Source organism: Mya arenaria, chromosome 14 (genome assembly GCF_026914265.1).
Source record: "Mya arenaria isolate MELC-2E11 chromosome 14, ASM2691426v1".
Taxonomy (NCBI): domain Eukaryota; kingdom Metazoa; phylum Mollusca; class Bivalvia; order Myida; family Myidae; genus Mya; species Mya arenaria.
The window spans coordinates 662,786-924,430 of NC_069135.1; the positions used below are offsets into that span (position 1 = coordinate 662,786).

General features: G+C 35.6%; 7 protein-coding genes, 1 non-coding gene and 1 pseudogene across 15 annotated transcripts; 4 read left to right on the plus strand and 5 right to left on the minus strand.

Annotated features, from left to right (window-relative positions):
- Positions 1-14,248: 14,248 nt before the first annotated feature.
- On the plus strand, positions 14,249-48,303 carry LOC128216403 (uncharacterized). The gene is made up of 5 exons (XM_052922962.1): positions 14,249-14,724; positions 20,228-20,330; positions 46,097-46,242; positions 47,256-47,708; positions 47,893-48,303. Exons 1-5 carry the CDS (start codon positions 14,550-14,552, stop codon positions 48,267-48,269), a joined length of 1,254 nt encoding a protein of 417 aa, XP_052778922.1. The 5' UTR covers positions 14,249-14,549; the 3' UTR covers positions 48,270-48,303.
- Positions 48,304-53,041: 4,738 nt separating this feature from the next.
- LOC128217409 (fatty acid synthase-like) lies at positions 53,042-78,977 on the minus strand (annotated as a pseudogene).
- A 6,324-nt stretch (positions 78,978-85,301) lies between these two features.
- LOC128216541 (dynein axonemal heavy chain 3-like) lies at positions 85,302-176,444 on the minus strand. Of its 4 annotated transcripts, none has more exons than XM_052923136.1 (83): positions 174,034-176,444; positions 164,318-164,410; positions 160,296-160,464; positions 157,112-157,220; positions 155,647-155,837; positions 147,922-148,071; positions 147,480-147,690; positions 147,059-147,197; positions 145,912-146,016; positions 145,382-145,512; positions 144,880-145,078; positions 142,902-143,108; positions 142,369-142,622; positions 142,019-142,223; positions 141,030-141,233; positions 140,590-140,720; positions 140,058-140,253; positions 139,575-139,769; positions 138,898-139,215; positions 138,458-138,559; positions 137,685-137,783; positions 137,164-137,303; positions 136,840-136,930; positions 136,590-136,657; positions 135,553-135,781; positions 134,901-135,053; positions 134,504-134,642; positions 133,992-134,299; positions 133,649-133,768; positions 133,158-133,328; positions 132,650-132,931; positions 132,161-132,325; positions 131,787-131,921; positions 131,479-131,566; positions 130,995-131,125; positions 130,709-130,809; positions 129,552-129,669; positions 129,168-129,301; positions 126,807-127,064; positions 125,761-125,787; positions 124,663-124,807; positions 122,044-122,214; positions 115,651-115,889; positions 115,283-115,432; positions 114,853-115,069; positions 114,566-114,679; positions 113,993-114,142; positions 113,469-113,648; positions 112,939-113,077; positions 112,403-112,593; positions 111,853-111,948; positions 111,271-111,462; positions 110,865-110,998; positions 110,026-110,188; positions 109,521-109,703; positions 108,969-109,199; positions 108,330-108,686; positions 107,981-108,076; positions 107,235-107,339; positions 106,645-106,778; positions 106,209-106,380; positions 105,744-105,947; positions 105,274-105,459; positions 104,115-104,252; positions 103,286-103,390; positions 102,872-103,032; positions 102,205-102,376; positions 101,236-101,361; positions 100,791-100,968; positions 98,424-98,438; positions 97,016-97,179; positions 96,501-96,707; positions 96,103-96,240; positions 95,359-95,619; positions 94,684-94,776; positions 93,071-93,142; positions 90,741-90,839; positions 90,375-90,557; positions 88,885-88,993; positions 87,888-88,045; positions 87,497-87,607; positions 87,018-87,078; positions 85,302-86,663 (listed from the first exon to the last, which is right to left on the minus strand). In XM_052923136.1, exons 1-83 carry the CDS (start codon positions 174,046-174,048, stop codon positions 86,518-86,520), a joined length of 12,927 nt encoding a protein of 4,308 aa, XP_052779096.1. In that variant the 5' UTR covers positions 174,049-176,444; the 3' UTR covers positions 85,302-86,517. The 4 variants fall into 4 exon arrangements, with proteins under 4 accessions (XP_052779096.1, XP_052779095.1, XP_052779097.1 ...); XM_052923135.1 differs by lacking the exon at positions 98,424-98,438 and adding an exon at positions 99,836-100,039; XM_052923137.1 differs by lacking the exon at positions 98,424-98,438.
- Positions 176,445-176,597: 153 nt separating this feature from the next.
- On the minus strand, positions 176,598-185,668 carry LOC128216542 (ribonuclease P protein subunit p14-like). Its single transcript, XM_052923139.1, has 7 exons — positions 185,613-185,668; positions 183,483-183,554; positions 182,923-183,010; positions 182,313-182,389; positions 181,974-182,052; positions 177,177-177,587; positions 176,598-176,732 (listed from the first exon to the last, which is right to left on the minus strand). Exons 1-6 carry the CDS (start codon positions 185,654-185,656, stop codon positions 177,519-177,521), a joined length of 429 nt encoding a protein of 142 aa, XP_052779099.1. The 5' UTR covers positions 185,657-185,668; the 3' UTR covers positions 176,598-176,732; positions 177,177-177,518.
- A 2,847-nt stretch (positions 185,669-188,515) lies between these two features.
- On the minus strand, positions 188,516-206,426 carry LOC128217647 (protein NEDD1-like). Of its 4 annotated transcripts, none has more exons than XM_052924928.1 (13): positions 206,385-206,426; positions 202,570-202,709; positions 201,805-201,893; positions 201,518-201,634; positions 200,734-200,874; positions 200,072-200,295; positions 199,318-199,510; positions 196,474-196,630; positions 193,211-193,315; positions 192,333-192,487; positions 191,790-191,997; positions 191,009-191,472; positions 188,516-190,728 (listed from the first exon to the last, which is right to left on the minus strand). In XM_052924928.1, exons 2-13 carry the CDS (start codon positions 202,703-202,705, stop codon positions 190,624-190,626), a joined length of 2,094 nt encoding a protein of 697 aa, XP_052780888.1. In that variant the 5' UTR covers positions 202,706-202,709; positions 206,385-206,426; the 3' UTR covers positions 188,516-190,623. The 4 variants fall into 4 exon arrangements, with proteins under 4 accessions (XP_052780888.1, XP_052780889.1, XP_052780886.1 ...); XM_052924929.1 differs by having other exon boundaries at positions 206,124-206,420; XM_052924926.1 differs by having other exon boundaries at positions 205,820-206,420.
- Positions 206,427-209,428: 3,002 nt separating this feature from the next.
- On the plus strand, positions 209,429-225,518 carry LOC128217716 (uncharacterized). The gene is made up of 11 exons (XM_052925056.1): positions 209,429-209,722; positions 214,548-215,005; positions 215,483-215,578; positions 215,838-216,263; positions 216,871-216,995; positions 217,272-217,647; positions 217,825-217,965; positions 219,137-219,266; positions 220,315-220,444; positions 221,126-221,333; positions 221,633-225,518. Exons 1-11 carry the CDS (start codon positions 209,676-209,678, stop codon positions 221,770-221,772), a joined length of 2,277 nt encoding a protein of 758 aa, XP_052781016.1. The 5' UTR covers positions 209,429-209,675; the 3' UTR covers positions 221,773-225,518.
- A 3,444-nt stretch (positions 225,519-228,962) lies between these two features.
- Positions 228,963-242,496, plus strand: LOC128217410 (neurogenic locus notch homolog protein 1-like). The gene is made up of 18 exons (XM_052924551.1): positions 228,963-229,094; positions 229,522-229,697; positions 229,877-230,012; positions 230,203-230,378; positions 230,521-230,660; positions 230,756-230,906; positions 231,013-231,190; positions 231,447-231,529; positions 231,660-231,810; positions 233,204-233,343; positions 233,636-233,748; positions 233,884-234,726; positions 235,226-235,349; positions 235,868-237,210; positions 237,969-238,113; positions 241,593-241,746; positions 241,913-242,007; positions 242,355-242,496. The coding sequence occupies exons 1-18, from the start codon at positions 229,044-229,046 to the stop codon at positions 242,494-242,496; spliced, it is 4,341 nt and encodes a 1,446-aa protein (XP_052780511.1). The 5' UTR covers positions 228,963-229,043.
- Positions 242,497-244,986: 2,490 nt separating this feature from the next.
- LOC128215841 (conserved oligomeric Golgi complex subunit 6-like) lies at positions 244,987-255,976 on the minus strand. Of its 2 annotated transcripts, XM_052922453.1 has the most exons (20): positions 255,820-255,976; positions 255,478-255,621; positions 254,178-254,249; positions 253,816-253,874; positions 253,375-253,486; positions 252,205-252,287; positions 251,768-251,838; positions 251,356-251,449; positions 250,986-251,062; positions 250,517-250,654; positions 249,431-249,496; positions 248,663-248,727; positions 248,295-248,386; positions 247,860-247,974; positions 247,509-247,640; positions 247,148-247,315; positions 246,523-246,630; positions 246,182-246,235; positions 245,881-245,960; positions 244,987-245,464 (listed from the first exon to the last, which is right to left on the minus strand). In XM_052922453.1, exons 1-20 carry the CDS (start codon positions 255,925-255,927, stop codon positions 245,317-245,319), a joined length of 1,986 nt encoding a protein of 661 aa, XP_052778413.1. In that variant the 5' UTR covers positions 255,928-255,976; the 3' UTR covers positions 244,987-245,316. The 2 variants fall into 2 exon arrangements, with proteins under 2 accessions (XP_052778413.1, XP_052778414.1); XM_052922454.1 differs by lacking the exon at positions 249,431-249,496.
- Positions 255,977-256,126: 150 nt separating this feature from the next.
- Positions 256,127-256,217, plus strand: Trnam-cau (transfer RNA methionine (anticodon CAU)). The gene is given in 2 exon segments: positions 256,127-256,163; positions 256,182-256,217. It is a non-coding gene; the product is annotated as a tRNA-Met (tRNA).
- Positions 256,218-261,645: the final 5,428 nt, after the last annotated feature.

Consider the following 261,645-nt stretch of genomic DNA (forward strand, 5'->3'; position numbering starts at 1 on the left):
AATTATCCTTCGATGCATGTTTGCATTATCTGAAATTAAGAATCAAAATAGAAGAGCAAATAGCATTAAATAATGATAAGTATGAAACCCACAGAAAAAAATGGGAAGTACTCGATATTCTAAATAACTAATATATATATATATATATATATAGAAAAAAGATACATATTTAGCCTAAACAATGCATATCTTATTATTGTTTTTTACTCATGAATATGAATAAAATAATCTTTTGAACAAAACAGGGACATCGCTCTGAGTGTGTGTGTGTGTGTGTGTGTGCGTGCGTGCGCGCGTGCGTGCGTGTGTGCGCGCACACACATGCGTGCGTGTGTGTGTGTGTGTGTGATAGAAATTATTTTTCAATACAACATAGAGATGTTTTAACATATATATATACATGTTTTTGATATATTATGCTAATATGATTTATGTTGAAAATAAATGAGAAAAAAAAGAAGTCTGTTACTTTAATTTCAGTAGTTCACACTATGCATTGTGGATGAAGCAATTACGCAGCCCCCGTCTCAGCAACACAGTCTCACGCCACAGCTACCATCCGTCAATGTTCGTGGCGTCTCTGAAATATCTCACTGACTATATTAGCTCAACCTTATATGGCATTGTTAATTAGAAATGGTGAATTTATTTAATATAATGTAACATTTTCTAGAAGAAACTCTCCAATACAGTTTTCATTCTTTGTCCACTAAACTTAAACTGTATGTGCCCAAAAAGTAATAAAAAACTTTATGAGCTCATACATGCATTTTTCTTAGATCATGGATGCAAATCATGTAAACCGTTTTTAAAAGTAAGGAATCGGATTTCTAGAAATCCCACATTTTATCCCGTGTTTATCGTATTTGTAATTTACAGGACAATTAATAATCTTGAATCTTTGCCCCTTTGGACCGGTGACCGGTGTTGAAATTGTGCCGAGTGTTACATGTTTTGAAAACGTCAGAAAATTCGTCAGTCGTAAGTTTAGCATAATAAAGTATATTGAGAAATCCTTGTTTATTCAGTTTAAGGATAATGTTAGGATCGGTTTCTCGGGATTCAATTGTATTAGAAATATATTTGCGCAGCCATCGTAAAATGATTTATGTTAAAGATTCGAGTTTTAGACAATAACTTGAAATTTCATCCCAGCCATGCATGTTTTCCGAGCGCTGCACTGTATTGTATAACCAAATTGTTTAAATATCTGGCTAATGTCAGTGTATTTTTATTTAAAAAATCGTTGAAAAGAACCAGGTAATTCGTCCAGGGACCACAGTTCTGACATAACGCGATATTTTTTCTTATGCTGCTTAAAATATCTTGCAAGTGACATTATTTTCTTTTCGTTCTCAAAACATGCATGGCTGGGAAGAAATTTCCAGCAGTATTATTACTTTACATGTATGATAAACATATGCATTTGAACTTCACGGCCTTTATTTTAATATGTCGACGGAAGCTTCATTGTGGTCCAACTAAGGGCCGTTTTAGGGTGTATCGCTTTAACCTCAATTAATTGTGTATACTACTGAAATTAAAGTCATAGACACATTAGGACTGACTCGTAAAAAGAAACCAGAGCATAAAGGGTGCGGCAGCTTCACGGCATAAGCCCAACAACAAACTCTTGACATAGACTTATATTTATAGTGGGTATAGTTTTGCAAAATTCGTGTTTCGTTTGCCCTTACTTTATGGTGAGGGGTGGGGGTAGGAAGTTTTTTACCCTCGACATCGGGTTAAATCTACAACTTAATGGTGTTATCTTCCGAATGCATTTACACTTAATTTACGCACTGGGGTAACTGTTTGCCACGAGGATTGTCCCCGTAGTTCTGTTCGATCCTTGTCGCTCTCTTACTAAGGGCAGGGGAGTCAAATACTGGCAATTCAAGAAGAAGAAAAAAACATACCGAAGCTCCAATTTTATCCATATAAAATGAGAATTTATTTCCATTGATTGTTTTGTTTGCTGTCTTACTTACTCCTAAAGTACATTGCTCATAATTGTTGTTTCTATTATCTTCTCAATTCACTAGTTGTTGACATTTCTGAACGAGAAAATAGAGGCAAAGCTCCGATGGGTATTGTAATCTTGATTTTAAATTGTAGCGTGTGCTGCCTAATAGCACGACTCCCACTCAGTCGTGACGACCATTGCTATATTAGATCACTCTTACATTCTGAAAGAACCTTATAATAATAATAATAATAATAATAATAATAATAATAATAATAATAATAATAATAATAATAATAACAACTTTATTTAACATGTTATTAAGAAATTTTAAAGACCACTGAGGGTCATATGACATTATAAGATCCGTGTTTATGGACCGAGGCGTAAGCCGAGGTACATTCACCTTTGGGGGCTGACTTGCCGGTCCTTATAATACCATATGGCCCGAAGTGGTGTGTTATACAATATTTCGTATATTATACGAGGCCTCGCCTCGGATAACAGTATTTCCCTCATGTTGACAATATGTACTGTCACACTGGAAGCCATGCAACACACACATAAATATATAAAATATATAAATAAAATTATAGTATAAATATATGGTGATAAAAGCTTTGTTTTAGCATTTAAGTTATCACGAACCATTAATGGTATGTGAAGTTATGTAATCCCAAAGAAATTTTATAAGTAATGAGTGCAAATATAAACATAATTCTTAGAGTTGCGCTTGTGTATGAAAACATTCGGTAGTGAACTGGTAATCGTGAAGTCCTTTGAATATTTATTTTGTAACTTATGAATAATGCCAATCAAACATAATAAATGATTACACTCTTTTCATATAAAACGTTTGGATATTATTGAAAAATTCGTGCCTCACTCTCGTTTGTATAATGTTTTCCCGCTCATCTTCTACCTTGATAATGATTTACTGGTCATTCAGGATATTTCAATGTGACTTAGTGGTTCTTGAAAAACCAATAATTTGCTAAGTGGTGCTGGACAGTCTTAATTGACAATTTCTCAAACAATCCTTTTTAACAGGATCAAGCTAAGCTATTTTTGTTGTGATACAATTTGCGGATTTCTTTTTCTTTTTAAAGAGTATTGAGTTTTTTAAAGGAAATCTTTTTAAAGATGACCATGATAAACTATAGTTTGATGTATACATTATTGGCAATTGATTTGGCTAAAGGACGTAACACACTTAAAAGGTTCGGCTTAAGAGTTTTCGAGGAATTGCGGCCAATTTTTATAATATTGACATATATTTTATAATTCTATTTTCTTTTTCTTTTCCGATGTGTATTAATGTTCGAAATGGGATAATTAGTTATCCTTAAAGGTAGATATATAGAAATTATCCTACTTTTCAATCGAAATCTTTAAATCCTTGGAAAATATATTCATACAGAGATCGATATTTCGCAGAAACTATGCCAATCCGAGTCCTGAAAATGACGGCCTCAACAATAGTCCATTTCTCTCTGAAGATAGATGATAACATTATATTAGCAACCGTTATTCTTTCAAGACCGAGGTTTCTTCGTGCAATTTGGCAAAGTTGGTTCCAGCATTACCGCGTAAAATGTTCAAAGGGTTCACTATAATGAAAGAAGCAAACAATATTTTTCGGACATATCCAATTAAGTGTGATGTAAAACAAAAATGTAAAACCCATAAATGACGAGTAAATTGTTTGTTTATTATGGCGTCACTCCTCTGAATTAAGGACCAGTCCGTTGGACATACCTTGATTAACGACTAGGCCGTTGAGGACATTTTTAAACCACAGTTGCTGCAATGTGACCTTAAGCTTGCCAATCTTACAGTTTCCAAAACTTTCTTTAGTTCGATAGTTATTATAAGTGTTTCATAATTATATTGTATAACACAAAAGAGATTTACAAGTTCTTGGGTACGCCATGTATGTCAACATCCCGTGTTTATTTTACGAAAATAAAGGAAAAGTCATCTATGTAGGCAACAGTCTAAACCCTTACGTATAATGCCAATTGTACAGGAATTACCCTCCTTCTACGACAGAAAAAATATTTGAAGTATGCCATCTCAAAGCTCTCATAGGGCTCACGTAATATCGTAAGTATCGTAAGGTTCTGGTAGCGGTGGGAAGTGGTATCTCGAGACTCTCGTAAGGCTGTACGTAAGTATCGTAAGGTTCTGATAGCAGTGAGAAGTGGTATCTCGAGACTCTCGTAAGGCTGTACGTAAGTATCGTAAGGTTCTGGTAGCGGTGGGAAGTGGTATCTCGAGACTCTCGTAAAGCTGTACGTAAGTATCGTAAGGTTCGTATAGCGGTGGGAAGTGGTACCTCGATACTCTCGTAAGGCTGTACGTAAGTATCGTAAGGTTCTGATAGCGGTGGGAATTAGTATCTCGAGACTCTCGTAAGGCTGTACGTAAGTATCGTAAGGTTCTGGTACCGGTTGGAAGTGGTATCTCGAGACTCTCGTAAGGCTGTACGTAAGTATCGTAATGTTCTGGTAGCGGTGGGAAGTGGTATATCGAGACTCTCGTAAGGCTGTACGTAAGTATCGTAAGGTTCTGGTAGCGGTGGGAAGTGGTATCTCGAGACTCTCGTAAGGCTGTACGTAAGTATCGTAAGGTTCTGGTAGCGGTGGGAATTAGTATCTCGAGACTCTCGTAAGGCTGTACGTAAGTATCGTAAGGTTCGTATAGCGGTGGAAAGTAGTATCTCGAGACTCTCGTAAGGCTGTACGTAAGTATCGTAAGGTTCGTATAGCGGTGGGAAGTGGTATCTCGAGACTCTCGTAAGGCTGTACGTAAGTATCGTAAGGTTCTGGTAGCGGTGGGAAGTAGTATCTCGAGACTCTCGTAAGGCTGTACGTAAGTATCGTAAGGTTCTGTTAGCTGTGGGAAGTAGTATCTCGAGACTCTCGTAAGGCTGTACGTAAGTATCGTAAGGTTCTGTTAGCGGTGGGAAGTAGTATCTCGATACTCTCGTAAGGCTGTACGTAAGTATCGTAATGTTCTGGTAGCGTTGGAAAGTAGTATCTCGAGACTCTCGTAAGGCTGTACGTAAGTATCGTAAGGTTCTGTTAGCGGTGGGAAGTAGTATCTCGAGACTCTCGTTTGGCTGTACGTAAGTATCGTAAGGTTCTGGTAGCGGTGGAAATTAGTATCTCGAGACTCTCGTAAGGCTGTACGTAAGTATCGTAAGGTTCTGGTAGCGGTGAGAAGTGGTATCTCGAGACTCTCGTAAGACTGTACGTAAGTATCGTAAGGTTCTTGTAGCGGTGAGAAGTGGTATATCGAGACTCTCGTAAGGCTGTACTTAAGTATCGTAAGGTTCTGGTAGCGGTGAGAATTAGTATCTCGAGACTCTCGTAAGGCTGTACGTAAGTATCGTAAGGTTCTGTTAGCTGTGGGAAGTAGTATCTCGAGACTCTCGTAAGGCTGTACGTAAGTATCGTAAGGTTCTGATAGCGGTGGAAAGTAGTATTTCGAGACTCTCGCAAGGCTGTACGTAAGTATCGTAAGGTTCTGGTAGCGGTGAGAAGTGGTATCTCGAAGCTCTCGTAATTTTAGAATCTTTTTAAATGTAAACGTAACTTGACGATAGGTTTGAAGCTCTCTTATTATTCACGTAAACACATGTGTTATCTTCATATGTTTTGAACATTGAAGAAAGCCATAATTATCTTACTTTTTTTCAATGCAATGTGACATAACTGTTAACACGGGATTCCGATGAGAAATATTAAACGCCAAGTTGTACTAATTGTACCTTTAAAATCATCGTATATTACAGATTGGTAAGGTAAAAGTTTTTTAAATTAGTGTTTTTGAAAAATATTGTGACTTATATGAGGTTGGTACATTCAGACCGACCAAAGAACCGTTATCAACTATTGTTTTCGAATCTGCAAAAACTCTTAAGTCGCTGTTACAGTTTATTTTCTAAACACACATATAAATGTAAATGCATATACCGTAGTATGGGATATACGACTCACTTATTGTTTAAAACGTAAGTAATACGCCATAAGCTCGCTGCTGCCCCATAAATTAAACGCACCACATAATGCGTAGAGGTTTGTTTCGATATTTATACCTGCCTTACAATATAAATGTAAAAAAGTCCTGGAAAAAATGTGTATGTCAGACGGCAATGTATTTATTACTGAGATGCGGAAAAATTTGACGCATTCAGCGAATCGTCCCCCGAGTGTTTAGAGAGCGTATTAACCCACTTGCCACGATGGACCGTGAACGTGTTAAGAAATATTGTTTATACCGAACAACGATAGTGGACTTGTGCACAGAAACACAAGTTGAAATTATGGGCCAACAAATCGAAACCATACTCTCCCTTTACCGCGTCAAGAAGGAAAAGTATTGAGGTTTTATATACCATACTGTGCTCGCAGATGGCAATGGAGTTACCGGACAAGTACTTTTCGAGACCCGTTTCAAGGAGGTTCCCAAGACGAATCAACTGTTCCGGTTAACCCCATGTTACATGCTATTGCCATGCTATTAGTGGAACTTGAACCTCTAACAATAGGCCAAGGATTTGCACGGTTTTAGTTTTTTGACATTCATCTGCCAACTTTTCGGCCCGTTATTGATTTTCAATACGACTCATTCATTAAAACCACTGATGAAACAATAAGCTATACCATACATGGATAACCATGTTAGACAGTAGCAGGTTGATAATTATTGGAAAACTGGTGAGTAATAAACGCACAATTGTGTTTTCCAAATAAAAGATGTAGACGTAAATAAGATGCACTGTTGGTTAAGCTTAAGTACCAGCCATAGTAAGACTCATATTGAAGAGAAAATGGCATTATTAAAAGCCCAACACAGAAATTTTATACAACTTAATCTTAAGACAGAGATTCTGAAAATGTTAGTACAAGATGGAGATTTTAATATAAGTAAACTAAAGAGTAAATATTCAATATAATATCCATTATAATCTTTAGGCGTATATATATCTTCCTGTCCTAAGGGTATATAGAATGTCATTATCACCGCCAACTATAGAGTAAATCTTTTCCACGCAAATTTTGAAAATATATTAAAAAGTTCAGAAGTACCTCAAGCAGTATTCACTCTGTTGATGCTGATGAATTTTTAAAACATTTTTCCAATTTATCAAATTGTACAAAATGGCAATTTAATAAGAATGATCACGATTTTGTTAGAAATAATACTTTGAATATTGACCAACTCGACTGCGCTATTACAATTGAGGAGATTAGTAAATCTATAAAACTGATGTCCCGTTACAAGTCATGTGACTTTGATCATAATGTAGCTGACTTTTTCATAGATGCGAATGATTTTATTTCACCATATCTAGTTTGTATCTTTATTTACATCTCATCGTTGCACATACCATAAAACACATACAATGTAAAAATTAAAAACAGTGCGATGCCATTCCATTCGGAATTATAAGATATGGTCCATGACCTTTTACAGTAATATTTTACATATCTGCATAATATTCATGTACATGTATTCTAAAAGCTAACAGATTTGCTAAATTTATCACTATATATTTCATATCGAGTAGTAAAATATAATAATCAATAGTTTCTGTTTAAAAAAAAATGTTTGAAAGAATGACAACATAATAAAACATAGTGAAGATGCTAATAAAAGCGTAACTTTATTTACAAAGTAAAAAACGACGCCTCTGTAAAATACTGTAACAGGTTTTGGCACAGGTCCTTATCATTGTTGGATCTGTGCTGAAAAACAGGTAATTATATTTATCACTGTCTTGCATATCACTAAATATGTTATTTTTAACATTAAAGCCTTAGTATATAAGTCTTCCCTTAGATCATTGTAAACATTACAGTGCAATATAACGTTCAATACAAGCGTATGACCGGTATCACCAAAGAGGAGCACTATAACCAACAACAGGCCAAACAATTGGGTCATACAGTTTTGTAAATACATCGTATGGGAGTCCTCCAACAATCTTACATTTAGCAATCAGTAAACCTAGGGCTCGACTTGCACTTTGAGCAACAGACTTGACAGTAACATTTAGATCTAAGTGTTCGTGAAGAACCACACCAAGGTAAGTATATCTATCTACCGTTGTTAACTGACTAGAACCAGACAAAAAAGTTGTACGTGGTACTGAATTGGGTCTAAAATAGACTATGTTGCTCTTAGTAGAATTAACCTGCATATTGTTTATAGAACACCAGTCACCCAATGCAGACAAAAGTAACTGCATATCATCTGCGGACTCGGCTAACAGTACAATGTCATCAGCATACATAATAATACAGACTCTGTCGACATTAACAGGCACACCAACACCAAACGATTTGAGATAAATTGACAAATCATTAATAAATAAATTAAACAATAGCAGCGATAGAATACAACAAGGCCACAATCTACATTAAACCATTCAGTTTTAAGGGAATTAACCCTGACACAAGAGGAAACCGTATTATAAATGGACTTTAAAGCTATAAACATTTACCACCAATACCTAGATCGGATAGCCTATTCCATAGTATATTTCTATCAATAGTATCATATGCTTTTCTAAAATCAATAAAAGCACAAAAGGTAGATTTACGAGACTTCTTCCTTGAATCAAGAATATTATATAAAGACATAGTGTGATCAGTCGTGCTTCTACGTTTCCTGAAGCCATTCTGCTCGTCAGAAACTATATTATTTTCTTCAGACCATTTGCTTAGCCTGCTGTTTAACACATGACAATACAATTTGTACATTGATGACGCCAGGGAAATGCCCCTATACGATAAGGGATCTCTTTTATCCGCCGTGGACGATTTAGGTATAGGATAAATGATGCACTTACTCCACAGTGACGGGACACTTGTCAAAACAAATGCTAAACAATACGTGAAGAAAAGAAACAGATGCATCATTATTCAATGCTTCTACAGGAATATTGTATACTCCACATGTTTTGCCTTTATTTACAGACATTAATGCTTTTCTGACTTTCTGGGCTGATATACCATCAATATAACAAGGATCCATATTTCCATCATTAGTAACATAACTATTTAGATCATTAACACTACTTTGACTGCCAACAGATAAATAATTTGAAGTATTAAACAGTGAGCTAAAATCATGTTTCCATTTCTTAAGGACAGTATTTACATCATTGGAAATTTGGAAATAGAACCATCTGGCATAACAACCTCCATTGGGATAACATTGCTGGTTGTGACGTTGACACCTATTTTACCAACTGACTTCCAAAACTTCGAAGAGTCGACATTACATTCATCAAGCAATTGCGTTTGTAATGTAAACCAGTATAACCGTTTAGCACGTTGTACTTGACGATCAAATAGTTTACGTTTATCTATATAAACAATTTTAAGAGTTTTCTTTTCACCAATATCAGCGCAAGATAGCCATGCCTTCTCTTCAATACATACGTTATTCCAAACCTCAGTTAAAGTATCAGACCACCAAGGTTTCCCGGGACGTCGTTTCTTGTTATTAGAACCAAATTTTATAACTTTACTTGGCAATTTACTATTCATATTATGGCTAAAATATTACTCCAATCATTGTACACCCCATCTACATCCGATTGTGTCTGAAAACCCGTCTCGAGTTTGGAAATTGTAATGTTAACATGGTATAATGTTTCAACATCAAGCATAAAATCACCTGGTACATTGTATTATTGACCACAGATCAAGCAAGTTTACAAGCCAAGATGGATGCTAAATGGGGATTAAAATCAATGTAAATAAAATTAAAGTTTGTGTTTTCGAAAACGGAATCAAACTAGAAATGTGCAATTTTTTATATTAACAAGGAGTTTGTGAATATAGTCGATAACTTTAATTATCTAGGTGTCAATTTTCACTAACCAGGCAATATGTCACATGCAGTAAAAATGCGAAACGATCAAACTCTTAAGGCCTACCATAGTCTCTTGTCATTATTTGACAAAGTTCATCTCGATATTAAAACTAAATAGTCTTTGTTTGTTCCCATTTTATTGTACGGATTAGAGGTATGGGGGTTTATAACTTTAAGGAAGTTGATAAGGTTCATATTAGATTTCTCAAATATATTTAAGGTATAAAGCAACAAACCCCTAACTCCGCTGTATATGGTGAACTTAGCAGATTTCCTTTATCCATTGTATGCAAGGAACGATCTGTTAAATTTTGGTTAACATAATGATTAGAATCCTAATATAAATAATTCTTCTTGTGCAAAGAGAATAAACTCTATTATTGATCATCTTGGTTTTATGAATGAAAGGCAAAACTTTGATGTGAATTTGAATTATCTTCTTTGACATAATTATGGAATTCGTCACCAGTTTATTCAAGACTTGAAAGCATCTATAAATGATATGACAAAACATTCACTGCATTGTAAACTTAAGGAAAACTTTACTTTTGAAAATTATCTTGTACAGAATAAAAATGATAGATTAAGAAAATGTATGACCTGTTTTAGATTAACAGCACATAATCTTAAAATTAAAACTTGTAGATAACTTGTTACTACCAGAGCTGACAGAAAATGTAAATGTTGTTCTTCAAATATGATAGAAGACGAGTACCATTTCATGTTGTGTTGTACTCTATACAATAGATTGAGACAAACATACTTAGGCAACACCTACTGGCCTTCTATAAATATGTTAAAATCTGTATTACTAAGCAAATCAACTATTAAGTTACTAAATACTGTAATATCAAATATCAAATTTGCAATGAAATTAAGAAAATCTACTCCGGAACTTTAACTGTTTCTAAAATTTACTGAAAACAATTACGAATGTATGATTTATTTCTTACCTGTTTGATGATTATGTTATTGTTTTTTGTGTCTTTTTGTATTGTGTTCTCTACTGTACTATTTAATCATTGTGTTTGTTTATGTTATCACCATGACCATGTGTTTAATGGCCTTAGGTATTTGTATGCCGATTTTTGCCAATAAACTTTGAAGCTGCAGTTATAATCATACTACTAAGACGACATTAACACCGATTCATGTTTCTCCCACATCAAATAAGTAGATCCAATAATTTAACCATGCTAGTAATTCTTATCTTGCCCGCGGGCGAAGATTTAATGCCCGCATGGAACTCCTTTTTAAAGGTCGCCACATTGTAATTACCTCCCTTGTTGAAGACTGTCGTCTGTAGTATCTTGGAAACCTTGTCTAGCGGCAATATTTAGAACGCTTGTTAATTATTTCTCGCTTCAAATGTCACCAGAAAACAGTTTTCACGCACCTATCAAGAAATAATGACTCACTCTCCTTAGAACTATTTAAAGACCGTTTTGACTATTAACATAATCTGAATCACTGCGCGCATATCCATGACAACCACGAATTATCGCATATCCATACGCAATTATTTTAGTAAGCACAAAATAGTTCCAGCAAAAAATACATCTTTACTCTTTTTGTTTAACTGAACCTATCTTACACTCTCGGCCATGGAAGATACTTATGATCTAGAGATACAACATGTGCTGAAGATGAAGTTAATACAATGAGCGAACATGGTCCTAAAATATAGTTGTAGCAACTGAACAACCACTTTTTACTATCCTTAAGGATCCGATTTAGCACCAAGAACATGGTATAAAGTTAAATATAGCACAGAAATGCATTTATTATACAAAATGATATAAATAACATGTTGGTTATTTTCCATACAAAGTTAAAATACCATTTTCCTTGATATGTCTTTGCCATTGTTGTAAATACTCGCCTATCAGACGTTGTTTAAAAAAAAAAGTTGTTTTTGTTTATCTGTGAAACATCACACTATACAATGAAAATCGTATCATGTGAGAAGGTTCTTAACATTACTAAACCAATTGTATTTATCATACAGATGTTTGCTTAGCTATAAATGGTTTGTGAAATATTGAATTACCAACTCCAGGAAGAAATAGATAAAGGTGTAAAATCTATCACAAGCAATCAATGGCTCCATTCGTTATTTTATGCAAATTTGAAACAAAAGTAGAACCAAATAATGAAGCTTCAGGAAGCTCAACTTATTGCTTATAAGTCATGTAGAAGTGTATCGCGGTTCAAACTCGATGTTTCGTTTTAAAACGAACATATTGAAAGAAGAAATGTATTCTGTTCAAATAATGAAAGACCATTTTAATACAGAAATGTTAACAACTAAACAAGAGGAGGAGGAATTAAAAGAAGCTCCATTTTGCAATTTTGGAAAAAGGAATACACAAAAGCAGACTACAGAAGTGACAAGTTTAGGCCTGTAAGAGACCATTGAAATGTCACTGGAAAAACAGAGGATCTGTTCACAATATATGTAAGAGATCATTTAGATTACTTAAAACAGATTCCAACAGTGTTCCATAGCTTGCGCGGATATGATAGTCACGAAGATAAAATAATGAAGGAAAATAGAAAAAAAAAGCAATAACAAAATAGATAGCCAAATAAGAACAGAAAAATATGGATTAACAACAATAAAATAGTTGGAAGAGAAAAGCAAAAGAAAAGAAGAGAAAACTTAAGTTATTCCATACAACATAAGTACATGACGTCTATAGTTTTCATTTATGGTAAGTAAGATTCTAAGTTTCTAAATCAATATCTTGAAAGTTTAGTTAATAATTTACCTAGTGTGGAATTTAGTATTGTACAAACAATGCTTTCTGAATAATTTAAATTAACACATTAAAAAGGAGTTTATCCATATAAAAACGAATTTCATTTGAGAGGTTTGATAACACTTTCTTACGGCCTAAAAGTCTTTTTAACTACAAGCATGCAAACATTGTATAGAAATCGTTTGCCTGTAAAGCAATGTGAGAATATCATGACCTTGACTTAGAATTATTTTATTGGCAGATGTATTTCAAAACAATTGAAAGGCTTGTATTGAGTATTACAAGTTAGATCTATGTCCTTGTTTAGTTTCACAGCACAGCACAGCACAGCACAGCACAGCACAGTACATATACAATACAATACAATACAATACAATACAATACAATACAATACAATACAATACAATACAATACAATACAATACAATACAACACAACACAACACAACACAACACAACACAACACAACACAATACAATACAATACAATACATCCAATACAACACAATGCAATGCAATGCAATGCAATGCAATGCAGTGCAATGCAATGCAATGCAATGCAATGCAATGCAATGCAATGCAATGCAATACAATAAAATACAATACAATACAATACAATACAATACAATACAATACAATACAATACAATACAATACAATACAATGCAATGCAATGCAATGCAATGCAATGCAATGCAATGCAATACAATACAATACAATACAATACAACACAACACAACACAACACAATACAATACAATACAATACAATACAAATAAAATAAAAAAAATAAAAAAAAAAATAAAAAAATGCAATACAATACAATACAATACAATACAATACAATACAATACAATGCAGTAATATGCAATACAATACAATACAATACAATACAATACAATACAATACAATACAATACAATACAATACAATACAATACAATACAATACAATACAATACAATACAATACAAATACAACACAACACAACACAACACAACACAACACAACACAACACAATACAATACAATACAATACAATACAATACAATACAATACAATACAATACAATACAATACAATGTAATGTAATGTAATGCAATGCAATACAATACAATACAATACAATTCACGATATAAATATACAATACAATACAATGCAATTACATAAAATACGATATAAATATACAATACAATACAATACAATACAAACAATAAAATACAATACAATACAACACAACACTACAAACATAATACAACTCAGCACTACTTAAATTATTACTTGAATTTATTTTTACTAGTTCCATCATAGATGCAAGTATTAGTAATATGTTAGGCGGTACATTTATCATGCACAGTTCAATTGTGAGAGCTCAGAGAATATTTGCCAGGAAATATATTCTATCGACATCTCTTAAGGATTTCAAGCTGATTGATAATGCTCTTAGAAGTATCCGGATTTAAGTTTAGAGATTTTTATAATTATTTTCCACGAAAGAAACTGATCGAATTCTTAAGAAAGAAGACAAGATAATTAACGGGACGTGAAACGAACTATTGGTTTTGGACATGATGGGAATAGCGAACAGCTGGCTCCCATCTCATATACTATCCTCACATGATGAATGCGTGTGCGCAATACTAGAGAGAAATATCAGTGGAAATAAAAACAACACTCCTTGTTTTTGCTTATGAAAAATAGACCAAATATATTAACAGTGCAAAAAGGTGCATCAGTTATACTGGTCTAACATAATATGGTACGAAAAGGAATATTCAAAATATGGATTTTTTTCTAACATTATGTTTTTACATATGTTTATACACAATAAAACCATAGGAACCGTAAGATAAATCGTTGTTAAGGTGGAAATACGTGTTTAGAGATTCCGATCAGACTTTTAGAATATCAAAGCACAACGTAGTACGTACCAAAGGCAATGAATCGGGAAACGCCCAACCTGTCTGAGGATGATGATTCAATGCGAAAGATGTCGCCTCACAACAACCGCCGCCGACGACCTGCCGGCGAAGTGCTTCAGCGCTTTATCGTCGGCACAACAGCCACGTGCACGCTCGTCAATTGCAGTATGCTAATTATATCCACAGCGGCAGGTGCGATTATATTTTTTAAATATTGATCACGCAATCTTTGATTGAGAATCCGTTAAAAATGACGGAAAAAGCATGCATTGGCCTACATAACATTCTAAAGTCATATGGCGTCTACGGGGTCACTATTTAATTAGAATTAGCTAGTTTAGTTAAATAAAGAAAAAACTTCTTGATTTATTATGTTTAGTTGGCTTATGTGATATACATTCAACAATTGTAGATGTAACGTCAGATATTTGTTTATCATTTTGTATTTTGATAAATATTTAAAAAAATCTCAAAGAATAAGAACTGATCAGATGAAAAATACTAGTAGCTCAATGTTTAGGAAAGTCAAGTTTTGACTTGCGAGGCAAATATATAGATGATGATTGTTTGTTTTAGTGTAAGATTGCAACATATTTCACCGAATTAGCACCAAAAGCTATATTCCGCGAATAGCATAGCCACGAGTGATTTGTTGTTGTTTTTTGCTGGTTGAGATTACATATCGTATATATATATATTTGCTATCTAACACTGAAACAAACCTTTTTTCTTTTTATTATATAGCTAAACAATTTAAATTTAAGGTTTTAAGTGACGATGCCGTAGTCTGTCGATCCTTTGTCGGCTTGTGGTGTAATTGTTTTCTAAGATTTTTATTTTGAATTTTATTCTATTCTCGTGTTTCGTTCTTTTATAAATACAGTTTTAAAAAGGCATTTATGATCCTTATAATGACAGATATGCCCTAGTTATTTTTAAGTTGAACATTGAATGAATACATTGGCCAATACATTTGTCGCCATTTACTTGGATTATCAACAATTTTCTAGAGTTTGTTTCACAGTACATAGTTTCATGATATATGGATATTAAATCAATTTCACTGTCGGAGATTATTCGCTTGTTGACAGGTTGTTTTTAAGTTGGGATGAAGACCAGTTAGAGTTAATATTTGTACAGCTTTTATTTCACTAATTCAGCTTAAAACATAAAAGAAAAAAAAACACTTTAATTTGTTGTACTTTTGTCAGGTGCATCTGATGTTTGGGTACATTTCAAAAATTATGGTTAGAACCCAACTCATGGACACTTTTGTTCTTGTCAGCAACAGTTGTAGCCAAATGACAAACAACTTCACATGTTATATTGTTCAACACATCATTTCATTCTTTGTGCATGATTATTCGATCTATATTTCTCTCAAAGATAACGTTTGTGGCTAAAATACAGAATTCAAGCATTGATCGCTTTAGTTAATCTTATATTACAACTGTTGTTATGTATGCATTTGTGCATGTCTGGTATTTTTGAAACAAGCCAACGAAATGTTGATGTAAAGAAAACGTGTTTCGTTCATGTCTTTCGATGCAATATGGAGTTTTATCGGTGAAATAACAACAGTTATAATATCATTTTGATATTTTCACGATAAAGAGTGAAAATATCAGCTTTAAGAACTACTTTCAAAATCTAGTCCCCTTAGTCAAAACTGAATATGTCACTTCAACTTCAAAACCAGAAAGAACCAGAAAAAGGTTGCCAAAAGTATTTTGAAAACTAAAAAAGGTTTCATCTATTGTTATTAGACGTATTTGGAAATAAACAACTAGCCGTTTATTAGAAATATGGTTATCATGTTTTCTTGAACTTTGAATCTGATTATTCGAACATTTGCTTTCATAAAAAACAAATCACGTACGAAAACAACTGATTTATTTAAGTAAGTTGAATGCAAAAAAAGAACTGCGCCAACATTTATAAAGCTTTATCATTGAAATTTGAGGTAAAGTATTTTTCATGCAGATTAGTATTTTGTCCATATCTTGAGACTTAAAGGTCGTTCATTTTGTTGTTGCAATTTAATATTGCATTACAGATTAGAGTTGTAATATGAAAAGTGTGAAGTTAATAAATCTAATTTACTTTAGAAATAGTTTGTTAGATTTCTTTTTACAAAGTAACGTATTCTACATGAGCATTCAAATAATTTGTGATTGTTTTCTAATTATTTTTGCATGTTGCTTTTGTGCATGAACAGGGATCAATAAAAAGTTAGGATTGCAAAATGACGATAAATGCTCGTTGAAGGCATTATTTGTTTAATATGTATAAAAAGGAAACATACTTTTCTGATGATGTAACGTAATATAAATGTGAATGTTTTACTTGGCATTATGGCTTATTCATCATTACTGTTTGAAGTGTAATTATAATTAAATAGTTCTCATCAAATCGATTCATATTATTTTGATGCTTGTTTTTTGTCATAAAATATTGCAAGTTTTACAGTCACGTAAATTACAGTATAGTGAGCCATGAAACATCTTTTTATAGCTGAAAAATTATTGGCGTGTTTTACCACGTCATATATTATTGACCAGTTATTGAACAGTTTTCTATACTTTTCTCTGTGTTTAAACCGTAGTATTTAACAAGTGAAAGCTATGTTCGACAGTTTCAAATCATTTGGCAACGAACTATCAAATGCTGTAATTTCCAAACGCATCAATGGCCAAGGCGTAAACATGTCTTAAAATGTCTGTAAAGTGATATACTTTCATAAAATCATCTACAAAATTTCCCCTTGGATGGAAGGGGGGAGGCAAAACCGTTTTCCCCTCATAGTTTAGATGCATTATTAAACAAACTGTAATCTAAGAAAAATGCTTTTATCCAATGATTATCCGCACTTTTTTTTGCTAACACGTTTGAACTGCGTATTTAATTTCACTCGTGGTCATATAAAAATTAAATTTTCACTCGTGGCGAAGCCACTCGTGAAAATATGTTTATCAATGACACTCTTGAAATAAAATACGATCTTACACTGAAATCATCAAAAATCCTCTATGTCTATAATAGGATAGATGGGCCTCACAGCAAAATGACTTACATATTTAGCTTTAATTATCACTATGCTATTATGCGGAGCCTGCAGCTCATATAAAAGTCCTAATTGGATGTATTTTTGCAGTTAATTGCTAAAAGCAAGATCAGTTTTTCGACTTTAATATTCAGCTTGTTTTAGATTTAATGACTTTATCTGGTGAAATAGATATTGTTTTTTGAACCAGCTAACAACAGAACAACCCTGGATGCTATTTGGACGAGTATGTCATTTAATGCCTAAAACTACGTCAGAAAAAAAATATATTGTGAAAAAAACGGAGAAATGTTAAATACGTGATAATTTGCATCAATATCACAGCATGTAAAAACCAACATAAGTCTAGAATAAAGACACGGCTTGTATATAATCAGCCATACATGTCCGTAATTTGAATGTATACATCTCTATATTGCCTTTTCTCTGTCATGTTGACACGCGGATGACGATAGATCGAATTCCCCCGCACTCAGTTATTTTTTCTAATCTGCTTTATTTTCCATATTTCAAGATCGAAAGTCCAGTTGAAAATAAAATGTCAATGTCGTTTACTGGGAATACCGTAATAAAAAGATAAGACTCTTGGCACTACATTTTGGGGTACCATACTTTTTCTATGGTGTGTATTTTGCTTAGCCGCTCACGACTTATTAGGAAAATGAAAATGAATACTATAATCCTTTTTTTTTTCAACAGACTTTACCATAAATCTGCTTTAATTCGAAATCCTAAGAAATCTATTTAAACAACAAATATTTTATGTGTTAAAATTGACACGTCGCACTCTTGCTTAATTTGTTTTTGGAAACCTAAAGATCATTTTTTGATAGTGCATAATTCATGCAATTAACAGCCACACTCTGGTTTACAATTGTGAAACAAAATAAAAGGTACTTAACTGGATTTTGCATGTTTTGAAAGCTCATGGTACCTTTAAGTAATCAAAGAGGCTATTTCAAGAGGCGATTTCAAGAGAGCTCAAGAAATAAAACATGCGCTTTTTTTCTTTGATACAGTTTTTTCTACTCCTATGAAATATCTACACAAAAACGTCACATAGCGAAGTGTTTGCATGCTTTATAAATCCAGCTATTAAGGTGTAGATAAACAAAATCAACTCATAGACATAAAACGGGTGTTTTCATTTATCAAATATTTTCATATTTTGCAAATAAAATTCTGCATATATATACAAAATATTTGCAGAATTTGATACAAACAAATCCCTTGGCTGTATGTGTGAAGAACCGACTTTAAAATTATTTGAAAAAAATACGGTAAAAATCCGAATTGTGGCAATAAGCAGAATCTTCTTCCTTAAGAATTCGAGGTATCCTAGATTATTCATGAGTCGAATTAAATGAGAAACTACGGCCTTGATATTAAAGACCAAAAGATACTGACACTATAGAGCTTTTATCAAAATGACACAGCTTTGGGCAGTGATAAAAACATAGTATTAGTTATTGTTGCTTTTTTGAAAGGATCCATCTTTTAGAAAGATTATTATGTTCGCATCCCTTACGATATTTACGAACATTGATTAAATTACGATAAATGATATCCACGCTCTTCTCTTTTGTACCTTGTGATTTGGTTGTAATGCTTTGGAATACAGACAAACGTAATAGAATATCACACATAGACTGATATTAGAATTCCGTAGAGGTACGGTCTTCTTAATGCAAGTCCTGGATCCGACTTTGAAATGTTATTGCTAAATTTGAGTAATTATTTGGAACCTTCTCGTGTTGGAATTGATTTTCAGCTGATCTCATGCGTCAGTAGAGGATGCAAACATAAAAAACTACCATTTTCGAGAGATCCTTTAGTGTCCATATCACAAAACTTCAAGTGCAACCTTCTTATACTGTTATTTGTATTAGTAGAATTATGAATTGTGATGGGTTTCTTCAGAATCGAACCTATTCACTTAAAGGCGAACACTGTTGAAGTCGAATGTGAAGAGATTGGAGAATGTATGGTAAAGTACTGCTGCTGGTTCCAATGGAATAATTAATTGGGTTTTCATTAAACTTTTCGGTGTTGGGGAATTAACTAACAATTTGTTATATATGTTTGCCGTAAGTATGACATGGCAGGCGTCTGTTTCAATATCGTGATTTCGCGTTTAAGCTATCTTAGTATCGTACTGTCGCGTTATCACCATCGTACTGTCGCGTTTTCATCATCGTACTATCAAGTATCGCGTTTCAGATCAACACATTCACAGGCGATGGCCCTAACGGCATTCCGTACCTTGACCATAGATGGAAGAAGTACTGGGAACTGATTAAATTACTTAGTTTAATCGAAAACAATGTCATGCATGTATATCTGTCATTACATAATTTGTTTCTTTGTCGCTAAAAGACTCTACCAGCTAGCTAAGACCTTTACCTCCATTTGATACCGTTTACGGTTATGGTTTCCTAAGGGCATGACCATCGGAGACCGTTGGTTGCTTTGCATCTGTGAGTAGCATGCCGGTACAACTGGCCCTTAACATTCACCAACTGGAAACTTTGAAAACTAATAGCAGATCTAACACCTGTCCTTAACAGGTAGTCCTTCTTGACATATGTTTGACTGGGTTTAACTTTGTCCGTATTATTGTTGTTTTTTCAGGCCGTTGGTTATTCGGGTCAGTGTGCTGTCAGCTGTTTGGTTTGGTCAGTCAAGCGCTTGTCGCTGCGTCCGCCTGGATGATCACAATTTACGCCATTGAAAGGTAAACGCGTAGTTTTACTTCGTCAAACTCGTAGTCAGTGTAGTAACAAGATTTCCAGTCTGATTGGAATATGTGTCTTAATGATTCTTAAAACTTTAATACCGCTAAAGTATTTGCTATGGGGACGTTTACAGCGATGCACTTTATCAAACTGAGACTTTTGGTTTCATACACTGAAGATATTTTGAGTCCCAGAAGGAATACGTGATGTGACAAAAATCCTTATAATTTCAATTTTGCAATTTTTGACAAGGGTGAGGCTGTGTACAAGTTTAAGCAAATCACACCGTTCCATGGTTGTGGCCTACACTATGTAGATATATGCACTGTGTTGTTTGGGGAGTTTTGTGCTCTTGTTCTATATTGCTTGTTTGATTGTTTTTGATTGTTTTTGGGGGGTTTTTTTGTTCTATGTCCTTGGTGTTGACCCTGTGGCATTAAATGGGGTTTATGTTTAAACGTTTGGCTACTGAGCTTGTTTCTGTAGGTTTCCATATAAATATTGAGATGTACATGTTGTTACGTTGTGTGTATCTTTTTAGTGTGCGTTAAGTTTTTGTTAGGCCTTAACCCAGTTTTATTTGTAAATATATAGCTAGTTGACTTGTCCCTGAAATTGCCACTGTATCATTTATAAGCCATATAATAATGATGAATTCCATTGTGACAACAAAGTGTTGTTTTTTTCTTTAAGTACTTAATAAGTAAGCAAAACATTTAAATGCCAAAAAAGGAATGTCTTGCACATTTCACCAATCATTATTAGGGGAATTTGTATTTTCTATAAATGAGTGCACTATGCAATACATGTAGTTAGGATGACGCAGCTGTTGTAAACATGACGTCTTTTGAATAGCTTGCAACAATGGTTATACAATGGTTTGTTTTGATAATGGAATCCCGCACATGATGTTAAGATTCTATCGCAATATTATATTGTGACACGTTGCTTCCGTTTTTCTGGACAGTAATATGAACACCGCCTAGCGCAGCGGAGTCAAGTAATTTTTCGTATGAATTAGGGAGTAGAAGCAGCGTAAATAAATTGGTTTAAAACCAGTTTTCTACTTTTTGTTACAGTCACATTACCCATGACACCCCTCCCCGCAAAAGCATTACCAAGCTAGCTCTTTTCATAGGCTATCTACATACCTACTTTCAACACTATTCATGAATGTTTACGTAAGTTATTTGGCGGAAACATTCTTTCTATCTTTACCAACAGTGACATTGAACATGAACATATCCCCCAAAAACAACCCAACGCTAGCTCTACACATAAGCTACCTGCACACCAAGTTTGACCACTGTCCATCAACTCTTACTAAAGTTATTGGATGGAAACCATTTTTCTATTTTTGGAAACAGTGACCTTGACCTTGATCACACCCAACTCAAAAGAAATTCAAAGCTAGCTCTTCGCATAAGCTACCTACACTAACACATTCTTACTTTAGTAGTTGGGCAGAAACCATTTTTCTATTTTTAGTAACAGTGGTAACAGAGACATTGACCCCCGCCCCCACCTCTACTCAAAAGCGAGCTCAGGCTAGCGCTTTATATAAGCTACCTACATACAAACTTTCATAACAATCAAACAATTACTACTTTTTCAATTGGGCGGAAACCATTTTTTGTATTTATAGAAACAGTGACCATGACCTTGACCCAATCCCTCATAAACGGATAAGGGATGAACCAAAAAACCTAGTTGAAAATGGCACAAAAACCCGTCTAGATGCCACTTTGCCGTATTTTCGTTATATATGAAACGGCAGAAATCCGCCGCAATATTATTAAGCTATTTATGCACACTGGCTTCCAAGACATAAAGTTCTAAATCAGCTTCATTATTGCTCTCTAAGACAATTTATCTCAAAAATAAATTGGACTTTTTAAGATCTCTTAGAAGGACAAGTTATCGTAGTACGAGGGAAACTCGGTTAAAGAAACTTAATATGCATGGATAGATATATAGTTTGTCTAGCGTAGTAATTTCTCTCCAATGAGAAATCTTAGAAATTATTGAAATGCTAGATTTATTAAAATGATATCAGTTGACAGCGATTGGCGAAAATCAATATTTTAATGGCTTTGTTATCGAGACCAAGAGAGAAACACGTTAATTCGTAGTATGTTTAAAAAAGCCAAACTTAACGAATATACTTAAAAATAAAACAATAAATGCAGACGCTTTCATGATCTTTTTTCGATCTCAAAACGAAGGCAAATTCACTGCTAAATAAAGCTATCTTTATTTATTTTTACAAAAAAGGGTTGTGCGGGCTTTGCAGCTGTTCATTATTGCGACGAGGAACTTCATTGGGTAACAGATTGCCTTTTGTTATAAATATGAACATGTCTTACAGCTCGTGTCTTTAATACACTTATATTAACGCAGGCTTATTCTGATTCTGCATCGAACGAAAACTGCGTAACACTTCCACGCCTGGCATAAAAGTTGCTTAAACATATAAAAAAAAAATCCGATAATGCCTATGTGAAGTGTCGAAAAGAAGAAAATGCAAACACTCAATAAAAATAGCTAAAATGATACCAGAATGGTACACTTTGACTAAAAACACAATTTCTCTTTTCACTTTGTTAACAAAGCAATCGTTTAGCTTATACTTTCAATAACCTTTTTGTTTATGCCTCTAGAATCATAGGTTAACAAACCAAGAAAACCTTACACGTCTGTCCTCCGGGTAGTTGTATTTATATTGCGATAAAAGTAATATAAACCTACTTAGCAGGTCAATATATCCTCCCAGAAACACCAAAATACTTTTAGAACCGCCATTTTGTTCCGCATCTAACATTTCCCTCACTTAAAATTCTGCAAAAATAGAAAAACGTTTGACCCCCTGCCCAGGGACATTTGAACAGAATATAATTGATATAATTGATATGAGCATGAATAAATATATAAGTAGGAATAATTAGTTCATGTATTAAGTTCATGTATTAAGTGACATAACAACAAGAAAACACGTTTGCAATCAACTCAGGTTTATTGAAACAGTTGAAAATATGATATAAACATATCCAGCTAACGTAAAACATACAATGTTTCATTCGGGCCATTTAAAAATCCAAAAATATTCTGTTTTAGACCAAAATAAACAAAACAGACAGTTGATTCGACTTATACAAGAGTACATCGCCGTAATACATATATATATATATATATATATATATATATATATATATATATATATATATATATATATACATGTCACTTATCTAAATTTATAAACATAAGATTATAAAACATAATGTGTAACGAAGTCAAAACGTTTATGTAAATTGAATACAAACTAATAATTATGTTAACATTGGCGGTGAGGGAAAGTTTCATAACTACACTTTTAAGTTGTACTATTTATAAATGAGTTGCTTATAACAAATGCTTCTTTTATTTATTTACAGACATTCATAACTTACTTTTTATCACATGATGCCAATAGTTGATGGAATTTGGTTCATCCTCTATGTCCCTACTATTAGAACATAAAAACTAACGTTCGTAACGAGGTATATTATTAAGTGTATATCGTCATGTTTGTATTCTAAACGGGTGTGCAGAAACTCACAATCTAACAAAGTATAAACGTAAATTCTTTGGAAATAAATCTAAGTATGTTTAATAATCAAAGGAAATTATCTTATAACTCTTACATATCTATTATTATATAGAGGATTTCTACATAGTTCTCCATACACTGTAGCACTATATGTGTTTATTTTAACCTTTAACAATCGCTTACAAAATTTTAAATGTATACGTCATATCTCTTTTGACATGCTACAACCCCAAATTTCACAGGCATGATTCGATATTGAGCCAACAAAAGTATAAAATAATTGACAATTTAGCTTTAAGGTCGTATTGTTTGCATGTATATATAAAGTATTCATAGCCTTAAGGGCTATTTCAACCAATTCACTATTCTAAGTAATTTACCTTTTATACCACATTTTTACAGTTTAAGCCACAAAGAATTGCGATTAATACTATCAAATCGCTTAAGCATGTCGACATAAATAACATATATTTATTTTCATTAATATATTATTGAGCAATAAACATTAAAATATAAATTGCGTCAACTGGTGAGCAACCTTTACGAAATCTGAATTGTGCTTCCAAAACAGTAGCATTAGATTCATACAATTGTTGTAAACACTTTTAAAAAACAGCTTACAGGTGTAACTCCTTTGTAATTTTTGGCATCATTAACAGAACCTTTTTATGAAGAGGAATAATAAGACCTTCTGTCCACTTTTCTGGAAAGAACCCTGACAATAAAATGCTATTAAATATATCGCAAGTTTCATATATAAAACAAATATCAAATGAATTAATCAAATTAGAAAAATCAGTATTGCCCTTTTTACAATCAGTTTAACCATGTGTGTTCCACGACAGGATGGAAACCTCTCCGCCGTCGTGTCCCTATGCTCTCACAGCGGTTCCGTCGATGTAGAGGGTGTCGTAGGCTATGTTCGCCCTCCGCCTCTTTCATCTGGGGAACCAGCTTCCTTCTCTTCTTGATGACATCCGATGGGAATTGTTCAAAAACATGACACTGGGACGCATCAAGCTGTTAGCATGATTTTCGATATTTGAAAAAGTAAATTTTGCAATGATATTCTTGGTCTTGCCCGCAACTGAGGAACCTGGTGACATGTGAACCCTCAGCGAATCGAATACTTTTGGCTAACTCACGGGCGATCTCGAAGGCGTCCTGGAGATGATGAGGCAACACCCGCTCTATTGCTTCCGCATGCTTAATCCCGTTGGTGTTTATCCTCGGACACCCCAGTGAAAGCCAAATTGTTTCTCATAGATTGAGACTGTATATATGAGACGCCGTCACGCAGGGCATCCCTCTCCTTTTCCAGCTTCTTTGTCCGCTCTGCCAGTACAGCCGCGTGTATATCGCCCACTCCACCTTGTCCTCGAGACGTATTACTCTCACGTCAACTTTCTTCACCCGGTCATCCAGCGCAACACACAACTGTTTAATGTCCACCTCAAACGATGACATTCTTTTTTCTAAGGATTCGATGGTCCCCATTTTTTCTACAGTTTCAAGCCTACCACTCACGGCATTCAACATATTCATTAAGTCACGGTGTGTAGGCTCACTGGTGCTTATAACCATGGCTAAACTGACTTCTGTAAATCCACTAACTTTGCTTACAAATACACTTCCGTCCAAATTTTCATCATAGTGAAGCACAGGTTAGTCCTGTTTATAATGTCACTTACAGATGTATTTCCAGTGCCCGAATCTCCGGACGGGCCTCTTTGTTTACATATTTTCAGGTTATTGGTTTCATTGTCACTACTATTTCTATCTTTTCTATTTTTGTTTTTAGATTTAGTCATCATTTTTCATTGTAAATGTTTCCCAAGCACCATTTTACATAAAATTCATTTTCAACTAGTTTTATAAAGATTAATTTTTTAATAAATTCCAAAATATTTTTCATACCATAAAATCGAGTGTTAGCTCCTAAATCACGTGACTTCTTATAAAGGATATACAGGAAAAGGGAAGAAAACTAATTGTTTTATTTCATTATGTAGTTATGAATTATATCAGTCCTGTTATTTGATTTTATACGTGAAAAACGACATAATTATCGTCTTATTAATCTGTTAATATACCATTACTCTTCCTGTACGAAGTCTTTAGAATTCATCCTTAACAAGCATGTGTCAATGTCCTCTACATTCAGCAGATGACAAGCCCTGTTGACAAGACTGGGTTAATTGCTATCTTATCCCATTTCCATACAATCAATAACAAGACTAGTTTCAAAACGGGAGTGTTGTCCGTTGATGCATACTGGTAGAATAGATTATGAGGCTATGGCGGAAGAAGTTTGTTTTGAGGTTGTTGAACGACATTGATGTTGGTAGAAGTAACTCAATTTAGAACAAAATGCCTTTCTTATTAACTTATAATAACTGATATTATGGATTGTCATATTGATTGTCATTTGTCATGCTATGTACTTATTTTTGCAATGGTCTATACATGAGTTATGTATAACAAGTACAAGCTCTCCAGAAGTATTGGGGGTTTTGCAGTTAAAAAATTTTACGTTTTGGTCGCAAATCCAACTTTAACATAGAGTAGATATATCAGGTATGCATGCATTACATGGAATTGATATATTGGTATTTTAATGAAGCTATTTTCTAAACTTGTATTTGCCTTTACACAATGGTAATGTCATCTATAGTTAATACAACTATAAAATGGTATTATACAACAGGGATTGGCAAGTATTTATATGAATTTATCTAAGATTGTAAGGACAAAGAAGTCAGATAGCGCCTCTACGATATCAAGATCCGGAGATAATTTTGTAAATTTATTCAATAGTATCTTGTTTGTTGTTTATATGTAATAATTTGACTCTTACTGAGTCATGACTTAAACAGTTGTCTTATAGTATTTTAACAATCAGTATGTATAACATTTTAAGCACATTCTTAGAAGGGTACATAGAGCGTACAAGTCAATAAGCATTGTTTAGTTGTTTTAAGATTTAAATGTATTTTACAACTTGTAGAAACACAGTTTTTTTGGAAGTTGTGCTTACTCTTAGGGCTATTACGTGAGATACTAACTTGTGTGGACGTTGGATGGACATTGTGTTGATCATTTACTCTCGATTAGTGATGCACGATTGATCATTATTAACATCTACAAGAACTTTAAAAATAACAGCTTCAATTCAACGTTCATTTTTTTGGCCACCCACACGTAGACTTAGAATTCTCTAAGCAATGCATAATGGTATATTTCCAAAAATATATCCCGAGAAAATGATATCGTAAAAATTGCTTTACAGATTTCTCAATGTAAATGTAGTCAATGCACACGCTTCAATAGCATGTAGTAAAACCTCTTTCAATGAAGCAGTCTCGTCTACTTTGTTATCAAGTAATATCATTCGAAAAGACGGCTGAAAGTGCATCCCCATAGGTTGCTCCCATATAGGTGATGATGCTATGAATTGTATTGTCTAACTTCTTATAACTGAGAATGTAAAGAACTGACACATCAGTTTGACTTTAATTGTATCAGACGCTTCTTAAAATAAGAATAAATATATTGACAGTTTTTTTTGTGAAACACATTTGGAGACGTTGTTATGTTCAGTGCAAGCTCAGATAAAATGATGTTGATTACTGTTCTGTTTTTAAGCATCCTGCTGACCAAGTGTGCTTAATTTGTTTCGCTCTGGACCACTCCATCACAAGAGTACAGTTTGTCTTTTAGATAAAATCAATTTATGAACATGCCACAAATGCAATAACTGGATAACTGTGGTTAAGTGCTATCAAGCTGCAAGTATGTTCGCTTAATGTACTTTAAGTAATTTGAGGTTCAGAACTCGCTAGTAGTGTTCGTCAATGTAAATATCGTTATATTCTAGGTTAATTGTGTTTCTTTTTATCAAATGATTTAAATGACAAGGTATAGTTTATAGAGTGTTTGCGTTAAGAATAACAACTTAAGTGGCAAGTGGTATAGATTTTGACCAAATTTCAATTTACCTGTTGCTATTCGCAGAGGAGGATGTTGTGTTGATGTTGTTTTCAGAGACAAAGGTTTGATCGTAGAATTCCCTTCATTGTTTATAATCCGATTTTCGTAAATAGAATATAATGGTTAATATTGATAAAAGGAAATGGTGGAAGGCTTGGAAGTTCTGATAAACGTATTTAAAACAGCAAAGAAGTTTAAATTGTTTGTTCTTTTAATTACCTGGGTGTTGTTTTAATAAGCTGAGGTTCCTTCATGAGAACTACAAAAGAACTTGCAGGGGAAATGTTGAGATCTCTTTAGTCTTTGATGGCTTTGATTTGTAGATCTTCCGTTTCAATAAATATGATGTTTTATCTTTTTAACGCATTCATTTCATCTGTTTTAAAATAATGTTCTGAAGTTTTGAGTTTATGTTTTCAGAGATATACAACCAGAGGTTATGTAAACTGGTTTCGCTTATGAGGCAATATATAAATAATCTGGTTTAATACTTCCTAAAAATTTGCCTTCGTTAAGCAGGATAGTAGTATATTAAGAGCGGTTTCAAATACGATCACATATGTTTTGTTGGGAAGAAGTCTTCTATGACGAACTGGGTAATTAAAATTTCGTGCACTATCCTGGTTGAACAAAGTAGAAGAATGGGTCTCAAGATGTTTATATTAAAGTAGTTTGAAGCCTTTGTTACCTGTATTTGCATCTAAATGCATTCAGGGGAATAAAGTCCAGTTTTTAACAATAACCATATTATAGAAATGTTTTAGGCTAATTACGCATATCTTTGCTTAAAGTATATATTGAACTCGGTAGGCACAATAAGGTTCTGAGAAATGAAAGCATATTACATAATGTAAACTGTTTGTTATTGCGGATAACACATTTTTGCTCTCATATGCCCATACCTTAGACGTCAATACATCCCGTGGTATATAATTACACCCCAACGTTTTAAATGAACTATATTATAATAAAATACTCTTTAGAAAATTAGTTTGTATTGTGATAAATCCATCAAATCAGGAGACTCTTTATATAATATTTAAAATGCTTTTGGGTGTTCCTTGAAACTACTATATATATTCAGTGTATTGATATTTCCAAATGATTTATGATTAACTATGATACTATTATCATTCATACGTAGTCATCAAATGCATTTATAAAATAAGTGTATAAATTTCTATCAGTGTGTAAGTGTCCAATGTTTGACTCATTGCCATTTGTTTACATAAAATCATGTACTTTTTAAGATAATTTGAATCTGTATGTGTTTAATGAAATTTAATCATAAGCATTATTTTTCCATATTTATGCAAAAAGCTGCAGAAACAAGCTCAGTAGCACAAGGTTTAATCATAAACCCGGTTTAGTGTCACTGGGCAAACGCCAAAGACACAAAATCACAAACAAGAAACAAAGAAGAACAGCACAAAACTCCACAAACAACACAGTGCATACATACGATATATATATATATATAGGTATGTTTATCAAGAATTGTTAGGTACCGCCTTGGAACGGTCAGTAAAATGTAAATTTACTAAATGTCACATGCCATGTTTTAATTGTATATTTGTTTGTAAGATGATGAGCTTGTAATATTTAAATATTCTTGTTGTCTGTTCTGCAAAGTCGATTAAATACGGCCTTGACCAGCATAATTATGGCAAAGAATAATAAGGTAGCCAGTGAAAATTTTCATTTCGAAATTATGAGCCGATTAACCTATGGAAGTAATATATTAACGCACATAATCTTTCTCATTTTTACAAAGATTCTATTTATTTTCTAATTTGTTCTCAATTGGCAAAATACGTTTAACGTAGTCATGTTATTTTTTATTTAAAGCGTGCCGGTCCTGGAGGAACTGGTCGCGAATTCTAGTTTTTTTGCATGAGCAAAAAGCAAGGTTAGCTATGATGGTTTTATTCAAGAAGCCCAACATGTGTAATTAGTATATTTGATCGTCTTCTCCTTGAATATAACAGATGGCAATATACTACACTCCTATATAGAGTTATTTGGGACTTGATTTAGAACACATGATTTTTATTCATTCGCTTTCAAAAATAAACAATAGGTATAATATTATAATCGTTATTAACTTCAACTTCAACATTTGGTGATACCCATTAAACAAATGTCGACATCCAAATAATAATTAATTACAACACAATACATCTAAGGTTTTAAAGAGTACATATTTATTAAGCACATTTAGGTCAATATAAGGAAAAGATAGAGAAGCAGATATATTATAAAGTTTTTCCCTTTCTAGTTAACATAGCATGATGATAGGAGAAACATCTCTAATAGACTTGAATTTTCACATAACATCATCTTAATAAACTTTTAAACTTTTGAATAGTTGGAAATTATACATATATAGTGTTAACACTATAAGTGGGCACGATAAAAAATTATATTTAGATTCGACTACTCTCAAATTACGATCTTTTCAATATTTAAATAACTGCCTGTTTCAATTTCCTATGAACAAAATTAATGTTTTTATTATGTCCTTACACGAAATAAATGGTTTTGCGAACCATTTATTTCTGTAAGTATATTTTAACAATCTTTAACCATTAGGAAGTATCAGAATTTTATTAAAAACGTTGTTCAATTGAATACATCCATTTTAAATCCCACTTAGTCATTCGCGTAAAAGACTATAAACATTTATTTAATTGCTTAGAGATTCAAAATAACTACTCACAATCTTTTAAAAGAAAGCCTTCTATATTGTTTTAAAATTAGATTAAACCTGATTGACAGGAACGTAGTTGATATGGAAGGTATGTTAGACATGTTCAACTCACGGAGTTGATATGGAAGGTATGTTAGACATGTTCAACTCACGGAGTTGGTATGGAAGGTATGTTAGACATGTTCAACTCACGGAGTTGGTATGGAAGGTATGTTAGACATGTTCAACTCACGAAGTTGATATGGAAGGTATGTTAGACATGTTCAACTCACGGAGTTGATATGGAAGGTATGTTAGACATGTTCAACTCACGGAGTTGATATGGAAGGTATGTTAGACATGTTCAACTCACGGAGTTGATATGGAAGGTATGTTAGACATGTTCAACTCACGGAGTTGATATGGAAGGTATGTTAGACATGTTCAACTCACGAAGTTGATATGGAAGGTATGTTAGACATGTTCAACTCACGGAGTTGATATGGAAGGTATGTTAGACATGTTCAACTCACGGAGTTGATATGGAAGGTATGTTAGACATGTTCAACTCACGGAGTTGATATGGAAGGTATGTTAGACATGTTCAACTCACGAAGTTGATATGGAAGGTATGTTAGACATGTTCAACTCACGGAGTTGGTATGGAAGGTATGTTAGACATGTTCAACTCACGGAGTTGGTATGGAAGGTATGTAAGACATGTTCAACTCACGGAGTTGGTATGGAAGGTATGTAAGACATGTTCAACTCACGGAGTTGATATGGAAGGTATGTTAGACATGTTCAACTCACGGAGTTGGTATGGAAGGTATGTAAGACATGTTCAACTCACGGAGTTGGTATGGAAGGTATGTAAGACATGTTCAACTCACGAAGTTGGTATGGAAGGTATGTTAGACATGTTCAACTCACGGAGTTGGTATGGAAGGTATGTAAGACATGTTCAACTCACGGAGTTGATATGGAAGGTATGTAAGACATGTTCAACTCACGGAGTTGGTATGGAAGGTATGTTAGACATGTTCAACTCACGGAGTTGGTATGGAAGGTATGTAAGACATGTTCAACTCACGGAGTTGGTATGGAAGGTATGTAAGACATGTTCAACTCACGGAGTTGATATGGAAGGTATGTAAGACATGTTCAACTCACGGAGTTGGTATCACATCATCACATATCTAATCGGTTTAATAAAAAACAAATTACACACAATTACTGGAGGACTTTCTTTTCGTGTGGTAGACTGACTGACGTGTTGGGGAACCTTGCAATATTCTAAGATGCCAGGATTTGCCTTGAAATTTGCCTCAATACAACTAAAAAGAGATCAACACAGAAAAATAAGTTCTAGTTTCTTCAATTCTGCCACTCATTTATAGTCTTAAAATCACATATGGTTGATTTTTTCACCTCATGTTACGCTCGTAAACGGTATTTTGTATTAATAATACTTGATTTCATCACGAAAAAAGGGTTGCTTGCAGTTCTATTCAATGTGAGTGTTTATGTTCAACACCCAAAATATCATATTTCTTGTTAAGGTATCCTACTGAAAAAATATAAAGCCAGAAAGACAGGCGGAGATTTCCGCCAGTCACGAGGTATGCATACATTATATCTCAGAATCGTTCGGTTATTTCCGGAGATTGTATACGGAAATAATCGACTGTTGAAGGTCATGGAATGGGTAATGAAAAGGGGTAATGTTTGTTCATAAAACGTCCGTGCGAAGCTTTATTTGTCACTTATATGACGGGAATTGTATATTCTACTTAGTTTTTGTTCTGAAAAGAACGCCTATGCTCCGTGACTTTACAAAGGAATTTCCATCTTAATCGTTCTGTACTCGTGCATTCGTTCACGAGACGAACTTCCTCGTCTAGTAAAAACATTTACGAGCAGGCAGAACATTCGATGTCAGTGTCTGTTTTATACGAATGAGTTAACAGTTTAGATGCAAGGCCTATCTCCATTTCAGCATTTTTTTTCGAATACCTTGTATATAATTGCGGGCGTTAATGTGGGGTGTATTACTCGGAAATCATAAAAGTCCTCATCCGACAAAGTTCTATATGACCACTGCTCTGATTCTCTTGCGATGACAAGCTGTTTTACACGTGTTTTTTTTTCATTCATAACTACTAGGAATCGACCTTGGATTAACAGGTCTTTTGTTAATAAAGCTATGGAGACCAGATGTACATAGTATTCTGCATATATCGGGAACAAACCCAATTTACCTTAGTGCTTCCTGATATGAAATCTAAGTAGCGTTTAATAAATATATTTCTGCTGGTACTTTTCCTTTTGAGTGACAAAAGCTTTTGCAGGAATAGAAGCTTAATAATGACGTTAGAGACTAAGTTCCACTTCTAAATTATGATGACAGAAAATAAGGCCTCTTAATTCCTCGACAACTCCCCATGGAAAATAAGACCAAAATACAATCTATTCAAATGTCCTTAGTTATCTCTTTGAATCATATCACGAAGTAGGCGTACATTACAGGATTGAGATGTTTCACAAATAACGTATTCGACTTCTGTTTCTTAGTCTTACATTTAAACGTATAATGTGTAAAAGGGTTTGAATATGATTTTAGCTCATACTTAAAAAGCAACATATCCTCTCATTAACCTGATAATACATCATTACTCTTCCTGTGTGAAATCTTTAGAATTCATCCTTAACAAACATGTGTCTTTGTCCTCTTCATTCAGCAGATGACAAGTTATGTTGACAAGACTGGTTTGATTGCTATCTTATCCTAGTATTTATCCTTAACAACAACGTGTCAATCTCCTCTACACCGGGGGACAAGCCCTGTTGACAAGACTGGGTTGATTGCTATCTACTAGTAATCCTTTTTCCAAACATCAATAAGTTTGAAACAAGGCTAGTTTCAAATCAGGAGTGGTGTCCGTTGATGTATATTGGTAATATAGATTATGAGGCTATGGTGTAAGAAGTTTGTTTGTTTTGAGGTTGTTGACTCGACATTGATGTGGGTAGAAGTAACTCAATTTAGAAAAGAATGGATTTCATATTAACTTTGTAAGGTTTTAACTTAATGCTGATTTGATGGATTTTCATATTGATTGTCATTTGTCATGCTGGTTTTTCTATTTTTGCAATGATCTGCGAGTTATGCATTATAAGTACAAGGGTATTATGATTTGCCGTTACAAATTTTACTGTTTAGTCGCAAATCCAACTTTAACATAGAGTAGATCAAGTATGCATTGCATGTGATTGATGTATTGATAGTTTGATGATGTATATTTCAAATTTGTATTTGCCTTTACCCAATGGTCATGTCATCTATAGTAAATAAAACTAGATTGGCATTTTACAACAGAATTTGACGATTTTTGATATTAAATTATCTAAAATGACAAGGACAAAGAAGTCAAGATAGCGCCTATACGATATCAAGATCCGGAGATAATTTTGTGAATTTATTCAATATTGTCTTCTTTGTTATTCATATGTAATTACTTACCTAGTCGTGGCCTGTATGGTTGTCTTATAGTACTTTAACAATCATTAATGTAGATCATTATAAGCAAATTCTAAGACTCGTACAAAGAGTGTTCAAGTCAATAAGCATTGTTTAGTTGTGTAAGGTTTTAAAAGTAGTGTACAGCATGTAGAAACACAGTTCTTTAGAAGTTGTGCTTACTCTTGGAGCCCATTATGTGAGATAGCAACTTTTGAGGTCGTTGTATTGACATTGTGTTAATCTTGCACTCGCGGTTGGAGGTGCGTGATTAATCTTAATTTACAGACAGAACTTTGTTTTCGACTTGTACAGTGTACATCATCTATTATCATCTACCGGAACTTATGAAAAAAGCAGACTTAGGAAAGACCTGACAGTTATAATCAACGTTTGATGTTTTTGGCCACGGACACGTTTAATTAGAATTTCCTAAGCAAGTCATTGTGGTATATTTCTATAAATATTTTCTAAGAAAATGATATCGTGAAAATTGCCTTAAATATTTCTCAGTGTGTATTCAATGAAAACTTTTGAATCTAATAGCATGTAATAAAACCTCATTCAACGCACCGTCTCGTCTTTGTTATCAAATAGTGTCATTAAAAATGTGGTAGATAGTGCATCTCTAAATAAAGTCGCTCCTTAAAATAAGAAGGAATATATTCGTATTTTTGAAACCTATAAGGAGTTATTATTACACTTTTATGTTCAGTGCTACCTCAGATAAAATGATGCTGATTACTGTTCTATTTTCAAGTATCGTATTATAAAAATGTATAAATTTGGTTCCCTGTGGAACACTCCATAACAAGAGTACAGTTTGTCTTTCAGATATAATCAATTCACGAATATGCCACAAATGCCATAACCAGATAACTCTGGTTAAGTGCTATCTAGCTGGAAACTAAGCAGATTCGCTTGATATACTTAAGGTTACTTATTTGCGGATCAGAACTCGCTAGTAATGTTCGTCGATCGTAAAATCTAGGTTAAATGTGCTTCTTTTGATCCAAATGATTTTAATGGCAATGTATAGGTTAGAGACTGTCTGCGGTAAGATTTACAAGTTTTAAGAGACAAAGTGGTATAAATATTAACCGAATTTCAATTTACCTGTTGATATACGCAGACGATGATGTTGTGGGGGTTTTCAGAGACAAGTGCTTGATTGTTGAATTAATCCGATTTCTGTAAATGGAATATACCAATTAATATTGATAATAATGACAATGTGGACGGTTGGAAGATATGATATACGTAGTTATAACAAACAGGACGTAAACATTCTTAGTTCTATCAATTATCTCGGCGTTGTTTTAATCAGTTGAAGTTCTTTCATAAAAACTACAAAAGAACTTGCAGGGAAAGAGTTGAGATCAATTTACTTTTTGATGGCTTTGATTCGTTGTACTTTCTTTTAAACAGATATGATGTTTTATCTTTTTAACGCCTACACTTCATCTGTTTTAAATTATTGTTCTGAAGTTTTGGGTTTATGAAATCGGAGGTTTCAGAGATATACAACCAGACAAAAGTTATGTTAATTGGTTTCGATTAATAAGCAATATATAAATAATCTGGTTAAATATTTCCTAAAATTTAGCTTTGTGAAGCAAGATAATTGTATATAAAGAGCTGTTTTAAATACGATCAACAAGTTTTGTTGGGAAGAAGTCTCCTATGGCGAACTAAGTAATCAAAATTCCTTGCTCTATCCTGTTTGTACAAAATTATTGTTAGACCTGTTTTTGCCTCTAAATGTTCCTTGAAACTACTTTACTTATTCAGTGTATTTATATCTACAAATGATTTATGATTAACTGTTATATTATTATCATTCATATATAGGCATCAAATGCATTCATAAAATACGTAATATAAATTATTACCTGTGTGTAAGTAACCAATTTTTGAATCATTAACATTTAATTGAATAAAACTCATGTAAGCTAAGATAATATGAATCTGTATGTGTTAAACGAAATATAATTATAAACATTATTTTCCCATATCACACGCTATGTTACAATTGTATATATGTTTGTAAGATGATGTGTTTGTAATATTTAAGTAAAAGGTTCTGTTCTGTTCTGCTTAAGTCGAGTAATACGATCAGCATAATTCATTTATAATAAGGTAACAAGTTAAACTAAAAACAAATAACAATATCATTACATTAGTGCAGTAGTTCTAATGTTCATAGCCGATGTTATGTATTTTACAATTTAATTAGTTGAGTGGTATATTTCTTGGACATAATTTATTTAAACGTATATACATGCGGCCATGATATACTTTTAAAATATTTCCAACAAAAATCTGTATTTGTTTCAATACAGTAAGAAATGTTATTTATTCTCTATATCAATTACGTTACAAAATTCACATATCTTTTTTTCACGTGTAATATAAGCGAATCTCCAAATTTCAATTTCGAAATCTCCCACGCTGAAAAGCTAGAATATTATTCGAACGTCTAAAACGTGTTAATGTTAATATGCTTCGTCTTTTCCAGAAGATATGTTCAGCTCACGAAGTTGGTATCACATCATCACATATTTAATCGGTTTAATGAAAAACAAAACCAATTACAGGAGAACTGTAGTTCCGTGTGACAGCGTATTTGACTTGATGAGTACGCTTTTAGAGTGACTTGCGTATTGAACCTTGTAATATTTTAAGATGCTAGGAATTGCCTTGAAATGGGTGCTAAATCAATATTACTATAAGAGATCAACAGAGAAAATTTAAGTTCTAGTTTCATTATTTCTACTTCTGGAAGAAGATAAATCAACTTAACGTATAAAGCCAGAAAAAAACAGGCGGAGATATCCGCCAGTCACGAGGTATGCATAAATTATATCTCGACACCGTTTGGTTATTTCCGGAGATTTTATACGGAAATTATCGACTGTTGAAGATCATGAAATGGGGTAATGAAAAGGGGTAACGTTTTTTCATAAAACGTCAGTACGAAGCTTTATTTGTCACTTAAATGACGGGGATCGTCTTTTAAGAGTATGTTCTACTCAGTTTTTTTCTGAAAATAACGCCTATGTTCCATTATGGCCAATTCTTTACAGGATAAATCGTATGGGTCTTAAACAGGTCAGGTGTGAAACTAAAACACATTTGTTACCCAGTTTCAGCTATGAAGTGTGTTACAGTCTAAAAGTGTTAAAATACTTATGGAGCTATTGTGTTTTCTTGGGACTTCCCTTGACTATATGTATACAATACAATGTTTAATACGGCATGATAATTATATGCGTTGTGCTCATGGCTGTATTAACGTATTATAATATATATAATAAAATAGAGCGATGACAGTATATAGCTACAAATAAGAGTAAAGGGCTTCGATATCGGCACCCAGCCATGACTGTATATAGCTACAAATAAGAGTAAAACTTCGATAACGGCACCTAGCCATAACTGTACCAATTAGCGTTTAAAAAGGCCTCAATGTAGGAATGACAATGAAGACTGTATATATCATCCAATCAGCGTATAAGCTATTTGGCATAGGCACTGTGCGACACGTTAATCAGTTCTTTGATTTGTGAATATGGGTAATTTGTAGGGATTGAAATACGGACCAAAGTCATAATCGATCATCGAAGATAATCGGACGAGCCATTTCGATCAATCATCGATTATATAATCGAAACGGAGCAAGTAAATATATTACAAATATATCAATAACTATATTTGTTTGTACATACATGTCTTTAAATGAATAAACATATTACAATCAGTTATGTTTTTTATGCTGTTTTGTTATACATTCCAGGTTACAATTGATAATTTAGTGAAATGTATTTAGGAGATAACTTTATTCTAAAATAATTGAGAATAAATTGCCGTATAACCCCGTATAAGTCCGTACCGTTTCCCGTTTTAAAGAAAATCAGTACATACACAACACGGTTACTTCCCTTTGCCGTACATTAGCGATAATCGATTATGGAATAATGAAATCGATTATCGCCGACCTCGGACACAAATAATCTACTTTCGACAATACTCGATCATCGTTTTATCCCTAGTAATTTGCATAGCATGAATTGATTCCAACTATTGAAGTTGTTCAGGAAAACCCAATGATCCCACTATTATTAAAGTTATATTTCATGTTTCAAATAATGTATTTGCGGGATTCTGCTCTTATTAAAGTTATGTGGATTTTAAAAATGGACGCATCAACGTTTACCAGAATAACAACATTGTGTACATGCTCAAGATAAATATTTCCATAACATCTCTTAATGTTCTTTTTTGAATAGCTGTGTTGTATGTGGATACATGAACCATGTAAACAGTTCATTCATATCAATATATCCTCCGCAAGGGATATTTGAACATATTTACAATGAATATGAGTATGATAAAACAAATGAGTGGAAGTAATTATTTCATGTATTAAGTTGCATGAGAATAATACGAATACGTATGAAATGGATTCAATTCAAACACAACATTATTGAACTAGTTAGATTGTATGAAAATAGGATGTAAACACAGCAGCTAACGTATTAAATGCAAAACATACCTTCATTCGGGCCATTTAAAAGTTCCGAAAATATTACTTGTGCTGTTTGCCGATATATAGGTTACAGTGGAAATCATGAAGACAGTACCGAAAAACCAGAAGAAGATTATTTGTTTTGTTTCGTTATGTTCTCTTTTTCTTTTTAACTTATTTATTTTACAACAATTGTGAAACAAGTTATTTTAACATTATATTAATCACTCGCGTTGGCACAATGTTACGCGAGAGTGTGGTCTTGTGTTTTGGGGGAAACCGGAGTACCTAGTTCTTGTGTGAAATCTTTAGAAATTATCCTTAACAAACATGCGTCAACGTCCTCTACATTCAGCAAAAGACAAGCTCTGTTGACATGACTGGGTTGATTGCTCCCTAATCAAATGTCCATACAATCAATATCAGGTTCGAAACAAGACTAATTTCAAAACAGAAAACTCAAGGTTTGGTGTAGACTAAACCACTCGTCCGAATTCCTGTCGTTGATCTCTCTCACACTTATGCCCGAAAAAGCGCTTTGTCTTGCCAGAAACATTATCGTATTTCGCGATTTTTGGCATAAATACTCCATACAATTATCCTTACGTGAGTTCAGCTAGGTCTTTCGGTTGTCTTTACGGCTGGGGGTTTCACAAGCACACACCACCAAACATGATTCGGGTTCTTTTGTTTTATTTCAAAAACACTACTTAAAAACCAGGCACGCCGTTGTTGCTTTATATTTATCAAATTGTATAACAAACTTTTGTTTAATGATTGAAATATATTTAGAATTATGACACTGCTTCACAAATTAACTTGCGTCGAGAACTGCGTAAAACATCTGTCAGAAAGGGGAGTAGAAATTGAAAACCAAGGAGTCTTAGATGTTATGGATGGTCTATATGTATGGTTTTAAAGGTCACATATGGAAAAAATTAATCGCTAAATGTTTCTTTATGCATTTCCGATTGAATACAACTATCATTATTGATAAAAGGTTAAGGTGTTCTGAAAAGGTGGAAGGTTATGTTATGATAAATTTATCTAAAGCAACCAGGAAGTGTATATTTTTAGTTCTTTCAATTATCTGTGAGTTAGTTTAATCAGTTGAGGTTCTTTCATTTCATACAAACAACAAAAACTTGCAGGGAAAAGGCTGATATCTCTTCACTCTTTGATGGCTTTGGTTTGTTATACTAACGTTCCAATCAATATAATGTTCTATCTTTTTAACGCCTACATTTTACCTTTTTTAATTTATTGTTTTAAAGTTCTGGGTTAATGAAAACGGAAGATTCAGAGATATACAAGTAGAAGCTTATATTCGTTAAGAAGGATAAATGTATACATGGCCTCTAAACGCCAGCTCCACCACTTTACGGTGCTATCTTAACCTTACTGATAACTATTTCGAAAACAAACGGCTAGGTGCTTTAGTTTTACCATAGAACTATAAGTATATATCATGTGTGTCCGGTACGGCTAGAAAAATCCAACCCGGGTGCACGCGCGTAAGCCGAGTTACCGGCCACGTAGCGTGACCGAGGGACGGATTTTTCGATCCGGACCTGAATAACATAATTGATATTTTTTCTTGCATATCTAAAATTATCAATTTGTGGGAAAATTGACGTAGAAAACGCACTTTTGTACATTTTACCAAAAAGTGCGTGAAACGTTGTTTACTGACGTCATAAAGCGCAGTAATTTTAAATCACTATTGATATCAAATAGTAACTATTTAAATCGCGTTTTTAAGATTATTTATTATCTATTTTACTTAATTGTATACATATATATTTGATTGTGCTCTATTGAAATGAAATAATGTACTTTTCATAAACCATACAATAAAATATATAAGAAGCGGCGCGTTGTTGCGTGTGACATATCTTACATTGGAGGTGTAAGATGCGTTTTTCCAGCACTGGTCACATGACCGTTAACACACGTCCGGTATGCAAGACTACCTCTCTCTTAACCGGACACACATGATAGATACTTATAGTTCTATGGAAAAAATTAACAGCACAAAGCCGTTCGTTTTCGAAATAGTTTTCAGTAAGGTTTAGGTAGTTCGCGAAGAGTTTTGTTTCCGCAAGAAGTATGCATAACCAGCATAATGTTCAATGGATGATAAACATAGCAACCTTAATATTCATTCCAAAAGCGTTAACTTTTTATTTTACTTCAAGCGCGAAACATACTCGACAGCGCCACCACTAGGGCAACAGCGCCAACACTTTTATAAATATGTGCATTTTTCCATTTTAGTAAGTGCTTATCAGTTTTGTTGTGTTCTGGTATAGGAACTATGCATTACAATTATGTTTGCTTACGGGGTGTGTAAGCACCGAAATGTACTTGCTATGCAATCACATATCAACATATGCACATGCCCGATTCAGGAGAAAAGCTCCTGGCACCAATGTTTGCACACTATTGAAACGAAATAGTAACCAGCCTGCAGTAGAAGTGTTCTTACACGGTACCACATTCTCCGATTTTTGAAATATGTCCGTTAAATGAAATTATCAAATGAAATATGAACCATACTCACGTTTGTTCGTGTAAACATAGGACACAGCTCCACCACGGAAGTGTCGACAGCTCTTTTTCTTTGCACCACCGTAATGTGGCGGAGCTGGCGTTTAGAGGCCGTGGTGTAGTAAGAGCTGTTTCAAATAGGATTAATTTTATATATCTGGGAGGAAATCTTATATCACGACATGGTTAACAAGAATTTGTTTATTTCTTCAATGGCTTTATCCTGGTTCTGCAAAATGGATTTCGAGGTAAAAGTATCTACATAAAAGTAATTGGAGGCCTGTTTTAGACATGATTTTGCCTCTAGATGCAACATTATTACAATATACAAGAACAAAATTCACGTCGATATATATAGATAACAATACTAGCTTGCAGAGCTATTGCCCGACAAAATTCAAATTAAATAACATATCAATAATGCAACACAGAACCAGGGTAGATAATAATTAATTGCATTCAAATAATATCAGAATTAAATAGTTTTAGCAATTAGCAAAATATTTATGGCATAGAATATATATATTATATTAAATGATTATAAATACATCGATTCTTAATAGATATTACATTATAAACATTTGAGAAAATTAAAATCATCACTGTTGACTAGAATATTTTTTTTATTAAATCTATGTGTAAAAGATCATTTAGATGATGTGCTCATGATTGATTTTAATAATGGCTTAAATACGAAAATGCAAATAATATTGACACAAAAGCAGGTTTCAAAAATAAAATACATAAAACAGCACAAAGCACTTGAAATTATCCGAGGAAAATGTGACAAATAAAAGAGAGATGCACTTAAGAATTAAATTAAATGTAGGATGGTGAGTATGCTAAAACTACATAAATAAAGATAAGAGGCAAAGTGTGTTTTAACCTTTAAGCATATTCTGTATCTAAGACATTCACACATATTCAACACTACCAAAGCAAAACACCATTGAATTTAGAGCAGTCTAAAAAAAAATTAAAACTTCTTGAGAATGAAGATACATTTTGTTCAAAATGTTAATTCTACAATAAATACAACTGATATAAATATAACAGGTTACATAAAACAGATTAAGATAGGCAGCAATGTTAAAGACTATTAGCTTATACAACTAAGTACAGTGTTATCTAAAACGACATTATGGGACCCTTGCATTTTGGTTCTTCGGGTGTAAATAAGTCTTTCGACCAATCAAAACTGTCTAATTGTTTAAATTCGTTCGGAAGGTTGTTACACACCTTCGCAGCCTGAAAACGAAATGAGTTCCCTTCATATGTGGAATTTTATACTCTCGGTATGTAAACTGGTGAGACGAACCTCTAATTACAACTCTTACAAAGTTTAGCATATCTTTCAATATTTTAAAATCTGCCCGTTTCAATTTCAAAAGAATTAGAACACAAATGGAATTTTGACATGCCTTTTCTAGTATCTTCATTAGTAATAGCATATTAGTATGTAGATATTTTTCAAATTTAACTTATATATGAAATATCTGTAAACTATCAATTTTGATTGACTACTTAAAATTTAGCTACTGTTGTTGTTTTTTCTCCTGTGTACGTTTTTCACACAATCTTTGCTTAAACCGAAGTAAGTAATTAACATGAGCATTGAAAGCAACGAAAGTATCACTGAATCCAATGTTTTCTAACAATGTTTTAAGGCAAACACCCATATGTATTATTTCTATTCTAATGTACAACTTGCAACTTTTTTAAATAGAAAACATGAAAAGGGTTATCAATAGATTTCATAATTCTAAACCAATACCTAAGTGCACGTTCCTTATATTTAACTATCAACGGATATCTACCTAGTTCAAAAAGATTGGCTGCACTAGAACTTTGAGCCTTGACACCAAGGTGTTTGCAAAATCTAAGATGTACTATATCAACTTCTTTGCAATAACGAATTCCACATATTACAGAACCATGCAAATGAATGAGGGAAGTACCAGTTCATTCGATATTTGTTTAGCATACCTAATAGTTCCATTACAGGGTAATATAGCTCCAAGGTATGTAAAAGAGCCAACCAGGACAATGCTATTTCCGTTTACTGTCCACACAAACTTGTGTCTAGCATTGGTTTTTTTAAAGGCACACACGTATGCCTTATTTATATTACTTTTCAACCCCCTTTATGACAATAATATAATTAAAATTATCTAAGCATGCTTGTGAATTATTGGGACCCGTAGTGAAAAGAGCAATATCATCGGCAAACAGCATAGAGTATACAGTCAACAACTCAATATCTTTAGCAGTTAAGTTTTTCAAATTCAATAGACTCACTTATATAATTGATGAATGAAATAAATAACAATGAAGAAAGAGGTTAGAACATCGAAAATGTTAAAAATATTTATATCTATACTATCGCGTACGCTTCCTATACATGTAATTTGAGTTCACTATCCTTTAAGATTTTACAACTCACACCAGATGTTATTAGTTTAGAGAGAGTACCTAGGCATGACAATTATTGATGGTATATCACGAGTAGTCATGATATGCGCAGAAGTAACAACAACCAGTTACGTTCCTCGGTTGACATGCCTAGCAAAACTGGGGATCGCCTTTTGAGAGAGAGAGAGAGAGTGTGTGTATTCTACTGGTTCTGTAAATAACCACTATGTTCCACCATGGCCAGGACTTTACAAGATTAACCGCATGGGCCTAAAAGAAGTCTTAAACAGGCCAGGTTTGAAACTCAAAACATCTGTGACCCAATTTCAGTGAAGACAGTGTGTCACTTTGCAGCATAATGGCATGGTCTTAAAGCGTAAGAATGAAAAGTTATAGTAATGTGTGGATTAAACACATTCTTTTTCAGACTATTACAAGTTATGGAGCCATTGCCCTAGTGACTGACTTGAGCTTTTCCGTGACTATATCTGGTTACCAACTAACGTATAAAACGGCGTTGATAATGATATGCATGGTGTCCATGACTGTATTAGCATAACATAGTGTGTGTAATAATATTAAAATACAGCGTTATGACTAGATAAAGCAACAAATCAGCGTAAAAGACTTTGATATAGGCAAGATGCCATTACTGTATATAGCTACTAATAATCTTTTAAAAAGGCCTCAATAAAGTATCGACGGTCGTGACTGTATACAGCATCCAATTAGCGTATATGGGAATTTATATAGGCACAACGGTGATGACTGTCCGACAAATAAATATATTTATACGTACAAGATTACAATCAGCCTAAAGGCATTGATGTAGGCACGACGGTCATGACTGTTTATAGTCTCCTATCATCGAATAAGGCATTGATGATGGCACGACGGTCATGACTGTTTATAGTCTCCTATCATCGAATAAGGCATTGATGATGGCACGACGGTCATGACTGTATATAGGCGCCTATCATCGTATAAGGCATTGATGTAGGAACGACGTTAATGAGTGTGTATAACCTCCTATCATCGTATAAGGCATTGATGTAGTCACGGCGGTCGTGACTGTATATAGCCTCCTATCATCGTATAAGACATTGATGTAGGCACGGCGGTCGGGACTGTATATAGCCTCCTTTCATCGTATAAGACATTGATGTAGGCACGGCTGTCGGGACTTTACTTAGCCTCCTATCTTTGTAGAAGGCGTTGATCTAGGCTCGGCTGTCGGAACTGTATACAACTACCACTTATTATAACTACCAATTAATGTAAAAGTCATTGAAATACATTGACATTGGCAAACGTTGATGTTCTTTATGCTTCGGAAAATTCTCCGTTCACGAAAACCTTTAAAAGGTGACATCTGAGGGTTTATGTGCATATAAACTTGTCTAAGCCCCAAGTAAACTCGTGTTACAATGAAGAAGTTTTTCGTTTGTCGTTGCAAGGCGGCGTTAACTCCATTATATATGTTAATGCTATTTTGATGAGATTGTGTTCTGTTTGTTTGTGTCACCCGTTCAGCGTCCTTTGTGCTCTTATAATTTGCCACTACACAGCGTGTATGCCTGAATGTTTGACTTGTTGCTGCTTGTCCCTGGGTTGTTGACATTGTATTATTAAAAAAACTCCCAATCCTGGAATTCACCCAGACGGTTGTTCATCTCTTTCAAGATGATAAGATTATATTAGCGTACGTTGTCCTGTTACAAACGAGCGCAATTAGGCAAAAAAAAAAATCAGGGCAATTTTGCTAATATAGGTTAACAGAGATGGATGAGTATTCCCATGAAATGTTTTTGGAAGCAAACATATTTTTCTGACATGTCTGATTTTGTGAAAAGACAGCCATTTCTGAAAGGAAAAGACAGAGAACTAAATTGCTAAATACATTCATATTGTTATTGACAATCTGCACATATTGAAAAATGTAGAAAAATAGTTGTTCAAAAATATGCTTTGTCGTGACAAGATTCGCCTATAAAATCACACACATGTTCCGCTTTCATTCTTGGCTTGTGTTGCGTGATGTGTCTTCCAATTGCATGAGTGTTACGTTGTATGATACATATACCGGAATTTATCAACAGCAGTATTTACATGCGTCGGAAATAATAACTACAAACCAAACAAATGTTCACGTTTTCTGATTTGACGGAATACATTGCCTGATATTTCGGAAGAGAGATTTCTCAGAAAGAGTTTTCTTTGATATTGTGTAAAAGAGATTTCATAATATCAACATAACATTCTTTGCACAGTGTGATTCTTACAATAGCAACAATAGAAATGGTATTATATGTAAAAAGAACATTATATCTACACTAAAGGAGTTGATCGGAGGCTTAGGTTCCAGGTTATGGTAATGTAAACCATAGTTTAGGTTCAAGTTCTATTTCAATGGTCATACATTAAGTATTATTCGGATCATTTGGAAACAAATCGCATCAAAACCTCTTATGTTTGAACTTTAATTTTCAGATTCACATTTCATCTAGTTCCAGTGGAGTACGCGTCCTTGTTCTCGGAGATAAACACACGGATCCTTGTGTGCGGCACGGACTTCTGCCTGCTGGTCCTCCACACCGCCCCACTTTACGGCTGGGGGGAGTACTCGTCCTACAGAGGTAATTATGCGAAGCGTCTTATTGATACACGAATAATATAATGTTATTCTTTTAACTTACCTTTAGTGCACATTGAAGCCGAATTAATCCCCTATACATTCATGGTGCTTTTCTAGACCTGACTTTGCTGATTTTGACGTGCATCCTTAAAGTGACATTGCACATACTTATGAATAAAGCACTGTACATTGTAAGGAAGCATGTCTTTTCGTCTTAATTTCGTAAATCGTTTGCCAAAACGTCAAATGTTTTACCATCGTTGTCCAGTTTGTCGGTGTACACAATTATAATAATCGTAAAATCCACCAATAGGTTAAATACAACTGTAACATCAAACCGTACAAAGTAGCTCAATCAATCAATAGGTTCAAGTATTCCAATAAGGGTTTAAACGAAGCACAAAATATTCAAAACAGTCGGAAAACGGAAAACAAAATGGCTACCTTTAAAAATTATTTCCAGCATATTTCTCATATCAGGCGAGTTTCGACAGCCTATGAAAATGGCTCATTTCTCAAATCCTATAGTAGGCGAGGTTTGTAGCCAATCAAAACGAAGAAAAAAACTCATTTAGCCGAGTTTTGTTGATATTGGCCGAGTTTGGTCGATATAGAGCGAGTTCTGGCATATATTGTCTTCAACTGTTCAGTATTGGTACCGCAATTGTCTCTGTATCTCATCGAATACGTAATAGCTGATTAATAATGAACTCATAAGACGTTGCCAAAGCGTGAATCAAAGTACATTTATGTCCAACCAAATAGAGGCCACTGGACATATACTACGGACCTCTTTCATGTCCGATGCAGTCAAACAGATATAACATTTGTATCAGGCGATCATTATCTCAAGAAAAGCAGAAGCAACATTTACGTTAATACTGTTTAGTAATATTATTAATAAAGAAAACCATCAATTATTCGTTCCTGTTGTATGTGCTTAAGTCATTTTGTAATAAGTAATATAACGTAGAACAAGGTGCAACGGATAAATAACAATCACTTTGTTTTCAGGTGGAATGCCAATATCTGTTTTGCATTGGAAAAATAATACAAGTAACTCGTCTAACAGCTTTGAATACCTATCAAACAGTGCACATCAAATAGTTGAACAACACGCACAAACAAACGACCATACAGACTCTAATGTGGAGCCAAGTGACTTGGTAATGCCACAACCACAAGTATACGGGGCTGTAGTCGTGTACATATTCAATAAGTTGTACGGCTGTGATGTAAGACTTATAGCAGTCCCCTTCTTTCAACTACTCCTGCGTTGTCCTACAAACACCCACTTGAAGCATGTACTAAGAGACTACACAAACAGTGTTTTAGGAAGTACTTTCAGGACACGGCTTACAGATTTTCTGCATACCCATTCGGTTATAGGAGTTTCAACTAATCTGGAATTCTATATCAATCCAAACGATCTGCAAGCCTATCAAGAAACCTATATATCATATCAGGGTATGTTTAGATTCTGTTTATCCACATGCATTTATCTTCAGTGACAAAATAATTGCAATATTAGTTTCATTGATTTCCGTTATATATTTAGCAATGGTTCGATATATGAAAGTTCTCAAGGTTTTTCTCCTTTTTAAGAGGATCGTTGTTATGATTCATTTTCAGACTTTAATTTTCGTTTCAGAACTTGGCATTTGTAGCCTGGACTGTTCGCCAATCAATCCGTCAGTGACGTCATGGTTAACCGTGGTTATCATGACTACCACGTGTCTACCATACGTTATTTGCGCTGTGTTAGCCGCCATTTTGTACCGCTCAGTGCGCGCTCAGTCACCCAACGCGCATGTCACACCAGTGTGCCTTTCACTATTGTCTGGCTCTGTGTTTGGTGTTCTCACTTCAGGGGTGTATTATTACACGGCTGTGCTCATTTCTCGTTCCGTGTTTGTTCATACAACTCTGCAGATTGTTGCACACCTGCTCTATTTTACAAACTGTGTTTGGTTTATACTCAGTAACTTATTGTCAAAAGTTTGCACAAAACCCCACAAACTTCTGTGACAATACGGAGATGTCTATGGATTAACAGTGCCATAAATAAATGTATGTAAAATAAATAAATAAATAAAAGCAGATGCCAATATGTCTTAATTAGTTTAGATATTTATATTTAATGTATCTCCATCCGCTTTTGGGAAATATAAAAAGGTTAAACTAAATCCGGTAACCGTTATACTCCCAATACCTTTTCGCTACTTCGTGAAAGGCAAAGTAGCTTTGTTTATATTTATTACATTATAAGATATGAAATTAAAAAAAAAACACATGGCCTCTTGATACCCTTAATAGATGTGTTCCTTTGGATAGTTTAAAAGTGTCTTCAGCTTGGCCAATTTAGATCAGGATATAGTGTGGAAATAGATATGCCATGACGCAAGTTAACAAGTATAATCCAAAACATAATTAGAAGCTCACAATTAGCACCCATACAGCCAGATATCAACCAAAACCTCGAGGCTGATCTCAACGTCATCGTGTTTTTCTAACATATTCAAGATATTTATACAACCTGAGGCCATAAGCTACCCTCCTTATTTATAGCTTTTGAAGCTGAATTGTGATTTTAAAAACAGGCTGAACATGCAGGATCTTCTTGATCTAGTTTGCATTGTTAACATTTTCACAGCATCGTTTGTGCTCGTTTACCGGATGTTGTCAATATACCAATTACACAATGGTTACTTTCAACCATTTTTTTATTAGGAGAAACTTTTTTTTTTGTTCAGTAAACGAGTGGAGCCTTATCTCTGTGCACGGTATTATGGGTCGTGAAGCACTAGAACTAAAAGTTATTTCGCATGCAAATTGGTCAATTGTCTATAGAATATATAAGGAGTGAATATAGTAGTCTGTGACCTAAATCCGAGAATGTCTTCAATAGAAAATAGCCAAGGTGTTCCGAATGGGATGGTCTTTGCTCATCCAGTAATCTCTGTTAACCCGAGCTACGTTCACAAACATAGAATAAAAAGAGTGCACAGTCTATTTCATATCATCTGCCAAAAAGACGCATGAATAAGAAGTTGAAATCAGGACTTCTATCAGACCGGTCAGAGGCGTAAGCTGTAGAGATAAACGCTTCAATCGTCTTCCAAACAAACGTTTCTTCAACATCCGTGTCATTTGCACCGATGTAGGATATCAGTAGACTCAAGACCACAGTTTTCAGTCCCCTGTTGACCAAGATCCGGATGCGAATACAGAAAAAAGAGTGCTTTTGTTCAAGTATCAATATTTTATTAACGATAAATGAAAGAGAAGAAACGGATGACCTTTTTGCATAGAGCTTAACATAATTTGATACTATATTGCAAAAATTGATAGTTTTCAGTGTAAACATTGGACAAGCGTTGCCTGTTGAACTATATGAATTGGTTTTTGTAGCCTTATTCCGTCTTGACTTCAGGGTCATGTATTACTACTCAATTTTGTGCGATAACGCATCGGTCAACCCTATGTGTTATTGTGATTAAATTTTGTGTCTTGGATTGTTTTACTACAGCAGCCAGTTACTGTTTTTTTTTTCAATTGGGACTGCTTTAAAGTGAAAAGCCAGGTTAGTGTATATATGAACCATTATAGAAAAATAACTGTGGTCTTAGTTCAGTAGGTCCACGAGAAACGCCTATTCGGAGGCACCAGTTATAACGGCGAGGTGGGCACCCATACTTGTGTATTTTTTTAAGCCGTTTGAAAGGTGGTACCCGTTTTTACGACCAGATAACAGGACAAGCCATATTTATGCTAGTCTAATCATCATGGTAGCGGTGACGATAAAAACATAGTAATACACTATCGCTGAATTAAGCCTATCAGACAATCACAGAGCACGCACCTATAAACCATTTGTTAGTTCGTTATAAAGTAATGCATTAAATACAAAATACCCGAAAGTTATATCCGAATCTCTATGCAACAGTGGCAAAGACTAAAAAAACAAATTTACTGGTCGAAACATCATTTATTTGATGATAATTCCGACATAAAAGAACACAAACATGACAAAAATAACGGAAATCGTGTAAACTCTGCGAAATAATTGACTGAAACCAATAACATTTATATTTATGTTTACGTTTTTATCTCTCCCGGTTGCCACAATAAGGCAGATAAAAATTAAAGGAATATCAGGCTACGAGTAAACAAACATACTACTTAACAATAAATACTTCACAAAACATATAAAATACAAACCAAGGGCAATGTTAAAGCAGTTAATCCGAAGATTGCATCGGATATATGTTACAAAATTTCTCGACATAGAAAAAGTTGGCGGGCGTCTCGAAATAATCAAACGGTAAAATCTCGGGATGAAATACCGCTGCTTGCGTGAGTTTGAGCTAATAGACACAGAAAGGAATTTCCAATCCATGGTTTATAGGTCCGTGCACAGAGTTAACAAAATATAAAGGTAAGTAAGCAGTGGCAAAGTGATATGCCTGGATTGATTTGTGATTTGAAGGGATACTACATATGTGTAGCCGTAAAGTTAATATAATGATTACCACTATAACAATTGGATTGCAAAGGCCTATAATTCACGCAAAAACTTTATTTTTATTTATTTGTGATTTTCAACATTGTTTTCAGGAAAGGTGTCCCCTTTTTAATTATATAACAAAAGGTATATTTGGCTTTAACTTGAAATGTCTTTATATAGATCTATATCAGATCGCATAAAGGATGATAGTATATAAATATCATACGGCAGCATGTGTGACATTGATGTTGTCAAACCGAGAGCAGAATGTCACCCGAAGCGTACCTTCAAGTACATAAACAAGTACACAATTAAGTACATTATCAAGTTTTTAAATGTTTTAATTCATTTGATTAAGTAAGTTTAACAAGTTGAACAAAACATTACATAAAAATTTAATTATATCTAGAACAAAAGTCCACCGTTAATTATGCTAATATTCCTTTAAAAACTAACTCTTCCTGTCGTCTGATGTTTTTGTGTACACATTGAATAGTGACCTCTGCTATGTATGTATAAGGGAGGCATTCACGTCATGATTTAGCTAAAATATTGATGCAGTTATTTGCCCTTATATAACATTCAAAATATCACTGCGGTTACATGACCTGACAGTGAATTTTCGCTTGGTCATGTGTCAAAAAGATTGATTTTTTCTAATAGTCAAAATATCTCTTTTTCGGGTAAATGGAGTTTACCATTGTAGACAAAAGTGAGGTATAATAACATGTAATGCCAACGCGAGAAAGTCAATGTCAACCGAGGCGTCACCACGCTCCATGGGCTTTAATATTTAAATTATTACATGTAAATAATTATTATTTTGTGAAACATCAAGAATTAAGCAAATTGGTTACATATGTGAAACGCTAAGCGTTTAATAACGACGATCATGATATTATTAAATGACATGAATTAAAATCTTAATGATTGAGCCTACACGTAGTTCTTAATGATTGCATATCTACATTTTCATTGGCTGTAAATATAGGCTACACTCTAAAGGTTATTAGAATACGACCTACAAATTCAGCCAATGAAATTGCAAAAGGCACGCATTAAGTACTAGACTTTATCATTATTAATTTTAATTTTCGCGGATGATTCAAGGTCCGCCTACTGCCACTCATCCGAAACACACACCGTGTGTAGATTTTGCCCATTCTTCTTTAAAAATTCACTTAAAATAAAAAGAGCTGTTTTAAACAGTTGACAAAAAATGCTCCGTGTTTGCCGGAAGCGTTTGTAACGCAATTAAAATGATTTTTGGCTTGTATCTATTATTAACTTATGTAAAAATGTGTATGTGCATATATCTGTTTGGTGTTTATTTACAATATATGTAAGATTACTCAATTTCAACGAAGGTCTCAAAAACATCTGTGAATAGGTCCTTTGAATCGCCTCAAAGAAGTCATATTCTTTTATCTTCACAACAAAGGGTCGTATCATTGAACGTATATGTTATAAAATGCATTAATCGTGGTCATAGTCGTAGTAGAAGTAGAAGTAGCAGTATCAGTAGCAGCAGCAGCAGCAGTAGTAGTAGTAGTAGTAGTAGTAGTAGTAGTAGTAGTAGTAGTAGTAGTAGTAGTAGTAGTAGTAGCAGTAGCAGCAGCAGTAGCAGTAGCAGCAGCAACAACAGTAACAGCATAAGTAGTAGTAGTAGTAGTAGTAGTAGTAGTAGTAGTAGTAGCAGTATCAGCAGCAGCAGCAGTAACAGTAATAGTAGAGTAGTAGTAGTAGTAGTAGTAGTAGTAGTAGTAGTAGTAGTAGTAGCAGTAGCAGTAGCAGTAGCAGTAGCAGCAGCAGCAGCAGCAGCAGCAGCAGCAGTAGCAGTAGCAGTAGCAGTAGTAGTAGTAGTAGTAGCAGTAGCAGTAGCAGTAGTAGTAGTAGTAGTTAACATAAATAAATACGATAGTAGCTGATAGCAACATTAACCATCATGTTAAATGTTTATGCTGCGAAAGGCATTTGCTTGCTGATTACTTACATTAAAACTAGTTGACCGAAAGTACATCATATATCATACATAAAGTTTGTATATTTGCTTTTTATTTCAACTAAAACTGGACGTAAGTGGAGGTAAAACAGATTTGTTTGTTATATCCTTTTCAGAAACTTTATTTATCTATTCTGCACATAAAACCCTTTCAAATGATTCCAAGATTAGTGTGGTCACGTGGCCTCCAACGTTCATATATGTGTGGGTCGGAGTCTTTAAATAGGCTTTCAAATAACACGCAAATGTTCCAGTTTTACTCATTGAATCGTAGTCTGAAAGATATTTTGTTCAGGCCTGGTGGACGTTTCTGGAGAATCAAAATATAAGATTTTAATCATAAATGACATGTCTTGTGGTTTATTCGAGACCAACAGGAATCAACTTCGAAGTAAACAGGTCTCACTTTTTACTTAAGTTCATAGCATGACATTTTGTGACACTAAAGATAAAAAGGCCTTACTTTTTAATGTTGTTCATAGCATGGCTTTCTTTGACGGTAAGTAGGTTAGTATTTGTGAAGTTTGGTAAAAAAACAGATCTACTTGTCTTTTGTAATTTAAAAGTTATAGTTATATATACGCACACAAAAAAAACATTTCGAAATACTTAATCATTGAATTTCTTGACCCCTATAGGCATTAGAGTGGTAACGAAAAACTACGTGTAGTTGAACGTGTATGTATAGACTTTTTTTTTGGAAACTACTTCATTAATGTAGGTCATATTGTACATGTTTAAAATTACATGTACGTGAACACGAGAAAAGAGATATATGCAAAACAAGTACATGTTTTAAGAGAAGTATCGCAAACGATTTTAAACTCAAATGCACTTTTTATCTGAACGTGTAGTTACACTTACAGGTCCACGTACACGGTCAGTTACACAACCCTTCTATTATTATTTCTTTGTATTGAGTCACTATATGAAACACATTGATAGAGGCAGCAGTTGGTTTAGACAGATTAACAGTTTTGACATTTGTTTAGGTTTAGTCTCAGAATCGGCTGATTTTGGTAGCAATGCCTTCATTTTCAGTCATATAAGCCAACCCACAATTTAACGGATCTCAATTGTTTGGGAAACTGTCGACATGTCATTTTTCTGTTAATCATGCTTTTAGCCAACATATTATTTTCAAACGTAAATAGGAAAAAAACTGTCATCTGATCTTTTGTCAGCAGTCTTGTATCGCTGGTTTCCAGATATTACACACAAATGGCTAAACAGTCAATCTGTGAGAGAGCAGCTTTAATAGTTAAAGGGATTTTTTTTTTGTTCGAACATTTTCGTTATCGGAAGTGCTTCTGGTCTCAACTTCTTGAAATTTCGTTTTTCCCCTATTTCAATTTAATCCCTCATAACAGAATTAAGCTCAGCAATCTACTTTTCCTCTGGACTAAATAGTCCCCCTTAAAAATGAAAATCTGCGATTTGATCTTTTGTCAGCAATCTTTTATCATTGGTTTGCAGATATTTACACCAAAATAATTGCTCTTTCCAAGACAAAAAGAAAGAAAGTTGTAAGGTATATCTGTGAGAGTGCAACTTTAAGTAAGGTATCAATCTCAATTATCACTCATATTACCACATAACATTAATCAAAATTAAAACCGTATCATATTTTACTCTTTTTAAAAGTGCATTTCTCATAGAATAAGAAGAAGAAATTCTACAGCAGCAAGGATACTAATTGCTTTTAACCAATGTTAAAATAACATTGTTCGCTGGAGTATTGAAAAGTAAAAACATACAAGATTAAATATAACTTTAGTTGAGATTGAGGCCAGGTTCTTGGCCTGTGGTGTTTGGAACATTTATAGACCAACTGAAAACTAAGGCAGGACTTTTGCATGAGCCGGAACATGCTCTTGAGTTGATTATGCGTCTCGCTACCACAATTGGCCTTAAATTGTATCTATACATTGCATTCCCAACTTGAATGTTTCAAACACAAATATCTGAGCAGACAACAATAGGAACAAATCGTTTTACGTATTGAAAGTACATAAACAAAAACAAAATAATTGTATTTTTTTATTTGATTTTACTAATAATTGCAGCAATATTTGTAGTATTTATTAGATACACTATCAAGCATTTATTTGTGCAAATTAAAGAGAACAGTATACAAAATATACGACGAATACATTCTACAATTAATTTGACAAATAGTTTATATGGAATGTGATTTAGAAAGTAGTATTTCTTTGGTGGCAAGTTAAATAAAACAATCGATGTGTTGATTTATATATATATAAAATATATGCTCATACATTATCATCAAAGTTTACACACAAAAATCAAAACAATTCAGTAACACAGTGTGGAATGCGAGTATCTTGGTACATTATAATTGTTTTGACAAAATGTGTTTATACATGTATATGTTGTGATGCAGAAAGTGATGTTAATTATGTGGCAAGTGAAATGTCATGTTGTCGGCTGGTCTCGGTGGCATTAAACCAAAACAGTAAAAACAGAAAAGAAATTCAAAGCATGACTTAGGTTAACTCATACAATATGGGTTCGTTCGTGTCCCTGTCTTGTTGTAAGCTCGTTATGATGGCATTAAACCAAATTAGTAATTAATGAAAATACTTGTTATTACAAGCATGATTTTATTATTATAACTAAGTTTTACTCAATTTGAAAAGTTTGTAAAATAATAATAACCCAACCTGTTTCAACCCATAATCCGCTCCAACGCTGTTCAATAGACCAAAACAGTCCTGTGCACGTACCAAATGTACGTCCCTGGAAAGATCTACCATTTCAGGTCTGTACGTTACCCAACTGGTAATTCTTTTGTAGAACGATTTCGCAGACTCTTTGATAGAGGAAATAGAAAGGTTGGGGCGCATCTTTTGCACTATTTCGGAGGTCAGCTGAAGTCTTTCCTCAAGCTAAATATGTTTTTTCTAGCGAATCAATGAAATATACCAGCAGTAATTTACAGATGAGACTGGTTAATTAGTTTCATCAGATGAATTTATTATTCAACTTACAGCTAAATAAAACTTTGCCATTTCCGGCACGCTTGTAAGAGGCACTTCCGATGTACATTGAACGCCGAATACTTTACAGCTCATTAAGGAAGCCATGTGTTGAAGGACATTGGCCGTTCCTAAGTTATCAGACACATATATTTTCGATTATAAAATCCAGTTTTAATAAGTCATTGTTATCACTACGTTTAGAAAAGTCATTGTTATTACTACGTTTAGAAAATTTAGGTGTATGCATTATGTTGTATATACAAATTGGGCTAATTTTCATAACAATATATATATATATATATATATATATATATATATATATATATATATATATATATATATATATATATATATATATATATAATGGATGGATGAATGGATGGTTGGATGAATAGGCAAATGAATTGATTGATGATTATTTATATATTTCGTTTCGTTAGTACCTTGAATTGAATGGATGATATAAAGTCTTTCCGTGGATTTTGCAGCAGAATTTAACGGAACAATCAGTTCCATAGGAGTCAAGTCTTCGTTCTCAATTGAATAAGTTAATACACTTGTATAACTATCTTTCTCCTCGACAAGAGCCTGTGACATTTCAGTCACTTGTTTCAGGGTAAGGTGTCTTATTTTATTAACTGACATATCGATGTCAAGTTCGGGTCGCAAAACCTGTCCGACTTCTACACCTTGCAATGAATCGAGTCCAAGTTCACTCAACGTAGCGCTGTTATTGATACAGTATTGGTTGGATCATCGACGCCTGTAAAACGTTTGATAAATATATGATTTGAGATTTACGTGTAAAATACCAACACAAGATGATTTTCAAAATGCTTATCAGTAATTTTCCGGTATTCTTTGATCCATTTTCTTACCTAAAATGCTGTATATAGTATTTAAATGATTTTCTTTTTCTGGTTTACGTTTGTCCTCTTCCGCAGGCACAAAACTCGACACGACCACGGCAGACTGGTTCAGAAATGTGTTGATGGTCGCTAAGCATGAGGAGATGCGTTGAGGCAACGTTTCACCAATCACGGTATCAATTTTGCCCATGTTTTCCATGACAACACCAACATCCCCAATAGCTCCGCACTGAATGGCCAACCCTGCACGTAGATAAATCAAAGAAAAAAAATATATATACGTGTATTTGACACATATTGTGTCTATTTACATTTGAACATTTCAAAAACAAACATGAAAAGATACAAAAATAAATATTTACCATGGAATCCGTCTTCTTTCCTCTTTTCACAAACTCTCTCCATTACGGAATTCGCAAATCCGTAATTGGATTGGCCAGCATTTCCCCTCCCACAGTTTACAGATGAGAAAGTAACGAACAAATCACAGATAGTTTTACAGATTTCTCGAGTTGCTCTGTCCAGATTTATGCAACCAAAAGCTTTCGGTTCACATACGTTATTGAAGCTACTTTGGTCTTGATATTCAATTAACCCGTCATTCAACACCTCTTCGATAAATTAATTGCGATACTTTGTACAGATGAATGATAATATTAAATATTGCTTCATATATAACTTTAAATGGATAGGCCGTTGTGAAAAAAAATGCTCTGAATAAACTTTTTTGAGGAATCTATTTATCTTAAAGTAAAATTGCATTTAACATTTGACATTCAATTCGTAGAAATGTGGAAATTAAAAATATTATTTTAATTCTGTTAAATCATTCGCGATTTCATTTTTATAGTTCCATTGTGTCATTGTTGTATTGTTTTCAAAAAGAAAAAAATAGTCCACTAAACAACATCTGGAAAAGTGCACGTGTACGCCTTAACCAATTTAAAGTTGTCTTACCATTGCCAAATGGAACACCCCACCAACTGGTGTCTTTGCTTCCTGGATGATTTTTCTTGCTCCTGTCTCCGTCGATACATCATGTGTCAAAATGATAACGTGTACGCCATTCCCCTTTAATTGTAAAATTTATCATTTTAAAAAAACACCATTGTCGTAAATATTAAGTGAAGAATCGAGAACTATTCTAGAAGCTGCAAACAAGGTGCACAGTTGTTTCCAGAATGTTTTATTTGTTTTAATTTTGAGCTCTGCCTTAAACACTTACACAACAATTAATAATATACATACGAAAGACATTTGACTTCATACAATATGGATATTCAGCAAATCAGTGTAGTTTGTACCTTAAGTTTCTGGATCTTTCTGGCCTGATAACCAGTTCTGATCCCAGACCTTGAAGTGAGAACCAGACAGGTAGCTCCACGGTCAGCCAGCCACTGAGCCAACTCAAGATCAAATCCTCCGAGACCGCCAGTAATGATGAAGCTCTTGCTCGGGTCACAAGCAAATCGTGGCACAGCGGGTATTGGAGATGACTCCGACAAAGGTATTGGCTGATCTTTGTGAACCCTTACAAGGAGAAGATAGTATAATGGTTTGCACAGTAATTTGAGAGTTGGACTAACTGATCATTCAAACGAAATGCTTTGGACCTTCACCAGGGTAATGATTTAGAAAAACACAGGTCATATGAGCTGTTTCTGAAATATGATACAAAGATGGTTTGTAGATAAAAAATAAATGTAACTGGACAGTTGCTTTGTAATAAAAAACTGATGTCTCCCCCTATGCACATCATCACAATATTTTAAATCTAGTCTTTGACCTTTGAACTGTGAGTGTGACATCATCTCAATATGGTCAACATTTATTGTGAGTTATTTCAACATATTTCAAGCGGTTCAAAAGAAATGGAGCGGAAAAAATATAATTATATGAACACTGGCGTTTAAGTGTGACCATGACCTTGAAACGAGCCTGTTTCAGCATACGCCCTGCACATCGTCTCATTATGGTGGACATTTATGGATAGTAATGTGAAAAAAATTCAAACGGTGTAAGAGATAGGGAGTGGCACGATTTGTGACGGACAGACAAACGGACGGACGGACGGACAGACGGACAAACAGACAGACAGTTAGACAGACATACAGACAGACAATTTGAGCAAAACAATATGTCTCCCCATTTATGAGGAAGACATAGTAATACAACAAGTGTTGATACAAAACATGTTTGTCCTTTCAACAGCAATTGTTAAAGAATTACAATAGTTCTTGCAAGAAAATCATTCAAATGTGTCTACTATTTGCTTCTAACGTAATAAGTATGAATATTCAATGTCAAGCTTTTATTTACAGTCACCTTTATATCTGACTTACGATTCTAAACATTTCATGCTTTTCTTTTTGATGTATTGTATCAAAAAAGTTTTGTTTTTTTGACGTCATTTCATATGTAAGTTCACATGATACGTACATATTTGACAGTATGACACTGTTTCTAACAATGTATGTCTAAATTATGTTATTAACTTTTAAATTCAGTGTTGTTTTTCTTTTAACAGTTTTATATTTTGAAACCAAATAATAACAGGTGATCCAGAGTAAAACTTCAACTCTTACCTGAATCATCACTTTTCCCATGTGCTTTGCTTGTGTCATAAATCTGAAAGCTTTTATAATATCTTCTCTTTGAAACACAGTTGCTTTCAGGGGTCAAACAACACCTGATTTTATACCGGACACCAGCAGTTTGGATACTATTGGCCAACATCAAACAAAGGATCCAGCAAAATACCATGGAAACTGATGTTCTTCAAAAACACTTCCATTCCTTAAAATTATATTTGAAAATATATGCTCATGGAATAAACATATCCAGTTTGTATGATACATAATCAATGTAAAATTATACATTTCTTGTCAGTTAAATCCATTATCCACATACCGAATTGAGAGTTGATGGAAAAGTCAAATTTTCCAATCTCAAGAAACCTGCCATGGTCTGCGCACACGCGAACACTTGCCTGCAGTTTTTCTTCAGCAAGAGAATTCAATACAATGTCCACCCCTATAAAAACATAAATAATAACATAATACAATATATGTTTTACTTTTATCTTTAATTTCTCGTCCATTTAATTTGTTTTACCGATTATATGCGTTCGGATACTTATGTGAAAGTATACACAAAGGATTTCTTTTTGCATGCAAAAATAAATAACACAATGGCAAGAAGTAAGGTACCAAGTCACGCCATTTGCATAAATAAACGCTGACAGGCAACACTTATGTCAGACAACGTGTTGTACAAATAATTTAAAAAAAGTTAAAATTTATATTAAAAACAAATACGGAAACCTTTTCCCTCTGTTGCTGTCAGAACACCTTTTTCCAATTAGCGCCCAAAATCGGCCCATAAAATGAGAGCTTCTTTGTGCCCTATCTCCCTTTTTCAAATGAACAGTCCCTTGAGTTGAAGAAATGTCTGTTATGTAACTGAGAAAATATCTTTTGCAAATACTCCTTCTTCTGTTTTGAGCCTACAGTTGTAAACACCTCACATCCTTTGTCAAGAGCAATCGCAATGGCCGCCTGACCGACACCTCCACTGCCGGAATGAATCAGCACCTTGTCCTTGTGGCGAATGTTTCCCCTGACAACAAGGGCATAGTACGCTGTTGTGTACACCACTGGTATGGTTGCTGCTTCTTGTAGCATCCAGTTATCAGGCACTGGCCATAAGAATGTCTTGTGTACGCTAACTGTTGTGGCCAAGCCCTGTTCAAATTTAACAACTCGATATTTATATATGTAAATGGTAATGGCGATGTTAAACTGACGTCAGTAAAGCCTTTATTTAGGTGTTGTTTAAAAATAATTCAAATAAAACGCATGGAATAAAAGGATCGTACGACACATTATTATCGTAAAAAGTGAGCGACTAAATGTAAGACCTTGGCAGGCAAAAGTCCCATAATTTTCCTTCCGACTGAGTCGAAACCGGAAAATTCCATGCCCAACAGGCAGTCTTGTTTGGCAAGGACCCCGGGGATGGCGTCAGAAGGCAGCTTGCCTGTGGCCAACATGATGTCACGGAAGTTGAGAGATGCAAATAGGACCGTGCATAGGTCAGTTGTTCCGTCTGGTGTGTAAGGGAGATTCGATCCAGTGAAGGCTAGAAAGATCCCCTATCGTCTTCACATTGGCATAGGCATGAGTGCAGTCTTTAAGAGACACTGAAATATACCAACATATACTTTGTTTAATTTGTATTCAATATGAATTCATTTACATTGTGCGGCGTCAATGTGTTTACAAGAATTGATAAGATGTAGAAAGAACCTGTTTAACCCCCCAGTTATTTCGAATTAAATTTGCAATGATCGTGTAAAGGCGGTATGTTTGGCCTTCATTGTTCGGCCTTTAGGAAGGACCTTATAATATGTGAGGCTTATGGGTTTATCCCGTCAGTTCCTATAGTTTTAATAAAACAAGCCAAGTTGTATCATGGTTAAAACATTGACATTCAAAACATTAAATGAAAATGCGAAAATAAATGAGATAAAAAAATAATAAAAAAAAAACATTACATGAAATTGTATTTTGGTAAGACCGTTTCATAAAATAAAGATATATATAATGTGTGTTGATAGATTACTATCGAATACAATTTGTAAATATATAATTTGAAACAAAGATAAGTGACCGATAACTGTACCCCTTTCACTAGGCGAATGTCGGTAAGTCCACCATATTCCTTTCCTGTACACGTTCATCACCAAATCTTTCGGCAACAATTGTTTTAACGTTTCTCTTTTGTCACAACCGTTCAAGCTTCCATCGGTGAAAACACACCTGAAATATTACGCAGTGCACCTTTTTCAAATCAAAAGAAACAAATCATCAATAATAAATATGACTTGTTGTATTATTAACAAATTTATGTTTATGTTTCAAACGTTTTTTTTTTTCAATATATGCTCTTCGGTATCCGGCTACGCCACAGTATATCTGTTGTGCTCACGCGGTGAAATATTTTGAGATCTTACACTGAATCATTTTTATCCTCTTTAATTTTCAACAGCAGAGACATACACAGCAGTAAATGCATAGCAAATAAATCAGGAATCCCACCCACAAAATGCTAGTTCGATGTTTGGTCCATTTAAAGTACTGTTAAATATTGATGCATGCCTTTAAGTATAATTTAAAAGGTATATTTTTCTGATTATAACAGGAAAAATAAATGGCCTTACGTATATCATACATTCAGTTATGTGAACCTCGTATGTTTGTATATTTGCACTTTATTTAAACTATAATTGGGCGTAAATTACATTTTGCCATCTTTGAAGGTGTGTTATAAAATTTTCTGTAAAATATTATATTCTCTTTTTCTGCACATAAACCCCTTACAAATCATACGAAAATGATATGGTTCGACATGTTTTTAAAAGTCACATATTTGTGGATTGGATACCTTAAGATGGATATGATTGGTGTTCGTTATTTATCTATGTATTAACTAGGGATACAAACGAATGGCGAAATTGGTATTCAAATATTCGGTAATTCTTTCTATCGAATATTCAAATAGTCGAATACCAAATAGAACCTTTTAGAATTGTAGTAAACTATTATTCACTAAAGTCAAAGCCGTGGCCCTGTTACCCTTCTTTGTCGTATCCGATGCACGCGACGGACACTTATTGTTCCACAAATTTTAACAAAAAATCGAATTATATCAACTCCTCTGCGTTAATATTTGTAAACAATGCAAAATAAGATCGGGGAATTTCGTATTTTCCTGGTTAAATGACGATATGCGCGAACGTGGGACTTGCAGCTTCGTTCTGGGATTGATGTTTACGAAATATATTTGTAAAAAACGACACCATGGCTAACGTCGATTTGGACTTACGCATTATACAACAAACAGGACATACATCCTTAAACGCTAAACCATACAGTTACTTTTCAAGGCAAGAGCGTTATATAGAAACATGGAAAACAGTTTAAAGCACATAACTAGCACATGTCCTTCGTATCATCAAGGCGATTTGAGCAATATCGCCAAACTTTATTAGCAGTGAAGACAACACATTGGTATAAAGGCCGATCTCTTAAACCCTTACTTGGCATGGCCATTTAAATCATAGGAGTGTGTTTAATGTCAACTGTCTAACAGCCGTTAAATGCAATGTTTAACGGTGACTGATTATAGTTCCCGAAGATATATCCGATATGACGCGTGTATAGTGTCATCAAGTTCACACCTCTGGCATTAGGGGCCAATCGTTGTAAAAGAAGACAGACGAAGAACACAGTTGTAGGCCAAAGGTTTATTAATTTATAAATTCAATAAAAGCATCTAATACTCGAATACCGATTTTGAAATTACAATACCAAACGTTGGATTGAATGTTCAAATATTCGTTTGCATACCTATATTTATGCGAAAGCTACAGAAACAAGCTAGACTATTAAAAGTATATTTTTTTGTATAAACCAGTAAAATCTAATGTCAACCTGCCTTGGACGTAATATGCCTACACATCGAGGAAAACAAACTGACCTGATCTTTTTTCCTCCCGGTTCCTTTTGCAAGCAGTTTACTAACCCCAATATGCCAGATAAATCGTCATCTGCCATCAACCATAGATTCTCCCCTTTTGGTTGCAGGATGGCAATTCTGGATTTTAATTCTTCCACCCAGAAACATGATGTATCGGAAACATCAAGAAAAAGTTGTTTGTCAATATCTAGCTGGTGTTTCTTTCTCAGTAGAAATAACAACGAAGTGAATCTTTCCGATCGTTCAAAGATAATTTCACAGCCAGTTGCCAAGAATATTTGTTTCCATTGGTCAACTGTGCAATACAAACCGAAATTTTTGTTGGCTTGGCTGTCATAACATCGCACATCAGAAACATTTACTGCAAGAAAAAGTTCGAAATTTTTTGTTTGCTCGTGTATCAAAACAAACCCGTCGTTTTCTATCGATTCCAAAATATTTTCTAAGCTATGTTCGATGTGCCTTTCTTTGTGAAGAATATTATCTAGCACGATCATATGAGGTTTCTGTATTGATGTCGGCAAACACTCGTCCAAACTCCAATGTATGTTTTCGACTCCATTCACATGTTCTGTCGAGCAGTCCACACAAGAAAAAACATAAGAATGTTTTACATCCGGTAGCTTGCTCAAGTGAGGTTCCAAACATTGCATCATTCGAACACCTCCAACTTCGACAATCCTGAGTCTTGGAGTAGCTATATTTTCAATCAATAGATCAAGACACGGCTGTAGTGTCTCCGGCTCAAGGAGTTGCCTAAACAGAACATCTTTCTTGAGCATTTTAATGTTCTTCTGGACCTGACTAATGCCTGTAGTATCATCGTACATTTCTTTCAGCAAAGATAAGAGTTCATATTTATCATTGCCAATATAATCAGCATCAGCAAACGTTTGTTCTGCAGAGCCATTTATTCTTGACAAGTCTAAAACATTCTCTCCAGAAATCATTGTTTGTAGCTTCTTGTTCGTTGATGAAAGCTTTTGTAAATTTTTTTTTACAAGATTCGCACACGTTACGTTGTACTGTTCTACCAAGGGGGTCTGCACACGGGATGAATGTCGAATCAGTGCAAGGTGTAAACTTGTACACTTCAAGTACAGGGTGCCGAGTATCAATTTGGCGTGCAATTGGTGTTGTATGAAGCTTCAGCAATTTCACGCCACCTGCTATACAAGTGTCTGTGTACTCGTCATATTCCACAGCAACATCTACAAACAATCAAGGTGTAAATTCAAAATATGCTAAATAGATTCATATGATTTGATTTTAAAAACGTTTGTGCCTAACTGAATGCTTTTAAAGCTAATATATTGATTTGATAATTACCTACCTTGCCTATCGCTTGGACGTCCTTGTAAAGCTTCGTTGTGTTTTGTAAAACACGCGCATTTGTAAAATGGCATCCAAGAAGGTAACCCAGTTTTTAGTCCATTCCAGCTGACCTTTGGTTCCTTTAGATGAAAATAAGGTACCAATCAAAGCATGCAGTTAAACTTGTGTTATTTCAAAAACGCTCATGTATGATTAAATATAATTTGGCAGGTGAAGTACTGTCATTTTTAAAACGTTCACGTACGATAAAATATAGCATGGATTTACAATCATGTCTGCATATTGACTACCTTTGAGATCACCTGCGACTATGCCCTGAAACGCTGGACCATACTCGTGACCTCTAAGTCTAAACTCTTTGTTAAAATCAACTTTGGATAGTCCAAGTCCGCTTTTGACTTCAGGCGTATTGAAAAAGGGTGTAGAGTGCTGGCCTAGGATAACATTTCCCGTGCAAACTGTACTTCCTCCCTCGAGTATTTCGAATGCACCTGTTCCTTGCATTAGTGAAACTTCAAAGTGAATTTTACCTGAAAGAGTACAAATGAACAGATAATTATGAACAAACGAACGTTTTCTGGAAGGATGTCTTCAAAAGGCAGCTAATAACTTAACGCTGTGTTATCTTACCGTTTTGTTGTAAAAATGTAGCTCTGTGAAACTTTACATCTTTGAATTCCACACTCATTTCATCAAACATTTTACATTCCCTTTTTGCCAATAACTTCCAGATTACAACCAGATATCCTGTTGCTGGATACAAGACACGTCCATCGATATTGTGATCAATCAGGTAGTGATCCTCAGAGCCAGGTGACAGATCAATATCAAAGTCACTCCCACATGAAGCACTGGCTCCTCCTCCTGCAAACATATCAGCGGTAGGAACGCTCCATGAATGCCAGTGGTCCCAGGAAACCAGAGGAGAAAGCATGGGAGTCCCGCTGGGCACTGGGTAGGGAACATCTGTGGTTAGGCCAAGCGTATTCGGTCTTAGGCCGTGCTGGTAACACATAGAAACAGACAAAGCTAATGAAGATAATTAACCTGGAATTGTATGGTTCTGAAATTTTAAAGATATTCATGTGTTCGTGTTTCCAGATTAGGTATAGGAATTTGAACATGAAGGTAGACATAGAATCAAATTGTTATGTTTTATAGGTGCCCATCGGGGTACTGGGAAGGAGAAATTGGGGGGGATTAAAAGCATGCTGGTAACACCTAGAACCGATCGTGGCAATATAAAGCATAACATTATTGGAGTCACGTGCGGTACTAGGTAGGGCAAATATTTAACTCCGCCAATGGCATCTGGTTTGATATCACGCTGATAATAATTAAAACATGAATATCTTGCAAACAGGGACGTTTTAAAAGCAGTAATTGTGTGTTGACTATAATAATAATGCCCTTTGTTCTTACTTTCCAAGATTTGAAAGGCAAAACATCATACTCTCCTCATGACCTCTTTGCATCAATCCTACAATGCAGCATTCATCCGAAAGTGACCGCTTCAAGATGGGCTTCAAAACAGACATGACCATAAATGATATTTAAAATAAGAATGGTGTAATTTTGTATAGCCATTAAACCAATGCAAATAATATTTCAAAGTAGATAAATGTGTCCTCTTGTTTATCATTTTTGCGATATAGTGTTATCGAAACTTATTTTACCTGTAACAGACAGTGAGGAGCAATTTCAATCACAATAGCATTATCAGGGACACATTGTAGGGTCTCTTTGAAAAGCACCGGGCTCACTAGGTTGTTCACAAGATACTCAGCTGAACATTTCATAGCCAGTTCCGAGGACCACAGGTGTTTGGGGATTGAAGAACTGATCCAGCGGCTTGTTCTGAGTCTCGGAATCGGTATCACCTAAATGTCATACTAGCGGTGAATCTGATGGAAATGCTATGGTCATAAAATTACGTTGCATAAAAAATATGTAACTTATCATTGCATTTAATTATCGGTATGATATAATATATGTTACATGTAACTTTATATAATCCCATGTGTTATTTTCACAAATTATCTTTTCATCTGGTACTTACGCAGTTCTAACAGTACATTATTGATACGATTCCATGTTTTCTGTACGTAATACATACCTCATCGAGCAAAGTTTTCAGAGAGCATGCGACACTTTTCATATAGTACGAGTGGAACGCCACTCCTGCTGTGTTGACCTCCTTGGCAAAGCTAGCCCTTTCCTTTAGTTGTTGTACAAATGCCCTAACAGCCTCTTGCGGCACTGACACGGTGACAGAGTCCCTGGAATTGTGACAGGCTGGTACCACTCCCTCTGGGCACTGCTGGTGGGCCTCACTCCAAGTTAGACCTATGAAAACATCAATTTGCAATGTTAAAAAATCTTCTTCACGACCCCTAAAATAGTTAGTGCCCTAGAAGACTTGTAGGCTGGTACGACTCCTCGAAATTGCTGGACCTCACATTCGTGCAAACTACTCATATCTGAGCCCGTTTAAACCATAATGCATACCCTGGGCCGATATTCATAAAACACCTTAATTCATTTCCTGACTTTGGCCGATTTCCTAAAATGTTAATCATCAAATTTAAAAAGTGTTTTAAAAAAATTAAAAAGGTAAGTGTTTAAAACAGATTCTAAAAAAAAGTGTTTTAACATATTTAATAAAAGTAAGTGTTTTTAACAGATTTAAAAAAGTCAGTGTTTTGAAAAGAAAAGGAAGTAAAAAATTAAAAGTCAATAAAAATAAAATGTTTCATAAATAACTCGTTATAACAGATGACCATTGGGTAACTGTTTACATCAGTGACTTCTAACGTGTCATGGATACAGGCGCCTTGTCAGTGGTTAAAGAAGGCAACACATTACGCCTGCTGATTGCGGTATTTTGAGTTGATATCTTGATCCTTGCAAAGTCAATTGTGTCATACACTGCTTAAAATATTGCCGTTATTTTAAACATATGTTTTAACACTTCCAAATAAACAAGCCAGCCTGTTTTAAAAAAGCAAATATTACTGGTAAATAATTGATAAGTAATTGTACTCTCTTGGAGCTTTATTTGATGTTAATGTATTACATTATTAAGTAAACTCTTTATAACTCTTTTAATGACCTAAGGTTATAATCAAACCTACCAACAGCTGCCATTGCATCAGAGGGGAGTTTAGCTTCTTGTATACACCGACCCCTGCTGTAGGCCGCAAGTACAGTTTCCGCAGCTGTCAGACCCATAGTGGCCAACTATACCATCAGGAGACACGCCCATTTTTCTGAGCATATCCACTTGGGCTACCTGAACGGTGATAATTCGACTAACATTACACCATCATCAGTCAAGACGCATAAGGAATAACTTATCTTTTCTATGTACAATTATATCAAACCAACTAAACTTGTTAATGATATACATTCAGTGTTCGTTCATCATAGATGACGACAGCACATTAATTGAAATATACCTGAATAGCAGCAATGCCAGCAAAAAAGTTGACAGTGCTTTCAAATGTGGTCTCATCTCCATTCATCAGCAAATTGTAGAGTTTGACCCCATACGGCTGCAGAGTACGGTTGGACCTCAAAATGGACTCTTTAAATATATCATAGTCCATCATATTCCTTCCCATACCATGCCATTGTGAGCCCATTCCAGAAAACACAAACCACACCGGCCTAGACTCGGCTGTCACCCTCTTGAAGATCGTATAGTATGTTAGTTCATATAAATACAATATCAGATAAAATACTAGTGATCACAAAATACTAATTGCTTGATAAAGAATACAAATAATAATATTTAAACTGTATTCCTACTGACCTGTACATTTGCAACACCATTGCCATTGAGCACTGTGAATCCGCTATAAGGATGACTACTGGCTGGCATGTGAGCCGTCTCGTGCATCAGCTTGTGTAGATCTCTTCCTTTTACAGCCCCGTTTGGTATGAACATGTGTATCACTGGACCTGAGGATCGCATGAACAGTAGTTCCACCAAATCCAAATGAGTTAACCCCAACAATTCCGCCATTCCAGGGCGTATTCCTGTCTACAACTTTTAATTGACCAAACCTGATATATCAGGATTAGGCTCATGATAGTTCAAGTTGCCAGGGATAAGACCCTCCTCCATAGCAACGATCACCTTAGCAACAGCAGCAAGCCCAGACGCAGGTTCGGCATGTCCCATGTTGGATTTCACCGACTGAATCGGCAGAGCCCCAATGCGGCCTTTACAGAATACGTCACAGATGGTGTTTACTTCAGGCAGGTCACCAGCTTTAGTGCCCGTCCCGTGAGCTTCCACATATGCCACCTGGGCTGGGTTCACTCCAACCTCGCTGTAAGCCTCCTCTAAAAGCTGTTTCTGCACTTCTCCGGATGGAAATGTTATACCTGATGTTTGTATGTGTGTATACATATATGATTGATGGCATAAATAGGAATATGGAAGGGTGCTGGAAACCTTTTGGCTGCATCCTACCACGTTGTCCCTCTTCTGCAAAACCCTGTCCCTTCCTTTACAAAAACATTTTAAAACCCAAGCATATAAATGTGTCGATAATTTTGACGTTTAGACGGTATTCGTACAGTGTCTTGATCTTTAAATGATTGTCAAATGAGCTAATTCACGTAGCTTCCATTGAATTATAAGATCACAATTTCGGTTTATTTTCAAAATTCTGCAGTTCATCATATGAACGAATAAAACATGTTTACAGTTAAGTTGTTTTACTAGCTCACAAATACCTACCTTCATCTTTATATCCATCACAGTTGTTCTTCGTGTGTAAAAGAGTGCAATATATTCTTCTTGCTACAGATTCCTTTTGTAAATAAAGCGCAACAATTCCCTCTGCACGACAATACACATTTCCTACAAAAGCAAGCAAACCTGTCACATAAGTGACGAATATCAAAGGCGAATTTGACCTGTTTGCATGGTGGTTGACCCATGTACTAAACATATCTAAATCAAGTCAACTCTAAATATCATTCAATATTGTCCGGAGAGACATACATACTTGTTGGTAAAGCATAGTAACTAGGGTTTGTAATCAAAATTGAGCATGACCTATATTTCATAGTATTTAACACGTGAAGGGTCATAACATCTTCAGAAAAGTGTACGTTGTAACAAAAGTCGAATTAAGCAGTAGTTTATAATTTTCAACATGTGTACTAAATTATTCTAATCCGTAGACCATTTCGTGAATTATTATGCGGATACCGAAAAAAACGACCTCCCGACAATCACATCCCATGCCCACCCCTAAAAACCAGAATAAAAACACTTTGTTTTGGGAGGTTTTAAAAAGAATCAATAATAACAAACAAATCTATATATGAATTATACATGTATGGCAATTGATGACATTGATCAAAATTATAGTTTATATTGCTGTAGAAGCCTTGTAGATCATATCACTAACAGAAGGCTGCGTCAACAAATATGACATACGTCTGGGGAAGAACTTGTTAGAGTGTTACATACAAACCTTTTGCATCAAAGGACTTGCACATTCCATCGGGTGATAACATTCCAAGTTTCATGAACTGAACGGCAATGGCAGGTTTTAGACATAAATGGGATCCCCCGACAACGGCAGCGTCACATAGTCCTGACCTTATACTGTGGAGGGCGTGGTCTAGCGCTAGCAGGCTCGAAGAACAGGCTGTGTCAACAGCGTAACTTGGACCTGAAAGATGGGGCAAAAAAGTGGACCTTAAAACGTAGTGAAATCTTGTAACAAGAGGCACATGATCAAAAGTATGGAAAACGTTTCCTTGTTCATTGGATAGGCGTTGGCGAGTAATTAAGCTACACATCTTAAGTGGAGTTGTGATGTTTAAAAAATATTGTTTCTAATATAAATAAAAGTTAAAATAAAAGTCCATATACACCTCCCCATTTAAAATTGCAAACATTATGCCAATAGACGCGGCATAATTATCATCAATTTATTTTATACGAAATATTTGACGGCAACATTCTCTAAAATAAGACGTCATGTCGTCCGTAAACAACGTTACACGCGCTTTTTGGTGAAAGGTACAACACACCGTTTTCTTAAAAAAACATTCCACGTAAGAATTCATTAAGTCTGACATATACAAATTATGTGTTTCCGATACAAATAAAAAAAATCCGACCAGAGGGCACGTGCGTAAGTCGGTTAGGTAGTTTGGAACAAATGCCAGATATTATATATAAGGCTAGTTCTTGCAGTGAGTGAAAACAGACCTTGCTTTATAAGTTTTAAGTGACCAGAATATTATATTTACCTTTAAAACCAAAAACGAAAGACAGCCTTTTAGCTAACATTGACCGTGAACATCCCGTCATGCCGTAACCAACCGTAGATTCAGGGTTGTTTAACCACGCTTCATGACTTTTCGAGGTAACCGCTCCAATAAAAACTCCTGTCCTAGATCCTTTCACTGTGTCTGGATTCACGCCTATTATAGAATTAACAAAAAAGTCCCAAAAAGTTTAATCAATAAAACAAACTCATAACATAACTGCATTTCCATTAAAACCATGCAGTGTGTTTTCCACTTATAAAGGAATGTGGTGGGGATATTTGGAAGGGCAAAAAAGCGTCGTTTTGCCAAAATGGGGAAAATATTTAGATGATACATATAATTTTTAACTTGTTTTCAGACACTTGATTAACAAACCTTTCAAAATATTCATGAATTATATTTTTACATGTTAATAGATCTGTGCTCCTCAATACTTTTTGAGGAGGGGAATGGGGCCGAAAAAAACACTGCTATTTGAACATATTATATAGTGAGAAGTATTGATTCGGTTCCTTAGTCCTTATTACCCGGTATTGTTTACAATAAGTAATAGGGAAAAACCTATCACCATTTTTTGGTTTTATGGAAATACCAGAATTGCAAATATTAAATTTGTTATAATACACGGGAGTTTTAGAACTTTTACTATTGATGGTATTTTCAGATTTCCGAATTCGTTTTCATGGATAAACCCATTTGGATATAAAGTTTGTAGTAATCCACGGGAGTTTTAGAACTCTTTATATCCAAAACAAGAGAAAGTCAACGTAAGGCATCAATGCCGCCTTTAAAACACTGTGAATGTGTATCAATGTAGAGGTCTTTGATTGGCATTTAAATGACAATTATAAAGTACTGTCTTGAAACCAGTTAAGGATAAAATTTGACATTTTGCATTTTATTGGAGTATGGTTTGCAACATTTCGAACAGCCCCATTTCATCCCATACCCGAATAACATGCAAAATGTCGAATTTTAACTCTTACATTTACATTTTTTAAACGCTCATTGTTGCTAAAGTAAAAAGATCATTTCCACTTTTTTTCTTTACTTTGTTGTATTTATCGGTTTGTAAATTAGAACAGCTACCGTAACCTAATTTTATACACCAATCAATGCGCAGATAAAATATTTCCTTATATATAGGTTTAATTTCAATATTTTCAAGGACAAGTATATTATAAATACGTATTTTAATTGTATCACAATTAGAAGAATACATCTGGAGTTATGAAACATTCACAATAACAAGAAAACAACAAACATATTTCTCATTATATATCGCGATAAATCGCGATAAAAGCGTTTGTTTGTCAAATTGGAGATAAATTCCAGTCAATTTACTTGTTTAGCGTTATGTTAAAGGAATAATTGGTGTATGAACCATGTTGGAATACGGTGTTGGACAAATCAGCAAGTGCATTTTAATTCCTTTGGAATTAACATCAGATGAAACGACTGTGGCGGTGGGTGGGTTAACGTGTTTAGCAATGGGAGGTTGTGCGGAAGTATGCCAATAGTTCAAATGTTACATCATTCATGTCGAAAACTGACATAAAAAAATGGTATCGATGTGTACAATGCATTGAAACTTACTATCTGAAGTACCACATAGTTTACAATTCATTTATTTTCGCAGTTTTTTTGGTATTTTTCTATTTAAAAATATTACTAGGTATGTCTACCTAGTAGAATTCATTCTTTATGCGTGATTGGCCGGTCGATGTTATCACGAGTTAAGTATATAGATGAAATTTTCCAGTTAAGGGTAAGCCTTCATAGCACAGTGGATACAACAGTGGACTGCAATTTTGGCGACCCCGGTCTCCGACTCGATTTTTTTTACATTTTGGTATTTTTTTTTGTACAAATATGATATCAAAGAGTAAAACATTTTATTAAATAATTGTCCTGAGATTCGTTACCAAAAAAACTTTTTTGGTGCCAATCTGGTGTACGGTCCCTTTAAATGATAAAACCAATTAACGGTAATCATCTGAAAAACGAAGACTTCAACAAAGTGCAAAATGAAATAGAGATTCAAATAAAGTGACACGTGACAAAATTTGGAGCATTTACACCTTTCAGTATCATTGAGAGGCCAAGCCCTATTTGTTTTTTGAGAACTTGAGCTTTAATACAACTGACTAAAATTAGTTAGTCAGAGAATTAAAGGACTGGTTTTTGCCCGCCAATCGGACTGAACTATAAGGCGGTCAACTTCTACTTCAACAAAGTGCAAAATGAAATAGAGATTCAAATAAAGTGACACGTGACAAAATTTGGAGCATTTACACCTTTCAGTATCATTGAGAGGCCAAGCCCTATTTGTTTTTTGGGAACTTGAGCTTTAATACAACTGACTAAAATTAGTTAGTCAGAGAATTAAAGGACTGGTTTTTGCCCGCCAATCGGACTGAACTATAAGGCGGTCAACTTCTACATAGGCCATTGAGACGATAGAGTCCATAGGAGAACTAGGGCAAAATATAGGACGCCTGACGAATATCCTTGTGCATCCGTAGTACCTGACGAAAGACAATTCGTGGATGCGTTTTCTCATTCAGACATGAGACTAAAAATCTAACAGTCAAGATCCACCGACCTGAATGATGCTTTGAGGCATGCAGTTGAGCTAAAAGCTTTTTTATCGGGCTGAGAAAATACAACAGGTAAAGAAGGGGTCGGCATCCACTAAGACTGATTCATATGCCAAGTATAACGAATATTTGACGAAATCTGTGTCAAAGGCTGGAAACGTTGGTTCGGGACAGGCAGAGGCAAAAAATAAGGAACATCCAGACAATCGCTTTCAAAAAGGAGACCTTTTGCAGGACTGTATGCTTCTGCTCAGATAGACAAAACACCAGCAAAATGTCTGGTTGAAAGGTGAACTACTTTAACCCTGATAACCAAAATACTTTGGTAGATTGTCCATACTAAGCGCATGTTATTACATTATCGATTAACCGATCGTTTTGGCTACTGGTAACAACTTGTTGTTGGAAAAACCGAGCAGACGATTGAGTTTGGATATACAAAGTGAATGATATTTGTGCAATAACAGGAATTAGAAGTTGACAAAGCATTCGGTATTGATTTATGCAAGCTAACGGAAAAATAATCGATATCACAAACAACACAACGATCATTCATGGAGATATGATACAGTTACCATGCAATGACTGCTGGATGTCAACGGTTAATTGTAGCGGAACAATTGTTTATCCCAGCAGGTTCAAAGATGATGAGCACAGCAAAATGTTTAAAACCAGGAGTCAAGCGTCTTGGACTTGATACAGTGGAGCCTACAGCACAGTCTTTGGAGATTAGCAATGGAAAAGCTGCACGCACATTGGTAAAGGCTGACGATATTATTCCAATATCGCTTGCAAACTTTACCAAAGAACCCTAAAGCTTGTATCCAAACACCAAGATAGCTTTATGACACATGCTGACAAGATTGAGGAACAAAGAAGGAAACAGTCAGTTACTACCTGTCATCCGGTACGCATGGACGACGTTTACAGCCGGGTATTGGATGGTATGACAAGAAATGAGAAGAAATTATTGTGAAAAATGCTGAAAATGCTGAAAAATGTATTCTCCGAAAACGAGACCGACCTCGGAAGAACCTGGATAATATATAAGCACTAGGTACCTACATCAGGAAATGCGTAAGTAATCAGACAGTCAATGCAACGTTTCCCAATACATCTGCAAGAGGAGGCTGAAACACAATTTGACAAAATGCTAAATCAATGCTTCATCAAGCCTTCAACTAGTCGATGGGCAAGCAGAATAGTACTCGTAAAGAAGAAGGACGGAAGTTGTCGTTCTTGCGTGGATTATTTGTCGCTTGAATGACGTTACTATTACGGATACCTATCCATTACCCAGAGTTGACGAATCATTGGACCACTTTGCTGGATCGATATGTATTTTTGCTTAGATCTTCGCTCGGGATACAGGCAAGTTGAGATGGACCAAAGTGATAGGCCAAATACAGCGTTTATTATCAGAAAACGATTGTTTGAGTTAAAAGTTATGCAATTCGGTTTATGTAACGATCCAGCCACCCTTCGAACAATTCATTGAAGCCGTATTGGTTGGTATTGGATCATATGCTTGGTATACCTGGATGACTTCATAATAGTAGGGTGAACATTTCAAAACATAATGGATAACTTTGAAAGCGTATATTAGTGAGTTGAAGAGGTAAGTCTGGAATTAAAACAAATGCCAGCTCTTCAAACAAGAGATAAAATTCCAACGGCATATTATCAGCGAGCATGGGGTAAAAAACGACCCAAGGAAAATATATTGCACCAGGAAGTGGCAAACACCATGCAATGTGATAATGGGGCGCTCTTTCTTAGGTCTATGTAGCCAGAAAGGCATTGCCCAAAACATGAAGCATAGTTAAGTTACAGCTCCATTGCTTACTCATCCAGACTTTAGTAAACAACTTGTTTTAGATACGAACGCAAGGGACTCCCCTATTGGTGCAGTATTATCGCAGAATACTGAAGGTAAGGAAAGGGTATTTGTCTATGCCAGCATGCTAACAGGCAATACGCCGGTATTGCGTCACAAGAAAAGAGATTTTGGCTTTGGATTACTTCATAAAAAACTATACGTATGGTAAACTATTTAATGTGAGAATAGTTCAAGGATCATTCTGTTGGTTAATGAAGTTCAAAAACCAAGAAGGCTCGATGGATTTAAGTTATCTTTATATCAAATGAGAATAGAACACAGATAAGACCGATATCATGGAAGTGTTGACGGACTTAGCAGGATACCGTGTATAAAGTATGGTATGGGTGATAAAGAAGGGCTCAGCCAGGCAGGATGCGATAAGTAGTGATGACCCAGATGATCTGAAAACATTTCAAGTTGAAGACAAGACATAGACATAGGCAGGATAATAGCATGGATCCAAATGGACAAAAGCAACATTTCCTGAGATTGCTGATTAAAGATATACCGTAAAGAGTTTGTGGAACCAAAATGAACGTCTGGAAATGCACAAAGGAGTTATTGTTAGAAAGTTTTAACGCTTTGCAACCAGCTCGATAACTCAAGAGTTATTACTGACTAAAGGAATGTACATAGCAGGCGCATAACATCAAACCGGCTGGTAAGTTGATTTTTGAGAAAACCTTCAAAACAATCGGGCAAACCTATCTCTTGCCATATTTATGCGAAAAGCTACAGACAGAAACAAGCTCAGAAGCAAAAAGTTTAAACATGAACCCGGTTTAATGGCACTGGGTAAACTCCAAAGACATAGAACATAAAATCACAAACAAGAAACATGGAAGAACAGCACACAAATCCACTAACAGTATAGTGCTTACATACTATATATAAAAAAAACTAAAAAACTAGGTATGTTTATCAAGGATTGTTAGGTACCGCCTTGGAACGATCAGTAACATGTAAATTTACCATCCTAAATTAAGATAAAACGCAAAAGATAAATCTTATCAAAGTATGCATTAATTTCATGTCTCAAGAAGGATCTATATGAATAGATGTGAAACATGCATATTTTAAAGGGAACAAAAAAATCAAGCAAGAACAAATGCAAATCGTAAGAAGTGATTAACCCATGGACAGGTTTGCTATTGACCCTCAAGGTAAGTTGTCTGAATCTGAAAAGGGTAATATGTATATCCCTGTGATATCTGCTTAATTTTACGAAATGGGTTGAATGTGTACCCATGAGAAACATGAAAAACAGCAAATATATAGGTCAAAGAAGGCACTTCTAGGTTGTATGTAGCTAGAATGATTCGTTCGGACTAAGGTAGCCAGTGGCATGGCATACAGAAGTTCTTGGCATTCAAGTAAAGTCATGTCAATATTTTTATGTCGGATTTCATGCAAGATTTAAAACATAAGCTATGAAACCTTAGGAATGACAACATATTTCAACACCGCTAGACCCTTTGTATGAGGGACCGACCATGAAAGGATTAAAGAGAAGATGGAAGCGGCTCACACATTTGTCGAAAGAAGCAAAGGGAAATCGATATAAAGGCAGAAACAGATGCATGACAAGTGCTTTACATATGAATATTTCAGTAGATGTGACAATGAGTATGTGTATTTCCTTGTCAAGAAGTCAGGCTTGTCGTCAATACCTGAATATTTTTCTTGACATGGAATATATACCGCAATGGCTAAAACCTCAGAAGTTCATTAAAAATTTGATTGTGAAAGAAACAGAACCAAGCAGGTTATACACTGTGACAGGATAAGAAAGTGTTAAGTAATCTGTAAATAGGCGAGGAAAACTAGTGTGAATGAAAGGATAATGATATTGAATCAATTTCAAATAATCAGGATAATTCTTAATTGAAGATTGCTGATTGTGAGAATGATGTTAATTCCAAGATGATAATTATCAAGAAACACGGACTGCAGGTAGAAAACGTAGGACACCTGTATAGTCAGAAGATTGTGTCTTCATACTTTGCATACTTATTTGTTTGGGACAAGGCAGTCAGAGAATAGTTTTGAAGATTGATTTAAGGTAGCGTGGTCGAGCTAGATTGGGATTAAACTACCATTGCCGTGTAATATTTACAATATTTATCATTCTGTTAATAAAAAACGTGGTTAGTAGTCATGAAGTTAAATTATTTCAACATTGTCATATTAGTTAGTTATAGTTTATTTGTGTTGCCTTGGTGACATTTTTGTCTTCATAATCATCTAAACTTCATAGATAGTATGATAGTCGTCAACTTATTATTTTTAGTTAAATAAACGTCTCTTTGGAGTGAAAGCTTGCCTTTATCAAAAATAATGCATTGTTCCAAATTTGAAGATGAAATGTGAAATGATGAATTGTTTCATTATCATAAGTTTGATATGTTGGAAGTTCTCTTCATTCCTTTATATACTCGTTTATTATTGAGATGCTTGAAATACAGTTGTTACTTAAGGGACTTGAACTTATGTGCATTTTTACCTGCATAATATGTGACTAAAAACTCAATTTTATGAAGAAACAACATTGTTATCTATCAATTATAAGGAACAACTTTGCCGTGACAACCTTTTTTGTATTCTGTTGTCACAAGAGTGTTACAATTTTAAATTTTCATTTTTAGTTTAATAATAACATATATACAAACATCTTATCGGAGTGAAAGTTTGCCTTTCGCCAAAATGATGCCTTGTTTCAAACTTAAAAGGTAACATTTATGAAGTCTACTTCATTCCATTATTAACTAGTAAGTTAATGATATGCTTGCAACACTGTTGATACCTAAGGGACATGAACTTTGACTATAAATAATAAATGACTTTTTTTTTAAACACATTTTTAGGAAAACCGATGCCATATTTATATTGTAACCCTAGGTTTAACATTGTAGTGTTTTTAAAATAAAGGTTTAAATAGTCTGTCTTAAGTGTAGCACTAATTGATCTAAATGTTAAATGTTTCTTTTTTCGATATTTATATTGAACATTATCAAGAATCACACTTTTTTGTTGCTATATCTGATATACGGAAACTTCAATTTCTTAGTCAAATATTGGAATTTTTAAAGTTAAAGAAATGGAATTTGTGTTGGGTAAAGAATAAGCTTTGTAAATGTGATAATAACTCAATTTTTCCCGGCTACCCAAAGTCACATGGTGAGTCACATATCACAATGAATCTAACATACTGGAAGAAATTGATATTCATTTTCAACACATTTCATATTGCAATATGTACAACTCATATTGCCCCCTCCCGCTTCGGATTCTCACTATCTAACTAACATTACTTGCTGAAGATCAAAATCTTGTCAAAATCATTTTAATACATAAAATGTAAGATTCTAGTACCCTCTTAAATCTTAACATCTATATTTGGTTATAAAAAGTAAAAAAGTGAGATCTAACATATTAAATGTGTAAAAGACCTAAATATACATTAAACAATAGATAATATATCATGTGCTGTTCATATCTGTGTATGGACAGTCAAAGCAAGCAAGCTGGAGGCTGGGGTCAATGGAAATTAATGTTAACTTTACCTGGCAGCCACCTTGAACTGTCCTCAGTAACCATGTCAACTCCGTTTATGAGATTATCCCTGAATTCCAGCATGTTGTCAGATTGTGGAAGCCTACATGACACCACACTGTTCACTGCACCGTCTGTGCACATGAAAGGGTGTGGTGCTATTGGTTGGATACCTGATGAGTTGCCTTTGTTTGAATATGTTTCGCGGTTTTTAAAGTATTCCTTTCTAAAATTGCCTTTGTCTGAATAATCGCCTCGGTGCTGCATATCTGGACCTAAGCTTTGCGTCCGTTCCGTTGATGGGTAGTGCAACTGCTTTGAGATAACGCGGACAAGACTGCCATGTGTTCTCCTTGCAGCACAATTTCAAATTTAGCATCTTGAATGGTTTTTGTGCGTTTAAAAACCTCGCTATGCTCTATCGGTGAAAATGTATTTTATTTAATGTGACATTTTATTAAACTCTGAAAGGAAAATCGAAAAATAAAACACAGAAAATACATTCTTATTATACGAGTATAACTGTACAAACTATAAAAGTATTTCTGAGAATATTGTCAAAACTATTCTATATAACGATGGATATTTTGAATAGTTTAAAACTTAACTAGGCGGAGCATAGCACTTTGCAAGCAGAACCTGAGCAGATGCCGAAATGGAGAAATAATCAGAGATGATTCGTCCAATATGGCCGCCAAATTTCAAGATGGCCGCCATTACCATATTTATGTTTATATTTTAATGTGGTATTTACTGTGACCTGTTTAGTGATATTTACCGATATTAAGATATTGAAAGTGACATTTTGGAAATATTTTAAACCAAAATTCAAACCAACGGCTGACAGTATACCAAATGAAACATTTAGGGAATATTTTTCAGCACTAGGTTGTAGTGTCTTTGAACGTTTTAACGAAGAGTCTGAAATTTTTTGCAACACGCATGATTTTGATAATGTTGATGTTTCATTTTCCGAATTAGATCAGTCTATAACTGTCAATGAAATACATATTGCTATTAAATCATTGAAGCGTAATAAATATTTTGGGAGTGACAGACTGATGAATGAATACTTTATAGAGACGTTCGATAGTTTGCCTTCGCATGTATGTGATATTTTTTACGGCAATATAAACTCAGGATTTTTTCCCGATAAGTGGATGGAAGGTGTTATTATACCATTGCATAAAAAGGGAAATTTAGATGACGTTAATAATTATGGGGGAATTACACTCGTTAGTTGCCTGTCTAAGCTTTTTACAACTGAACTTAATAAACGCATCGATACATTTTGTAATAAACATAACATAATTGCGGACGCTCAGTTCGAATTTCGAAAAGGGCGATCAACTGTAGATGCTATTTTTATTCTTACGTCATTAGTGCAAAAATATTTGAATGACAATAAAAGACTTTATGTTGTTTATGTTGCTATGATGGAATGTTTTGATTCTATTTATAGAAATGTTTTATGGTTGAAACTGTACAAATGCGGTATTCAAGGAAAACTACTTAGAATAGTACGAGATATGTATCAAAAAGTTAAATCTTGTGTTAAATCATGTTTTACATATTCTGATTACTTCGACTATGCTGTAGGCCTCCGTCAAGGGGAAGTTATGTCTCCTTTACTATTTTCTCTCTTTGTTGAAGACTTAGAATTATTTTTACAGAATGATGTAGATTCTGGACTTCTAATTGATGATATTGTCCTTATACTGTTGTTATTTTCAGATGACATGGCTATAGTAGGAAAATTACCTGAAGAAATACAACAACATTTGGATAGACTTTTAGAATACTGTAATAACTGGGGTTTATCTGTAAATATACTTAAAACAAAAATTATGGTTTTTCGTAAAAGGGGAGGGCTATTGCCATCAGAATATTGGACCTACAATGGCCAGTCTATTGAAGTTGTGAATGATTTTAATTACTTAGGAACTGTTTTCAACTATACTGGTAATTATGCTTTAAACCAAGAACATTTAACTGATAAAGCTTTGAAAGCACTAAATGTATTATTATGTAAATGTAGGGAATATGACCTGAAACCAAAGATTCTATGTCAACTATTTGATGCTTTTGTAGCTCCTGTTCTAAATTATGCTTCGGAAATATGGGGTTATACCAAGTCTAAAGAACTTGAAAGAATTCATGTAAAATTTTGTAAACGTCTATTAAATGTTAGAAAAAAATACATGTACAGCAAGTGTTTACGGTGAGCTTGGCAGATATCCCCTTTATGTACATAGATTTGTTAGAATTATACAATATTGGCTTAAGGTTGTAAGAAGTGATAATATCATAATGCGCACTGTATATAGGTATGCATTATCAGACTGTGTAATAGGAAAGAATAATTGGGTATCAAATGTTAGAAAGCTTTTGAGCGAGTTTGGCTTTGGATATGTATTTGATAATGCCAGTGTACCAAATGAAAAGTATTTTTTGTGTGAGTTAAAAACTAGAATAATTGATTGTTTTAGGCAAGAGTGGTATCGCTCTCTTGATAGTCCAGTCTTGTTTTTGTATAAAGACTTTAAAACCACTTTTGGTTATGAACATTATTTAGACATTTTACCTAAAAGCTTACGCCTATTCTTTTGTAGACTTAGACTTTCTGTTCACCCTTTAAGAATTCAAACGGGTAAATATAACCGTATTCGAATTCAACGTGATGAAAGATATTGTTTATGTTGTAATAGAAGAGATATAGAAGACGAGTTCCATTTTATTTTTATTTGTCCATGTTGTAATCTTATTAGAAAGAAATACATCAAACGTAATTATTATATACGTCCGTCTGTACTAAAATTTATTGAACTGTTAAATTCAACAAATAGACAAGAACTTATAAAACTATCTTTATTTGTCAAAGAAGCGTTATGTATAAGACGAACAACTCTTAATATTGAATTATAACAATGATTCATTTTTTGTTATATTTTTTGTGCATCCTCACCTAATTTGAATATGTCCATACATCTGTATTCTAATTTACTCATTATTGTATTACCTGTGTTCTCACCATGTGTTCAATTATTATATGTATATGGTTAAGAAGATGATGTACTTTGTACAAGTCTTAATAAATTATCTGTTCTGTTCTGTATATAGTAAAGGCTAATCAGCCCTGTATATAGTAAAGGCTAATCAGTCCTGTATATAGTAAAGGCTAATCAGCCCTGTGTAAAATTAAGGCTTATCAGCCTTGTGATAAGTTCAGGCCAATCAGCCCTCTGTAGAGTTAAGGCTAATCGGCCCTGTGTATAGTTAAGGCTTATCAGCCCTGTGCTAAATTTAGGCTAATCAGCCCTGCATTAAGTGTAGGCTAATCAACCCTGTGTATAGTTAAAACTAATCAGCCGTGTGTACGGTTAACGCTATTCAGCCGTGTGTACAGTTCAGGCCCATCAACCCTGTGTACAGGTACGGCTTATCAGCCCTGTTTACAGTAAATGCTAATCAGCCCTGTGCTAAGTTTATGCCAATCAGCTCTGTGTACAGTTAAGGCTAATCAGCCCTGTGTACAGTTAAGGCTAATAAGCCCTGTGCTAAGTTTGGCAATCAGCCCTGTGTTAAGTTCAGGCTAATCAGCCCTGTGTACAGATAAGGCTTATCAGACCTGTGTAAAGTAAAGGCTAATCAGCCTTGCATTAAGTTAATGCTAATCAGCCCTGTGTACAGTTAAGGCTTATCAGCCCTGTGTACACTAACGGCTAATCACCTCTGCATTAAGTTAATTCTAATTAGCCATGTGTACAATTAAGGCTAATCAGCCCTGTTTACAGTTAAGGTTTATCAGCCCTGTGTACAGTTAAGGCTTATCAGCCCTGTGCTAAGTTCAGGCTAATCAACCCTGTGCTAAGTTCAGGCTAATCAGCCTTGAGTAAGGTTAAGGCTTATCAGCCCTGTGTACAGTTAAGGCTAATTAAGGATTTATTCTTTTTGTGCGCTTATGCAGTATAAACGCTCGGCTGCGATTTTGCATATTCATGAATCGCGCTAGCTCTGCTAGGTGTATAGTCGTATAAGAGCATTTGCGCCAAATGTTTAAATTGCGTAAAACATATGGAGCAGACCTATGACTCCATTAAAGTAGAACTTGGCCAGAATATGCTTTCCTTTGATTGTAGCAAGTTATTAAAAATCCTTCCATCGTTTGAAGAAACGTAAGGCAGAAACAAAACTGGATTGAAATAAAGGAGATACACGTATGAAATTTCTTGCCGTTCAGAATCTATGCGCTCACAACAAAAAATACCATTTTCTAGCACACCGGATAGGCATTTCCGGTGAATTCAGCCGTGATGGAAAATTCCATCTGGCACCCCCTATTCCAGATGAGTCACGCGCTGTGACGTAATAGTTTTTATTTATTTTATTATACACTTTATATAACCATTATTATGTGATTTCAATAGATAAGTTCCATAAACATTACCTTGACAAAAATATATCTTCAACACAGAACAAAATAATCATTAAAAGACGTGTCTGTTTCGGATATAAATATCCGACCCTCGGGCACGCTGCGTTGTCGGTAACTCGGCAAGCCTCATTACCTGGCAACACAGGCCGAGGAGTTCCGTATAAGTATCTAGCATGTGTTTCCGGTACGGATAGAAAAATCCGACCCGAGAGCACGTGCGTAAGCCGGTAACATGATTGATATTTTTCTAGCATAACTAAAATTATCAATTTGTGGAAAAAAATGACGTAGAAAACGCACTTATGTACATTTCACCAAAAAGCGCGTGCTTACATGAGGGGTGTAAGATGAATTTTTCCAGCACCGGAAACACACGTCCGGTATGCAAGAATCATGGTTTCATTATTTTGCAACATATCTGTGTGAATTGAACTGAATCCAACATAAAAAATAAACACAAAGCTGAGGAAATAATTATTGTTCGATATATTGCTTATTTGTGACGTTTATTCAGAGTTAAGACAATTGAAGATACAACTAAATCCTTTATTGAAATGGGCACCAGGGTCCATCAGTTATAAATATGTATAAAAATGAAATCAGAAAATTCTTTCAAAGATGTTCATAAATAGCTACAGTTGCTTGCTTCCGAGTTCACCTGGCATAAAATAAAAATGTAACTTTTTCCTGTACAGGATTTATTTTCACGGAAATCTTAAGGGGTTGTTAGTACTGAGTTATAATCCAAGAGGATGTCTTTGACTAGAGTGGATTTTTGCACAATCGGATTTAAAGAGGTAAAACAAAATCTGCAAAAATCCAAGATAGTCGAATACGACATTCGGGATCAAAACTCAGTACTAATAACCTTTTAAATTATATACACATTACTGGTAAAATCACTTTTTAAAAGACACATCTTTTTATCATTCTAATGAAACATCGTTTGTCTCATGACGTAATTTCAGCAATGCACAAAGATACTTATTATGACGTCAGCAGAGTAAAATACGCCCATATTGTACTGGACTGTGGAGTCGAATACGGACTACCGTATTTTTCGATATGTATTGCATGGGTCGGTATAAAACGCAGCGGCTATATTGGCTGCGCTACCGCTGCGTTTTCCCTATATATGTTTATATTGGCTGCGTTAATCGCTGCGTTTTATACCGAACCGCATTGCATGTGTATTTATACTAAGTATATAATTAAACATTCCATTTTAAGATGATTTACTAATGGTTCTTTATAATGTGATCCTGGAAATAAGCTTCCAATATCATATTTTTCCCCAACCTGCAGTTTCTTGAGAAAGTCCCCAAAGGCTGGTTTCCCGACGGTGTTGATCTTGTTTTTAATTATTAAGTTAATTTTATGTTATTATTACTCAAAGAAGCCAATGTGAATAGAAAGTGAAAATTTCAACAGTTGTAGATGCACAATAAGTCATATGAAACGACTCGTGATATATAGCGAATTCATTATCTGCTTTCAGTTATCGCTCAAATGACTATATTCCATAAAAATCGGTAAAACATTTTTGAATGTGTGTTTACAAGGTTTTACAATCATTTCTCATACTGTGTAACCTACTTTTCACCTGCAGGGCCTATAATTGTATTATATTAGATTTAGTAGATTACAAAATTTTAAAACCATTCTGATAAATTTCATGAAATTCTGTGAACAGACCGTGTTAATGACATGTTATTGTTAAATTTCAATCTACTGTTGATTCAATGTTACCCACAAAAAACTATCATCTGACAGATACTTGTCATGGGCTGCTTTATGGAGTGTTTACCAAGAAAAGGTTGATGAAATATGACGTCACAAAACAAAGCAGCTAAACAAAACCACTTAAACTGTGCGAAGATAATTGTACATGAAATTGTCAACAATTCCATAAGTTTAGTATTTTCTTTAAACGTTTTGATATATACATATAGTGCAGACAAGTTCTATGAGTTACTAGAAACTATTATCAGTTCTGTGTGCAGCCTTTACCAATAGTAAAACACATGTTTCATTCTGAATCTAATTCTGTTTTATTCCAAAATGTAAAAATATAAACATACACAGTAACAATAGTATTCAATCAATTTTACATTGTGTTTATAATGATGATTCTAGAAAATAAATAAACAAACAATCATAATCAGTAACATCAATATTCAGAGTACACTTTGCAGGAGCATATCGTTCAATGTACTATACTTTTAACATTTACAAGAGCTTGCAAAAATCACAATAATATAAAATGATAATAAATTGCAATAATATAACATGATCATAAATTGAAATAATATAACATTAATCACAATAATATAACATGATCATAAATTGCACGAAGAAAATAAAGAGTTACAAACTTTTGGAAAAGGAGTTCAAATATTGCAGATTAAAAGTACACTGTAAAAAGGATGGACGGATACAAAATATTTGCAGAATAAACTTTAACATAAGTAATATAAAATATAATAGGTCATTATATATATATAATTCATGATACATTAGATATCATTTCCATTTAACTGGTATAATTATTCACTGGCATCTGCAAATAATTATCTTACTTTGGCCTCATAAAATGCATTGTGAGTATACATAAATGCACATATATAACTGTTTTTAACATTTAAAAAGGAAAATAAAGATATTTATCACAGACAGAATATATTCTTACAGAATAACTTTTGGCTTGAATATGTTTTAACAATGTAATAAACAAAATATATTGCTACAAAAACTAGTTCCGATAACAGACACATAATGTAAAACCAGCTACATGTACATTCTACTTAAACCTTTAAGCACTAAGATGAACCAATAACAGGCATCATAGTCTACATAAGTCAAAGAAACATTGATCTAAGCTGTACGCAATTCTGTTCCATTTTCCTAAACCACAAATTACCATTGTTGACTTCAACTTGTATGAACATGAAGGAAAGCTTGTGCACCCTGGGAGATGCAACAGATTTCTGATTTTGTCTATATTTTGCCGATAATGAAGATAGCGCGTCCAAAGGGAGAACAAAACATCACACACAACATGTCACAATGGTAACTACCCTAGTAATGGTCAACAGTTGAAATGGACCAATTTCTTTGTTTTTCATTTAAGATGAGTGAAATCAATGCAATTTGTAATAATATCGGTGACAATAATATATGCTCTTACAATAAAAACTTGATTTTAAATGTGTCCTTGAACAATTTTACACAAGCACAGGACTCAGCCGGCTAGTTATCCAGCTGGCAGAGACAGGCGACCCCGCGGTTGATCCAGTGGTTCTCCGGCTTGTCAGACGGGAACTTGATGTTCATCACCCAGTTGGTTGAGTGACCAGTAGTGGACAACTGTCCACGACGTGCACTCGTCTTGTACACTGAAATTATAGATGACATGGACATAATCAGAATAAATGTGTGAACAAAACTTCATAAAATCTTATACATTGTAAACAACAGATTTTTTTTTTCAGTTATTGGCAAAAATGTTGATATCTGAAGAACTCAAAGACTTGGACAAAAAAAAAAGTTTAATTGTTCTAATCTCGCCTTTCACAAATGGTGTATTCATGTTTCACACTCAGTTATTTGTTTCTGTAATAAATATCAAACCAATTGCACTGACACAAATAAAACATACACATCAGGCAAACTACTGTCTGTAAGGAATTGTCAACATTTATTAATTTTGGATCAGGGTAATACTTTATTCAAGGTCGACAGCCATTTACCTGGACAGCTGTAGCTGGCCTTGTTTTCAAACTCCTCTGTATTTCCTGGTTTTAACCATATCTTGTGTCAGGTTAAGAAACATGCTTTTATAACTTGAGTCATTTAATAGAAATGCAAAGCTATCATAAAGGTAAATAAATATGGTATTTTCTAAAAATTTGCAAACAATATTGGTCTCGGAATAAGCTTAGCACCGGCTTAACCTTAATTTATACTTACCACAAACAATTTGAACATTAGAACACTACTCAAAACCAAAGAAAATTTTAAATGTTCATCATGGTTTTACAGATGCAAACAAATAATATATTATAAGTGAGAAAATAATTGTTGACATTTACTTGTACTCAACCGTAAAGAAAAGATATTACAGCCATTTGAAAAAATGATATTAAAGACAATTTTGATAATTTTATCGATATGCCTTTTTCGACCAAACTGGGCAAATAGACAAATTAACAAAAATGGTGAAGGATACAATAGGGACAGTCTCGTAAAGTATTTTGGGGTGTGATTCGTTGATCTGTTTCCTGGTGCGGTCCCAGCGAGCACCCTCCATAAACAAGCCGCGGACATACGCACCATTGGTCTGGGGAAAAACAGGTGACCATGAGAAATATTTATACATGTACAAGTATATTTCTGTTGCACTGGCTACAAAATATATTTTTATATAAAATCTTTGTCATAGCTTTACTACCAATCAAATCAACTTTTCATTAAAAAGTTATACACCAAATGATGGCTGAATAGTATGAGAAGACATTTAATCAAGTTGATCCTTTAAAAGCATTGATGTCGAATGCTAACATTAAAATACATTGTTTAGAATGACAAGACCAAACATTAGGGGACAGATTCATACTCACAGGTTTCTGGGGCATTGATGTGTCATGGGTCATGACTTCAAACTCAAAGCCCAGGTGGTCGATGGGTATCTGGTACCTACGAGCGTAGTTTTGTAGGACACCCGTCAAGAATGACTGGGTAAAGTAGAAACCCGAAATCCACTTAACAATCGGGCTCCCTGAAAAAGTACAAGTGTTGTCATTAAACTCCCCAAATACTACTTTCAGTACTATACTACGACCATATCAGACAGTACATTAAGCCTTGTATACTACTGAACTGTTAAAATGTTATTTTGTAAACGTTTGACATGTTAAAAAGCTGCTTACTCACATGACTTATAATCTAACAGAGTTGACATGAACAAATTTTGAAAATTAAAAATAATAATTTAATTTTAAAAGTAACACATTAGTGAAGTATAACACAATTATAGACTGCAGATAAAGTGTATATAGTTTTGATGATCTCTGAAGGTGATTTGTTCGAGGTCAATATCTCCTCCAGAGATCAGTAGAACTATATAACTAAACAGTCTATATCATTTCATCATATTATAACTTTTAGACGAAGTTACTATACCGTTGAAGACAACAATATAATATGATTTCAAGATTTTAAAGAATTGCTGTGTTTCATAAGGCACTAATATGGTTCAATATTCATTAAATGCATTAACAGGATTTTGTGCAAAATTACCTTTTTGAGACTTAATGTGTAATAAAATTATGATAAGGTCGACATATAATTCTCAGGAGTCCATTTATTGTCAGCCAAAGTCACACAACTTCATATGTACAATACATGTTCTAGTATAATTATGTAAAATGAATTGTTCATTATATAAATGTTGTCTTTTTAATGCTGACAAGGCAGGTGCTCTACCAACTAAGCTTGTTAGGCCACTTACACACCTTCCCACCCATAGTTACCGTCTGGTACCTGGCGGTGTACAAGGTAACTAGTATAACCACTCAATACTTCACAGTGTATGTACACCACTGTCCATCCACTCACCCGAGAAGATCCACTCTTTGAAGAACAAAAGGCGGGCAAGCAGGTCTGTGATGTAGCTGCCCAGGGGCTTCAGGGATGGGTAACTCTTGGCCGCCCACATAGCAGGCACCTTGGAAGAGGAAATGATTATACCATGATTCAGGTTACACAATCTGTTTCCTTAATACACTTCAAAACAATTTTAAATAAAACATATCATTATTATACATGTACCAACTAAATATCATGCAATTGTTCTATAATATAAATAACAATATATATACATACATGTATGTAGTCATCAACCACTAGAACATATCATTCATTTTTAAAGAAACTCCCATATATAAAAATGCAACAACTTCACTGTAAAGTTGTTTTATACATTGATACAGGCCGGGCATGCTGTGACCAACCTTACTTTATTGCTACTCCTGCACATACCTTGCCGACCACTGCACATACCTTGCCGACCACTGTACATACCTTGCCGACCACTGTGCATACCTTGCCGACCACTGCACATACCTTGCGGACCACTGTGCATACCTTGCCGACCACTGCACATACTGCCCATACCTTGCGGACCACTGCACATACCTAGCCGATCACTTAACATACCATGTCAACAACTGTACATACCTTGCCAACCACTGCATTTACCTTGCCGACCACTGCACATACCTTGCCAACCACTGCACATACCTTGCCGACCACTTAACATACCATGTCAACAACTGTACATACCTTGCCGACCACTGCATATACTTTGCCGACCACTGCTCATACCTTGCCGACCACTGCACATACCTTGCCCCGCACATACTGTGAAGACCACTGCACATACCTGGCCAACAACTGCACACACCTTGCCAACCACTGCACATACCTTGCCGACCACTGCACATACCTTGACGACCACTGCAAAAACCCTTGCCAACCACTGCACATACCTTGCCGACAACTGCAAATACCTTGCCCCACACATTCTGTGAAGACCACTGCACATACCTGGCCGACCACTGCACACACCTTGCCAACCACTGCACATACCTTGCCAACCACTGCATATACCTTGCCGACCACTGCATATACCTTGCCGACCACTGCACATACCTTGCCGATCACTTCACATACCATGTCAACAACTGTACATACCTTGCCGACCACTGCATATGCCTTGCCGACCACTGCACATTATCTTGCCGTGCACATTCTGTGCAGACCACTGCACATACCTGGCCTACCACTGCATATACCCTGCAACCACGCACATACCTTGCCAACCACTGCATATACCTTGCCAACCACTGCACATACCTTGACCACTGCACATACTGTGCCGACCACTGTACATACCTGTGCGACCACTGCACATACCTTGCCAACCACTGCATATACCTTGCCATCCACTGCACTACCTTGCCAACCACTGCACATACCATGTCAACCACTGCATATACCTCACCAACCACTGCACATACCATGTTGACCACTGCACAATGTCATACCTTGCCAACCATCATGCTGTCGAACATGTCCTCTAGTTCACCGGACATGAGTACAAGACCCTTGATGGCCTTGCGAATGTCCTGCAGGCTTGATCGAACCACTTGGATCAACCGATTAAACCGAATCAGCTCCTGAACCAACACTGTGTTCATTGATTCCTCATATCGAACTGGGTACTTAGCCTGAATAAAAATTGACATCCTGACAAGTAAAGGATGCACTATGACTAACAGATGTTTAAAATATTCTATTGATTATTTTAAAGGTAAAATTCTGATTTTCAATGCACTTTTAACCTCAAAGTTATGTCTTAATCATAGAAGACAGACTAAAATATCAAACACAGTTCAAAACAATCCATGTACCTGCACTTCCTCCAGGTTGAAGTCTGGCGGTATCTTAGATAAGATGTCACTGGCTAGCTCCTCTATGACGTCCTGTGACGACTTGCCCCCACCACTCATCTGTACAATAACCATAAATACGGCAGTCAGTATGTGTGGTTATTAACTGCAGTGGATCTTTTTTTTTGTATATGAAACTAACACTTTGTGAGATGTAAGATTTCATAAGAATCAAAATATTGATGGAATCAACTTTTAAACTACAATGTATGTTAAGCCATTTTTTAAAATAAAGAAAACATATTGACCTATATTCAATAATTTCCAGAATGAAATTTAGTCTCCATCTTTTTAACTGTCACTTTACATTGATGGTGATATAAGGGTCAAGCAGTTCATATATTCACGCCATACCACACAGTGAAGGATAACGGAGAATGAACCGGTATATCATCAGACATACATGGGAATAGTTTTCATTCCAGAAATGGTGAAAGCGGGTGAAGTGGTTTATTTGAAACTGCATTCAGAAGGGAACACAAAAGAATCAATGATGATACAAGCAAATCATGTGGTCAAAATGTACACTGGAAACTGAAAATGCTACAGTACTATAATCAAATGCATATATATATATATATATATATATATATATATATATATATATATATATATATATATATATATATATATATATATGTATACTAGAACTAAATTTATGCATGCACTGCAACAATTAATTATACAAGGAATTTTGACCAAGGTAACATTTAACTTGTGAGAAAATTTTACGCCTTTTTTTGTGTTGTTTTTTCATAAGGGTGTCTTTTGAGATAATGTTGACATAGTTGATTTGATGCTATGTAGGATGACATTCACCCTCGATAGTTACCTTCTTGTTACCTTCTAGTTTAACAAAATAAATATATCAAATCCAAGTCAATATGCTTTTGCTAGTCTAGGGTTATCATGTGCCTCCTAAATTTTTCCATTGGTTTACCAGTTATGAAAAAATATATCATAGAGGTTTGGCTTCAAGTCAATAGTATGTTTGTACACGGCTCTCATTGCAAATATAACTCTGACATTGGAAGCAGCCATCCTATCTGTTAAACTTCATAGAAATGTCAGCCAAAGGTTTCATTACTTAAATCCCTTAGGATAATATAGTAAGAGTATTTTTTTGTCAAACTTAATGGACTCCAATATTGTTGGCAACATTTACTCGACAGATAAAGGTATAAGAATTTTTCCTAATATTTTTACTTTTTTTCAATATGCAAAGCAAGCTAAAAAAAAATAAAAATGATACAATATGTCATTCTACACTGTGCCGGGAATATCTATAAAGAACAGTCAAACTTACTGATATGACAGGAATTTTGGGGAATACAATAATGTTACTTATTGATAATGGTCTCCTACAGTGATGAACACCTTTGGCAGATGAATTTGAAGCTGTAACATTAAAAAAAACTAAAAAATTTATTTTGTGGGCAGTAGTTTCTGTTTATTCAGTAAGGCGGATTAACATGATATATAATTTTAATTTGACTGCACATGTACTATCGTTAACAAGTATGCTAAGCTTAGTTTGTCAATCATTTAAACAAAGCACGATCACAATGCCATTTTACCACCTAAGAGTTAGAAATTTGTACTGCCTCAGTGGTGGCTTCTTCAAAGAGTTTCATCTGTAACAGCAATGTTCTTGCCGGCACAATTTAAAGCTATGGTCTTTAATTGGCCAGATGAAGTGAAGCCAATGCAAATGTACACATATGGATGCCTTGTGGAACTGCCTCTTCATTATTAATATCAATGTTATGCGTAAAAGAATATGACAATAGGTGTTTCTTTGATGTGTGAAGTCGTTTTGATGAGCCAAAAGTTGTTGGGCTTGATTTAAAATTTACTATGTGGTTGTAGGTGGAGCAAAAGCTATTATCACCCAATGCTTCAAAACCTCGAAATGCTAAGTTCATTTGCAAACAGTTGTACATACAATTATTTATAAGATGACATAACAATAAGATTAGCACACTGAAAACAGATGCCTATGCTCTTCTACTTTTGTGATGGCCAAATCATAAGGCTCAAGCCCAGCTAACAAAACCAAATTTATAGCAATATTTAAACTAATGTCTATAACAACCTGGGACAGGCAATAATCCATAGTTTTAAATTGAACAAGCATAATGACTGCGAGTATTGTGACTTTTGTTCAGTTCTGCCTAGAATTGCTACAGCTTCAACGATTATCTGCAAGGGTCTCATTTATCTAAGTTTGACTGCTATAAAAAGGCGAGTAAAGAATACATTCAGCATGCATTACAATGGCATGTAAATACTTTTCTGAAAATACTGCTATCTCTATAAATTTTAGCTGCATTATAAATGCTCCAGCTGTCATTCTGTTTAGGCTGAAAATGAAGGCAAACAATAAGCAATCTAGTAGACTAGAACTAGTATAAGGAGCATATGTGGCATGGTAGAATTAAAATGATGATTGGACTAATGATCCTCCAACCTACACACACTCGTTATTATTCTCAGTATGACACTCTGTTATTTCTGGATCTTTTCTTCATCAGGGAAAATATTTTATGAAAGATTAATTCATCATCTCTTGTTTGCCTGGAAATTACCACTTAAGGCGACATAAAAATGTTTTATGGTTATATTTTTCAGCCATAAATATCCAGACACATAACTAAAGGGTGTTATTATTTTATTGACATTCTTGCTGATGTATGGTAGACTAGAAATATCACTGACGGTGACGAACACCCCCATACTCTGATCTGACCAAATGAGATGTGTTTTACATGTTACTATGTATACTGAGGATGACTCTTTAACCAGCATATTTTGGGCCATTCTGAAAGAACCTGGACATTTTGGGCCATACAAGATTAACAAGACAAAATGGTTGATGAGTTATCGCGAAGCACGCAGACTTGTTATTTAAAACACAAGGTGCAAGAGAGTGAGGAGGTACATTAGCTAATTCTCAGTGCTAACCTTCTCCAGCTAGTGGCCATTGTAATGAAGAAAACATGTAAATTATCAGTGATCATTATTAGTCTCATATTTAATGTTATTAGTCTCAGACTGAATGACTGTAATGACATTATAATCATGGATTTGAAAATACTAGCATCTAAAATGCTTAATTTCTATCTACACTTGTTTTAAATATACTAGGTCCTAAAACTACATCTGTATACATATAGATAATTAAAAACTATTTTCATAAGCAAGCAATTACGAATATTAAAAATTGAAAACTTCTATGAATGCAGAAACAAAATCAGAATTATTTCTTAATGGAAAAGGCAAGTCTATTTTTGATTATACACAAACATCAAAGGACATGTTGGCTTTAACTTTTGCCATGTAAAACATTGCATTCCTCTTGTAGGAATAATGGGTACATTAACGTCAATCTAAAACATTACATAAAATGCAACATTAAGAAAATATGTTCATTTAAGGCAGGTCATTGCAAATGTTAGCATTTTATGTGATTTAGGTTGGGTTTCGTATTCCGCATTGGATATATTCATGCACATTTAACATAGGCAGTTCAAACTTCATGGAACAAACATACAGTAGGAATGAACGTTAAGGAAACATTTGGCAGAAATACTGACTTGACACATTGACATAGACCTTACCAAAGCCTATTCCCAAATAAACCAAAAAGAGCAAGACTTATAAATAATATATAATTAAGTTCCACATCTAGAAAAGTGTTATATTAACATCATGCATAATGAATAAGAAAAGAACTATTTCTTAATTCAGGTAGAAATTATCTCATCACCTAATACCAAAAATCCTAACTCACAAATCTGTCAAAACTAGAACTTCATACAAATATCATAAAGGAAAAGAGCCCATCCCTCAAGCATGGTTATCCCCCCTTCCCAAAGTCCTAACCCATCCCTCCAGGACTTACCTGTCTTGGTAGGGTGAGTAGAATACTGTCAAACAGCTGCTGGGTCTCCTGTTGGTCCTTAGTGATATCCGCATTCTCATGTAGCCCAAATACCTGCACAACATGGATTGTGTCAAATATGCAGAATATCATCACAAATTGTACAATATACACATTTTGTTTACGTTAAGGCATTAAACATGTCTAATATGTGTTTCAGATACTAAAGAAGCAAAGGTTTTGGTAATAAAAAAATATTTTTATTGAAATTTTCACAACTTTTGAAAACCTTTTATTGGCATTTTGACTTTGCATGGAATAAAACCCTATCAACTCAGATTTCAACTTTCAAAATGTATACAAAAAAATCTTTTAGTGTCACTTTCGAGATTAATAGAATATTAGATATTTATTCAAATCTTCATAAGTATATTAAATAATAGAAGAGAAATTCAGAAAAACCTTGTTTCTCCAGTATATGAAACCCAAAACAATTGAGAGTAATAGTATGAACAGTTCAAGATTACAATTGAAGCTCAACTAAGATGACTCTTTTTAATGTACTCGAATACAAAGAAGAGCTTGAACACTACTTTAAGTAGGGAATGCTTTTGGAACAGAAAAATAACAACTACATTCATTGGCATATATATATGAAAAAATTATATATATATCAAATCTGACATTTTCTCTTACCTCTGGGTGTGGAATAAGTGGAAGACTTCTGATGTACTGTACATAGCTGTCGTAGGAGCCTTTAGGCGGGGCAAAGTACATGCCGCTGCTGGAGAATAGGTAACCATCATCCTCTATCACCTCCGTGCAGTAAAAGTTTTTGAGGAGACTGATGATGAGACGTCGGTCAAGGTCGTCAGTTACTCGACCTCCGTAATTACATTCCCCAGTCAGGTAGGTGAGGGCCTCCAGTGGTGGCATGTCATAGTCGTTGATGAACATCTGAAAGAGATAACAACAAACTTCTGTTATTAAATTCCAATAAGTCTTTACCGGCTAATACATAGTTTTCAATTTTGGGGACATATAACAAAGAACTTAGTTTTTGACCCAAGATTACCCATATTCGCACTGATCTAAAATATCACACTGAGAAATATTCTAACTGAATTTCTTGAAGATTGGATGATAACTAAAACTTTTGTAAAAGGAATTAAAACATTTTAAAATCTAATAATTGACCTGTTGATCTGGTCTTTGACCCGAGATGACCCATATTCACATTGATTTAAAATATCATGCTGACACATATGCTTACATAGTTTCTCGAGGTTTAGTTAAAACTCTTGTACAGTTCTATAGCACACCTTAAACATATCAGACAGCACTCTACAGTACAGTTTTAACATTTTATAAGTGACACCAAAAAATTGATTTACCATATAAATATTTAAAGTGTGTATATTTGAAGATTCTATTTCATACCTCAAGTTGGCGAACAGAAATGCGTAGATCAGATTCATTGAACTCGTAAGGAATGTTCCATCCGAGAGCACCAAATTTGCGGCGCTCCTGAACTAGGGCGTGGAAGAAACACAGACCAAACAACAGCTTCTCAAATACCTGCAGAAAAGGCAAATAAATATTGTAATTGTAATTCTTATCCTTTCATTTGAAAATTGCATGTTTTTCATAGAGATTTAAGTGCTTGACATGTACTATTTTTAAAGCTTATGTCGTCAAAAATGTTTGAAATAAGTAATTTTTACATTGTCAATTGAGAAGGAAGTCAGAAGAACATTATCATGTCATCCGCAAACAGAATAAGAATTAATCATAATAATCATAACATCTTCTGTGTATCTGTATGCAGTTATACCAACCACAGGTTTATTGCATGAGTTAAAGAATGTGGGGTCCGAGATGGGGTCATTGAGGTACGATCTGAGGAGGTTCGCCCGAAGACCCTTGGGAGGCTCGTTGGTCATCTTGACCCCATTCTGAAGCACGGATACGGGGAACACGGGTGATGGGTAGCTGGTCAACCACAGCCTGAAACTGTCCTTCGTGCGTGCTGGATCAGTTATTACCTGCAAGAGGAATATAACATATAAAATGTAAGTTTGTCACATGCTCCATTAATTTAACAAATCCTAACATACTGCTATTCTCATGACTTGTTTTAAATTAACCCTGTTGTAATTAGTATTGCCCCACTTATATTGTAACATGTTCATTTATCTCTGAGTCTCAAACTTAAAGGCCAACCTAATGTTTAAATTACGAAATCTGAAACGTATAATTATATACATTTATAAATAAATTGCGATAGAGAAATGATTCAACGGTGAAGTTAACCTTAGATTGGGCTTTTGTTTAAATCATTATCTCAACTCACAGTTTCGCAGATTCGTTCTAGCTCGCCCAGCCAGGAGGCGGCTAGGTGGCAGTTCTGCAGGACAACCCAGGTTCCTGCCTCTATCGCCTCCATTATCATCTTCTCCGCAAATGGCCCCTGACCCTGGCCCAGAGATATTGTTTGCAACGCCTTGCTACCTGTTCCTGGAAAAGGGTAGAAGTTCAGATGATTACAGTCATATCAATGTAGTTTTAAATATGGTAGAAAAGTGTGATGATCATCGGGTTATTATCATCCATATAAATCATCATATTCGTTTTACATTGATAGAATCCAAGTCTATATAATGATGGAAGTGAAAACACATAAACACAGTATATACCAAAATGTTTTCACAATATTTAATGTTACATAAAATGTTCCTAAACTTAGATCTATATTCAAGAACTATATTTTCTTGCAAGCTAGAATTTTTTTCTATATTCATGATGAGATATTTGAAAACAAAATTTGATTGATCAAAAAAAAAAAAATTCAATAGTTTTAATAAACTTCATATTAAAAGTATGTGTTTTGATATTCATATAAAGAACTTCACTGGTATCGAATACAGCTAATTAATAAATCTAATTCATAAAAAATTACCAAGTGTAGGTGTGTGCATACAGCTAAATATTATATATTCTATAAGCAAAATACTGTAAATAATACTCTAAAACTAATAAACTTTAGGGTATACAAGGTCATATGCTGACAAAAGAAAATAAATTGATAATGTCAATACATAACAATGTAAAAATTATGTACTAATATTAACTATATTTTCTAAAAAAGTAAATAAATTAGAAAACATATATGGATACAATTCAATACTGCATTATTTGTGTTATGCCTACAATCAGCACATAGTAGCTTGCACCACTTCAAACAAAACCAAAACTCACACAGCATGCAATTCAGGTACTTTCAATCTTTACACCAATCAATTGGTTGTCTTAAGGTCACACAAACATGGAGGCTTGTTTCATGAACAATCCTAGAACCGATTTTGAGCCTATGAGAGATTCTTAACAGTGTAATTCTACTGTTGAAAACCACTGACAGGTACGGAATAGAGCATAGGGTTTTTATGAAACAGACTCCAGGGTCTATATTCACTTACTTCTTGAGAATTTAAAATCTCACCTTTGGCCATTTAATGGTCATGTAAGCTATTAATTGAAGCATACAAGAATGTCACAAGAATTATCACATCTTCCGCCACAAACAATTACATCATGATACTTTTAAAGCATTTTAAAATTTGCTTTTCTGAGTCCAAGTCTCAAGACGTATTCAATACGACCCTGTTTGTTTGGTCACACTTATGACAGTAACAACTCCTACACACTCTATAAGCTTCATACCAGCTGCATGCTACACACTCACTGTGATAGGCGTGACTTACTTCTTTTAATTATCTCTGTGAAACAATCATACTTTCATACAGCAACTTGTATTCAAACATGATAATGATATAAAACCAAGGAGTACTATGACAACATTAACAAATACATATACAATGGTTTTAGTATAGTATAGTGTGTATGTGTAGTGTGTATATTGAATCTAAATGTGTACTTCATAAGTGCATAAAGGCCATCTCATCAATGAGCGTCCATCAACATATCATATGATCTAGAAATTTGAAAGAATACTAGGCGAGTTTCAGAAATCAAACATCAGATGCGGAAAAGACATATTCATATTAGCCTAGTTTATGTAACCCTTCCCATAAAACTTATTTCTTTTCTAAATATATCGTGTAACAAGCAAGAATAAGAGTTTTGAAAATTGCACATAGGATGCTCAGTTATAATATGGTCTCTTTTTGTATACTGGGCATGTGAGTGCTGTTATTTTGTTTTTCTAAAAGCACAAACAAGGACAGGCTTCATAGAACAATGTTTTCTTAGCATGACCAAACATTTAAACTATATACCCATTCCTTCTCTAATTCCTAACTGTACTCGTCCTATTGCAAAATGCAACCCCCAAAATACACATCTGCATAAGTTTGTTACTTAACATACTTCATCAATATAATATTATGTCATTCTTAATCTTTTTTATAAACAATGGCCTGTGACTCTTATGACCCAATAATTATGCAATCCCTAGTTTTCACATGAATTGCAATCTACCAAGTTTCATAACCATAAGTCAATCCTAACTCAAGGTATTGAGCAGAATTGAACTACATGTACGACGTTGCCCAATGACTTCCTCGTTTTAACATGGCATCAAATCATTGAGTATTAAACAAATTAATTAATTTCAAAAAGGTATCCTCACAGATCAACTACAACAAAGACTTCAATGTCAAACACAAAAAGCCAGAATAAGAAGCCACAGTTGTGTTCTTCTAAACATAATGTGTATTTCTACCAAATCATATATTCAAATAATAAACAACTCAGATATGAGAAATAGAAATGGGAATTGGATCAAGGATGAAAGAATGGCTTCGAATACGTATAAGGAAACATACACAAACCATACACTGTGCATTCAAAGAATACTACAATACAAAAGCCTTGGTAAAGATACATTCTTTGTCATTTAAAGATGAAGTACCTGTTCATGGGAACTAGTCCATCAAGTTTTGGATATTCTTTATTTCCTTCTATGGTAATTAAAAAAGCGTTGAATAGTGAGTGCAATAACCATAATTATGATTGTTCCTCCCATGAACAAGGCAGAAACTGTAAGTTATTGCAGTAAAATAATTGATAAAGCCACATGTGTCAGATAGATAAATACAGATGTGACGACATATAGTATTACTGGGGAAACTACGATACTCTTGTTTCCACATACGTGCTAAACGCTCTTGGTCGATAATAACTGCTGAGTCAGCACCAAATAAGCTGGACACTCTTCTTCTCCTATCAGCCTCAGCCATGCGTCCCTTCCCATGAGTGGGTGGGGCAAGGGATTTTGAGGGTTTAGTTGAATTGGCTTTTTCCCCAATGTCGCTTAGTCGCGTCGATTGACGGGAATAGTTTATGCGGGAAATTACACCTAGTTTTTAGCAATGAATGAATATGGTTTAAGCACAGGCAACATGGTTTTTATTCAGGTCATGCAAATATGAGAATTTTAAACAAATATATAAAAGGCTACCGCAATCTAGACTAGAATTCTGCGAATCAAATGATTTGTATGTCAACGGCAATATATATTTTTCTAGTAAAGGTCACAATGACCTAGACTTTTAACATTTGAAAGGGTCATCTATTGACAATGCTCTATATGCAGACCTGAAGCATAAGATTAACAAGTTATAAATGGTAGGCCACACAAAATCTTGTAAGCTCACAATGAAATACAAAATGTGCTTATAAAAACTCCAAAGTGCAAAATGTAAGTAAATCAAAACAAATCAGTTGTTATTTGAATTTATTAGAATGTTAAGTACTACCAATAATTCTTAAAACAAATCTTTATGCAAGAAGACTTTCTATTGTAAGATAGAGATTTGAATTTATAAAATAACTAAATTCTATTAAATAGATGGGTCTTCTTTTGTCCAGAAATGCTCTCCCATGAAGACTATTACCGGGTACTCCTTAATAAAACAACTATGCACTAAATGCCATGCCAATTAAGCGAATTCTGAGCAAACAAAAAAACAATATCAGCTTAGAACAATTATCATCTAAATATGAAACAACAATTCAGGTTATGATCAGTACATGTAACACTAGTATTTTTGGAAAAAATATACATTATTAACCTGCTAAAACTTTAAAAAACATCATGGTTTTCGTACCTTTTTCCTCTGCGAACCTGAAGAGCCCAGCCATAGGGTCAGCCCCAGGAGAGAGGACAAAGATGAGTGGTGAGGAGAAGTTGGAGTCCTCGTAGCTGAGTGAGAGGTCAAAGGTTGGGGGCTCAATATACTGGCGACCCATCTCTTCCTGGATGTATGTTTGGACAGCAGACACCATCTGTACATAGAATGCAGGATCATTTTATTATTATGAATAGTGTGTGTGTAGTGTATTTATAATAAAGAGGTGTTAACCCTGCCGACCTAGAGCTTTTCGGTACAACAGTTGGTAGCATACCTTCTTACTGTTACATATATTGTTTAAATATAAATAATGTAAGAAAATCCACAGTAAACCAAATATAAATATGGGTTATATTTTTGAGGTCATCAATGCAAATACGATATTGATATCACTGAAAGAAACCGAGCATAGAGTTGATACCTTGTCAGGTCGTAGACACCGGAGCACTATCAGTCTCTGTAGCTTTGTGAGTCTGCTCTCCCAGGGCTCGGGAAGGGGCTGAGTCTGGGGGGATGGAGAGTCATACAGCTTCTTCCATGAAGAGATCTGTGAAAGAATTGTAATGAAGCAACATCTAAACATATGGATCTCCTCGTCCTAATATATGTTACTGCTCATCTGAATATATGGTACTGCTTGTCTAAACATATGGTACTGCTGGTCTAAATATATGGTACTGCTGGTCTAAATATATGGTACTGCTGGTCTAAATATATGGTACTGCTGGTCTAAATATATGGTACTGCTTGTCTAAACATATGGTACTGCTGGTCTAAATATATGGTACTGCTGGTCTAAACATATGATGCTGTTTGTGGTACTGCTGGCTAAACATATGGTACTGCTGGTCTAAACATATGGCACTGCTTGTCTAAACATATGGTACTGTTTGTCTAAATGTATGGTACTGCTGGCTAAACATATGGTACTTTTTGTATAAACATATGGTACTGCCGACTAAACATATGGTACTTTTTGTCTAATCATTTGGTACTGCTTGTCTAAACATATGGTACTGCTGGTCTAAACATATGGTACTGCTTGTCTAAACATATGGTACTGCTGGTCTTAACATATGGTGCTGTTTGTAGGACTGCTGACTAAACATATGGTACTGCTGGTCTAAACATACATGTATGGTACTTATTGTGTTACTACTGGCTAAATATATGGTACTGCTTGTCTAGACTTAAGTGACTGCTCATCTAAACATATGGCAGTGCTCATCCATACATCACTGTGTTATAGATTGCTGTGTTACAGATAATGATTTCGTATTTTGAGTCTTATTATGCCTGAATAGTAATCATTAACTAACTAATGAATTAAGGGAGCAAAATATGACAGCCCTACATTTTATTTGTTTACAATTTGTTAAAGGTGTAGTACATTTTCTTTGAACTGTTCCATAAATCCCTTGAAAGCTTGCAGATCAGTGACCCGCACCATCTCGCCCCAGGACTTGTCTGCCAGCCAGGTTGGGGCGGGGTTGGGGAAGGGATTCTCCAGAGCAACACCCCCTGTAAGCAGGAACCGCCACTCTAGGTCATCAATCAGACCTCTGGAAAGGCAAATACGGTACATTAAGCTGGTTAACAATTATAATTTCATATTTCTAGTAAATTCCTATTTCAATATTCAGTTCTTTTTATCATGTATTATACACACACCATACAATATTTCTCTTAAGGAATAAAATGACACATCCTTGGTCATAGTTTATGTGCCTAAAACTTTGAGTGGCACAAATTGAATACTTAGAAAACCACCAAACCAGAAAGATCTGTATTGTAATTCAATGAAACAAAAACATGACATTATAAAGTAAGATATTATCAATTTAGTTAGCAGCTCTGACATAAGGCTTATATAATTTCCTATAAGGTTTGTGAAATAAGTGTTTCACATTGTGTCAATGTACAAAACACAGCCACTCTCCAGAATATTCTAAAAAACAAACACAATTATTCTAACACAGATATAATTCTAACCAGTCTAACCATGTACAAGATCAGAGATTGTGACAGTCATTAATAAACAATGTCAATCCACCTACTTAGACTTAGCAATGCCAATACAGAGGATAAAGGAGAAGAGAAGTTTATCCTTCTCAAATAGTGAGCGACACACGTTCTTGTAGATACTGTATGTGAAGTGGTCATTCAGATTCATGATTCTCGTCTCCAGCTTCTGGGATGGCTGGCTGTTCAGGATCGACTGGAAACAGAACATCTCAAGTTTACTAATAGTAAATGCATGCCTTTTCAAAATTGCATATTTTATCCATGGTCCTTATATAAAAAGACAAATACAAGATTATGTAAACTGACCTTTAATAGGCCCAATAATATTTTTTGAAAACATTTAATATGCATTAACAACAAAAAATATTTATATGATTATATGCATTAAAATCCAATAGAATGTTCATAAAAACAAGAGAGACTAATAAAGGGTAAATAGAGATTACCTGTAGGTAAAGGTTGATGAACCAAGTGAGAGAGTACTGGTACATGGGGTCAATGTTGGCCAGGTCCGAGATTGTGAAGAACAGGATACTGCCATGCTTCGCCACCTGCAATATTGTACAAATTGAGTGAAGAACAGGATACTGCCATGCTTCACCACCTGCGATATTGTACAAATTGAGTGAAGAACAGGATACTGCCATGCTTCACCACCTGCAATATTGTACAAATTGAGTGAAGAACAGGATACTGCCATGCTTCACCACCTGCAATATTGTACAAATTGAGTGAAGAACAGAAAACTGCCATGCTTCACCACCTGTGATATTGTACAAATTGAGTGAAGAACAGGATACTGCCATGCTTCACCACCTGCAATATTGTACAAAATGAGTGAAGAACAGGATACTGCCATGCTTCACCACCTGCAATATTGTACAAAATGAGTGAAGAACAGGATACTGCCATGCTTCGCCACCTGCAATATTGTACAAAATGAGTGAAGAACAGAAAACTGCCAGGCTTTACAACCTGCAATATTGTACAAAATGAGTGAAGAACAGAAAACTGCCAGGCTTTACAACCTGCAATACTGTACAACTTGTGTAAAGATCAAGATAATACTAGTGTTTGCCACCTGCAATATTGCAGGCTATTTATTAAAGTATTTTGCAATTTCCATTAATTAGAGACAATGAAAGATGCTTGTATATGTACAAACTTGGACACATTACAAAAACATTATGATATTAAGATCAGAAACAATTTCTCAGTATATATGCTTATCTATCTCCCATTCCATCCCTAAATGGTAGGAATTATAACACATACAGGTTTGTATCCATTCCTGACTTCATCGATCTCCACCTCGGTCTTGGAAGATATTTTCTCCTTCTCTGATATCTCCAGAGACAGCGCTTTACTGGAGGACATAACTTCAATTGCAGTCTCATCTTCCAAAATGTTACCCTGGAAAACACAGACACATGCTAATAGTAAAGTGCCAAAAAAAGCTTAAAAAGGATTCCCTCATTTTTAAACAATACTAAACATTAATCAGAACTATGTGAAAATATAGATCATAAATAGAATGGAACTCAAAATACTACATTGGACATTGAGAATATACTGACCATATAGAGGAACCAATATTAACAATGACAAAGAAGCACCAAAATTGATTCTTTATTTTTCAAGGTAAAATATTGTATAAACAGTATTATCCAACAGGGACGTTGACCTCACAACCCCCTCAGAGTGGACCCCAAGGATCCTGCTCTACTCAACAGTCTCTATAGTCCCTAAGAACCCAGACCTCACACCAACCTCAGTCTACGAGAGGACCCCCAAGATCCTGTCTTACTACGATACAACAGGCTCTGATTTCTCTAAACTTCTTAACCTGATTTTGATAAATAAAACTTAGCTTTCCATGATTATCAGACAGATTACTTAAATTAACAGTAAAAATATTTCCAAAAAGATACTACTTCACAAATTATAGAAGAACAAAAATAATGAACTTAGTAATTGTGTTATTACTGACTTAAGGAGTTTTTAGAAATTGGCATTGGAAGTGTCTCTATAAGCCTTAAGACATCCAAGCATCAAACCACCTACCTACCCAAGACCCTGCGAGTACCTCATGGATGGTGTCATAATAAAACACACTGAAAGAGTCTCTATAGTTCCTGAAAGGTTTCTATCCCCAGACCTCATATCCACTTCAGACTCTGAGAGGATCTCCAGGATTCAAACCAGAAGAGTGTCTATAAGCCCTTAGAGTTCCTTGCACAAGACCTCACACCCATTTCATACTCAGAGAGGAACTCCACAATCCTGTCTTAATACAACACATGAAAAGAAACTGTTTAATCACTTATAGCCCCCAGTCACACTAACTGAAGAATCAGTTTGGACCATTAGGATTTATACACCAAAACAGTCTCTTTAAGCCCTGTGAACCCCAAGCCTCAGACCTCACACTCACCTCAGATTCTGAGAGGACCTCAAGAATCCTGTCCTCAATCTCTTTGAGCTGGCGTTTATTGTGGGCGCTTTCCACAATCAACTGGTTCTTCTTCTCCTCAAGCTCTGGCTTCTCCTTGGCGGCCACAATGCCCAGCAGCTGGTCATCCAGACCCAGGGGAGTGATCATGAAGTTCAGCAGGGTCACCTTAAGTAATTTAAAAATGATTTTAGCAAAAATAAAATACTAACAAGACAGTTTTAGTTTAAGATATGTCCATTGTGTTATTGTCTCAAATATGGTCATTCATGAACAATTAGGGATTCAGTCATCAAATACTATATTCTAGCTTCCCAGCATCCCAAAATTAGACTTCAAACACTTCTTAAACCATCAAGGGCAATTTCTTATATAACTGCAAATGGAGGTTATCATAAGTTATATTAAACACTAAATGATTTGATAAAACGCATTCCAGTTCCTCAGGTTACCTTTACGGAGACCTCAGGTAGGTAGTGCGGGTTCCTCATGCGTGAGGCGATGTAGAATCTGAAGTCCTTGCTACACTCAACCACCTGATCACCAATCCTCATGTAGTCCAGCCCGCTCTGCTTAAAAGTCTGTTTCAGCAGAATGGGCTCCAAGATTGGGTCCAGCTCCTCACCCACGTTCTCTAGCAGGCACGGGTTACCAAACTGTCACATGCAATAGTTACATGTTTGATTGACAATGTGGATTTTAGCTATTTAAAAGATTATCAACTAAAATAATTGTTCTTAAGTGTCCACAACACCTTCTTCATTAGACTAAGCAAAGAAACAAATAAAAACAGCTAAAAAAGAGTTAAAAAATTGTTCATCTTATGTGGCATTTCACTTAATAATAACTTCCACAGTAAATTAATGTACCAGCTGGCCTAAGTCACATGACCCTTCACGCCTCTGTCAATCACCCACCTGTACACAGTTCTCCAGGGAGCGTGTGAAGTTCTGGTCCGACTGTTTGATGACCTCAAGCTTGTTTGCCTTCTCCATGTTTTTCACCCATTTGTTTGCCTGACCCTGGGGGTCAATCATCAGGGGCCATCGGTTAGCACTGGTTGCGATCAGGGCATTGTCCACTGAGAAACTGGAAACAGAACGTGCAAAAGGTTTAAGTTATGTCTTATGTCTATTAAGTCTGGTACAGGCTATACCTTTTGTATCAACTGTTTAAAATTTTAGAATAAAAGGAATAATAATAAAAAACTGTCCACCTATTGTAAATTGTGTTGATACAAAACGTAATTGATTGAATTGAATACTCAAATTTTGGTTCAATCTTATGTAAGTTGTAACATTACATCCAAACATTTCTTTAACAGTAAAAGTTACATTACAACGCCATTCTCACTTGTCAACAGGGAGCCCGGCTATCTGCCAGTCACGTATTTTGACAGGGTCCCCCAGTGTGCCGTGCAGAGAGAAGTTTTCCGACACAGGGATGTCCTTGTTTACGCACATCGTGTACCATTCCTTGATACAGTCCTGGGAACCAGAGAAGGTATAAGTATATTAAGCACATAGTTCTCAATACATGTTGGCAACAACTTATCAACAACAAAAATCGATCACTCATTCCAAATATAATAAATATTTCAACTTATCACATTGGTATGTTCAAAAATTTATTAAAAAACATGAATTTTTAATTTTTGTATTCATGATAAAATCTGACAATGCCCCTTTAATATTCAACAAAAGTTCTTGTTTTTACAATATTTCATGGTAAACTTATCATAAGAAGGACCCACTTGACTTAACCATAAAAGGAGGTAAAACTTAACACTCTGAAACATGTAGCCAATGCTCAGGAAATCAATCCTGGCAATTATATAATCAAGGTATCCTGTAGTTTCAAAATAAAATTAACAATCTCTTGATTCACAGCATATTGTTAGTTCAAGAAGATTGGCTTTATTAAACCTTTGAAACAAGGTTTACCTGTCTGTAGGCAAGGGTAAAAGGTCCGAGGTAGGCAACTACACTGGCTGACAGTAGAACATCTCCCACAATGTTGTCGTATGTCTCATTCAAATCCTCAACATTCTTTAACAAACAGAAACAAAGTATGGATTATAATATAACAACCTACATTTGGTGGAGACTTGTCATCTTTAACAGAAGAAACACAATAACCTAGATGATTTATGATTATAGTTAGTTTATACTTGTACTAGTATACTAGTTTCTTTCAGCACAATTGTGACAAAAGCTGTTATGAATCATGCTGAAGTCCATTTCTTGGATTGAAACCAGTGCTGATGTTTATTTTGAGAAGCAATGAGAAAGATCCCCTGGAGGGTATTGATTTAAACCCACAACCTCTTGGGTGACAAGTGGACACCTACATGTATAACGACTAGCTAGACCACTCCCACCCTCTATTATCCTGAGAGCTATAATTGATAAGACACTGAGCTGCACTGATTTTAATTTTATAACCAGTCAACCAATGATATGTGCATAAAACTGTGAAATACATGGACAAACAAAATTACACATGGACTTAATTAACTTGGATTTTATTCATTCTTTAGCTCCAATTTAAGCGCAAATATTATGATATTTTCCCCTATGACTATGTTGCGAGAAATCAAATAAGTGATCAAAGCAACAAATAAGAAGTAGACCATTGGAAATAAACATTTTCCTTTGTATCACAAAGTGCTTCATGTTTCAACCCTGACCTTGGTCCACCTCTCCTTCTCCCCTCCCAGGCCACTGATGAGTTTCTCAGCCCTCTCTATCTTCACCTTCGTCAGCCCTATGTTGTCCTCAAGGTTCTGAAAAAACAGAATGAAATATTTGGTATACTCCACTAAAATTCCTCCTATGAATTTCAGCTCAAATCTGTCCTTAAATTGTTTCATTTCTAAAATAGATTTAGTAGAACACAAGTTGTGACAAAGCAATTAGCTAAACAATAAACCAATTCTCTGTTCTTATGTGAGTACAAGTCATGATAGCTTTATCCTCTTATATGCAGCTATATACAGGTAAATTCTCACATTAAGTCACCACATCATTTCCTCTCACCTGTTTTTCATCCTGTTTTCTTTTCAGGTTATCCTGCAGGCCCTTCAGTTTGTCGGTGATGGCTTTCAGCTCCGCCCTCTTCATATTCAACTTGGCCATCTGTTCACTCAACTCAGCCTCAGCCATATCTAGACTCTCCTTCTTAGGGGCCACAACCTTAGCCACACCGTCATAAACATCGATTGCACGCACCCACTTACACAAACCCTCGCAGGCAGAGGAACTGTTTTTGATGATTGCAGGGTCAAAATCTGTGTTGTTGATGTAGTTTTTGCGTATTCGTACCATGATCGATGCTGGAATGTTGTCTTTGTCATACTCCTTCAAGCTTTCCAAGAACTTCATGTCTCCAAGCATCTGTGAGACAAAATAAAAAATCAAAGCCATGAGTCCTGAATTTCTGTGTATAATGAATGTGAAATAATATATGTATTGATGTTAATGCCTATCTTATGTAACATAATGTTTCCATGACAAATTAAAAGGTGAATGTGTTTGTGACAATTGTATGTAGTTAAACAGTTATGAGTGTTAACAGGCATGATTTTAACTAAGTATTTAATAGCAATTATTATATGACTGAGAATATTAGCCTTATGTGTACATTTTATACAAAAGCATAAAAAGATTCATTTAAACCTTTTTAGCTACGGGCCAGAAGTCCTCCACAATTTTCCCACTAGCATCGGGCTTCTTATCAGCTTTCAGCCCCTTCATGATGCAGACAGCCTCCAGCACAAGCCTCACGCCTGAGGGAGGGTTAGTCATTGATTTTACAAGGCTGATGTCATTCTGCTTCAGTGTGTTGAGGGCAGCGATGGCTGCATTCATGGCTGGCATTGCAATGGCTAGCTTTTCCTCACACTCCACCTGGGAATTTTGTCAACAAGGAATAAAATAATGTTGTGAAATTATAACTTTCGGAAATGTATTTCATGAAATGATTTTTTTCAAATTTTTGACTAGTAAATAAATTCATCTTCTTTGTCACATGGTATCCTTTTCACCAATAAAGGAGAACAGAACTGTTTTGAAGAGCACAATAACAGTTGATAATTGATATAGAAACATCCACTCAACCTGGTTTAGTTTAAACACATTTCATGATGAAACAACATGATTACACTTGGTTTTAACTTGATACAAAAGGGATTATGCTGATGCATCTTTTGAAAGTATTTTCTCACTGACCTTGATAGCCTGTGCCTCACTGGCAGCCTTGTGTGCGGCTTGTTCGTCAACGGCAACGACCTCCATGACCTGGTGCACTTCCTTGCTCTCTGTCTCGATCACTGCGATAAGCTCCTCTGTCTCTTTGCTCGTTTCAATTAGCTGGGGCCGCAGCTCTATCAGCTCCTTCTGCATCACATTGATCTGAAATATGGTGTAATGTAACCTATTACGCATGCTACATTCTCCCTTTATTTCTTTAAATATGTGTGTTATTGCTTGTAAATATTTTTATCATTGTCATCATTATTGCGACTTTGCATTGCTTGTATATTATAGGTCACCTAAAAGTTAAAAGAACTTAAAGCAAGCACAGCAATATCTCTCTATTGTAGTTGTGTAACTGACTTATGTACACTTCAGTTTTAAGTTTTAAACCTGAAGAAATCAATACAATTCATACAGAGAGAAAATGAGAATACACCACCAAAATAATAAAATAACAAATACGAAAGGTAATGTTTACTTGCTGTTCGGAGAACTCGAGTTTCTCAAGTCCAATCTGGTATCTGTTCTTCAGTGTGAGAATCTCCATTCTTTTCTTTTTTAGGAGATTCTTGAACGTCTTGATCAGCTCCAGATATGATGTGGGGGTCACATAATTACGGCGACGCATTGTGTTGTAAAACCTAAAGCAAGTTTAAGATGTTTCTGTATAAGAAACTAATTCAAAACACATATGTTAGTGATAAGAGCCTGAGATTATGGGAAAAGTTTGTAAGACTTGATGTAGCTGTCTAAATATCAAGTTTGACTATTCATTAATAATGATGACAATTTACTTCAAAAAAGGAGACACATTTTAATTCAAAGGGACTCTCCCTCGTAAAAAAATGCATTATCCAATAAATCAACATTAAAACACTTAATATTAATAAATTAACTGTTTTCTTCCAAATTTCTATCCAAATATTTGATAAAATATAATCACTGATGATGGGAAAACCCATTTTAATTTGAGTGCAAACACCACCAGCATTATTACTCTATAGTGCTGATAATGTTGTCAGCTAATGTATGTCCAGCCTTCTATATTTGTCCTTATCAATTTACGAATACAGTTCATCCCAGTTAACTTCAAAGACAAGTTTTGATCATTTATGGACATTTCTTCCATGGTGTATTCTTTAGGTAACTTTTACTTCTTAAAACGATTTGCAATAATTGCATTTGGTCCATGGAAACATTTCCCAAAAATGTTGCTTATTGTCAATCTGTGAGAGAGCCCCTTTAAAGCTTAATATTGTTGATTTATAAATGAAAAACTCGAAGAAACACAATGTAATTCCTAGTTAGTACTCTTACTTTTCTGAGAGAGCCCTGACACTCTCATGGAAGTGTTTACACATGACGACAGTCTCTGAGCGCACCTCATTGGTCATCTCAACATCGTCCAGGAACTTGTTGGCCACCAGCTCCAAGGCATCCTCAGGCCATGCCTAAGAGATGGAATAGCAACATTTTTTGTAAATGCATTAATGACATGGAAAAGGTCTTTGAAAGTTTTCAACCATTGATATAAATGCTGAAATTATGTCACTATCATAAATAAGATTTTCTATTATTTTTTTTCTAAATTATTTTATGTAAACATTAATAGTACATAAGAAATCATCTAGTAATAAAAAAACTATGATATATTATGTTTAAGTATGTTTAACTTTTGTAACATTTTGAAGCAAGCAAGCTTAAAAATACAGATAAATGTTACCTTAAACCAGTCAATGGTACAGCAGTTGATGAGGGATGGGAACATTCTGATGCGGTTCCTAAAGGCTTCCCCTATCGGAGAGAATGCTAGCACCACATGGAGGTTACGTCGCACCCTCTCTATAAACTTGTTGTACATATTGAGTGGAGTGCGCTCTAGAGGAGAATTCTCATTCTGACATACAATCTGCATCTGTAAAGAATAAATTCACTCAAGCTTTTTTGTTTTCGACATAGAAAAGCTATTTTATACTTTGCATGTGCAAACCAAAACCAAAACATGAAACGCACAGAAGACAAGAAAGAATATTACTAAGATATCTCAGTATGATTCCACCAGAATAAGTTTTTACTTCACTATTATTGTTTAAGAGATGTGTACTCAATTTCATAACTTTTGTCAGGCAAAGCTGGTAACTGCACTCACTTCCCGTCAGGTTGTCTCGGCTTGAGTGCATGTGAGTTCGGATTGTGTATATCATGGTATCATGGAGTCAAACTCTCAAGTAACATAATGCCAAAAAGAATGATATGGATAATGTTGCAATAACTAGTTCACAAGTGATATTAAAAAAACTCCTACCTTTTCAATGATCTCGAGCCTTTCCTCATTATCGTATAGGTTAGGGATGTCCCCAGTGTTCAGTATCATGTTCACATCCTCCAGAAATGTCTCATCCTACAGAGAAATAATTGGAAACATTCACCAAGAATAAGGTGGTTAAATCCTGTCAACTCAACGCATACTACTGGCACATACTGTACTATATTTGTCAGGAAAATGTACCAATATTGAAAATGTTCATGGAAATACATAACAGTCACCTTCGCATTTTTTTAATTAAAACATAAACAATATCATAAATACATCTTTGTGACTCAAAGATCACCTAAAGAATGCTACCTATCCTAGAATTGTTCGAATTTCTGTAAATCAGTCAAGTAATAAATATTAACAGACTTCTCGCTGAATGTTAATGAATACTGGTATGTTCAGAACCATGGCATTAAACTTCTACAACATCTATGCATCTCAAGCTTAAATTTCTAATTTTGATTAGATTTTTCACTCTTATTTATGACATATACTGGGTTAGACCCTTATTTTCCCCAATTCAAATATATCCCCCTACCTTAATCTGGTGGTCTCCAAACAGGAAGACCATAGAGATCCCTTCATCCCCTGCCTTTCGCATCATCTTACGCAGGTCCTCCCTCCACTCCGGCATATTGTAGTTCTTTGTTATCTCGATAGAGAACAGCTCAAAGTCGGACATGAAGGCTGCCAGCCGGGTGGCACTCTGTCTTCCACTGCCCCCAATACCTGCAGGGATAAAAATGTGAAAATGATAATATTTGTTAATCTTATCGATAATATACACAGGAATACGGATATGATAGAGGGAATGTATTTTTAATTACTAATTAATTAATAAGATATTTATGTGGGATGTACTTTAAATTACCAAGCAATTTATGTTATATCGAGAAGAGAAGCTGACACAAGAGCAATCAAAAACAATACATCAAAATTAATTTCAAGGAGGCAACTGAATTTATGTACATTGTTGAACTGTCCGACTAGAATTGTTAGAATGTGTGTTTAACAGCTAACATCTTTAAGACACAAATACACAATGATAGACAGGTCTCTATTGCTTTCACTCACCAACAAGTAGGCAGTGTCCGTTTGGCTGTTTGAGGACTCGAGATATACGCGAGATGTGCTCAATGGCAAATCGGAACATGACGAGGTCCATTGGGGCTTTACTCATCATATTATACTCCTCCAAACATTGCTCTATTGTCTGTAAGGAGATAAAGATACAAGAATCATTATTTAGAGTTTAGTATATGACATCAAAAAACATTAGTTCAATAAGCTATTTTCCAACATGAATAACAAACATACTTAACATAACAATACATAACAATGAGCTGGTGACCTTCAAATAAAAAGGTAAGATAATCAGTCCCGCAAAAATTGAGGTGATCAGTGTAAGCTTGTGGAGATCTAGATCTTATCTTTTATATACTTAGCTAGGATAAGCTTTCCTATTCATTTTATGCAAAACATCCATCATGTATCTAATCAGAAACTAAAGTTCTGCTTTGACCTTCAATTCCTTTCCCTAAGGTTTTTACAACAAAAACTCATGCAACTCCCTCTATTTTTCTAAATCCCATCGTCTTTCTTACCTCCCTCAGCTCATCAAGTTTCTCGATCTCATCGTACAGTTTCTCTGCTTTGCCCTTGCTCATGTAGTCTCCAAACATGAGAGAGCGTATGTTGTCATCGGTGACGTCGGCCTTGGGGTCGCCTGTGATGTGGGAGAACAGGGAGTTCATCTTCTCTTTAAACTGGGATTCCACACAAAGCTGAAAGGATTTGAATAGTTGATGGTTACAAATGCAAGAAACACGTATACAAATAACTGTATATGTCACATGCAAACCTCCATTCACCAAGTAGCTTCATTGTCATTAAATAATAATATGTCCCATTCTTTACGAAATGTTTACATGAAAATAATGTGAAAAAGTCAATATTTCATGAAAACATACCGGTAATAATTGCCATGTTAAAGAACTTTTATAGAACCATGCCATTCCCAGTACTATTACATTCAGACAAAAGATGTTCAGTACACCAATGACCTACAAAAGTATGATACCACTTGATACAATAGCCAAACTAAAACCCTTCCACAGCCTCAACCCACCTTGACCATGTGGAAGAAGAGGTCTCTATCATTCTCATCCACGAGTCTGTCATAGAAGACGCGGTAGACCTCATGTATCCACAGGCGCATAATCTTCTGAGAACCCTCCTGACCCTCAGGGATCACCTCTGACTTGAATAGTAACACTCCCTGGAAATATAGACCAGAAAAATTGTGATATAACATAGAAGCAGTAGACTAGAAATCAGGTATACACAGGCACATGATCTGGGACTGCTACTGACAATCTGGATCACTTGTAACAACAACACTCCCTGAACTTAGTCAAGGTCATATTTAAACATCATAAATCTGTACACAAGAAATATCTTTTTAAATAATTTTGAAGACCATTGTATTTTAAATACTTATGACTTCAGTACTAAAGGGCTGCACAATCATGATATTATATGTACATAAAATCTTCTATGTCATGTCAGTTTTCTAAAAAACTCTAAAAATACCTTATCCTGACATCATTATTCCTCAGATTTAATAAATCACTATTGCAAGAACAAAATCCAAGATTATTAAGAGTCATGTTATTACAATAACATATAATTGATTACTGACCTGTACAACCCTTGCAAAGTCTCGCAAGTTGAAGACATAGTGAGATCGGGACGGAGTGGGCAGGAAGTTAGCAATGGCCTTCTGGTAAATCTCCAGGGTAGCAGTCACTATAATCTGGAAAAAAGGTCAGATATCGATGATTACAAAGATTTAAATATATATATAAATTAGTTTAAGGCTGTCTTAACTACGTCACAGTAAACTGCCTTCACTGCTGGGTTTCTCCCTGTTACATTTCTATAATATCTATAAAAAAACACCTCCATAACAACTTTGTAACAACTTACCCTTGACCATCGCCTATGTGTATTCTCAAATGTTCTAAAGTGCCAGTCAACAATCGGAGAAAATATGTTTTTCATTGTTTCCTCATCAAAGGAGAGCATGCTGATCACGTTGAAGTGTCGCAGGAATCGTGGGGTGACGTTGTTACGACCTCCACCTGGCGGCCCCATAGCACACAACATGCTCAGGTCCACAAGGTTCAGTATACTCGTGTCCTTCCTGGAAGAAGTCAGAAGTGGTCATTTTCAAAACATAGCTTTGCTATTCACAACAAACAGGAAACAAAATAGGTTTACAGTGTAGAAACTTTGAAAGAATATCTGGATAAGTTCAAAGCTTTCAGACAGGACAATTAATCAGACCTCACCTTATTTGACCAACTCAGACGACATTTTCAGGATCAATTGTAAACACAGTATACTTTTCTCATACCTATCAAACCAGTATCCCTGATCGATACATTGTCGGAGAACCTCTATGGGCGGCTGGGCTCCATACTTCTCCTTGGCGGGCATGTTCAGGTCGTCCACAAACACCACGAGTCGCTTGCCAGGGGCTGGACCATACACTCCCTTTTTACGCCTGAAAACAGTAGTACTGCCTTTGACACTGATTTCCTTGCACCAATTAAATGCTGTACTCTCACAATTTGGAACCACATCAATAATTCAAAATGGCATAATGACATTTACACAAATAAGAATTGATAAAATGATTGATGATTCAATAAACGGACAAGCTGTCAACATTCTGTATTCATTTAAACACCTTCAGTTTGAAGCTGAACAAAGCTGTTATACCTGTCAAGTTTGGAGAATATTATATCTTGTGTTTGATTGGCTGACGTCTGAGCAGAGAAGTTAACATTGTTGATGATGAACTGGTCTTTTGGTAAGGAGAGCAGGTAGTTGTTTGTGATGGCACTCTTCCCTGTGCCGGTCGGTCCAACCAGCAGCAAGGGCTTGTCATTAAGCAACAGTCGCTCCAGGAAATACTTCTGACGTTCCGTTTCCACAGTTTTGATTATCAGCTCATTGATCTGTTATTGGCACAGTATTAAATGTGAGTGAAAATAATTTGCCAAATGGTTGTAAAATTCCTCTATAATTGAGCTTAACATGCTCAAACTCATATTACTATTCATATGACAACAAAATGGAAACATATTTCAAATGACAAATGTGGGTTCACGTACCTGTCCTGAATGTGCATTTTTCAACTACATGTAATTTAAAACATAGATGTACAAATAGAACACTCATATGTTGACAAAAACATTTAATTCCTTATTTAGGGCATTTGGTCTTACCATTATTCGTAGCTCTTTGTCCCTCTAATGTTAGTTGAGGTGATGTGAAAAAAGTGAGAAAAAGGATTAGTCACAGCAAAACCAACACAAAATGTCTTATGTGGAATCATTTCTTTTTGGGGGGCAAGCTAGCTGAAAGGTTTAGTACAGCTAAGCAAAGTTTGCATGTATAAAAATAATTTGTTTGTAATTAAGGGGAAGTGAGATATGAAAAATTAGTACCGTAATATTAAGCTTATTATGTATTTTTGCGATAAAAAATAATTCCACAAACAATATCATTAAGTTAAAAGACAGTTTTTCATGAAATGTGCACATGAAATGTGCACTTGAATTGTTAATTTTAGAATTTGGAAATTACTAATTAAGTTGATGATGAAATACTGTTATTAGTTCCTCTACAACTGTCTCTTAACTTACACCAATGAAAAATCACATTAATGTCTACACTCATCAAGGTGCACATAATTTCATGAATTTGTCTAATATTTAAGTCTTTTTTAATACAATTCATTTCAAAACTAGAGATGTTGTGAAACACCACTTGTATTTCTCCCCATATACATGTATGTAGGTAAAACTTAAAATTAAAAAAGTTTTTTTGTAGAGATATCTCTCTTGCTACATATTTTCTTGCAACATCTGTACCAAATTCCATTTAAATATCTTCAACAGTTTTTGAGTTATGGGCAAGGTTAAGGGTTTTGCATTTTTTTTTGTAGAAAAATGGGTGTAACTCAACAATTATTAACCTCAGAGTTATGGGCCTTCCTAAACATGTGTGTTAAAATCCCTGTCACATTTGTAATAAGTTTCATTTAATATCTTGAACAGTTTTTAAATTTTAGCCAAGGTTAAAATCAACGCTGCCAATGACGAAGCAAAGGCAGCTGAGTGAGTATCACAAAAGCCCAACTTTTTTTTCTTTGAAAAACAGACTAGCCAAGAGCATAAAGTAGTCCTCCCTTGCACATACACATGCATAAAGTAGTCCACTCTTGTATGTACACATACATAAAGTAGTCCACCCTTGCACATACACATACATAAAGTAGCCCAATTTTGTATGTACACATACATAAAGTAGTCCACCCTTGCACATACACTAACAAGTAGCATTTCACAACATCTCTCATGCTCATGTGCACCAAAACTTGTCCCCACGCACAATTATACATCTTTGCACCATTTTCCAAGGTTAAAAATTATTGGAAATTTAATTCATTAAATTAGTATTGTTAATATATACTAAATATGTAATATAATCATAATTGTAATGTTCTGTTTAATAATTTAAGACTATAAAGCATTTTGCCACAGTATTTAAAGTAATAAACAAGAGTATATAGGTCAATGCAGAGACAAACTGAATGCTCATCTGTTTTCTGAAGTTTTCAGGGGAAAAAAAAGCCAATTATTTGTTTCTTCAAAATACATTTATACAATGTATTTTGTCATTATTTGCATGAACTATGTTTCATGTCATTCAATAATCTTGAATTGTTTTCCAAGTAATGACCAAAATGACATTACCAACTTTGACTTTTCCTTTTTTTGTTGAAGGAACTGAGATGAGGTAAAAAGCTAATCTCTGAAAACTATGGTAAAATGTTTTGGTGGTTGTGTCCAGTGGTTCTGCGCATACCAATAACCAATCTGTCTGTATTGAACTACTAATTTAAAGAGAAGGCAAGGCATCAAATTTTAGTTACCTTTAACAAATTTAGTGATCATCTCAGTAAACTGTCAAAAATCATAAAATTTGCCTATTCATTATTCATTATCTATCATGTGTTTCCTGTACGGATAGAAAAATCCGACCCGAGGGCACATGCGTAAGCAAGCCTCGTTACTGGTCACGCAGCGTGCCCGAGGGTCGGATTTTTCAATCCGGACCGAAAAACATAATTGAGAATTTTTCTTGCATACCTAAAATTATGAATTTGTGGAAAAAATGACGTAGAAAACAGACTTTAGTACATTTCACCAAAAAAAGTGCAACGTTGTGTACTGACGTCATAAAACGCAGTAATTTTAAATCACTATCGACGTCAAATAGTTTCTTTAAAAATCACACTTTTACGATTATTCATTTTCAATTTTAATTAAAAGTATTGTATACTTATATGTTTGATTCCGCGTTATTAAAATTGCATAATATACTTTTCATTAACCATACAATTAAAGAAATAAGAAGTGGCGCGTTGTTGCGCGTGACTCATACATGGGGGGGTGTAAGATGAGTTTTTCCAGCACCGGTCACATGACCTGAAACACACGTCCGGTATGCAAGAAAAGAGTTGTCTCCAATGCGTAACAAACTGCCATTATATGATTTCTAATGGTAAATAGAGTTTCTTCAGTGAAAATGGTTTTCAATGTTTTAAATAGTGAAAATATCAATTTAATATTTTGCACAGTTTTGACATTTTGATATCAGTAATATGGTCCGTTTTGTTGTCTAAATAATGAACAGCATCACACAGCTGTGCACAAGTTTTTTGCCAATTTACTGAGATGGTCCTTTATTTTGTACCAAAAATTTGCTGCCTCACTGCATCCCACATTTATATAACTATTTTTTTATTTTATTTTTACATATTAAGTAATAAATAGTTGTGAAATTACGGTAATGAAAGTTGCAAATTAATTTTCTACTTTTTATACTGTTTACATTTCAAAAGTAACACTACTTCGATATTTTATCTTAACTCATGTATCTACAATAATGCATACTGCATTACAAACATACAACTCTAAAAAGGTGGTAAGGTACATGTTTTATTCTGTATATTAAGGGGAAAAAACATGCTTAGTTTCTCAGGCACCGTTACATAAATTGTCTTCACCCTGCTGCTGATTTTGAGAAAAGAAATGTGCATAAAAAGAGGTATTTCTACCTTAGGAGACTATAGTAGATCACAGTAATTTTTTTAGCATTCTAATATTTTTCATAATTATATTATTTAGTAAGAAGTTAATGTGTTTGTTATACATGTGTATGATTTTGAATAAGAGTGTCACTTTAAATATAAATAACTTTTAAACTCCCTCAAGACTGTTTAAAAAACGTGCCTAAGAAACTGAAGGTTATGTTTTCCCGGACCGCATCAGTGCTGTGTTATATATCTAGAAGGCTTGGAGAGCTAGGAACTGGCTTTGTACATAAGTTAAATATAGATATTGGAGTGTGACGTACAACATGCATCTAAACATAATTTGTAATACAGTATTACATGCACATTTATATAGAAACAACAAGACATGCATATATAATAACTACTAAAACATAGACATGCAAAATACCACAAAAAAATGTCTACATAATAAATCTAGCAAGTGAAAGATAAAATATATTGAAACAGAATTAAAACACCTGATAACGTAAGAATTGAGGGTTTTCATTAGATATGCAAGACAATGGAATTCAGGTTTTTCAACAATTACGTCAGATAACAGTGGAATTTGGGTTTTCATCAGTTACGTCAGGTAACATTTGAATTTTGGGGTCTTCATCAGTTACGCCAGGTAACATTTGAATTTTGGGGTTTTCATTAGTTACGCCGGATAACACTGGAATTCGGGAGACTTCATCAGTTACGCCAGATAACACTTAAATTTAGGGGTTTTCATCAGTTATGCCAGGTAACACTGGAATTTGGGGGTTTTCATCAGTTATGCCAGATATTGAACACTGATATTTGGGTTTTCATTAGTTACGCCAGATAACACTAATGAATTCAGGTTTTTCATCAGTTATGCCAGGTAACACTGGAATTCAGGTTTTTCATCAGTTACGCCAGGTAACATTTGAATTTGGGGTTTTTCATCAGTTATGCCGGATAACACTGGATTTTGGGTTTTTCATCAGTTATGGCAGATTACACTTGAATTCTGGGGATTTCTTCAAATACGCCAGATAACACTTGAATTCAGGGGGTCTTCATCAGTTATGCCAGATAACACTGGAATTTGAGTTTTCATCAGTTATACCTGATAACACTGGAATTCAGGGGTTTTCATTAATTACCCTAGATAACACTGGAATTCAGGGTTTTCATCAGTTATGCCAGATAACATTTAAATTTGGATTTTCATCAGTTATGCCAGATAACACTTAAATTTGGGTTTCCATCAGTTAACACTTGAATTCAGGATTTTCAATAGTTAAATTAGATAACACTGGAATCCGTGGTCTGTAACAGATACCTCAACAAAATTATCATATTAACAAGGTGATTAAAAATTGTTACATGTGCCTAGTGAAAACCCGGTTTATTTGTATTCAAAACTACAAAAGTCTGCAATATTATAAAGAAACAAAGTAACATGCATATATATATATGTAAGGCATACAGAACAGATTACGACCTTAATGTAATGCTATCCAGATTTCTCATGCTATATCATTCTTGTGTAATGCAGTAAATGGCATATAATATGAAGTCTAGATGTCTAAAATCATGCTGTAACACAACCTTACCATTTCTTCATTATAAAATGCACTTTTAGGTTTGTCCTAAATTATATACAAGGGAAAGATTAAAAACAAAAAGTGAAAAAAAATCATGGAATAACAAATTAAAAGAAAAATTGGACTTGTGCAACCATTCTGCCCCACACTACCGTGTAACCCAACATCCATTTCTATCCAACACCAAAATTGTGAGTTTCACTGTACTCATTAGTAGGACAACCACATCTTTGCGAATGCAAACCAAACCACTACTGGAGGATCAACAAGAAACAACCATCTATTTCAACTAGAGCTGTCAAAGGAGTGATGAATATCCCCAAATGCCGCCTTGGCACAGTTTCTTTGAAAAAAGGCCATTAATCAGTTGTTAATGTACATTGCATTTCCAGTCATCATGCTTGACCATGTTGTAAAACTCAAATCCATTGAGTGATTTAGAAGTTACGCTGCTGACAAGAACAAGTAAAAAAGGCAATTACTCCATCATTAGCTGAGATAGAGTTATGGTTCTCCTTATGCACTGGAATTCCTCTCATTGTGCTTTACCATGTATGAAAAAAAATACATCCAGTAGTTTTCAAGTTATGCTCCAGACAAGAAAAGGTTACAAAGGGCAGTAACTCTGTGATTTGCTGAAACAGAGTTCTGGTTTTTGTACATTACTCTTCCACTCATTATGCTTTACAACTGTATGAAGTTTGATCAAATTCAATACATTTTCAAGGAAAATTAACAAAGGGCAATAACTTTGTAATTAGCAAACAGAGTTATGGTTATGGCACTTCCTTTCAGTGTGCTTTACTTAAGTATGATGTTAAATTAAATTCCATCCAGAAGTTTGAAGTTAAGCTCCCGACTAGGAAAAGTGACAAAGAGCAATAACTCTGTAATTAGGTAAAATAGAGTTATAGTTGTGTATACTGCACTTCCTTTTATTGTGCTTTCCCATTATATGATGTATAATTAAATTCCATCCCGTGGTTTTCAAGTTATGCTCCGGACAAGGAAAAGTAGCAAAAGGCAATAACTCTGTAATTAGCTGAAATAGAGATATAGTTCTTGTACACTGCACTTCCTCTCATTGTGCTTACCCATTATATTATGTATAATTAAACTCCATCCAGTAGTTTTCAAGTTATCCTCCGTGAAAGGAAAATTGCAACAGACCAACCAACCCACTGACCGACCGACCACAGGTTGACTCAAATATACCCTCTTCAAACTTCGTTTGTTAAGGGTATAATAACCTCCAATATAGACTGCAGCAACAAAACTCCATAAACAAATCAGTAATCTCCAAAACTGTTGAAAATATTCAGCCAACTAAGACCAGCAGACAATCAAATTTCAATAAAGTAAAACAGAACCCGGCAAAAAACAAAACTTTGCTAATTTTCTGTATAATACCGTTGAACGCCCAGCTTTCAAATGTTTCACAGGCAGGCGTGAGAAGAGTTTGAGAGAATCATCTGATTTCTCATGCTCAAGAGAAGTCTGCCTGCGGGGGGATGCATGTGTCCTAGACCCGGCTGACATGTCTCTGGACTTTAAGGAGTCAGAGGTAGTTGATCTTGGGGTCTGTACAAAATTCGGAGATAAGTTTTAACTAATCTGGGCATGGAAACCATACTTGAATCATTCCTTGAATGTCTAAATTAGTTATCCTTGTCTACAGTTCTCTTTGGTTAGAGGAGTTGATCTGCCACATAAGTAATGAATTTATCCATCTGTTAAAGTAACAATAAGCAATGCAGAAAGGGCAACATCATTTCATATTTGATAGAAGATATCTAAGATCTAAATGGCCATGAACTTAAACCACACAGCAACAATGCATCACCTATGCTGGACAGGCACACAAGTGCAGGAACACCAGTGGGCATATAAGGCCTAGTGCTGGTACCATCTTACATTGTCCATGTGTTCAGGCAGGGTAAAGTTATACAGCCAGTTGGTGTCAAGGTCATCAATCTAGGTACATGACATGTTACTTGAAGACAGACTCACAACAACTGAATGTCTATTTGAAACATTCAAACACACAATTTGGGCACTGGGGTTATTCAATAAAGGCAAGTCCAGCAGTTGAACCAGAAATCAGTATAGTCTTGCAGGGATACTTAAGAACATGGTTGTTGAAACCAAAGTAACAAGTGATTATTAAAATAAATATATATATATATATTGGTTTTCATACAAAAATAACAACAGTCTACCCTTCCTTTCATAAATGAACATAACAGTTTCTGGTTCTTATGATACATAATTCATGTTTATACCATGAGTAAATGCAGAAGGGCATAAAATATCTTGCTTACAAAACAGGACCAATACAAATTCTATGAGGGTCATGCAAAGGTGGACATAAATACATAAAAAGTGGGAGATGCTACATTGTTGATACTGTCAGCCAATCTGCAATTGTGTAACACCAAGTTAATTTCCCATACTCATACTTGATTCATTGTCTGTATATTTCTTCGAAAAAGTGCAATAGTCTAAGACTCGAAAACTTTTATTAACCTACACATACCCAGGATACTGAATCTAGACATGGGGGGGGGGCACACAACAAATGGTACTTGTATCTCTATATGGGTAAATCTAAAGCATTCGTTTATAATCCAGGTAACTGCAGACAGGCTGACAAGACTGACAATGGCTGACTACATGGATTTGTGCTATAGGACCAGCACAACAGCTGACTACATGGATTTGTGCTATAGGACCAGCATAACAGCTGACTACATGAATTTGTGCTATAGGACCAGAATGGTCTGTTTCTGTACCTGGACCATATCAGTGTACTATGCAAATACAAATGGCAAGATTATTATGATATCTAATATGTTTTGTTATATGAAAAATATTGATAACTTTGTGCCTACTGTGTTAAAATCTGTTTTCAATATAGATTAAAAAAGTGTTGAACATTTATAATGAATTATGATTTTCAAAATGGTTTAATGATAAAACATGAACTGGACTTTAACAAACATTGAATTTATCAATATCACATAATGTAATACAAGGTCTGCATGCATGTATAGTGTTTCATTTCTTACCTTCAATTCCTGAAAATGGGGGTACAAAAATCACTTTGTTAGCATATGAGTTTCAGATAGGTTTGGTCATAAGGGACAATATTAAAGATGTTATAATGGCAGTAATAGCTCTAAAAGTGTTAACTAGATTAACTGGTGAACAATCTGTTATTATAACATGAACACTGACAATGACATGGTGAACAAGTGACATTGTTACAAAAAGTAGCAAACATGGACAGTGTCTTAAGCTTGCAACATATAACTCCTCTGATTTCACACTTTTCTAATCTACCACAAACATTGATATATATATTCTGTTTTAAACAAAAGCATTCATGTAAACTGGTTATTAAAATGTTTCACACATAGCTGAAAGGAAGTTCTTTGCAAAATTTCTCTCTTTGCATTTCAGACTAGTAAAATCTCTTACCTGGTCGCTCTGTATTAAACATATTTAATTGTAAAGTCTTTTTTAATTGTTACCTAAGCAAAAAAAATATATTTTTTACCCAAACTTTTAATTTTTTTTTTTACAGAAGGATGGAAAATAAAATATTTAAAAATCAACAATTTCAACTGATCAAAATTTTAAATGAACATTTTTTATATAGTATTTTCAATAAGAATTTTTTTTTCAAGACGAGAGTTTCAAAAATATCTGCTTGGCTGGTCCGAGTAACAAAACATAAAAAACTCATGCCTTTAGTTTGATAACAAAATATAAGATACTTTGATTGCAATTACACTACTAACTAAATGTTTTGTTTTTCAAAAAATACAAATGTACACTATAAGTCAAGCAGACAAGACAATTGCTTAATTTGGTCATCAACCAAAGGATCATCATCATCATCATCATCATCATCAAATATATCAGTATAACCGGTACTGTCATTTTCAACAACAACATTCATGATTCCTTATAATATGAGAAGTGGTCAGGTATGAGACCCTAGCTGTGAACCTTTGTTGTACATACCTTAGTTTTCTCGTCAATGTCGACGGCCGTGAGGAGAGAGCTCCAGTGATACCATGACCCAAACTGCTTCCGCAGGTACACATGGTCATATATGAGGCCTCGCTTAGGGATCATAAGGCCGCGGGAAAACTTGAGGTCCTTAGGTCTGAAATAGTTCTCAGATGATTATAATAATAATAATAATAATAATAATAATAATAATAATAATAATAATAATAATAATAATAATTATAATAATAACAATAATAATAATAATGTTACAGTATTAAAATGGCTGTATTTGTTGGTTCCTGGAATAGAGAATACATCATGCTATGGACCTATATATATAAATGTATCATAATACATAATACCAAAAGGTTGAAAAGTGTTCTTTAAAATTAACATTTCAAAACATATTCAGGAATAAGTTTATATTAATTTCTGTTAACTTGATTGTGAAAAATGAACACTAACAGCTTATAGAATCATGCTGGAGTCTGTGACCTGGGTAGAAACCAGTACTGGTGTCCATTATGAGAGGCCATGAGAAGGTACCCCTGGTGAGGATGAAACTCACAAACCTCTTGATTAAGGATTTATATTAGCATTTAAAACAAATTCTTATTCTTGGGAAAAGTGTCTGGTTAATACATTCACTTGAGTTGAGACAACATGAAATATGACAGCAATCAGCAGACTAAGCCCAAGCAATTTTCTAGAACCCCCAAAATGAGATCTTATCCTGTACAAAAAAATCCATATACTCATTGCTATGTGATTAGATTTACAAACATAATAGCAAAGGAAAATTATTTGAATTAATATGGTAGACAAATACATGCTTTTAAACCTGTTTACTTCTAATAAGTTTAAACAAAGTTAAGTGATTAAAGGGTAATAAAGGTATAAAGTGCTTTGTTAAATCAAAAGCTGCAATCAAGTTAGACAAGATATGGAAATGTTATTGAATCCACCAACTGATCAAATTTGTTCTGTTACAAACGCAAATGTCCATCCTAAACTAAAGGGGGGTAATCTATCTACTTTCTGAACAGTAAAATTGTGAAGACATGAAGACAATCTGCTTGTCTCTCCGGCATCAGGCCGATATCTTACCTATGTGGCTTCTCAATATCCTCATCCCTGTTTTTAAAATACATGTTCTACCGTAATTAAAGTGTACATATCAAGTGAGAGGAGAAGAAATGTAAACATAAGAAGGGGAAATGCTTCTCATTTACAAGAATAATCATGGTAATTTAAAATATAGATATTCTAATAACATTAGACACTGGTAAGCTTGGAAATACATAAATACAGAAAAAGAACAGATATATATCTAGATATAAACTGAAAAGAAACCTTCAATTACATTTATCAGTTGTTTATTACTAAGCATTATTATGTAATTTTTACAATAATAAAGTCTTTTTAATTTTGAACATTTACTAACAACAATGATGCACATCCAAATTACATGTTGGAGTAGTTTAATTATTTTAATCTAATAAATTTGGATGTATCTTGATCTATTAAAAAAGGGACACAATGATTAAACAAGATGGAACTACAGTGGAAATGAACACTGTTATAATGTTTGGGGATTTTGTACACATACCCCGGTATAATAAATTTAACAAATCTATTCAAAGGGAGTTGACTAAGCAACTGCAGAAATCAATTTGTTTAATTTGTAAAACATGAGCTATATCCTACTTCCTGATAACCATTAAAACTCAGTAGCCACTTGTATAATTTTTTGGTTATTATTTTGGTTTTGTCAAAGTTAGTCAAAATGTTTATTGATTGGTCAATATTTATTAAATAATTACAGTAAACCAGTCAAAAAATAACCTATGGATAAATTATCCAGTTATTTATACAATTAGCTACAGGTGAGTATAATTACACAGCTTAATAAATGAATTAAATAAATCATGTAGGCTAACAAACAAAATAGAGGACATGAAACTCTATGTGCTGATTGGCTGAATAGCAAGCAATGAGCTATAATAAAATAAACACTAAATGGATGTATATAAGGGATTATTTTACACATGAGAAATAAACATATACAACACAAATTTCTCTTGTAGGATGTAAAACTTACATTGACACTCATATAAAGTTCAATTATATCAATATGAAACCATCATACATACTTTGGGTGTTTATCTTTGACACTTTCCATCTCACAAAGGGAACGGAAATACGCGTCAAACTTGATGCGGGAGTTTTCGTCGAGGGTTGCACCAACGGACCAGACAATACAGAAGAGGAAGTAGGAGATGATCATATTTGTCTTCTCCTCGATGATTTTCTGCTCGGACAAGCTGGGCGCCTTGCTTGTGTCTTCACCATCCTCGCTTTCCTCCTCAAGCATTAAATCTTCATCATCGTCATCTTCGTCTCCTATTTTTCTGTAGGTTGCAAGAAAAATATGATGTAAATGTATATAAATAGCAAAAGAAAACAATGTACATATACATTTTGTATTATTCATACATTGGACAGCTAAATTGAGTGTAAGACAGTATGATATTACGATCTTTACTAACTTTAATGGGCTATAATTTGAAACGGTCTCATCAAGGCCTGAAAGGGAAATAGTTCTATCTTCTAGGCCTGAAAGGGAAATAGTTCTATCTTCTTCTTTCTTTAAAGTCAGTTATAACCTTTCTGCTTTCACCCCTGCAATATAAACTGATATTAAGAAACTTAGATATGAGTAAAGATGGTTACAAATGATGAAAATGACTTTTTTTAAAACTAACTGGAAATATAATGAATAATTTATACATGATAAATAAATTTATACTTGTCAACCACTCGGAATAAAGTTATTGGTATTGAACATTTTTCCATTAACCACAGCCAGGTTCAAAATGAGAACAAGGAAACATTAAAATACATGAAGTTACCAAAAATCTTGACCCGAATCATATTAAGCCAAAGTCAACCCCAATCTACAGCATTTGCAGTTTAACAAGAGCAATGCAGGCACATGCTAACAGTTATCTCAAAATTTATCTCACAAATAGTTAAGCTAGAGTTATGGGACTTACATCTATAAGTTCAATCCAAGTTAATGACCTTCAGTGGCTTCATATACAGGTTAAGATATTCCGATTTTAACAGGGTAGTTTAGGGTAATTTACAGCTCTGTATTATTACCCTAAATGAAACCTTTTATAATAATTCAACAGGTGAACAGGCTAAGGAAGGGCTTTATGGCTGATGCATTGAAGGCTGAAGTAATGAGGTGTGGTGGAAATCATGCCAGTAAGGAGTCATGCCGACCTGATCTGCAAACTAAATCCAGTCACTAAATAATTGTATTAAACATTATGCTTTTGTCCAAGGTTCAATAATACAAACATATATGAGAATAATTGTTTTCAAAATAACTATGGATTACTTTCAGTTTGGTGTTTTGCACCATTTTTTTGCTTTAACAAAAAAAGTCAATGAAAAGATTTTTAGTAAAAAGATTATAGTAAGCAAATCAGGTAAAAAAAACTGAACATTTATAAACACATATATGAGACATTTAGGATACATGCAACGGTGGACTTATTGATACAGATGTACACTACCTCGTATTCTGCATACATGTAGCTGGTCTAATGTAAATAAAGTGGAAACTGGGTGAGTTATAAAAAGAAGAAGTTCAAAATACGTAAGTTTAACTTAATCAATGATAAAGCAAGTAGAACAGGTGATGTAATGATGTAGCCAAACAGCTGACACACTACAAGTTATGACACTTTGTTGCTAATACATGTATCATGCACACAGAGCTAAAGAATTAGAATGAAAAAGTCATTTTTTTGTCAAAAATCGCATAAAATGATATGAAAAAGAAAACAGTAAAAGCACACTACTTCTATATAATCTAGCACTTCTGACATGTTTCTCAGTTAAGACAAGTACATCAGCTATTTTTCTGGAACAGCTAAGACACAAACATTTTTTTTTACAATTTTGTAACAATTTTTTTTTCCCTAACTGCCTGTATGTACCTGCTTAAACACTACGCTCTTCTGCAAGCAAAATGAGCTAAGCCAGTATTTCCCCCTAGGTAATTCCTTAAGGGGCCATGTTAGATTTTGTTTTAATTTTCCTTCATTCTTAAATTGTGCAATAAGTGCTAAATATCTCCATCAAGAGTGATTCTGATAGTATGAGGCTAAACATTCAAAATATGTTTCAACCTGTCTGATTTTCTCATTAAAGAAATAATGCCCTTATATAAAAGTCATAAAGTCTGAAAATTGCTGCCTAAGAAAAGGAACCAGTTATTAATTGCATGTTCTGGTATTGCGTGTTGGGATCTAGCAAATTCTCAGCAATTAAAGGCTGTCAGAGTGCTGGCTCAGGTTTTGAAGAATGTGTGCAATCAAATGGGCCTTGGAGAAATAATTCTGAGTAAAGAAATATAAAAAAATGTAACTGCTTAACACTATGTCCTTGTAAAAGCAAAAACAGACAAAAATAAACAAATTATATAATCCTGATCTTACTTGACGTCCTGTAGGAGACAGTGGTATAGTTTGACCATGCTGGCTGTGAGGTGCATCTGATGGCAAACCAGGATGTGCTTGCAGTACTTGGTCACATAGTTCAGGCACGGCGGCAATAACCACTCAAACAACATCTACAATGTCACATAGTAAAATTACATGCAGCGGCTATCAGGTACACAACAATTATGTAAATTTGGATGTGACAATAGCAGATGTCAATTTCCTTCCTTCAATTTCAGTTTTCAACAGCTTTAATAATAAAAAATAAAAAATTAGACCATTCTTTGATGAGCTTTTTAAGACTTGCAAACATAGGCAGGGAATATATATATCATGTGGGATATACTCAATCATATTGCCTTAAAATGCTGCACAACATACCTGTATAGTATCTTTCTGTTCCTGGTTGAGTTTCAGGTCGACGAGACTAGTGTTCATCCAGGACTTGACCAGTGGTTCCCAGCCCAGCTGTAGGGGGTCCATGTAGATCATGCCACACCTGAACACAAAACCAGGGGAGGGGATTAGGGGAGGCATTTAAAGAGAAACAATTTTATTAAACCAATAATTTACCTTTTTCACTTTTTAACTGAACAGTCAATAATTGAGAGAGATAAAGGCTCTTTGAAATGAGGTATAAATTTTACTAATTTCTCACAAGTCACAAAAAAACATTCAGTTTTTAAGCGTTTTGTTGCAAGTCGTGTAACCTCTTAAACGCTACTTTTTTGTATCTTTCTAAGGTTTGGTTGTATAAGAAACTAAAAAGAAGGGTGTGTCTTATCTGCTGACAGTGGCCGAGGAGGCCTGCTCCAGGTCCTGGTGAACTCAAAGATAATTTTTTACCTATTGACAGTGGCCGAGGAGGCCTTGTCCAAGTCCTGGTTCTCAAAGACCATGTCTTACCTGCTGACTGTGGCTGGGGAATCCTGCTCCAAGTTCTAGGACCCAAAGACCATGTTTTACTGGCTGACAATGGATGGCACCTCCAATTTCTGGCCTCAAAGACCTTGTCAGGCCAGCTGACAGTGGCCAAGGAGGCCTGGTCCAGGTCCTGGGGCTCAAAGACCATGTCAGACCTGCTGACAGTGGCTGAGGAGGCCTGCTCCAAGTCCTGGTTCTCAAAGAACATGTCTTACCGAGGAGGCCTTGTCCAAGTCCTGGTTCTCAAAGACCATGTCTTACCTGCTGACTGTGGCTGGGGAATCCTGCTCCAAGTTCTAGGACCCAAAGACCATGTTTTACTGGCTGACAATGGATGGCACCTCCAATTTCTGGCCTCAAAGACCTTGTCAGGCCAGCTGACAGTGGCCAAGGAGGCCTGGTCCAGGTCCTGGGGCTCAAAGACCATGTCAGACCTGCTGACAGTGGCTGAGGAGGCCTGCTCCAAGTCCTGGTTCTCAAAGAACATGTCTTACCTGCTGACAGTGGCTGAAGATGCCTGCTCCAAGTCCTGGGGCTCAAAGACCATGTCTTACCTGCTGACAGTGGCTTGGGAGACCTGCTCCAAATCCTGGGGCTCAAAGACCATGTCTTACCTGCTGACAGTGGCTGGGGAGGCCTGCTCCAAATCCTGGGGCTCAAAGATCATGTTCTGTTTGTTGCTCATCTGGATGATCTCACCACTCATCAGGCACAACTGTAATGGAAATATGTGGAAGTGGAGTGTTCATTAGCTCATAGTAGCCCAGATAAATACATCAGTTTCTTTTGATTCTTAAACAGTTCTCTGAATGAATAGAAAATGTTCCTGCAGTCCTCAAAGAAATTGTTTTTATTATTAAACTAGAAAACTGTGATCAACACTCTTGCCCAAGTCCTCACCTTCTTGTTATCATCCAGCACAGTGTTCATGTTTTCAATCCACACGGCATCCACCGGACCGTCAAAGATTATCCACTTCCTGTGATGAGTCGTGCTGGAGGCATGCTCGCGGAATGTGTTTGCCAGAATGCCTAATGACATAAAATACAAGCCAATGTCATTATAGGTTGTTGACATTGTATTTTATATTTCCCTGATTTGAATATTCTTTTATTACTGTTAAACCAATGAAAAACTGAAAAGCCCTGGAAACATAGACTTGTGGATTTAGATTCCTTTGCTACACAAACTTGTAACCCAGTTGAAAACAGATATGTGATATAAGCATCATATCAATCGTGATTTATGAATTGTATTCAAATGTGTTACAATGCTTTAACCAGAATATATTAAAAATTCACTAAAAATATGAGTTACTTGAACTTCTTCACAGATAAAAATAAATAAATAACTAAACTAATGTAAGTTTAAACAAGTATCCCACCATCTGTCCACTCATGGGAGACTGGGTCAAACCGTCCATACAACTGACCCATGGTCACCGCCTTAGGGTTGATTATGCGGCGCCATACCTTCATGGACATAAACATTCAGTTAGCCTAATCTTGACTTATCGTTATGTTGCTTAAGGTAACTAGTATCATTAAAAAAGAAAATGCATAAAACTCTTTTTTTTTCAAGGAAAGAAATCAAACTTACTTGTAATTTAAAATTACATACTATATATAAATTATTGTTTTCAAGTTAAACACAAACAAGCAAAGAAGTAAACCATGAAGTGCTTCTTCATACCCCAAACTCCTCCATGAGTCCCTGGCTATGCAGGTCAGCTAGGGCCTCTGCTAGAACAGTGAATGAGGAGGTCTTCCCAGCCAATGGGTCCCCCACAATCATGAGGCCATGACGAACCAGGATCATATCATACACCTGAGAGGAAATTACCTTGGTGAACAATACATAACATAACTGGCATGAAGCTTGGCCAGATGTGTTCTAAGACAATCTGAAAGTTAACATTTTTCTATTTATGCTAAGAACACTGTCATGTCTTCTATCAAATATGTTATCATATTACATATTTCTTGATACAATAGCATTATCTTAATTTTTCACCATGCTTATACATATTGCAATAGTAAGGCCAGCCACTTCTCCTCTACAGTTACCTGTATGATCTTGTCAATGAAATACTGTACAGCCTGCAGGTCTCGTGCCTCTATCTGCTTGATGAGAGCGGCCTCGAGGGCATCATACTCTGGCTTGGGTAGCTCCACCCCAGGGAACAGGTCAGAGATGATCCCCTCAAACAGCGGGATGTCATGGGAGAGGAACTAGGATAGGGAAAGCAAGTAGATATGAAATATAACCTAACAGCTGGATCCATTGTTTTGAGTCCTTTAAAAATTTTATCTTGGGTTCTTCTGCCACTGTTAAAATCTAGTATCCTTGTAATGACTTTCAATTTAAACTGTGTATTGGTTGCGGGATATTTTCATGTTAATAAAACTCTACAGAAGATTATAAAAGTTTGGTTTTTTTAATTTCAGATTACTATGAAAGCGCTAAACATTTTGAAGCTTAATGCCTGATACCACTGTTTGTGAGCTTATTTGAATGGCTAAGAATTAGTTCTTAACATCTTTTACAGTAAATACCTTAGGAAGGTTCACGTCCTTAATGGACCTCAACACCAGCACATCCTCTCTCTGTTCCGGATACTTGATCTTCAGGTTCCCCGCAGCGGTGAGAACAGACTTCACCGCCCGCATCCCGTAGTCGTAATGGTGCTGGGAAGAGAGCTGCTCTGAGCACAGCTTGTAAGTGGCCACAATCTTGGTGGAGAGGCTCCGAGCATCCACAAAACCCATTGAGTACAGCGAGATCTCCGCAATCATCGCGTAGTCAGGGATCATCATGGCAACAGTACGGAATAACACCTTCAAATGAATGTTTAATGTCATTTTAACAAACCTATTACCAGTTTTTAATTATGCTCTCAAATGTAAAAAGGTATTTCACAGTGTAAAGCAAGAACAATTTATAATTATTTTTTTTTCAGATAATTCTAACATTTTGTTATTTTCATCATTTATCATTATGTTACTTCTCAAATGAGATTTTTCTGATCAAAATCTGACACAAAGAATCTTTTAGGCGTACAACCTTGAGGTTATCCGGCAGCTCTGCCCTGCCGGCATATCCGGGGTTCATGGTGATGAAGATTGTACATGTAGGGTCCAGGGAGATCTCTGTTCCTTCAAATACAAACATGGTGAGCTGCTCTGCAATAGCTCGCTGGATGGTCTGTACCTGCTGGGCTATGACTGACAATACCTGGTGAATGACAAGCACATCATTGTATACACACATGTTATATGTGACAATGTAAGCTCAGCTACATGTACATGTAGGTTAACACAGACAACGTCTTTAAGACATCATAAAAAAAGTGAAAGACAGAACTAAATCTTCAAATTACTTAAAATCATTGATAATCTCTAAACATGTCTTACATTTACATGGGCAATAATGATTTGCATGATTTTCCAGATTTTGTTCGAAAATAAAAACGATAACATAGATCATAATTCTAAGTTATGTATATCCATTGACAGTCTTCATTACTAGAAATTCAAATCAATGTCAAGTGTTACCTCCAGTTCAATCCTGTTGAACTCATCAAAGCACGCCCAGGCCCCAGCCTGAGCAAGGCCCTTGAAAAACTTGCCCATGGCTTGGTAGTCAAGGCCATCAGAACAGTTGAACACCACACACTGGGCAGGAAAGAAACATACAATGGTATATTCAATTGATCTCAATAATTTCATTTATGTACACAGTGTAAACATATCCAGTACAAATTGCAATAAACTAAGAAGACATATTTCTTTAAAAAAATCTTCAATTAACTACAAAGATATATTTTGAAACACAGGTTAGCACTAAAACAACTGTGACAGAGATTGGCATCCCCTGACTAACAGTTCAAGCTCCTACCTGTTTAGCCACAGCCTTGGCAAGATCCTTGGATGTCTCAGTTTTCCCTGTCCCTGCCGGCCCCTCAGGTGCCCCACCCAGGTTCAACAGCAGTGCCCCCATCAGTGTACGGTAGCAGCGGTCAGTCAGGGGTGTGATCACCAGCCGACCTGTGTTGCCTAGATACTCATAACCATATGCGACCGTGGTGGTGATCATCCGGACATTGATGAGGCTTTCCTCTCTGTAGTAACGCAGCTGGGAGATCCAGGCAAAGTCCAGGGGAGCCTTGATCTCTATGTCTACCAGGTTCTGTACCACATCTCGAGCTATAAACAGATACATTATAAATGCATTGCAACAAAACAGTTTTTTATTTTTCATTATCAGGAAATTGGCATTTTTAAGTTTTGCATATATACAAGCAGTGATCTTCACCATGTTCTTTTCAATTAAAAATTACATCCACCCTATAGACTTCTACTTATTGCGGATTAGATATATATCATGTATGTACAACAGAATAGGCATACCATGAACATCAATCACAATGAGGGCCCCAAGAGTTATGCGAGCCATCTTGGTGAGTGAGCCCCTCACCATGCTAACAATCTCATCGATCTGCTTGTTACTCTTCTGCAGGTACGGACCCAGGAACTGGCCATTGATAGCCTGTCATAGTCAAATATGTGTCACAAGTAACTTTACCTGGATTATATGTTTGTTTGTTTGCTCAGATTAATTTTACAACAGAATAGTACATATTAAGCCTATACCAGTGATTTAAAAAATCTTAGAATGAAAAATTTCACACATCTAACATTTTATTTTTTATAAATATCACAGCACAAAGATGTGTCTTCAACAATAATCATTACTTGAAATGGAAAAAAAAATAACTAAATATCCTGTATAAGTTATGAGATTTACCTGGGTGACCTCTGCTGTCCAGTGTATCTGTGAGGCAGCCAGGACCACTTGACCGGGCCACTGTAATACCCACTCCCTCCGTGGGATCTTCGTGTATGCGTCTGTTGCCTTTAAGCTCACCTCACGCAGACTTTGCTTCATCTTCTGCTCAACCTGGCAATAAAATACAGCAGCTTTGAGGTAAAATCATAACAGGTTTTCAAATTTAAGAAGGGAAATGCATATAAAACTATTTTGAAACAAATAATGAGATAACAGTATCTAAGAGATGAACTGTAATGCCTTTCTGGTCCAGATAAAATATCTGACCCAAAGACATGTGGGGAAGCTTGCCGATAACATGATTGATTATTTTTCTTGCACATCTTAAAATTAATTTAGTTCAATGTTGAAGTCAAATACTTGCTCTTTAAAAGCCATTTTCTAAGATAATTTCATTATTTATCTTATTAAGAAATAAAAATGGTGGTGTTGCGCATGAACAATCTGGCAAGGGGGAGGGGGCGCCAGTCGTAAATTTTGAGAGCAGCCTTATTTACAGGAAATGTTTATCTGGTGTTCCAGAAACAACAGTATAACTTCTTCAAACATTGCAAAAAAATCATAAATTCACATAACCGTAGTAACAGAACTAATTCCACTAGATACTAACCTGGGAGAGCCATATCTCCACAAGCCCTTTAGCATCAGCTGGTCTGATGGTCTCACTGAACTGTACGACTTCCTTCTCCGCAGACTCCATTGCAGTGATGACCTTGTCAGGATCAAATGACAGCTGGGAAATACCCTCAAAACATTTCTTCAAGTGCGGCTGGACCCGCAGTGGGTCCTTTGTCTCTGATAAAATCTCCAGCAGTTCGTCATTGGACAGGAAAAAGAACCTTGAAAACATAACAGACTATGTCAACTATCTCAGTATCTCAACTATTTGTTTATGCTTTTTATTTAATTCTGAAACAAGTACTTCAATACATTTGTTACTACATAGAAACATGCAAGGTTTACAAATACAGCATAGTGATGTTGCAGGGTTAAAAATACAGCATAAAGACTGCAAGGCTTACAAATACAGGATAGTGACATTGTGAGGCTTACAAATACAGCATAGAGACAATGCAAGGCTTACAAATACAGCATAGCGACATTGCAAGGCTTACAAATACAGGATAGTGACATTGTGAGGCTTACAAATACAGGATAGTGACATTGTGAGGCTTACATATACAGCATAGAGACTTTGCAAGGCTTACAAATACAGCATAGAGACAATGCAAGGCTTACAAATACAGCATAGCGACATTGCAAGGCTTACAAATACAGGATAGTGACATTGTGAGGCTTACAAATACAGCATAGAGACATTGTGAGGCTTACAAATACAGCATAGAGACTTTGCAAGGCTTACAGGATAGAGACATTGTGAGGCTTACAAATACAGCATAGAAACTTTGCAAGGCTTACAGGATAGTGACATTGTGAGGGTTACAAATACAGGATAGAGATATTGGGAGAGTTATAAATACAGTATAGTGTCTTAACAAGGGTTATTATTACAGCATTCTTATCTGATCATATAGTAACTTCAGTGTTCAAAATAGAAAATATGTCTGCAAGTTGAAACTAAGACTGTTTTCTCTTTATAAAATAGTGTCAGTTACTCTGAACTAAACAACCTCCAGAAAGGCTTACCTTGGAAAGAAAAGTCTCTTTTTCTCGAGATAGTTGTTCAGTCCTCTCTGGATATCATCCAGCATGCTCTAATATTAAATTGATTAAAGTGTTAAAAAAATCTTATATTTATTTGTTTCCATTTATCCAAGACCTAACCCAGTATAAGTGTATCCTATAACATTTAAATCACCATAATTGTGTTGTTTTATTGAATTAATTGATAAGTAAATCACCACATTAAATGTCTTGATGCAAGAAAAGTGTATACCTCAGAGTGTTTGAGTCTCTCGAGCATGTTCTCCTGGGATACAACCACCAGGGCCTCTGTGTTCTTCACTGCATTCTCCATTATAGTTTTCCTGCAGTATAGAAAAGTGAAATATACCCACATCTTACATCTGATCAGTTTTCCTCAGCACACTTATTTTTGATTTTCTACATCAGATAAGTAATTTTGGTAGCGTTTTCATAAAAATGTCACATGAAAATAGTTCTACATCTACATATCAGATATATACAATTGATCCTTATTGAAGTTTAAGTAACAAACATATGTTAAAACATCAGAACTATTTTGAAAACAAACACCCACCAGTGCCCGTCCACCTCCACAAACATCTGTCCCTCGACGGGGATCTGACTGCGGATATCCTCGGAGCCAAAGATGGGCTCCAGATAGAGCCAAGCTGCCTGGACCTTCAACCACGAGTCCAGCGTGTCCTTCATACGGTGCTGAAACATGGGGAATAGTATACATGTACTATTAAAGTGAAAATTATGAACATATATTGTTAAAACAAGGCTTCAAACACATTTGGATAATAGATGGTTGGGATTGAAGTCAGCCAATCAATTGTTTATGAATTTGCATTTAAATTCTTTTATTCTAAAACAAACAACCTCTTCATCTGTTCCTTTTGTCTCTGGCAGCATTGTATCCAAGTTTTATTTGAATATCTTGAACAATTGTTATGGCACGATTAAAGAATTGCACATAATGACACCGATGACTGACTACAATACCTAGACTGTTTCCTTCAAAAACCAGACAAGTAAGGTATTTGCATGTGTATACTAAAGTATTCCCAATTTTTCAAGTCACTGTGAACCTACCAGCATGGCATCCCATTGGTTGATCTCCTCTTCAAATGGACCAATGAAAGGGGAGCCCTTCATCGTCATGGTCTTCACTATGTGGTCATCCAGCAACACCTATAGCCAGATTTAACAGTAAACATTTCATAATTATTATGTTTAGAAATATTCTCATATATTTTTTGTTAGAAGTTTTTAAAATAAATAATAAGAGAAAAGCATACTTTTTCATTAATTTCATACAAACTTTTAAGACAACAGGACTCAAGGTTACAGAATGACAGTCTCAATCTGGCCACAAGTAACACTATTAACACATGTTTAAACATGCACTATTACTCCCATAAAAGATGTAAAACAATTAATAATAATAATTATTGTTTTAATATTTCAAAAAGGATGACTAAATGTCAAAAACAATGGTTCTTATAGAGGATACAGAGTTTAATTTGAATGAAATGTGCATAATACACTATATTCCTACCTCATAAGACTATAGTAGATCAATGTAAATCTTAGCATTCACCAATCATTTAATATTTTTGCGCTTTTTGCTATTAAATACAAGGTTACAATCTTGTTATCAGTAATTAATATTTTCCATAAATGCATTATTTAGTTAGTAGTTAAAGATTTATCAGTCTAAATGTATGCTTGTTATACATGTGTATGTATTGATTTTGAATAAGAGTGTCACTTTAAGCAAACAGACAGCATAGCATGCTCATGCAACACAATTAACTTCCTCCTTCCCATCAATTAAGTCCTCATCTCATCTCCACTTTACATACCTGTACATCGTCCGGCGCTCCAAGGATACTGATACCACTGTCCTTGTACGGTACAAACGTGAATAACATGTTCTTCCAGTCTCCCTTCATCTTCTTCAAGGCCTTGAAAGAATAAAAGAGAATAACATTTCATTTTGGAAGCAGGAAGCATAATAAATGTATATATAAAGCATCCCATAAGAAATAATGGAACAGTTAGACTGTTCTTGGATTCTTTTCTCTAAATAGTTTATTGCACAGGTCTAATCAAAAGAACAATTTGAATACTTTAAAATAGTAATAATTCAATTCCATTATGATTAATTTTGTTGCAAAGAACATTTTTAAAATCTACTTGACTAAAAAACAAATCTGATCACTTAAAAAATATTACAACACACTTATCTAAGACATGATTTATAAGCAACAGCAAAAACGTTTTCTCATGAAGGCCTACTCACATTTTCGAGAGCAAACTCCTTGCTGGCCTGTGAGGAGATGGACTGTAGCTTGTCAAGGTATTTCTCAAGGCCGAGGTTCAACACTTCCTTTAACTTAGTGTCCTCTGTGGGTGTGATGTTGTAGCCGACTTTCTCAGACATCATGGCCCAGTGTCGGTCCTTCATCCCCGGGACACACAGGGCATTTATCAGTGGCAGGTTGATCTGGAACTGCTGCAGTTTGGTTTTGATGTTGCCAGCGGCCTTCTTTGGGCCCCACAGTTCTTGTTGAGCAAAATTCTTGATCAGCTTATACACTGTCTTCCATAATTGTTGGATCTGTGAAAGAAAATAGCTGATTTCAGACTTGTTGAAAAGTGCAAAATATTTATAGCTGACATAAAGATACTGTCAATTCAATGCCTAATTACTAAATCATTATCTTAAAAGACTGCCATTGCCAAGTCATTAACAGATGATAAAATTATAATGTCTTTTGCAGTTTAAAAGAAATCAATTAGAAGGTAATAAGAGTACAGAGAATGTTGGCTTTCAATAATATATTAGACACACACAGTTTTAATCTTTTTAATAAAAGACGTTTCAGAAATGTTCCAAAAAAACATACATCCTACATTTCCATAATTTGATCAGTCAATCGTTTGAAAAAATATCATAAAACCCAACATCCCACCCACCTCCTCCTCTACAACTTCAGCATTCACGTTGAGCAGGGGACCGTCGATCCAGTTATCATACTGGGTGTGGAAGTGTACTGCAGTGTTCCACAGTTTGTCAAACGGCTCCTTCTGTACAATGAACTCCTGGATCTGTGGGTAGGGCGTGATCGTCTCGATACCCAACAGATTCTCTTCTCTGTTGATCAATGCTTTCTGAAAAAAAAACCCATAAAATTCATGTGACAATTTGATTAATGGTATGGTAATACTTATTGCCTCGAATCTACTTTATTCCTAAAACGTAGTTCTCAATCCATTAAGTGTTAACTTACAAAGCTACATATTCTTTTCCAGAAAGTGACCAGGTTGAGTCAATCTTCAGTTTACGTTTTGTTTATAACAATTTGAATAAAGGTAAATTTAAGTTAGATAAACTGTTTTTTTCATGTATTTTAAAGGTATTGACTAAACAAAGCCATAAACGATCCAATTTTAGCCCACCTCCTCCTGGAAGAAGTCAATCTTGCTCTGCATGTCGCGTAACTCTGCCACGTACTGGTCAGCCTGTCCCATCACGTTCTTCTGCGAGAAGTCCTTAAGTTTCTTGGCGACCTCGTCGAGCTGTGTCTGGAAGTTGCGCTGCCATTCAAACAGCTTGTTCTTGTAGTAGTCATGCTCCCGCTGCAACTTCAACTCTCTGTGGGATATAAATTTCAATGACATTATGATTAAAAAACACAAGCATGTGCTATAAGTGTATTAATAATTTATAGTGATCTAAACTGCAAACCTCTTAAAAGTATTTCAGTTAAGAGTAAAATTGGAAAAGTGATTAAATAATAAATGAATATTCAAATCTATACAAAAAATAATGCAATTCTCAAAGCACTTTATTTGGTTTAATTCAAAATAAACTTCTGTTGTGGACACCATTACAAAATGAGGTCATATGTTAAGAAAAAATATTTTCTAGCTTTCTTAAAAATCTCATTAGCATACAAATCAATGCTAAATGGAAGCTACAATCCCTTACGTGCTGGTGATCATAGGCATGATTCTCTCAGCCCAGGAGAAAGTGTTGTTGTTGAGTAGAATATCATCCTTAGGCAGGTCGCCGTAGTTCATGAGAAACAACAGATTGCCCGCAGCCACCTCCTGCTTCTCCTGTAGTAGTAAGAAAGAGTTGCATGAAAATCTGACACTGGTGAGGGTGTTGTTGAGAAGAGTGTCATCTTTGGTTACCAGCAGTAGTAAATGAGAATCACTTAGTTCCCTGCAGATACAATCTGATTCTCTAAGATGGTATAGGAAATGAGGGTTGGGGGCAAGAGTTTAGGTATTACTTGAATGTTGTCACAACAATTATAATGATGTTGAGGACTGATCTTTTTCATCACTGGATAACATCTGTTAATAACTTTAGCATATTGCTGAACTTTCAAAGTACTTGTATATTTGTAAGGATCTACTGACCTTGAGCCGAAGGAGTTCTCCGGCCCGAAGACTCTCCACATATTTCATCTGCGCCACAAGCTCATCTGTTTTCTCAGACTGATTTGTAATGCTTTTCACAATACCGTCGTATTGGCTGCAGATTTTTCTGTTGAACTTTTCGCTAATAGATATAATGTTGTCCACCATTCGCTGAACAAGCCGACAGGATCTGTCTATCATCCACTGTGAAAAGTAAATTATCAAATATTATTCAAATGCATAAAAAAGACAAATACTGTAAACAACATTTTTCTGAGAAGGTTGAGGTGCATAACAAAATCTTACCTTATGCAATGTTATGAGCCTTACATTTTGATTACATTATTAAGATATCACAAAGGATTCAAAGGTTTGGCTTGATTCTGTGATGTTGGAACAACACCTTGAACATTTGTATTGTTCAACATACATTTAGATTGAAAAAATATATAATCTTGTTCATCAGAATGATCAAAATTGAATGACATAATTAACAAGAGTCCCAAAAGGGCCTATGCTCTACTGGCTGGGTTTGTGTGGTCAACATCACTGTTTTCGAAAAGAACCAACCTCTTATGGATATCTGAATACTGTACAAGTTTCACCGAGATACAGTCAAAACTGAAGACTGTATCATGTTCGCAAGCATTTTTTTACACAATAGCATTTTTTTAATACTATCAAGGCCCATAATCTAATCATTTCAAGGCCCCTAATCTAGGCATGCATGGGCAGATCTAGCTAGTTTTCGAAAGGAACCGAGCTCTAATGGATATGTAGATACTGTACAAGTTTCATCGAGATATAATAAAAACTGAAGGCTGTATCGTGTTAACAAGGAATTGTTTACAGACGCACGAACGCACGGACGCACATACTACGTACACATTACCATCGCATAAGCTCTTCTGGCCTTTGGCCAGTAGAGCTAAAAACTACACCAATTATGATTATATATATGTGCAAAACATAATTCACTCCCTCCCAACCTGGTTGAACTGAGTGCAGTCCAGCAGGAAGAAGTACATGGGCACAAGGACTGGGAAGGAAGCAATGTCATTGGCCATTTTCTTGAGTGTCTCAATCTCCTTGGTATACTCGCGGAGGGAGCGGTCCCGACTCAGGAACTTATCAATCTTCTTGTCAGCCTCAACAGACAACAGGTGCTTGTAGGGCTTGTAGATTGACCGGTATCTGGCAGGAAGGATGGAAAATGGTGTTAATGGCATTGTTGAAGGTATATTAGAAATATTTACAACTCTTATTTTACATTTTCTTATAAATGTTTTTATCTTTTTATATTAAATAAAATAGTCCAAGACATGCCAATTAAACCTACTTCTGAGGGCCGTGGCTGTTTGCGTAGATGACCGTCTTGATCCTATCCTTTGCCTCCACAATAATCTCTTCCCCCACAGCAACAGTTTTGATGAAAGTGATGTCAAGATTCTCCACCGCTTCAAACAACAGGTGTTCAATGCGTGGCAGCTCGGCAACACTGATCACCATGAAGTCGATAATCGCGTAGAAGAAGTCACAGATGTCCGGGAATGAGGGGGAGAAAATGGCTTCAACATCCTCCATGTCATCTTTCTGTAAGTGAAATGAGCTTACCAAGATGTTAACCAATAAGTTCAGGTAATGTCATTTGATCTTTGTTAGATTTGAGGCTGGGTGTCTGTACTTTCATAAAAACTCAATAATATTCCTTAGTTGCTATTATCAAAGGTGTTTTGAAGTGAAGTATGAAAACTAAAAAGCATACCAAAAAATACATTTTAATCTAAAAAATAGCAAACTAAATCCTCATGAAAACTATACAGAATCTAGAAGACATGCGAAATCATTGCTGCAACACACCAAACATCCTACCATAAATATCCTGACAGGGTGTATTTTATGCGGTAGTGCGAGGCCCTGGAAGATGTTATACTCCCCGTCATACCGGTTCCCTTCCCAGTACTCCTCCACAAGGTCAACAAGGTCGTACACAGAGTTCTTAACCGTGCTGCGCAGGAGGTTGGACATTAGGCAAGCTACACTGTTGAAGAAGTGGTCCATCTTCACCCGCCGCAGGGCCTACAATGGTGAGTCAAAAAAATATTAAGTTATGCCTAGGGTTTTTCTTTTTGCTTCATTCTAACAAAAGCTAATAGCTTAAAGGATTTCTTGGACACCATAACATTGGCAAAAACCAAAACAGCAGCCAATTGTTCCGTAAATGACTGTTATAAGATGCACATTTTCCACTCAGATTTCGATGTAAAAAAATGCCTGCGTCTTACAAACAGTAACAAGTTTTTGAAAAAAATAATTCGAGGTTGATGTCAGGCCAAAATTGGCTCTTCAGAGAAATAAATGGTGACAAACCTATTTTGTTTAGATTTATGAAGAAAGGGATGTAATTCACATCATCTCCATTAAGTTTATACAGGTTAAAGTGAACAAGTGAAGATCAGGAAACGGTGTATTGTAAAACATTTTTTATTTTAATTTTTCATTATATGTACGAATAAACTTATTCAATATTATTTTGTATAAAACAATAATTAAACATGCACATAGGAAGCAAAGCTGTGCACTGTTGATGTTGGTTTTTTGTCAGTGGTATGATAAGGTGTGAAAACTGGCACTGCCTTTAAGCAGTTTAACATACCAATAGTACAAACTGTTGCTATAATAGTCTTGTTTGTTTGCAATTTGTCACATTCTTTATAGCTGTTGACATTTTGAGAACAAACACGTACAAGTTAAGGTTTTTGCTTATAAAATATTCAATCTTGACAGGTAATCGTTAACAATACACTGTCAGAAAGATTATTTTGCTTGGCATTAGTATTACATGGTTTAAAATAACCATGGCATTTTCACGAAAAAAAAATCATCACTGTCAACAAACATGGTGGCCAATGGAGGCAGACGATTTTAACATTATTTCAATGCGTCCTTAAACCCATAACATACATTAAAAGTTTTTTTCTCGAGTTTTTCACAGACTTTTTTGCCTGTGTCTTATAACCACTTTTGTCTCATAAAATTAACATGCATAACCAGTCATTGACGGTATAGAACTTAGTTAAAATGTCCAAAGTTTATCTTTCGGTTAGTTTACACTTTAAAAAGATCTGATTGGTTTATATAAGTTTTGGAATAAAAATTGGCCAATCAATTGACTTTTCAGCTAGCTTTTACCAACCAAAGAATTAACCACTTTTATACTGGCTGCTGGTGTCTATTTTGAAAGGCCATGTCAGTAAACACTTAATGAATGGCCTGTCAGTCATTTAAAAGTTAAAGCTACTTGCCTGATCTTCACTAGTCTCTCCCCTTTCCAGGGCAAATGGTTTTAACTGTTGACCGACAAGGCTCTCGATAAGTGTTTTATTACATGACATTAGAAAATAATTTTGAAAATATTCATTTCATTATAGTTGACAATTATAAAAGTGCCATGGCGTGGCAATTGACAAGTGACAAACACTTGTTCGATAAAATAAAGTATGAACTGCTTAAATATGATGTCCAGTTTGAATTGAAACTAGAAATGTATTCATACTTGAAAATATTTTATTTGAATTCATACTTTTTAACTAATTGAAGTAATTAAATAATTTAGTTAAATTTGCTCTTATAAATGTGTTACTGCATAGACAAAAAGGCAAGGAACCAAAATGATACATTTTAACCCACAAGAAAATTCAGAATAGTTTGCTACCAAACTATTAACCAGTCACATAGTAAAAACTACTGACCAGTGATTGAATGTATGTTATAATAAAAAATAAAAAAAAATGTTAGAAAGTATCTTAAAGCATTCACCAAAAATACAATACAGCCATTTCCTACCCACCTCAGCATCATGAGGCATCCACAACTCCACCTCCTCCCGTCTCATGTCCATGATTGCACAGCTCTCCGGGAGCCAATCATCTCGCAGATGGGTCACGCCCCTCATCGTAGACTCCTGCACGTGTGACAGGAAGCCTTGCATTGTAATGGGCATCACCGAACGCAGGCCAGGAATGTCTATCAGCCGGAAACTACCATACCTAGATGAAGAAATAGGTTTAATCATTGGGACAGAGGCTCAAAATATCAGAATTATAAACCTTAATAAGGAATGGGTGACAGATGCTTTAACAAAATTAGGCATATTAATATAATAGAACAATTCCAAAACACAAAGAACAAATCTTGCTTTTTTTACAGAATAGATAACATCAAATTATCGTGTAACACTAACAATTAATTGGAAGCAAATTTCGTGACCCAACAATCAAAGATTAATGATAAAACATATTTGAATTATATATTTAAAAAATTCTGAATGGAAATCAAAATAATGATCTCACTTTTCATGGAAGTGGTAGAGTAGTGTATACATGGCTGGGTGTGTGATGTACAGGTCCTTCCTTATAAACTCCCGTACCTCGTTGACCCGCTCGTGCCAGGGATACTGGAACCTACCAGCACAGTTGGATGGCTGTGCAAACCAATATAGTAAGTTCAGTTTAATATCAGGTAAGTGCTTATTACTGAAAGTTACTTAACATAGTATGCATACATGTATAACATGCAAACACATAGTTTTGGGATATGAATGGATTTTACTTTTTCCTGCTGTACGAGTGCTTTGTAATTATTTACTCAGGCCTTTACCTCTGTGATTAAATAATTACATATATGAACACCAAACCATGCTCTATTAAAAAAACAACATTTTAAACAATTATGATAAATATAACATTTTTTTCCTTTTGAATAGGTGTACCATATCTAGTGCAGTTATGGCAAATGGCCATGTCAATAACTATGACACTTATACTCATAATACCATGAGCTTCTCTCTTCAAAGCATACAATCAAAAAAGGTATAACTTACCTTGTGAGGTACAGGTATGCCAAGCCGCTCCTGTTCCTTGCTGTCCAGCAGCACATAGTCCAGAATGGCCTTCTTGATGGCAAACCGTCGATCCTCCTGCATCTCCTGGGTTATACAACTTATGTACATTACATGGCTTTCAAAATGCATGTCCACTTCTTATTCTTCTAGGTAAGTTGATAAATGGCAATACAATTAACAAGAGCTGTCAAAGGACAGCACTCAACTATACACATTGTCTTAGAAGTGAATACAATAATGATGTAATATGTGCCAGTTAAAAGCAATAAAGCAAAAAAAGTCTAATTAAAAAGTAAACAAGAAACGCTTCAATGTGACAAAACCAGATTTACAATGTTTGACAGAAGACCTTCATTCTTTGTTGTGAGATTCAGTTTCAACTGCTTTTCTTCTATTTTTAGTAACAGTGACCTTGACCCTAGGGGCCCCAAACACAATCTTATGGAAGTCCTCCATAAACTCTTCCTACATACCAAGTTTAGTCACAATATGTCAGCCCTAGCTTAAGTTATTCAGTACTAACCATTTTTCTATTTTTAGCAACAGTCACACTGACCTTGACCATGACTCTCGGGTCCCAAACACAATTTGATGAAAGGTCTCTATAAACTCTTCATATATACCAAGTTAAAATGTCAATCTTATCTTAAGTTATTCAATACCAAACACTTTTCCATTCATAGTAACAGCGACCGTGACCATAATCCTATTCTTATATACCATGTTTGGTCACTATATTTCAAACCAACTAAAATTATACAATACCATAGGTGAGTTTGAACTTCAACCTGCCCTTAAACATTAACCTTAGTTCCTAAGTCAATCAGAGGCCATAATTTGTATTAAGGATAATATGGAGTTATGTAACCTCATTGTGAACAACTGTGTGAAGTATTAAATGAATTGAATGAAGAGAATTGGAGTTATAAGTGTAAATGGCAACTTGCCCTTAAACTTAAACCGTACACCAAATGCGGACGCTGGGGCGAGTAGTAAAGTCTCTGAATAGTCGAGCTAAAAAGGAAGTACTATAATGAAACAAGAAGTCATCCATTGAACAGCACACATTTGATCAGTGGCTGAATCACCTTTTTCAGTGTTGGTTTCAGTAAACACTTTAACAAACCTCAATGAACTCCCGCTTAGCCTGAGGCAGGTTCTTTAAGAGTGCATCAGGTACAAATCTGTAGATGCCTCTCACGGTGGAATCCTCCACAAAGGACACCATGTGGGGTTCTATTGCACTTTCAACCAGCTGGTAGTACCTATTTAGGAGGCGTGTATAATTGACATCAGTATAAAACTATGGCATTACAATGTCATGCTGTTCATGGAAAATTAAAATTAATTTTTCTTTATTCTCTGTAATATGACCTCTTTATAAGATTTATTTTGTTTCAGCTATTACAGAGCATATAGTAACATAAACTCTAAGATGAAATGTATCTTAAGAATACACATGTATATCCATTTATGTATAGTTACTGTCTTTAAAACTTCAAAATATCATAACTATATAATATTATAACTTTCTTTCTTCCCATTACCTTTGCCTGTCCTCGGGTGTGGGCGTGCTCGGTCGGGAAAGCCCGTGTGTTGAGTGGTAGAAGGGAGGGAATGTGACCTTGAGCACAGCCCGACTTGCGGCATCATACAGATCACAGTACTTGTTCACCTCCGGGGACTCATCAAGGTCATCTGGAGGGCCAGAAAGGTCAAGTTGAACATCAACCTCTCCATTGTGTCCATTGCTGTGACCTAAATGTACATTCATAAAAGTGGGTCAGAATAACTTCAAGCATACCATTCATGTGTATATCTAATTAAAATTTATAATTATATTGCTAATAATTTTTTGTCATCAAGTTAAATATATGTATACGTTTTGAGTGATCATTAAAAAGTTTTAGTATTACAACAATATGTTAATTTTGTTCCTTCAAACAGCATTTATTAAATTCACCCCAACTTGTCTGTTTGGAAACCCACCATTGGTATCTTCCGTGACCTCTGGCACAGGGGTCATCTCAGGAGCATAACCGCAGGCCCCCACCCCGGAGTCATAGCTGTCTGACACACTGGGGGCCCCCTTCATAGGCCCCTGTCTTCCCCCATGATCTGACTCTGCAGACCTCATGCCTGAAACAGATATGTGGGATAAATATAATGTCTTCAACATGTTCCATACCAGTCAAGTTCAGTCACCATTTCATGATAATTTATTATAATTACTAGTATCAGAAAATGACAAACTTATAATATTTTTGCTGCAATTATCACACAGGTTGTAGCAATGTACATCAGAAAAAAAAGAATCTCTCCAGCGCAAAACAAATACGGAAAAAAAATGCTTTCATAATGATGGTATGTTATCAATGTTAGTAATTATTTGCAAGATAAAACAATTTTTCCCTCCAAGGAATTCCACATAAATGCGTCAAATGTGCCTATAAAGCAATGACATCTGTATTTAAAGATTAAAATATACTTCATGCAATGCAAAAAATGAGGAAAAAAAGTTTTGCACCTAAACATCATAAACATTTCTATGTCATGATCATTCGTATCTAAGCAAAGTTTAAGTACCCTCAAATAACATTGGATAAAACATACTTTGTATAACACTTGAATTATTTATCTGTAAGCCCTTTGTTAAATTATGCAAATCATTTATCATTAGATGTGCATTTGGTTTTAAGCTGGTGAAAAGAGATCTTCTGACTTCATTAAATCTGAACCAATTCCCTCAGCAGGTCATGAACATCACCAGTATCCACATACTGGAGTGATTAGTTTGATCACAATACATCTAGCTATCATGCCTCTTGTATTGAACGGAACAAAACCCAAGATAGCCATGATGGCTAAAAATTGCTTTGCACAAATTGACATATTAAGGGAAATAATATTTCTAACGAAGTCCATTAAAAAAAATATTATTTCCATCAGAGTCATTTAAAATATTTGATCAAATCACATCTAGCTATCATGCCTCTTGTATTGAACGGAACAAAACCCAAGTGGCCATGATGGTTTCAGATTGCTAATCTGAGTTCCATAGTACAAATTGACATATTAAGGGAATATATATTTCTAACAAAGTCCCATTAAAAAATATTATTTCCATCAAAGTCATCAAAGATGCATTAGTTCTAATTTCTTACCTATAGACCCAAGCTGTTTAAAGTTTAGTGCCCTTAGCTCTTACCTACAGACCCAAGATGTTTATAGTTAAGTGCCTGCAGCTCTTACCTATAGACCCAAGCTGTTTAAAGTTTAGTGCCCTTAGCTCTTACCTACAGACCCAAGATGTTTATAGTTAAGTGCCTGCAGCTCTTACCTATAGACCCAAGATGTTTAATGCTTATTGCCTTCAACTCTTACCTATAGACCCAAGATGTTAAATGTTTAGTGCTTTTGAAGTCCTTACTAAAGTGTAGTAATTACAATTGTGAGAGTATTATCATTATTTGCTCTGATGCATACAAAAAATATAATAAAAGCTGTTGTACTTATGTTAAAAATAAATCTTTTAAATTGTGTTTTCACATTGTTTGCACTTGATGGAAGTACACAGTGCTAATGTATGAACACTTTTTACTACAGAAACCAACCAAACCTGCAATGACACGATCCCTAGCACTTCATCCTGATGCATGCATAACGACAATAGAGCCTGGTTATATTTTTTACCATGTATGACCCCTGGCTAGACTAGTCGACATAAAACAATGATGAGAGTTTATTTCTATCTGTCATAAGTTCATAACCTTATAACCACTAATAACCACCCATGAATTATTAATAAAGTCTGTAACACTGGCTATTGATAGCCGTTTATATTACACCTTGGTGGATAGAAATATTTCCGCAACCTTTTTAGAAGTTTACTATATATTAATTCATTTTAGCTTGATTGTGACGAAAGCTGAGCTTATAGAACCACACTGGAGTATGTTTCCTGGGCAGAAAACAGCTAGTACTGTGTCCATTTTGTGGAGCCATTATCAGAGAAGATGAATGTCCTGGGGGAATCAAACCCACTACCTTTTGGGTGAGAGGCGGACACCTATACCACTAGACCACTCTCACCCCGTTAAAACTTTCAGGTGATTAATAATATACAATAATATCTTATACCTTAGTTATACTTTAGTTTTCATAGTTTTTGAAAAGATCTTTCTTTATTTGCGTCAAAGTCGTGAATCTTCATAGATGGTTTGGTAAGTGATCAACTTCATGTTTATTGTATCTTCCCTTGCCGCCTAGAAATATCTTATCCTATCTAAAACAAGGCAGTCCAAAGGACGGCTATGTACCCCGCCATTGTTTTTTAGTATATTTTGTTTTTATTGCAACCTGACTGGTACGTTGAATCCAACCAAAATCATACACAACCACTGGTCAAGAGTGGAAATATAGGAAATACATGTTGTTTGATCGGTAACCTTAATATTCTTGGATATATGAACATATTATAAAAGGATATTTGTTATTAAAGTTTTTCATATTGTGTGAAGTGTAGGTAAGATCAATCTCAAGGTTATTTTGGCTAAAAGAAAGAAGGAAAATGAGTCCTTGATTTAAAACATTGATGAAATAGCAAGCCTTAAGTAATTTCTATAAAGTGATACATATATATTGTGGTGACGTCATAACATTGTTTTGCTGCTTTTGAAGAGAAAGTAAATGTTATAAGTATATCATCACATTTGTGTCCATTGTTTTTTTTTACATATTAAACTTGTTGCACATAATGATAATGCCTTGTAGAGTGCGCTAAGTATCAATCTGTGCACTTTGTTTAGCACTTTCAATTAACATTTATATCTTATTTAGCTCTATTTAGCATTGTCATAATATGGACCTGAAACTTCATGATGGATTACTGGCACAAGTTGCAGTTGGTTTGAGTTCTTGGATCAAATTCAGTAATTGTTGGGTTGAAGTTTGTATATACATGGTCGATCATTCCTCCCTGGACAAGAATGGACTGATTATGTTGTCACAACAAAAGTTGCCAAAAAGTGGGTCACTCAATGAGGACAACCTTTGTATCAAGTTATATGGTAATCCATCAATGCAAAAGTAAGTGTTAGCGAGGACATGGGCAAGTGTACTCTGACCTTTAAATGTCTCATGTGACCTTGACCTTTGAGGTATTGACCCGGGTCAAGGTCACTGCACATCGTCTCAATGAGGACAACATTTATACCAAGTCATATGGTAATCATTCAATTCATAATTAAGTTATAGCGCGGACACAAGCATGTGAACTCTGACCTTTAAATGTCTCGGGTGACCTTGACATTTGAGGTATGGACCCGGGTCAAGGTCACTGCACATCGTCTCAATGAGGACAACATTTGTACCAAGTAATATGGTTATCCATCAATGCGTAATTAAATTACAGCGCGGACACGAGCATGTGTACTCTGACCTTTAAATGTCTCATGTGACCTTGACCTTTGAGGTAAGTTCTTGCGTCAAGGTCACTGCACATTGTCTCAATGAGGACAACATTTGTACCAAGTAATATAGTAAACCATCAATGCATTAGTAAGTTATAGCGTGGACACGAGCATGTGTACTCTGACCTTTAAATGTCTTGAGTGACCTTGACCTTTGAGGCATGGACCCAGGTCAAGTTTACTGCACATCGTCTCAATAAGGACAACATTTGTACCAAGTAATATGGTAATCCATCAATGCATAAGTAAGTTATAGCCCAGACACGAAATGTTACAGACAGACAGATGGACGGAAGGACAGACGGACGGACGGACTGACAGACGGACAATGTGCATTCCTATAATCCCCTCCCCACTCTGTGGGGGGGATTAAAAAGATATTTAAACTAGAGATTGCTTTTTTGAAAAAGCGCTTGTCTCCCCTATTGTGTGGTCGTAGCTGAGAAAAAATAAATGATGGACATGAAATTTGTAACTTTGGACTGGAGACAAACCAACAGTGAAGTTTGGTTTATTCGATTATATTAAATAGTGAAGAGAAGAAAGTGTTGTTGATTAATCATGGAAAATGTAAACGAAGTTTGCATTGTATGAAGTTCCTGGGCGCAAGCGTTATTCAATTATTGATCGGAAACCATTTTTCAGCTCACAGTCATCGTGACCATGACCTTTTACCTACTGATCACAACATCAATAGGGATCATCTACATAACCAACTTGCATACCAAGTATTAAGTTCTTGGGTGCAAGTGTTCTTTAGTTACTGAGCGGTAACCATTTCTTCAACTCAAGGTCATGGCAACCTTGACCTTTGACCTACTGATCTCAAAATCAATAGGGGTCATCTACTAGTCATGACCGACTAGCGTACCAAGAATGAAGTTCCTGGGTACAAGCGTTCTTAAGTTATTGAGCAGAAACCATTTTTAAGCTTAAGGTCACCGCCAACGTATCATTTTTTACCTGAAGGTAACCTTGACCTTTGACCTTTTGATCTGAAAATCAATAGTGGTCATCTTCTAGTCATGAACAACTAGCTTACCAAGTATGAAGTTCCTGAAACCAAAGGATCTTTAGTTATTGAGCGGAAACTTTTTCTTCACTTCAAGTCATGGCAACCTTGACCTTTGACCTAGTGATCTCAAAATCAATATGGGTCATCTTCTAGTCATGACCAACCTCACTTCAAAGTTTGGTGAACCTAGATCAAAGCATTCTCCTGATATTGCACGGAAATATTTTTTTACATTAGAGGTCACAGCGACGTTGACCTTTGACCTTGTGACCCCCCAAAATATAGGAGTTTTCTAAACCTCATGATCAACCTCCCTACCAAGTTTGGTGAACCTGGGTCAAACCATTCTCAAGATATTGAGCGGAAATGTTTTTTACATTGGGGGTCGCCGCGACCTTGACCTTTGACCTAGTGACCCCAAAAACAATAGGGATCTTCTACACCTCATGACCAACCTCCCTACCAAGTTTGGTGAACCTAGGTCAAACCGTTCTCAAGATTTTGAGCAGAAATGTTTTTTATATTGGGGGTCGCCGCGACCTTGACCTTTGACCTAGTGACCCCAAAAACAATAGGGATCCTCTACACCTCACGACCAACCTCCCTACCAAGTTTGGTGATCCTAGGTCATGCGGTTTTCCAGTTATCGATCGGAAACGAAGTGTGACGTACGGACGGACTGACGGACTGACGGACTGACGGACTACCGGACTGACGGACAGGGCAAAAACAATATGTCTCCCCCAGAGAGGGGGAGACATAATAAATATGTAAATTTCAAAACCACAGGACAGTGTTAAGAACAATTGCGTTCCGGCATAACTAAAAGATGTTCTCAATTATAAGGAAAGTATTGTATAACACCTTAAGCATAACTTGTATGTACTTTTTCTCACCCCAATTTTTCTTTTAAAACTATTTTTGTGTGTTATATTGACATTAAACCCAACATATCATTTCTCAATAGAAATAAATTATGTGTATCATGTGAATGAACGCTTTTGTACTTATTTTATTCATTGAAGGAAGTTCCATATTTTTAATCTTAGATTCTATATCCAGATGTATGGGTGATAAATATTGAATATAAATGTCTTCATGACTTTCTTAAAGTATTAAAGGTTGTATAGATCCCTAGCCCCACTGACATGGGCCTTTCAAACCAGCTGAAAGGCTTTTGCAAATTACCTAATTATTATTTTTTTTCATATCTAAATAAGTTTTTACAAATATGTTCATGAATAAGGTTATACAAAACATAAAAGTACAGTTCCATGCAAGAGACTCTGATTTCGTTTCATTTTGTAGTTTAAGGATTTGATTGTGGATGTATTTGTAAATAAATAAATTGCATAAACTGAACAAGACATAAAACCTTACTACGGTAGATAAATTATGTTTTATGACCAAACTTTTCAATGCAGTTTATAATTACATGCCCTTAAAATGGATATAAAACACATTAAAAACATAATAATTTATCCAAATTGAAAATTTCATGAATTTAGAATAAGCACTGCAACATATGAAATGAAAAAGCATAGAGAGTGATTCCAACTTTGCTTAAAGTGACACTCTTATTTAAAATCAATATAACAAACATTAATTTTGAGTGATAAACCTGTAACTACTTACTGAATAATGCATTTATGGAAAATATCAATTACTGATTACGAGATTGAAAGGGTTTATTTAATAGCTAAAAACGCACAAATATCGAATGACTGGTGGGTCCAAAAAGATTTACAGCGATCAACTATATAGTCTCATTATGTAGAAATACCGTGTTTTATGCACTTTTTTTCAGACTAAACACGATATCCTTCATAAGAACTATAATTTCGATATGTATTCATCCTTTTCGGTAAATTAAAACAATTGTATTAATTGTGGTACTGCTTATTTGGGAGTAAGAGTGCATCTTTAAGAATGAAAATCTGAAATCCTAAGCAGGGTGTTCAATAATTGTAAAATAAACCCATGAAACCTTACACTGGGGTTTAGAGCACTGGTGTAATTTTGTCAAGTAGTGTTCAAATCTCTAATCAAACTGTCAAAACCCATAAAACTGTGGGGGTATGTGGCGACCATGAAAGTCTTATCGGCTATGTTAAAACATGCCGTTGGTAAACATTAAAGATGAGTAGAAAGATTTAACTATCAGCCTGCCAATACCTGTTAATTACAAAATGATTATAAATTGACATTCAACCTCCACCAAATGGGTAAAAGTTGGAGTGTGTTAAGTAAACAGAATGACATTAAGATTTGGGGACATGGTTTGGACAGTGTCATCTTTCTTCTTTGATAATTTAGATATTTAAATATGTCAGTTATATCATTAAAATCAATTACTCATGGTTTAACAATATATTATAAATGCACAATAAAACATAACCAACACGAAAAAATGATTAAAATAATGCTTTATTTTTTCACTCATACAATTGTCAATGATAAGGCTTAAATTTTCAAGAAAAAGATCTCCAAGTCTGTGTTAAATATTCATATATCCAACCTATATCATTTATGGAGAGAATATTTCAAGGTTTCTATTTCAGAGGTCTATCGGATCTCAACTTGAAGGAGGCCAAAACTCACCCCACGCAATGGCCTATTAAATATTGACCATCTTACCAAGGTAAACAAAAGTTTGCCTTTGCTGAGCTTATACCCAAATATCACAAGTATTGCTACTTGCAAAACTTATACTTGAGACTAAAACTGTACAAGCTTTATGACTAAATAATGCTGTATGGAAAATTCCTGTCACAGGTATGATTAGTGACATGAGTAATCTGAACTAATCATTTTCACTTGATTACACCACAAAGTGCCAAAATTAATATCACAAATGATCTATCTACTCTACTTCTCTTTGCATACCGTATGTTAAATATCTTAAAATCATTTCAAGGCTTCTGTCAAATTTGAAATGATTTCTTTAATTGAACTTCCTCATTGAGTTTAAATGATATTATTCTATTGGTTAGAGCACGACAGTTCATTCTGGACTTTCACTTACACTGACTTACACCAGCACTTATAAAAAAATAGATGCTTACCCCTAAAAAGACTATATTCCCTTGCTAGTCCTACAATTAGTACTATTTTAGCTTAATCAGTAATCTTTTAAAATTGCAAAAACTATTTGTTATAAGAATGAAAATAAAGACTTGCAAAAAGGTGCTTCAAAAACACCAAAGAAAATATCCCTTTCACGCTTACCTAAGGAGCCCACATTTGTATCAAGGTCACTGCCCAGCCCGGATGTGCTCTGTAGCGGGGGCAGAGTTGTGTATCCTTGCACCTTGAAGTCAGGCTCTGATTTAAATGATACGGCAGATTTCCGTCGTCCATTGATGCCGTATATCCAGTTAGTGGAGTCTGTGAATGGGTGGCCGTTGGAGGCTGGAAGCCTGGAGGATAAGAGAAGGAAATAGAGTGTGTATGTATTATTCAAATATTAAATCTTCAAGACTGGAAGCCCATCACTTATTCTAACTATAGCCTTCAACTTTATCAGATGTAAAGAGAATTTGTACAAAAATTTCAAAGAAACAATATTTCAAAATTATATTTAAAGAGCTCAATTTTTTTGCTCTTATCCAAATAAAAGAGGCTATATATAATATATAAATATATATATATATATAAAGCTTAATGAACATTAAATCATAACATTTAAGTCAATACGAGAAAAGATATGGCTTTTTCTTAAGATGCATCTTCATTCAGACGGTATTATGGTTTAGATGAAAGTGTTATTTCCCATAATTCATAGTCATAAAACATTGGGTCATGGGTGAACCTATATAAATAAAAATTAAATTTATAGGTTTTCTTTATCAAAATTAATGCTTTTGAGTAACCTAAATTGTGTGTAATATATTGGGCAAAAGATATTGCTTTAAAATAATCTCCAACTTGTAATGTAAGATTTTCAATTTGAATTATGAATAGGATAACAAAAGTCTTCTACAAACATCATAAAGCGCTATAAAGTTATCCATATTTAAAATGTAAACAAGACCAGAAAAATAAGACTTTCTGAACAACGTTTCTGTTGACAATGAAGGGCTTTAATCCATTACGATCATGATATATAATACAAAAATCGTGTTCAACTAATGATCTTCTTGAAAATATTTAAAGAGCATTCCTAAAATGATAAAAGATCATTTTCAAAAAAATCTACATAGAGATTATTTACTTTAGGCGAGCCGTGCACTTTGCAGTCTTCAGAATGCGTTTACCAAGTTCTTACTTTGACTTGTCTTTCCATTAACCAATATTTCACCAGGCACTACGCCAAATTGCCATGAAATCCCTTACCCTCACCATGGTACACTGATGGTCTTATACAGTTCCTAAATTACACAAGAGCCCCCTAACCATACACTTGTTCATAATTCGTAGTTCACCAAGGGGCATAACTCAACAATGAACTTTGAAGAGTGACAGGACTTAAATGCATTAAATGAAATTATCGTTAAAACCATGTGATACACTAGTGTGTAACATGTCACATGAAAATATCTCGAAAGGTTTTTTAGTTACCAATATCTATTTGTTTGCCCACCAATGACTCCATGATTGTAACATTACATACATACCTCAACTGTCTTTCTAAGCTCAAATTCCACTTACGGTATATTGTTTTTTGTTTGATTTGACCTAGTGGACTACTTACATATGTTTTGGAGCCCGGACAGTAAGGAAGCCATTTGTTTCTAGGGGAGGGGGTGGGGAGAATGTCCGTAACCTCGGGGTCAGGTAGTAACTTTCCTCCCCAGTGTAATCTGCAACCAGAAAAGTATGGCAATAAAAAATAGGGATAACATGTTATGAATTTATCATGACATCTTTGTTAACTTTTTTTAGCTAAAATGTATTGTTTTAACTTAAATGTAAATGATTATTTTGCAACAATGTTTTCTTTGTTCATGGTTTGTTCAAGATATTTAAGTGTATGGACCTGCATAAGACAGATTTGCTGATTCACTGTTATAACATATTATGAGTTTTAATAAACATATACCGGTAAGCTAAATCAAACAGAAGAGAAATAATAAATTTACCATCTAAAAGGCCTTTTTGCTACTTTATTTTTTAAAAGTCCAATACTTGTCAAATTCATTAATAAAATAACGATCCAATGATCATACATTTTGACATTTTGATATCTTTATTCTTTCCTAAACCTTACATGTTATTATATGATAATTTATTCTTTTGATTTTTCAATTACCCTTTACCTGTGATAAATGAAGCTATTTCTGTATTTACACAGTCTTAAAGTCAAACAGATACTAAGACATCCAACAGTAAATATTGGAACGGAAAAGCAAGAACAAATCTGAAATTAATATGGAATGATCAATAGTATGAATTCCGAAATGTTGAATTATTCAATATAATATATATCGTGAAACGTTCGGGATCAAAAGCTCCAGTGAACATGCATAAAGAAATACTCATTCAAATAGTTATCATATAGAAGATAGGTATTTGATTAAGTCAGAAACTGATTTTATTTCATCGAGTGAGCACGCACGCACGGACCGCTGAATGGATAACACTACTCATGAACATAAGTGGCCATGGTGTTCGTGAGATGAAATCAATGTCTTGCTGAAACACAAAATAATTCTTTTTATTTTATGCTTTCAAGTCATTAAAATAACTTTGAATTCATAAAATCTAAAAAGCATGCCAACAGCATGTTAACAAAATGTCATTTGGAAATAATCATTGATATATTGTCCAAGCAAGTGCACAGTTACAAAGGATCTGGACAGTAGAATCGACTCAAGTTACATCAACACAAGAATGATATCAAATATGTTAATCTACTGTTTCCCAACAATTAAATGATATCAGGCGCGTAGGAGCTGGGGCCGCAGGGGCCGCGGCCGCGGCCCCAATATTCTGACTAGTAACGGCAATGGGGCCGCGAATATTTGATACCGATTTTCTTAATAATCGTATTTTAAATAGAGCTACGAGCATAAATTATAGATAAATACCAGTCTGACACGATATTGAATAAACAGGTCACCATGTCATAATTAAACCTGTGACCATCTAGCTTGGCGTGTAAATGGCGTGAAAACAGTCGGCGGATTATTAAAGACGGGCAAGTGGAAGAAGAGGCAATAAGACAATAATTATTTGTATCGTTTTTGATAATTGCATTGCATAGAATTGCCATTAAATAGCCAGCAATATGTATTATTTCAAACTCGTCACATTAAAGTCTGACATTAAAATGGACGTTCCAAATCAGCCTAAAAGTTTAAATTTCCAAAGAGATCTTTTGGCACTAAAAATACTGAGCACATGGCATTCAACTCGCAATGGTTCCAAAGACACTCGTGGCTTCACTATATATGAAGAGGTAAACTGCCCTAATTTGTTATTTAACATACATTGTGAGACTGTGTAAATATGAATAAATGCTACTAAACGATAATAGTTTTATACCTATAAACTATTTTAACCGAAAAGGGTTTAGATAAAAACATGAAAATAAAACCTGAACTCACTGGAATATGAGTCTTTCGGTGCTTAAAACTGAAAAAAAATCTCGAAGGTAGGGAACACCCCTCCCGAGCCCACCCCTTCCGCGGCCCCAATGTCAATTTCCTTCCTACGCGCCTGAATATAAAAAATGTTATTTCACTGTTTCCCTACAATTGAATGATATACAAAATGTTATTTCACTGTTTCTCAACAAGTGAATGTTTTATAAAATGCTATTTCACTGTTTCCCAACAAATGAGCAATATAAAAAATGTTATTTCACTGTTTCCCAACGAATGAATGATATAAAAAAAAGGTTATTTCAAGGTATCCTTGAACAAGTGAAAAATATTAAAAATGTTATTCAACTGTTTCAAAACATCAAAAAAATATTTATAATTTGCATGTTTATCTAAATATTAAAAAATGATCATCTTATCAATGCAATTAAAACATATTTTTTGAAGGGTAAAATGTAAAATGTGATTACAACTAATAAGATAAAACTTTAAGGGGGCAATAATGTGAGAGGTGCAAAACAGTTCAAGTGAGTTTTCATTTAAAGCTAAATGACTTTGATCTTGAATGTTTACTAAGCACCACAATGGGAATGCCAAGTCTGAAATAAATTGATAGTGGATCTGAATTGTACAAGCTTATTAGCTATTGTGCGAAATTAAAGTGAAGCACATTTATCAAAAGCTTTAGTATTGGATTTGAAAGTTGGGGTTATATCAAATAATAACCTTCAATTCATGTGTCGACAATTGAATGAGACATAGAAACTTTTTATAAAATGAATTCCTTGCATAAGTCACGTACAGACTCCTACGGCATGATGATTTAAAGAACCTGCTGATGATTAAACAAATTCCATTTAATAATAGTTTGCAAATGAATAGTTAATAGCCAATAATTCCTAGTATACATTTAACCCTGTATAAGTAATGGGGAAACTGCATCATTACTGAATACTTATTTGGATAAGTGTTTATGCTTATGGCTCTGCCAATGGGATCACTGAATGGTTTCTGATATAGGCCTTTGATGATAGCAACCGTCAAATTGCCATTCAGTCATGAATTGTTTTATTAATTGAGATACAATGTATTTAGCAGTACAGTTATGTGCACTGGCTTGAGAATAAAGGCATTCATGCCAGCACTTAGTAAGTTATTATTTATTGTGCTTTAGTAAACAATTAATTTGGCAGAAAAACAAAAATATATAGTAACTATTACAAAGTATCCAGGGGCAAAATAAAAATAAAGGGCTAACTTGGACAATTTAAGGGGGGATCAGATAGTGGTATCTAGTGAGGAAGAAAAAAATAGTCAGGCATCTGTGCTTACGTCCTTTGTAGCTCTGGTATATGTAGGAAGATGTGAGATTCCTGGCAGAGGGGCTGTAGTTGTTTCCGATTGAGTCACTCACATGACAATGGTGTTTCTTCTCCTTTATCGGAGCTGCTTTTGTCCAGGAGCCTCGCTCCAAAATCTGTGGTCGCTCACTAAATGCAGGCTGGAAAGAGGTAAATTGACAGTTATAACCATGTTCACATCTTTTGACCTGTTAATTTTTCAATTGTTGTATGTCCATTATTAGTTAGTTTTTTTTCTGCAGTTTTTAAAAGAAAGTTTTTCAAATTTTAGGCCTGGTATAAAAAAAAGCTCACTTGAAGAGCTTGTAGTAGTCAAAAATATATTTTGTTCATTTTTATAAATCTGCCTTACCTTTGTTTTGGTAATTCAGCAGTCGGCAGTTATTTATTTGAATCAGGTTAATCAGTACATGTATGTAAACAGACAGGCTGCGCAAGTATACAAAATATAATTTCGGCCATTAAGCTGGATAAAGGGCTATTATTATGGATTTGGATAAAAACATACCAATAACCTTTACCCAGTATGTAAACAAAAATGAATTGTCATTTAAGGAGTGTCAGATTTGAAAACCAGGTGGAAATAAACAAGATTAATCTAATTAAAGATTTAATAGTATTTGAAGGATTTAAATTTAATATTCTAAGTTAAGAAATGAATAGTCTTTAAATAACAAAATTAAATATATAATGGGTTAATAAGTTCATGGCCCCACAGAATCTTATTCTATGATATATGCAAAATTCAATTGCAAACTCGTAAAACAAGAAATAATTGTTGGTAAAAATAACCGTGCGTTTTAAGTATAAATAAGATTGAAATAAATGTAGTTACTTTTTTAACTTGGTAAAGATATTGATGAGCCAGTAGCATAATGCAAGCAAGTGTCACTGCTGAAAGTTTTACTGAATGACTGATCAACAGTATCAATTACTATATGGCAAAGGTACGACAGGTTTTATATTGAACAACCAGACTGGGCATATCAGTGACATCTTATCAGTCAGTCCTTGATAAAACATGCACTGAAATGCAACAATGAATCAGTGTCAAGTAAATTATTCACTGTAGTTATATCTTTGGGAACTCTTAAACAAGATAGTTTGTGTGATATTTGTAATAATATAATTATTTAATGCTAGGATGAGATTTTGACCACACACTGGAATAAATTTTTCAAGCATAGAATAATTGTTTGTAATGGGTTTTATTTGAATGGAATTCGAAATACATGTATAAGTCACAAAACAAGTTATCAAAAATATATTGTCACTGGATATGTTTATGCAGACTTTTCATAAGAATGCTTTCTTTCAAACCCTAAAGGCTTGACTGCCTTACTTTTGGTTTATTACTTGGTCTTTCACTTCAGCCAAAATTTTGACTGTTTTTTTAAAAGATCCGGATACTAATTGATTCAATAGAAATTTGTTTGGAGTACAAGTGTTAAATATGTCAACGAGTGGTAATAAGTGGATTAAATGACTGTCATGATATTTGAGGTCAGATATCAATCAACACAGGTGATGACCCACAACTGTAAAAGGGGAATTTCATTTATTTAGCAGACTGTTCAAGACTTAGGCAAGGGGCAAGGATATTTGGATAAGGGTTTCCCATGTCTATATTGTATGCAGTGTGATAAATATATATATACAGGGAAAATAAAACAGGTCTCTCTCTTGAATGTGAACAGTTAACGCATACATGTGATAACGTCCCGGACGTCCGGGATTGTCCCGGAAATCGTATCTCTGTCACGGAGTCACGGAGGGTGCATGTTTGTCCCGGAAAGTCATAAAAAAAAAACGAAAAAAAAAAAAATCTCGGAATCGGAATCGATTATCTTAATTTTACCAATGTAAGTCAGCTATTTTGCCTGTCCGGGACACTGGTCGTAAAACACAGGACATGTTGACACTAATCCGTTAATTGGTACGTGTGTCGTCGAGGTCATCGTCAATCACCCGATAATTGATCTATCGGCCTATTGTTGTGCTTAACGAGTGGGGGAGGGTTCTTGTATACAAATTCATTGCTTTCATATGGATTTGTTAGGTCTTATGAATGATAGCTTTTAATTGATGAATTGATATTTTTCACACATTTTACCAACAAACGAGCATGAAGGTAAGTTCAAAGAAAGTGACAAAATGAGTAAAAAAACAAAATTAAAACACGGAAAACATCCCATATTCCTTTCAAATTTCAAAGTCGATACGTCGTTATACTTTTAACAACTTATGCGTCCATAAGGAATTTTAGTGTTTTGACCTTTTTTTCCGAACTATCGTGTGTATTTTTACGCCGAAATAAAACTGACGATATGGGGTTTACAGGCGGTTATATAGAGTGCTTTAATCACGTGACCATGGTAAGTCACGTGATCGCTTTATACAGCCAATTGTTGACACGTCTCTATCAAAATTATATGCATCTCCAAACGGAAAAAAGCTCATCGACTGGAAAATCTTCTTTATCGTCTGAAAAATATTGTGTGTCATAAATTGCAAACGTTTTAAATGTGATGAAAAAATAAATATTTTGTAACGCATGTTCTCAAAAGCGCGGGAAAACAGGTGCCCGTATAGTTGTTTATTTCCTGTTTTGATGAAACCGAAAGTAGACTGCATATCCTCCTGGTTAGCACTTCATTTAAAGCCTGGGAAAATATCTGGTGGTTTTATTTTTTCAAGAAAATGCAGAAAAAAAAACAACCATGTCAAGTAAAAAATACGTCTTGGCAGTCAAAATAGGTACATTTTCCCGACGTTAAAAACGACTAAAATAGCCCCAGATATGCTATAGAATGCACCACAGACGTTCCCCATTTAAAAAAATTTTCGGGGGGGCATGCCCCCGGACCCCCCTAGTGTGCGTTGACATTACGATGGGTGTCCCGGAATCGACCCAAGAAATTATCACATGTATGAGTTAACGTCTCGAGGCAAAGAAAAAATCCAGACAAAATAAAAAAGTATTTAGTAAAAAGTCCTATACTGTACCTCAGTTGAGTCATGGTACTTAACAGTTAAATAAATGGATCAAAGACCTTGGATAAGATTTCGACAACCTCTTGATTTTATCCTTGTAATAAACACCTACAGGTTTTATTTTTTTCAGTACTTAAGGAAAATGAAATATAGCCAGGGAATTGGTAATTTTTGCAATTGTTTTCATTAAATTTTGATATCTTTTATTAACAATTATATGTTTGGAGTATTATCAAACACTTTTTTCAACCATTTTGTTTGGGATTTTTTTATCAAAGATTGGGGAAACAACATGTTTTGGCATTGGAAACATCAAATTGGTCATAAAACCCTGCTGACCTTTTACATCTTATCATGTAAAAACAGTTTTAGCAGTATATACATGTATAATCTGAATGACATTTCAAGTTCTCGTCTAAATTACTTCATCATTGGAGCAACGGTATTGACTTTAAGCATCTCTGTCTAAATTATTAAAGGGTATTTTCATGCATAATTATACCTGATCTATTTTCATTCTGTGTTTTCTCTTTTGGTCTGAGTTTATTCTAAGTTTCTAAAACTTATTGCAAAGATAAAAGAAAAGCAGATAAAAAATGACAGTAAGAAACAGTCCTATAGCGAGAATTGTGAGTCCATGGGTGTCCAAGTGTAAGTAAGTTAGGGCCCAGACTTAACTTTGCAACATAAGAACTTAATAAGGAACCTTTTTTATTCGGTAACAACACAACTGGTGCCAAATAATTAAACGGCAAATCTTAAAATAAGGGACGAAACTCTACCATAGTTTACAACAATTTTTCTGAATCGAATAAAAACGCTTTCTGATGGTGTCATATAAGTAAGAAGTGTGTAAATGTGATTTTTTTTTTCGGATTTTTTTTTAGCTCTTAATTGTCATCGTTTGTTTGTGACAAATTCATCGAAAAAGATAAGCTATGCAAACACCCTCGAACTTTTTCTAAGAATGGTTTGCATTACTCCCGTATATGTGCGTACCTCTCTGGCGCTGAGTGGTGGGAGATGCTGGAAGGATAAGGGCCGGTGCTGCTTCTCAAAGTCGTTCGGCTCGGCCACCGCAATCCCGTGCCTCTGCAACAGAAATTCATATTTATTTAGATTTTGTATTATTGTAAGGCTTAGACATCAGTTCTAGGTAATAGTACATTCTATCGATGTACTACATGTACACTGTAAATAGTACATCATCAGTATTCTAATCCTAACTCAAGGCTTGGACAGTTTTCTTTTCACATACTGGCGGCAATAGAGGTACGCCCGTTTGCCATTTATCAGGACATCAACGGCGTTCATACGTCTTTACACAAATAGAAAGTTTCTACACGTGCGTTGACATGTACATTGTATGTGAGGAAACGCCAGTGACGCGTGACGATTTTAGGTCACTTGACGTCATGTTGGTCTTTGTGATGAGGTAGGTGCGGGAGGGACCGAGAAGCCGAAAACATTTTTTTTAATGAAAAACTTGCAATAAAAAATATGTGAAGGATTTTAGTACTGGAGATCAGACTGACAACCAGCATGGTATACTGCTTTAAATGTCATCGCCATTCCGATTATACCAATCTTACATGAAGCGTATGTCCCTCTATCGCTTCAGTTTTTTTAATGCATTTACAGTTCTAATGACAAGGTTCTGCAGCACAGAGGTGTGTTGTTTTTGGCTGGACTCTAAAATTATCAAGTGTGTTATTTTTGCTGTTTTTTTTTAAGAAACTCGAATGTAATTCGACAAAAGTTCGCATGCTGGATTGATAAAAACAATAAAACGCTAGTTTTATGGATCGTAATTCTTTCTTTTTATTTCTGAGGACAAAAAAATGACAGCCGGAAATAGAGATGCCACCACTAGCAATGTACGTGGGTTATTTATAGAATAATATGTGGTATATTTCAGGGGTGGATCGAAATTATGATGAAGAACATAATTATAAGGTACAATCTTAATACGCGAGCGTTCTTAGTCATATTTTTTTTTACTTAACATGTTCTAAATATGACCAGTTTTCAGTTGGCGGGGTACCAAATATTTAAGCTTGTTGGATTGATATGTTATCCAAAAGGTTGGGGGACTGTTAAAAAAGGGCTAAAGGGCTATTACAAACCGAACTGTTGGCTCGTGACTCTGGCTGTTAGGTGGTTACCTCACGTGTATCTTACTTGAATGTCATACAATGGTTTGTATCGGTTGGCATTGGCAACATTAGACGTTTCCATTTCTCGGCGGATGGTAGGAGGATGTGGGGGGGGGGGGGGTAATAAGGCATTTTAGTTTCTTTGAAAGGTTCATTTCACTGATACGCCATAGATGTCAGTATTCATGTACATGCATTTCGAAGTTAGTTATTCAAGTTAGGTGACACGTATTTGCTAGTCGATATCAAAACGGTCGAACGATCGTGTATTATGCACATCAATAAAACATAACATTGCAGGTTTTCTAACTACTTTATCATACTGAAAGTTAACAATATAGTACTAACAAAATATATAAAGCAATCCAAGATGAATGACGTCTGTATCAGTGTATGGGGTTTAAATAGCAGTTCTTTAACCCATCATTTTGCTTCATTAATCATGGTGAAATGAGGTTGAATAGAAAAAAAATATCAAGTTTCAGGGACAGCAAATAGAAAATATGAAATAAAATACATTGCTTTGTTTGCTTGACTAATTAAATATGTACGGGAAATTCAAAAAATTATACCAAAAGAAATTTATACACCTACAATTGTATTCTTTGACTACCTCTATTATTTGATTAGTTATGCTTAAACTTAACCGTTGTTATTTAATTTTCTACAACCAAATATAACTATCTTCGTATTGAAATAGTTGATATTTAATTCCCATAGTGGCATGCAGTAATCATGAAAGCAATTTAAACATTTTGTTGAAAATCACGTTCATTGTCTGCAAAGAGCACGGTGCCATCGGCGAATAGGGGAACTATTTATTGCAGGTACACAATGCACTTATTTGAAACTTCCTTTATATCGACACACCAATCGTTTACATAAATGGAAAATAAAACCGGGAAAAAAGACTCTCCTTTACGGACTCCACACAAACATGCGAAATGTTGTCCATTGTTAGAGACGCATGATTAAATTAAATTTGATTATTTATTTAAAAAATATTTATTAAATCTACAATTTATATCACAACACAGCCCGCAAAAAGGATTCGAAATTAGCATTCAATTCCTCCATTTTGGAAAGTGAATCAAGTGTCATAATTAGACAGGCATTAGATGTTAAAACCCATGGGAAGGAAATGAACGCGTTCTGTAGAAATATGACGCTGTGTCAGAATTCTCTATGGTACCATGAACGTGAAAGAATCACCGGATCTAACCAAGTTAAGCGAAAAACATTAATTAATGTCAGCTATTGTCGAAATCGTTTAATATAGGATGCAATTATAAAATTGTTCTCCTGGGTTTAAGGGTATCCGTGCCCCAATCAATATTCAATTAAAGAGGGCAGAATTATTTTCTCTGATTACCACTATCCGTGATTTCATGAAGGCCGAAACCTGGTTGAATACGTCTTAATGACATACAGATGTGAAATAAATTGAAACTCTCTGTCAATATATGATTTATTCTATACAAATGAAAAGTGAATTACGATTTCGATTTATTTAAGCAATGGCGCTATATGCACATAAGAATGATACACCCACTTCTGATGTTTGAATGCAGAACGTAACGTATCGGGTCCTCTCTTTCAAATTCATATTGCTGGGGTAATATCACTGCAATCAATAAATATTACGTTTCTATCAATTTAAATCTCCAATGTCAGGATTAACATACAATATGTTACGCAAGCAAATATCAACTAGATTTTTTAAATGTACAATAACTAGTATTTCAAGTCCGACAATACATCTTCGGAAAAAAGTAATGGCCTATTAATCGAAATTCAAACGTGAGAGTCATTGCACGATTGATAACATGTAATATAACAAGAACAGGAATAAATTGTATCCATTTTCCAACAATATTTTGTTACTTCTTTATTACATTAATTTCCTCAAGTAACATTTATTACTCTGCTAATAAACCTTTTGAGCACGCGAGCACACGGTGACACAGCGGACATTCATTAAGTCTCCACCTGCACATTTAAGTAGCGCTTTAAAAGGACTCGCTCATGTTTTTGGACCAAAATGAGTTTTTACCGGTAATGTATCTGAAAACACTTATTTTATCATCATTTAACTCTATGATAACGAAACTGTAGGAAAAATATAGTTATAGTATAAAAAGTATATTGGTTTTAGTGGGGTTATAATCCAAACCAGTAAAGTCAAGAAAAAACAAGAAAAACCAACGCCACCGTCTACTATAATGACGACGTGCAGTACACATAACCATATTTCACCCGTCTACTATAATGACGACGTGCAGTACACATAACCATATTTCCCCCGTCTGCTATAATGACGACATGCAGTACACATAACCATATTTCCCCCGTCTGCTATAATGACGTCATACAGTATACATAGCCATATTTCCCCCGTCTGCTATAATGACGACATGCAGTATACATAGCCATATTTCCCCCGTCTGCTATAATGACGACATGCAGTACACAAAGCCATATTTCCCCGTCTGCTATAATGACGATGTGCTAAACACATAACCATATTTTCCCATCTACTATAATGACGACGTGCAGTACACATAACCATATTTTCCCCATCTACTATAATGACGACGTGTAGTTCATATAACCATATTTCCCCATCTACTATAATGACTATGTGCAGTACACATAACTATATTTCCCCGTCTGCTATAATGACGATATGCAGTACACATAACCATATTTCCCCCATCTACTATAATGACGATGTGCAGTACACATAACCATATTTCCCCCATCTACTATAATGACGACGTGCAGTTCACATAACCATATTTCCCCCATCTGCTATAATGACGATGTGCAGTACACATAGCCATATTTCCCCGTCTGCTATAATGACGTTATGCAGTACACATAACCATATTTCACCCGTCTGCTATAAAGACGACATGCAGTACACATAACCATATTTCCCCGTCTGCTATAATGACGACATGCAGTACACATAACCATATTTCACCCGTCTGCTATAATGACGACATGCAGTACACATAACCATATTTCACCCGTCTGCTATAATGACGTTATGCAGTACACATAACCATATTTCACCCGTCTGCTATAATGACGACATGCAGTACACATAACCATATTTCCCCCGTCTGCTATAATGACGTTATGCAGTACACATAACCATATTTCACCCGTCTGCTATAATGACGACATGCAGTACACATAACCATATTTCCCCGTCTGCTATAATGACGACATGCAGTACACATAACCATATTTCCACCGTCTGCTATAATGACGACATGCAGTACACATAACCATATTTCCCCGTCTACTATAATGACGACATGCAGTACACACAACAATATTTCCCCCGTCTGCTATAATGACGACATGCAGTATACATAACCATATTTCCCCGTCTACTATAATGACGACATGCAGTACACATAGCCATATTTCCCCCGTCTACTATAATGACGACATGCAGTACACATAACCATATTTCCCCCGTCTGCTATAATGACGACATGCAGTACACATAACCATATTTCCCCCCGTCTGCTATAATGACGACATGCAGTACACATAACCATATTTCCCCGTCTACTATAATGACGACATGCAGTACACATAACCATAATTCCCCGTCTACTATAATGACGACATGCAGTACACATAACCATATTTCACCCGTCTACTATAATGACGACATGCAGTACACATAACCATATTTCCCCCGTCTGCTATAATGACGACATGCAGTACACATAACCATATTTCCCCCCGTCTGCTATAATGACGACATGCAGTACACATAACCATATTTCCCCGTCTGCTATAATGACGACATGCAGTACACATAACCATATTCCCCCGTCTGCTATAACGACGACGCACAGTACACATAACCATATTTCCCCGTCTGCTATAATGACGACGCGCAGTACACATGAAGTGATTATTAGCGTTGTTAACGCTTTTGAAATTGTTTTTCTTCAAAGACGATATTTGAGCAAATATCCACATTTCGGCTGAAGGGTTCCAGCTTTTGGTATGTTAGTATTTATACTCCTAACGATTTGCCGCTCTTTATTTCGTCATACACAAAGAGAACATTTCACAAAAACACGAGCGAGTACCCTTTAACGGACTCGTTATTTTCATGTTCGTTTATATTGGCAACGCCTTTTTCCAACCAAGTTGAAATTGACTTATTTTGCTTCGTCAGATATTGAATCCGAATTTCTAACAAATGAAAAAATCGCCTAACAATAAGTTTGCACAGGCCTGTTAACAGGTCCGTGTTTAACTGTGTTTCTTTAAAACGAAGAAAAAGTGCTTTGATTATAAAATAAAATACATTTTTCGTATAACTGAATTTATAAGCTTTTTTTCTCGACGTCAAATTTCGAATATAAATTTTGATGTTTTATTTATTGGAAACGTATACAAAAAAGACCATTGCAATTTTAGAGTTTTGCAATTTCGAAACATACATTTTTATTCATGAAATATGGTTCAATTGATTGCGTATGGCATTTTGATCAGTCACCGGCGAATATTTTTTATGTTACGTGTCGACTTCTTTTTTACAGAAATCGTTGTGCTGATAACGACGATAGAACGTTACTCCTACATTTTCAAAAACTACAGAAACGCCAAGAAAAACTCATCAACTTATATGTAGGAATTCTAAAGTCCGCCTGACATTTTACGTCTTAGTACACAGACTTGACTCTTACTAGTGGCCTAGTTTTAAACCAGAAAATATCAATATTCGCACTTGTCTCAAAAATCATGTTAATAAATATTCTGACCAAGTTTCATGAATATCGGATTGAAACTGTTGTATAACCAAACGGAAAAAGAATTGACGCAGAAATACCCGCCCGTCCGGTATTTACCAATCTATAGTTAGGATTTTTTCGACAAACAATCCGGCTAAAATACTTAGACCACTGTCCCAATGCCGGGTTTATTAACCTATAGATAACTGTCGGCCTTACCTTAACCTTTTCGCTGTATAATAAAACAGCGAAATAATATCATACACTAATAGGGTCGGAAAATCCGGTTAAATCGTTTGTTCACCGTTTCTGGTATTAACCGCCATTTGTCCGCTTAATTATTTTCATAGCACCGCGCGAAAATTAAATATTTACATATGTATTTTTCATCTTAACCAGTGGTTATGTGAGAATAAAATCTTTGTCACTAACAAGATCTGTAGTTCGACTACTGTTCAGAAAACATTACACAATAGGGTAAAGATCAACCATGATAAATTATAACACTGACGCAAGGTCACGATCACTTAAAATTTCGCACAATACTAGTTACAAAGTAATTTGTTAAGCCATGTTTAGACTTGACTAGTTAGATGTGTTCATATCAGAAAGGCTGTACATATTGACTAATTAATCTGCTTTCAGTTTCCGACAAAACGGTAAAACAAATTGAAAGTATTGAACTGTTTGCGTCAGAAAAGCAGAGTTGTATAACATTAAAAGTTTGAAACACAACGAAGAACTGCTAAGCAAAACAGTAGTTTATTTAAATAGTTCAACCTCTTGGCGTTCATGCTTTACATCATACATGTTCTGTTATGCATATATAGATAAAACTAAGAAACTGGCCTATAGATAAAACTAAGAAACTGGCCTATAGATAAAACTAAGAAACTGGCCTATAGATAAAACTAAGTAACTGGCCTATAGATAAAACTAGAACATTTGAATTAGTAACAGGCCCTCTGGATAAAACTAGAACATTTGAAATAAAAAATGGGCCTGTAGTTAAAAGTAGAACATTTTTAATAGGTAGCGGGCCTATAGACAAACTAGAACAGGAGACAAAAAAAAATTAACAGAAAGAATATATCAGGGAAGATGTATCATTTTATCATTTCAGGAATACACGCCACAAATATGTGACATTTGGTTGCCTGGTGATCCCATATTACTTTGGTTTAATAATAACTGGTTTTGGTGACAGAACAAGGTTTTACCGAAAATATAGGAAACGAGTTCTTTTTCGCCGTCAAATCTTGCACAATAGGTCATTTTACAGCCGATTTCAGATGAGATAAAGATCAAATATACAAACTTTAATAACTGTTTACGATGTACTTTCAGTCATTTATTTTACATATAAGAATTGGCAAGCAAAATTCTTTCAAATCATACCAAAATTGTTATGGAGTCACCAGGCATAAAGTTGGAAGACTTAAGTTAATGGAGCTACCAGAGAGCAAGCTTCTGGTGCACCGGATTTCATAAACAACTAACAACACTAAAGAAAAATAATATCCAAATGTTTTTATCCCAGTTGAATAAGTCGTTGTCTATATGTACATACAGATACAGTGTCTCTTATGTACATAAACAAACATTGTCTCTAATGTACATACACATATATTGTTTCTAATGTACATACACATACAGTGTCTCTAACGAACATACACATACATTGTCTTTTATGAACATACACATATATTGTTTCTAATGTACATACAAATACATTGTCTCTTATGTACATAAACAAACATTGTCTCTAATGTACATACACATATATTGTCTCTAATGTACATACACATATATTGTTTCTAATGTACATACACATATATTGTTTCTAATGTACATACACATATATTGTTTCTAATGTACATACACATATATTGTCTCTAATGAACATACACATACATTGTCTCTAATGTACAAACACATAACATACATTGTCTCTAATGTACATACACATATATTGTCTCTAATGTACATACACATATATTGTTTCTAATGTACATACACATATATTTCTCTTATGTACATACACATACATTGTCTCTAATGAACATACACATACTTTGTCTCTAATGTTCAAACACATACATGGTCTCTCAGGTACAAACACATACATTGTCTCTAATGTACAAACACATACATTGTCTCTAATGAACATACACATACTTTGTCTCTAATGTTCAAACACATACATTGTCTCTCAGGTACAAACACATACATTGTCTCTAATGTACATACACATATATTGTTTCTAATGTACATACACATATATTTCTCTTATGTACATACACATACATTGTCTCTAATGAACATACACATACTTTGTCTCTAATGTTCAAACACATACATTGTCTCTCAGGTACAAACACATACATTGTCTCTAATGTACATACACATACATTGTTTCTAATGTACATACACATATATTTCTCTTATGTACATACACATACAGTGTCTCTAATGTACAAACACATACTTTGTTTCTAATGTACAAATACATACATTGTCTCTAATGTACATACACATTTATTGTCTCTAATGTACAAACACATATATTGTCTCTAATGTACAAATACATACATTGTATCTAATGTACATACACATTTATTGTCTCTAATGTACAAACACATATATTGTCTCTAATGTACAAATACATACATTGTCTCTAATGTACATACACATTTATTGTCTCTAATGTACAAACACATATATTTCTCTTATGTACATACACATACATTGTCTCTAATGTACAAATACATACATTGTCTCTAATGTACATACACATTTATTGTCTCTAATGTACAAACACATATATTGTCTCTAATGTACAAACACATACATTGTTTCTAATGTACAAATACATACATTGTCTCTAATGTACATACACATTTATTGTCTCTAATGTACAAACACATATATTGTCTCTAATGTACAAACACATACTTTGTTTCTAATGTACAAATACATACATTGTCTCTAATGTACATACACATTTATTGTCTCTAATGTACAAACACATATATTGTCTCTAATGTACAAACACATACATTGTCTCTAATGTACAAACACATACATTGTCTCTAATGTACAAACACATACATTGTCTCTAATGTACAAACACATACATTGTCTCTAATGTACAAACACATACTTTGTCTCTAATGTACAAACACATACATTGTCTCTAATGTACAAACACATACATTGTCTCTAATGTACATACACATATATTGTCTCTAATGTACAAACACATACATTGTCTCTAATGTACAAACACATAACATACATTGTCTCTAATGTACATACACTGTCTCTTATGTAAGAACACATATACCATCTTTAATGGACATACACATAAACTGTGCATAAATAAATTTCCTGTAAACACACATATATTATATCATATCATAAGAACAGGGGCCATATTAAAAATAATCTTAAGTCATTACTGGAATTTAGTTGATTTGCTAAAATGTCCAAAGTCCAATTAAAAAAATACAAATAAATTATTACAGATATTATTTAAGTTATTGAAAAATATGACCAGTGAGGTCATTAACTTAGAAAAAAAACTTAAGTCAGGGAATGTGACTTAAGTAAATTTAAGATGTTTTATGGTTGGACAATACACTTTTATTTTCCTCCAGAAGAAGAAACAGAAATGATATCAATCATATAACAGAGCAATTGAAAATACATAACTTAAATTTACAAAGGTTAATCTCCTTAACATTAAGAAAACAACTTCACAAAGAAAACCATTCAAAAGATATGTTACCTGTTTATGAGGCATTCTGACAATTCAATCCAATTTTTTTTACAATTTTAATTTCATTTTAACTCCAAAATGTAACACATTAAATCCAAGCCACCAAATTTAACACCGTCTAGATCTACCTATTTCACTTTCTGATCTTCCCTGCATAGACATTGAAAGTACAGTACCTAGAGTAGGAATTATCTCCTAAAGTGATCAGGATATTGGAAAAATATTAATATCTACAATACTATAGCCAGATTGCAGTGTCGGTCCCCGATAGAAAACAAACAATAAGTTTTACTATACGAATAATGAAGAATAGTAAGAGAAAGGCATAAAGACGATTATAGGGCTTTAAAATTTCATTATCTTCAAATAATGGTGGAGTGAAATAATGGAAATATCTAGTCAATAGTTGTTATACAGAGGGTGTTATTCACTACAGGACTGTAAACACTTAAAACAGAATTATGACATGGAAACCGTCAAACGTCATAATACAATTAAAAATAAAACAAAAACAAAACACTACATTGGTACTTGCATCCATATAATTTGCGGTTAAAACACCCACTTTTATTACAATTTTTTTATAAAGAATAAGGCCAGGAATTTAAATGAAAAAAAATAAAAAAAATAAGTGACACTATAAAGTGCACTGCAATAGAAGTAAAATCAACACATCAATGAAATAAAGAAATCAAATACATTTAAGTTTTTTTTGTTTATATTATAATTTAATAAGATCACAATTTTTATAATTGGTTATGTATATCTGCTGAAAGATTTATCTTTATCATTTTCATTTTAAGTACAATATTTAAATTCATAGACAGTGTTCATGTTTTAGGTCTGTTTAACAAAAAAGTTAAACAAGAAGGCCACTCAACAATTTCAGCAAATGAAGAACCCCACTCATTTAAGAGCAATGCTAATATAAGAAATGGCAAGCGCTCAACGGTGCATATGTAAATAAAGTAGTTTGTTTACATTATGAATTTTATGTATTGTAGGACAACACATCGAGAGGTTATCTTTAAATTTCAAAGCTTGTTGTCATTAATTCGACCACCCAGATAAGCTTAAGCCGGTTCAAGCAATAAAATTACAAAGTTTTGCTGAAAGCGAGAAAATTACTAATTCAGGTATGCAACTTCTGTCATGGTTTGGGTTCTCCAATGTAAAGCAATAGTAACAGTATGTTATCTAAGGTTAATGGTCATGTGATCATTTACAATATATTTGTATGCTATTATACAGATTAGAAGATGACATTAATTCATTAAGCCCTGCATCCCAAGTGCTGCTTAATTTTTAAGCTGTGTATCCTAAATAAGATATTTTGATAAAAAAGAATCAATAAAGTTAATGCTAAGACATCTATCTGTATTTATGGCATGATAAAATGTTTGCATAGGACTTAAAGATGAAACTGCATTAAACTGTTCGAAACTTGGCCCTATAATTTCAAATGTCTTCCCACAGTGATCAACGCTTGTGTATCAAATATATAACATAAAATTACACCATATTACATGCTAAATTTATGTCATAACATGTACACATGTTAAACAAACTAATCTTTTTAAAAGAGAAAACGATTTCATTTTTTTATTTCCAAATGGAGAATTTAAAGCAAGATTACACAATTTTTAATACAATAAAATCCCAGTTGATAGAATTAATGCTCATACACATGTACAGGAAATATTACATGCTGTTACTCTGCAATATAACAAACAAAGGTAATTCCAAAAAAGATTGGCTAAGATTACACATCCTTTTATTTTAGAACATAATTGAAATTTTAAAGTAACATAATCCTGGCTTAACTAAGCCATTAATATGGCATAACCTTGGCTGTGGTTTAGTGCCATATTAATTTATAAAACCAATTAAAGACCAAATCATCAATGGAAATCTGTATGGAATTATATCCCGCTATTTATCCGAGAATCATCATCTTTATTTGCATTCAAATCACATTTAAAAAAAACAACACCTTATGACAAAACAATGACTTTAGTGAATGATTGTCTTTACAAATTGTTTGTTTAAATGAGATTTCTTTCATAATTATGAACATTGTAAATGTTGTGTTTGAATCTCGTCTTGTTTGCTATTGTTTGAATGAGAAATGTATACTTATATGTTTGTAGAATCCATTGAAGACCATATTGTAAACAATATACTTTTGTAACTTAATGAGTTATCTTCATGAAATAAAGTTACTATTATTATATTATTATAAATCTGGTGGCTGTATTTTTCAGCGGCTTTCAATCCATCTTGCAATCATAATGGCAGAGGCAGCAGTGTAAACACTTATAATTATAAAATAGAGGTGAAATGCAAACGTATCATATTTCTATGATGCCTATTAAATCAATGAGGCTTTTTTCCTCAGAAGATTAAAAACAAGCAATACATTGGATGAAATCATAGTGCAACAGCATCTAATGTGACACATTCTTTTCCAATCTGAAACTCATCCACCTTAGCAGACTTCCTGAAATCAGACTTTAATTGGTACCACCATCTACTCACTTCATCTTCACAATGTTTCAGCCCTCGAGGGTAGCTGAACTGGTAAAGACTTTGTTTGGAATGTAACTGTGATACAGCAGCCTGCAGTGCTCTTGCATTCCCTGATTTCTCAAGTGACATAGTTACCGTGACAACCATCAGTGGTTCCATCGCCAGACAATTTCCACCTTCTGCATCATTTACATCATACCAATATATTAATGGATAATTCAACATAAAACCAAATAGACTACTTATATTACAAATTGCTGTGCTATGCAAGACAAAACACTTAATGATTGTACAATCTATATTTTCACAAATCTCACTGAAACAAGCCTTTAGGCCGTTAACAGCAGCGCCATCCTGCAAGAGTCTAGGTTTACATGCTTTTTGTGACACATCAATTAGACGATTATCAATTCCATCAAAATTCAACATTTTTATAAGATCTACATTTACAATCAAGCAGTCCAGATCGATTTGTACAACATTTAAGCAGTTGTTGATGAGTTCATGTTGTTGTAATTCATGTAAGACGTCCACCAACTTAGACCCATACGGCGTACTTAAATCATACAAATATGCGGGTTTTAATTTGCAGTCCACCGAAATAATGTTAAAGAAAAACTTACAAGCATCAACTTTTCTACCAAGATATTTCTTCACGATTTCTTTAACTTTATCCATGTTTTTACATATGTTCTGTTTTAAAATTAAACAATATGTTTGTTTTGTAATACATAAAGCAAGTGATCGCCTTCATCTTTAGTCACAACACTGTCAAAACCACCTCACAGGTGCAAACGTGTACTTATTGGTATTTTCGATCAACTTTTCCAAAATGTTTTTTTTTTAAAGTTCACATTCCTTCTCTGATCCTTCGACATAACCCAGACTTGTCAAATAGCTGAGAATCTCAACACATGCAACTGGCAGTCAATCAGAATAACCCATGTTAAAGTAATAAGTGGTCTTCAGGAATGGATAACTTCAAGTGTCATGTCCCGACTGTCTGCCGACAGAGCAAGTAGATGAGGGGACACCTGGAAAGAGAAAAACATTCTGATGAAGTCACATACATGTAAAATTGTAAATGTGCTTGATAACGTAACATTGCATGTTTCGTCTGGATGTATTGTGAAACATTGTTTCATTTAAGGATTAATTATTATTTTTCATGCGTTTCATGCAGTATGAACTAGGCCACAATTTTGAAAATCCATTATGCAAAAGGGTGATTGTTTGAAAATTGGCAAAAAGATGGCCTAGCTTTCATCCTGCATGAATGCATGAAAATTTAAATCATTTCTTATATCTACATTTTCTCTTTTTACTTTCATTATTTTTGGTGGTATTTGTTTTTGAATGCTATTATTTTTGCATTTTTTTAAAGAAAAGTATTGAGATTTTTTTTTAATTTGACCCTTGTAATTATAATTACATGACCCAGGGCTGATATTCATAAAACATCTTAAGTCATTTCCTAACCTAAGTCATGTTCCAATGTTAAATATCTCACTGTTGACACGTATCACATGATATAATAACTTTATACTATCAAAAATGATTTATTTTCATTAATTTAATGTAATAAACACACTTGTATGTTAAAGTCACTGGTACATTTCTTTCAATCTGACTATGAAAATGGACTTCAATGATTTAAGATAAGGATTGACTTAATATGTTTTATGAATACGGGCCCTGGTCTTTTTTGTGTTTTATTACTCTCCTTTAACGGGCAATCTTGTCTGGAGCACAAATTGAAATGTCTGGTATTGACTTCAAACCTCATATACAGATAGATCTCATTGTGGAGACTTGTAGTATACAGGAACCTTAACTATGGCTGCAGAGATAATTTTCAAAATATTGTTCAGGTATTGACTACAAACATAATGTACAGATGCCCATCATTCAGTGCACAGAAACCATAACTCTTGAGAGCAGTTTTTTTGTACTTATTCCCTTTGATAATTTTCATATTCATTTCTTGTTGCAAGCATAACTTGCAATTACCTTCAGGTGTTAACTTCTAACTTACTATACAGTTACATCTCATTCAAGAAAAGTGTAGTGCACAGGCAACATAACTCCGGGTACAGTACTTTTTTATTGGATGTTCTTTGGTTATTTTCATACTTTATATTTGTCTGAAGCATAACTCGAAACGTTCTTCAAGTATTAACTACAAATATTGTATAACAAGAGGCACATCAGTGCCTGTGCTCCACTGGCCAAAAGGTTCAAGCAAAGACCACCTAACGAACATTTTCGTCAAGTTTCATAGAAATACAATCATCAATTTTTGAGGAGAAGTTATTTAAAAAAAATTTTTACTTTAATAGCTCTGGCTGCCATGTTGTGCAGTGGACCGAAATGATTTGGGCAATTTGAGTAAAGGAGCACCAAACAAACATTTCTGTCAAGTTTTATCGAAAAAAGGTCATCGGTTTCGACGACAAGTCGTATAAAGTTTTTTTTATTTTTTAGCTCTGGCAGCCATGGTGTGCAGTGGACTGGAACCATTTAACAAATTTTGGTTAATGACCATCCAAGGAACATTTCTGTTAAGTTTCATCAAAATCTGATCATCGGTTTCTGAGAAGATGTTCTTTAAAGGTTTTTCTATTTTTTTGCCCTGGCAGCCATGTTGTGCAGCCGACCGGAACCATTTGAGCAATTTTGGTTAAGGACCACCCAAGGAACAATTCTGTCAAGTTTCATCAAAATCTGCCTATCCGTTTCAGAGGAGATGACGTTTAAAGATTTTGCTATTTTTAGCTGTGGCGGCCATATTGTGCAATGGACCAGAACCATTTGAGCAATTTTAATAAAGGACCACCCAAGGAACATTACTGTCAAGTTTCATCAAAATCTGCCGAACCGTTTCAGAGGAGATGTCGTTTAAAGATTTTGCTATTTTTAGCTCTGGCGGCCATATTGTGCAATGGACCGGAACCATTTGAGCAATTTTGGTAAAGGACCATCCAAGGAACATTTCTGTTAAGTTTCATCAAAATCTGATCATCGGTTTCTGAGAAGATGTTCTTTAAAGGTTTTTCTATTTTTTTGCCCTGGCAGCCATGTTGTGCAGTTGACCGGAACCATTTGAGCAATTTTGGTTAAGGACCACCCAAGGAACAATTCTGTCAAGTTTCATCAAAATCTGCCTATCCGTTTCAGAGGAGATGTCGTTTAAAGATTTTGCTATTTTTAGCTGTGGCGGCCATATTGTGCAATGGACCAGAACCATTTGAGCAATTTTAATAAAGGACCACCCAAGGAACATTACTGTCAAGTTTCATCAAAATCTGCCAAACCGTTTCAGAGGAGATGTTGTTTAAAGATTTTGCTATTTTTAGCTCTGGCGGCCATATTGTGCAATGGACCGGAACCATTTGAGCAATTTTGGTAAAGGACCACCAAAGGAACATTCCTGTGAAGTTTTGTCAAAATCCGCTAATCAGTTTCAGAGGAGATGTCGTTTAAAGTAAAAGTTTACGCACGCACGCACGCACGCACGCACTCACGACGGACAATCTGTGACGACATAAGCTCCATGGCCTTCGGCCAGTGGAGCTAAAAATAAATCTCATCAAGAAAAATGTAATGAACAGGATACATAACTCTGGGTGCAGCATCTCTTTCAGTTATTGCTCTTTGTTAATTTTCATACTTAGTTTTTGTCAGGTGCTTTACTTCCAATTTCCTTCAAGAGTTGACTCCTTACATTATATACAGACAATTTCATTCAGGAAAAAAGCAGTGCAAAGGAACCATGACTCGGAGTGCAGTGTTTTTTGAGTTACTGCCCTTTGCTATTTTTCATACTTTTTGTCTGTAGAGTAACTCGGAGAGTTCTTCAGGTATTCACTTCAAAATTCACATAACAAAAGATGTTTGTCAAACATTATGCTCCCATGAGCGCCTTGTCAAGAATATTTGGACAATTGAATGAAATATGCATGGACTGAAATGACAGCTGATTGTCATTGACATTGGATGCCTTTGAGGCAGTTTTAAGAGTTATGACCATTCAAAGTGTGGGGATAGTAGGAACAGTTTTAATCATGTTCAGATGATGACTGATCTTCGCAGATAAACATGTATCCTCCTAGCAGCAATAAGATGTAATTTCAATGACCAATATGAGTTATGACCTTGACCTTTGACTCTATGACCTCAAATTCCATAGGGGTCATCTGCTGGTCACCCCAACCTAAATGTCAAGTTTTGAGGGCCATGGGTTCAGGCGTTGTCAAGCTTTCACAGGGACAAGATTTTTCGACCTTTGACCTGATGCTTAAATCAATAGGGGTTATCTACTTGTTAGGCCCAACCTCCAAGTCAAGTTTGAGGGCCATGGGTGCAGGCATTGTCAAGTTATCACTCAGACAACCTTTCTGCTTTCAAGGTCACAGTGACCTTTGACTCGATGACCCAAAAAATTAATAGGAGACAAATGGGGTCATCTACTGGTCAGGCCCCTTTATGTCAAGTCTGCTGACAATAGGTCCAGGAATTGTCCAAGTTATCACTCGAACAAACCTTGGTCTACCGACGGACCGACCGACTGACCTACCGACCAACATGTGCAAAGCAATATTCTCTTCTTTGAAGGGGGGGGGGGGCATAAAAATATATGCCATTGAGAGAATGCAGTAAATGGGTGCAGCATTTTTTTTGTTATTGCACTTTTTTATTTTCATACATTATTTTTTGTCCGGAGCATAACTTGAAAAGGCCTAGAGGTAATTACTACAAACTTCATATACAGACAGATATCATGTAGGAAAAATGCAGTGCAGTGCATAAAGAAACAGAACTCTTAGTGGTGTATTTTTTCAGTTATTGTTCAATGTTTAATTGTAATACTTTTTCGTAAGGCAACGTTGATGTTCTTAATTTGGCATGGGATATAGCAGTCTGTTTTTGCTTTTGATATACTATTTTTTCTACTTCCCATCATATTTTTTTTAAGGTATCGACTGCAACTGTACAAAAGAAACATTATTTTGAGTTTGGTCCACTCAATTTAAAATTTCTCCCCTAATTTCACAAATGTTATAGTCTTTATTTAATCTATTAATGGTAGGACCTTTAATTTTATTGATGCCTCCTGCAGCATAGAGCATTGAAGGAGCATACATCACTCTCAGTGATACTTCTTATTACAAGAAGGTTGTGTAGTGGGAGTATAAATTACATCCAATTGTAGCTCTGGTTATTAAATGGACAAGTATACCAACCGACGGACAGATAGAACATATACACCAACATGTGCAAAGCAATAAAACCCTACTGGTCGAGAACACTGAAGGCATGGACTGGCCTGTCACCATTCCGACGGTGTGACCGAGGAGCAGACCTTCACAAGATTTCCAGAGAAGGACAGATGGGTGTAACGCTATAAAATATACACATACCTGGAGAACCCTGAAGGCACACGGTGCCCCGCCAGCATTCCCACACAGTGTGAGCGAGGACCAGACCTTCACCAGATTCCTGGGAGAAGTGCAAACAAAGATAAGAAAAAAGTCTATAATATTTATTAAGAGAAATGATGCAATTTTATATAAAGTCAGGGACAAAAACATGAATAAATCATAAAAAGTTCCCAGTTGACAAAGACAATTTTTGTTTTTTGTTTTTTTGTCTCTCTGAATCATATACAAATGATGGAAATAAATAATATGGAGATATTATAAAGATATAAAAAGGAAGTTGTGATTGCCATCTAAAATTTGAATTAATGCATGATGTACCTGTGTTCTATTCTCAGAATAGCGCTATTATCAGCAGGGTCAAACTTAAGAACATCAATCAAGCTGCATGAAAGTGCCTGAAACCAAAATATGATGACATTGAAAGACAAACTATTTCACAATGTAAAAAAATTGGCTTAAATATTTAAACTTCAAACATTTAGTAAGTTGATTTACCAAAATGTTTGTGTCTTTCTTCTTCTAAGGAAACATTATCCAAAAAAACATACCGTTGAAAGGTGTTAATAAAAAATTATTACAATATATATCGCAATATATTGACAACTTTGTGGACAAATTATTAACTGTTACTCATGATGAGTTTGATGTTTTTCAAGAAATGAAACATTCAAATAAATATAATGAAATGAGTTGTTAAACAAGGAGACTAAATTTTAACAATTGACTCGTGCATCAAACCTTGAAAAATGTAGTAGTATCATCTGATGTGTCCAACTTTACATACAATCACAATCAATGTGTCAAACTTGGTACACAATTGAACAAGACAACAGTCATTCTTAAGCAAATTGAACCTAAACTATTTACATTGATGACTCTTCAGCTATTTCAGGCATGTCCCGTAATGCTTACTGTACTGTATACTTACCAGTCCAAACAATGATTGGACAGCCTCCAGCACAAGTTGTTTGAACTGAACCTCATCAATGGTTGCCCTTGTGCCTTCTTCAAAGTCCCTACACGGGGAATTATACATATAGTCAAAGAAGAAAACAGAATGACACCACTTATAGAATGACAGGCTTTTGAATTCATGGAAACTTTCAAGTTGATTTGTGTTGTTTGGTATAAAGCAATAAACTGACAATTTCAAAAATTAACTTTATGTCAATATTCTGTGAGCTGTGATTGATACAATGCCTAGAAAATTTAAGAAATCTAGACTACGGAAAAAAAAGGTTCACAGAGCTGCTGTGACATTAACTGTACATTGTTGATAGGAAATGTGGTTAGATACTGTAACTAGAATTGTTTCAAACTTTTGAGACATTAAGTAGCTTTCACAATCTTAAAACCAAATACTTTTCCAAAGATTTTAGGCTAAGTTGATCTGAATTTTTATTTGCATGAATGAGTAAAAAAATATACTTTTAAGAAAGCTTTACAGTCTTTGATATAGTCACCATGGAATAGGCAGGAAATACCTACAGCCTAGTTTTCAGGTAGCAATAATCCAAAGAGCCCTTGTTCACAATCTTCTTGTACATCACAGTGTTTTTCCTGAAATTAACAAAATCAACAAAAAACAACAAACGTAAAACAAAATTGTTCAAAAGGTGTAATGGGGATGGTGCTTAATTGTACATATTGACAATTAGACTGTTTTGTATTTTTCATATTTATCAAATGTGCTTGGATGGGTCAAACTTCTCACCTGCCTTTCCTTTTAATATCGTTTTATTTGTATAAGATGCACCTTCCAAGTTCTCTTTAATACCAGGACTTTTTTCAGTGATTTTTTATGTTAAATTTATATTTTCATGTTATCTGATGTGTTCGAGCATTAACATTGTACAAGAAAATTGATGAGTGCTCATCTTATATAGCTGGGATTGACGGGTATAACACAAAAAATCAAGGACGTTTTCAAATTTGTAACATTTACTCAGAATCCTCAGACACATACATTGGTTACACACAACTAATATTGATACTTGTTATTTGCCAATATCAAAATATATATATATTTTTTTTTTATACATTTTGACAATCACAATTATAAAATTATGCAGAATATAATAAATAATTAATAATGTATCATGTTACAGCATTGTGGCAAAAAAGATCATCCAAATCATTGCATAAAATTCACTATTTTCAATTATAAATCTTGAACATTTTATTAAATATTTCATTTAAAGCAATCACACTTTTGTACTGAATAGACTTCTTAGAATAGTCTGTTGAATAGCCAGAAACTGTGGTAGGTGTAGCTGTTTTGAAAAAGCTAGTAATGTCTCACAATAAACTGTTGTCAGTTGTGTTTTTACGGTCCAAATGAAGTTTCTATGCGCAAGACCGTGAATTCTTTTTCAGTACTTTCTCTTATTCAGAATTTATAAATAATTCTTCTTTGAGTCAACACTAAGCTCTTTCCTCTTAAAGGGACTGTACACCAGATTGGCACCAAAAAGGTTTTTGTCTGTAACGAATCTCAGGACATTTATTTAATAAAATGTTTTACTCTTTGATAACATAATTGTAAAAAAAATGCCAAAATGTAAAAAAAAGATCAAGTTGGAAGACCGGGTTCGAACCGGTGTCGCCAAAATTGCAGTCTAGTGTTGTATCCAGACCACTGTGCTACAAAGGCTTTCCTTTTGCGGATGAAATATTTAAGCTTTATACCTAACTTGGAAATATCACGTGATAACATCGACTAGCCAATCACGCATAAGGAATTAATTCTACTAGGTAGACATACCTAGTAATCTTTTTTAATGGAACAATACGAAAAAACTGCGAAAAATAAATCAAGTTTCAATGCATTGTACACATCATTACCAAGTTTATGTCAGTTTTTGATAATTTTCTTCTTTTTTTTCCGCTATTTCATCATACAGAATACAGCCCCTTTAAGTTCTGCTATCTTAGTACAAAAGGGTTTGTTTATGATCCTCAATGGCAAAAAAAAAACCTACATAACTAACTTAATTCCTTTAATACATTTTATGACATTATCAATGAGGTAATGAATTCTACAAAGCAAGTACTGTAATCAAAGGGAAATTACAATGCTGTGACAACTGTCACACAACATAACGCAGTTATGCACCAGTCATTTGAAACCACGGCCCCCCCAGGTCCGGGGAATAGCGTGGACTTTTGACTTCGTAAAATCCCCGCCAAATGCCCCCGCATTCCCCGCTATATTTTATGCAAAGACAAAACCATCGCATTCACCCGGCACTGCGGGACCACCTGAAAAGTAAAAATACGGCCCATTTCCCCTGCTATCCCCGGTATACATCCGGACCGGGGGGTCACCCACATACCCACAGCACATGGAACTTGGACAATCACCAATCACCTACACAAAGCTTTCCTTATATCAGAGTTTTATTTCTAACCGATGGTTGGGGGTCGAAATATGGCCCCGTTCCTAATGCGAAAACATTTACTTATTTCATTCATATTTTTTTGCAGAAAAAAATGAGCATTAATGGTTGCAGTGCCAAGTGCCGAGCAGTAACTTCTAGTTAAAATGAAATAATAATAGTTTGTGCAGTAAACATATCACACAAATAACAAAACAACTGCATCAAAATAAGCATTTACCTGCAAAATAAATGTAAAACAGGCATGAACGTACAACCATTCATTTATAGGTTATGGCAATTTTGTTAACAAGGGAAATAATTCTGGCGACTATCATGGTTACACACAACCATTACAAACGAATGACTGTCGACTGTGCGTTAACTGAAATTATCAAAACAGCATGAAATATACTTCCGTTTTGGACTTAATTTAAGTTGGTAATCATTTGTGAACATCATCCCGATCTTTTGACTACATTCAGAAAATGGCATTCGCTATAAACATATGATGGGTCATTTATCCAAATAACTCCATTCTAACCGTCCATAGCCCATAATTAAGGCTATCAATCGAGCCTCCGAAGTTTAGGATTAGTTTCTATAAACGTTCTGTTCGACAATACCCGACAGTGTGAGTTTGTACTGTAACGGAAGAAGATAGACTGTTAGGTCATGATACGCATCGGTGTCCCGTTATTGTTGTGTTGTTGTTGTTTTGTTGCTGCGTAGCCGGGTTGTCGTCGTACTGCTATATTGGTCTTTTCCGCAAAAGCTTTTGCGTTGACCGCGCATGACATTGAAATAATGCAGTATGATATTCTTTATTTATTACGGTTACACAATGTCTAAAGTGCTTACACAAGTAAATCGATATAATACCGCCAAGTATTATTTCAACATTTAATATATTCGAAATGATATGGGAATAAGTTATAAAACAGGTTAATATGAAAATATAAACATTAAGAAATAGTTCATTGTAATGCACACTTCTTGAAGTGATAGTAAATCCCAGAATTTATCACAAAACAGTCTAAAGATTCCATTTGTTTTTTTTTTACTTTTCCATATCAATTCCCGACTGCAACTGTTTGGCTTCAGTGAAATATATACACCGGCATACACGTTTCGTTAGGGCCGTGTCCGTTAAGTTCAGAAATGCTCACGCCGACGGCAAATGAGCAAATTGTCGTTCGGCGTATGAATAGTGGCGGGATGGATAAATTTATTCGTGCAAGGTACGTGGTTTTCGTGTAGGGTTAAACGGTTGATGAAGCGTGTAGCGTGTAGTGCCATATAATTCCCGTTTGAGGATTTTAACATTGACAGAAACTTTCGGCAAAACTATTGTAATTTCAAAACATAAGTTACAAGTGTCTGGCGAATTTTCTGATTACAATCATGACACCTTCGAATATGAAAAACAGTGTCGTTTATCCCCACGAAGTCCATTACGTGCATCTTTTGCCATAAACAAGGCAACGATAGTTAAAACAGCCCCAACACTCTGAAGTTAGCATGTTTATCCATAAATTGATGCAACCTGATAGATTTGTTTATTTGACTTTTACATAACGTAAATCTGAACACACATCATCAAGGGTTGTGTTAGCTGATAACTGTCAATCCTGAAAAAAGGCGGGAATTTAGCCAAAAGCGGGGTAAAGGGGCTAAGACCCTTCTTAAAACCGTTTCCAAATTAATTATTTTATATTCACCGGTACCTTTTACTGTTTATGAAAATGTCCGAGCAAGGAACAACAATACAATTGTACAATGGTCTGAAGTTAAAAAGCACTCAAACCTGATTTCAGGACTTATTCTGAACATAAAAATCCTTGAAAACTAGATGTAAGAAGACGAGTGCTTAATTAAGATGGATTCTCATCTGAGTGATACAGGGTAGTTTATGTACACTACACATTAAAGGCTATCGTATTTCTGCCACTCCATGAACACTATGCTCCTGTTATACCCGCGATCTGGTGGAGCTTATGTTGCTGCATTTATGCATTTTGCAGTATCGCCAAAGTAAAGTATTATTTCTATTGTCTATCTTTAACAGCAACATTGTGACATCATTTACGGACTGATAACGTTCTGAGTAACGCGGTCGTCAAGGTCGTGCGCATGGTCAAAATTTCATTGTTGTAGCTTCAAAAATAAGAAAGAAGGTCAAAAGGTCACAGTCAAGGTCATCCGAGGACAACATTGATGCTGGTTTGCAAAACTGTACAGTCTAAATATCATTGCTGTAGCTTTAAAAATAAAAAAATAGGTCAAAAGGTCACAGTCAAGGTCATCCGAGGAAAACACTGATGCTCGTTTGCAAAACTGTACACATGGTCTAAATTTCATTGCTGTAGCTTTAAAAATAAAAAAGTAGGTCAACAGGGTTGGGGCCAGCTTTGGCCCCAGGGGCATAATTTCAACTGTTTTACTAGACGGTCATCATATGATTGCTCCACAACAAATATCAAAGGTATGAGCCGTGTGGTTTGAAACAAGAAGATTTTGAAAATATTTCTGAAATAAGTCTCTATGAAACTTGTGACCCCAGGGCAGGGCCAGTTTTGACCCCAGGGGCATAATTTGAACAACCATGGTAGCGGACCACTAAATTATGCCTTATTCAAAATAGCAAGCTTCTGCCTAGCTGTTACAGAAAAAAAGAATTTTCAAACATTTCCCAATTTAAGTGTAGAAAGCCTGTGAACCTGAGGGCGTGGCCAGTAATGACCCCAGGGGCATAATTTGAACAAACATTCACAAGCAATTGTGTTTAGATGGATGCACGAAAGACAGACACTTCTGGTTTTTGGCCAATAGAGCTAAAAATGGCCTTTGTCCAATAGAGCTAAAAATCAACCAACCCCTTTAAACTGTAATGTTGATCTCTTTCAACGAGGGCAGGGAGTATGACACAAAACCAACCGCACAACCGAAAAACAAGTTTTTGAAAGGAATCGAGCTCTGATGGACATCTAAATACTGTACAAGTCTCATCGAGATACAATCAAAACTAAAGACTGTATCGTGTTCACAAGCAATTGTTTACAGAAGCACTGATGCACATACAATGTACACATTACCATTGGCCTTTGGCCAGTAGAGCTAAAAACAAAACAAATGCAAAGCAACCTTGGTTTTATATTTTTTAATAAAATATAAACAACTATAAATGCTATTACCATCCGTGTGCCAAGCAATCTATAAGTGAGTTTCTTCTAACGAGATTCGAGATAGTTATTAAATAATGCTACAAGTAATTTATTACACATTTTTAATAATTGAACTATAAAATATCTTTCTCTTTAACATACTTTTTCTCCATCAAATATCAACATTTTTGGTAGCACATCATATGATGTGTTTATAATTTATGAGCTTTTATAAGACTTCCATAACTGAATGAAAGTCTTATACACAATCGGCACTTTAAGTACAACTATATCTTAATACACATATTTAAACAAAGACTATTGCTGTTGTAAGCGCAAAATCGCGGTGGGAAAAGTAGTGAAGAATATCACAGCACCAAATCATTTTTCAACAAGAACAACATAATGGCTAGTTTATCTAAACCTCTGAAGGAACAAGTGACTTTCAAGTTACCATGATTACAATGACCACCATAAATACTGGTAGGTTTACTAACATCATTGCCAATGAATTGCTTCTATGTACAGTTACACAAGTGTAATACTGCTTTACAAATTTCTTGCAATAGACAGTGTAGAGTTGATTATGATTTGACAAATATACATTTATTACTGTACATGTATGATAAAACTTAAACTGGCCTTTAATAATAAACAACTTGTGATGACTGTAACAATGATTTTTACTTCATTTTCAAATTGAGTTTGTCAGTAGAATACCCTTACTGAAAATGTTCAAGAATACAAAAAAATAAGCAATTATAAAATACAAATCATCATATAGCTAGTGAGGAATCATTACTACTGAAGTAATTAGTTAACATATATTATTGAAAATGACTTCTAATATAATATGCAATACCATGTTTCCGGTTAAATATAACTATCACACAGTTTTTCTGTATTACGCATGTGTAATATAACAAAACCACTCTGTTACTAAGCAATTTAATTGGATAAAATAATTTCTTAATTAAAAATATTCCAGCAAGTTATACTTTTATTTATGATAAGGATTTATTTTAATAAAGTACACTATCTCCATTTAAAGTAAACAAACTGTTTTGATTTGTATCCCTGTTGCAACTCAGCGCATACACTGCAAGCGGGGAACCAAACAGATTACGTTTGCTGCAAACATGTTTACTGAATGCATGGCAAATTTCAATAGAGTGCTTTTGCTGTGATTCTTACTGGATATCATCTCAGTTCTTTTATTCTTCTATAACAGAATTATAAGGATCAGATATATATTTTGTTTCAAATTATTCTGCATACTACAATTCTGCAATGCATGTGGCACGGGAAATGGCATTGCTGTGTCAGTTTCTTGAGACTCATCATTAGCGCAGGTGAAAGGCTAACAGTATGTTTTTATTTTTGTATTTTTTCCTGGGAAAAAGAATGAGATGAAAAGAATCTGACACTTGTCATCAAATAAAACATGAATTCATATGTCGACTCTAGACAGATCATTTATATATATTTAATGGCTCACTAGTCAATACCACTTAAATATTATTTCTTTTGGCCTGGTGGGCACTGTACAACATAAAATCATCCTTCATCACATAAAATGAACTATTGGAAAATATTGCAACTTAAATCTTCTTAAGCCACTATTGCATAATAACTACAAATGTAGTAATGAGAAAGGAACTAATGTACACAATGTTCAGAATCATACCACCTACATGCCTAACCATCCTCCGTGTAAATACAAAGAAGTAAATGAGCAAAAAGGAGATTTGGTCCAATATCATACTAAAACTACTTTTCAGCCAATTTTTAAAAAAAAGTCCTTTTTGGACCAAGATGATACTTTTTTCTTATCATCTAAAGATGAAGTGATCATATTGATTAATTGGTATCTTTCTTAATATCTAATACGTGCACACAAACATTCCAAATCAGACAGGTATGGGTCATTATTCCTGAAAAGGCCCAAAACCTGTAAATATAGGGAAAGAACTAACAATTTAACAAAATAAATGCATACTGGCTTTTAAAGGATTTACTTTAATATGCGTTTAAATGCTTCAATTGAATATTTTTTTATCCTTCAGGACTCAAGAAATTCCAGTCTGTTCAGTATATTTTTCGGAATCGTTTGTTTTCGTCTTGAAGTCTGCTAATTTCCTCCAAAAGTTCTGGATTCAGTGAGTACTGCTCCAATAGATGAACTATCTCACTCTGAAACAGAAAAATACAGGCTTACACTTACTCGCACTTGAGAAATGGTCAAGTAAGACCAAAAAACCAATATGGTCTAATTATTACAATACTCAGGAGTCATTGAAGTTAGGCCGGTTCTCTATCTTTTCTGAGATGTTATGCCAGTAAATATTGTAACCAAGGTTGGTCAACATTGAATGAGTTATGGTTAGGTTAGAGAACGGACAACTTCAATGGATACTGCCCTCTCTATGTGATCCCATGATACGTCAGAATAATGTGTAATATGGTTAGATACCTGTAACTTGAAGAACTCCACCAACATTGCAGACTGGAGGTTGACAATGTCTCTGTGAAGTTGATCCACTGTTTCTTCCAGCTCGTCCCTGAACACACCCCTCATCTCTCCCTTAAATGAATTAAGTTCCTCCTGAACAACACTGCGTACAATCTGCGCAATTCTTGCCTCACTCAAGTTTGTACTCAAGGATTTCTGTTTATGATCTGTGTAGGTGTCACTTTTGTTGGAACCTTCAGACTGAGCACTAACACCTTCTGGTGTAGTAGGGTAGTGTTTTTCAGCACCATTTGCACCTTCTTGAGAGTTTCCTGAAGAGTCACCAAAGTGCACAGTGGGTAATGAAGGTGAAGCACTGATTCCTACTTGATGGTTTTCAGAGAGTCTGGATAAATCCGGGCTTCTGTGACTATTAGAAAACTGTGGACTGCCATCGCTGTCTGAGACTGGGTAGGTACGGAGCTCTGCATTAATAAAGGGAACAGTTTATCCTTTATGTAACAATATCTTGGTTTTCTCAGCATGTTTACATTTCATTAACTATGAAAATGTGTAACTTTTTGTAAATATAAAATAAATATTGTAAGACAAATACATTACCAACATTAGCATAGCGAGTTTTGACGTTTCGGCAGTTCAGGCTTAATACTTGTACAATGAAACTAATGTCAATTTTAATGTAGCTTGAAAAAAAACTGTAACTTTACATTTTAATGCCTAGCAACATTAATTAGGACAACTCGCATAAGCATATATTCTTAAGCATTCAAATAAATATTACCATTATCAAATGCTACTTGTTTTTGGTGGGAATGTTGTCTTTCATTATTGTGTGCTGAAAAGTTGACATTTCTTGCATTTGTTGCTTTGCTGGTGTGATCAAACACTGTATCCCCATTGGTCAGACTAGTGTGAGGGAGCGGGTCTGTGATGTGGTATTTGGTGGTCTGAGGTGTGGCACCGAAAATGTTTATCTGAGGGGCTGATACCTACAAACACAAACAAGACCCTGTTAAAGCGCTTCAACACCAAGTGTCCATAAATAAAAAAATAACTGAATATTTAATTCAAAACATCAGTATACAAAGGTTTGATATAGATTTCCAACAACAGCATAAACTCTTATGTATAAAAAAAACATTATTTGTATGTAAATCATGAGCTCAAATGTGGAAAAACTTTTTTTCTAATTTTGAAGTCCCTATAGACAGTATTTTTTTTTTTTTTTTTTATTAAATCTTATAATCAAATAAAGAAGCTCATTAAACCACAGATGTGAAAATATTCACTTCAGTTGATATCTTATTAAAACAGCTTTATCTACTTGTGTGTTGATTCTGTTCTCAATTGATGTAAGGACAGGACTTTTCCTGATCTGGGTTGCCGGAGAGCCATAACCCGGGTAGGCCAATGGGGACAACCCTGCACCACTGGAGTCTCTGCCACCTACAGGGTCATGGAGAGGGGAAAACACTCCACCTGTAACAGTGCGAGAAAATCAAACTGACTTTAATGCTTATGACTCAGTGATGTGTATATGTTCATGTGCCATTATTGATGACTTGATTATATCTTCCCTGCTAAGCTTAAAGCTGCACTCTCACAGATTGAACGTTTTGACAATTTTTTATTTATTTTTGTCATGGAACGCGCCAATTTATGCAAAAATGCATGTTTACCATTCATATAAGACTGCTGACAAAAAATGAGTCAGATTTTTCTATTCAAATAAAAATGATGTTTTATGCATTTTTCTTAAACTGTTAGTAAACCTTGAAGACATAAAGCATTAGTTTTCGAACTGAAATATGAAAATCTGCGATCTGATCTTTTGTCAGCAATCTTTTATTACTGGTTTGCAGATATTTATGCAAAAATTTCCTCATTCCAAGACAAAAAATAAAAAAGTTATAAAAACTGTATCTGTTAGAGTGCAGCTATAAAGAAACCTTTGGTGACAGTTGGGGCTAAAAGTCAAAATATGTTTCTTGATATACCAGGACTTAAGACTCTGGTAAATGTCGCTCAATAACTGAAAAAGTTAACACTGGTCATTTCTTGTCACTTCACCAACGTAGCACATTTATTCCAAATACTCAGTCAGGGCTTATTAACTGGGAATTCTTTTCAGTTATTTCCATCAAATAACAAACTTGTGTTCCTCAAATATCACATCTAAGTGAATCATACACCCCACCCCACCTGCATACATGTCCCCAGATGTCTGCCTGAGGGCCCCAGAGCTACTGACCAACCCCTCACTGCTGCCCCGAGACTCGGAATCCTCACCTCCGCTGTCCTGGAAACCTGTAGAAAACCAGACAACTTATTAGTATATACATGACTGAAACAATGGATTGAGACACACGATCTAAAATACACTGAATATGGCACAGGTATCTCATATCAACATACTGGATGTTAAAACTTTTGACGACATTCATGAGTATCTTATTTTGCAAGAAAAAGGAAAGTGATGTGCATGCGTACAGTGAGATTCACTTACAAATATCTTATATCTTTATAGGTATTGTATAACAAGAGGGCCATAATGGCCCTGTATCGCTCACCTGTAGTTTTTGACCTGGGTTGACCCAATATAGAACTTGACCTAGCTTATGTTAAGATGATCATTCTGACCAAGTTTCATTAAGATTAGGCTAAAATTGTGACCTCTATTGTGTTTACAAGGTTTTTTTACTATCTGACCTAGTGACCTAGTTATTGACCGCGGATGACCCAATGTGGAACTTGACCTAGATTTTATAAAGATGATCAGTCTGACCAAGTTTCATAAAGATTAGGCTAAAATTGTGACCTCTATTGTGTTCATAAGGTTTTTCTAATATCTGACCTAGTGACCTAGTTATTGACTGCGGATGACCCAATATCGAACATGACCCAGATTTTATAGAGATGATCATTCTGACCAAGTTGCATTAACATTAGGCTAAAATTGTGACCTCTATTGTGTTCACAAGGTTTTTCTACTAATTGACCTATTGACCTAGTTATTGACGGTAAATGACCCAATATCGAACTTGACCTAGATTTTATAGAGATGATCATTCTGACCAAGTTACATTTAGATTAGGCTTAAGTTGTGACCTCTATTGTGTTCACAAGGTTTTTATACTAATTGACCTAGTGACCTAGTTATTGATCGCGAATAACCCAATATCGAACTTGACCTATATTTTTCTAGAGATGATCATTCTGACCAAGTTGAATTGAGTTAAGCCTAAAATTGTGACCTCTATTGTGTTCACAAGGTTTTTCTACTAATTGACCTAGTGACCTAGTTATTGACCCCAGATGACCCAATATCGAACTTGACCTAGATTTCATAGAGATGATCAGTCTGACCAAGTTTCATAAAGATTAGGTCAAAATTGTGACCTCTGTTGTGTTCACAAGGTTTTTCTTATAATTGACCTAGTGACCTAGTTATTGACTGCGGATGACCCAATATCGAACTTGACCTAGATTTTATAGAGATGATTATTCTGACCAACTTGCATTGAGATTAGGCTAAAATTGTGACCTCTATTGTGTTCACAAGGTTTTTGTACTAATTGACCTAGTGACCTAGTTGTTGACCGCGGATGACCCTATATCGAACTTGACCTACATTTTATAGAGATGATCATTCTGACCAAGTTGCATTGAGATTAGGCTAAAATTGTGACCTCTATTGTGTTCACAAGGTTTTTCTACTAATTGACCTAGTGACCTAGTTTCTGACCTGGGTTGACCCAATATGGAACTTGACCTAGCTTATGTTAAGATGATCATTCTGACCAAGTTTCATTAAGATAAGGCTAAAATTGTGACCTCTATTTTGTTCACAAGGTTTTTCTAATAATTGACCTAGTGACCTAGTTATTGACTGCGTATGACCCAATATCGAACTTGACCCAGATTTTATAGAGATGATCATTCTGACCAAGTTGCATTAAGATTAGCCTAAAATTGTGACCTCTATTGTGTTCACAAGGTTTTTGTACTAATTGACCTAGTGACCTAGTTATTGACCGCGGATGACCCAATATCGAACTTGACCTAGATTTTATAGAGATGATCATTCTGACCAAGTTGCATTGAGATTAGGCTAAAATTGTGACCTCTATTGTGTTCACAAGGTTTTTGTACTAATTGACCTAGTGACCTAGTTATTGACCGCCGATGACCCAATATCGAACTTGACCTAGATTTTATAGAGATGATCATTCTGACCAAGTTGCATTGAGATTAGGCTAAAATTGTGACCTCTATTGTGTTCACAAGGTTTTTCTACTAATTGACCTAGTGACCTAGTTATTGACCGTGAATGACCCAATATCAAACTTGACCTACATTTTACAGCGATGATCATTCTGACCAATTTGCACTGAGATTAGGCTAAAATTGTGACCTCTATTGTGTTCACAAGGTTTTTCTACTAATTGACCTAGTGACCTAGTTATTGACCGCGGATGACCCAATATCGAACTTGACCTAGATTTTATAGAGATGATCATTCTGACCAAGTTGCATTGAGATTAGGCTAAAATTGTGACCTCTAATGTGTTCACAAGGTATTTCTACTAATTGACCTACTGACCTAGTTTTTGACCCCAGATGACCCAATATCGAACTTGACCTAGATTTCATAGAGATGATCAGTCTGACCAAGTTTCATAAAGATTAGGTCAAAATTGTGACCTCTGTTGTGTTCACAAGGTTTTTCTAATAATTGACCTAGTGACCTAGTTATTGACTGCGGATGACCCAATATCGAACTTGACCCAGATTTTATAGAGATGATTATTCTGACCAAGTTGCATTGAGATTAGGCTAAAATTGTGACCTCTATTGTGTTCACAAGGTTTTTGTACTAATTGACCTAGTGACCTAGTTGTTGACCGCGGATGACCCAATATCGAACTTGACCTACATTTTATAGAGATGATCATTCTGACCAAGTTGCATTGAGATTAGGCTAAAATTGTGACCTCTATTGTGTTCACAAGGTTTTTCTACTAATTGACCTAGTGACCTAATTATTGACCGCGGATGACCCAATATCGAACTTGACCTAGATTTTATAGAGATGACCATTCTGACCAAGTTGCATTGAGATTAGGCTAAAATTGTGACCTCTATTGTGTTCACAAGGTTTTTCTAATAATTGACCTAGTGACCTAGTTTTTGACCCCAGATGACCCAATATCGAACTTGACCTAGATTTTATAGAGATGATCAGTCTGACCAAGTTTCATAAAGATTAGGTCAAAATTGTGACCTCTATTGTGTTCACAAGCAATTGTGAACGGACGGACGGACGGACGGACGGACGACGGACGAAGAGTGATCACAAAAGCTCACCTTGTCACTACGTGACAGGTGAGCTAAAAATTGGTCTTAGTCTATAAAGAAAGTAAGAGTTCAAGTTAATACGATTCAATGCCACTGACACACAGTACCTTCCCTGAGTGGTGAGAAGACATCAATGTCCACATCAGAGCGTGGTGTCCGCAATTCAGACAGGGCTACACCAACATTTCGTGGAGAGGATGGAAGTTGTCGATGTTTCAGCTGTTTGTTGGCTGCACTGGTTGGTTTGCCACTTCCTGACTCAGACTGGTAGAGAAGAAAATAGAGTTACAATTTAAAACTCCTATTTTCAAACATATACTTAGCTGATATGGCAGATATATCAATGTGGAGTGATGTTTTGTAAGCATAAAACTACAAGAAACACAAAATACGTCAATGAATGGAGAAACTAAACATTTACAAATCAAATTAATATAAAAAATTTAACACAACAATGTCATGTGGCTAAACTTTTGTTTTAAACAAGCTGAAATGTATGCGCCCAAAAACCATCCACAATTTTATTCAAAATAACAACATTTATCAAGAGCACTGCAAGGCTGTTTTTTCAATTAACTAAAGGGGCAAAACTTGACTAATATGAAAGTCTACATTCACATGTGTGTAATGTCAATTTTGACATGAGCACTAAGTTTCATTTGAATATCTGAAATTGTTTTTTGAGTTATGGCAAAGGTAAAAATGTTTTTGGCAAACTGACAATGCCAATGTTCCCAAAACATCAAGGGCTACGACACAATGCCATTACGGCCACCAACACCAAGGGCTACGACACAATGCCATTACGGCCACCAACACCAAGGGCTACGATACAATGCCATAACGGCCACCAACACCAAGGGCTACGACACAATGCCATTACGGCCACCAACACCAAGGGCTACGACACAATGCCATTACGGCCACCAACACCAAGGGCTACGATACAATGCCATTACGGCCACCAACACCAAGGGCTACGACACAATGCCATAACGGCCACCAACACCAAGGGCTACGACACAATGCCATTACGGCCACCAACACCAAGGGCTACGACACAATGCCATTACGGCCACCAACACCAAGGGCTACGACACAATGCCATTACGGCCACCAACACCAAGGGCTACGACACAATGCCATTACGGCCACCAACACCAAGGGCTACGACACAATGCCATTACGGCCACCAACACCAAGGGCTACGACACAATGCCATTACGGCCACCAACACCAAGGGCTACGACACAATGCCATTACGGCCACCAACACCAAGGGCTACGATACAATGCCATTACGGCCACCAACACCAAGGGCTACGACACAATGCCATTACGGCCACCAACACCAAGGGCTACGACACAATGCCACTACGGCCACCAACACCAAGGGCTACGACACAATGCCATTACGGCCACCAACACCAAGGGCTACGACACAATGCCACTACGGCCACCAACACCAAGGGCTACGACACAATGCCATTACGGCCACCAACACCAAGGGCTACGACACAATGCCATTACGGCCACCAACACCAAGGGCTACGACACAATGCCATTACGGCCACCAACACCAAGGGCTACGACACAATGCCATTACGGCCACCAACACCAAGGGCTACGACACAATGCCATTACGGCCACCAACACCAAGGGCTACGACACAATGCCATTACGGCCACCAACACTAAGGGCTACGACACAATGCCATTACGGCCACCAACACCAAGGGCTACGACACAATGCCATTACGGCCACCAACACCAAGGGCTACGACACAATGCCATTACGGCCACCAACACCAAGGGCTACGACACAATGCCATTACGGCCACCAACACCAAGGGCTACGACACAATGCCATTACGGCCACCAACACCAAGGGCTACGACACAATGCCATTACGGCCACCAACACCAAGGGCTACGACACAATGCCATTACGGCCACCAACACTCAAGGGCTACGACACAATGCTTTTACGGCCACCAACACCAAGGGCTACGACACAATGCCATTACGGCCACCAACACTAAGGGCTACGACACAATGCCATTACGGCCACCAACACCAAGGGCTACGACACAATGCCATTACGGCCACCAACACAATGCCATTACGGCCACCAACACCAAGGGCTATGACACAATGCCATTACGGCCACCAACACCAAGGGCTATGACACAATGCTATTACGGCCACCAACACCAAGGGCTACGACACAATGCCATTACGGCCACCAACACCAAGGGCTACGACACAATGCCAACACCTTCACTTACACCAACGGCTTAGGCTTTGATACAATGCCAACACTGCCACCAAGACTATGCAACAGTGCCAACACCCCACCAACTCTAAGGCTATGACATGATACCAACACGGCCATCAACATCGAGGCTATGACATGATACCAACACGGCCATCAACATCGAGGCTATGACATGATACCAACACCAACTCTAAGGCTATAACATGATACCAACACGGCCATCAACATCGAGGCTTTACATGATACCAACACCAACTCTAAGGCTATAACATGATACCAACACGGCCATCAACATCGAGGCTATGACATGATACCAACACGGCCATCAACATCGAGGCTATGACATGATACCAACACCAACTCTAAGGCTATAACATGATACCAACACGGCCATCAACATCGAGGCTATGACATGATACCAACACCAACTCTAAGGCTATAACATGATACCAACACGGCCATCAACATCGAGGCTTTACATGATACCAACACCAACTCTAAGGCTATAACATGATACCAACACGGCCATCAACATCGAGGCTTTACATGATACCAACACCAACTCTAAGGCTATGGCATTACATTGAATACCAACACCACCAAGGCCCAACAAGGCTATGACATTACTTTAACATGAGTTCTTCAGACAGACAAGCTACTAGGCGGAAACGCTCACCTTAGCTTCCGTCTGAAACCGGAGGCCCTGGACTGAAGACTTGTGAGCATCTAGGAAATTTACTGGTACAGAGGCCATACGGAGGTCATAGTTGAGGATTTGACCCCTTGTTGTACCCACGGCAATGGTTATACCGTTACTCATGGTGTCTATAGAGGTCAAGGGGCTGTCGGTGTTGATCACCTTCACAACCCTAGAGGGAAAAATGAGCATACCCATTACATGATGAAGCCAAAGTATTTCACCTCCTTTCAATCATAAATCTTCCAATAACTTCATTTCTAATCTATTTGGTGTCACAAACATGAACTTAAAGCATATATGCTTTTACTTAACTTCTTATTCAACAATGGAAAAACAAATGTGACAATTTGTGTAAGTTTAAGATTGAACAGCCAGATTTTCTTGTGTCAGGAAAATGGGTTATTTCATTGATATCATTGGAGATATTACATTTAGTAATTTAAATGTGAAATGGATATGTGATTATTGATATCTTTAATGTTAATTTGTACTTATTATGTTTTTGTTGATTTGCTATATTTCAGGGTTCTCATACTCATTCAGTTGGGAACTATATACATATTGAGATTTTAGCATACTTTTTTATAACACCTGAATAAATGATACTGTAACTGGACAGAGTAAGTTACATCCAGGGTCGGTTACACGAGCATTTTGCTAGTGTAGCCAAGTGCTTAATTTGACCACTTATCTAATGAAACATGCATAACCAGATAATGAAACCTCTTACTTCTTAGTCTGGACATCATGGCAGGCAATACGTTTGTCGAGGCCCACAGAGACCAGGAAAATGTCGTTGATCGGGGAGAAGCTGAGTCCTGTGGCGGGAGCCCGGTGACAGTCAAATGTGTGAAGCAGTTGCCGACGGTTACAGTCCCAAAGGCAGACAGCACCGTCATCAGAGACAGAGCCCAGCTGGGACTTCTTGCGACCGAACTGTACCTGTCTGATTGACTGGGGAACAAAAAAATATGTCAAGGTGGCCAAGTGATGTAAAGTTTAGGCTATTTATTAACTATTCAGATAACAAACTGAACTTGAAATATTTCTATTACAACAATTTTAAATTCGTTTTTTGCATTTCATTTTCTAGAAAACATACAAATATGAGGCAAAATTTCAGTAGTATTGCCATTCTGACAACAATAAGTATCACAATTAAATTATAGTTTTCAATACTAAAATAATAATTTAAATCAAACACATCTGAATTCAGTATGAAAATATTAAATTTTATATTGATATAAATAATAAAACAAATTTCAGAATCTATCATCACTTTCTGTAATTAAGCTGTATACACCACAGAATGGTATTAGTACAATGTATATCATAATCATCCAAATTTTAAAGCTTTAGTCATGTAAATCTGCTTCAACTCCCATCAACTACCTGCACATTAGGGGACAGGAGGGGCCGACATCCCTGGCCTGTTACTACGTTGTACAGGATAATCTCTCCCGTCTCAGACCCGGACGCTATTGAGGTTGTTCCCTGGTTGAAACGTGCGCATGTAACAGGGCCCTTGTGATCCTGTAGTATAGCAAACATTTATAAGAGAACTGAAACAACCAAACTGTATTAATGCGTTACTAACTGGTGTATTTTATGATGAAATTATCAAGTGTTTAAAAGTTATATGAGAAAACAATATTGCTAAATAAGTTGATTTCATAACATTACAAACCTTAGTACAGCTATCACTGATAGTTATAGTAGGAAATGGCAGTGCAGAATTTAGAAACCCCACCTTAAAATGATAATGCTGTGGATAGATCTATGGCTCTTGTAAACTGCACCTCCTCTTATTGTCCCTTACCATTGTTTGAAGTTTTATAAGATTCCATCTGGTAGTTTTCAAGTTATATTCGGGACAAGAAAAGGGTAACAAAGGGTAATAACTCTATAATTGAATAAAATAGAGTTGTGGTTCTTGTTCACTGCATTGCCTCTCTTTGGGCTTGACCACTGTATGAAGATGAAAATAAATTACATCCAGTAGTTTTCAAGTAATTGTTTGGACAAAATTTATAGTTAGTCAAGAACAATGGTGAATCATATGTCCAAAGAATAATTTCACCATACAGAAAACCCATATCTGAGGAATCATTTTAGCACTGATATACACCATACCTTTATATCTTAAGAATCATTATACAACTGACATACACCATACCTTGTATGTTTTTCTGATCTTCCTTGTTTTTGAGTCCCAAACCGAGATGATACCGTTGGATCCCCCTGTGAGCATGTAGCGTGAGGTGTCATTCACGTCCAGGCACATACAGCCAGCCTGCAGGGACCAGACAACATCATAGCCTTTTAAGATGAATATGATTACATGCCAATAAGCTCTGCAGCACTCAGTGTTAACCAAGCTGGTTCAAAAATTAACAATAAAATTATTGAGTGCTGATTAACTTAAAACAACGTGCATGTACCTTATTGAGATTGCATACTTACATCACATTTCAGGAAGGATTTCTCCCATGTCTTTACATCCGTTATCACCACATTATCCGAGTGAACAGATCCACTTGCAAGGAAGCTGTCTGATTTTCGGTTAAGTAGTCTAACAATTTAATTTCTTGTACACACCACATCATGGGGAGGTCTATTCAGACTTCAAAGAAGCAAAATATAAAGATCCTGAAAATAAAATCATTGAATTTGGAATTGACGGGTCAATGGTGTTTGAGCCAGTGTGAAATTAAGTGTGCATGCGTGTATGTGTGTGATGTATGTTGACAAACCACATGTCATGAAAATTGGAGTTTTTTTTTTATTAATATCTTGCAGCAAAAAACTATTTTTTGCTAAGATTCTGTAATACTCTTATCAGTTTTATGTGACTAAGATAATCTGCAGAAAGAATAACGTAAATATTTCATGAAAAAAAATGATTATGAAATGGAGAAATTATTTCCCAAGATTTCACCTTGTGACTTATTTTTTGACCTGAGGTGACAAGTATTCACAAATGTTCAAAACAATTTGTAGACAATTTTATAACAATTGGATAGAAACTATTGCCTTTATGAAGAAGAAAAATGAATTTATAACATGAGGAAAATATTTCCTAAGATTTGACCTTTTGACCTAGCTTTTGACCTCACAAATGTTCAAGTCACAATGTAGACAAGTATTTTGATATAAGTTTAAAAACATTTGTATAAAATCTATTGACTGTGTGACATGGATTTTAAAAATCAAATGAGTAAAGGATACTGTCTGCAGCCCAGCACACACTGGTAACATTCTCATCATGTGGGTTGAACTGGTGTTCCAGGATAAAGTCATTGCAGTCCCAGATTTTGATGTCATCACCAGCAGACACCAACTGCATGTTCATGTTTGATGTCATCAGTCTTAAAGCAGTTAATTATTAAAAAAACTGCAATACAAATACAAACAAGAGATGTTTGTCAAACATTATGCCCCCCCTGAGCGCCATGTTGTCAGGATTATTTGGACAATTTAATGAAATATGCATGGACTGAAATGACAGCTGATTTGTCATTGACATTGGATGCCTTTGAGACAGTTTTAAGATTATAAGTATCGATCATGTGTTTCCAGTACGGATAGAAAAATCCGACCTGAGGACACGCACATAAGCCGGTAATGAGGCTTGCCGAGTTACCGGCCACGCTGCATGCCCGAGGGTCAGATTTTTCGATCTTGACCGGAAGAACATGGTTGATATTTTTCTTGTATATCTAAAATTATCAATTTGTGGAAAAGATTGACGTAAAAAACGTTGGCGATGTTGTTTACTAACGTCATAAATCGCAGTAATTTTAAATAACTAAAAATCACATTTTTTACGATTATTTATTTGCAATTAAATTAAAAGTCTTGCATACATATATATTTGATTGGGCCTTATGGAAATGGCTTAATACACTTTTTATAAACCATACAATAAAAGAAATAAGAAGTCGTGCGTTTGTTGCGCATGACTTATCTTAAATAGGAGATGTAAGATGAGTTTTTCCAGCACTGGGCACATGACCGGAAACACACGTCTGGTATGCAAGAATATGACCATTTAAAGTGTGAGGATAGTAGGTCAAGTTTTAAATCAAGTTCAGATGATGACTGATATTTGCAGATAAAAATGTATCCTCTTAGCAGCAGGGAATAAGTAAATATGACAAAATTTTAATGATGAATATGAGTTATGACCATGAACATTGACTCTAGACCTCAAAATCCATAGAAGTCATCAACTGGTCACCCAAACCTAAATGTCAAGATTGAGGGTCATGGGTTCAGGCATTGTCAAATTATCACACATACAGGAAAGGGTCACTGTGACCTTGACCTTTCACCCAATGACCCCTCAAATCAATAGGGGTCCTCTACTGGCTAGGCCAAGCCTCCATGTCAAGTTTGATGACTGTAGGTCTAGGCATTGTTGAGTTATCACTCAAACTAGCTTTAAAATCCTTTTACCATTAAAGGTCACTGTGACCTTGACCTTTGACCTGATGACCCATATAATCAATAGGGGTCATATACTGCTCATGCCCAACATTCATGTCAAGTTTGATGACCATACATCCAGGAATTGTTAAGTTTGAAGTTATCACTCGGACAAGCTTTGGTCTACCGAAGGACCGACTGACCGACATGTGCAAAGCAATATACCCCTCTTCTTCGAAGGGGGGCATAAATAATATTACAGACTTCAATAGAGTTCAGGGTCTCCAACAGGCGTTTATGGCTTTTCAGCCATGACATGCCTTCCACTAGCAAGGTTTATTACTGACTCACGTTAATTTGCAACATGCTTTAATCGGCACAGTGACAAGCCGTATCATTTGACAATACACCTTTATGCTGCGATTACAACGATTGCATTGGTTGACTGACATCAGAAGGCATGTCAGAAGGTTTACGGTATTTGCATTACCAATTACTAAGTTGTAATTGAGATGCATGTCTGAAGAAAGGATGATACCTATCTTTCTTTTACTTATTTTGAATATTAAATTTTACTCAACCTCTTACTGGTTACAACCTAGACCACATTATTTACGTGCTCCGGGCTCTTTTATATTCCAGCATGAAAACACCTGGGGATTAACATGTACCGAATACTCACAATTATTAAGTAGGTACTAAAGAACACCTGGAAGGATAATTGTGCACGGTGAACACAAGCAAGGGGCTCTTAACCAACTGAGCTAACTGTATTGTTGGGAAATAGTTCCAGTCTATGAATATGGGTTCCACTCAAGTACTCAATTATCAATAGCACGTTCAGTTTCTGACAATACCTCAATTGTAATTATTTTTATTGACAATACCTAATTGTAATTATTTTTATATATTCCTGTACAATAAGTCTTTATCTTTAACCATGCTTATGTTATGTGTATGTTTGAATTTATTTGGAATTTGTAATGTTTTGTTTTCTATTTATAAGCAAAAACAAATGAAGTCTTTGGAATGTTAACCTGTTTTAATATTAAATTTAACATGCAAATACAGTGTCTTTATAACACTATATTATACATGTTTTCAACAGCATGTATTGACAAGTTAGTAGCACAATGTCAGACATACGAACATCTGGCAATGGCAAGAGGAAGATTTGGGTCGGGTCTCCGAGTCAGTAGATTGGGTTCAAAAGCGGTAGAATGTCAAAGTCCCTTTTGTTTTCAGTCAAAAACAAAGATGGATATGGATGGATACAATGTAAACAAAAAATTTGATGGTTGGTACTATATTTAGATTTTCAGAAAATATGCATAGAATATGTCATGGTTCAGGGTCTTGTCAGTGCTTTTGTTGGAATATTACATCTGGCTTGTGAAAACTCAAGTTTATATTTAGAAGAGCTGCTTATCAATCAATCAGACTGCCAAACAGGTGTAGTGCATACTGGAAGAGCAGACGACCAAAAAATTGTGTATGTTAATTTTTGGGCCAAAATGTCTAAAATTTTATACATTGATTGCATTAATAAAAACTTTGTGAATTTTATTTCTATATTGTTTTGATCAAAGCATAAAAGAAAGAAAGTTGAATAGTAGGATTCCGGTATTTGTGCCATAAATGTTACTGTAACAACTTGAAGATTGCATCATTAAGGCATCAAAGTCATTATTGTTGGTATCTTTTTGGGCGGTACTGACACATAAGCAATCTAATTCAATTAATTATTGTACCGATAATAAGTCTGTCACCTCTGACCTTGTTGATAATGTAAACAACAAAACGGAAGCATTAAGCCGCATGGGCACTGTGAAATGACCTGTTTATTTATAGATTCATGACGTAAATATAGTCAAAAAGTCAGCCATACTTTCCCTTTAGTGTGTGCAACGTATTAATAATAATATCATTTTTACATGCACTTTTAAGAAATTTAGGGGGACCCAAATTTAGGTAATAAATAAATGAAACGCTATTAATTTATTGATATTTAGCTTTTATCTGTCAAAATTAAAGTGTCCTGACTGAATACCGGACTTCGAGGTTCAGGTGTCCCTCCCGAAAAATTGGTGTCCTCGGGATCCTGGGACCCCGTTAGTGTCGAACGCTGCAATCAGAACATTACCAGCTAAACGAGAGGCACATTTTACATGCCTTCTCCAATGAACATTTTCCAGGCTGCTGTTGGCTTGCCTGCCACCATTTAAGTTTACCAACGAGGAAAAGCGTGCCTGTGGTTGGGCTCGAACCAACAACCACGTGAACACTACCACGGAGCTCTACCCAGCCGAGCTGAAACAGTTGGTTCTAAACCACACTAAAGAACTTATTCTTACGGTCCTTTGGACGATCTACCACATAGCTATCGAGGAAGATGTAATAGCAGTTAAAATCCGTTCCATTTACATATTATGATTATGAAATTATGGCCAGGATTCTACTTGATCAAAGTCTGTATGTGAATTCTGAAGGTTCAAAAGATTGAACTGGCATATTATATACAACTACAACTGCATTATATTATGAAATTGTAATAAACTCTAAAATTGCAGTGAAATACAGGTGGAGACACTAATAAATGACCAAAAAATGCTGACATTTAATTCTGTAAAAGGCGCTTTGTTTTTCTCGGAAGTAACCACAAGAAAACTGCACCGCAGTGTCATAAATAGGTTACAGTCAACTATTATATATATAATGACCGTTACAAAATTAATATTAACCTACGCCTACGTCCAATATGTATGGTATGTATACAATAAAAAATAATTATTAATTAAAATAAATGAGTTCTGAGTGGAGTTCACGTTTTGAGTGGATTTCACGTGAAATCCACTGGATTCCTGTATCACCTCGCACCGCGCCTACGTTATTGATGTGGTATGGTGGAATTAACAAGGACTTGGCTTCATATTACATATTTTACGCCATATATTTGTATATAAATTCTCACGATTTCAGATGTCAGAATATCAAACATTTAACATTAAAGTAATTATTTACTAAAGCGCGGTCCAGTTTGCGGAGGATATAGAAAGCGTTGACTAGTGTGGACGACATATATATATAACTAAAAACTAAAATATTTTAAATGTTATATATATAACATTTAAAATACTTAAGTTATTTATTTAATAGTTATATTTAGTTATATATACAACATTTTAATTATTTTAGTTTTTAGTTTCCATTTTGTTTTAAACTAGTAAATTAAACTGACATATACTTAAAACAATGAAATGAAATATGATTTTTTTTTATTATTAAACTTAATAAACAACGGTTAATTATATTATTAAGTGATAACAGTTATATAAATTTGACATGAGATAAATCATTTTCAAATTATGTTGAATAAATATACTGAACATGCCTGTGAAGACTAAATGAACTAAATAACACACTTATCACATTGTTTTTGATCACCATAGCATTCTGGTAAATTGCATATACAATAAATTTCAATAGTAATATTTTTGCTGTTTGTTTTAGTGTTTGGTTATTCTGTTAGTTTTTCGCTTTCAGAACATTAAATTATGTGTTCCCTTAGTTCATCAGAGTTGAAAAAAGTTGTTTTTATGAAGAAAAAAATAAAGTGGCATGTGCGATGGCGTATAGTCTACTTTAAACAGAAAGCACAATTATATGAATACATGTACTGTTGTTATTTCTTTCATAAATTTGAGAAAGTTGTATTTTTAAACCGTTGGAAATTATTCGATCATTCGGCCTGTTACATTCTAAGGTGTCTGTAAGATATATATTGTTTTCATATATTCAAGTTACCCAGTGATGTTTAGGTCTACCATTGTATGGTGTATTTGGCTGTAAAACTCTTCATCTGTTGGTTGAAGCGGAAAGTGTGTGGTTCATATCTTCTTGTTGTCGTCGTATTTTGGTACCCTTTCCGGTGAAGTTGTAGTCCTTCAATCTTATTTCCAAATTGATTTTTTAAAAGTCTATTTGCTGCACCAATAAGCTGTGAATTTATTTTCCCATTTCAGTCACTTAAAATATTGTTTAACATCTGCGAAAGTCTAAGGTTTTTTTATCCATATCATAAACCCTGACTGTCATCGCTCAATGACTTCGCCCAATTGTAATATTGGAAAGTTCAGATAATTTAGCGTATTCTTTTTTACTTTTTTAGTATTGGAATCTGGAGATATAAATGGAAGTTTTCTTTTCTTCTCAGTACTAGGGTTTTTTTTTGAGTTCTAAACTTGGGCGTTGAAGCATCAAATAAACTTCTTCGAACCTCGCTGGTAGTTATGTTTAGTTTTTCACTTTTTTCTATTGTATTTATAGCGGGCGTTTTCAGAATGTCCTTATTTTCTTTTTGAATAGTTGAATCAGGCGCCGGATTCACGACTATATCCGAATCTTCTTCCTCCTTTTCTTGGTTTCACATTTTAAATTACCTTTTGGGTGACAGTTTTTTTCTTAATTGTGTAAGACGGAAACATAGCTGCTTGATGTCACCCTCAATATCTACGGCTGATTTTCGTCCAATTTCGTTTGTGCCACAACTACAATCGTCTTAGAAATTAACCATTAATTTTGATTTTTTATTCCTCATAGAACCAGAAGGACGATATAGCACCTGAACAAATATCAACTACTAGTATACTTCTACTTGAAAAGTGCGGAATACATTGAAGTAGAACAAATCTCAACAATACATCAATTTGAATACTACGGGCGATTTATAAGTATATAAAATATCTTTAACACATTGATTTTGGTCATGTATTCGTAATACATCTATTTAAATAGTGCGGACGACAGAGAAGTAGAACAAATCTCAACATTACATTTGTGTGAATAAAGCGGACGATACAGAAATAGAACAAATCTCAACAATACATCTGTTTTAATACTGCAGAGGATATCTAAATATATAAAATCTCTTTAACACATTAATTTTGGTCATTTATTCGTAATACATCTATTTGAATAGTGCGGAAGACATAGAAGTATAACAAACGTCAACCGTGAATACACCTGTTTTAATACTGCGGACACATAGAAGAAGAACAAAACTCATTAACACATTTCAATTTTGGTCATAATTCCTAATACATCTATTTGGATACTGCGGGCGACAAAGCAGTATATAACAAGTCTCAACATTACATTTTTTTAATAGTGCGGACGATATAGAAATAGAACAGGTCTCAACATTTCATTTAGTTTGACGACATAGAAGAAGAACACAGCTTGGATTAATCCAAACATTTGAAAAAAAACAGCCGAGTCCAACAATATTTTAACATTACTAGCCCAATTGGACTGTAACGGTCCGCTGTAGGCGGCGGATGTGCGTTCATAGTCTCCACTTCTATGCGCTTGCTAGAAAGCTCAGCTGTCCTGTGAGGCATAGTAAGTTGGACCGGAAACAATCTTTCAGGAGAGCTCTGCTTTCCTGTTGGTTCAAGTGTAACGGTCCCCTGTAGGCGGCGGAGGTCTACTGCGGCGGAGATGCGTTCATAATAATACCTGCACCTGATTTGTATACTGATCATGAAAAGTGGTCTAACCACTGCCCTGAGTTACACTATTAAGTGTTCTCGACGAAAATTGTTGTCTGCGTCTTATTTTTCGGGATCCCATGGTTTATTTTTAGCTTACTGGAAAGAATCCATTTCCGCTTTAGGTTAGTTGTTGTTCTCTTGTTGTTTTTTTAACACTACAGTAAAACATGTTTTGGCGCTCTCAGAACTTGCGTATACTTTTTCCCCAAGCCAATTCTATTGATTTTCTTAATGATAACATTGCATAAAACCACGGACCTATAAAATGCCGATGTTTAGTGTACTTCGATTTCGGATACAGTACACATTCGGATTCCATAACAATGGAGTGAACTTTTAACTTTAACAGGAGTTATGACTGTAGAAGATGAAGGACGTTTGGTTGATCGGGAACTGAATCGGTAAGATTTGAAGTACTGTATTAAATTAACTCCATTTGATAAACTGTCTCAGGGATTAGAAGACTTGAAACAATAACTCAAAAAGTATGATAGCTAAAATGTATGCTAAGATTTCAAGTTGTTATTTAGATCATGGGTTATTACAACCATGACAACAAAACAATAATACCTTAACAAACGATGTATATATAATATATATATATATTGTATAGAAACAAAGTGAACATACATTTATATAGTTTCCTAAAATAAAAAGTACTAAGTCTAAGACAAAGAAGTTATTTTGTTTTAAAGGAGAACGACTATTTGACAGATATATGGCCTTTAAGGGTCTTAAAAATAAATCCATTTTACAAGTTCTTGTTTGTATTTACTGTTCATCAATTGATCTAACTCAATACAATTAGAGTTTTGACAAAGTACAATTTAAAACATATCTTTCTATCATTTGATAAAAGTTGACATTCAAACAATATTAAGTAATAAAATCCATTACCTAAAAGAGTACTACTACACAAGTGACATGTTCCCAATATTTTGACCACGACCTACTTCATTATAAAATTTGTGATTCATAATTCTAAATTTTAGCAAATACATTGAAATATTCTTTGGTAGTATTTCAATACAGCTTCCAAACACATAATTTAAACCTTCTTGTATACTTTGTACATACGACATTTTTAATCCTAAATTACTGAAAGTATTCTTATCAAATAAAAGCCATGGGAACTTAATGCAAGAGGTAACGTAATTGTGCAAAAAAATATGCAGTATTATACAGTAAGTGACTAATTTTGCTGCTACTAACATCAGCAGAATTCACTATTTTACTCCAAAAGGTGTAACCTAGTTTAAGTAAGAAATGCTAGAGAAGTCCATGTCCGATCGGAAAATAGCTTCATGTCAGAAAATAGCTCATGTTGGAAAATAGCTCATTGAGCAAATGTTTCTTGTTAACACATACCCGACCTTAAATAAAGATTCTTGTATCTTGCTTTTCTTCATTACAATATTTATTTAACAATCGCCAAAAAGCTTTGGGATCAGAATGACCAATAATTTATATAAAATAATAAACAGTTTATTTTTAACCCATTTGAAAGTACAAATTTTCTTATAATTCATTAATTTCTTATAAGATTTACTTTTTTATGAAATGAGCTCTAGCATCTTTACAATCATTACGAACTGAAAGTTTTAATAGACTCTTTAAATTACTCCTTCAGAAATGGTCATTTAACACCACTTCAAAAACAAGGTATAATCTCTCTTATTCCAAAACGAGATAAAGACTTAGAAAACCTTTCAAACTGGAGACCAATCAGCTTATTAAACACTGATTATAAGATAGCAACGAAGGCAATTTCGAACAGAATAAAAAAAGTTTTACCTGAACTTATTGATAACGAACAAACGGGCTTTATCAAAGGCAGATATATTGGTGAAAACGTTCGTCTAATAGTTGAGGTCATGCAATACCTTGAAGAGAATAATATGCCCGGACTCCTGTTTTTCGCCGACTTTCAAAAAGCCTTTGACAGCGTCGACCACTCTTTTATATTAGACAGTTTGAAAACTTTAAATTTTGGCTCGGATATAATACAATGGACAAAACTCTTCTACAACGATATACAAAGCATAATAACGAACAATGGTCATTTGTCTGAAACATTCCAAATTGAAAAAGGGGTAAGACAAGGATGTCCACTCTCATCGATTTTATTTATTATCTGCTTACAAATACTGTCTAGCAATATAAAACAAGATACCAATATTAGGGGAATCAAAGTTATCAATACGGAAATCAAACAATCGCTTTTTGCTGATGATGCAACTTACTTTATTGATGGTTCTGAGAAATCTTTCGAATCCTTGATCAAATCATTAGAGTCCTTTTCTAAATGCTCTGGCCTAAACCTCAACATTAATAAATGTATAATCCTAAGAGTGGGAACGTTAAAGAATACTACAATTAAATTATGTCAATCTAAATCCTTTGTATGGACTTCAGAATATGCGACAGCGTTAGGCATCACATTCTACAATAACAAGCAACAAACAATCGACACAAATATCAACAAAAAGCTAAACGAACTACATAAGACATTAAAACAATGGGAACATCGAACACTAACTTTGTTGGGTAAAGTAACAGTTGTAAAAACGTATGCGCTACCAAAGATAATATATCCATTTACCGTGCTGGCGAATCCAAGCAAACCCGTTATTGAAAATGTTAAAAGGGCTATCTTCAAATTTATATGGGATGGGAAGCCAGACAAAATAAAAAGACAAATACTGTATCAAAATTACGAATATGGAGGATTAAAACTAACAAACATTGAACATTTTCTTGACTCAATAAAAGCGTTATGGGTTAAACGATACTTGGATGATAATAATAAAAGCCAATGGAAAATCTTCTTTAAAAATAAACTGAAAGCACATGGCAACCAACTAATATTTGAATGTGAAATGGATAAATATTTCATTGATAAAGTGTCAGGACAATGTGCATTTCTGAACAATGTGCTTGAAGCATGGAGCAAAATAAAACAAGTTTACGATCTAAATAAAATAAAAATAGCCAAAACAGTTATATGGAATAACAAAAACGTCCAAAACCTAGGAAACACACTTTTCTACAAACATTGGTATGAAAAGGGTTTAAAACTTTTTGAACACATTTTCGATTATAGAACCAATAATTTTTATGTTTTTAATGAAATTGAATATCTATACGGCATAGTAAACACCGATTTCATAAGATATCAGACCCATATTAAATCTATTTCTGCAGAAACGAAACAACAGCTGATAAAAGATGGAATTAACCACATAAACGGCACGTCGCTTCGAGAAAAAATGGTAGAATCTAGGCAAAGAAATAATATCCTGTACTTAATATTGAACAAAGCAACAATTTCATCGCCAGCTTCAGAATTAAAATGGAATGAAGCCCTGGAAGAAAACATTGAGTGGAAAAAAATATACTGTAATATATACATATCTACAATAGATACTACGTTACGTAGCTTTTACTACAAATTTCTTTTAAGGACAATACCAACCAACAAACTGCTTTTTAAATTGAAACTTGTCGATTGTAGCTTATGTACATTCTGTAACTCGGGTATTGAATCTATTGAACATTTATACTGGGAATGTTACAAGACACAACAATTATGGAATAAATTAAACAACTTCATAGCTTCAACAACAATTAACATAATTATAGGTAAACGCGAAGCTTTATTGGGAACAGTGACAAAAAAACAAATACAACAACATATGCAACTTTCTTATTATTCTTATGAAATTTTATATACATTCAACCAAGTATAATAAAAGAACACTATCCTTTGATGCATACTTGAAGTATTTGAGATTAAGGATTAAAATAGAAGAACAAATTGCGTTGAACAATGACAAACTTGAAACCCACAACAAAAAATGGGAAGTACTTAAACATACAATATAATTCAACAATAAAAAGACACAATTAGCCATACAAAGAACTCTTAGACTTAAAAAAACAACAACAACATTAATGGAATCTAATACAGGGGACACCGATCGTATAAACATCATACGATCGGGTGTGTATGAAATGTGTATGTGTGCGTGCGTGTGTGCGCGTGTGGGAGCGAGTGTTTGTGCGTGTGCATGTGTGAGAGCATTATTGTTTCTGAATATATGTTTTCCTATCAACATACATAGATTTGTTGTATATGTTGAGAATTTAAAACTGTACTGATATATGTATCTATGTAAAAAAATAAATGAGAAAAAAAAATCATTACGAACTGGTGGTTCATTAACAATTTTCTTCTGTAACAACAATTGAGATTTATCAGCAGCATCAGTTGAAATATTTGAAACACTATTTGTCAACTTATTAACAACATCAACAGTATACTGTTTACTCATACTTAAGTATCTATTTCATCTGCCAAAGCAGTGATCTTTAACTCATCAATGTGACTTAAAAATTTATGTTTTGCATTATTATCCCATATTGGTATATTTACAACATTATCAATGGAATCAGCAACAGTATTAACACTATCAGTACCTTGATGTAATGACATATTAATACTAAATTATACACAAGAGTGATTATCAGAAAACAATGAATCATGTTCCTGTACCTCAAAATTCTTGGAAATAATTCCGGCGATAGCAAAACATGATCTAAAAGAGTACTGCTAATACATATGCAATGACCAATATCAATATCTTTGCCTAGCTATATATAGGTAAGCAGACTTACATAGATCTATCAAACGATAACCATAGACTATGATAGTTATTTGGAGCATGAGAATCACGTGAACATCGTTCTACTGAACACGAAACTCGGTTTGTGGATGGAGGGCCATAACAGGTCATGCTTGTCATTTGTTTTGTCGGACAAAATGTGTGGTCGGTATGGCAACGGCCATAGTGAAAATTCTTGACTGGACCTTGGCATCATGAAACTTGGAGAGGACCGAAAATACCACTTTTTAACTTGATTTGGCATAAAAGATACATTCATGAAACTTAGTACATGTATGTGATTAGAAGGCCATAATGACATTATACATGGCGTTTTATTGTGTTGTCGGACAAAAATGTGGTTTAAATGACAACAAGTAGTTTTTATGACAACAAAAAATACGCTGAAAAAGTGGACCACTGTGATATTTTGTTTGCAAGTGGTTACTGAACAATAAGGAATGTTCGTACATCATTTAAAATCAATTACTATAACAACATTACCGTAATGATAATATTGTAGTGCAAGGTATATTCACTGTCTTGTTTCTTTTCTTTTCAGTGATTCAAATATTGTTCAAGATGAAAAGAAATTTGAACATGATGTTTTTCTCATATACGCTGGCAAGGATGAAGATATTGTGAGGAAAATACATAAAGGTTTGTCAGAAGATCTCAAGCCTGGTCTGCAATGTGCAGCACAGTTTGACCCGCGTACCTTTCCAACAGGGAGACCTGTGATGGCAAGTATATCAAAACTGATCAATACATCACATCGAACAGCTCTCGTCTTAACCCAACATGCTCTAGAAAGTCCCTGGATCAACTTGGAAACGATTCTTGCCATAGAGCAATCACAACACAGACAAGATAATGATTTAACTCTGAGGCTGCTCCTGGTTAACATTGAAGAATCAGAAGTTAAACGTTTGAAACGAGGACAGTTTAAGACAATACCTCATATTCCCGTGGATTTGAATGATGTCAATTGGCAGGAACGTTTGAGAGAACGGTTATTTGGTAGGTTTTTTGTTTGGTACAATTCATGTTTTGTTAAATTCAACGAAAACTACAGGGGTAAGCTTAGTAGTATAACATCAAATATAAATCATATTTCGAGCCCCGAGCTAAGGAAGGGCCCAAACAACCGTATATTGTTACATGAACTCCGACAATAAACAAATATTAACTTGACTTAAAAGACACCGGCAAACGTAATAAATCACAGCCAACATACCACACACGCATCAACATAGCTTAACCGTTAAATGTTGTTCAGGAGAACACGACTTTACTGGGTATGTCAGTGGCCATGACCTCACTCTATCCCCAACAATAGTATTACCAATTATATTTTTTTAAACAAATGTGAATATGAATCATAGCGATACCTTAAATCGATACTTCTTCATTCAACCATTGCATGCTTTTTAAGCTGATTAAATGTTGCTTGTATCTACAGCAATGCTACATAAATGTTGCTCTTTTTTCTTACAGAGCCCATTCAAGTACATGACATTTTGCCTGTTGGTAGTTTGGCGCATGGGCTTGTGTTTTCCCACTTCAACGGCTTCTTGTCCTACGTAATCAAACGTATGTGTTGCTGTGTATCTTTGTGTATTTAAAACGTTTTAAGAAAATTTAAACTTACACAAAACAAATGGCCTTCCATACACACATGGCATCTAAGAGGATAACTAATAAGTGGTCTTATTGGTATCCATTTGGTTCAGTTTGACTACTATCTAATGTTATTATGTCCAACATGTTGAAACCTTCAAACGTTGTAGTTTTCATACACCGCTCACATGTTTATTCCAACAGTTGAAGCTTAATGTGCATTTTATTTCAGATCTACCGGGTGGTCTAGAGAGGCATCCCATGTACAAAGAGTTCTCCGAACATTTCTGTAGAAAGTACAATATGCTTGTTCCGTTGTCGTGTAAAACGTTGAACTCATTAGAAGGCACAGATGAAAACACCGGCATTACAATTGAAAAAGATGGCGATAGTATTGAATTCAAAGTGAATCACATGGGGAAAGAAAGGACCATGAGCATTACAGTCTACAAAATATCCAAGGGAAACGAATTCTACTTCTTTTTTGCCGACATGCCACAAGTTTTGAACTGTATCTACCAGCTGTGGGATCTTGGAGTGAGTGGGGTTGATTGCCTGTTGCAAGTGGAAAGATTCAAGCACACTTATAACAAGGTCGTGAACCATGCTGATTTCTCTTTGGAAGGCTATGACACGTTTAGAATGTTAGATTATGATGGTATGTATTAATTGTTGCAGTGATCAGGTCACAGTTGTATGTAACGTGATTTTAGTACACGTAATTTAAACTTGAAATTGAAATTTAGTCTTTATTCGCAGCACTCTCAACCAGTCTGACCAACAATAGCGGTGTTTTGGTCCATTGTATTTTAAAGCCGTAGTTGAATACAGACCTCGAGATAATCATTGTACAGGACTGTATATCATAATTTGAGCACCGATTTGAAGAAATGTTAGGACACATGGCGTTAACGTGGGATAAATACGTCGACGTTTGTTATGTCAATGTGTCTGTGGTTTGGTATGATGTCATCATGAGATACTTTCAAGTTTTTTTGAATTTTCTATATACTAGTATGTAAAACATGATACTATAACATAATAAAATAAACCCATGTTTGACGCGATTCATTTCGCCCAACATTGGTGAGGTATGTAATAAGCCAAATAAGATATTAAGAAAATATAATGTGTGAACAATTTAATTATTATCCGTTTAAAGATTGAAAAATATCAGAGGCTGGCAATATTCTATTATGCCTCAACAATTTATTAATAACTTTAAAGTTTATGCATACATGTATACAGTTTGTAAATATTTGCAGATAAAACCACTACTCACTTCGAGAAACTGTTTGAATCTGTGAAGAAAAGTGTTGCTGATGACAACCGGGCCAGGAAAGAAGTTAAGAAAAGTGGAAAACCTTGGGTTAGACAGGAATCTGACCAGGTCAGTTTCATAGCCCATCTATTTATTTTGTTAAAAACATGATGTCATCGTCGGGCAGATTTTTGCTTGAACATCTTTGGATATGCTTGCATCAAACTCGCTACATGAACACAGTTCAATGAATGACAATTCATGAACAAACGTCAATAATAATTGATTGGTTTGCACATAACTATTAATTCTTTTTTCGAAACAAATGAGCTTGGCCATATAGCTTACTTACCTAGCATGTTCGTAAACGAGAATACCTTTTGGGGTAAACATTTTGTATTTTAGGTAACAGAAGGTGTGCTTGTTTCCTGTGTTGAGGATTCCGTCGAGGACAGGAAAGTTGCTGAGCAAATAGTTGAGTATCTGGAAGAGAAAAAAGTCAAAGTGGCGCTAGGCAGTCAGTGTGTTGGATCTCTTTCACAAATCGCAAACTCCTATAAATGGTACGTGTTTGTTTTCTCAGAGGATGCCATGCGATCACATTCCTTGACATTCAACTGCATTCAACTGTTGGGCAATAGTGTGTCGGATAATGAGGTAAAAGTTATTCCTGTGTTGAACAATATAAGCATAGAGGAATTGCCAACTTTTGTACGCTGGGTGACACTGCTGACGACTTCGGATAAGAATTACTGCGAACATCTTTACGACACGATCAGAGGTATGTGCGCTATCTTTCAAATGGACACGTTCGAAAATATGTTAAACATTGAAATTACCAATACAAAAAAAGTTATTATAATGGTAAATTGTATTGAAATCAACCGTATTGCAATTGAAAGATTGATGGTATTTTGAATGATTGGTGGTATTTTGTAAGACTGGTGGTATTTTGCAGGGGGTCCTGTTACAATGGAAGAACGCATGCCGGCTGGTGATGTGGCCACAGGTCTGTGCTGGGCGTACCTTGTCAATTACCTGAAGTATACACTGTTTACACTAGCTGTAGTGGAGGATGGGGAAAGGCGTTTAAAATTGGGTAAATACTTGATGTTTAGTGATCTTGAATATTACTTTGAATGTTAAATTAGTTGATATATGATAAAAATTGTTGGACACAGTGTAAAAATAAGCTTAATATTAGTAGCCAGCGGGAAAAAAATGATGTCAGTAATGTATTTTTATATGATATTTAATTGAATTATCCCTTATAAGTCAAGTCGTCGTCGGCAACCTTGATACATAAAAACCGTTGGACAGTTGACTGAAAACATCTCGTTTAAAACAATAAGAATGAGGCAGGGGAAACAACTCGCGTTCCACTGAAGTCTCATGTTACAATTCTCCAATAACCCTTTCGTGACACTGGCCTCCATGGCCGAGTGGTCCTGTCTGCTGTCTAAAAAATACTGAAAAGGCGGACCCGCGGTCCAATTCCGGCTTTTGTCAGAATATTTTACTACGGGAAAGCATTTGGTATCGTGTGGAACCAATAAAACTGCTTTTTCATTAATGATATATGTTGACGAGATTTGCTGGCCAAATCACCCACGGTACACACCGAAGCACCGCGTAGTAGTGGAGTATCCGACGATGTGATCCAGACAGACATCGACATATATCATATTCACTGGGGTTTTCTCATAATCCTGAACTTAATACAGAACGGGTTTCCAATCATAAATTCATTGAGGTTCTTTTCGGTTTGGGTCTTCTTTTATCTTCATATTATTATTGGCTAAAATAATTTGCCATATGATAAAACACTTGAAGACTAGTGAGCCATTGATTATGATGTGATATTTACTTGCAAACAGTCATATTGACCTCGGCTGTATGACTTTCTGCCAGTTAATATCAGGTCATCCAGTACTTAATGGCTCACCAGTCAGTAATTGTATCTTATTGTCAGATTTTCTAAAACAAAAGCAGATGTATTGTCGTTGATATTGGTCTTGGGGTCGTTTTTTCTTTGAGTTTTCTTTGAGTCGTATAAATAAAATGATGTTGGCAAGTCCTGTCCTTCTGGTGAAAATATAACCCAAGGTGATGCCCATTGGTTAACTGTGGAAACGGACTGGCGTTGGCATTGATCAGCTGGCGATACTCTTTCAATTTAATATAGACAGTTTACGTCCGAAATTAAAGTGCATTAATTATCTTTTGAAATGTGTAATGTTGTGTAAATGCCCGTCCATTTTGCTTTGCAGATTTTGTTCGAAGGATCAGAAAATTCTTGAAAGACAGGAACATTAGAAATGGTTGTTTGGACAAGGTTTGCATCTTATGCCCGGCTTCATGTGAAACACCAAACGAGATAGCTGAAGAGGCAAATGAAGGGTATTCGTTTGTGGAAAAAATGTTGTTGTTTTTATAAGTTTGCCGTTTCCATAGTTAAAATGACACTCACATTCAAAAAATCAATACATTCAGATGTATAACAAACTTTAAACAAAGTGAAACATAAATATTGAGTGATAAACCTTTAACCACTTACTGAAAAATGCATTTATGGAAAATATATATTACTGATAACAATATTATAACCGTGTATTTAATAGCTGAAAGGGCAAAAAAATAAATGATTGGTGAATGCTAAAAGATTAACTGCGATCTACTATCTTCCAAATTAAACTCGGTGTCCTTGATAAGCACCATTGTTTTCGACATATGTTCATCCTGTTGGTATAGCAAATCAATTGTATTAAATGTGTTAAATCTTATTTGGGAGTAAGAGCGCATCTGGAAGATGGAAATACTTCTCATATAAAACAGGGTCGGTATTATTAGAAATAAAAAAGGGATTGTTAACATACATTGCAGATAAAGTTATCGGAAGAATTATCAAAATGACGAAGTATGTATGTACTTTGCCTTTACTAAATTAAATTTGTTTTCTTTATCAAAACGATCATTTAAATGCCAGTGATAACATTTGGAACTTTCGACCATTTTCCATCGAAAACAACCTCGTTCCTATGCCGGTACATCAATAATAGTAGTTCGTGATTTTTTTTAATGAATTGTAGTGTCACAGTTAACGAGTATTTTGAACATCTAAGTTTATAAATTTATGGGCATTGAAGTTTATTATTGGATTAATTAATAAGATTCAAAAGAGTAATGTCTTAAATTTTAACTGCTAAATTGAAATTACTACGCGATCTTCTTGCTGCATAGTTAACTGTTAAAACAACCCGACTGTTAACCGTCCATATACGTCCTGAGGTTGACTTCAATGGGAAATGACTGAGGATTTCCGAATGCAGTGAAAATAGTTTCAGGTATATTCATCACATAAGAGGTTCATTGATATATTTTTAATATTTAGGTTATATCCTTCTGATAATTTTATTTTAATGGATAAAGTGAGTATGTTTTTAAACAGGGCAACAAATGGACAGGGAAGGCTGGAGAAAGTTGGACAGTTGCTACCAGTCTTTGCCAACACCGGGGGACACATTGACAGGGTGTTCAGTCTGTACGTGTACAAGTACCACAACGAGAAAACACAGAAGGTAACCATGACTTTTCCAAACAAATGCAATGAATCTAATCACTGGCAAAGGGATATTATACAACGTATTGTAGAAGTACCAAAATGAAGAAAGTAAACAAAATTTATAATTGTTTTTTTCGCGACATTTTATATTTTGAAATAAATGTGACTTTGCCATTATAGTGTCGCATGATAAGCATGTCAGCGATATAGGGACTGTAATGTCCGGCATTGTCGCTCGCCTTTTTGCCGTCACACGCATGTACGGTCACTTGGACGTGTTGGTGTAGACTCTTCAAACTTGGTGTGCACCTTGGTCATGGTCAGTGAATGAACGCTTTTAAAGGTTAAGGTGACCTTTACTTCAACAATTCAACACGCTTTCGTTTCCATTCAATACATTTTGATCGAATTGATGTTAGGTGTTCTTCAGACTTGCTTGGTATGCACATTGACTATGGTGTGTATATGGCCGCTATTTATTTAATGGTCAATAGGTCATGGTGACCTTTACTAAAAAGCAGATTCGCGGAATTCTTGTTCACGTTATGGTGTTGAAAAAGAACTATTCGTCAGAGAAAACATTGAACAAAATTTAATCGTAAAGCGCTATATGAGAAACAGTATCGAAATTTATTCCAAAAAGCCCAAAATAAACATGGTAAAACTGATGGTTTTCAAGTTAACTTTCTCATTTCAGACCGTTTACTTTGTCACCGAGGTTTGTACTCCGTTTGGATGTCTGCACCAGATGGCTTCCAAATTCCCGTTTGCTGGTTTAACAGCCGAAGACAAAGTCAGACAGGGTGAAAAGTTTGTAAACACGTACCGAGAAATAACTTCTCTACAGGCGGTGAAAGAAAAGTTTGGCGACTTTGAGAAATACACAACACTGCTGTACTACAAAGGTTAGACATAGTATTTGTTAAAGTATATCACGGATTCATTTGTGGTTTAAAAACTTTATATAAATAAAACATATTTTTACTAGCACAGTGTGTGTCTGATGAAAGGTTCGTGTACATAGTTAAAAGCACATTTTAGTTTCACGCGCAGAAAACACTTTCTGGACTAGATTTCAACAATTGTTTTTTATCATATTTCGAAACATTGTTAATGAAGGTTTACATGTAAATTGACAGTAAATGCATGTGTGTAGTGTTTCCCCGCAAATTACGCGTTTATTTGTTATCCTATTTTTTGACAGAGCCGACGACATTGATGACTGTCATTGAAGAGACGCTACTTGAAGAGACCGGGTTTATTTACAAGGAACTTGTTCGGCGTGATTCTGATCCTGATATTCCTTTGCGTTCTGTTGCTGAGCCGGAAACCTCAACCGTTTGATAAAAACGGAAATGTTGGGATTCAATTACCGGAAGTTGTGATAGGTTGGATGTGATATTATACGTGTGATTTAATGCTGGCATTACAGGTCAAAGACTTGAAATGAATTAGTATTTAATGATTGTAAGAGTTGTTCAAAACATTTTACGTATTATACAAACCCACTGTGACCAATAATAAGAAGAACAGATGGACAAAGACCGTGGCCAGGTTGGAGGAGTTACTAATCTCAGTTGTACCGTTATAGCAAGCAAACGCATTGCTCGGTATTCCTGGCAGTGTATTGGATGAATGATCTTTAACTTAAGTCAATCTCTAAAGAGGATTTTCCTGCATAACTTTACAAAAGCAATTATATTATGGAGTGGAGATCTTTATGTGTGCATGCCTTACTCAGGCTTACGTGCGGTTTTTCTGATTACAAGACTAGTTTTGAAAATACTCAATGATCAGGAACAACGAGAAAATAAATAGTGTCAGTGTGGACGAGGTACAGGGCGACTGAACAGCCACAAGAGCACAGCAGCAGCCACACTGCACTCAACGCCACTTGTTGACAAACTAGGGCACTTTTCCTTGTCTTGTCTTATGACACGGTATAAGGTACCTTCGAGAAACTCAAAGCGTTCCCAAAGTGTTACAGATCTGTTTATCTCTTTATCCTTCAATCAGCACACAATCAGTATTTTTTATCGGTATAGCTTTTTGATGTGTATTTGTTCTACTTGATGTTTTTATGTGTTTGTGTGTGTGTGATTATTGTTTATACAAGTGTGTCTCTAGTTTACTGTCCCCTGGGCCATTGTTTATACAAGTGTGTCTCTAGTTCACTGTCCCCTGGGCCATTGTTTATACAAGTGTGTCTCTAGTTCACTGTCCCCTGGGCCATTGTTTATACAAGTGTCTCTCTAGTTCACTGTCCCCTGGGCCATTGTTTATACAAGTGTGTCTCTAGTTCACTGTCCCCTGGGCCATTGTTTATACAAGTGTGTCTCTAGTTCACTGTCCCCTGGGCCATTGTTTATACAAGTGTGTCTCTAGTTCACTGTCCCCTGGGCCATTGTTTATACAAGTGTGTCTCTAGTTCACTGTCCACTGGGCCATTGTTTATACAAGTGTGTCTCTAGTTCACTGTCCCCTGGGCCATTGTTTATACAAGTGTGTCTCTAGTTCACTGTCCCCTGGGCCATTGTTTATACAAGTGTGTCTCTAGTTCACTGTCCCCTGGGCCATTGTTTATACAAGTGTGTCTCTAGTTCACTGTCCCCTGGGCCATTGTTTATACAAGTGTGTCTCTAGTTCACTGTCCCCTGGGCCATTGTTTATACAAGTGTGTCTCTAGTTCACTGTCCCCTGGGCCATTGTTTATACAAGTGTGTCTCTAGTTCACTGTCCCCTGGATCATTGTTTATACAAGTGTGTCTGTAGTTCACTGTCCCCGGGGCCATTGTTTATACAAGTGTGTCTCTAGTTCACTGTCCCCTGGGCCATTGTTTATACAAGTGTGTCTCTAGTTCACTGTCCCCTGGATCATTGTTTATACAAGTGTGTCTGTAGTTCACTGTCCCCGGGGCCATTGCGTTGTGCCTCGTTACAGGGTTTTTTATTATACCCCCACAAACGAAGTTTGAGGGGGTATATAGGAGTGAGCTTGTCGGTCGGTCTGTCGGTTTTCATGGTTTCCGGACGATAACTCATGAAAGGCTAGACAGATTTGAAAAAAAAATTGGTACACAGATGTAACATCAGAAGATACAGGTCAAGTTCGATATTGGGGCTGGTGGGGCCAAGGTCAACGTAACTGTTACTAAAAATAGAAAAACGGTTTCCGGACGATAACTCATGAAAGGCTTGACAGATTTGAACAATTTTAGGTACACAGGTGTAACATCAGAAGATACAGGTCAAGTTCGATATTGTGGCTGGTGGGGCCAAAGTCAAGGTCACTGTTACTAAAAATAGAAAAACGGTTTCCGGACGATAACTCATGAAAGGCTAGACAGATTTGAACAATTTTTGGTACACAGGTGTAACATCAGAAGATACAGGTCAAGTTCGATATTGGGGCTGGTGGGGCCAAGGTCAAGGTCACTGTTACTAAAAATAGAAAAACGGTTTCCGGACGATAACTCATGAAAGGCTTGACAGATTTGAACAATTTTTGGTACACAGGTGTAACATCAGAAGATACAGGTCAAGTTCGATATTGGGGCTGGTGGGGCCAAAGTCAAGGTCACTGTTACTAAAAATAGAAAAACGGTTTCCGGACGATAAATCATGAAAGGCTTGACAGATTTGAACAATTTTTGGTACACAGGTGTAACATCAGAAGATACAGGTCAAGTTTGATATTGGGGCTGGTGGGGCCAAGGTCAATGTTACTAAAAAAAAAAAAAAAAACGGTTTCCGGACGATAACTCATGAAAGGCTTGACAGATTTGAACAAGTTTTGGTACACAGGTGTAACATCAGAAGATACAGGTCAAGTTCGAAAATGGGGCTGGTGGGGCCAAGGTGAAGGTCACTGTTACTAAAAATAGAAAAACGGTTTCCTGACGATAACTCATGAAAGGCTAGTTTTTCTTGTCAGCAGTGTAACTTCTAAATTACTCAACAGATTTAAATAAAACAATGCATGCATGATAAAGGAAGATGCAGTGTGCAGTAACCTTGGAGTTATGGCCTCTTTTCAAAGGAATGGTTTGCCATTCCTGTGTCCAGGCGGCATTTGGGGGTATTCGTCACTCCTGTGACAGCTCTAGTTTTTTATTGTACGCCTACTGTGCTTGTTTTTATTGTATTACTGAGACTTATTTATACTTGAAAAGAAACTAACATCCCGCGTTCTGAGACATATAATCACTTTAAGGCACATAATATAGCTGACGCATTTTTTTTATCATTTTAATCTATTATCATTTGAATTTAATGATAAAGGCATCCAAAAAGTATGATTTGTGTAGAGATAAAGAGAGTAACAATATTTTGGCGCTTTTTTAACTGGGGAATTTGTGGCCACGTAGCCAAGGAACAGAAATAATTTATAAAGACTACTATTGTTTTATCTGAACACAAATCTTGTTTGTAGTTTTGATCATTAAATTCAAATGAGCTAACATTATTATGCTGAAAAATAAATATATTTTGGCAACAACTTATAGTGTGCCCGGTAAAATTGCGATGCAACCACAGGTTGGAAATAAGGAACTGTTGTGTGGAGAATGTCACACATAAATGTGATGCATGTCTTTTGAGCTTTGTTCTTCGACAGGTTCTTTACTTATATTTCTACTTCTTGACTGGTCCCTGTAGTTTTCAATGTTTTAACATAACAATTATAAAAAGTTTTAAACAACATACATTGTTAGTTGGTATTATACATGTTGAAACTTATTGACAAAAAGCTACCAAATAATATTTTATTGTTTAGTTTTTGCATAGCGTTTTGCTCGTTAAGTTTATTTTAGTTTTAAATTGTTGATACAAGTATCAAAAAAGTTGTAGTAAAATATTCAACATGAAATTTGGTGCCAATTCAATTGTTGATCTTAGTATTTATAATTTAGATTGTTACGAACTTATTTATATACCATGTTTGTATATAGAGCATAATGAAGCCCCCAAAAGGCTGCAATGCTTCGCGTGCAAAGAGATTGAATTTATACACCCCCTGGTTGTTGTTAAAATGCCATTTAACCATTTATGTATAAAATACTACATTAAAATATACAGAAGAAAAATAAAATATAAAATGTTTTGTTTTTAATTAAAGACAGATAAAACACGGGAACTTATATTCTCAAACAATATACATATAAACATATTACACATTAAGATTTGACACAGTGTCTTATTCGAGTTATAGGTTTGCTCTCCGTCCGTCGGCCCGAAAAAAAACTAGACGCTGCAATAACTCAAGAAGTATACAAGTTTTGATTGATGAAAATTGTTGTGTAGACAATTTTTGGTTGGACAAAGGTGGTTTCTATGCCATCGAAAACATATAATTAGAATAACACTTTTTGGACTTTTGCATAACTTAAAAAGTATAAAAGCTACAGGCATGAAAGAAAGTTTGTGGGGAGAGGCCCATAAGGCTTTGTTTGTTTTCGTCCGACAAAATATATAAACAATAGCAAGGAAAATAGTAAAAAGCTGCATAAAACTTGCATGGTATGATCAAAATGGCCATTTGGATATCATGCATTTCCTTGTTTTGTCGGATAAAAATGTCGCTAGGACGACAAAAATAGTGACCGTATTTCCCCGTCTACTAAAATAACGACATGCAGTAAATATTTAAAGGTTAATACACGGCGAAGCCGGGCCGTTGAGTGAAAACTGGCCCTCGTCCTCATAATGTCCCTCGACGTAACCGTAACCATATTTCCCCCGTCTACTATTATGACGAAGTGCAGTAAACATAACCATTTCCCCCCGTCTACTATAATGACGACGTGCAGTACACAAGTCATAACCATATTTTCCCCGTCCACTATAATGACGATGTGCAGTTCACATAACCATATTTCCCCCGTCTACTATAATGACGACGTGCAGTTCACATAACCATATTTCCCCCGTCTACTATAATGACGACGTGCAGTTCACATAACCATATTTCCCCCGTCTACTATAATGACGACGTGCAGTTCACATAACCATATTTCCCCCGTCTACTATAATGACGACGTGCAGTTCACATAACCATATTTCCCCCGTCTACTATAATGACGACGTGCAGTTCACATAACCATATTTCCCCCGTCTACTATAATGACGACGTGCAGTTCACAAAACCATATTTTCCCCGTCCACTATAATGGCGATGTGCTGTACACATAACCATATTTCCCCCGTCTACTAAAATTACGACGTGCAGTAAACATAACCATAGTTCCCCCGTCCACTATAATGGCGATGTGCTGTACACATAACCATATTTCCCCCGTCTACTAAAATTACGACGTGCAGTAAACATAACCATAGTTCCCCCGTGTACTATAATGACGACGTGCAGTTCACATAACCATATTTCCCCCATCTACTATAATGACGACGTGCAGTTCACATAACCATATTTCCCCCATCTACTATAATGACGACGTGCAGTTCACATAACCATATTTCCCCGTCTACTATAATGACGACGTGCAGTTCACACAACCATATTTCCCCCATCTACTATAATGACGACGTGCAGTTCACACAACCATATTTCCCCCATCTACTATAATGACGACGTGCAGTTCACATAACCATATTTCCCCGTCTACTATAATGACGACGTGCAGTTCACATAACCATATTTCCCCCATCTACTATAATGACGACGTGCAGTTCACATAACCATATTTCCCCGTCTACTATAATGACGACGTGCAGTTCACATAACCATATTTCCCCGTCTACTATAATGACGACGTGCAGTTCACATAACCATATTTCCCCGTCTACTATAATGACGACGTGCAGTTCACATAACCATATTTCCCCGTCTACTATAATGACGACGTGCAGTTCACATAACCATATTTCCCCGTCTACTATAATGACGACGTGCAGTTCACATAATCATATTTACCCCGTCTACTATAATGACGACGTGCAGTTCACATAACCATATTTCCCCCGTCTACTATAATGACGACGTGCAGTAAACATAACCATATTTCCCCCGTCCACTATAATGACGACGTGCAATCATAACCATATTTCCCCCGTCTACTAAAATGACGACGTGCAGTAAACATAACCATATTTCCCCCGTCTACTAAAATGACGACGTGCAGTAAACATAACCATATTTCCCCGTCTACTATAATGACGACGTGCAGTAAACATAACCATATTTCCCCCGTCTACTAAAATGACGACGTGCAGTTCACATAACCATATTTCCCAGTCTACTATAATGATAACGTGCAGTTCACATAACCATATTTCCCCGTCTACTATAATGACGACGTGCAGTTCACATAACCATATTTCCCCCGTCTACTAAAATGACGACGTGCAGTTCACATAACCATATTTCCCCCATCTACTAAAATGACGACGTGCAGTTCACATAACCATATTTCCCCGTCTACTATAATGACGACGTGCAGTTCACATAACCATATTTCCCCCGTCTACTATAATGACGACGTGCAGTTCACATAACCATATTTCCCCGTCTACTATAATGACGACGTGCAGTTCACATAACCATATTTCCCCCGTCTACTATAATGACGACGTGCAGTTCACATAACCATATTTCCCCCGTCTACTATAATGACGACGTGCAGTTCACATAACCATATTTCCCCGTCTACTATAATGACGACGTGCAGTTCACATAACCATATTTCCCCGTCTACTATAATGACGACGTGCAGTTCACATAACCATATTTCCCCCGTCTACTATAATGACGACGTGCAGTTCACATAACCATATTTCCCCGTCTACTATAATGACGACGTGCAGTTCACATAACTATATATCCCCGTCTACTATAATGACGACGTGCAGTTCACATAACCATATTTCCCCGTCTACTATAATGACGACGTGCAGTTCACATAACCATATTTCCCCCGTCTACTAAAATGACGACGTGCAGTTCACATAAATATAATTAATACGTAATAGTTGTGATATTGTTATTGTAACCTAACGTCAATTAAAGTAAGTTGATAAGATATGTAATTGTTCTTAATGCATGCATATGCGCGTTCACGGGAATGTTTTAATAATTACAATTTCATGAAATCTATGTGGGTCATAGAAATAAGAAAGGAAATGAAAAGTATTCGAATGATTGTATTTACTTTTTAAATAGAACTTGATGAAAGTCAATTCGTCGACTGATAAAAAAAATAATGACCGGTGTAACGTATATTGACAAGACTGTAACGAAGGAATACAATGAATTCATATCTCAATACTTCTGTTGTTATTGTATTGTTAACAAGAAACTCAAATATAATTATGACAAATATGATTTTATCTGTCCATTGTCTTTGATAAGAAATACAATCGCCCTGTCACTTCAACATCAATTATCAGACTATTGTGTTTAATAGTGAAATAAACACCGCATTGTTTTATAAATGATCGAAAAATGAAATACGTATTAATAACATATAAATGATTGTCGTGGATGAAAATATCCAAATTTCGATGCGCGTTTAACTCGAAAAGTAAGGAGTGCTTGCCTGCGCTGTGGCTGTTTGCTAACACTCTGTCGCACTTAACGAGAGGAGCTCCTGCCATTAACGAAAATGGAAAGTAAACTGTGCCAAGTGTTCTTCATATTCACAAGCATATTTGGGGTAAGCTTTTTTCATCTGTGCTACTTCAGCAACCCCGTCATTTTAAAGTCTTTGCTTTACTATTGCCTTTAATTCTGATATTCACTTGTCATTGGAAAGAATGACGCACTTAACGAGAGGAGCTCATGCCATTAACGAAAATGGAAACTAAACTGTGCCAAGTGTTCTTCATATTCACAAGCATATTTGGTGTAAACAAAAATTCATCTGTGCTACTTCAGCAACCATAGAGTTATATCGAAGCAATAATGCAATTCACAAAGACCAATCATTTTGAGACATACTTCGTTTCTTATCTCTTTCAAATATATTTTGATAGGCAATTTAAATTTTAGTTTAATTTCAAGGCAAAACAATATCACCCATATTCACTGTGATACATTGTGATGATTTACACAAACATCCACGGTACACCATTCTATTACAGCTTTGTATGTGTCTGGTCCGCGTGGAGGTGAACATTCTCCAATATGACAACCCCCTGGGGACCTCATACACGGGCAGAAACGAAACTGCTCACCGGAAATGTTGTGACACCGGCGGAAGTAGTTGTTTCTCTGGCAACGACACCTGTGACGTTTACTTTACGTTCTGCATTGGCCGGTAAACTTAGAACAACCACTTGTCCTGTAACAAGACTTAGGATCATTACGCTTGTTATAAACAATTTGCCTCGACATTTCAACTGACACATTTGTTCATTCTCCTCATAATTATCTCATATTAAAGTTTAACATGAGAAATTGAACTTTTGAGAAAGACGTGCGTTTTCTCATTTTCAGAACTAGCATGGATCCCGCACACCCAGGATGCAAAGGCCTCTCCATGGAAACCAGTAAGAACGTCTCCTATGACGTGTTCAGAATCACACACACCCGTTCATTGAAGACGGTTGGCACCATGGACTCGTGGACTCTGGTAATGCTTTTGGCAGGCACTTGTAGGTATTGCCAGACCGTCAAGTGCATTCACTGATTCTTTCTTTCTTTCTTTCTTTCTTTCTTTCTTTCTTTCTTTCTTTCTTTCTTTCTTTCTTTCTTTCTTTCTTTTTTTCTTTCTTTCTTTTTAAGTGTTATTCTATATAGTTTTTTTCTCTCCTCTATCTCAGGGAAACACGAGTTTAATGATTGATATCCTTGACGTTGACGAGCTGGGGAAGGGAGGACAGACAGATAACCCTGCGATTGACCTCATCGACACCTTGGCCCGCATTCTGACCTTTAGCCCTGACCCTAGCTACTGGAAGGCACGCCCACATAGGATGACGTTCACTCACCATGTCAGGTAATGCATGCCATGACCTTCTAGGTCTCCATAACGCGTTAGTCAGAAATATTTTTTATCATCACCAATGTAACAGGAACAAGACATCCGTCCAAATGCACGTATTTTAAATTACTGAGATTCAATTTTCCTTTATCATCAGTGTCGACTTGGAGCTGCGAGTCTGGTGTGAGGAAGACTGGTACGGCAGGTCATGTGACCAGAGATGTAACGTCACTGACGACTTTCACGTGTGTGACGTCAATGGAACTAAAACTGCTCTTCAAGAATGCACAGATGGAGGTTAGTATGTATTCAAGGAATATTTGTTGATTAAAATAAAGAAAATGCTTTTTTATTTTATAATTTTACATATCTGAATTTTGTATGCGTTTTAGACGTACTGGTATTGACGCTGAAGGAGCCCATGTGGCAGACTGAGAATCGGCATTCGTTGACAGATCACGTGACCCGCTACGTCGCTGAAACCTCGTGTCCACCCAATACACAGCACGTTAACGTCACAATACTGGACATGAGATCAAACGGGTAATGCTTTCAAGTTATGTGGGTAATTACAGTTTCAGTATATTGTTGTTATCTAAAAATGAATTATGGTTAATATGTGGTTGTTTATTCCAAGTATTATTTCTAGGATGAACGCGGACGTGCTGTTCCATGCGTACTGTGCCGATAAGCCGGTGTCGTCCCTCAAATTCCGCCAGGGAGTTTACACACTAAACCTTGTCGACACCCGCATATCTCCGCCTAAAACCCGCTTTGGAGTGGACGTCGATTCTCCAAGCTTTACAACTAGGAAACAAACGGGCAATGTGAGTTGTTGTTTTTAAAGAGCTCACGCCATTTGCTTTTTCCGATCAATACTTCTTTCTTTCGTGATTGAGAATGTTAAGAGCAATGTTTTTTAATATTCAAAAGAACGTGATTTAAACGTTCGATTATTATGTCATTGTTTTAAAATTGTATACAAATACATTGTTTTACCGTTTTTGGTCAGTGCCACAAACTAGAAGACCATGCTTTGAGAACGAAGTAAAATAAGTGTACTTTTTATACAATTATTTGTAGCCAAGTATCATTGCAATGGTAAGGGTTGTGAAGTTTACCACTGGAAACACCTCGGACTTCGTCAGTCTAGCCTTCAAATTACAGTATGTTAACCTTCTTATTCTATGATTGAAAACAAGGAGTGTACTGTATACTGTACGTTAATGTTTATTCCTTTGACTTTGGCTTGACATTTCATCTGCGCAAGGAAATTGTATCAACACATTTTCACAGACAGGGTGTGGATTCCACAAGTTGGTTGCTTTTGTTACGGAGTGTAACTGACGTCACGGACTGTAACGGGCGCCTAGCTGACGTCAGCAGAGACACGAACGTCAACACCTCGGAACCGTCTACAGCTTTATTCCTTCTCACCAGACATTTTGTAAGCATAGCTATACTACAAGAGAAAATACTCTGCTCAAGTGAAAATTAGGCCAGACTATTCAAGAATTCCCTTATTCCGTTTATGCACTGACAGAAGTTTTTTAAATAATAAAATTCTCAAATTGCCCTACTCCAGGTGCTTCCCAAATGTCCTGTTTTCCGATAATGCATTGCAAGGAGATACTATACCGGAGATTTTATAACTGCCCCGTTCTACTGTGCACTGCAAGGAGATTCTGTGATTGCCCTGGTCCGATTATCACTGAGAGATTTTAGAACTGTCTTGTTCTGATATGCACTGCCAGGAGTTTTCAGAACAGCCCTGTTCTGACATGCACTGCCATGAGATTCTATAACAGCCCTGTTCTGATATGCACTGCCAGTAGATTCTAGAATTACCCTTCTCCGGTAATTCATTGCCAGGAGATTCTAGTACTGTCCTGTTTCGGTAATTCATTGCCATGAGATTCTAGTACTGTTTCGGTAATTCATTGCCAGGAGATTCTAGGACTGTCCTGTTCCGGTAATTCATTGCCAGGAGATTCTAGTACTGTCCTGTTCCGGTAATTCATTGCCAGGAGATTCTTGTACTGTCCTGTTTCGGTAATTCATTGCCAGGAGATTCTAGTACTGTCCTTTTTCGGTAATTCATTGCCAGGAGATTCTAGTACTGTCCTGTTTCGGTAATTCATTGCCAGGAGATTCTAGTACTGTCCTGTTCCGGTAATTCATTGCCAGGAGATTCTAGTCTGTCCTGTTCCGGTAATTCATTGCCAGGTGATTCTAGTACTGTCCTGTTCCGGTAATTCATTGCCAGGAGATTCTAGAACTGTCCTGTTCCGGTAATTCATTGCCAGGAGATTCTAGTACTGTCCTGTTCCGGTAATTCATTGCCAGGAGATTCTAGAACTGTCCTGTTTCGGTAATTCATTGCCAGGAGATTCTAGTACTGTCCTGTTCCGGTAATTCATTGCCAGGAGATTCTAGAACTGTCCTGTTCCGGTAATTTATTGCCAGGAGATTCTTGAACTGTCCTGTTCCGGTAATTCATTGCCAGGAGATTCTAGAACTGTCCTGTTTCGGTAATTCATTGCCTGGAGATTCTAGTAGAGCCAGGTTTCGATAATATATTATCATGAGATTCTAAAATTGTTCTTGGCTATTTTAGTAAGTCTAGGATCGTGCAAAGATCTAAAAAGAATTATCGATATAGATACATTGTCTCAGTACATTTAAATAATAAATTTCGGTAACGTAAATATTTTGATGTCAATGGCTGCACCGCTGTAGCTCTTTTACTAGGAAAACGCATAGCTATAATTAACAAACTGTATATTTTGTAAAAATGTTCCCGTCTTATATCTAAATAGTCAGCGCAAAATCTATTACAGACAAGTATTACTGTGGAAATTAAAGAACTATCTCAAACAGTTGCGGTCCATTCTTTCAACACCAGTTCCCTTGTGATAGGTAAAAACTTCCTGGATGCTTTTCCCCACATGCTCCCAGAATCAACCGTTGGGGGAACCAGGTACACGTTTTCTACCCTTACTAAGTCATAGTATTTTACCACAATCGAGCTGCCCTGCGTTCTGTTTCTTTTTCGTTAGCCTGACAGTCACTCACATCATCATTTTTTTTTATCCCTGTTATATCGCTGCAAGCGCGAAACCAACTCGGACTAGTTAGCTATCGTGAGCGTCTGTTAGCGTTACTTAAACACAGGGCAGTAGGAATACCAGTACTCTACTTGACAATTATATTTTCACAAATAATTATCCTCTTGATGAAATTAAAGTGTGTGTTTTAACATTTTGATTCAGTTTGACCATCGAAGTGTTGTCATGGTGCGCAAACTGTCACCATGGAAACCAATGCGAGTCGAATTCAGTATCTTGTGACCCGGGTGTCACGTTGGTAAACCCGTCTTGCTCAGGTATTTTATATACAAAGTCAAATAATATAGCTGGCTTCATGCAAAACTAAAACTATCTTTCTTGTTCATGTCATGGTTTTTGTTTTTTTTTAATCTGGTTTATTTCCCTCCATAATTTGACAAGCATTATTTCAGCCCAGGTAAAATGTGAAAACGGAGGTTCATGTGTTGGGAACGAAGCTTGCGCGTGCGCACACGGTTGGTTCGGTCCAACGTGCAGCGTTGATGTTGACCAGTGCTCCCTGGGCGCATGTCAGCACGCGGACACTTGCGACAATCAGCCAGGTTCCTTTAATTGCACGTGCTCCCCAGGGTTTATCGGGGAGTTTTGTGACGTGGATATTGACGAGTGCACGAGTTACCCGTGTCGCGATGGTTCTGTTTGTTTGAACACGCTTGGCAGCTACGCGTGCGTGTGCGTCAACGGAACGATCGGTCAGAACTGTGGAGGACTACTTGACTTTTGCCTTAGTGACCCGTGCAGTAACGGAGGCACATGCAGCAGCAGTGCTTACAACTTCACGTGCACGTGTACGGCGGGTTGGACCGGCAGCACGTGTCAGGGCGACATCGATGAATGTCAGAGCACTAACATTTGTCAAAACGGTGGCACGTGTCTCAACACTGACGGCAGTTACACGTGTCAGTGTCTCATTGGATACACCGGAGGCTATTGTGAAAGTGACGTCAATGAGTGCTTAAACAACACGTTCTGTTTCAACAATGGATCTTGTAATAACACTAATGGTGGATTTTCATGTGACTGTTTGCCCGGCTTTAACGGAACACGGTGTGAGATGGAGGTCCACGCGTGTGTGTCTAATCCCTGCATGCACGGACAATGCACGGAGCACGGGGACGTTTACTCGTGCTCGTGTAATGTGGGTTGGGAGGGGAACAACTGTGACCAGGATATGGACGAGTGCCAGGAGTCAGCACGACCATGTTTACACGGTGGTCAATGTATTAACACCATTGGTAAGAATTGCACATGTGGCACCTTAAATTGACGTCTGCATATTGCAACTACTAAGCTGATAATTTAAGTTTTGTCCCTAACACGGACTCCTTATGGAACGTATATATTGACAAGTTTGATGTTGGCAATCGGGTCGCTTAAAGCAGACACTATTAATGTATTCGGGACGAAAGCAATGGTTGCTAAAGAAACATAAGTGAAGTAATGGTCATAAAACGTCATGAAAGATGCGCCCACGACAATTCTTAAACGAAAAGAAGTTTGTTTTTTGTAACACATTAAAAATCGTAAAATTGGACATTTTTATTTTTTGCCCTGTAATAAATATGTCCAAACGATGCGGCTGTTGTACAATTATCATAAGAGTGACATAAAAATATTAACTCAGTATACATTTCAAAATGTAAGTAACATGAAATAGTATGTACATTGTTTTTCAAAATAAACATGGAATTGTATTATGAAGTACATAATGTTTATGATGGCAGTTATTTGCAGGAAGTTACAAGTGCACGTGCACGGCGGGATGGACCGGAAATCACTGTGAGTCGGATGTGGACGAGTGTACACGCGCAGGTGTATGCGGAAATGGAAAGTGCATAAACAACAACGGCAGCTTTAGGTATTGCTTCTCACTACGGTCATACATGATATCACACCGTTGTCATAGCTTTCGTTTTCGCTGCATGTAAAATGAAAAATGATATACTGGTATAGTCGACATGCCATTTTGCTATTAACTAATTGCTTTCTGCTGTTTGTCGCGTTGATGGCCCGCCAATTTCTAGTTTTCACTTCGAAGTTCTGTCCATCTTTGCCCTACTTGACAAATAGGAATTAGCTAACAGCAAACAGGGGCTTCAAAAGTGGAAGGGGGAAAATTGAAAGGAAACCCTGGAATTTAGATTTATGCAAAGCATTAAGCAAAAAGCAAAGAGCAAAAATACAACTTTGAAGACAATCTCGGAATAGGCGGTCCACAAGCACGTATTATTCAGGTTTTATATATAGTTTGATCGATTTCTTAAAAGGCACAAAATTGTCCCATAATCAGTAAAATTATTTTTATTTATGTTCCCGTTACCAAAGGATTTAATGAACCAGTTATAAATACCATCACACGAAGTAAATCCGTTTTAGTTGTAATTGTGGCATGGGATGGACGGGCGACGCCTGTGACCATGACGTAGACGAATGTACCACCATGTCTCCGTGCTATAACAACGCCACGTGTCACAATACGAACGGAAGTTACACGTGTACGTGTTCCAACGCATGGACCGGGCTGGACTGCTCCAATGACGTCGACGACTGCCTCAGTTCCCCGTGCGTTCACGGACTGTGCAATAATCTCGTCGGCGGATTCAACTGTTCTTGTTCTCGGGGATGGACGGGAATTACTTGCGACACGGATATTAACGAATGTCGAAACGGAAGCGTGTGCGAAAACGCAGGCACGTGTAACAACACACTTGGCTCGTTCAACTGCACTTGTCCTAGTGAATATACTGGAGATACCTGTTCCGTCGACATCAATGAATGCCTTACTGGAACACCGTGTAATGGGCATGGTGCATGCATCAATGAGCATGGAGGATTTAGCTGCAACTGCTCGAGCGCTTGGAAAGGGCCAAATTGTGCGGTGGACGCTGATGAATGTATAGATTACGGCGGGAGCCAATCCCTCTGCAGCAGTCATGGAGCGTGTGTGAATACACATGGTGGTTATGAGTGCCAGTGTGTGTCCGGTTATAGAGGATCTAATTGCTCAAACGATGTTGATGAATGTCATGACTCCGCTGTTTACCCGTGCTATAATAACGGAAAATGTATAAATACAATGGGCAGTTTTCATTGCAATTGTAATGAGAGATGGACAGGGGACGATTGTTCTACCGATGTGAATGAATGCACCGCATCGCCGCCGTGTTTGAATGGAGGCAACTGTACCAACTCAGAGGGAGGATTTGATTGCGCATGCGCCACAGGATGGGAGGGACAGACCTGTATTCGTGACATCGATGAGTGTGATAACACTCCGTTCCAATGCAAAAATGGTGCAACCTGTGTGAATTCGGAGGGCAGTTTTTCTTGTGAGTGTGCGAATGGCTGGAGTGGTCCGTTATGTTCAGAAAACATTGATGACTGTGAAAATGTGACATGCGCAAACGGCGGTCAGTGTGAAGACAGAGTAAACGCCTTTATGTGCTTTTGCGCACCTGGCTTCGAAGGAAGATACTGTAAGGTGAACATGGACGAGTGTGCCTCCAATCCATGCCTGCACGGCGGATTGTGTTCTGACCACATCAACTACTACCAATGCGCTTGCCCAGGCGGCTGGGAAGGCACACAGTGTGAGAAGGACGTGGACGAGTGCCGCCTCCATCGGTGTGGCAGCCACCAGGCCTGCACCAACAACCAAGGCAGCTACACGTGCACAGGGGTCTTGTTTACAACCACCACAACAGCACCCAGCATTGTCGGTAAGTTACTGCAGTCTGTGAACAGTCCGTCTAAATGATTATGATTTAAACATATCGGCATAAACTAGTCACACGCCATACTGATTTTGTTGCGTATCTTTGTTACTCATAATGATTATGAAACAAAAGTTTGGGAAGAGATCCCTTTTGACCAGGAAATGAATGGTTTTCTTGAATAACTTGAGAAATACTGAATATTATTATATGAAGTTTTTCAGAGAGAAAGTTAGGCTCCCAATGGAACAATCAGTCCGAAAAAATCGATGTTTTTTATTTAAACGTCGTAAGTGCCCAACATACTCAGTTAAATCCACAAAAATGACAGTGTACTGTACCAATAATTAGCCAACTTGAGAAAATGCGATTATTTAAAATAACACACAAAATATTTTCTATTTATCAACATATGTTATATCTTCTATTACTATAAAATCTAGCATGTTACTCTGTTTGAACGAGCATTTTGGGTTGATACATTTTGTTGGTTTCCCTCGCTGGAACAAATGTTATGCAATTTCTATATTGCTTACTTCTAGCTAATTTTCTAATGAAATTTAATTTTATTTGTTGTATTTTGAAGCTTGAATTGAACACAAAATATCATTTGTATGAAAAACAATCATACTGGAATTGCAAAACAACGATGTTACAAGGGTATACTTGGTATTGGCGAAAAGTGGTCACTTATGAGTATGCTTGTATAATTAATAATAAAGTTTGCTAGATGACGTAGCCAACAGTATGCCGTATGATTACAGACGTATTTTCCCTGGAATTTGTCGGCCCTGTTACCGAGGAGCAGTTTTCGTCGGTACAGTCGGGTATCGAGGGCGTTCTACGTACGATCACGTGTCGAGATTCCACCAGCGTGCACGTCTCCATCGTGAAAAACTCGGTTCAAACGTACGTTACGTATGAGGTAGCATCTAATTGCGCGTGTTTTTCTCCAAACATTCCTCTCCTTCTTACAGCGAGCTTGACGATAAATTAACTAGCAATATTAGTCAAGTTGTGCTTTAATCTGAATCAAACCGCGTAAACATATTTTAATAATTGTTAATGCAATAAAAATTGCTCTTAGATGTGCTGAACAATTCTAAATAAGATAAACTGATTTTATTTGCGTGTATTGGGTTTCTTGGTAACATCGAGTGGGTGGATGTTTGAGTGAATGCTAACCCCTAGTGCATGGTTGGGTGCTTGCTTAACCCCATTAGTTGGGTGCTTAATTGCTATCCATCGGTGGTTGAAAACCCCAGCCGGGTGCTTGCTAACCCCTAGTGGTTGATTGAATGTTAACCCTTAGTGGTCGGGTACATGCTAAACCCAATTGGTTGGGTGCTTGCTAACCCCTATTGGTCGGGTACTTGCTAAACCCCATTGGTTGGGTGCTTGCTAACTCCTAGTGGATGAGTGAATTTTTAACCCCTAGTGGTTGAGTGAGAGCTCACCCCTTGTGGACGAGTGAATGTTAACCCCTAGTGGTTGAGTGAGTGCTCACCTCTAGTGGTTGAGTGAGTGCTCACCCCTAGTGGACGAGTGAATGTTAACCCCTAGTGGTTGAGTGAGTGCTCACCTCTAGTGGTTGAGTGAGTGCTCCCCCCTTGTGGACGAGTGAATGTTAACCCCTAGTGGTTGAGTGAGTGCTCACCTCTAGTGGTTGAGTGAGTGCTCCCCCCTAGTGGACGAGTGAATGTTAACCCCTAGTGGTTGAGTGAGTGCTCCCCCCTAGTGGACGGCTGAATGTTAACCCCTAGTGGTTGAGTGAGTGCTCACCTCTAGTGGTTGAGTGAGTGCTCACCCCTAGTGGACGAGTGAATGTTAACCCCTAGTGGTTGAGTGAGTGCTCACCTCTAGTGGTTGAGTGAATGTTAACCCCTAGTGGTTGAGTGAGTGCTCACCTCTAGTGGTTGAGTGAATGTTAACCCCTAGTGGTTGAGTGAGTGCTCCCCCCTAGTGGACGGCTGAATGTTAACCCCTAGTGGTTGAGTGAGTGCTCACCCCTAGTGGACGAGTGAATGTTAATCCCTAGTGGTTGAGTGAGTGCTCACCTCTAGTGGTTGAGTGAGTGCTCACCCCTAGTGGTTGAGTGAGTGCTCACCTCTAGTGGTTGAGTGAATGTTAACCCCTAGTGGTTGAGTGAGTGCTCACCTCTAGTGGTTGAGTGAATGTTAACCCCTAGTGGTTGAGTGAGTGCTCCCCCCTTGTGGACGAGTGAATGTTAACCCCTAGTGGTTGAGTGAGTGCTCACCTCTAGTGGTTGAGTGAATGTTAACCCCTAGTGGTTGAGTGAGAGCTCACCCCTTGTGGACGAGTGAATGTTAACCCCTAGTGGTTGAGTGAGTGCTCACCTCTAGTGGTTGAGTGAGTGCTCCCCCCTAGTGGACGAGTGAATGTTAACCCCTAGTGGTTGAGTGAGTGCTCCCCCCTAGTGGACGGCTGAATGTTAACCCCTAGTGGTTGAGTGAGTGCTCACCTCTAGTGGTTGAGTGAGTGCTCACCCCTAGTGGACGAGTGAATGTTAACCCCTAGTGGTTGAGTGAGTGCTCACCTCTAGTGGTTGAGTGAATGTTAACCCCTAGTGGTTGAGTGAGTGCTCACCTCTAGTGGTTGAGTGAATGTTAACCCCTAGTGGTTGAGTGAGTGCTCCCCCCTAGTGGACGGCTGAATGTTAACCCCTAGTGGTTGAGTGAGTGCTCCCCTCTAGTGGACGAGTGAATGTTAATCCCTAGTGGTTGAGTGAGTGCTCACCTCTAGTGGTTGAGTGAGTGCTCACCCCTAGTGGTTGAGTGAGTGCTCACCTCTAGTGGTTGAGTGAATGTTAACCCCTAGTGGTTGAGTGAGTGCTCACCTCTAGTGGTTGAGTGAATGTTAACCCCTAGTGGTTGAGTGAGTGCTCCCCCCTAGTGGACGGCTGAATGTTAACCCCTAGTGGTTGAGTGAGTGCTCACCTCTAGTGGTTGAGTGAGTGCTCACCCCTAGTGGACGAGTGAATGTTAATCCCTAGTGGTTGAGTGAGTGCTCACCCCTAGTGGACGAGTGAATGTTAACCCCTAGTGGTTGAGTGAGTGCTCACCTCTAGTGGTTGAGTGAGTGATCCCCCTAGTGGACGAGTGAATGTTAACCCCTAGTGGTTGAGTGAGTGCTCACCTCTAGTGGTTGAGTGAGTGCTCACCCCTAGTGGTTGAGTGAATGTTAACCACTAGTGGTTGAGTGAGTGCTCACCTCTAGTGGTTGAGTGAGTGCTCCCCCCTAGTGGACGAGTGAATGTTAACCCCTAGTGGTTGAGTGAGTGCTCACCTCTAGTGGTTGAGTGAGTGCTCCCCCCTAGTGGACGAGTGAATGTTAACCCCTAGTGGTTGAGTGAGTGCTCACCTCTAGTGGTTGAGTGAGTGCTCACCCCTAGTGGTTGAGTGAGTGCTCACCCCTTGTGGACGAGTGAATGTTAACCCCTAGTGGTTGAGTGAGTGCTCACCTCTAGTGGTTGAGTGAGTGCTCACCCCTAGTGGACGAGTGAATGTTAACCCCTAGTGGTTGAGTGAGTGCTCACCTCTAGTGGTTGAGTGAGTGCTCACCCCTAGTGGTTGAGTGAGTGCTCACCTCTAGTGGTTGAGTGAGTGCTCACCCCTAGTGGACGAGTGAATGTTAACCCCTAGTGGTTGAGTGAGTGCTCATCTCTAGTGGTTGAGTGAGTGCTCACCCCTAGTGGACGAGTGAATGTTAACCCCTAGTGGTTGAGTGAGTGCTCACCTCTAGTGGTTGAGTGAGTGCTCACCCCTAGTGGACGAGTGAATGTTAACCCCTAGTGGTTGAGTGAGTGCTCACCCCTAGTGGTTGAGTGAGTGCTCACCCCTAGTGGACGAGTGAATGTTAACCCCTAGTGGTTGAGTGAGTGCTCACCTCTAGTGGTTGAGTGAGTGCTCACCCCTAGTGGTTGAGTGAGTGCTCACCTCTAGTGGTTGAGTGAGTGCTCACCCCTAGTGGTTGAGTGAGTGCTCACCCCTAGTGGACGAGTGAATGTTAACCCCTAGTGGTTGAGTGAGTGCTCACCCCTAGTGGACGAGTGAATGTTAACCCCTAGTGGTTGAGTGAATGTTAACACCTAGTGGTTGAGTGAGTGCTCACCCCTAGTGGACGAGTGAATGTTAACTCCTAATGGTTGAGTGAATGTTAACCCCTAGTGATCGGGTACTTGCTAAATCCCATTGGTTGGTTGTTTGCTAACCCCCAGGAGTCGGTTGCTTGCTAATCTGCGGTGTTTGGATGCGTGGTAATCCCAAGTGCTCGGGTGCTTATCACCAGTGCCCGCGATGGCTGGGTGCTTGCTATCCTCTATTGGTTGGGTGCTTGGTAACATCCAATGATTGATTTTGACCCGACAGGCCCAGTGTGATACAGTTCCATGCACGGTGTGACGGGCATCACCTTAGCAACGCAGAGGTGAATGACGCCATCCACTCCCTCTCCCAGCAGAAACTCAACACATTCTTCCCAAACATGCAAGTGGCTGCCGCCGAACAGACGTCAGACAATAAGGTTCACAAATATTGTATAATAGAGATTGATTGTCATGGCCATTCACTTATTAAATCCCACACAGCTGATACGTTGCCAATGAAGAAATGCATATTCTGAAAATGTATTTTATGTTTCAAACATATAATAGTAAATGAATTAACTATTAATGTGATTCTATCTTTAGAGCTGGTTCCAGTCTCACTTGATTATAGTGGCCGGAGCGGGTGGTGGTGGTGTCGTGTTGCTGGTGGTCATCGTAGCTGTTTGTGTTTGCAAGAGGTACCTGCTTGTTGTACTTTTACCCATTAACCTATCAGAACATAGTACAGTTCGTCATTGTTTATAGAATCAATCGATTGAATACGGCTGCCTGCCAGCATCGTGCATTGGGTCAGTTGTTGTACATGTAGATTGACAATTAATTCCACTCAATTATGATTTTACAATGCACACCTAATGATACTTCATTACATTTTGTACTGGTACAAGTGTGCGTGTGGCACAGTCATCGACTATTTGTTTGACTTCAGATGACTACTCCATCTGACACGGTTAACTTGAACTAATAAAGTTACACTTATGTGCAAAGATGGGCATTCTTAAGGTTTATTGTGTTTCCCCTTCAGGAAAAAGCAAGGGTCTCCCGGCGAAGATAAGGACTATTCCTCTGAGTTGGTGGAGAGGGACCGGGATTTCGAGGGTCGTTCGAGCATCAAGATCAACAATCCCCTCTACAACACGCTATATCCCCTACAGACAGAGAGCTAAAATACAGTGACCTTGAACTTACACGGATACAGTAATGTGACCTTGCAAGCATACACGTGCTGTTGCATGCTCCTGCATGTAATTGAAAGTCGTCGACTTTGTCAGAAATCGTGAACATGGCATTTTAAAAGTCATTTTGTAATACAGTATACATTTGTATTGGAATTTTTAAAAACACACTATAAAACATTGGCAATTGACATCATCATGATCTAACTGTCTACAATATTAATCAATGAAAATAATTGTGCTTTTCACCTATAACTCGGAACATACCTTGTATATGTTATCTGCTACTTCTCATCTATTATGTAAGTGATCTGTTTCAGGATTTTAACGAGTAGTGCCTTGCCGTAAAACATGTGTAAACTTAACCTTACATGTAGTTACTTCTCCACACTTGCCTGATTTCCGAGGACAAAGAGTCGGGGTACTGTTATAGCCTTGGTGTCGGTGACGTCAGCGCCGTGGACGTGGTTGTAGTGCAACTACTTTAACCTTAGCTGTAGCCGTAACTCAAATACCGTTCACACTTTTTTTAAATAAATCGCAAATGTATGGTAAGGCCCATCATTCTGGCTTTCATTAATGTCAAGTTATACCCCTTATTCGACAAACAACAACAAACGAGCCTTGACGTGTTCCCCCGTGGCGCTCTTCTGATGATTTGTGAAATAGCATCAAATTAACCGTATTATATTTTTGAGTTTAAAGTTGAATCATTGTCAAACAACAACGTCAATTGACGGCATTAGGTTTCTCCCTATTGCACTACGTTATCTATTTTAATATACAAATACATCGAACAAAAATAATGAACATAATGGAAATTTTGCACATAAAGAGAAAAGAACCCAACGACTTTTGTGATAAATGCATAATTATAAATGAACAAATGTTCTGAAAGAATTGTTCCCGCTATAAAACTCGGCACTGCAATAAAAGGTACAGTGTTGGTCGAGACGCCAGGCTTTTCTTGACAGCGTTTACATCTCATTTGTTTGATTATTTAGATTGAGAAAAAGTATACATATTTTACATTGGGCAAGGGTCAGACTTCTGGATATAATTTATGTCTAATGCAGAATCTATGTATCCCTCGTATATACCATTTTAGATCATTTTCTCATTTCATGCAAACTACGAGTGATATCAATAATTTATTATGTGTTATTGTAATGTGTAAATCCAAACTTTCAAGTACTTGCAGGCTTGCGCGAAACGCATATTCAAGATATTAATGTAATCAGATTGTGCAGGATTTAATCGACTGCAAGATCTCATCAATATAACATGTTTATGTTGTTTTGTTTGCTTTATAACTATGAATAAACCATTTTACTGTCTCCGCTGGTATTTTTGTATCTGGTATCTGCTGTTTTGCCTCACTACTGCATCCAGGTAAAATAACAAAGCATTAGAATACAGCTCCTTTACAACCAGGTCAGATTACAAGAAATTTGGACAACGCTTCTTAACAACCATGGCGGGTATAGAACACAACACCAGGTAAAAAACGAGAGTATAGAACACATCTTCTTAACAACCAGGTCAAAAAACGAGAGTACAGAACACAATTCATTAACAACCAGGTCAAAAAACGAGAGTATAGAACGAAGTTGCCAAAATATTACTGAACTTTTTAAGTCGATCAAGGGCCATTATTTGTATATAAGATAATATGGAGTGATGCAACTTAATTGTGTGATGGCCTTAGACAACCTTGTGAAGTACGATGCCCACTGAATGAACGGTATTGGAGTTTTACGTAAAAATGCGAAGTTGCCCTTTTTTAAGTTGATTTGGCCAAAACTATGTACATGGAGTTTTGTAACCTTATCCAATGACGACCGTCAACAATTCTGTGAAGTATAAAGAGGATTGAATAAAGCCTATAAAAGTAATAAGTAAAAATCCCAACTTGCTTTAAGACTTACTTGACACATTGGGGCGATTATTTATTTTTGCAGTTAACAACACTGTTAACATCATGGTTGTTAACTTGAAATATTTACTGATCTAGATACACATGTGATCTGCAGTATTTCTAACAAGATTTGAGACAACTATTTCAGCGTCATCTGTTTTATTTCAAAATATGATAACATCATCAAATAATTCATGTTAAAACGCCATCAACGATCTCGTTATCCATTTACATTGTCAACTTTAAAAAGTTTTGAACTATTGACCCAATGTGCCCGAAAACTGAAACCTTATTTCCCAATCAGAGGCCTTAGTTTGTTTTATGCTGGTATGGAGTATGAAACCGAAGTGTGTGATGGTCCTGAAGAACTGTGTCAAGTATGAAGAGAATTAAATGAGCAGGATTTGAGGTTTAAGAGAAAATGCCAACTTGACCTTTAACTTAAACTGGACGGAGACGCCGTCTCCGGGCGAGAAGCATAGCCCTCCTCATTCTTCGAATAGAAAAGAAATAAAAATAACAGACAATGGGGAACACTTAAAAATAACAGACAATGGGGAACACTATTTTTAAGAATTTATTTCTTAAATACAACAACATCAAAACATAGAATTACATATCCGTGATCTCAGTAGTAACACTGTATTTCTAGTAATAACTACACTATTCAGTGATATATAACCCGACATTTCCTGATAAATAAAGAGTCCGGAAACAACCCATAAATATTAGAAATCAGTCCCAAACATTATCACAATTATACAATGTATCACAACAATCTACGTCACCAGCTATGATGAGTTGTTCACATATAAGTGTCCCCGTTTCTGCTTGAACGCTACAATGTCAAAAAACACTTTATGACAGTTTGAATGCCAGCACATACATGTTGATCACGTGAGCAGGGCAATAACTTGGTCCGGTGTGCGCGGGACAATACTGGTACTCTCCCGGTACTCGTTCCTGGGATCACAGATGGCCTCGTACATGAGGCGGTACGCCTGACAGATCAGATCACTCGAGTTCTTCTTGATCAACTCCCTGTAAATATGATTTATATCAACATCTTTCATATAAGGATATCAGTCAAAAGTTAAACAAATTCTATAGGAATATCACAGATTGCAACTAGTCCATTTTTTTCTTCAATTTTTCAACTTTGTCTTTGAATTGGACACTGGCTTAAATTCAGTGCACACAGCTATATTATTAAATAATACAGCAAAATAACAAAAAAATGACACTAAATCATTTCAACTTAAGAATGTAATTGGGCTCTTGAGGAATACCAGTTGGACCATGACTTATAATATGCTTGAAGTAAATACAATAGTTATTTTTGTTCAAGCCTTTGAATAAAATGTTTCTTGATTTCTGTACACACAACACTGTTATTCCAGCTAAAACTTATCTTGAGGAACATGCATTATTTACACCACTGATAAGCCTTGGCATACCTGTATTTGGAGCTGGTTATTAGACTGCATTGGGACAGGGTCAGGGAGTCGGGGCTGGCCAGGTAACTGTCAAACTTGTTCTGTAATCACAAAAATCACAGCTGTCAAATTTTGCCATAGTTTTTCAAACCCTTATTTGTATCTTTAATATCCAATTCAGCCAATCTCCTTATTAATTAATCATCAACCAAACCAAACAATAACAGTACATGCATCAAACTGAAATAGCCATAAAGACAATACTACTGTAGTACTTGGTTGCTTTTACATAGAAAGGGTTATATGGATTTGTAAAGCTTACCATTGCAGACTTGACTGTTATAGGATCTAGGCCAGGTAGATTGGCTATGGGTCCCTGAAAAATAACATGGACCTCATTGCTATAGGATTAGCCGCTATTGACAATAACTGAACAAGCATTAGAGCAAAGGTTTAATCGGAAATATTTGGTTATAGACCTATTTGTAATACAAAATATTAAGTTTATATCACAAAAGTATATTTCCTGCTGAAACATAAAAAATCTATATATTTATGAAGTGGTACATTAAGGTGGTGTTGGGCTTTATTACCCTCGCCTGCAATGCTTACTGAGGAAATGGATGTTAAAACGCAGGGACGAGCTGGGAAGTGCAAGCATACCTGTTTGGGCTGATATTGCTGTATGGTGCCGTAAATCTGGGCCAGGTCTACTCGGTTGAGGACAAACGAGGCCTGCTCACTCACCAGCGCGTCTATATGTGCATCAACCTGGAAAGTTTGTGTTTACCTTCTACAATCGAACAAAACCTTGCCTGGAAAGGAACTAATTAAGGCATGGACAACAAGAATCTTGGCAGAAGTAGTCCCCCTTTGCTTCCTTTGTACATTTTTATATGTAATTTTATGATGTTAGTTTAAAAGTATACACTTTCATCTTTTTTTCTATCAGTGTGTGCTTTTTTGGATAGAAAATTATCATATGTAAGAATAGTATGGTCCAAGACCACCCCTGCCAAAAAGTGGCAACAACTATTCAAAACCCAGAGGGAACCCCGGAGAAGAAGATTTCACATGTAAGTCTATAAAAAATTTGATTTGTGGAAAATACTCACGCCTCTTGTTTGTACATATAAGAATGTACATGTACATGTCTGCTTCTTTTACCCTTTCCACCCCATGTTTACAAAGTATATGGATAATTTAAACTTCTTGATTTTCACTAATAACTACCACTATTACACAACAACAGGTGCATGCACCATGATGTCATGTTGTTTTGTGATACCTGTGCTTGAAGCATCTCTTGTTTGGTGTCTGTGTACTCATACAGGGCAATGGTTGCCTGCATGAAGCATATACAGTTCACCATGTACGCGGCCATGTCCACGGTGTTGAGTCGACTGGCCGACACTGAACACATCTGCAGCAGCGGGTCCAGCACACACGACAGAATCTGCAATACAGAGGTTAGGAGTCATATGGAAGGTCTGCTTAGAACAATGAAAGTGGCTGGCTTTATTGATAGTTTTTTATTCTAAACGAAAGCTAAAAATTGTTCATTGACTTCAAACCAGTACATGTTTACTTAAAACTTTAAAAAACCTGGAATAATATAGAATCGTTACTACCGTCTGAAGAAATTTCACCTGTTTGAAGTCCTGTTTCTTGTTTTCGAGAGTGATGACGGAGGAGTCATGACACTGGAGCACGTCTTTCAGCAGGCCAAGTGTCTGGGTAAGTGAGGCCGTGGCTGCCAGGTCAGCTGGGGGAAGCTCTACCTGTAATATATTTAAATAAAAAATAAAATTATAAGTATTTTCTTTCTATTAAGGATTTGAAGACCTTCTAGAATAATTATGGTTGTCAAATTATTATGGCAAATGAAATGTTTCCTTTTAGATATTTTAAATGTCAACTGAGGACTCAGTTTCTCATTTTCTATCAAATACAAGACAACTGTGTATCAACAATCATCTTTTCTGAACACTACCCCATACCTTATCTAGGAGTTTGTTGGCGTGACAGGTGAGACTGTTGAAGAACATACGGTGACTCAGGTCCTGAATCTCAATGATGGTCCCTAGCAAGGCTGCTTCTGGATTTACTATCTGTCTGCACGTATAAAGGGGGGGGATATGGTATGGGGTATTGTTTTGATAGAAGTCAAGATTCCAAAGCAAGCCCAAAATATTATTGCTGCAGATGAATTGGCATCAATATATAGACAATGAAGAAGTATAATACTGCACTAAATGTTTAACTATTCTTTAATAGCATTGTGTTACATGTAAGCTTCAAATTTAATACTGGCATTTAAATATCTAGAGACAACATAGAAGTTAAACAGTTAATGCTAGAGTTTTGTTAGACTATAGAACATACTGTATTGTATGATGGTAGAACTTACTGTATGGTATGATGGTAGAACTTACTGTATGGTATGATGGTAGAACTTCAGAATGTTGTTCAGTCTGTAAAGTGTGACTGCATCCTGCTCTGAGACAAGCACCTGCTCCACACGCACCTGCAACCATGGTTACATGTTAATCATTGGTACTTTCTGTACAAATATAGACTATATATATATAAACTGTAAATACAGTATCCACGGACATCATCACTATAGTCTTAGAGTAAATATCATAAACAAAATAATTTAATAAGCTACCATTGTGAGGTGAAAGTCAAGGTGCATAAAAACATTAAAATGTCTATCGTGCACGGAAAAAGAGGCTTCTGCAAATCAATTTGAATACATTCTTTACTGTAAAACAAACAGTTTTTAAACCAATCATGTTACCTTGAAAGGCCTGCAAACACCCTCAGTAATGTGCCCAAGCGTGTCCTGTATTGTGTCCTCTGTTGCTGTTTGGGGGAAAGAGACTAGTGTGAATATCATATACATGTCCATGTACCAGTATACTATCAAACATGCGTGTTAAGCTGAAGTGGCAAAAGCCAGACATTATTTTTATTGATATTTTTAAATGCAACACTAGTTCTTTTTATGCTGGTTGACAAAACTTTTTGAAAAGGCAACTTAATGTTTTATCAAAGCTCAGTTGCATACAATTACAACCAGAGTACTTCTTTAAACACAAACTATCATAAAGCAAAAATTGGGCAGGTGTTCAAAACCTCCATTGCAATACACTTTCTAACAAAACTGCTCAATTCAAGTCATGCGGTGTTTATTTTAAACAGAAATGAGGAAATCAAGCTTGAGTAGCTAAGCAGAGAAAAAGAGGCAGGTAAACTAATTCAATAACGGACCCTCTATAGTAAAATCAATATATTTTACCTATAAATATACAAAATTCTTGCCCATTATTGGAACAATGTACATACACCAAAACTCAAACTTTCATTTCCATAAAAATACATGTGTTATAATTTAAGATATACATCTTTAAATAGATAATTAGGATTAAAGTTGTAGACATTAGTTTTTACGGACAATGCAGACAGTATTTACTAACAGTGTGTATAAACATTGTTCCAAATGAGAAGCAAAACCAACAGAAGACCCTCACAAACCGACCAACAGAAAGTATGCCCTCAGTTTTACCTTCACAGACAGTAATGTCACTAGAGCTCGGATCAAAGTACTTTTTCTTTGCTATTTTTATCTTCTCTAAGCATTGAATACAAAAAGCACATTATCATATCATATCAACACACATATATATATATATATATCACTTGAAGAAAATTTAATAAATTTAGTAAACATGCATGAAGTTTTCTACCAAAATCAAAACATATGATTGTACATTTACCAACCCATACTACAATAAAAGGCTATCCTTCGAAATGATGTATGCTTCCCGACAGGGTATAGATTTGGAGAAGTAAATGCAAATTAGAAAATATCACATTTCAAGTGATTTTTAGGTCAAGAAAAATAAGGGCAAAAACTGTTAAAAAACCCAAAACAGAGTTATGGTTCCTATGTTCTGCACTTATCAATAAGATCAGAGTGTATATAAGTCTGAAGTCAATACCTCAGAGACCTTTTAAGTAATACTCTGAATACATGGGTGAAAGTTTGAATTTTTCAAAATACTGAAAATAGGGTGTTTACATAGGTAAATGCCAGTTTTACAATACATTATATAGGATAAATATTTTCCAAAATACTGAATTCAGTATCAATACTGAAAACTTTCACCCATGTGAATAAAAAATGAGGTATAAAAAAGGTGGAGATAATTTCTAAAATATGGAAGGTATGATTAACGTGCTAGCGTCCTGCACTTTCTCTTATTGCAATCTATCTATATTCCAAATTTAATTTAATTCTTTCAGCTCTTTTTAAGTTATGGCTCGTACAAGCACCTTCCTTATTAATTCATACTGTAAAAGTGAAAGGTGGAGACAAATCAGCAGTTGTTTTAACGTCATTTACTGAGCATAGGGTGTGGTGGACGGGAGGATGGATTGACAAAGCCGTGACTACATGCTCTTCCTTCAGACAATACAATAGGTTAGACACAAATGCCGCAGTGATTCACTTGGTCTGCATCTCAGTATAATATTTTTCTCAAGGTTCATAGTTATGAAACATAAATGTCCAAGTAGATTTCACTAATGTTACTCTTATTTTAGCATTTATTTGTACAAACAATAATCTACAATAACCGACAGAACTTACGTTCACATTTCTTGAGAAGACTGTTGAGATATTCCTTCTCAGAGGCAGTTGCCTGATGTAACCATGCCAACATATCGCCTACATAGCGGAGCGGGTCGTGGGAGTGAAGCTCGATAGGCCGTGGGGTACCACCAGGGCCTATCAAAAGATAATCATTGGATACAATATATGCATTAACTTTGATAATCTTTATAAAGAAAAAGGTTTGGTTAAAAATTATGATCAAGTTCATTTTATGAGACTCTCAAGAAGGAAATATATTGATTCAAAAGTGTACGTATTTATCAATGTGTTGCTTTTTAGTATCGCTAATACTATCTAAAGGTTTTTATTTTGAAAAAATTAATGGGTAACAACAGAAGGTTCTGTAGAACACTAACCATAAACCACTTGTAGCTCAAATATTTATCCCAAAACCTTAAAAAAGTATTTTAAACTTATGCTCGAAATACTAAAATAGCAAGTATACCTCCCCGTGTAAGAGCATCGATCAGACCTCGCACAACTGCTGTTCGTCTGGCTGTCCCAAACTCATCTAATGTGTACCTGTTATGAACAAAAATAAACAAATCTGACACAATCTTTAAAATAAGTTTTATTTTGTTATCATCCTGTTTTTTACTTGATAGAATGCTATAACATTCAAAGGATGCACTCTTTACATCAGCACCTTAACTGACATTTTATCTAGCAGTATAAGAGCACTTTTTACCATATGATCTTCATCATCTAGATGCATGAAAACAATTTGTGCACATATGGAATACAATGATAGCCCATACAGAATCTGTCTTTCACCCTGGAAATATAAGTGACACGTCAGGATATAATACACATACTTGAAGAGAACAGGCCTATCCTGGAGCGCAGACATGGCCTGGCACAGGATGGGGGAGATGTCTGGGGACTCCCCAGTCAGCGCACGGCAGTCATCTACAACAATTTAACATTGGCAATAGTCATCAGCAAGAATATAATGATGTTTATCCAATAGAAATATTTAGTTTTGCCATAAAATATACATAATGATGAATTGAAATCTTATACAAAGTGTGTTAAACTGTATGCATTTACATCTAATGATCTAGAGTAGGACTTCATTTCTTACTTAACAAGATATAACACTTGCATTTACAAAGGGACATGGGAAAAAATGTTTGTTGTTTGTTATATCACAAAGAAAAGTAACATGCACAATGAATTAACATTATGTATTTTAATGTATTTTCAGTGCAATACAAACAAACCTACTCTGTGCCCATCTGTACAGGCGTTCATACGAGGACTCCTGGTGCAGTGCCATCGATTCCATTATCTCCAGGCTGGGAAATATGCAGTTACAAGTAATAAACAACAATAGAGAATGGAATGTGGTTTTCACAACAACAAGCAGCTGGTTTTCACTTTTAAGCATTTTAATATTACCACACTTGTTCTACCTTTACAAGATTCAGGGTTAACCTGGGGCTAAATTACCTTAATAAATTACCGTAACTTGTGGTGCTCTGATATTAAATTTTACTTTTATATTCTAAGACAAACTCAGGTACCCTTGTATAATGACAAACAGTGCTGATTCCAAAACAAGAAACACGGCTTATTGTTTGATAATGAATCATTATCATTGAAAATGCACATACGGTAAGGCTGACATCATAACAGAAGAAAAGAAACAAAATTTGACCCACCCTGCAGTTTGATGGTTTGTGCGCAGAAGTATTTTGCAGTCGTTATGGATCTGCTTTACTCTCGCCAAAGATTGGAAAAAGTCCTGCTCAAAAGATGAATTAACAATACTTGTATAACCTACCATATACAAATATGTAACATGAAGAGGAGTTCAAATGAGTATTTAAAATAAGAACAATTATGAACTCTTAAAAATAATGAGATATGTTTATCAAACATAAAGCCAACTGAGCGCAGCTTTGTCAGAAACAGGCAGAGGTTCAATGTCAACCTCCAACAAATTTTTATGGTCCTAGGTCTAACAGTTCTTGAGTTATTGTGCGAACAAAGTTTTCATAAGACTATTGACTGTGACTGATGTGACCACATAAAGAACAGGGGTCTACTGCAACCAAGTATCATGGTCTTCTAATAATTAAACCATTCTCAAGTCAAGGTTTTTCTCAAAGTATTGTGCAGACAAGACATTCCCAACTCATCTACCGTTACAAACCCATTTCATACTGGTAAAATAAAGAGTCACTCACAGCTATATTTGTGTTCAATATTTTAATTGTTTGTTATGCTCTCTGAAAGGAGAGCATGCAGTCACCACTTTGTCCATCCATCTTTCAATCACTTAAATCCATGCCTACTGAATATTTAAAAACTACAGCTAATTTATCTCCCCCATTCACGTGAACAATATATATTACTATGAAAGTTGCTTGTCGAACCATAACTTAAAAAATGCAGCAGTATAGATAAATAGCAATATATATATATATATATATATATAATTGTTATCCATATTGAATTCAAACTTCATATCCAGATAGATCTTAATGAGCAGAGTGCTTCTTGAGGAGTGCAGTGCACAAGGACCATAACTCTATTTTCATATTTTAACAGTAATTGCCCTTTGATTAATTTTGAAATTATGCCTTGTTTACAAAATGATAAATAAAAAGATGTTTATTGTCTGATTTGGTACTTTGTGTCAATCAGAAGACCAAAACTAAAGGCAAAGCAATCATCTGAGGTTTAATATTTCTCACATATCCTTCAGTTTGAGGTAAATTCAGTGACTAAAGACAGATTCAATATAAAATTGGTGATAATTTATAAGCAATTTTAAGCCATATCACCATGCAGGGGTATAATTTATGCAACTATCCCCATTCACTGACCTGTGATAATGCCCCAGCCTTGGCCCCGCGCAGGGATCTGACCTCCTCTGGTTTCAGTTGAAACCGTGCCAGAAACTCGTCAGCTACTTGTTGCTTCATCTGCAACTGTTGGCTGTAAGCAACAAAAGTTTTGTAATTGTAATTGCATTCAAAAGTTTTCAAATAGAACCATTTTTATAAAGGACATGTAAAATTTGTAAAATCAAAGAATTAAATATACAGAATGACAGTCATTGATTTAAGGGTTTGAGTCAACAAAGTTGAATACTCACACTTATAATATACTTGGCGAAGCAAGTCTGACAAACATTTTACTAGTGCAGGGCTTTCTCGACTGGAGCAATGTAGCAGAGAAGTCTGAGAACAACATATTTGTTGTACATGTAAACCTAAACGGCATGTTTACCTAAATAGTAATATTTCTTCATTTCAAAATCATACCTTTCAGTCTGCAGATTTGTAGTCTGGTTAATAAGGTCATGGGTCTGCGCTTTGGCTGCCTGTAAGAAAATCACAAACATGTCATATTATGGTAAGTTATGTATATACATGTACCACAGAAAAGAACACATTATTTGTTGAATCATTTCTATCAGTTTACTTAATTATTTCTATTAAAATACAACGCCAAGGAATTTAAGAAAATTATAACTTTTATTTAAAACATCATTAATTTCATGAACTATTTTCATTAAAAGTTTTGTATCATTTTGACATTTCTTTCTGCTTTTTAAAAACTAATCAGATATGCCATTAAGTAACTGTGCAAAAAAACAAAGAGGGAGTATCTATTATCCTGTTACTTTTAGACGACTGGTCATGTCTTGACAGCATTCATTCATTGATTTCACATCTGCATAAACACTGTCCAGTTGCTGAAATAAAGAAAATGTCATGATTAGGATTGGTATAATTCACTATGTCAATGTCATGATTAGGATTGGTATAATTCACTATGTCAAAAATTATAGTTTTTAAATATTTTAGATTTTTAGCACAAATGAACTATAAGAGATCTAAGGGTATTGGTTATTACAATTTCATTCCATCCTAATCCTCACCACCATACATATCATCAATTTAACTAATTAATCTTTTTTTGCCTCCCTTGGACCCAAAAAGAAACTTTTAGTGCAAACCATATACTCGGACCCAAGTGTCTTCATCACAGACCCAAAATTTTTCAAGCATGAAGGTCACAGGACCTCAGTCTGAGCTACCCTAGTGAGAACCCTGAATTGCCTGTCATCATTACATCTTTGAACATCTTAATGCAAGAACTCAATATCTACCTTTATTTCTACATGTTACTAGGGTTACATAGTCTAAAATAATAGACGTGTTATACGGGATTCTTCCAATCCCTAACGTCTAAACGGGAATGAGCAAAAAACGGGGGTGTTTTAAAAATATTGAAATTGTTTTAAGTGAAGTATTTTATGGTTGAAATTGATCATAAAGAGTTATATTCATATTTAACCATGCAAGTGAAATGTTATTTTGCACTAAACAAGCATTTAATGCATTAAAACAAGTTGTTTACCTTTCCAATAAAACGAAAGTTAACTGACACAGACAACAATTATGCGAAGGGGAACAACTCGATACAATCGTAATAACTCGGCCTCCTCCGACAAAGCTTTGAGATAGACCTCGTTATACAATCGTAACAACTCGGCCATGGCAGAAATGTTTCGATTGTTTTAAAATTGTGCCCGGAAGCCTTGCAGGTGCCCTTCATGTATATATCGTTATGTTTTGACAGAATGAAATGAAGAAAAGCCGTCAAACTCATAATTATAAGTTGGATATTTATTTTTTGTGTACGGAACTAATATAACATAACACTATCTGGTAATATCTTTTTATGATATTTTATAGACGCTATATGCTTTAACCCGGAATCCTGATCGGAACAACTACCCACATTTGATACTAAACAATTTGTACGTGAAAGATTTGCCATATCAAAAATCTAAAAAAAATCTGTCAACGTACAATTATTTGGACTATAGGGTTACACTGACATTGACACTTACATTTAAGGACGGCATTCTAAAAACAACATTTATTAAACAGCACAATAGAGTAATGTTAGTTTACATCTTTCACAATCTGGAAGGTGGACAGGAACTCTTCGTTAATGGCCAGACTACGCCTCTCTATGTCACTGCGGAGATTTCTTCTGCTCCGCAAATTGTTTTCCGTGAAAAACGTTGACAGTGCCTTGAGGGCCTCGAGCATGTCCTGAAACAAGTCAAATAAAAAAAAATCTTCAATAAGTAGCAAATCATCGCTTTAAATCCGATCACACGTAAATTTGCAAAACCTCTATTTACATTTCCCCACCCATTAAAGTTACCTTATACGTTCATAGTCAACTCCGATAACGAAAGCAATTTAGAAAATCAGTACATCTTATAATACAGCACAGGAACTATTTACCTTATCATTGTCCAGCCGTGTCTCTAGAATCTTGTTTAACTTCTTAGTCAGTGGATTTGAGGCCGAAACATTCCCGGTGTTGACACTTGACGTGGTGGAGTCGGCCATGTTGGAAAGTCACTTCCGGGTTAGGCCAACGGACTTATTATCAAACTTTAAATGATCGCACGCAAATGGGAATAGCAATGAAGCTATTAAAATATAATTGTTGAATTCAAATTATGAAACTTTTCACTAAAAAGCAATTATGGTAATCAGTTATAACCAAGTAGGGATAAATTAGTAAAATTAACGTCAACCTCCATGTGCCTCGGTAGCGCAGTAGGTAGCGCGTCAGTCTCATAATCAATGATCACAGAGCGATCTGAAGGTCGTGAGTTCGATCCTCACCCGGGGCATAACTTTTTCACGTTTCCTACAAACATTCCCATATCGACACTCCAATATGAATTTTATACTTCCAAATTTATAAATCCACACACTTTAACCTTTTGTTAACACTTATGTATTCTCATTTTACGAATATCAAAGTAATTGGCAAAAGTCAACCGCACATGCATGTTTATTAAACAAGATGTCATTGACGTGGTAACCTTTCAAGTTATCATACATGTATTTATTCAAAATTATTTGAAATGCACAGTAAGACTTACTATATCTAAAATGCATTCCTATCGCCCACATAACTTTTATTAATTTACGTGTTTCCATAAATCGCAAACTCATGTATATTGTGATATCCTTTAATTGTGCGACCTAAAACACTTCACATAATAAAAATCTGACCGTGTCTAAATTTCGCAGTATGGACTGGTCCATATAATTGAGGCGGAATGGAGAATTTAACCTCTCACGAAAACGTAAGTTTTTTGTACCATGTAAACACATTCATACAAGGTAACATGTACTTAAATTTCCAGGTGAGATTATTTTTTTTGCTTCATAATATAGTTTCATTCCATGTGAAATTCACTGGATCCTGCTTGCATTGAGAATGTTACCACCCCTGCGATGTGTAGATGTAGACTCATCCTGCCCGAGCAGCTGAAATGCGCGGGAAATATCGGTGTGTGGGATGCTGCGCAATCCACGGACTAGGAGGCAATATTCTAAAAATAGATTCACCGATAAACGCTGTACGATCTGGGGCCGTCTTAATAAAGCTGTCAGAACTATTCTGGGGGTAATAGTTTCATTATTTTGCTACATATTTGAATGAACTGAACTTTTGCCACACATTGTCGAGAAATCATTTTTTTAAAAAGATCTTAATGTGTTGCCATTTGTGATGTAAATATAGATTTTTGAATTCATGACTAAATTCATTTATTACAACGAGCCCATGGACTCTGTCCACGATCTGGGACAATTAACCAGCCACGATAGACTTGCATTAGGTTTATTAATGACGTAGGGAGTACCCGGACAAAAACATTATACCATGACGTACGGTAGAATGGAACAAGTAATGCTCTGTCAAAAATTTATTTGAATACAGTGATTACTTTGGTACGTTTTCATTCCAAAATTCCAAAAATTGAACAAATGTATCAAAATAAGACGCGAATAAAAATTATGATCTGTGCGCCAAACACAATTAAAATCACGACATGATGTAGTATGCATGTTTTCGAAGAATAGCTAGGGACCTAGACGCTACCATATAGACTACATGCAACCCGGATTTAAATAAAAAAGTTTCATGTCTGTCGATATGCCATCAAATAAAGGATGTTTACATTCATTCCTTTATAACATGCTGTACTTTGTTAGGTACAGCACTAAATTTTATCCCTTTTAAACACTTTGCATTAGTAAGGACTTACTGTCGAAGGGGTTAATTCATAATTATCATGTTCTTTATACCGTTCTATCTCTGTACGAACCAGATACTACCGTCCGTTTGCAAGAACACAGAAGAGAATTATCTAAAAAATGTGAGGTCAGTGCCTCAGGTCGTGTTTACAAGCGAAAACGAACAACTTGTAACGCCTTTATAGAGAATCGAGGTATGATAAAATACGCCGCAATGATGATAACTTTCAGGGCTACGTTGAGACCAGAATTAGCATTAATTTAGTAAACATATGAACCGTAAGTAATTGCATTTCCAGTTAAATTACATACTTTGCCTAAATCAAGTGTTCTATCAGCTGATGATAGTCAATCCTGAAAAATAGCCCGAGGTCTGTTTGAGTATCACGATCAGGATTTAATGCATTTCTCTAAGCAAAATACACACACGCACGCACGCACGTACGCACACAACACACACACACACACGCTCGCACAATAAGCTTTTAACTTTGTTACATACGGGTCTTTCTCAAAATATTAATTTGCATGTAGTCGAAACAAATCTACACCCCTGTTAAGCCTAAACGCATCAATATATTTCGGGCTACTCAGATTCACATATGCTGTGAACAGCCAATGCTCAAATGGTATGACAAAGCAAAGTATTTTAAAGCAGTACCCTCAAGTGTTTAAGGGAATAGGAAATATCCCTGGTGCATGCAAAATTAAGGTAAACCATGATGCAAAGCCTGTTGTTCACCCGCCACGTAAAATTCCTGTTGCATTGAAAGACAGATGCAAAACAGAATTAGATCGAATGGAAAAACTAGGGGTCATAGCTAAGGTCAACGAACCTACAGACTGGGTTAAATCCATGGTTAGTGTAGAAAAGTCTGGGAACAAATTAAGAATTTGTTTAGATCCACATGACTTGAACAAAGCAATTTTACGACCACACTATCCGAGAAGGACACTGGACGAAGTATTGCCATTACTTAGTGGGGCGAAATATTTCACAAAACTTGACGCAAGACTAGGTTACTGGGCAATACGCATTGATGAGGAATCATCATATCTGACAACCTTCAAAACAATATGGGGTAGATATAGGTATAAAACACTACCTTATGGACTTAGACTAAGTGCGGACGTATTCATTCGCGCCATTGACGAATGTTTAGAAGGTCTAAACGGCGTCTTTGCAATCGTTGACGACTCGTGTGTATATGGTAGCACACAAGAAGAACATGACCGAAATCTTAAGGCAGTCCTTGAGCGATGTGCACAGAAAGGCGTGATATTGAATGATGACAAAATGGAAGTTGGTATGACTCATATCCAATACTTTGGGCATTTGATCACTTCTTTTGGACTCAAACCAAGTCCAGACAAGATTGATGCTATCAGCAACATGCCCCCACCGACAAACAAAGCTGAAGTGCAAACGTTCTTAGGAATGGTCAATTATCCTTCAAGATACGCACCAAAATTGTCAGATGTTACCAGTCCTTTAAGAGAGTTGCTTGAAAACAAAAATGAATTTTCATGGCAGAAACCACAAGAGGAGTCATTTAACAAGGTGAAAAAAATTCAGACAGTTGTCAAACAGGACTAGGTTCTACGTTGTTGCAAGAAGGTCAGCCTATAGCATATGTATTAAAATCATTGACATCAAGTCAAAAGAATTATGCGATGATAGAGCTGGAATGCTTAGGTATATTATTTGGCCTAAAACGTCACCATGACTGGGTTTATGGACGTAAGGTCATAGTTGAAATTGATCATATGCCGCTTATACCGATATTCAAGAAAAACTTGAATAATGCTCCAGCAAGGCTGCAACGCATGCTTTTACAAATGCAGCGTTATAACATTGAAGTCAAATATCGACCGGGCAAGGAAATACCTATTCCTGATACGTTATCAAGGAAATCGGTACCTGTTACATGCCCAAGTCTGACTGAAAACATTGACATACAGGTCAATATGGTTATGGCTAGTTTACCGATAAGTGATCGGAAAATGACAGGAATTAGGACAGAGACAGACAAAGACTCACAACTTGTACCATTGAAACAAGTTATTTTACAAGGTTGGCCTAACAACAGAAAGAATTGTAGGTCAGAAATAATTGACTACTGGAATCATAGAGATGAACTGACGGTAGTTGATGGACTCATTTTGAAGGGAAACAAAGTTGTTATACCAAGTTCTCTTATATATTATATTCTCTTTATTTCCACCATTACAGTGATTAATTATATAAATAATACAAATTATATAAATAGTACAAGTGTTACCCATAATAAACAGTCATAGAAATATCATAAATTATATGCAATATCACATACATCCCATGAAGAAATTATAACATTATTACACACTCTCAAACACAATCATACTAGTATTTGGTGACAAAAAAGTAAGAACATTTATATAATATTAAACTTTATGCAAAGGAAATATAGGAAAAAGAGTACTCGTTTATCGTAAAAAGGCAATGGCTAGAGTAGAGAAGTTTAGGTTAATAATGGTGTTGTTGATAAGGTAGATTTGCCGAATACCTTAAATTGGTGATGATTTGGCAAGAGATGATAACTGTAGAAATAATAATAGATGAGTTAGGCACTAATACCCGCACTTGTCGAAACGAAATACAAGTGAAGGTTTTGCGGTGTTAAACATCTACGTTGAAAACAATGTAAAAGAAAATAGTATTTGTGATACGTCTCACTTTAATTAGAGTGGTTTGATGTTGGTATGGAAGAATGGTTTAAATTCCCATAATGATTTAATTAGTAATATTAAAATATTTGTAATTACCAAATTAAAAATAGAAATAATAAAAGAGGAAATATGTTCCTGACAAACAAATTGCTTTACATTATTATAGAGCAAACAAAAACAGAGCACAATATTTAGTTGCTAATGAGATCAGCTAAATATGAATTGTTAAATTGTTAAGCTTATTCAATGTACGAACAAACATGTAAAACATGTAACATGTATTTAATGTGAAGAATATTTCATATCAACATAATGCAAAAACAAGCATTTATAAGGTGATACGTCTTTCAGAGTTTTAGACTGTGATCTAGTCAATATACAGTTTGCAATAGTAACATTGTAACATCTTAGTCTATTTCTCCACGGATTACTGATGATACGTATTTGCACACATCATTTATATATGTCTGTTCCATATGGTGGTCAAGTGTATGTAGCGTTCGTTCACTAAACATATGTGATATAATATCAACGTCTGACCCGGCGCACACTATGGGATGTTTATCAGTTCGTTCCTTGATTGGTTGAAATAGTTTCACGAATTGATCCTGTGATCACAAACATTGTCTGTAACAACATTGCATCTTCTGCACAACGATCGAGCGTTTGTCCGCGTGTCCGTCAGTAAACGAATCACGACTGTGGCGTTGCGTACTTCAGTCGGGGAGTCGGCGGCGGCCCATATAGACGCCCTTCTAGGAAGTGGATGGACCGTTGTAAACCGAGTAAAGTCAGGGTCTCCGCTGGTACGAATAAGCCACTGTTGCTTGTGATAGTCACTAACACGTGCGCTGACAATGCGTTTCCATGATGTTTTGCTCGGCATCGAGAATGTTTCTTTGTAAGAGGTCAGGTAGTTCAGCATATCATACTTCCTCAGCACATTGTATAAATCCGGTATAACACCGCGTTTACCAGTGGTGTTACGTAACATGAATAAACTCCATATGTAGTCGAAGATTTTCTTAGCTGTGTAGTTAGCGTTCATGCAGCAAAGCTTGTGAAAGAACATCAGCTTTCGTTTGTCGACATTTGCAATCACTGGGTACCACCCGAGAAGTCCCAAAGCCATGTCAGTGCGTGTTCGTGATGAAACGTTTTGGCACATCTTCGCAGCCAGTCTTAATACACGTTCCAGATTTAGAATGTCGTTTACAGTAAGAGTCGACCATAGGTCGGACCCGTATAGCAGAGATGGGACTGTAATCTTCTGGACCAAATCCGACTCATGATATCCCAGAA

Bases quoted from the DNA above. Each gene is read 5' to 3' on its own strand.
- LOC128216403 (XM_052922962.1), top strand. From the start codon at position 14,550: ATGAATCGGGAAACGCCCAACCTGTCTGAGGATGATGATTCAATGCGA. The intron at 14,725-20,227 runs GTGCGATTATAT...TTGTTTTTTCAG, and splicing joins AATTATATCCACAGCGGCAG to GCCGTTGGTTATTCGGGTCA. The intron at 20,331-46,096 runs GTAAACGCGTAG...TTTAATTTTCAG, and splicing joins ACAATTTACGCCATTGAAAG to ATTCACATTTCATCTAGTTC.
- LOC128216542 (XM_052923139.1), bottom strand. From the start codon at position 185,656: ATGAATGGTTGTACGTTCATGCCTGTTTTACATTTATTTTGCAG. The intron at 183,011-183,482 runs GTAGGTATTTCC...TTCCCCGTGTAG, and splicing joins TGCTACCTGAAAACTAGGCT to GGACTTTGAAGAAGGCACAA. The intron at 182,390-182,922 runs GTAAGTATACAG...TTTTGGTTTCAG, and splicing joins TCCAATCATTGTTTGGACTG to GCACTTTCATGCAGCTTGAT.
- LOC128217410 (XM_052924551.1), top strand. From the start codon at position 229,044: ATGGAAAGTAAACTGTGCCAAGTGTTCTTCATATTCACAAGCATATTT. The intron at 229,698-229,876 runs GTAAACTTAGAA...TCTCATTTTCAG, and splicing joins TTTACGTTCTGCATTGGCCG to AACTAGCATGGATCCCGCAC. The intron at 231,530-231,659 runs GTATGTTAACCT...ACATTTTCACAG, and splicing joins AGTCTAGCCTTCAAATTACA to ACAGGGTGTGGATTCCACAA.
- LOC128216541 (XM_052923135.1), bottom strand. The intron at 146,017-147,058 runs GTTTGTTAAAGT...TGTATAACCCAG, and splicing joins CTAAGCGGGAGTTCATTGAG to GAGATGCAGGAGGATCGACG. The intron at 90,840-93,070 runs GTATTTACATGC...GTTATTGTACAG, and splicing joins ATAGCAGTATTTTCAGAAAA to ATGAGTGGTGGGGGCAAGTC.
- LOC128215841 (XM_052922453.1), bottom strand. From the start codon at position 255,927: ATGGCCGACTCCACCACGTCAAGTGTCAACACCGGGAATGTTTCGGCC. The intron at 251,839-252,204 runs GTGGGTCAAATT...CATATTTCCCAG, and splicing joins ACAAACCATCAAACTGCAGG to CCTGGAGATAATGGAATCGA. The intron at 248,728-249,430 runs GTAAAACTGAGG...TCCCCCAAACAG, and splicing joins TGACATTACTGTCTGTGAAG to CAACAGAGGACACAATACAG.
- LOC128217716 (XM_052925056.1), top strand. From the start codon at position 209,676: ATGACTGTAGAAGATGAAGGACGTTTGGTTGATCGGGAACTGAATCG. The intron at 215,579-215,837 runs GTATGTGTTGCT...ATTTTATTTCAG, and splicing joins CTTGTCCTACGTAATCAAAC to ATCTACCGGGTGGTCTAGAG. The intron at 216,996-217,271 runs GTCAGTTTCATA...TTTGTATTTTAG, and splicing joins TTAGACAGGAATCTGACCAG to GTAACAGAAGGTGTGCTTGT.
- LOC128217647 (XM_052924928.1), bottom strand. From the start codon at position 202,705: ATGACATCAAACATGAACATGCAGTTGGTGTCTGCTGGTGATGACATC. The intron at 199,511-200,071 runs GTAAGAGGTTTC...TTTTCCCTCTAG, and splicing joins CATGATGTCCAGACTAAGAA to GGTTGTGAAGGTGATCAACA. The intron at 193,316-196,473 runs GTACTGTGTGTC...GGTTTTCTACAG, and splicing joins CTTCTCACCACTCAGGGAAG to GTTTCCAGGACAGCGGAGGT.